This window comes from Xyrauchen texanus, chromosome 12 (genome assembly GCF_025860055.1).
Source record: "Xyrauchen texanus isolate HMW12.3.18 chromosome 12, RBS_HiC_50CHRs, whole genome shotgun sequence".
Classification (NCBI taxonomy): Eukaryota; Metazoa; Chordata; class Actinopteri; order Cypriniformes; family Catostomidae; genus Xyrauchen; species Xyrauchen texanus.
Genome location: NC_068287.1, coordinates 39,513,061 through 39,801,418, shown reverse-complemented (window position 1 = coordinate 39,801,418; position 288,358 = coordinate 39,513,061). Strand labels below are relative to the sequence as shown.

Below are 288,358 nucleotides of genomic sequence, written 5' to 3'. Positions count from 1 at the left end.
ATTTTATGCACTTGAAAATTGTTTACATTTCTTTGATTGCTGCGCATTTGAGACATGCACCAATAAACCAAAAAGAATTCCTTTTGTAAAACTTACTTGGCAATAAATATCTTTATGATTCTGATTAGGTTTTAAAATAGATATTTAATTCATGGTATGAACAATTTAGCAGAATAAATTGATGAAGTTAGACTTTTCACAAATGCCTGACTATCAGTGAACAGTGAAAGACATCTGCAACATGGCCAAAATCTCGGGTATACTTTAATTTTTTTTATTAATTTGCAACCATGGTGATATCTGTCATAAACATGAAAATCCCTGTTTTGACGTGAAGGATAAACTCAATGAAAAAGCGAAATTATCCTCTGGTTTCACAGTTGCGCAGAAATTTCGTTTATGTCTACATTTTTTCCAACCTCGACTTTTTTTTGTTATTTCACCTTTTACAGGTTTTGCAATTATGACCTGTACCAATGTTTAAGAAAGTGTTAAAGTCCCTGTAAAGGCAATAAAAAAAATCTAAACGCATTATAAATGTTAAAAATGTATTGCTAAAACACATTACAAAGACTGAACTGTGAAGTTCCGCTGTCGCCATATCTGTTTCCGGTTTACTTGCGCGTCGCCCAAAATGTCTGCTTTTACTCGATGTCTCCATAATCTTCCGAAAATACGCGTCAGCGATGTTCATCGCATTGTTGATGCCTGGTCCCCTGCTACGACAAGCAAGAGGGACAAGGGCTTTAAACTCTACATATCGAGTTATCTGCACAACTATAAGGGTAAGTATTTTAATCTAATGTGGTGTGTCGGCAGATAGCGGCTAAGCTAGTTCAGCCACGTGTTCATTTTTTATGTAAGGTTAGTATAGAAGCTTGTTTTTTCTTAGTTTTAAAACAGACTGTTTGTTAATTTTTGTGATAATTGTAATATAAATTATATTAACTTGCTCTCCTCTCAGTTTCAAATAAAGATCAGGGCACAGGTGAAGTCACTGTCAGGGCATTGTGCTACAGGTCCATGAGGAAAACAGATAAACCTCACAGTTTGAGTGTATGGTGAAGCTAGAATTAATAAGACCGCAGTTACAGGCTTGTTACTTTAATAGCCCGATGTTCCTGGGGACTCGGCTAAAGTTATTCATGATTAATGTAACTCAAATGAAAACAGTTATTGTAGGCAGGTAAGTTTCCCTAGCTGGTCCCCTCTGTGTAAAATGCGTTCTTATTCAAGTTTTCAACTCAGTCATTCGTTTAAGATGCAATCTTGTGTTATAAGTATTAGGCTATCATGATTATACAGTGAGCAAGCTATATAAATAAGTATTTAATATAATAAAAGTGTAGAGCAACAACCGAGGGTGTAAGGTAAAGGCTGAAATATTGTAGATTTATTACAATATGTTGCATGTTTGAATTAAAATACCTGTGGATATGCAGGAGCACACACTCTACAAAGGCCTGACTGGAGATTTGCCTGATCTATCCGTCCTTCAGGTGAGTAGGGATATAACAATAGCACATTTCACTGTACAGTATGATATATCAACCAAAATCTGTATACCAATATTTCATTTTCTTTTTCCTCCCTTTTACAAACAAATATTCTGCTTCAAAGAAAAAAAATGAAATTGATGTTATCATAAGGGTTCTTCATTATGAACTTGTATGCCATGCATAACATACTGTGGATAGAAATTACAGGGAAAGTTACTGGTATGATAATTGTGGTTATATTATATTACTATTATATTTAGTGTATTGCTAATCAATATATTGTTACTTCCCAGGTGACAGCGGCTCACTTCAAGAGCAGGTGAAGCAAGTTGGGACAGTGTTGAAGACATTTGCTCGCACTGGGCAATCGGGTACAACTTGCAAACAACACCTGTGGTTCTTGGTTTAATTCCCACTGGGGCCACCTGTACATGTAGTAGACCTAGATATAAATGTCATAGTTTAGTAGTTGAAGGACCAGGACTGACTACTTTATTCTTTTATTCTGGGAACCCCTGTAGGTGCAGATCAAACCCTAATGCTGCGACGTCTTGGAGTTTGGCGATGTTGTGCGTAGCATGGACGACAAAATGCTATGCTGCAACATTTCAGTGCCAATGTGTCTGTTGGAGAGTTATCCCTGCCAGGGGATCTGTTACTCCCCCCTAGACACCCAGGAAGATTTGGCGTTGCGTGACAACAGTTTGAGGCAGGATAAAGAGCTCCAGCAACGATTTGTAAGTGTGCCAATTTAGTTTATAACGCCATAGGGTAATCTAAAAAGTAAAATTAAGATCGTACACTGCATATTCTACAGTCTGAATCCACAGCCTGTCACATTTTAAATTTATGAGAAGCTTCAGAGAAATGTAATTTGTAACATGTTTTTTTTGTATTTTCAGCTTCGGTTTTTGGCAATCAAATGTGGGAGGGACCTAAAGACAACCGTGTGGCGAATGCTTCAGAGTATCTTCTCTAATCACCTTTCCATCAATACAACCTGGTCTGGTGTAGGGGATAAAGCATGTTTTAGAGACATGTTCCTGAAGACCATTGTTCCAAGTAAGTTGGATATTTTTTTTATATTTAAGTAGATGTGTATGACCTTATGCCATTCAAATGGAATGACAGATCTTTATTTTCTACAGGAGCCATCCGGAAGAACCCGGCAACCCAGGATGCCACTGATGAGGCGATCCAGGTTAATGTTACGCGTTACCTGAAAGGAGCATCTGAACATGAAGGTGGAAAAAGGCGCCGCACAGCTGAGAGGGACCCACAGCCGTCCCCTTAAACCTAGGCTGACTACTGACACCCCAGCATCACTGACAACTGGAACCCTTTCTTTATCCAGCAGTCAGTAACATCAAGACCCCTAAAAAAGCCTGCTAAAAGTGTCAGACTACACTCACCCAATCCACACTGTTCACTGTGGAAATTGCTTTTTTTTTTTTTTTTTTTTCTCGTGACCCTGCTTTGAGGGCAGCTCCTTGGATGAATATGGGATGGTTTGTCCTTTTATACAGGCGCACGAGGAATCACTGAAGATATGCCAGTTTGCACTGCCTCATTCTGGAGGTCGGGGAAAACCGGTGATTCTTAGCCCACTACGCCACACAGTCCCCAACCTCTCCAGACATTCTGATTGGCTGTGTTCTCTACAGCCAGATTTTCTGCTGTTAATTATATTTATTCCCACTTGTTGTCATGTGTAAGTTGAATGTCAAAATGTATATTATACCTGTTATCCTGCACATTCCTTGATACCAAAGATCTCAATTATTTCATATACAATTTGCTGCTTATTTCATTGTTACAGTGCTTAACTATTCTATTTTTAAATATAGCTTGTAAATCCTAGATTATACATCTAATACTTGATATTTGCACATTATCTGGTATCAAATATTCTACTTACCGTGACTTTAGTATTGGCTTATTTCATTCCGTCAGTGCTTAACAATTCTATTATAGTTTGTAAATCCTATTTCATGCCTGATATTTGATATTGCACATTAACTAGTACCAAAAATTCTACTTTCATTCCGTCACAGTGCTTAACTGTTATTCTATTGTTAAATATAGCTTGTAAATCCTTGTCCCACAGGTCAGCATTGCAGTTATAATGGTATATTCTACTCCAGAGCTTTACTCTAAATTATTACCACTTAACCTATTGTTATATATGACTTGTAAATATGATGTTATACCTCAATTTATTTGGTATCCTGCACTTTCTTTGGTACCAAATATCCTCATTGCTTATGTTTACTGGTAATTATTTTCATCCCAGAGCTGACCTCTTTATATTATTAACAATTATTGTGTTACAATAGTGTTTTTTAAAAAAAAAAAAATTGGAAACCTGCATTGTTCTTTAGTGTGTGTGTATATATAATGTTTGTATTTTTCTGTTATTTATATTTCAGTGATCTGACATCTTGTTTCAATGACAGTTACTGTACTTTGAAATGTGGAATTAAAACGCCAAATGGAAATTTGTCTGGTTTGATCAATCATTATTCTTGATAAACTGCATGCTATAAATATATATATAAAAAAAAAATATATATATATATATATATATATATATATATATATATATATATATATATATATATATACAATAAGCGCGCAGATCGCTCGAAAAAAGCGTTTGCTTCCGACGGTCCACCTTCGATATAACGGCGGCGGAACGAAGGTGGTAGGAAGGCGGCTGCTGCTTTTAAAAAGCGGCTGCCGCCGGCGGTGCGCCGTCAAACATGTTTGCGATATCGCCATTCTGCCGCCGGAGCACCGCCAGCGGCCCGCCGACTTATTGCTATCTGGGTTGCTTCTGAAGACATGGATTTAATCACTGGAGTCGTATGGTTTACTTTGTGCTTCTTTTATCTGCTTTTTTAAGTTCTGGCCACCATTCACTTGCATTTTGGACCTATAAAAGTCTGAATTTCATTGTCTCCTTAAAAATTACCTTTTCATGCTAATTTTTTTTTTCCTTTTTATTGTTACCGTCAGTGTTGATGTCTGCGTGCACAACGCTATCTTGTTTCTATCACCAGTAATGCAAAGAGATGTTATAGATTAAACAGCCTGCATTAAGCTTCCCTGTGAAAAGTTGTCATATGTCATTTGATACATGATTAAAAATGTGTTTACAAGGAACGTAAAAAATTAAATGGTCCAACTGCATTTCATTGGCTCTGTACCTGTACTCTGCAGAATGACAAAACAGTTATATGTGATCTAATCTAAATTTAAATTTGACTAAATTTAAGTACCATGTAAATCAGTATTTTAAGTAAATGTTACTTAATTATATTAACTGACATTTTTACTGACTTTAATCAATATTATGTCATTAAGTAGATTTTACTTAATTTTATACCATTCAAATGTACTTAGAAAAATTGTGTGCAAAAAAATGCTAACTTTCTTTTTTTTTTTTCAGACAGCAAGAGAGAGAGAGAGAGAGAGAGAGAGAGAGAGAGAGGGGCACAAACTTATGTGGGCTATAATTTTAACACACAAGGTTTAAAGGTTTCCACAAAAACTGTTATGATGAACCTTCATTTATTTATTGTGATATCAATACTGTGTATAAATATAACAATCTGCCAAAAATTAAAAAGCCTTAGAAGATATCACAAAAAGTTAATTTAAGTGTAACAAAGGTAAAATTTCACAAGTTAATTATATGAAGCAAACTTGGTATCATTTTAATCTCTAATCTGTTAACTAGCATCTTGCACAGACCCTTTAACCCGTTTAATCCCAAATTTTTTCTTGCAATTTGAGTACATGTATTTTACTCCTTAGACCTCCCTGACAAACAAACGTTATGCCTTTTTTGATTTTATGTTGGTTAAGTTAGTGAAATAATAGGTTTTATACTCGGTCACAATAGTGACCGGTGGGAAACAGCATAGTCAGAATTCATACAAATTCTTCAATTAGACCTTTACATATTTAGAACATAAAATAATAGTAACTTTTTGGATTGAGGCCATTATCTCATCAAAGCGATTCTTCTCATTGCATTTGAGATGGCTTCATTGTAGACATCAGGGTCATATGACCAATACATGTGCCGCCGTGGCACAGAACTGTAGCCAGATGTGAGAAGAACCCCATAGAAAGTCAGCAACTCATCCATGTTCAGATCAAGTGTCTTCCCTTTGGTTTGCATTGAATAGATATTTGACATTTCAACATTGAGCTCCCTCAGAGTAGGAGGGTACATCAACAGGAACAAATCGACTGGATCGGGTCTAGTTTGCTTTATGCACTCTGCTGCAGTCGGGCCATAGGTCACGAAAGCTGGAATCTTGGACGTGGCAGGTCGTTTTGATCTTTAAAAACTCTGTCCCTGTTTTTCATATTTTGAAGAGATGTTTTCTGTTTTTTTGGTGTTGCGGGGTCTCATTTTCCTCAGGGCATCTCCTTTTCTGGCTGGTCACGGTGGGAGACCCGCCAAGATATGGCAGTAGGGGCGCGTTTGCTTCAACACCGACTGCTGCAGCGAGAGGCGGGGGGGGGGGTGGAGGTTGAGGTGGGGCACACCAATTGGTTCTCATGAACATCTGTCTCATCCTCCAGATAGTTCACCTCTGCATCGCCTTTCAATAGTCTACCTGGTAAATGGCCAGTTTCACCCTGGTACTCCCAATATGAGCCATCACTATCACAGTCACTTTCAATTGCCTCATTTTCAAGTGTAGGAATGACGGTGATGCTGCACACAACACTTGGGGTGTCACGTACGCCTAGGAGGTCCAACACATCTGATAGTTTTAAATGGTGTAAAAATAAACAAATGATAACTAGGATTAACAGCTAAAACCTGTGATTTCAATTGAAACACTGTGTTATACTACCGGTCACAATTGTGACCATTAACAAATTTACACCTCTTATGAGCAAAATATATATGCAAGAGTATAGTTCTCAAAATATATTAGTAGTAGACCCTTTTAAGAATAAATGTACAAAATATGATAGTTCTGTTTGTTAATTAAGGTATTTTAGTTACTTCTTTTTGTAGTAGTCTGAGGAAGACATCTTCTTCTAGATGTGCAAGAAGGAAGTAAACTGATCTGGTCATGTGACCTTTTGCACTAGCCACATGAAATTGATACATTTTAATCAAGACAATCTATTTTTTCATTTAAAAGTTGAATTTCTTGCCCAGAGCCAAAAACAACACTTTTAGAGCTTCCAGAAGTAAGAAAAAAGACACGGTCACAATTGTGACCGGTGGGATTAAACGGGTTAATGCTTAGCTAGACAATTAAGTAACTATCCAGGTTTAAATTCCAGTTATGTCACATATAAAACAATGCAGTCATTTATGTGTGTGCTGTGTTGTGTCTTCATATATTTGCTTGCTTAAATTTGGCTATTCTGTGACTTTGTTGCGTGTTCACTGTTAAGTGTAAAAAATTTAATATGATAATAAGAGAAATGTGTAAAGGTGTTTGTTGTTTATTTATTTATTGTCATTTCTAAAACTGCAATTGGACCATTTGATCCAGCTTGTTCTTTTTCCAAACACTTGAGCTTGGGAAATTTATATAATATTGTCTTGTCAGGATTTTTGCTTTCAAAATTCTGTCCTTCACTGCATGTACAAGAAGACTTTTCTCACCCACAACAGAAGGTTAGCTGTGCTCATACAGTATTATCAAGATCTTACAGTTTGTAAAGAGATTTATAGTTTAATTAGACTTTTATTGTGATTTTGCAACATCGCCCCATAAAAATCACAGTTCTCTGAATGTAGATCCATTCTTTCAATCTCCAAATTTTGCTTTTGAGAAAGAACATTATGTTGGACAGTGATAAACAGAAAGTCACATGGTATTGCCAACAAATATAACTTTTTAAAGTATTTATCATACTGTATGTTTCTTAAAGAATTCTTATAATAATGTTCTTATTATACAGTGTAATGTTCTTCAAATTGCCACATACCCATCAGTTTACCCTTAAACACACACCTGGGGTCTTTAGAGACCTCATTCCACACCCTGTACCTCATGCATTTTTCGGAGTTGTACCCACACCTCTGTAGTATTCCTCAATCTATCTCTTATAGTGTGACACACAAAAAATGCCAAAATTGCATTTGCAAAAAAAAAAAAAAATTATTATTATAATAATTATATATATATATATTATAATGGTTTAAGTACCAGAAGTGTATATATAAAGACCCGAGGTATTTCAGAGTGTCGTGTTTCTTTTTTTTTTGCACTTCCATAAATGATAGATTTTTAAAAATGATTATTTCATGTCTATTTAAGTTTACTATCACAGGATATCTATTTCTTCATATTTTACAAGAGAAACAAGTTCTATATTCATACAAATAAGAACTGTATCACGTTGACTTTGTGCAACAATGAACTATAAACAATAATGAATTATCAGTATTTTACTGTATATGCGTGTACACATAATATCATATACATGTTATTTCTTCTCAAAGTGTCACTGATGTTTCAGTGATTGACTTGATTTACATTTGACATTGCAATTTGATGAAGTAACCCCATTGAAGAAAACTTATACCAAGTACAACATATGAAAAGTATGACATGAATATTGACATTTGGGTGAACTACTGAAATTATGTAAGTTGTGAATCAATTTAGACTCAACAAGTGCCTGAGATAATACACATATACACATAAGATACACATAAGATACACATAAGCTATACAGTACATTACACATTAAAGCAATACTGTATATTAAACTTGATTAGTAGTTTGTAGAAGAATAATTGGTCAAATTAGTAGTAGAAACAACTAATACAAATTATATAACAACTCTGTTTAATGATAAATCAAAGAAATTGGACTTAAGCCCGAGTTAGATTCATTCATTTTAATTTTGAAAACTTCGTTGAGATAACACACCGGCCCTTCAAGGAAACAGTTTGTCTATCAGCAATCATTGCGTTACAATGCGATGAGAGTTTGTTCTGTTGTCAGGCCGCCCAGCCTATTGGAATTGTTACGTCATAAAGACGAAGTTCCATCACACACCTACAAACCAGCGCGAGCTGCAGAACTCTTATTTGCAGTTTACTGATCGCATGCTTTTCGCAAAGGTGAGTACATTTATATCTTTTTACCGCAGCTAATTTTCACAACATATACGGTAATATAATCAGATTATATGGAATAATGGGAAAAGGACATATTTATATTTATATATTTGAACTTGTAGTAAATGAATGCACGACATTTACAATCGAACTGCTTTGCCAAGTCCGTTAATCAGACAGTAATATCGGTAAAGATTTAAGTAGCATAATATTTTAAATTGTATAACTATTTATTAGAAAAGACTGAGTACAGTTGTCTATATATTTATCTATCTATCTATCTATCTATCTATCTATCTATCTATCTGTCTGTCTGTCTGTCTGTCTGTCTGTCTGTCTGTCTGTCTGTCTGTCTGTCTGTCTGTCTGTCTGTCTGTCTGTCTGTCTATAACAAATTCTGTCTATCTATCTAATCAATATGTTTAATGTATGTCTGTCCAATTGGCTTTATCAATTCATGTCTTTGTCTTGTTTACTTATTTAATCTTTTTGACTGAATAAAAGTGAATAAAAAGGATTATTTGTTACCATGTTTCTTATGGGTACAGCTGTATCACAGTTTTGGTAAATAAAAGGTTTTGATTAACCTAATATTATAAATAGTCCCATTAGTGACGATGGACGTATCCATTCATTACATTTCCTTTCAACTGAATTTTGTAGCCTAATCTCAAACAAAATGAAATTAATAAACTTTTTAAATGTAATTTTGTAAAATGATTTAGTTAAAGATTACTCAGCTCAATTTGATACAAATGTATTATGAAATTGAAATGTGTAGTTTAAAAGAGTGTAATAGTTACAAAGAAAAGGGACAACAATAGTATTATCTCTCTCAGTTCTGTTATTAAACATTAGAAATATTTTACATTTTTCAGATGACATCTACAATGTCTGAAATTGAAAAGGAGGTGATGAAGATTGTCGAAGAGACGCTCAATCTTGTGAGAGAATGTCCAAGTCCTGATATCCAGAACATTCCTGATATGTTAGACTGGCTCTCCATCATTGAGGCTTGGCCCAAGTATAGTGAGGTCTCGACACCAACAGATGAGGTGAAAGAAATATACATTACCACTCCCGAGTGACATCCATTGCAAATGACCTCGTAGAAGAGGCATCGAGTAAAGTTGTCTCTGCTTTGTACACTGAGGGTATTTTGTCTTCAGACCGTGCAAGTGTGAGTCAATGCTCAAGTATGGATTCTTGGGAGCTAGTGACACAAGACAAAAGAGTCATTAGCGAATTACTACTGGGGATCCAGAGTAAAATTGCCAGTGGGAATCTTGAGGTTGAGCGGGGAATCTCACCAGAGGACCAAGACCTCATGCAGGATATAATAACAGGTATGCGGAGACACGTGGAGTCTTCCAGCCCCATATCCTGCACCTCACCTGAAGGTATTGCTGTGGTGCATGAAGACACAATGAAAGACATAATCAGCAGCACCCTGTGCCATATCATGCAGAAGGATTTCACAGCTGACCTGGCAGATCATTCTTTCATAGAGGATCTGCTAAAACAGCTCCCTGAAAACTTCCAGGTGAGAGTCACCGACAACTGGGAAGAAGTCAATTCCCACCTTGATTCTGAAGAAATGTCCGACGTGGCACTGTCCATTTTTTCAAAGCTCCAGTTGATCTACGGTGACTGCAAGACTATGGAGAGTGAGATAAGTGCACAGTCCAACATGTTCCTGCAGGATTTTTCTGACTTTCTGTCCTTTGAGATCCACAAGAAAGAGTCAAAAAAAGAGAGCCATGAGAATCAGAATCCAGAAGATGAGCCCGAAGAAACAGCAGAAACCTCCAATATTCCTCCAATACCAAAGAAGAAGAAAGGAATAAAGACCTTTCTGAGAAGAACCTGGAGGGCCATAAAAAGAACATTTATCTGCTGCCGTCGGCCCAAAGTTGCCCCCGAACTCTGAATGCATTTCTTCTGCATTCTCTGTTCTCAAACATGCAGACACACACTCTCTTTGAGAGAAAGAAAATGATCTGTGAGCAACCAAAAAAATCCCTCACCAAATAAATAAAAACTACAATATTCCTCCAAAAACAAAGAAGAACGGAATAAAGACCTTTCCGAGAAGAACCTGGAGGGCCATAAAAAGAACGTGGACCTGCTTCTGTCGACACAAAGTTGCCCCCGATCTCTAAATGCACTTCTTCTGCATTCTCTGTTCTCAAACATGCAGACACACACTCTCTTTGAGAGAAAGAAAATGATCTGTGAGCAACCCAAAAAATCAAATAAATAAATAAATCTCTGCTGAAAACAAATTCTCTGTGCAGTTATTTATGAATGTATTCATTATTAATTGCAAGTTGTCTCATTCCAATAATGCTTGAATTTTTGACTTTGTATCTTTGTATCAGAAGATGTGAAAGCTGGTCATTCATAAAGGTTTGTCAAGGATTTGATCATCCAGTAGTTTTGATCATAAACTGTGCATCATCATTTTACAGCACACATTTGAGTCACATTGAGCTTTTCAATGCACTACTGACGATCATTCATACTATCATACTGGCTACTTTATGGTGCTTTTAAGCTGATCTGTTAACAACAAAACATCCTCCTCATTTACATTTTCTATTTTAAGCCTGGTCTATAATAAAATGTTTATAGTAACAAATGAATTTAGCCTGAATACAGGTAATGTGAAATCTCCAGGTTCAGTGGAAGTTATGCTCAGTTTTGTTGATTACCACACAAATATTTTCAACTCGTCCCTCCTTTTCTTTAAAAAAAAAATCGAGGTTCTAGAGAGGCACTTACAATGAAAGTGAATGGGGACAATTTTAAGGAATTAAAGGCAGAAATGGGAAGCCTATAATTTTATAAAAGCACTTACATTCATTCTTCTGTTAAAACTTGTGTTTTGTTTGAGCTGTAAAGTTGTTTAGTTGTTGTAATTTTACACAGAAAATGTTAGTAAGCAATTATATCAAATCAAATCAAATCACTTTGTCACACTACCATGCACACAAGTGCAACAGTAGGTGAAAGTCTTGTGTGCAGTTCCGGGCAAAATAGCAGTCATGACAGTGACGAGACATTAAACCAATTACTATAAACAACCTAATTAATACACAACACAATAATAACATACAATGTACAGTAAACAATACACACAATATAGAATACACATACAATAAAAAAATAAATAAAGAGTATATAAAAAGTATATATACAGTAGTTGTATTGTGGAGAATATAATTATGACAGTCCAAAGTGAGATAATAGATGAATAAAGTGCAGTGCTGATGTATATTGATCGTGAGAGATCAACAGTTCAAAAGTCTGATTGCTTGGGGGAAGAAGCAGTCATGTAGTCGGCTGGTGCGGGTCCTGATGCTGCGATATCGTCTGCCTGATGGTACCAGTGAGAGTAGCCCATGACTCGGGTGGCTGGAGTCTCCGATGATCCTCCAAGCTTTTTTCACACACCGCCTGTTATAGATGTCCTGGAGGGAGGGAAGCTCACCTCCGATGATGTGTCTGGCAGTTCGCACCACCCTTTGCAGGGCTTTACAGTTGTGGGCGGTGCTATTGCCGTACCAGGGGGTGATGCAGCCAGACAGGATGCTCTCTACAGTACTGGTACATGTGTGTATAGGGAATACAGGAGTGGGCTGAGAACACAGCCCTGCGGGGCTCCAGTGTTGAGGGTCAGTGATGAGGAGATGTTGCTGTCCAATATAACCACCTGATGTCAGCCTGACAGGAAGTCTAGGATCCAGCTGCACAGCGAGCTGTTTAAGCCCAGAGCCCGGAGTTTCTCATCAAGCTTGTAGGACGCTATGGTGTTGAATGCTGAGTTGTAGTCTACAAACAGCATTCTCACATATGTGTTCCTTTTTTCCAGGTGGGAGAGAGCAGTGTGTAGTTTAGATGCAATGGCATCATCAGTGGAGCGGTTGTTGCGGTAGGCAAACTGCAATGGGTCCAGTGAGGTGGGCAGCACAGAGCAGATATGATCTCTGATTAGCCTCTCAAAGCATTTGCTGATGATGGGGGTCAGAGCAACAGGACGCCAGTCATTTAAACAAGTGATTTTTGATTGCTTTTGTACAGGCACAATGGTGGACATTTGAAGCATGTGGGGATTACAGACAGGGAGAGGGACAGGTTGAAAATGTCCATAAAAACACTAGCCAGTTGGTTCGCGCATGCTCTGATGATGCTGACCCATGGCTTACGGATGTTCACCCGTCGGAAGGATCGGGTTACATCCGCAACAGAGACGGAGAGTGAACCATCCTCTGTAGCATCGGCCAGCGAGTGCTCTCTCCGCAAGGGCGGTGTTATTTTCCTCGAAACGAGCATAAAATGTATTAAGGTTATCCGCGAGAGAGGCAGCGGTGTTCACGCCGGAGTTTTTATTCCCCTTTGTAGTCCGTGATGATGTTAATTCCCTACCACATACTTTTAGAGTCGGTGGTGTTGAACTGTCCTTCAATTTTGTGCCTGGTGTTTGGCTGCTCTGATAGTGTTACGGAGGGCATAACTGGCTTGTTTATGCTCCTCCGTGTTCCTGGAATTAAAAGCAGTGATCAAAACTGTCTTGTAGCAAAGAGTCTGACTGGTCCGACCAGCACTGGATCATTCTGAGGGTGGGTGATTCCTGTTTCAGTTTCTGCCTGTAAGTGGGCAGAAGCAGAACGGAATAGTGGTCTGAATTGCCAAATGGTGGGAGGGGGAGGGATTTATAGCCATCCCGGAAAGATCAATAGCAATGGTCCAAAACCCGGTCCCCTCGTGTGTTGAAGCCGATGTGTTGGTGGTACTTTGGTGCAATTGTTTTAAAATGTGCTTTGTTAAAGTCTCCGGTAACAATGAACGTGGCCTCAGGGTTCGCGGTTTCCTGCTCCCATACAGTTCCTTGAGTGCCCGGTCTGTGTCGGCTTGTTGGGGGATGTACACAACTGTGATAGTGACCACCATAATTTGTTGATCATAAAACATACACCACCACCTCTGCTTTTATCTTAGAGGTCTTTCGCACTGTCCGCTCAGTGCATGGAGAACCCAGCGGGTTTGATGGCCGAATCTGGAATCTCCGCAGACATCCAAGTTTCTGTAAGGCAGATAACGCAGCAGTCCCTCATCTCTCGTTGGAAAGAGATCCACGCTCTCAGCTCGCAGAGCTTGTTGTTCAGAGACTGAACATTTGCCAGTAGTATACTGGGTAGCGGGGGTCGCCGGCTGTTCTTCCCCTTTTCTTTCTGTGTTTCCGCGGCCGGGCAGCCCAGACAAAGGGCTCCGCTGGCATGTTTGTAAACAGCGGGTCGACATTGAGGAATTTGAAGTCCGGTTTTCAGTGTGTAATTGCAGAACCAATGTCCAAAAGCGTTTGTCTGTCGTATACAATAAGGCAGACAACACCCAAGACAAAAAAACTAAAAACTGTAAACAAAACAAACAATAAACTGCAGTGTTGTGTCGGAGCTCACAACGCAAGCAGCCATCTTGAGTCCAACTACATATATCACACTACAATCATGTTACTTAACATGCATTTTGTTTACGTCTTGTGGTGATACTTTTGAGTTTTGACACTATGTGTATTTTCACATTTACAGATTGGCACCATTCACTTCCATTATAACACTGTTTGGAAAAACAGTGTTAAGTAAAATGATCAAAGTCTTCGAGGCAATTTATGTTAAGGTTATAAAGATGGGTAGTTTGTGATTGTGATATATTTTGATCTAGGATAACATCGTGAATCAAAGTTTTATAAATAATTTTAAAATCATTTTTAGATGCGACCTTGACACTGTCCCAGTTTGCCAAGAGTTGTAGCCTTTGAAGTTATTTTAATAAGGTTAGGGGGTAATAGAATAAATTATATTATAATAGAATAAATTCAATTTGTATTTGCTGATTATATATGTAGTATGATTTAATTATAACCCTTCCTGTCTTTTCCTCATCTGTGTAGAATTTGGGAGTATATATGTATGTCCTTGTTTAAATATTTTTTAAACACATTTTTTTAATCAAAGCTGAAAATAATTTAGCGTGAAATACCTTGCAAATGTGAGACTATGAGTCTGTCATAACCGGATGGGCCAATGACAGTCGTTTATTGTTACTGGATGAGGATTTTTGAAAACGCTTTTATAGATAATGCTGAGGCAGATTTCCATTCACAGATATGGATCCTTGTAGTTATAATTTTTTATTCAAAAATACTATCCAGTGTAGAGGTAGACCAATATGTTGGTTTTAGTTGCTTTTTCGGTTAGCGGCAAAAATCTTTGCAGCTGCACGTAACCCTTCCCAACACCCCCACTAAAAGTTGTCATATACCGCTCTGAAGTTCCCAGTACCCATACAGGAACAGACGATACGACTTGTATGGTAGCCAGCCGGCCAGCCGCAACCTTTTCTCTCTCTGTGTTTCTCGTCATAGATTTAAAAAGTGGCTGGGGCTATATTAACTGTATAGATGCAGGATCGGCCTGGGTGTGATCAGCTAGGGAAATAGCATTAACAACCCAATGAGCTAACCTCTGTTTGGAACGGCGTTCCCTTTCCGCAGTCCACCAAAGCAGACAAAGAGCTGCTCAGAGCATCTAATGCCCTGCGTGCGGTCCATGTAGATACGCAAAGAGCGTACCGGACACAGCAACGAAGAGGCTGGGTCTGCCTCCTCCCGGGGCAGCACTTGCAGGTTCACGACCTGGTCCATGAAGTTGGTCGTAGGAACCTTGTGCACGTAGCCCGGCCGCAGTCTTAGGATGACGTGAGCATCTGCCGGACCGAACTCCAGGAAAGTGTCGCTGACAGAGAATGCTTGCAGGTCCCCAACCCTCTTGATGGAAGCGAGCGCGATCAGGAGGGTCGTCTTCAAGGAGAGGGCTTTGAGCTCGACTGAATCAAGTGGCTCGAAGGGGTGTCTCTGAAGGCCTGAGGGGACCACTGAGAGATCCCAAGAGGGGAACTGGCTTGGCCGGGAAGGGTTCAACCTCTGGGCGCCTCTAAGGAACCTGATAATCATGTCATGCTTACCAAGGGACTTGCTGTCTACAGTGTCATGGTGGGCTGAGATAGCAGCGACATACACCTTGAAGGTGGAGGGGGACAGCCTCCCCTCCAGCCTCTTCTGCAGAAATGAAAGCGCTGACCGAACTGCACATCTTTGTGGGTCTTCAGATCTGGAAGAACACCAATTTGGAAACAGATGCCACTTGAGGGCGTAAAGCTGCCTGGTAGAGGGAGCTCTGGCTTGGTTGATCGTGTCTACAACTGCTGGTGGTAGACCGCTTAAGTCTTTCGCGTCCTGTCCAGGGGCCAGACATGGAGATCCCAGAGGACTGGGTGCGGGTGCCAGAGGGTGGCCCGTCCTTGAAAAAGAAGGTCTTTCCTCAGGGGAATTTTCCTGGGAGGTGCTGTTGCAAGGAGCGTGAGATCTGAGAACCTGGTCCGGAAGAGTCAATAAGGAGCCACCAAGGTGACCTGTTCCTCATCCTCCCTGACCTTGCACAGCACCAGTCCAAGAACCCTCACTGGGGGAAATGCATACTTGCGCAGCTCCCGGGGCCAGCTGTGTGCCAGTGCGTCTGTCCCGAGAGGGGCCTCCATTAGGGAGTACCAGAGCGGGCAGTGGGAGTTGTCTTGGGAGGCAAAGCGATCTATCTGTGCCCTGCCGAAGCGGGCCCAATTCAGCTGGACCACCCGGGGGTGGAGCCTCCACTCTCCACTGAGCGAGACCTGTCGCGGCAGCGCGTCCGCTGTGGTGTTGCTGTCGCCCGGATATGAGTGGTGAGCAGTGACCTGAGTCATGGCTGACTCAATAGGATTTCACAGCTGAAAGTGAAAATGGAGATTTGTATTTAAAAAAGGACTTAAATATTGATCTGTTTCTTACCACAGCTATCATATCGCTTCTGAAGACATGGATTTAATCACTGGAGTCGTATGGTTTACTTTTTGCTATTTTATCTGCTTTTTCAAAGTTCTGGCCACCATTCACTTGCATTTTATGGACCTATAAAAGTCTGAAGTTCATTGTCTACTCAAAATTACCTTTTCATGATTATTTTTTTTTTTCCTTTTTATTGTTACGTCAGTGTTGATGTCTGCGTGCACAACGCTATCTTGTTTCTATCACCAGTAATGCAAAGAGATGTTGTCTAATAGATTAAACAGCCTGCATTAAGCTTCCCTGTGAAAAGTTGTCATATGTCATTTGATACATGATTAAAAATGTGTTTACAAGGAATGTAAAAAATGAAATGGTCCATTTCATTGGACCCCGCGATTGGTTAGGGCCCCCCCACCACCCCCAATTATTTAATTTTTTGCCCATCAATTACTCTAATCAACAAAACACACAACCGTATCAATGAAACATAGTATGTTTAGTTTTGTATATTTTTCTACATTTCTTAAACCTAATTTTGGAACTAGGATGGAGGATTTTAAATTGTGTGGGTGCCGAGAGGATGATGCGCGCAGCACTCTGCTTTTTCTGTTTGTCAACTGCCAGGAGCAGTAGCTAGGTAACAGACATCCAGCCATCATGAAGTGAACGTACCCACCTGGATCAGAGAAATGCTGTTTTCCCGAATCAGATGATAGTGCATGGCAGAAGCATGGCCTCTTTTAATATTGTATGCTACTTTTTGTGTGCTGGATTTTTTCATCATTACAGCGGAAACAACTTAAAATACTCCGTTATTTTGGGCATATAGGACTGTAAGACATCATTAGAGACTATAAATGGTCTACTTTTATTTGTGTAAACTCACAATAACAACAAAACCTTGTGCTTTTGTAAAATAAAGAAAATACAGCCGTCTCTGTCTCCGCAAGCATATTTCACGTCACAAAAATCAACTGAAACTCCGCAAATACTTATCACACAAACATGAAATATATGTCTAAATAAAGCTTAAAATGTCTACTTTTAAATAAAACAATTCAAATTTAAAACAATTTAAAATATGTGCATTTAACATATTATCCTGCAATGTAATATGTATGAAACAAAGCTATGTAAGTTGACATGCTATTTTATATAAACATGTACATATTTTACTAGTGGGATGTTTCCAGACAGGATTCAGAGTATTGAAATTTAAAAAATGTCCTAATAAGCAAGATTTAGGAACATTTAAAATGTTGTTTCGGCTAAAGCAGGTATTTAAATTGTATGCTGTATAATATAAATATGATATTTAATATGATGTAAAAATAATACGAATGTTTTTAGATTATATTTTATCTAGTGTTTATGCTGCCTCATTATCATCAACAAAGCTTATGCTTGCAAATATGTGTTCGGGTGTAAATGTGTAAAATGTGCTGTAAAAATCGTACTAATCTTTAACTACATTTTAAACTGTAGTGTAGGTCTAAACTTTTAAGTAAAGTATTTATGTAAAGAAAATGTATAGTCAGATTACTTGTTTTAACTTTATTGTGATCATTAAGTCTCCTCACATTCATTCTCTCAGTCACATTCCTCATTGATAGGCCTAGGGGAGGGTCTTTGTCTCCTCATGTGTATTAACTATATTGTATTGTATGATAGAGTGTTCAGGATGGTTTTCACATCATTTTGTAGCAAAAACTCTAGGCTACAAGATCCAGTTCTTAAATGTCTTGTGGACAAATGTTCAGTATGTGTTATATGGCCTTATAATGTGGAGAAAAAATACAAACATGTGGTGGTTGTGTAGTGGCTAAAAGCACAGGGCTGTTAATCAGAAGGTCGCTGGTTCTAACCCCATGGCCAACACCATTGTGACCTTGAGCAAGGCACTTAACTCCAGGTTGTTCTGGGGGGATTGTCCCTGTAATAATTGCACTGTAAAGGTGCGTACACACTGCCAGCGACTTTGTCGCTGCAGGTCGCCAGTGGCTGGCGGTGAAGTCGCTAGTGGGTGTTCCCACTACTGGTTGCCTAGTAACGTTTATAAATGACATTCACGGATGTCATTCCATTGCTGTTGACAGCGAATCTCTTTTCTTGCCACTAAAAACAAACATTTTGGAGGGAAAAGACTAAATATAAATGGAATCAGTACATAAAATGCTTTATATCAAAGATGAATGAGAAACAAGGCGTGCTGTTTGCCAGAGCGGCTGTTTATCTGCGGCGAAAATGCAAATGCCGGTCTGTCTGGGTCCATAAAATCCCTGCGATCTCAGATACACCTTTCCACACAGTATTTTTCTTAAAAATGTCCTTGTACGTGGGAAGAGACATATCATAGAGCACTGGAAAATTTCTAACAGCAAGAATTAGACTTTCATCCTCTTTCCGTTACTGCAGGAGCAGAGAGAGAGAGAGAGAGAGAGAGAGAGAAGGATCACGTGAGCTCTCCCGTTTTCTCTCCTATTGGCTGTCGCTTCCGTTAGTTGCTCTTCATTTGAATAAAGTTGAAATTGTCTCAACTTTGTCGTGTCGCTGGACACGCCCACATCTAGTAGCCAACGGTCGCGACAGCTCGTGTCGCCAGAAGTCGCTGTGCTCTCATTGAAAATGAATGGTATGGAGTCGCTGTCGCGCGTGATGTCGCTGGCAGTGTGTACGCACCTTAAGTCGCTTTGGATAAAAGCGTCTGCTAAATGTAAATGTACATGCATGTTGCTCACATATTATTGTAGCCCAGTTTGTGTTGAATACAGTGTAATCAGACTTTAGCCATTAATATATTTTTAAGCAACTGAAAAAAGCACAAATGTCAAGGCATCTCAAAACTTCTCCAGGGCCCAAAACTTCTCAGACCCCAGAGGGTTAATTGTAATGCTCCTTCCATCCATCTTTTGTACCTATAATTTCCTTCTTCTCCTCAGGAGCACTATTAAAATATTTTGGGACAGAACCACAAACCACCTCCACCGATGACACTGCTAGTGAATGGCCCTTACTAACTGTTCTGGTAACTTATTGGTGAAATTCTCTCTCTGAAATGAGAGCTTTTTTATTTAGAAAATATATAATTTCTCTTCTTTTTGGCTGGTTCAGAAACCTGTGGGGCCCCATACACTATTTTTGTTTAGGGCCCCCAAAACCCAGGGCCGGCTCTGCAATTAAGTGACTATCCAGGTTTAAATTCCAGTTATGTCACATATAAAACAATGCATTCATGCAGTCATTTATGTGTGTGCTGTGTTGTGTCTTCATATATTTGCTTGCTTAAATTTGGCTATTCTGTGACTTTGTTGCGTGTTCACTGTTAAGTGTAAAAAATTGAATATGATAATAAGAGAAATGTGTAAAGGTGTTTGTTGTTTATTTATTTATTGTCATTTCTAAAACTGCAATTGGACCATTTGATCCAGCTTGTTCTTTTTCCAAACACTTGAGCTTGGGAAATTTATATAATATTGTCTTGTCAGGATTTTTGCTTGTCAGAATTCTGTCCTTCACTGCATGTACAAGAAGACTTTTCTCACCCACAACAGAAGGTTAGCTGTGCTCATACAGTATTATCAAGATCTTACAGTTTATAAAGAGATTTAAAGTTTAATTTGACTTTTGTTGTGATTTTGCAACATCGCCCCATAAAAATCACAGTTCTCTGAATGTAGATCCATTCTTTCAATCTCCAAATTTTGCTTTTGAGAAAGAACATTATGTTGGACAGTGATAAACAGAAAGTCACATGGTATTGCCAACAAATATAACTTTTTAAAGTATTTATCATACTGTATGTTTCTTAAAGAATTCTTATAATAATGTTCTTATTATACAGTGTAATGTTCTTCAAATTGCCACATACCCATCAGTTTACCCTTAAACACACACCTGGGGTCTTTAGAGACCTCATTCCACACCCTGTACCTCATGCATTTTTTGGAGTTGTACCCACACCTCTGTAGTATTCCTCAATCTATCTCTTATAGTGTGACACACAAATGCCAAAATTGCCATATACTGTATACACAGTATATATATATATATATGGAAGTGCAAAAAAAACAGATGTATTTATGAGTTGTGTTTTTTTTTTTTTTTTTTTTTATACTTCCATAAATAATAGCTTTTTAAAAATGATTATTTCATATCTATTTAAGTTTACTATCACAGGATATCTATGTCTTCGTGTTTTACAAGAGAAACGAGTACTATATTCATACAAATAAGAACTGTATCACGTTGACTTTGTGCAACAATGAACTATAAACAATAATGAATTATCAGTATTTTACTGTATATGCGTGTACACATAATATCATATACATGTTATTTCTTCTCAAAGTGTCACTGATGTTTCAGTGATTGACTTGATTTACATTTGACATTGCAATTTGATGAAGTAACCCCATTGAAGAAAACTTATACCAAGTACAACATATGAAAAGTATGACATGAATATTGACATTTGGGTGTTCTACTGAAATTATGTAAGTTGTGAATCAATTTAGACTCAACAAGTGCCTGAGATAATACACATATACACATAAGATACACATAAGATACACATAAGCTATACAGTACATTACACATTAAAGCAATACTGTATTAAACTTGATTAGTAGTTTGTAGAAGAATAATTGGTCAAATTAGTAGTAGAAACAACTAATACAAATTATATAACAACTCTGTTTAATGATAAATCAAAGAAATTGGACTTAAGCCCGAGTTAGATTCATTCATTTTAATTTTGAAAACTTCGTTGAGATAACACACCGGCCCTTCAAGGAAACAGTTTGTCTATCAGCAATCATTGCGTTACAATGCGATGAGAGTTTGTTCTGTTGTCAGGCCGCCCAGCCTATTGGAATTGTTACGTCATAAAGACGAAGTTCCATCACACACCTACAAACCAGCGCGAGCTGCAGAACTCTTATTTGCAGTTTACTGATCGCATGCTTTTCGCAAAGGTGAGTACATTTATATCTTTTTACCGCAGCTAATTTTCACAACATATACGGTAATATAATCAGATTATATGGAATAATGGGAAAAGGACATATTTATATTTATATATTTGAACTTGTAGTAAATGAATGCACGACATTTACAATCGAACTGCTTTGCCAAGTCCGTTAATCAGACAGTAATATCGGTAAAGATTTAAGTAGCATAATATTTTAAATTGTATAACTATTTATTAGAAAAGACTGAGTACAGTTGTCTATATATTTATCTATCTATCCATCTATCTATCTATCTATCTATCTATCTATCTATCTATCTATCTATCTATCTATCTATCTATCTATCTATCTATCTACTATCTATCTATCTATCTATCTATCTATCTATCTATCTATCTATCTGTCTGTCTGTCTGTCTGTCTGTCTGTCTGTCTGTCTGTCTGTCTATAACAAATTCTGTCTATCTATCTAATCAATATGTTTAATGTATGTCTGTCTATTTGGCTTTATCAATTCATGTCTTTGTCTTGTTTACTTATTTAATCTTTTTGACTGAATAAAAGTGAATAAAAAGGATTATTTGTTACCATGTTTCTTATGGGTACAGCTGTATCACAGTTTTGGTAAATAAAAGGTTTTGATTAACCTAATATTATAAATAGTCCCATTAGTGACGATGGACGTATCCATTCATTACATTTCCTTTCAACTGAATTTTGTAGCCTAATCTCAAACAAAATGAAATTAATAAACTTTTTAAATTTAATTTTGTAAAATGATTTAGTTAAAGATTACTCAGTTCAATTTGATACAAATGTATCATGAAATTGAAATGTGTAGTTTAAAAGAGTGTAATAGTTACAAAGAAAAGGGACAACAATAGTATTATCTCTCTCAGTTCTGTTATTAAACATTAGAAATATTTTACATTTTTCAGATGACATCTACAATGTCTGAAATTGAAAAGGAGGTGATGAAGATTGTCGAAGAGACGCTCAATCTTGTGAGAGAATGTCCAAGTCCTGATATCCAGAACATTCCTGATATGTTAGACTGGCTCTCCATCATTGAGGCTTGGCCCAAGTATAGTGAGGTCTCGACACCAACAGATGAGGTGAAAGAAATATACATTACCACTCCCGAGTGACATCCATTGCAAATGACCTCGTAGAAGAGGCATCGAGTAAAGTTGTCTCTGCTTTGTACACTGAGGGTATTTTGTCTTCAGACCGTGCAAGTGTGAGTCAATGCTCAAGTATGGATTCTTGGGAGCTGGTGACACAAGACAAAAGAGTCATTAGCTGAATTACTACTGGGGATCCAGAGTAAAATTGCCAGTGGGAATCTTGAGGTTGAGCGGGGAATCTCACCAGAGGACCAAGACCTCATGCAGGATATAATAACAGGTATGCGGAGACACGTGGAGTCTTCCAGCCCCATATCCTGCACCTCACCTGAAGGTATTGCTGTGGTGCATGAAGACACAATGAAAGACATAATCAGCAGCACCCTGTGCCATATCATGCAGAAAGATTTCACAGCTGACCTGGCAGATCATCCTTTCATAGAGGATCTGCTAAAACAGCTCCCTGAAAACTTCCAGGTGAGAGTCACCGACAACTGGGAAGAAGTCAATTCCCACCTTGATTCTGAAGAAATGTCCGACGTGGCACTGTCCATTTTTTCAAAGCTCCAGTTGATCTACGGTGACTGCAAGACTATGGAGAGTGAGATAAGTGCACAGTCCAACATGTTCCTGCGGGATTTTTCTGACTTTCTGTCCTTTGAGATCCTCAAGAAAGAGTCAAAAAAAGAGAGCCATGAGAATCAGAATCCAGAAGATGAGCCCGAAGAAACAGCAGAAACCTCCAATATTCCTCCAATACCAAAGAAGAAGAAAGGAATAAAGACCTTTCTGAGAAGAACCTGGAGGGCCATAAAAAGAACATTTATCTGCTGCCGTCGGCCCAAAGTTGCCCCGAACTCTGAATGCATTTCTTGTGCATTCTCTGTTCTCAAACATGCAGACACACACTCTCTTTGAGAGAAAGAAAATGATCTGTGAGCAACCAAAAAATCCCTCACCAAATAAATAAAAACTACAATATTCCTCCAAAAACAAAGAAGAACGGAATAAAGACCTTTCCGAGAAGAACCTGGAGGGCCATAAAAAGAACGTGGACCTGCTTCTGTCGACACAAAGTTGCCCCCGATCTCTAAATGCACTTCTTCTGCATTCTCTGTTCTCAAACATGCATACACACACTCTCTTTGAGAGAAAGAAAATGATCTGTGAGCAACCCAAAAAATCTAATGAATAAATAAATCTCTGCTGAAAACCAATTCTGTGTGCAGTTATTTATGAATGTATTCATTATTAAATGCAAGTTGTCTCATTCCAATAATGCTTGAATTTTTTACTTTGTATCTTTGTATCAGAGGATGTGAAAGCTGGTCATTCATAAAGGTTTGTCAAGGATTTGATCATCCAGTAGTTTTGATCATAAACTGTGCATCATCATTTTACAGCACACATTTGAGTCACATTGAGCTTTTCAATGCACTACTGACGATCATTCATACTATCATACTGGCTACTTTATGGTGCTTTTAAGCTGATCTGTTAACAACAAAACATCCTCCTCATTTACATTTTCTATTTTAAGCCTGGTCTATAATAAAATGTTTATAGTAACAAATGAATTTAGCCTCTTTATATAGCCTGAATACAGATTATGTGAACCCACACCTCTGTAGTATTCCTCAATCTATCTCTTATAGTGTGACACACAAAAAATGGCAAAATTATTTTTTTTAAATTATATATATACACTCACCTAAAGGATTATTAGGAACACCATACTAATACTGTGTTTGACCCCCTTTCGCCTTCAGAACTGCCTTAATTCTACGTGGCATTGATTCAACAAGGTGCTGAAAGCATTCTTTAGAAATGTTGGCCCATATTGATAGGATAGCATCTTGCAGTTGATGGAGATTTGTGGGATGCACATCCAGGGCACGAAGCTCCCGTTCCACCACATCCCAAAGATGCTCTATTGGGTTGAGATCTGGTGACTGTGGGGGCCATTTTAGTACAGTGAACTCATTGTCATGTTCAAGAAACCAATTTGAAATGATTCGAGCTTTGTGACATGGTGCATTATCCTGCTGGAAGTAGCCATCAGAGGATGGGTACATGGTGGCCATAAAGGGATGGACATGGTCAGAAACAATGCTCAGGTAGGCCGTGGCATTTAAACGATGCCCAATTGGCACTAAGGGGCCTAAAGTGTGCCAAGAAAACATCCCCCACACCATTACACCACCACCACCAGCCTGCACAGTGGTAACAAGGCATGATGGATCCATGTTCTCATTCTGTTTACGCCAAATTCTGACTCTACCATCTGAATGTCTCAACAGAAATCGAGACTCATCAGACCAGGCAACATTTTTCCAGTCTTCAACTGTCCAATTTTGGTGAGCTCTTGCAAATTGTAGCCTCTTTTTCCTATTTGTAGTGGAGATGAGTGGTACCCGGTGGGGTCTTCTGCTGTGGTAGCCCATCCGCCTCAAGGTTGTGCGTGTTGTGGCTTCACAAATGCTTTGCTGCATACCTAGGTTGTAACGAGTGGTTATTTCAGGCAAAGTTGCTCTTCTATCAGCTTGAATCAGTCGGCCCATTCTCCTCTGACCTCTAGCATCAACATGGCATTTTCAGCCCACAGGACTGCCGCATACTGGATGTTTTTCCCTTTTCACACCATTCTTTGTAAACCCTAGAAATGGTTGTGCATGAAAATCCCAGTAACTGAGCAGATTGTGAAATACTCAGACCGGCCCGTCCGGCACCAACAACCATGCCACGCTCAAAATTGCTTAAATAACCTTTCTTTCCCATTCTGACATTCAGTTTGGAGTTGAGGAGATTGTCTTGACCAGGACCACACCCCTAAATGCATTGAAGCAACTGCCATGTGATTGGTTGATTAGATAATTGCATTAATGAGAAATTGAACAGGTGTTCCTAATAATCCTTTAGGTGAGTGTATATATATATATATATATATATATATATGTAAGAGAACTTCTCACAAGGCAGTTCAGGTCAGTCACTTTTAATGTTTCCACAATGTAGTACAGACAGCTTCAACAATATACATATACACAATACAGCACTGAGCCTTCAGCTACACACATACAGGTGAAACTCGAAAAATTAGAATATCGTGCAAAAGTTCATTAATTTCAGTAATTCAACTTAAAAGGTGAAACTAATATATTATATAGACTCATTACAAGCAAAGTAAGATATTTCAAGCCTTTATTTGATATAATTTTTATGATTATGGCTTACAGCTTATGAAAACCCCAAATTCAGAATCTCAGAAAATTAGAATATTACATGAAATCAATAAAAAAAGGATTTTAAATACAGAAATGTCGGCCCTCTGAAAAGTATAATCATGCATATGTACTCAGTACTTGGTTTGGGCCCTTTTGCATTAATTACTGCCTCAATGCGGCGTGGCATGGATGCTATCAGCCTGTGGCACTGCTGAGGTGTTATGGAAGACCAAGATGCTTCAATAGCGGCCTTCAGCTCTTCTGCATTGTTTGGTCTCATGTCTCTCATCTTTCTCTTGGCAATGCCCCATAGATTCTCTATGGGGTTCAGGTCAGGCGAGTTTGCTGGCCAATCAAGCACAGTAATACCATGGTCATTGAACCAGGTTTTGGTACTTTTGGCAGTGTGGGCAGGTGCCAAGTCCTGCTGGAAAATGAAGTCAGCATCTCCATAAAGCTTGTCTGCTGAAGGAAGCATGAAGTGCTCTAAAATGTCCCAGTAGACGGCTGCGTTGACTCTGGACTTAATAAAGCACAGTGGACCAACACCAGCCGATGACATGGCTCCCCAAACCAACACAGACTGTGGAAACTTCACACTGGACTTCAAGCATCTTGGATTGTGTGCCTCTCCATTCTTCCACCAGACTCTGGGACCTTAGTTTCCAAATGAGATGCAAAATTTGCTCTCATCAGAAAAGAGGACTTTGGACCACTGAGCAACAGACCAGTTCTTTTTTTCTTTAGCCCAGGTAAGACGCTTCTGACGTTGTTTGTTGTTCAGGAGCGGCTTGACAAGAGGAATACGACATTTGAAGCCTCAGTCCACTCCTTGTGAAGCTCCCCACACATTTGAATGGCCTTTTCCTGACAATCCTCTCCAGGCTACGGTCATCCCTGCTGCTTGTGCACCTTTTTCTTCCACACTTTTCCCTTCCACCTAACTTTCTATTAATGTGCTTTGATACAGCACTTTGAGAACATCCAACTTCTTTTGCAATTACCTTTTGAGGCTTTCCCTCCTTGTGGAGGGTGTCAATGATGGTTTTCTGCACAACTGTCAGGTCAGCAGTCTTCCCCATGATTGTGAATTCAACTGAACCAGACTGAGAGACCATTTAAAGGCTCAAGAACCCTTTGCAGGTGTTTTGGATTAATTAGCTGATTAGAGTGTGACACTTTGAGCCTACAATACTGAACCTTTTCACAATATTCAAATTTTCTGAGATTCTGAATTTGGGGTTTTCATAAGCTGTAAGCCATAATCATCAAAATTATATCAAATAAAGGCTTGAAATATCTTACTTTGCTTGTAATGAGTCTATATAATATATTAGTTTCATCTTTTAAGTTGAATTACTGAAATTAATGAACTTTTGCACGATATTCTAATTTTTCGAGTTTCACCTGTATCTCTCTGTCTCTCTCTCCCGGTGGAGGCCCTCTGGCTGCTTTTTATGCCGCTCTCCCGTGCTCACTGAAATTAGAGACAGGTGTTAGACATAATTTAGCTTACCGCTTTTCTCTCCCGGACGGGCGCTTGACCACGCCCCGCTGCCACATACCCCCACCGCCCGACTCAGGCCGGGCATCATCCGGCCTGTCTACCACTCCCCATTTCTGGAGAGGAAGTCGGCGACAGCCATCTGCACCCCGGTCTGTGGACCACCTTGAATTTAAAGGGCTGGAGGGCCAGATACCAACGGGTGATCCGGGCGTTAGTATCTTTCATGCGATGGAGCCACTGCAGTGGAGCGTGATCCGAGCAGAGGGTGAAGGCCCGCCCCAGCAGGTAGTAACGGAGGGTGAGGATCACCCACTTGATGGCCAAACACTCCTTCTCCACGGTGCTGTACTTAGTCTCCCTTAAGGAGAGCTTACAGCTAATGTACAGCACCGGTGCTCCTCCCCTCCACCACCTGTCTGAAGCGTCCGTCTGCAATACAAAAGGGAGAGAGAAGTCAGGTGCATGAAGAAGCGGCCCCCACAAAGTGCGGCTTTAATCTGCATAAACGCCTGTTGGCACTGCTCCGACCATTGGACCGGATCTGGAGCCCCGCTTTTAGTGAGGTCAGTCAGCGGGCTGGTGATGTCCGAATAATTAGGCACAAACCTCCTATAATAGCCAGCCAGCCCCAGGAACTGCCTCACCCCCTTTTTGGTCTTGGGTCTAGGGCAAGTCGCAATCGCCACGGTTTTGTCAATTTGGGGACGCACCTGGCCATGAACCAAGTGGAACCCCAGATACCGTACCTCCATACGTCAATCAGCACTTCTTAGGATTTGCTGTGAGCCCACCGCCGCAGCGATCTCAGGACGGCCCTCAGATGTTGCATGTGTCGCTGCCAGTCATTGCTATAAATGATAATATCATCTAAATAGGCAGCGGCGTAGCGGTGTGAGGTCTGAGGATCCTATCCATAAGACGCTGAAACGCGGCTGGTGCCCCAAACAAACCGAAAGGAAGCGTCACAAATTGGTGTAATCCAAACGGCGTAGTGAAGGCGGTTTTCTCACGGGACATTGGTGTCAAGGGGATCTGACAATAACCCTTCGTTAAATCCAAGGTCGAATAAAAACGAGCAGTACCTAACAGATCGAGCAGTTCATCAACACAGGGCATTGGGTACGCGTCAAATTTAGACACCGCGATTGACTTTTCTGTAATCCACACAGAACCGTACAGACCCATCGCTCTTGGGAACAAGAACAACCGGGCTGGACCAATCACTGTGGGATTCCTCTATTACGCCCATATCGAGCATCGCATCCAATTCCTCCCGCACTATTTTCTTTTTATGTTCGGGTAAGCGATAGGGCCGACAACGTACCACCACGCCCGGTTCGGTCTCAATGTGGTGCTGTATGATGTTTGTACAGCCTGGTAGAGGGAAAACACATCCGCAAACTCCTTTTGTAAATCGGAAACCTCTGTGAGTTGACGCGGTGAGAGGTGGACTCCGCAAGTAACCGGGTGCTATGATTACGCTTTTTATTTACCTCCGGTCCGAGCTCCGCCCTCTCGGAACTACCGTGGCCAACGTCACAGGGACCTCCTCCCTCCACAATTTCAGGAGGTTGAGGTGATATATTTGACGCGCGCTCCCTATCGGTTCGTTTAACCTCATAATCGAGATCCCCAACTCAAAGGGTCCTTGCCACTTGGCGAGTAATTTAGAGCTCGATGTTGGGAGCAATACGAGTACCTTATCTCCGGTGCAAATTCCCTTAGCCGAGTACCCCTGTCATACAGCCGGCGTTGGCGTTCTTGAGCCTGGAGCAAATTCTCCTGTGTTAATTGCCCCAGTGTGTGGAGTTTTGCTCGAAGATCAAGAACGTACTGAATTTCATTCTTACTATTCGAAGGTTCCTCCTCCCACGCTTCGTGGATGACGTCAAGCACTCGGCGGCGCCCATACAGCAGCTCGAATGGTGAGAAGCCAGTGGAGGCTTGCGGGACCTCTCGTACTGCGAATAACAGGGGGTCGAGCCACTTATCCAAATTCCTAGCGTCTTCGTGTACAAACTTACAAATCATATTTTTGAGCGTTTTATTAAATCGCTCCACTAGGCCATCGGTCTGCGGATGGTACACGCTAGTGCAAATCGACTTAATGCCCAACAGTTCGTAAAGTTTGCGAAGTGTACGTGACATAAACGTTGTGCCCTGATCGGTGAGGATTTCTTTCGGAATCCCCACCCGGGAGATTATCTTGAAGAGTGCCCTTGCAACACTACGTGCTGAGATGTTGCTTAGAGGCACTGCTTCCGGATATCGCGTTGCATAATCCACCAGGACTAATACAAAGCGATGTCCATGTGCGGTCCTTTCTAATGACCCGACGAGGTCCATTCCAATTCTCTCAAAGGGGACCTCGATCAGTGGAAGGGGGCGCAATGGTGCTTTTGGGGTGGCCGGTGGGTTAACCAGCTGACATTCGCGGCACGCCGCACACCACCTGCGGACGTCGCCGCCAATGCCCGGCCAATAGAAACGGGCTATTAGACAGAGCAGTGTCTTCCTTTCTCCTAGGTGACCCGCCATGGGATTATAGTGAGCCATAATGGAAAACCATTTCCGGCGGCTCCGTGGAATTAACAGCTGTGTTACATTTTCCTTTGTTTGAGCGTCCTGCGTCACTCTATATAACCGGTCATATATAATGGTAAAATAAGGGTATGAAATGGCGATGCCCGGCCGGAGTTGTTGACCATCGATTACTCTCACTTGGTCAAAGGCGTGCTTAAGGGTTTCGTCCCTCGACTGCTCCAAAGGGAAATCCCCCTCAGGGAATTCCCTGAGAGGAGGGGCGGTAACCCCGCCCCCTCCCTCGTCATTCTGACTTGAAGCGGTCAAGGACGGCCCCGGCTCCACCTCCCTTGCAAAAGCATCGCAGATCGCACATCTCCTTATTTTAGTGCAGGACCCATCCGCGCAAACTCCCTCTAATACATTTCTAAAGCCCGGCCAATCGGTCCCCAAAATCAGCGGATGAGTGAGGCGGGAACTAACCGCTGCCTCCATTCTATGTTTTTCCCCCTGAAATTTGATCACCAAGGTCACCATAGGATACCTGTGAACATCCCCATGCACACACACACCTCACCCTGCCTGCGTTGGCGGGCACCCCCACCTGAGGGGGAGGGCGGCTGAAGGTTGGGGAAGGGGAATATGTTGCTTCCCATGGCCGGGAAGCTGGTCTCGTGAATCCTCCTCGCCTACGTGGGGCAGGAACAGGCCCTGGGGAGAGAGCAGAGCGAGAAGGCAGAGAGGAAGGGGAGGGAACAGGGGAAAATACAGGGGAAGGGGGAAGGGAGAGAGAGAGAGAGGGCTCCTCCGCCCTCGGGATCGCCGCCATGTGGTCCTCCGCGAGCCGGACAGCAGCCTCCAGCGACGCCGGGCGGTGGCACTGGACCCACTCCGCCGATTTCCTGGGCAGGCATTGGATGAACTGTTCTAGCACTACCTGGTCGATGAGTCCCTCGACGTCGCGGTCCCCCACTAGCAGCCACCTCTGGCAGGCGTCCCGGAGACGTTGGGCAAAAGCGAATGGGCGGTCGGTCTTCTCCAGCTTCATAGCCCGGAAGAGTTGCCGGTTCTCTTCCGGGCTCCGACCAACCCGTTGCAGGATGGCTCTCTTGAGGTCAGCATAGGCCAGGAGGCTCGTTGCCGGCAATTGTTGAGCCGCGAGTTGGGCTTCCCCGGACAACAGAGGAACAAGGCGAGCTGCCCATTGGTCGTGCGGCCAGCCCCAAATCTCGGCGGTGCGCTCAAAGAGGTCGAGGAATGCTTCTGGATCGATCCGCAGCCCCCATCTTCTGTAACGCAGTTGGGGGCAAAGAGGCGCGGGGGTCCGGGGTCGCGGCTGGGGCTGGATCGGCCACCTGGCCGAGAAGACTCCGGATCGCAAGCTGATCCTCTGCTTGAGCCCGCATGATCTCAAAGAACCGACGATCCTGGTCCTGCCGGAGCTCAAGCAGGGACTGTTGGTGGCTCTGATGCATCACAGCGAGGACTGGAGGACCTCCGCCAGCTGGGAGGACTCTATGGGGCGATTACCTTCCATGACTGGGATAACGCTTTCCGGCTTTCGGCACCAGTGTAAGAGAACTTCTCACAAGGCAGTTCAGGTCAGCCACTTTTAATGTTTCCACAATGTAGTACAGACAGCTTCAACAATATACATATACACAATACGGCACTGAGCCTTCAGCTACACACATATCTCTCTGTCTCTCTCTCCGGTGGAGGCCCTCTGGCTGCTTTTTATGCCGCTCTCCCGTGCTCACTGAAATTAGAGACGGGTGTTAGACATAATTTAGCTCAGGTGTAAGCGTCCTTACCGCTTTTCTCTCCCAGACGGCCACTTGACCACGCCCCCGCTGCCATAATATATTATAATGTTTAAGTACCAGAAGTGTATATATAAAGACCCGAGGTATTTCAGAGTGTCGTGTTTCTTTTCTTTCTTTTTTTTGCACTTCCATAAATGATAGATTTTTAAATGATTATTTCATGTGTATTTAAGTTTACTATCACAGGATATCTATTTCTTTGTGTTTTTCAAGAGAAACGAGTACTATATTCATACAAATAAAAACTGTATCACGTTGACTTTGTGCAACAATGAACAATGGTGGAACAATGGTGAATTATCAGTATTTTACTGTATATGCGTGTACACATAATATCATATACATGTACTTTCTTTCTCAAGGTGTCACTGATGTTTCAGTGATTGACTTAATTTACATTTGACATTGCAATTTGATGAAGTAACCCCATTGAAGAACTTATAGCAAGTGTAAGTTAAAAAACTCTTGAAAAGTATGACATGAATATTGACATTTGGGTGTTCTACTGAAATTATGTAAGTTGTGAATCAATTTAGACTCAACAAGTGCCTGAGATAATACACATATACACATAAGATACACATAAGATACACATAAGCTATACAGTACATTAAAGCAATACTGTATATTAAACTTGATTAGTAGTTTGTAGAAGAATAATTGGTCAAATTAATAGTAGAAACAACTAATACAAATTATATAACAACTCTGTTTAATGATAAATCAAAGAAATTGGACTTAAGCCCGAGTTAGATTCATTCATTTTAATTTTGAAAACTTCGTTGAGATAACACACCGGCCCTTCAAGGAAACAGTTTGTCTATCAGCAATCATTGCGTTACAATGCGATGAGAGTTTGTTCTGTTGTCAGGCCGCCCAGCCTATTGGAATTGTTACGTCATAAAGACGAAGTTCCATCACACACCTACAAACCAGCGCGAGCTGCAGAACTCTTATTTGCAGTTTACTGATCGCATGCTTTTCGCAAAGGTGAGTACATTTATATCTTTTTACCGCAGCTAATTTTCACAACATATACGGTAATATAATCAGATTATATGGAATAATGGGAAAAGGACATATTTATATTTATATATTTGAACCTGTAGTAAATTAATGCACGACTTTTACAATCGAACTGCTTTGCCAAGTCCGTTAATCAGACAGTAATATCGGTAAAACTTTAAGTATTCTAATATTTTAAAAGGTATAACTATTTATTAGAAAAGACTGAGTACAGTTGTCTATATATTTATCTATCTATCTATCTATCTATCTATCTATCTATCTATCTATCTATCTATCTATCTATCTATCTATCTATCTATCTATCTATCTATCTATCTATCTATCTATCTATCTATCTATCTATCTGTCTGTCAGTCTGTCTATCAAACTGTCTGTCTGTCTTTAAAAAATTCTGTCTATCTATCTAATCAATATGTTTAATGTATGTCTGTCCAATTGGCTTTATCAATTCATGTCTTTGTCTTGTTTACTTATTTAATCTTTTTGACTGAATAAAAGTGAATAAAAAGGATTATTTGTTACCATGTTTCTTATGGGTACAGCTGTATCACAGTTTTGGTAAATAAAAGGTTTTGATTAACCTAATATTATAAATAGTCCCATTAGTGACGATGGACGTATCCATTCATTACATTTCCTTTCAACTGAATTTTGTAGCCTAATCTCAAACAAAATGAAATTAATAAACTTTTTAAATGTAATTTTGTAAAATGATTTAGTTAAAGATTACTCAGTTCAATTTGATACAAATGTATTATGAAATTGAAATGTGTAGTTTAAAAGAGTGTAATAGTTACAAAGAAAAGGGACAACAATAGTATTATCTCTCTCAGTTCTGTTATTAAACATTAGAAATATTTTACATTTTTCAGATGACATCTACAATGTCTGAAATTGAAAAGGAGGTGATGAAGATTGTCGAAGAGACGCTCAATCTTGTGAGAGAATGTCCAAGTCCTGATATCCAGAACATTCCTGATATGTTAGACTGGCTCTCCATCATTGAGGCTTGGCCCAAGTATAGTGAGGTCTCGACACCAACAGATGAGGTGAAAGAAATATACATTACCACTCCCCGAGTGACATCCATTGCAAATGACCTCGTAGAAGAGGCATCGAGTAAAGTTGTCTCTGCTTTGTACACTGAGGGTATTTTGTCCTCAGACCGTGCAAGTGTGAGTCAATGCTCAAGTATGGATTCTTGGGAGCTAGTGACACAAGACAAAAGAGTCATTAGCGAATTACTACTGGGGATCCAGAGTAAAATTGCCAGTGGGAATCTTGAGGTTGAGCGGGGAATCTCACCAGAGGACCAAGACCTCATGCAGGATATAATAACAGGTATGCGGAGACACGTGGAGTCTTCCAGCCCCATATCCTGCACCTCACCTGAAGGTATTGCTGTGGTGCATGAAGACACAATGAAAGACATAATCAGCAGCACCCTGTGCCATATCCTGCAGAAGGATTTCACAGCTGACCTGGCAGATCATTCTTTCATAGAGGATCTGCTAAAACAGCTCCCTGAAAACTTCCAGGTGAGAGTCACCGACAAGTGGGAAGAAGTCAATTCCCACCTTGATTCTGAAGAAATGTCCGACGTGGCACTGTCCATTTTTTCAAAGCTCCAGTTGATCTACGGTGACTGCAAGACTATGGAGAGTGAGATAAGTGCACAGTCCAACATGTTCCTGCGGGATTTTTCTGACTTTCTGTCCTTTGAGATCCTCAAGAAAGAGTCAAAAAAAGAGAGCCATGAGAATCAGAATCCAGAAGATGAGCCCGAAGAAACAGCAGAAACCTCCAATATTCCTCCAATACCAAAGAAGAAGAAAGGAATAAAGACCTTTCTGAGAAGAACCTGGAGGGCCATAAAAAGAACATTTATCTGCTGCCGTCGGCCCAAAGTTGCCCCCGAACTCTGAATGCATTTCTTGTGCATTCTCTGTTCTCAAACATGCAGACACACACTCTCTTTGAGAGAAAGAAAATGATCTGTGAGCAACCAAAAAAATCCCTCACCAAATAAATAAAAACTACAATATTCCTCCAAAAACAAAAAAGAACGGAATAAAGACCTTTCCGAGAAGAACCTGGAGGGCCATAAAAAGAACGTGGACCTGCTTCTGTCGACACAAAGTTGCCCCCGATCTCTAAATGCACTTCTTCTTCATTCTCTGTTCTCAAACATGCAGACACACACTCTCTTTGAGAGAAAGAAAATGATCTGTGAGCAACCCAAAAAATCTAATGAATAAATAAATCTCTGCTGAAAACCAATTCTGTGTGCAGTTATTTATGAATGTATTCATTATTAAATGCAAGTTGTCTCATTCCAATAATGCTTGAATTTTTGACTTTGTATCTTTGTATCAGAGGATGTGAAAGCTGGTCATTCATAAAGGTTTGTCAAGGATTTGATCATCCAGTAGTTTTGATCATAAACTGTGCATCATCATTTTACAGCACACATTTGAGTCACATTGAGCTTTTCAATGCACTACTGACGATCATTCATACTATCATACTGGCTACTTTATGGTGCTTTTAAGCTGATCTATTAACAACAAAACATCCTCCTCATTTACATTTTCTATTTTAAGCCTGGTCTATAATAAAATGTTTATAGTAACAAATGAATTTAGCCTCTTTATATAGCCTGAATACAGATAATGTGAACCCACACCTCTGTAGTATTCCTCAATCTATCTCTTATAGTGTGACACACAAAAAATGGCAAAATTATTTTTTTTTAATTATATATATACACTCACCTAAAGGATTATTAGGAACACCATACTAATACTGTGTTTGAACCCTTTCGCCTTCAGAAATGCCTTAATTCTACGTGGCATTGATTCAACAAGGTGCTGAAAGCATTCTTTAGAAATGTCGGCCCATATTGATAGGATAGCATCTTGCAGTTGATGGAGATTTGTGGGATGCACATCCAGGGCACGAAGCTCCCGTTCCACCACATCCCAAAGATGCTCTATTGGGTTGAGATCTGGTGACTGTGGGGGCCATTTTAGTACAGTGAACTCATTGTCATGTTCAAGAAACCAATTTGAAATGATTCGAGCTTTGTGACATGGTGCATTATCCTGCTGGAAGTAGCCATCAGAGGATGGGTACATGGTGGCCATAAAGGGATGGACATGGTCAGAAACAATGCTCAGGTAGGCCGTGGCATTTAAACGATGCCCAATTGGCACTAAGGGGCCTAAAGTGTGCCAAGAAAACATCCCCCACACCATTACACCACCACCACCAGCCTGCACAGTGGTAACAAGGCATGATGGATCCATGTTCTCATTCTGTTTACGCCAAATTCTGACTCTACCATCTGAATGTCTCAACAGAAATCGAGACTCATCAGACCAGGCAACATTTTTCCAGTCTTCAACTGTCCAATTTTGGTGAGCTCTTGCAAATTGTAGCCTCTTTTTCCTATTTGTAGTGGAGATGAGTGGTACCCGGTGGGGTCTTCTGCTGTGGTAGCCCATCCGCCTCAAGGTTGTGCGTGTTGTGGCTTCACAAATGCTTTGCTGCATACCTAGGTTGTAACGAGTGGTTATTTCAGGCAAAGTTGCTCTTCTATCAGCTTGAATCAGTCGGCCCATTCTCCTCTGACCTCTAGCATCAACATGGCATTTTCGCCCACAGGACTGCCGCATACTGGATGTTTTTCCCTTTTCACACCATCCTTTGTAAACCCTAGAAATGGTTGTGCGTGAAAATCCCAGTAACTGAGCAGATTGTGAAATACTCAGACCGGCCCGTCCGGCACCAACAACCATGCCACGCTCAAAATTGCTTAAATCACCTTTCTTTCCCATTCTGACATTCAGTTTGGAGTTCAGGAGATTGTCTTGACCAGGACCACACCCCTAAATGCATTGAAGCAACTGCCATGTGATTGGTTGATTAGATAATTGCATTAATGAGAAATTGAACAGGTGTTCCTAATAATCCTTTAGGTGAGTGTATATATATATATATATATATATATATATGTAAGAGAACTTCTCACAAGGCAGTTCAGGTCAGTCACTTTTAATGTTTCCACAATGTAGTACAGACAGCTTCAACAATATACATATACACAATACGGCACTGAGCCTTCAGCTACACACATACAGGTGAAACTCGAAAAATTAGAATATCGTGCAAAAGTTCATTAATTTCAGTAATTCAACTTAAAAGGTGAAACTAATATATTATATAGACTCATTACAAGCAAAGTAAGATATTTCAAGCCTTTATTTGATATAATTTTTATGATTATGGCTTACAGCTTATGAAAACCCCAAATTCAGAATCTCAGAAAATTAGAATATTACATGAAATCAATAAAAAAAGGATTTTAAATACAGAAATGTCGGCCCTCTGAAAAGTATAATCATGCATATGTACTCAGTACTTGGTTTGGGCCCCTTTGCATTAATTACTGCCTCAATGCGGCGTGGCATGGATGCTATCAGCCTGTGGCACTGCTGAGGTGTTATGGAAGACCAAGATGCTTCAATAGCTGCCTTCAGCTCTTCTGCATTGTTTGGTCTCATGTCTCTCATCTTTCTCTTAGTAATGCCCCATAGATTCTCTATGGGGTTCAGGTCAGGCGAGTTTGCTGGCCAATCAAGCACAGTAATACCATGGTCATTGAACCAGGTTTTGGTACTTTTGGCAGTGTGGGCAGGTGCCAAGTCCTGCTGGAAAATGAAGTCAGCATCTCCATAAAGCTTGTCTGCTGAAGGAAGCATGAAGTGCTCTAAAATGTCCCAGTAGATGGCTGCGTTGACTCTGGACTTAATAAAGCACAGTGGACCAACACCAGCCGATGACATGGCTCCCCAAACCAACACAGACTGTGGAAACTTCACACTGGACTTCAAGCATCTTGGATTGTGTGCCTCTCCATTCTTCCTCCAGACTCTGGGACCTTAGTTTCCAAATGAGATGCAAAATTTGCTCTCATCAGAAAAGAGGACTTTGGACCACTGAGCAACAGACCAGTTCTTTTTTTCTTTAGCCCAGGTAAGACGCTTCTGACGTTGTTTGTTGTTCAGGAGCGGCTTGACAAGAGGAATACGACATTTGAAGCCTCAGTCCACTCCTTGTGAAGCTCCCCACACATTTGAATGGCCTTTTCCTGACAATCCTCTCCAGGCTACGGTCATCCCTGCTGCTTGTGCACCTTTTTCTTCCACACTTTTCCCTTCCACCTAACTTTCTATTAATGTGCTTTGATACAGCACTTTGAGAACATCCAACTTCTTTTGCAATTACCTTTTGAGGCTTTCCCTCCTTGTGGAGGGTGTCAATGATGGTTTTCTGCACAACTGTCAGGTCAGCAGTCTTCCCCATGATTGTGAATTCAACTGAACCAGACTGAGAGACCATTTAAAGGCTCAAGAACCCTTTGCAGGTGTTTTGGATTAATTAGCTGATTAGAGTGTGACACTTTGAGCCTACAATACTGAACCTTTTCACAATATTCAAATTTTCTGAGATTCTGAATTTGGGGTTTTCATAAGCTGTAAGCCATAATCATCAAAATTATATCAAATAAAGGCTTGAAATATCTTACTTTGCTTGTAATGAGTCTATATAATATATTAGTTTCATCTTTTAAGTTGAATTACTGAAATTAATGAACTTTTGCACGATATTCTAATTTTTCGAGTTTCACCTGTATCTCTCTGTCTCTCTCTCCCGGTGGAGGCCCTCTGGCTGCTTTTTATGCCGCTCTCCCCGTGCTCACTGAAATTAGAGACAGGTGTTAGACATAATTTAGCTTACCGCTTTTCTCTCCCGGACGGGCGCTTGACCACGCCCCCGCTGCCACATACCCCCACCGCCCGACTCAGGCCGGGGCATCATCCGGCCTGTCTACCACTCCCCCCCATTTCTGGAGAGGAAGTCGGCGACAGCCATCTGCACCCCCGGTCTGTGGACCACCTTGAATTTAAAGGGCTGGAGGGCCAGATACCAACGGGTGATCCGGGCGTTAGTATCTTTCATGCGATGGAGCCACTGCAGTGGGGCGTGATCCGAGCAGAGGGTGAAGGCCCGCCCCAGCAGGTAGTAACGGAGGGTGAGGATCACCCACTTCATGGCCAAACACTCCTTCTCCACGGTGCTGTACTTAGTCTCCCTTAAGGAGAGCTTACAGCTAATGTACAGCACCGGGTGCTCCTCCCCCTCCACCACCTGTCTGAAGCATCCGTCTGCAATACAAAAGGGAGAGAGAAGTCAGGTGCATGAAGAAGCGGCCCCCCACAAAGTGCGGCTTTAATCTGCATAAACGCCTGTTGGCACTGCTCCGACCATTGGACCGGATCTGGAGCCCCGTTTTTAGTGAGGTCAGTCAGCGGGCTGGTGATGTCCGAATAATTAGGCACAAACCTCCTATAATAGCCAGCCAGCCCCAGGAACTGCCTCACCCCCTTTTTGGTCTTGGGTCTAGGGCAAGTCGCAATCGCCACGGTTTTGTCAATTTGGGGACGCACCTGGCCATGAACCAAGTGGAACCCCAGATACCGTACCTCCATACGCCCAATCGCGCACTTCTTAGGATTTGCTGTGAGCCCACCCGCCGCAGCGATCTCAGGACGGCCCTCAGATGTTGCATGTGTCGCTGCCAGTCATTGCTATAAATGATAATATCATCTAAATAGGCAGCGGCGTAAGCGGTGTGAGGTCTGAGGATCCTATCCATAAGACGCTGAAACGCGGCTGGTGCCCCAAACAAACCGAAAGGAAGCGTCACAAATTGGTGTAATCCAAACGGCGTAGTGAAGGCGGTTTTCTCACGGGACATTGGTGTCAAGGGGATCTGACAATAACCCTTCGTTAAATCCAAGGTCGAATAAAAACGAGCAGTACCTAACAGATCGAGCAGTTCATCAACACAGGGCATTGGGTACGCGTCAAATTTAGACACCGCATTGACTTTTCTGTAATCCACACAGAACCGTACAGACCCATCGCTCTTGGGAACAAGAACAACCGGGCTGGACCAATCACTGTGGGATTCCTCTATTACGCCCATATCGAGCATCGCATCCAATTCCTCCCGCACTATTTTCTTTTTATGTTCGGGTAAGCGATAGGGCCGGCAACGTACCACCACGCCCGGTTCGGTCTCAATGTGGTGCTGTATGATGTTTGTACAGCCTGGTAGAGGGGAAAACACATCCGCAAACTCCTTTTGTAAATCGGAAACCTCTGTGAGTTGACGCGGTGAGAGGTGGACTCCGCAAGTAACCGGGGTGCTATGATTACGCTTTTTATTTACCTCCGGTCCGAGCTCCGCCCTCTCCGGAACTACCGTGGCCAACGTCACAGGGACCTCCTCCCTCCACAATTTCAGGAGGTTGAGGTGATATATTTGACGCGCGCCCCCCCTATCGGTTCGTTTAACCTCATAATCGAGATCCCCAACTCGTCGTGTGACCTCAAAGGGTCCTTGCCACTTGGCGAGTAATTTAGAGCTCGATGTTGGGAGCAATACGAGTACCTTATCTCCCGGTGCAAATTCCCTTAGCCGAGTACCCCTGTCATACAGCCGGCGTTGGCGTTCTTGAGCCTGGAGCAAATTCTCCTGTGTTAATTGCCCCAGTGTGTGGAGTTTTGCTCGAAGATCAAGAACGTACTGAATTTCATTCTTACTATTCGAAGGTTCCTCCTCCCACGCTTCGCGGATGACGTCAAGCACTCCGCGCGGGCGCCGCCCATACAGCAGCTCGAATGGTGAGAAGCCAGTGGAGGCTTGCGGGACCTCTCGTACTGCGAATAACAGGGGGTCGAGCCACTTATCCAAATTCCTAGCGTCTTCGTGTACAAACTTACAAATCATATTTTTGAGCGTTTTATTAAATCGCTCCACTAGGCCATCGGTCTGCGGATGGTACACGCTAGTGCAAATCGACTTAATGCCCAACAGTTCGTAAAGTTTGCGAAGTGTACGTGACATAAACGTTGTGCCCTGATCGGTGAGGATTTCTTTCGGAATCCCCACCCGGGAGATTATCTTGAAGAGTGCCCTTGCAACACTACGTGCTGAGATGTTGCTTAGAGGCACTGCTTCCGGATATCGCGTTGCATAATCCACCAGGACTAATACAAAGCGATGTCCATGTGCGGTCCGTTCTAATGACCCGACGAGGTCCATTCCAATTCTCTCAAAGGGGACCTCGATCAGTGGAAGGGGGCGCAATGGTGCTTTTGGGGTGGCCGGTGGGTTAACCAGCTGACATTCGCGGCACGCCGCACACCACCTGCGGACGTCGCCGCCAATGCCCGGCCAATAGAAACGGGCTATTAGACAGAGCAGTGTCTTCCTTTCTCCTAGGTGACCTGCCATGGGATTATAGTGAGCCATAATGGAAAAACCATTTCCCGGCGGCTCCGTGGAATTAACAGCTGTGTTACATTTTCCTTTGTTTGAGCGTCCTGTGTCACTGTATATAACCGGTCATATATAATGGTAAAATAAGGGTATGAAATGGCGATGCCCGTCCGGAGTTGTTGACCATCGATTACTCTCACTTGGTCAAAGGCGTGCTTAAGGGTTTCGTCCCTCGACTGCTCCAAAGGGAAATCCCCCTCAGGGAATTCCCTGAGAGGAGGGGCGGTAACCCCGCCCCCTCCCTCGTCATTCCGACTTGAAGCGGTCGAGGACGGCCCCGGCTCCACCTCCCCTGCAAAAGCATCGCAGATCGCACATCTCCTTATTTTAGTGCAGGACCCATCCGCGCAAACTCCCTCTAATACATTTCTAAAGCCCGGCCAATCGGTCCCCAAAATCAGCGGATGAGTGAGGCGGGAACTAACCGCTGCCTCCATTCTATGTTTTTCCCCCTGAAATTTGATCACCAAGGTCACCATAGGATACCTGTGAACATCCCCATGCACACACACACCTCACCCTGCCTGCGTTGGCGGGCACCCCCACCTGAGGGGGAGGGCGGCTGAAGGTTGGGGAAGGGGAATATGTTGCTTCCCATGGCCGGGAAGCTGGTCTCGTGAATCCTCCTCGCCTACGTGGGGCAGGAACAGGCCCTGGGGAGAGAGCAGAGCGAGAAGGCAGAGAGGAAGGGAGGGAACAGGGGAAAATACAGGGGAAGGGGAAGGAGAGAGAGAGAGAGGGCTCCTCCGCCCTGGGATCGCCGCCATGTGGTCCTCCTCATGAGCCGGACAGCAGCCTCCAGCGACGCCGGGCGGTGGCACTGGACCCACTCCACCAATTTCCTGGGCAGGCATTGGATGAACTGTTCTAGCACTACCTGGTCGATGAGTCCCTCGACGTCGCGGTCCCCCACTAGCAGCCACCTCTGGCAGGCGTCCCGGAGACGTTGGGCAAAAGCGAATGGGCGGTCGGTCTTCTCCAGCTTCATAGCCCGGAAGAGTTGCCGGTTCTCTTCCGGGCTCCGACCAACCCGTTGCAGGATGGCTCTCTTGAGGTCAGCATAGGCCAGGAGGCTCGTTGCCGGCAATTGTTGAGCCGCGAGTTGGGCTTCCCCCGGACAACAGAGGAACAAGGCGAGCTGCCCATTGGTCGTGCGGCCAGCCCCAAATCTCGGCGGTGCGCTCAAAGAGGTCGAGGAATGCTTCTGGATCGTCCGCAGCCCCCATCTTCTGTAACGCAGTTGGGGGCAAAGAGGCGCGGGGGTCCGGGGTCGCGGCTGGGGCTGGATCGGCCACCTGGCCGAGAAGACTCCGGATCGCAAGCTGATCCTCTGCTTGAGCCTGCATGATCTCAAAGAACCGACGATCCTGGTCCTGCCGGAGCTCAAGCAGGGACTGTTGGTGGCTCTGATGCATCACAGCGAGGGACTGGAGGACCTCCGCCAGCTGGGAGGACTCTATGGGGCGATTACCTTCCATGACTGGGATAACGTTTTCCCGGCTTTCGGCACCAGTGTAAGAGAACTTCTCACAAGGCAGTTCAGGTCAGCCACTTTTAATGTTTCCACAATGTAGTACAGACAGCTTCAACAATATACATATACACAATACGGCACTGAGCCTTCAGCTACACACATATCTCTCTGTCTCTCTCTCCCGGTGGAGGCCCTCTGGCTGCTTTTTATGCCGCTCTCCCCGTGCTCACTGAAATTAGAGACGGGTGTTAGACATAATTTAGCTCAGGTGTAAGCGCCCTTACCGCTTTTCTCTCCCAGACGGGCACTTGACCACGTCCCCGCTGCCATAATATATTATAATGTTTAAGTACCAGAAGTGTATATATAAAGACCCGAGGAATTTCAGAGTGTCGTGTTTCTTTTCTTTCTTTTTTTTGCACTTCCATAAATGATAGATTTTTTAAATGATTATTTCATGTGTATTTAAGTTTACTATCACAGGATATCTATTTCTTTGTGTTTTTCAAGAGAAACGAGTACTATATTCATACAAATAAAAACTGTATCACGTTGACTTTGTGCAACAATGAACAATGGTGGAACAATGGTGAATTATCAGTATTTTACTGTATATGCGTGTACACATAATATCATATACATGTACTTTCTTTCTCAAGGTGTCACTGATGTTTCAGTGATTGACTTAATTTACATTTGACATTGCAATTTGATGAAGTAACCCCATTGAAGAACTTATAGCAAGTGTAAGTTAAAAACTCTTGAAAAGTATGACATGAATATTGACATTTGGGTGTTCTACTGAAATTATGTAAGTTGTGAATCAATTTAGACTCAACAAGTGCCTGAGATAATACACATAAGATACATAAGATACACATAAGCTATACAGTACATTACACATTAACGCAATACTGTATATTAAACTTGATTAGTAGTTTGTAGAAGAATAATTGGTCAAATTAATAGTAGAAACAAAAAATAACAATTATATAACAACTATGTTTAATTATAAATCAAAGAAATTGGTCTTAAGCCCGAGTTAGATTCATTCATTTTAATTTTGAAAACTTCGTTGAGATAACACACCGGCCCTTCAAGGAAACAGTTTGTCTATCAGCAATCATTGCGTTACAATGCGATGAGAGTTTGTTCTGTTGTCAGGCCGCCCAGCCTATTGGAATTGTTACGTCATAAAGACGAAGTTCCATCACACACCTACAAACCAGCGCGAGCTGCAGAACTCTTATTTGCAGTTTACTGATCGCATGCTTTTCGCAAAGGTGAGTACATTTATATCTTTTACCGCAGCTAATTTTCACAACATATACGGTAATATAATCAGATTATATGGAATAATGGGAAAAGGACATATTTATATTTATATATTTGAACTTGTAGTAAATGAATGCACGACATTTACAATCGAACTGCTTTGCCAAGTCCGTTAATCAGACAGTAATATCGGTAAAGATTTAAGTAGCATAATATTTTAAATTGTATAACTATTTATTAGAAAAGACTGAGTACAGTTGTCTATATATTTATCTATCTATCTATCTATCTATCTATCTATCTATCTATCTATCTATCTATCTATCTATCTATCTATCTATCTATCTATCTATCTATCTATCTATCTATCTATCTATCTATCTATCTATCTATCTATCTATCTGTCTGTCTGTCTGTCTGTCTGTCTGTCTGTCTGTCTGTCTGTCTATAACAAATTCTGTCTATCTATCTAATCAATATGTTTAATGTATGTCTGTCCAATTGGCTTTATCAATTCATGTCTTTGTCTTGTTTACTTATTTAATCTTTTTGACTGAATAAAAGTGAATAAAAAGGATTATTTGTTACCATGTTTCTTATGGGTACAGCTGTATCACAGTTTTGGTAAATAAAAGGTTTTGATTAACCTAATATTATAAATAGTCCCATTAGTGACTGATGGACGTATCCATTCATTACATTTCCTTTCAACTGAATTTTGTAGCCTAATCTCAAACAAAATGAAATTAATAAACTTTTTAAATGTAATTTTGTAAAATGATTTAGTTAAAGATTACTCAGTTCAATTTGATACAAATGTATTATGAAATTGAAATGTGTAGTTTAAAAGAGTGTAATAGTTACAAAGAAAAGGGACAACAATAGTATTATCTCTCTCAGTTCTGTTATTAAACATTAGAAATATTTTACATTTTTCAGATGACATCTACAATGTCTGAAATTGAAAAGGAGGTGATGAAGATTGTCGAAGAGACGCTCAATCTTGTGAGAGAATGTCCAAGTCCTGATATCCAGAACATTCCTGATATGTTAGACTGGCTCTCCATCATTGAGGCTTGGCCCAAGTATAGTGAGGTCTCGACACCAACAGATGAGGTGAAAGAAATATACATTACCACTCCCCGAGTGACATCCATTGCAAATGACCTCGTAGAAGAGGCATCGAGTAAAGTTGTCTCTGCTTTGTACACTGAGGGTATTTTGTCCTCAGACCGTGCAAGTGTGAGTCAATGCTCAAGTATGGATTCTTGGGAGCTAGTGACACAAGACAAAAGAGTCATTAGCTGAATTACTACTGGGGATCCAGAGTAAAATTGCCAGTGGGAATCTTGAGGTTGAGCGGGGAATCTCACCAGAGGACCAAGACCTCATGCAGGATATAATAACAGGTATGCGGAGACACGTGGAGTCTTCCAGCCCCATATCCTGCACCTCACCTGAAGGTATTGCTGTGGTGCATGAAGACACAATGAAAGACATAATCAGCAGCACCCTGTGCCATATCCTGCAGAAGGATTTCACAGCTGACCTGGCAGATCATTCTTTCATAGAGGATCTGCTAAAACAGCTCCCTGAAAACTTCCAGGTGAGAGTCACCGACAAGTGGGAAGAAGTCAATTCCCACCTTGATTCTGAAGAAATGTCCGACGTGGCACTGTCCATTTTTTCAAAGCTCCAGTTGATCTACGGTGACTGCAAGACTATGGAGAGTGAGATAAGTGCACAGTCCAACATGTTCCTGCAGGGATTTTTCTGACTTTCTGTCCTTTGAGATCCTCAAGAAAGAGTCAAAAAAGAGAGCCATGAGAATCAGAATCCAGAAGATGAGCCCGAAGAAACAGCAGAAACCTCCAATATTCCTCCAATACCAAAGAAGAAGAAAGGAATAAAGACCTTTCTGAGAAGAACCTGGAGGGCCATAAAAAGAACATTTATCTGCTGCCGTCGGCCCAAAGTTGCCCCCGAACTCTGAATGCATTTCTTCTGCATTCTCTGTTCTCAAACATGCAGACACACACTCTCTTTGAGAGAAAGAAAATGATCTGTGAGCAACCAAAAAATCCCTCACCAAATAAATAAAAACTACAATATTCCTCCAAAAACAAAGAAGAACGGAATAAAGACCTTTCCGAGAAGAACCTGGAGGGCCATAAAAAGAACGTGGACCTGCTTCTGTCGACACAAAGTTGCCCCCGATCTCTAAATGCACTTCTTCTGCATTCTCTGTTCTCAAACATGCATACACACACTCTCTTTGAGAGAAAGAAAATGATCTGTGAGCAACCCAAAAAATCTAATGAATAAATAAATCTCTGCTGAAAACCAATTCTGTGTGCAGTTATTTATGAATGTATTTATTATTAAATGCAAGTTGTCTCATTCCAATAATGCTTGAATTTTTGACTTTGTATCTTTGTATCAGAGGATGTGAAAGCTGGTCATTCATAAAGGTTTGTCAAGGATTTGATCATCCAGTAGTTTTGATCATAAACTGTGCATCATCATTTTACAGCACACATTTGAGTCACATTGAGCTTTTCAATGCACTACTGACGATCATTCATACTATCATACTGGCTACTTTATGGTGCTTTTAAGCTGATCTGTTAACAACAAAACATCCTCCTCATTTACATTTTCTATTTTAAGCCTGGTCTATAATAAAATGTTTATAGTAACAAATGAATTTAGCCTCTTTATATAGCCTGAATACAGATTATGTGAACCCACACCTCTGTAGTATTCCTCAATCTATCTCTTATAGTGTGACACACAAAAAATGGCAAAATTATTTTTTTTAATTATATATATACACTCACCTAAAGGATTATTAGGAACACCATACTAATACTGTGTTTGACCCCTTTCGCCTTCAGAACTGCCTTAATTCTACGTGGCATTGATTCAACAAGGTGCTGAAAGCATTCTTTAGAAATGTTGGCCCATATTGATAGGATAGCATCTTGCAGTTGATGGAGATTTGTGGGATGCACATCCAGGGCACGAAGCTCCCGTTCCACCACATCCCAAAGATGCTCTATTGGGTTGAGATCTGGTGACTGTGGGGGCCATTTTAGTACAGTGAACTCATTGTCATGTTCAAGAAACCAATTTGAAATGATTCGAGCTTTGTGACATGGTGCATTATCCTGCTGGAAGTAGCCATCAGAGGATGGGTACATGGTGGCCATAAAGGGATGGACATGGTCAGAAACAATGCTCAGGTAGGCCGTGGCATTTAAACGATGCCCAATTGGCACTAAGGGGCCTAAAGTGTGCCAAGAAAACATCCCCCACACCATTACACCACCACCACCAGCCTGCACAGTGGTAACAAGGCATGATGGATCCATGTTCTCATTCTGTTTACGCCAAATTCTGACTCTACCATCTGAATGTCTCAACAGAAATCGAGACTCATCAGACCAGGCAACATTTTTCCAGTCTTCAACTGTCCAATTTTGGTGAGCTCTTGCAAATTGTAGCCTCTTTTTCCTATTTGTAGTGGAGATGAGTGGTACCCGGTGGGGTCTTCTGCTGTGGTAGCCCATCCGCCTCAAGGTTGTGCGTGTTGTGGCTTCACAAATGCTTTGCTGCATACCTAGGTTGTAACGAGTGGTTATTTCAGGCAAAGTTGCTCTTCTATCAGCTTGAATCAGTCGGCCCATTCTCCTCTGACCTCTAGCATCAACATGGCATTTTCGCCCACAGGACTGCCGCGATACTGGATGTTTTTCCCTTTTCACACCATTCTTTGTAAACCCTAGAAATGGTTGTGCGTGAAAATCCCAGTAACTGAGCAGATTGTGAAATACTCAGACCGGCCCGTCCGGCACCAACAACCATGCCACGCTCAAAATTGCTTAAATCACCTTTCTTTCCCATTCTAACATTCAGTTTGGAGTTGAGGAGATTGTCTTGACCAGGACCACACCCCTAAATGCATTGAAGCAACTGCCATGTGATTGGTTGATTAGATAATTGCATTAATGAGAAATTGAACAGGTGTTCCTAATAATCCTTTAGGTGAGTGTATATATATATATATGTAAGAGAACTTCTCACAAGGCAGTTCAGGTCAGTCACTTTTAATGTTTCCACAATGTAGTACAGACAGCTTCAACAATATACATATACACAATACGGCACTGAGCCTTCAGCTACACACATACAGGTGAAACTCGAAAAATTAGAATATCGTGCAAAAGTTCATTAATTTCAGTAATTCAACTTAAAAGGTGAAACTAATATATTATATAGACTCATTACAAGCAAAGTAAGATATTTCAAGCCTTTATTTGATATAATTTTTATGATTATGGCTTACAGCTTATGAAAACCCCAAATTCAGAATCTCAGAAAATTAGAATATTACATGAAATCAATAAAAAAAGGATTTTAAATACAGAAATGTCGGCCCTCTGAAAAGTATAATCATGCATATGTACTCAGTACTTGGTTTGGGCCCTTTTGCATTAATTACTGCCTCAATGCGGCGTGGCATGGATGCTATCAGCCTGTGGCACTGCTGAGGTGTTATGGAAGACCAAGATGCTTCAATAGCGGCCTTCAGCTCTTCTGCATTGTTTGGTCTCATGTCTCTCATCTTTCTCTTAGTAATGCCCCATAGATTCTCTATGGGGTTCAGGTCAGGCGAGTTTGCTGGCCAATCAAGCACAGTAATACCATGGTCATTGAACCAGGTTTTGGTACTTTTGGCAGTGTGGGCAGGTGCCAAGTCCTGCTGGAAAATGAAGTCAGCATCTCCATAAAGCTTGTCTGCTGAAGGAAGCATGAAGTGCTCTAAAATGTCCCAGTAGACGGCTGCGTTGACTCTGGACTTAATAAAGCACAGTGGACCAACACCAGCCGATGACATGGCTCCCCAAACCAACACAGACTGTGGAAACTTCACACTGGACTTCAAGCATCTTGGATTGTGTGCCTCTCCATTCTTCCACCAGACTCTGGGACCTTAGTTTCCAAATGAGATGCAAAATTTGCTCTCATCAGAAAAGAGGACTTTGGACCACTGAGCAACAGACCAGTTCTTTTTTTCTTTAGCCCAGGTAAGACGCTTCTGACGTTGTTTGTTGTTCAGGAGCGGCTTGACAAGAGGAATACGACATTTGAAGCCTCAGTCCACTCCTTGTGAAGCTCCCCACACATTTGAATGGCCTTTTCCTGACAATCCTCTCCAGGCTACGGTCATCCCTGCTGCTTGTGCACCTTTTTCTTCCACACTTTTCCCTTCCACCTAACTTTCTATTAATGTGCTTTGATACAGCACTTTGAGAACATCCAACTTCTTTTGCAATTACCTTTTGAGGCTTTCCCTCCTTGTGGAGGGTGTCAATGATGGTTTTCTGCACAACTGTCAGGTCAGCAGTCTTCCCCATGATTGTGAATTCAACTGAACCAGACTGAGAGACCATTTAAAGGCTCAAGAACCCTTTGCAGGTGTTTTGGATTAATTAGCTGATTAGAGTGTGACACTTTGAGCCTACAATACTGAACCTTTTCACAATATTCAAATTTTCTGAGATTCTGAATTTGGGGTTTTCATAAGCTGTAAGCCATAATCATCAAAATTATATCAAATAAAGGCTTGAAATATCTTACTTTGCTTGTAATGAGTCTATATAATATATTAGTTTCATCTTTTAAGTTGAATTACTGAAATTAATGAACTTTTGCACGATATTCTAATTTTTCGAGTTTCACCTGTATCTCTCTGTCTCTCTCTCCGGTGGAGGCCCTCTGGCTGCTTTTTATGCCGCTCTCCCGTGCTCACTGAAATTAGAGACAGGTGTTAGACATAATTTAGCTTACCGCTTTTCTCTCTCGGACGGGCGCTTGACCACGCCCGCTGCCACATACCCCCACCGCCCGACTCAGGCCGGGCATCATCCGGCCTGTCTACCACTCCCCATTTCTGGAGAGGAAGTCGGCGACAGCCATCTGCACCCCGGTCTGTGGACCACCTTGAATTTAAAGGGCTGGAGGGCCAGATACCAACGGGTGATCCGGGCGTTAGTATCTTTCATGCGATGGAGCCACTGCAGTGGGGCGTGATCCGAGCAGAGGGTGAAGGCCCGCCCCAGCAGGTAGTAACGGAGGGTGAGGATCACCCACTTGATGGCCAAACACTCCTTCTCCACGGTGCTGTACTTAGTCTCCCTTAAGGAGAGCTTACAGCTAATGTACAGCACCGGTGCTCCTCCCCTCCACCACCTGTCTGAAGCATCCGTCTGCAATACAAAAGGAGAGAGAAGTCAGGTGCATGAAGAAGCGGCCCCCACAAAGTGCGGCTTTAATCTGCATAAACGCCTGTTGGCACTGCTCCGACCATTGGACCGGATCTGGAGCCCCGTTTTTAGTGAGGTCAGTCAGCGGGCTGGTGATGTCCGAATAATTAGGCACAAACCTCCTATAATAGCCAGCCAGCCCCAGGAACTGCCTCACCCCCTTTTTGGTCTTGGGTCTAGGGCAAGTCGCAATCGCCACGGTTTTGTCAATTTGGGGACGCACCTGGCCATGAACCAAGTGGAACCCCAGATACCGTACCTCCATACTCAATCGCAAGCACTTCTTAGGATTTGCTGTGAGCCCACCACGCAGCTGATCTCAGGATCGCCCTCAGATGTTGCATGTGTCGCTGCCAGTCATTGCTATAAATGATAATATCATCTAAATAGGCAGCGGCGTAAGCGGTGTGAGGTCTGAGGATCCTATCCATAAGACGCTGAAACGCGGCTGGTGCCCCAAACAAACCGAAAGGAAGCGCCACAAATTGGTGTAATCCAAACGGCGTAGTGAAGGCGGTTTTCTCACGGGACATTGGTGTCAAGGGATCTGACAATAACCCTTCGTTAAATCCAAGGTCGAATAAAAACGAGCAGTACCTAACAGATCGAGCAGTTCATCAACACAGGGCATTGGGTACGCGTCAAATTTAGACACCGCGATTGACTTTTCTGTAATCCACACAGAACCGTACAGACCCATCGCTCTTGGGAACAAGAACAACCGGGCTGGACCAATCACTGTGGGATTCCTCTATTACGCCCATATCGAGCATCGCATCCAATTCCTCCCGCACTATTTTCTTTTTATGTTCGGGTAAGCTGATAGGGCCGGCAACGTACCACCACGCCCGGTTCGGTCTCAATGTGGTGCTGTATGATGTTTGTACAGCCTGGTAGAGGGAAAACACATCCGCAAACTCCTTTTGTAAATCGGAAACCTCTGTGAGTTGACGCGGTGAGAGGTGGACTCCGCAAGTAACCGGGTGCTATGATTACGCTTTTTATTTACCTCCGGTCCGAGCTCCGCCCTCTCGGAACTACCGTGGCCAACGTCACAGGGACCTCCTCCCTCCACAATTTCAGGAGGTTGAGGTGATATATTTGACGCTACGCTCCCTATCGGTTCGCTTAACCTCATAATCGAGATCCCCAACTCGTCGTGTGACCTCAAAGGGTCCTTGCCACTTGGCTGAGTAATTTAGAGCTTCGATGTTGGGAGCAATACGAGTACCTTATCTCCGGTGCAAATTCCCTTAGCCGAGTACCCCTGTCATACAGCCGGCGTTAGCGTTCTTGAGCCTGGAGCAAATTCTCCTGTGTTAATTGCCCCAGTGTGTGGAGTTTTGCTCGAAGATCAAGAACGTACTGAATTTCATTCTTACTATTCGAAGGTTCCTCCTCCCACGCTTCGTGGATGACGCCAAGCACTCGGCTGGCGCCCATACAGCAGCTCGAATGGTGAGAAGCCAGTGGAGGCTTGCGGGACCTCTCGTACTCGCGAATAACAGGGGGTCGAGCCACTTATCCAAATTCCTAGCGTCTTCGTGTACAAACTTACAAATCATATTTTTGAGCGCTTTTATTAAATCGCTCCACTAGGCCATCGGTCTCGCGGATGGTACACGCTAGTGCAAATCGACTTAATGCCCAACAGTTCGTAAAGTTTGCGGCGTATGCGTGACATAAACGTTAGTGCCCTGATCGGTGAGGATTTCTTTCGAATCCCCACCGGAGATTATCTTGAAGAGTGCCCTTGCAACACTACGCGCTGAGATGTTGCTTAGAGGCACTGCTTCCGGATATCGCGTGCATAATCCACCAGGACTAATACAAAGCGATGTCCATGTGCGGTCCGCTCTAATGACCCGACGAGGTCCATTCCAATTCTCTCAAAGGGGACCTCGATCAGTGGAAGGGGGCTAATGGTGCTTTTGGGGTGGCCGGTGGGTTAACCAGCTGACATTCGCGGCACGCCGCGACACCACCTGCGGACGTCGCCGCCAATGCCCGCCAATAGAAACGGGCTATTAGACAGAGCAGTGTCTTCCTTTCTCCTAGGTGACCTGCCATGGGATTATAGTGAGCCATAATGGAAAACCATTTCCGGCGGCTCCGTGGAATTAACAGCTGTGTTACATTTTCCTTTGTTTGAGCCGCCCTGTGTCACTGTATATAACCGGTCATATATAATGGTAAAATAAGGGTATGAAATGGCGATGCCCGCCCGAGTTGTTGACCATCGATTACTCTCACTTGGTCAAAGGCGTGCTTAAGGGTTTCGTCCCTCGACTGCTCCAAAGGGAAATCCCCTCAGGGAATTCCCTGAGAGGAGGGCGGTAACCCCGCCTCCCTCGCCATTCCGACTTGAAGCGGTCGAGGACGGCCCCGCTCCACCTCCCTGCAAAAGCATCGCAGATCGCACATCTCCTTATTTTAGTGCAGGACCCATCCGCAAGCAAACTCCCTCTAATACATTTCTAAAGCCCGCCAATCGGTCCCCAAAATCAGCGGATGAGTGAGGCGGAACTAACCGCTGCCTCCATTCTATGTTTTTCCCCCTGAAATTTGATCACCAAGGTCACCATAGGATACCTGTGAACATCCCCATGCACACACACACCTCACCCTGCCTGCGTTGGCGGGCACCCCCACCTGAGGGGGAGGGCGGCTGAAGGTTGGGGAAGGGGAATATGTTGCTTCCCATGGCCGGGAAGCTGGTCTCGTGAATCCTCCTCGCCTACGTGGGGCAGGAACAGGCCCTGGGGAGAGAGCAGAGCGAGAAGGCAGAGAGGAAGGGGAGGGAACAGGGGAAAATACAGGGAAGGGGAAGGGAGAGAGAGAGAGGGCTCCTCGCCCTGGATGCCGCCATGTGGTCCTCCTCATGAGCCGGACAGCAGCCTCCAGCGACGCCGGGCGGTGGCACTGGACCCACTCACCGATTTCCTGGGCAGGCATTGGATGAACTGTTCTAGCACTACCTGGTCGATGAGTCCCTCGACGTCGCGGTCCCCCACTAGCAGCCACCTCTGGCAGGCGTCCCGAGACGTTGGGCAAAAGCTGAATGGGCGGTCGGTCTTCTCCAGCTTCATAGCCCGGAAGAGTTGCCGGTTCTCTTCCGGGCTCCGACCAACCCGTTGCAGGATGGCTCTCTTGAGGTCAGCATAGGCCAGGAGGCTCGTTGCCGGCAATTGTTGAGCCGCGAGTTGGGCTTCCCCGGACAACAGAGGAACAAGGCGAGCTGCCCATTGGTCGTGCGGCCAGCCCCAAATCTCGGCGGTGCGCTCAAAGAGGTCGAGGAATGCTTCTGGATCGTCCGCAGCCCCCATCTTCTGTAACGCAGTTGGGGGCAAAGAGGCGCGGGGGTCCGGGGTCGCGGCTGGGGCTGGATCGGCCACCTGGCCGAGAAGACTCCGGATCGCAAGCTGATCCTCTGCTTGAGCCTGCATGATCTCAAAGAACCGACGATCCTGGTCCTGCCGGAGCTCAAGCAGGGACTGTTGGTGGCTCTGATGCATCACAGCGAGGGACTGGAGGACCTCCGCCAGCTGGGAGGACTCTATGGGGCGATTACCTTCCATGACTGGGATAACGTTTTCCCGGCTTTCGGCACCAGTGTAAGAAAACTTCTCACAAGGCAGTTCAGGTCAGCCACTTTTAATGTTTCCACAATGTAGTACAGACAGCTTCAACAATATACATATACACAATACGGCACTGAGCCTTCAGCTACACACATATCTCTCTGTCTCTCTCTCCCGGTGGAGGCCCTCTGGCTGCTTTTTATGCCGCTCTCCCCGTGCTCACTGAAATTAGAGACGGGTGTTAGACATAATTTAGCTCAGGTGTAAGCGCCCTTACCGCTTTTCTCTCCCAGACGGGCACTTGACCACGCCCCCGCTGCCATAATATATTATAATGTTTAAGTACCAGAAGTGTATATATAAAGACCCGAGGAATTTCAGAGTGTCGTGTTTCTTTTCTTTCTTTTTTTTTGCACTTCCATAAATGATAGATTTTTTTAAATGATTATTTCATGTGTATTTAAGTTTACTATCACAGGATATCTATTTCTTTGTGTTTTTCAAGAGAAACGAGTACTATATTCATACAAATAAAAACTGTATCACGTTGACTTTGTGCAACAATGAACAATGGTGGAACAATGGTGAATTATCAGTATTTTACTGTATATGCGTGTACACATAATATCATATACATGTACTTTCTTTCTCAAGGTGTCACTGATGTTTCAGTGATTGACTTAATTTACATTTGACATTGCAATTTGATGAAGTAACCCCATTGAAGAACTTATAGCAAGTGTAAGTTAAAAAACTCTTGAAAAGTATGACATGAATATTGACATTTGGGTGTTCTACTGAAATTATGTAAGTTGTGAATCAATTTAGACTCAACAAGTGCCTGAGATAATACACATAAGATACACATAAGCTATACAGTACATTACACATTAACGCAATACTGTATATTAAACTTGATTAGTAGTTTGTAGAAGAATAATTGGTCAAATTAATAGTAGAAACAAAAAATAACAATTATATAACAACTATGTTTAATTATAAATCAAAGAAATTGGTCTTCAGCCCGAGTTAGATTCATTCATTTTAATTTTGAAAACTTCGTTGAGATAACACACCGGCCCTTCAAGGAAACAGTTTGTCTATCAGCAATCATTGCGTTACAATGCGATGAGAGTTTGTTCTGTTGTCAGGCCGCCCAGCCTATTGGAATTGCTACGTCATAAAGACGAAGTTCCATCACACACCTACAAACCAGCGCGAGCTGCAGAACTCTTATTTGCAGTTTACTGATCGCGATGCTTTTCGCAAAGGTGAGTACATTTATATCTTTTACCGCAGCTAATTTTCACAACATATACGGTAATATAATCAGATTATATGGAATAATGGGAAAAGGACATATTTATATTTATATATTTGAACCTGTAGTAAATTAATGCACGACTTTTACAATCGAACTGCTTTGCCAAGTCCGTTAATCAGACAGTAATATCGGTAAAGATTTAAGTAGCATAATATTTTAAATTGTATAACTATTTATTAGAAAAGACTGAGTACAGTTGTCTATCTATCTATCTATCTATCTATCTATCTATCTATCTATCTATCTATCTATCTATCTATCTATCTATCTATCTATCTATCTATCTATCTATCTATCTATCTATCTATCTATCTATCTGTCTGTCAGTCTGTCTATCAAACTGTCTGTCTGTCTTTAAAAAATTCTGTCTATCTATCTAATCAATATGTTTAATGTATGTCTGTCCAATTGGCTTTATCAATTCATGTCTTTGTCTTGTTTACTTATTTAATCTTTTTGACTGAATAAAAGTGAATAAAAAGGATTATTTGTTACCATGTTTCTTATGGGTACAGCTGTAACACAGTTTTGGTAAATAAAAGGTTTTGATTAACCTAATATTATAAATAGTCCCATTAGTGACGTATGGACGTATCCATTCATTACATTTCCTTTCAACTGAATTTTGTAGCCTAATCTCAAACAAAATGAAATTAATAAACTTTTTAAATGTAATTTTGTAAAATGATTTAGTTAAAGATTACTCAGTTCAATTTGATACAAATGTATTATGAAATTGAAATGTGTAGTTTAAAAGAGTGTAATAGTTACAAAGAAAAGGGACAACAATAGTATTATCTCTCTCAGTTCTGTTATTAAACATTAGAAATATTTTACATTTTTCAGATGACATCTACAATGTCTGAAATTGAAAAGGAGGTGATGAAGATTGTCGAAGAGACGCTCAATCTTGTGAGAGAATGTCCAAGTCCTGATATCCAGAACATTCCTGATATGTTAGACTGGCTCTCCATCATTGAGGCTTGGCCCAAGTATAGTGAGGTCTCGACACCAACAGATGAGGTGAAAGAAATATACATTACCACTCCCCGAGTGACATCCATTGCAAATGACCTCAGTAGAAGAGGCATCGAGTAAAGTTGTCTCTGCTTTGTACACTGAGGGTATTTTGTCCTCAGACCGTGCAAGTGTGAGTCAATGCTCAAGTATGGATTCTTGGGAGCTAGTGACACAAGACAAAAGAGTCATTAGCGAATTACTACTGGGGATCCAGAGTAAAATTGCCAGTGGGAATCTTGAGGTTGAGCGGGGAATCTCACCAGAGGACCAAGACCTCATGCAGGATATAATAACAGGTATGCGGAGACACGTGGAGTCTTCCAGCCCCATATCCTGCACCTCACCTGAAGGTATTGCTGTGGTGCATGAAGACACAATGAAAGACATAATCAGCAGCACCCTGTGCCATATCCTGCAGAAGGATTTCACAGCTGACCTGGCAGATCATTCTTTCATAGAGGATCTGCTAAAACAGCTCCCTGAAAACTTCCAGGTGAGAGTCACCAACAAGTGGGAAGAAGTCAATTCCCACCTTGATTCTGAAGAAATGTCCGACGTGGCACTGTCCATTTTTTCAAAGCTCCAGTTGATCTACGGTGACTGCAAGACTATGGAGAGTGAGATAAGTGCACAGTCCAACATGTTCCTGCGGGATTTTTCTGACTTTCTGTCCTTTGAGATCCTCAAGAAAGAGTCAAAAAAAGAGAGCCATGAGAATCAGAATCCAGAAGATGAGCCCGAAGAAACAGCAGAAACCTCCAATATTCCTCCAATACCAAAGAAGAAGAAAGGAATAAAGACCTTTCTGAGAAGAACCTGGAGGGCCATAAAAAGAACATTTATCTGCTGCCGCCGCCCAAAGTTGCCCCTGAACTCTGAATGCATTTCTTCTGCATTCTCTGTTCTCAAACATGCAGACACACACTCTCTTTGAGAGAAAGAAAATGATCTGTGAGCAACCAAAAAAATCCCTCACCAAATAAATAAAAACTACAATATTCCTCCAAAAACAAAGAACGGAATAAAGACCTTTCCGAGAAGAACCTGGAGGGCCATAAAAAGAACGTGGACCTGCTTCTGTCGACACAAAGTTGCCCCCGATCTCTAAATGCACTTCTTCTGCATTCTCTGTTCTCAAACATGCATACACACACTCTCTTTGAGAGAAAGAAAATGATCTGTGAGCAACCCAAAAAATCAAATAAATAAATAAATCTCTGCTGAAAACCAGTTCTGTGTGCAGTTATTTATGAATGTATTCATTATTAAATGCAAGTTGTCTCATTCCAATCATGCTTCAATTTTTGACTTTGTATCTTTGTATCAGAAGATGTGAAAGCTGGTCATTCATAAAGGTTTGTCAAGGATTTGATCATCCAGTAGTTTTGATCATAAACTGTGCATCATCATTTTACAGCACACATTTGAGTCACATTGAGCTTTTCAATGCACTACTGACGATCATTCATACTATCATACTAGCTACTTTATGGTGCTTTTAAGCTGATCTGTTAATAACAAAACATCCTCCTCATTTACATTTTCTATTTTAAGCCTGGTCTATAATAAAATGTTTATAGTAACAAATTAATTTAGCCTGAATACAGATAATGTGAAATCTCCAGGTTCAGTGGAAGTTATGCTCAGTTTTGTTGATTACCACACAAATATTTTCAACTTGTCCCTCCTTTTCTTAAAAAAAAAAAATCGAGGTTCTAGAGAGGCACTTACAATGAAAGTGAATGGGGACAATTTTAAGGAAATAAAGGCAGAAATGGGAAGCCTATAATTTTATAAAAGCACTTACATTAATTCTTCTGTTAAAACGTGTGTATTATTTGAACTGTAAAGTTGTTTAGTTGTTGCAATATTTTCACAGAAAATGTTAGTAAGCAATTATATCACACAACAATCATGTTACTTAACATGCATTTTAGTCACGTCTTGTGGTGATACTTTTGAGTTTTGACACTGTGTGTATTTTCACATTTACAGATTGGCACCATTCACTTCCATTATAACACTGTTTGGAAAAACTGTGTTAAGTAAAATGAAGTCTTCAAGGCAATTTATGTTAAGGTTATAAAGATGGGTAGTTTGTGATTGGGATATATTTTGATCTAGGATAACATTGTGAATCAGAGTTTTCATAAATAATTTTAAAATCATCTTTTTATTTTTAGATGCGACCTTGACACTGTCCCAGTTTGCCAAGATTTGTAGCCATTGAAGTTATTTTAATAAGGTTAGGGGGTAATATAATAAATTATATCATAATAGAATAAATTCTATTTGTATTTGCTGATTATAAATGTAGTATAATTTAATTATAACTCTATAGATCAAGCTACAAGATTAACCTCTTCCTGTATTTTCCTCATTGGTGTAGAATTGGGGAGTATGGGTGGGTGTTTATATATTTTATATAATTTTCTATTCAAAAATACTATCCAGTGTAGAGGTAGACCGATATATCTGTTTGGCGGGGCCGGGTTGTGATTATACACACCGGTCCCTTATCAGGCTAATTAAGCCTCCGAGAGGGATAAACGCCGATGACACTGGTGCCGAAATCCCTCTCGGATTAATAAATATCGCTTAATTAGCCTGATATGGGACTGGGTGTGTATAATCACAAACTGGCCCCACCCTCCGCCATGCCACAATCGGTTTTAGTTGCTTTTTGGAACTATCGGTTAGCAGCAAAAATCTGTTGCTGATAGTTTTTTATTCCTCGTGTTCCTCTGTGGCCTGCGCTAGAGGATTCTGCAATTCTACAAATCTTCTTTTCATTATCTATCAACACAGCACATCCTCAACACAGAACAAATTCAAACATATAAGGCATAATAAACTGATGTTAAGCATAAAAAAAATATTCAGCACAACCAATTATAATATTTTGGGTAAAATAGTATTTTAGCCTATATTTAAAACTTTAAACACCAAATACCCACATGTTGCTGAATCCACAGAAATGGAAACATCTGCTGGAATTATGATTAGATTGTATCATGAATGATGAATGATGATTTTTTTGTGCAATCTGTTATTCACTGAAACGCAAACATATTCAAAACACTATATGAAACTAAGTGAGACATATTACTTTTCACTTTGTCATTTTAATTGGATACATGATGGGCAGAATATCAGGTTATTGACAATTAGCAGGTTTTGATCAATTTCAGTTTCGTTCTTGAACAACTCTTGAGTAACGATGCTGTTTAACACATCAGATGAGAGAATAAATATACCATAAATATATGGTATATTTATACCATAAATATATCATTTGTAAATACACTACTTTGACAATATAAAGACTAAAGCATTTAAAAAAACATACACAAAGCTTTTTGGCTTCATAAAACTTGGATTATAGTTAATACACAGTATATATATATATTACACGAGGCGAGAAGTAAAGGAAAGCTTTCTTGGAAGAACCACACAATTTTCTTGTTCCCAGACTTTGCAATTTCGACAAGAGAGAAACGTGATCGATTCAAGGAATGCAAGAAACTCTTACATCAATGTAAGATCTCTTTTGCTCTGATGTTCCCGGCCAAACTGAGAATAGATACTAAGGATGGCTGCAAAGTGCTTACATGTCCCATGTCCTTCATAAATACCTTGGAGTGAGTAAGCCATTTGGTGTTTCTCATGTGGCCCCCAAGTGGAGTAACTTGCTGTACAGTACTTGCTCTTGGCTGTCAGAGGAAGCTGGGTGCCAATTTTGTTTCTTTTTGTGTTGATTCCACCTAGAGGCTGGGGTTTGTTTTGAGGAATAACACTCCATCAAGAAACTTTTGCATTGATGGTAGATCGCTTTTACACCGAAGTTCCCAACCAGATTGAGAATGGATACTAAGTATGGCCGCAAAATATCTACATGCCCACAACAAGTGTATAATGTCTTTTATAAAGTTGATGGACTGAGGATGTTTGGGGTTTGATTGTTGCATTAATGTTGGAATGTGGTCGTTATAATCTTATTTTTGACACAATTTATTTTTCTATTTTTTTAAAATGTAAAATGTAAATATGCGTGGATTATCACTCTACACGTGGAATGTGAATGGGATGGGGCACCCCATAAAAAGAAGGAAGTTTGTTTATTTTCTTAACCGAACTTCTGGCAACAAAAGTGAGTACACCCTAAGTGAAAATGTCCAATTGGGCCCAATTAGCCATTTTCCCTCCCCGGTGTCATGTGACTCATTAGTGTTACAAGGTCTCAGGTGTGAATGGGGAGCAGGTGTGTTATATTTGGTGTCATCGCTCTCACACTCCTCATACTGGTCTCTGGACGTTCAACACCTCATTGCAAAGAACTCTCTGAGGATCTGAAAAAAAGAATTGTAGCTCTACATAAAGATGGCCTAGGCTATAAGAAGATTGCCAAGACCCTGAAACTGAGCTGCAGCACGGTGGCCAAGACCATACAGTGCTCAGCGTCATATCCAGAGGTTGTCTTTGGGAAATAGACATATGAGTGCTGCCAGCATTTCTGCAGAGGTTGAAGGGGTGGGGGTCAGCCTGTCTCAGACCATACGCCATACACTGCATCAAATTGGTCTGCATGGCTGTCGTCCCAGAAGGAAGCCTCTTCTAAAGATGATTCACAAGAAAGCCCGCAAACAGTTTGCTGAAGACAAGCAGACTAAGGACATGGATTACTGGAACCATGTCCTGTGGTCTGATGAGACAAACTTATTTGGTTCAGATGGAGTCAAGCATGTGTGGCGGAAACCAGGTGAGGAGTACAAAGACAAGTGTGTCTTGCCTACAGTCAAGCATGGTGATGGGAGTGTCATGGTCTGGGGCTGCATGAGTGCTGCCGGCACTGGGGAGCTACAGTTCATTGAGGAAACCATGAATGGCAACATGTACTGTGACATACTGAAGCAGAGCATGATCCCCTCACTTCAGAAACTGGGCCGCAGGGCAGTATTCCAGCATGATAATGACCCCAAACACACCTCCAAGATGACCACTGCCTTGCTAAAGAAGCTGAGGGTGAAGGTGATGGACTGGCCAAGCATGTCTCCAGACCTAAACCCTATTGAGCATCTGTGGGGCATCCTCAAACAGAAGGTGGAGGAGCACAAGGTCTCTAACATCCACCAGCTCCGTGATGTCGTCATGGAGGAGTGGAAGAGGACTCCAGTGGCAACCTGTGAAGCTCTGGTGAACTCCATGCCCAAGAGGGTTAAAGCAGTGCTGGAAAATAATGGTGGCCACACAAAATATTTTTGGGCCCAATTTGGACATTTTCACTTAGGGTTTTCACTTTGTTGCCAGCGGTTTAGACATTAATGGCTGTGTGTTGAGTTATTTTGAGGGGACAGAAAATGTACACTGTTATAAAAGCTGTACACTCACTACTTTACATTGTAACAAAGTGTCATTTCTTCAGTGTTGTCACATGAAAGGATATAATCAAATATTTACAAAAACGTGAGGGGTGTACTCACTATTGTGAGATACTGTATATATATATATTATTGTAACTTTGAAGCTTGACAGCCCCAGTCCCCATTCACTGGTTTATGTAAATCTAAATAAAAATTGCAATTAATAACTCTTGAATTTGGCTTAGATTAAAAGTGTTTAAAAGTTCTCATTTGTGTACACTGTTCCTAGATACACTGTTACAGGCAGATGCACAGCCTTTGACACTCACAGCTTTGAACTCATAATGGATGTAATGCATTTGGAAATTTTTTAAAAATCACTTTGCCTGCTCCATACAGTCCTGATGGACCTTTTTCTGAAGGTTTGTCCTAAAATCCTTCAGTTCCTCTGTTTTAGATTTTAGAATAAACTTTGGAGAGGTGAGGATGGAGAATGCTGCATAGGTGACTGTCATAGTCTCTCCTCGTCTTTGAAAACCTGCTATGCGAAAAGCTCAAATACCAAAGTGTCTAGAGGTATAAAAGACAGTATATCTTGGTGCACCTCAAATGTTTATGTGTTTTGGATTGCTTAACTTGTGAGGATTTGAGGAAACCACTAAAAGAAGTGTTGTGTTAGAGGTAAGTTATATTTTTTTGTGTTTCTACATCTGTTTATATGTAAATACGTAATGTCAAATGTAAAAGTGTGTAGTAGCCTAATGACAAAATAAAGTTTTTAACAATTTTCTCTAATACATCCATTCATAAAATGGAGTCGAATTTTGGAGTCTGTTTAATTTCTTATATCTCATCATTTTCTGTTTTAAAATAAGACTTTGCTGTTCTGTTCTGGATGTTTTTCATTCAATAGCATTGAACTTGCTGGATAAGCATGCTTTTATTTATAAAATGTTAATAATTATTAAGTTCTCTGTCTTTCCCCATTCAAGTACTCCAATGTTAATTTGTATAGCGCTGAATGGGATCAGAGGTCAAAAAGCAAGAATTTAACAAATCTGTATGTGACGAGGAAGAGGGTGTGGCCGGGCTGTGAGGATGCATGCCCGGCCCTGAATTGTTCTTTTCAGTCGGGAGGGGAAAAAGACAAGCCGGAGTGCCAGTTTGAGAGAGGAAGAGACACACGTGGTTTGTGTTTGTGTGTGTGTAATATGATTTATGTAATTAAAAGCTTCGTTGACTGCTCAGCCGGTTCCCACCTCCTCCTTGCCCATCCTTACCTATTACATTGGTGCCAAAATCCTGGAAGGAGGAGGGATGTGCTGTCGTGGAGTCCTTGCCGCCGCCGTCCACCAGGGGACTTTAAGAGTAGCTGCCGAGAGTCGGAGGAACCACTGCCATCCAACAGGAAGGGGAGGAGCCGTTCCGTCCACCAGCGGTCGGAGGACTCGCTGCCGTCCGCCAGGGGAGGAGCAGCTGTCATCTGCCAGAGGGTGTAGGAATGGCTGAGGACCAGGCGACTGTGTGTCCGGGGACCGGCCAGAAAGTTTTATCTGTCTCTTTCTCTCTCTCTCTATGTCTCACCCCCTTACTTTTTCCCTCTCCCCTCTCCCTCCCCTCGCCTCTCACAGGGCTCCAGAGAGGCAGGGAAGATCTACCACCAGAAGGACGTCCAGAAGGGCAACACGGAACAGGGAGTACGTAACAAGGGGGTACATCATGCTGGAGGTTTCCCAAGCCTGGGTCAGGCTGTGGAGGAATGTGACGAGGAGGAGGGCGTGGTCGGGCCATGAGGACGCACGCCCGGCCCTGAATTGTTCTAATCAGCCTGTTACTCTATGTTCAATGGCAAATAATAATAATTTTTCATTGCAGCTTTTTAGTTAGAGGAGGCCACAGCCATGAGGCTGATAGTATTGCTGTTCATAGTTACCTCTGTGCCTGCATGTCAGACTGTAGAGCGCCCGCATGCCTTCATCTGTGATGACTGATAAAGCTTCACTGTGATGTGCATAGGGAAGAATCGCATGCACATTCCACCTACCATAAATAAGGTGAGAGAAAGACAAAAAACCCACAATATATACCAATAACATGTACAACACAAAACAAATGCAACAAAGTGTTTTCTTCAAGGTAGAATTTGGCATTATAGGCTGGGATAGCTCTGGGATAACTCTAGCATGTCATGCTGCAAGTTTTGGAAATGACTCAATCAAGAAATTTGCAAACATGCAGTAAATGATCTCGTTGGTTGTGTTGTTATGATAATCAGGATCAACAACTGTAGTTTTCTTTCTGACTCTCAGATTCCTTTGGAATTGGACCTCAATAGGAATAATCTTGGGCAACTGCTTAAAGGTGCTGGGCGGCTGTGGCTCAGGTGGTAGAGCGGGTCGGCCGCTAATTGTAGGGTTGGTTTGATTCCTGGCCCACACAACTCCACATGCCGAAGTGTCCTTGGGCAAGACACTGAATCCCAAGTTGCTACCAATGTCAGGCTGCTGTCATTGGTGTATGAGTGTTTGTATGTATGTGTGTGTGTGTGTGTGTGTGTGTGTGTGTGTGTGTGTGTGTGTGTGTGTGTGTGTGTGTGTGTGAATGGGTGATTGGGACACAGTGTAAATTGCTTTGGTAACCTCTAAGGTTAAAAAAGCACTATATAAGTGCAGACCATTTACCATTTAAGCACAGCCCTACCTTACAAAACCAAACCTGCAGGGATGCAAGATCCACTCTTTTCGGGAGGGTGTGTTCAGGGGGCTTTCCAGCTTGACCTCACCAACAATAACATTGATGTCCTCTATCAGGTATGTCCCAAGCATCCTGTTGCTGATTCTGTATGGCTGTCTTAATTTTAGATGAATAGAACAACATTCTTTTTAAATCTTTCCAAATCTGACCATTTAAAACTTTGTGCAGGATATCATTTCTTTTCTTTTAACATTTTACAACCCTGTAGGAATCATTTGATGATTTTCATCGCTGAAGCAATTATATCTGAATCGAAACTGCATTGAAGAGATCCATCCTGGAGCGTTTGCACCATTGAACTGTTTAAATCTTTTCTCCCTCATGCATTAACGTCTTGTCTACCTTCCAAACACGGCATTCCAGGTACAGATCATCGCTTTCCTGTGAAGATTCCCCAGCACTTTGGATCATTTTTCAAATTTGAGCTGGTTTTATTGGTTGGTTTGGAAGCATAATATGACCCTCGCTTTAATGTTTTTTTATGTTTACATATGAATCTTATTCCTCTTGAATATTCCTCAAATCCCCCAAATCTGTCTCTCAGGAAATGCTGAATATCCAGTGGTTGCGTTTGAGTCTTAACTCCATGAATAATCTGGCAACGGAAGCCTTTCCTGGTCTTGTCGCACTTACTCACTTAAACCTGGACCACAATGGACTCCAGTTCTTTCCTACCAAAGCTATGACCTGATAACATCAAAACAGTATTAAATAGGCCTACTGTTTTAATCATCAATCACTGATATTTGATTTAAAAAAATAATAACTTTTTATATTGAGAGTCAAAGAGGATCAGGCTACTAATCTAGTTTTGGTTTCAAAGGTAGATAACATACATTTCTTTCTACCCTCAATGTTCTTTCTAATTCTCACTTTCCCTCGGGTTATCGGAATTGACTCACCTCAGCATGACTTTTAACCCCATGACATGTCTAGTGGATAAATGTGTGACATTGCCAAAACTCACATATTGTCCTTGAACCACATGGCCTTACAGGATATTTCTGAGTTGGCGTTATCTCTCTGTCCCTCCATATCTCACTGAATCTGAGCTGTAACCAGAACCCTAACAAACAGGCCCTCACAGGGCCAACACAGCTCACCAGTCTTAACCTTGCGGCCGGTAATCATGAAATACAACATTACCAATTTTAGTAGTATTTAGTTAGTTTGTTCCTAACCTGTTCTGTCAGCTGCACACCTGTGACCTAAATTATTATTTTTTTTAAATCCCCTGAAAATTAGATAGACAATAAATATACTGCATTTCACAAAAAACTGTAAATTTCCATCGCAAATAATTAAAACAACATTTTTTTATGATCCGTGTTCTATTTTAGTTGTTTTACTTTTACTTAATATTTTATTCTTGAATAATTTATAATAATAAAACTATTATATTAATACATTTTTCATATTTAATTATATGTTTTATTGAATAAATTATTTATTACTTAATATATTTGTTTTAATATGTTTGTTAAATTATTATTAAACATATTTAAGTTTGTTTTATCATCACAGTTCGTTAATAATAATAATAATGTAAGTTTAAATTGTATTATTTCTCAAAGTAGGTTTTCTATTTTATTTTTTGCTTTTACTTGCACTTCTATTTTTGAATAATAATAATGACACTAATATTTTTTTTTATATTTATATAAGAAAATTAAAATTTAATAGTATATTATTTAACATACTTAGTTTTGTATTATTATTATCTTCATCATAATAATAATAATAATTTTTGGGATATTTAATTTTACATTTAAACTCACGGTGCATTTTGTTAGGAACACCTGTACACCTGCTCATTCATGTGCTTATTTAATCAGCCAATCATGTGGCAGCAGTGCAGTGCATAAAATACATACGGTTCAGAAGCTTCAGTTAATGTTAACATCAACCATCAGAATGGGGAAAAATTTTTGATCTCAGTGATTTCGACTATAGCATGGTTGTTGTTGCCAGACGGGCTGGTTTGAGTATTTAAGGATAGTATCTCAGAATGCAGACGGTTGGCTCCGTTTTGGTGGCATGAGGGGGACCTCAACAATATTAGGCAGGTGGATTTAACCTTGTGGCTGATATATAGTTTTTCTGTCTTAGCTAGCAAATAGCGGTTCCCTGGCAAACAATTACTGTGGGCGAATTAAGAGTGAGCTTATAAAACTTGACATCATAATAGCAACGAGATCAACTCTACCTTACTTAAACTTGCTCTTAGCAGTTTTGTGAATAGGAGTTCTCTTTGAAGAACTTCTAGTGGTAAGATAAAAATCTTTGTGAATAGGGGCCCACGTCTGTGGAGACTGGAGAGACCTCAAAAATGCTGTCCATTGCCGATCCCCAACTAACTTCGTGCAGGTTTTGCAATGAGGAGTGGGCTAATATTGCTTCATCATGTTGTGCAATGTTGATAGATACTTACCCAAAAAGACTGAACCATCAAAAGGTGGTTCAACCAAGTATTAAAGTAGGGGATGAATACTTGACATTTAGGTTATTGTTTTGTTATTGAGCGATTCACAAATAAAAAAAATAAAAAAACAGTTGAATTACTCAATCTCAGGTTGTGCAAATCAATATATGAGCTTTCTGTTAATCTTGAAAAATGAACCAAACCAGCTGGACACAGAGGAACTTTATTCATAATTTACAGCTTTGAATGCTGCACAGCACAGCAATAAAATAAAAAAATGTATAACTAACACAATTCCATGGTGATCATATTGGTTTCAACAGGGGGAGGGTAGTGGCATCTAACAGAAAGTAGTTCAGGAATGAAAACCCTGAATCCAATGCATAATCATTGGGCAATCCAGATGTCGCTAATGGCCGTACCTGGAAAACAGAGCAATAACAGATCAGCAATAACAGAGGTGTGAGTATAAACAAGCAACAAATATCAGAACCAACCAATTAAACAAATAAAATAAATAATTTTAACATTTTCTTAACCCTTTGGTAGTAAAATCAATTAACGAGTCAACACATTTAACTTGGATTAAAAATGCTAAATACTTTATTCCACAAAATTAAACAATTAAACAGGTGAGAACAATGGAGCATTAACTCAAATGTACCATATGAAATAACATGGGTCAGAAATGGAGTTCAAGAGACCTAGACTAAACGGTTCAAATTCAATTGGGATTCTTTAATAATACATTTGGTCTGACATTTCACTTCAGCAATCAGCAGTACAAGCCACTTACTTCTGAAACTCCCACTCTCTGTTGTCCAGCGGACACACCTGTCTGGTCTTCAACCAGCGAGAGATGCAGTGGAAATGAAAAGCATGCTGCAGAACCAAACACACAGTTACAAACACCATTCTACAGACCCGGAGCTCAGATTGTGTGTGGTCATACTCACATTGCAGACTCCCCAGGCCACTGTGCACTCTTCTGATGTAGCTGAAGCCTGATTGGCCTGACACTCTATACCTGAAGAAAATAAAGGAGTTCAACATTCAGATGGACAAACCAAGATTTAAATGACAATGAGAGCTCATACCAAGTAATGATAAAATAACATCTGAATATATTCAGGGTAGATTCAATTCAGATGATGTGTTACAAAACAGAGAACTGTGAAACTTGAGCAAAAAGATTAGGCCACATTAAAAGATAATGAAGACTAAATGAGAGTCGATACTTACAGAGGTCCATAATGTGATTTCTGCAAATAGCACAGTTGTCTACAACAATGTCCCAAGCCCACAGCGCCACGGCATTCCACTGCAAGAGAAAGAGAGTTCTAGCACCATTCAAGCACCAGATGTCCCTATTGTTGTTTTTCAGAACTAAAACGATTACAGATTTGCACTCTATATGTATTTAATGGGGTTCTGGGTGTTACAGAATTTATAATGTTATTGTTAATATGTTGCACTCAAAAGTAACCAAAATAACAAGGTGCTGCATACATTTTAACGGTCCCATCCCATGTCAATTAAATCGCAAAATGACCGAGTTTTTTCACAAAACTTTGTGAACTACCTAGATCGCATTTTGGGCATTTTAATCAAAACATTGACATCTTCAAATAAAAAATATAGTTTGCTAATATTAAAGTGGTTAAAAAATTAGTTTTAATAATTTCAATCTAAGTGTATGTACATTTATGACTTCAAGTGTAAATAAAACATGGTAAGACCTGTGGCTTGGACTCCAATGTGTTTTAGGTTGTGACAAGGACAGTGACATATAGGCCTATTTTTAATAAGAATATTATTTGCAAATAATTGACACTTCATTAAAAAACATTTTCTTTATGACTTCCAATGATTCTGACATTTGGACCGCAATCTTCTAATCAGACCAGTGTGCATGAACTGCAACCAATTTTTTAGTTCACCAAAAATGTGAGAAATGTGTCATTCTTTTTTTCTATAACAATACATAAATCTTTCAGCTATTGCCATATTGTATATCTCAGGTTATTAGGTGATTTCCATTGTAGGCACTGTACAAATCTAGTTTGTGGCAAAGAATATGTGAAATGTGGACATTTCCTGTTATTTATGTAAGTTAGTTGAATGTACGGTGTGTGCACTTCAAAAGAACAGTGTATATTTTTAAATAAAAAAAACTATGCATAATGATGCTCAAAATGCTGTCAAGTTAGGCAGGTTTTAAGATATCTAGACTTCATTTCTGTGAAGTGGCCTGCTTTAATAATCTCTCGGATTACGCTGCAGAATTTACCAGAAGAAACGAAAACAACCAGGTTATATTATCTCCCAGATATAAGATTACAGATATTACCAGTGCATATTAAAAGTAGTGTGTATAATAAAAAATAAAAGTTAATGGGCAGGTGATTTAACCAAAAAACGATGTGAAGGAGCCGCACAGCTAATGCTAACTAGGGATTATAACAAACCCTTCTAGAAGAGTCTACATTTTAAAGAGACTACGCGGTGTATAATTATTATTTCGTAATACTAATTTCACAACCGATTACCTTTTTCACTTCAAAACGCTTCTTACTGGCTCCACTGTTGGCTCCACTTGGGGTGTCCACATCCATCGCGGCCGCCATGACTGCTGATGGTCTGATCTCGCGAGAATGACCGAGACTACAGCACACATCAGCGTCATCCATGTAATAAAGCAGGCTGAAGTGTTATCTGCCATTCTAAGTTTTAGTTGTTTATTTGGAAAAAAGTCGGCAAGTTGTTGAAAAAATTTCAGCAACATATTGATAGTATATTCAATCGAGCTACTTTGCCTTCAAAAAAAAATTCAGGTTCTACCGAGATTTGAACTCGGATCGCTGGATTCAGAGTCCAGAGTGCTAACCATTACACCATAGAACCACTTAATCTACTTAGGAAATAGTATAGTATATAAAAGTAAATAATACGACCTAAAATGTGACTGTGACTAAAAACATTCTTCTGCAGAACACAAACAAAGATTTTTAGGAAAAGATATCAGCTTTGTAGGCAAGTGAATGGTGACCAAAACTTTGAAGCTACAAATAGCACAACAAATTATTTTGTACTATAAATCCGTGCCTCAAGCACTAGAAAATGTAATTGAGCTTGAAATCATGATTGTCTAGAGACTACAATAGCAAGGTATGCAGTAGAACAAATATATTTTGGTCTGTTCTCACTCAAAACCGATTGGATCACTTCAAAAGACTAGGATTAAACCACTGGAGTCTGATTATTTTTTATGCTGCTTTATGCGCTTTTTGGAGCTTCAAGGTTTTGGTCACCATTCACTTGCATTGGACCTACAGAGGTAAAATATTCTTTAAAAAATCTTAGATTGAGTTCTGCAGAAGAAAGAAAGTCATACACATCTGGGATGGCATGAGGGCGATGATGAGAGAATTGTAATTTTTGGGTGATTTATTCCTTTAATGTGTTATACTGTACTGTTTGCCATACCAAAATCTGAACAAAATATTTTCTCTCAAGTTCTGCATATTACAATTACAAGTTTGGCAAAATATTAGTACAGGCCTATTTTATCTTACAGCACAAGAAAAGGTCTTAACCATCATTGTGATAAAAAAAATAAATAAATAAATAACTTGTGCACTTGACACATTTAGCAAATTATACACCTAGAAAGCGCCGTGGCTCTTGTCTCAATTCTTGGCCTTCTTTCTCTTGTTTTTCTTGTTTAATCTGGTTGATTTCAGGGCAAGCACTGATTTGAGTCCATCACATGGTTTGTGTTCCATCTCTCCCATTGTCCATTTTGGTTTAGGACGAGGTTCGGTTCGTGCAGGGCTGTCTTTTGCTGTGCTCTGTGTGGGATACAGTTTGTTGGGTTTATGGGTGTTGATTGGGATGGAGGACTCATTAAATTAATCAGCATTTTCTCCAAAGCAGTTCTTGAAGATACCTGCCACCATAACGGTCTGACCTTGCAGCTCATATGGGTAACCACACACATCTTTAACCATAAGACTTGTGTTTTCCAACCCTGAATAAATAAATGTTACATTTATATTTTAATGAATATGAAAGAACGAGAGTTGGGACATTGTGAGATATTTTGTCATGTAAAACAGAATATCATCTTCTCTACCTTTTGAAGACCCATATACAGGTGCTTTAGACTCTCAGCGACCACCCAAAATGCTCTTGGCACAATCCAGCAAATTGTAATAAATAGGTGTGGCCTATTATATAACTCACCATTTCCAATAGTTTATCGGCTCCAAGTTAAAGGATGTCCAGCTTTGGGGCAGGATCCAGAGCTTTAGACGCTATAGTTTCAATGTTTGAAAAAGTATTTGCCCCCGTAGTTACTAAATCCCCAAATCTATTAAACTACATTTATAATAGGGTTCACCTGGACTAGACACACCCAGGCCTGATTACTGCCGCCCTCTTCAAATCAACACCTAAATATAACTTTTTCAGCAGCATGAAATTGGCTAAAAGGTCTCACCCAGTAGCACACTATGCCAAGGTCGAAAGAAATTCCAGAAATGATGAGGAAAGGGTGATTTAAATCGTCAAATCTTCAGTCTGGGAAGGGTTACAAAGCTATTTCAAAAACTCCAAAGAACCACAGTGAGAGCCATTATCTCCAAAAGGAGAAAACTTGGCACAGTAGAGAACCTTCACAGAAGTGGTCGACCTCCCAAAATTCCTCCAAGAACACAGCGATGGGTCATTCAGTAAATCACAAAAAATCCAAGGATCAATGTCACTTAATCTCACTTGTCATTACACTATCAGAAACATACTGGCCAAAAATGCCATCCATGGAAGAGTGGCAAGGCAAAAACCACTGCTAACCCAGAAGAACATTAAGGCTCATCTGAATTTTGCCAAAACACACCTTGATGATCCTCAAACCTTTTGGGAGAATGTTCTGTGGACTTGAAAGTGGAACTGTTTGTAAGACAGCTGTCCCGTTACATTTTGTGTAAATCCAACACAGAATTCCATGGTGGTGGTAGTGTAATGGTGTCAGGATTATTTGCTGCTTCAGGGCCAGGGTGATATGCAATAATTGAAGGAAACATGAATTCTGCTCTCTACCAGAAAATCCTAAAGGAGAACGTCCATCCATCAGTCTGTGAGTTGAAGTTCAAGCACAACTGGATTATGCAGCAAGACAATGATCCAAAGCATAGGAGTAAATCCACCTATGAATGGCTCAAAAATGCAGAATTAAAGTTTTGGAGTGGCCTAGTCAAAGCCCTGACTTGAACCTGATTGAGATGCTGTGGCAGGATCTTAAACAGGTAGTTTATGCTTGAAACCCTTCAATGTGGCTGAACTAAAGCAGTCCTTCAAAGAAGAGTGGGTCAAAACTCCACCACAGTGTTGTGAAAGACTGATCTCCAGTTATCGGAAGCATTGGTTTTATTTGTTGCTGCTAAAGGTGGCACAAACAGCTATTAAGTTTATGGTGGAAGTTAGATTTACATGGGTGATATAGGTGTTGGATAACTTTTTGCTTCAATAATAAAAATATAACAAAAATAAAACAAAGGCAACTTATATATATATATATATAAGTTGCCTTTGTTTTATTTTATATCTCCTTTGAAGATCTAAAGCAATTTAGTATGAAAAATATACAAAAATAGAAGAAATCAGGAAGTGGGCAAATTACTTTTTCATAGCAGTGTATATACTGTAGATAGATAGATAGATAGATAGATAGATAGATAGATAGATGCCGTGATTCACCATGAATGCCCCCATTTTTCTCTGCATACCTATATGAGAGGGTGAAGAGAAAGCGCAGTGAACATTACAGCTTTTTCAGCGACAGGGCCACACCTCCTTCTTCTCTCGAGGAAGGGTTTAGAGTAAATCATGGAGTGTCCAGTTGAATCTCTCACATTGGCCATTTCCTTGTAGATAGTATGATGTAGTCCTTGATTTCTCATTACCATAAAGATCACAAAGCTGTTTGATCAGAGCTCTTTCAAAATGTCTCCCCTGATCCTAGTGTATCCATTTGGGAACTTCAAACCGGTTAAACCAGCTATCGACTCTTGCTACTGTAATGGCACTTTGATCCTTGGTGGGTACTTCTGTGTATATTTGGAGAAGACCTCCAGAATTCGATCCCACTACCTCAGCAAACACTGAAGATCCCCTGGGAGTTTTTAACGCTCTTCTTTACTTGGTGGCCGCCCCTTCTCCAGAACGACAGTAATGAGCCCAGAATGCGGTCAGCGAATTGCAGGGTTGTCAAGTCAGCCCTTGATCGACTAGGGAACACCCCAATCTGCTGTAGTGTTGACACATCAGATTCTCAGTATATGCGTGAAGTATTACTATCCTGATGGTTGACCCCCGCATCATCTTTTCCTGCCTGACAAATGTACTGGCATGAAAGGGAGTCAGTATTTCCTTTGATCTGTTCTTGATGATACTGCAGTGTGAAATCAAAAGCTGCTAATTGAGCTACCCACCATTGTTCAGTAGCACCTAGTTTAATGGACTGAAAATGGCTAAGGGGGTTGTTATCCATATATACAGATATATAGAACATTTTCTCAGATAAAGCCCACTTCAGCGCCACTTCTTCATGTTTTGCTCCCCTCCCCACAGCGATCGACTAGCATATGTAACAGCTTTAATTTGGCTTGATGCTCTTGAGACAGGATTGCACCTAAGCCCTGTTAGCTAGCATCAACTTATAAAACAAATGGCTTGGTGAAATCAGCAAAAGCCAACACAGTGGCAATAGTAAGCTTTCTCTTCAAATCCTTAAAACTTTGATCACTTTCATCAGTCCACATTTTAGGCAGGAACACACCGGGTTCGGTTCTACTCATTTTGCCTGCTTTGATGATGTCAGCAACCAGCTGATGGAGAGGGCAAATCCCCTTTACAAAACGGCAGTAATAGATGCAAAACCCGAGAGAGGACTTAACTTCTGTAACATCACAGGGCTGCCTCCAATTTGCCACAGCAGAATTTTTGTCTGGATCGGTCGCCACATCTTTACTATACACACTATGTCACAAATTTTGCACCTCTGATCTGAAGAAATGCCACTTAATTAACTTGGCTTTTAATCCCTTCTTTTGGAGTCTGCTAAGATCCATCTCCAATCTCTGTAAATGCTGTTCTACAGAAGATGAAAAAAACAATGACATCATCAAGATGCAAGACCGCATGCAAGATCTGGTCACCAAATATCCTTTACATAAGATGCTGAAAAGTCCCAGGGGCATTACATAATCCAAACGGCATCCTTTCAAATTCAAAAATGCCAAAGTGAGTACAAAAAGCAGTCTTTGATTTATCACTTTCAGCTACTAGGTCCTGATTATTGCCACTCGCCAAGTTGAGCATAGATAACCATTGTGCACCTGCCAAAGCATCCAATGATTTTTCAATACGGGGAAATGGATAGGTATCCTTTTGCATTTTAACGTTGAGTTGCCGATAATCTATGCACATTCTTAACTCCCTATTTTTGTTCTGTATCAGAACAATGTGTGATGCCTAAGGGCTGCTGCTCTCCCTAATTACTTTATTATCCAAAAGCTGCTTAATGTGATCCTTTACAGCCTGCCACTGTATAGGGGGTATTCGCCTATATCTTTGACAAACTGGGGCATCATCGGTAAGTTGTATTTGATGCACAATTTCATCAGTGCACCCTAAGTCTCCTTCATATTTGGCAAAACATGATTGTACCACTCTAACAACACTTTTTCTTTTCTTTTCCTCTACAGGTGAAATTCAGCTGTTGTCCCTCAGTTCCCAGCACCTGTTTTGAATAAACTGTAGCCCCTGTAACTTCCACATTCACAATTGGCACATAGGTCACACCATTAACAACAGTCACTAACGAGGGGGACAATGACAAACCATGAGCAAGATCTGAGCCCCTAGGCTCTAACAACATTGTGGTGGGGGTATGTGTGGAACTTTTGGGCAAGTAGTCTTCAACAAATTTCAATGACACAGCTGCTATAAAGTCCCCTGATATTTCAAGCATACATGCCCTACCCTCATGAACTAATGGGCAGACTTCTAGTCTATGCCAGTACTGGAGAGACTTCTCCCACTCTGACTCTGACTGATTAGTAGTCAAAGAGGCAAACAGAGTTTCCACTTGTTGTGAAAATAGCTACTTATAACATTCACCAATTACATTCATACCCAATATTCCTGGTGCAACTTGTATCTTTTACCACTAGAACCCCACAACTACAACCCATAATGGTTCTTCCCAGCACCTGGATGTCCAACTCTAAATATCCTACATAGGGGATGTCTAACCCATTAACTGGCTTCAGAGCCAACCACTCACATGATCTAAGTCTAGGGGTACCCCAATGTTTAAATGCCTCAAAGAATGATTCTGTTATGGTCCTAACCATAGAGGCTGTTTCTAACAGACATTTCACCCTAACGCCTACCATCACCACCTCCACAATAGGGCATCTGTCTATGAGAGGTGGTGAAGCGTGAATGCAATTTGTAATACTGCTACTAGTGACCTTACTAGTATTGACTCTTTCCCCATATTCCATACTTGAGGGTCCAGCAGCAGTTGAGGCAGCTCTTGATTCATTAGATTCATAAGAACAAAACCTACTAACAATTCATGCCTCAAACGACCCTGCCAACTTACATCAAAATTCATTATCACATCAATCTTCACATGATTGCCAGCCTTGCTGCTGAAAAGCACCCCCATAACACGATGCTACCACTTGTGTGTCTCACTGAAGGGATGGTGTTATTTGGCTGATGTGCAGTGTTGTATTTGCACCACACATACTGTTTACGCCAAAAAGTTCCACTCTAGTCTAATCAGACCAGAAGACCTTCTGTCAAATCTTCCAAGTGACGAATCGCAAAGTCTTTACAGGCAAGCATGTGCTTTTTTTTTTTCAGCAAAGGCTTTTTCCTAGCAACTCTCCCGTACAGCCCCTTTTTGTGCAATAGAGCGCAACAGTCTGGTTACAGAAGTAAAAATCTCATTAATTTATCCCATATTCCACTCAACCTGCCCTAGGCAGAGTGGCTGTAGTTGCATATTTCTTCCACTTCTGTATGATGGACAGCACTGAGCTCTGAGGTATAATCCATGCCTTTGAAGTGGCCTCGTATCTTTTGTATCCATTTGTATCAATTATATCCCTCACTTGTTTGAATGCTCTTTTGTCTTCATTTTTTGTTCAAAGGAAAATCCAACCATACTGTTTGATCTTATAGACAGTAAAAAGGAACTTGTGCTCATGAAGAGGAAGATTGTAAATAAGTGCATAAATGGAAAAAAGTGCCTAATACACTGCCAGTTTCTGTCCTCTGTACATTTAATCACAGACTGGATCTTACTTGTAAATGTGCTACGTACATAAGAAAAATCATTATGCTACTAATATAGTTCATATTTAGGATTGGGGGTTTGAACAAATTTGCACAGAAAAGTAAAAGCATATCTCTCCAACAAAACAAAGCAATTAGACATAAAAATGTCACCTGGCAGATAATAAAATAGGCAAAAATCTCTGAGATATACATCAAAGGAGGGACTGGAGTCACATCTAGAGTGGTGGTGACGACATAGTGATCTAAAGCACATAACTGTTAATCAGAAAGTTGCTGGTTCGATCCCCACAGCCACCACCATTATGTCCTTGAGCAAGGCACTTAACTCCCGGTTGCTCCGGGGGGGATTGTCCCTGTAATGAGTGCACTGTAAGTCGCTTTGGATAAAAGCATCTGCCAAATGCATAACTGTAAATCTAGAGGCTTGTGGGCTGTCTCTTATGATTTTCCACCAACAAACACTCAGAACATTGTAGCATTGTGGTGGTGAGTTTTGTATGGGAAAGCACCACTTACCTTTTCTTCAGAAAAAGTTAAACATATAGAGTAAATGTATTATCTGACTCAAGAATTAACTTAAAATTTTAATGATTGTTAGTTAATTTTTACAACAGGAGCAGCCAAATCTGAACCTAATGGCAAAATTCTGTTCAAACATTATGTTTGAATGTTATATTATTGGTCAACATTTTAAATTGAATTGGTCTAAAACACAGCAACCAATAATTTGTATTGTCCAAATTAAGGCAAATAGCCTTGAGTCATCCATTAATGTTCTTAAAGGAGGGCTTCCCTAGCTGAGTGTTGGTTACATCTTAGAAGGTTTTACCATGCCACCGGTGCGTTTGTCTTGCTCACTGGGGGTTTATAAGGCCCTAATATTTTCTTTTCTTTTTTGAACAATATAGGAGTTGTAAAAAAAACACTATACAAAATAAAATAAACTGAAATTAAATAATTTAGGGTGTTTGCATTGCATACCCTTTAAACCAACTAAACTACCAAGCTAGTAAATAACCAGAGTTTGTATGTTTGCATAAGCCAAAATGTTTGCATTATATCATCATGAAATTCCATATTAGATATAGGAAAGTGCATTTCATAACTGAATATTGCATCATTAACATACTCTATTTTCCATAAGGCTTCTTTGGAACAATATGTAATGTAAAAAGTGATGTAGATAATATTGAACTGAACTTTAATAATTTACGGTGTCAGTTTGCATTGCATCCATTTTAAACTATCTTAAATTTCAAGCAGGTAAATGAACAAATGACTTAAGTTTGCAACAAACAAGATGTTTATTGAGTTAAATCAAGATGAAATTCAATGTAAGATGCAAAATTTCACAAAAGGAAAGGGTGCGTTTCATAATTGAATTTGCACTTTTTTTTGCAATTGACAAGAGACAGAAGAAAATGTTAGGTTACATTGAGGGCAAGGATAAAAAACAACAACAAATGTAATAATCATAAACCTTTATAAAGAACACCTATGAAGTCTAACAGAAAGTGATTGACTGCTTGCTTTAGACAGGAAATATGTAAACATGTTACACCATCTTGATCTAGTAAATGATAAAGCCACATTGAGTTTTCCACTAGACCAAATCAATCTGGTATAAGTTCACAATGTTTGACTGAATCGAATCAAGAAGGATTTGGGATAAAACGTCACCACAACCATATGCTATATACCTTAACTCCTATTGCAGTTCTAATAACTGAATAGATGACATTGATCATTCAAATTATACTAAATCTTCTGGAATGGTTGACGGTTAAATGCACACTTTTGTTAATTCCAGTTAGTCTATGCAGCACCTAGAGCAGTGCTTATCAAATTCAGCACTGAGGACATCTGCGTTAAACATTTTCAAATGTGAGGAGATTAAGATCATGGTCTTAAAGGGATAGCTCACCCAAAAATGAAAAGTCTGTCTTTATTTACCAAACCCGGATGACTTCCTTCCATGTAACACAAAATATGTTAGGGTTATACAGTATATCATGTCACCAATCACTTTCATTGCATCTCTTTTCCATACAATGAAAATGAATGGTGACTTAGATTAACATACTACCAGAAAACAGAAGTTATACAGATTCAGAACAAACACGAGGGTGTGTAAATGTTGCCAAATTTTTGTTTTTGGGGTAAACTATCCCTTATAGTGCTAATTGTTGAGCTCAGTGAAGTTCAGTTGAGCCCCCCCAAAAAAAATAATTCTTGCAATTCAGGGCCAACATCAGAGACAACCACATCAGTGACCCAAATTCACATTAACACATGCTGCCCTTTAGGGCTGCTGGCCACCAAACTTCGAGCTGAGTTTGTTGATTAGGGCCATGACCTTGGGGTTGCTCTGGTACTTGGAGATGTTGGCAGGGTTTTGTGCCACATCCTGGAATGCTGCCATCACCTCAGAATCCTAGACAATAATTGCAGAACATTAGAGTTCAATAGATTCTCAGAATGTACATGTTATAAATCAGGGCCAATAATATATAACAAATAGGTTTTTACATTTGATGAAGAAAACATGCACATACACTTTTCAGACAACTGATATATCGGTCAGGTCGTACAACATTTACATTTATTAAAAAATGTAATACAAATTGCGGGCACAGTATAAATCAGTGTTCATTTCGAGGGCTAGCTAGTCTCCAGAGTCTGATACCTCAGCTTGAGCTTTCCTCTTGCTTGTGAAATGGGCAGTGTGTGTGTGAGACGTTCGCACCAGGGCAACAACGGATTATGGGCTGATTTTAGGGCAACGCTGCGGGGCTGCTGGTCCCGATGTTGGGAATGCAGATTGATTTTGGTCTCGCTGCTGGATGTCAGAGGATATTGGCCCCAGCTGACCAGTTCATAGCCTTGGCTCGCACTGGCCAGATGGTGGAAATAGGAGCTATAGGCAACCAGTTGGCAACCAGTGCACAGTTTGATGGAGACAGGTGTGAAATACGCTCTTTTGGGCTTGTTGAAAAACAATCGTGCTGCAACATTCTGGATCAATTGCAGAGGTTTACCTGTACATGCAGGAAGTCCTGCCAGAAGTGTATTGCAGTAGTCCAGTCTACATATAAGAAGAGCCTGGACAAGGAAGGGTCTGATCTTCCTAATTCTATACAGAGCAAATTTGCATGATCGGACTGTTCTTGCAATGTGGTCTATAATTATAAACTGATCGTCAAACACAACATTAAGATTTCTGGCTGTGCAGGAAGGTGTTATTTTTTACAAGTCTGGTTGAATGTTAAAGTTATGATGAACTGCTGGGCTTGCAGTTGGGCTTGAAGAAAGCTAATTTAACTTATGATCGTTAACATTTCAAATCAATCATTCTGGTGCTCAGTGGTATAATTGTACCTGCATAGCCATGAGAACCTCTGGGTCATTAAATATCTCATTAAGTCCAGGCATTCCAAATGGAGGAGCTCCACCAGGGAAACCAGCACCTCCTAAAGAGTCAGAGGAAATGTCAACCACAATTTATACAATAAGATTTCAAATTATGTGACAATGAAGTGTTTAAACTCATGCTTCAAGAGATTTGAGGTTTCATATTACTCTCAATAATCTTGTTGATGTGTTATGAACATTATACTTGAAATAAATGTTGACTTTAAACACCCATCTGCAAGGATTAATAGTATTTTTACAGAGATACCTGGAAATCCTGGGAACCCTCCATGTGCTCCTCCAGCTTGTTGTCTGGCCTCCTCTTCCTACACACACACAGACACATATTAACAGGACTGAATCTGAATCAAGACACTTTTTCTACCATGCATCCCTTTCTTACCTTTTGTGCTCTCTCATGCTCCTCCCTTGCTTTCTTCACTCGTTCTTGTCTTGATCTAAGCTCCCGTTCTTCATGCTTGCGTTCATATTTGCGCCGGTGCTCTATGATTTTGTTGGCCTATGATGGACAGGTGAGGTCAGATGAGATGAATGGAGTACATTATTTTTTTGTTTTTTTGATTAAATAATAGTTAATCGCAGATTTTTGAAAGAGTTGAAATTTGACTCAACATATATACTTCTTAGAAAAGAAAACAGCATGTAATTCTGTAATATATAATGCATGTAAAAATAATGTCTGGAAAATCTTGATAAACAAAACTTTCTACAGTATAAAGACAGAAATGTACTAAAATAGTACCAATTGAAGTAACGTTCAACGTTATGTAAAATTCACATGATTTGTGTCAGGGCATCAAGTGCCGCTTTAAAGTTTGAACTTCAATGACAAGTTCTGCAGCGATCGGCCGAGTCGCTATATTTTTCGTGTCATCATATACACCAGAATCGCCATGCTTAACTTGGCAAAAACTCAAGCGCAAGTTATTTTACTTCCTGAACAAGTGCAGATGAGTACAGGTTGCTTTCTCACTCATGCAAACTGTGCTACAGTTCCATTGCAACCGAGCTCATACCATCTACTACAGGTAGTAGTCATATTACCATTTTTGTTATGGGAACCATGCTCTGTTTCGGAATAAACTGCCAGTGTGAAAGCCCCCTAAAAGTCACATAACAGTGTTAGAATTTAGCATAAATACCTTGGGCTGGACTTCTTTCAGCATGGCACTGGCTTCATCATCATAGTCTAGTTTGCAGGCCATCACCAAGTCTCGAGCTGCCTCCTCCCAATGCCCAAGCAACCTGTGTGTGTGTGGGAGAGAGAGTGAGAGAGAGATATATTTAGCAGGACAGCAAAATAATAACGACTCTAAATCACAGCAAATCAGAGCTAAATGTGAACTAATTGCAATGTAAATAAAGCATCAATAGGTAATCTCTTAAATGTTAATGAGTTTTATGTCCTAAAAAGGTGTGCCTGCAAGAAGTGTCCCATATGCAACACTATCTGATGTACAAAACAAGCTTTAATGGAACTTGTGACAGAAAAACGTATTTTTCAGCCTATTTAAGGCACATTTTAATTACAACATAAGCGCACAAAGTTCAAAAGCGGCACTTGATGCTGGCGCTGACACCATGATGTGAATCATGAACACAGCTTCACGATTGCTGTAAAAAGCGTAGAGCCTGGAGTCGCGTGGCGCCATGCAAGGGTTGGACGTGTGAACAGCGAGCTCTGAGCACTTTGCTAGTTTTTAATACTTTTTGTGTCTAACCAGTGAGATTCGATACACCCTGTTCCATAACTGTTCTATGAAGACAATATGTCAAAGAATAAAAAATCCTCTGGCTCTGGATACATTAAAAGACACTTACATGCTCAAGCTGATACCCCAGATAGGGCCACAGACCAGGAACTCATTTTGGACAGTGCGGTGGGAGACATTCAGCATCAACTGTCGAGCATGTCGGAAATTATGGGGAAGGTCATAGCTGACTTGGAGGATCTTGGGTGTAATATGTCAATCGACCTATGCCATGGAGACTAAATTCTCTTGAGGTGGTTACAAGAGTGTCAGATTTCGAGAAACAGATTGATTATCTGGAGTCATTGGAGAGTCGCAGCTGGCGAAACGACATCCGAAATGTTGGAATTCCTGAGAGCGAAGAGGGTCAAGATATTGTGAAATTCCAAGACGAGCTCTTCCCGAGTCTGATCAACACAACAGGCTATAAGCTGGAAATCGAGGGAGCTCACAAAGTCCCGGCTCGGGATCTGCTGAGGGAGACAGGCCCCGATAAATTCTGGAGATCATCCGAAAAAGATCTTGTGTTACGCGAGGCGAGAGGTAAAGGAAGGCTTTCTTGGAAAAACCACAGCATTTTCTTGATCCCAGACATTACGAATTCGACAAGAGAGAAGTGATCAATTCAAGGAATGTAAGAAACTCTTACACCAACAGAAGGTCACTTTTGCACTGATGTTCACAGTCAAATTGAGAATAGATGCTAAGGATGGCGCAACATATTTACATGGCCACAACAAGCAATGTCCTTCATAAAGTCAATGGAATAAGTAAGATATTGAGTGACACTGTCTATGCCGCCGACTGGACCTGACTCACTGAACATTCACTTGACTGTCCGAGGAAAATGGGCACCTTCTTTGTTTCTTTTTGTGCTGGTTCCACCTGGCGGCAGGAGTTTGTTTTGTGGAGTAGCACTCCTTCGGGACGGTTCGTGGATGAATCTGCAAATTCTTTGAGCTTATGCTTCCTATTGGTTGAAGTTTGTTCTATGGAATATTTCTTGCAACGCATTGGAGTGATGGGGGGTTTATTATTTTTTGCTGAACATTCACTAGACTGTCAGAGGAAACTGGGCACGTTTTTTGTTTCTTTTTGTGCTGGTTCCACCTAGCGGCTGGAGTTTTTATTTTTGTAGAAGAACACACTTCCGGGACACTTATGTGGATGAATCTAAAAATCTTTGTTTTTATTCTGCCTATTGGCAGGAGTTTGATTTATAGATTATTTTCTGTTGTGTAATTCTGTCTCACAACATTTTTTATAGAAGCACCGGACTTGAGCATTGTGAGCACACTTGTAGTGTGCAAAGGCGTACATGGACTGGAGTTTAGAGGGATGGACGCCAATTGGCACTGTTGTGCACGGGGTTAATGCTCACGTTTTTCTTTTTGCTGTTTGTTTGGTTTGGGGGAAGTTCGGGGTTTGATTGTTGCACTAATGTTGGAATGTTGTCTTTATAAACATTTATTTTTGACACAAAATATATTTTTTCTTATGTGTTAATGTCAATTGTTAATATGAGCAGACTGTCTCTCTCCACATGGAATGTGAATGGGTTGGGGCACCCCATAAAAAGAAGGAAGGTCATTTCTTTTTTATAAGTAAGAAATATGATATAGTGTTTCTTCAAGAAATGCATCTTTCTCCGCAGGAAGCTGAAAAATTTGGGAGGATATGGGGTGGACATGTTTTCTTTAGTGCTGGCTCAAGCAAGCAGGAGCATTACACTGATAAGTAAGCATCTACAATTAAAATGTCTCAAACAGATTAATGACAAATTAGGAAGAGTCATTATTGTTTTAGCAGAAATTCAGGGGCAAAGGTTGATTTTGGCTTATATTTACGCACCTAACGTTGATGATCAGGGCTTTTTTTAAAGATCTTGAAGAGATGTTGCAAGCAACTGGCACCCCTCATGATATAATATTGGGAGGAGACTTTAATTTTTGATGCACTCAATCCATGATCATAGTGAATCAAAAGTGTGTAAGCCCCCTAGAGCTACATTGGCGCTTCACAGGATGTGTAAAAATCTTGATCTTACTTGGTCTTGAAGACTTTTGAACCTAGCTGGTAGGGACTATAATTTTCTTTACATTTATCAGTCCATAAAATTTATTCTAGAATAGATTTTTTTCATCTGTTGTTGATTGCTCAATTGGAAACATCTTGGTCTCAGATCATACCATGGTGAGTTTAGAGGTGTTGCCATGGAGAAAAAGAAATCATATAGTTGCTGTTTTAATGTAACCCTTTTGCAAAATCCTGAATTTCAACAAATGTTAAAAGCTGAAATCAATGTTTATATGGAGACCAACTGGTCCTCAGTATCCTCTGTGGGCATGGCTTGGGAGGCACTTAAGGTAGTTCATAGAGGTCGGATCATAGTATGCCTCATTCATCAAAAAAATCCAAAGCACGAGAACTCGTGGAGTTGGAAGGGAATATTAAAAGTGCTGAAGCAGAGCTCAAGCACTCACTTGAGAGAATTGACCCGATTGAAATACAGATCAAATACTATTTTGTCGAAGATGGAATTTTGGCTGTTCAGGGCAAGACAGTCATACTTTGAGTCAAGGGATAAAGCAGGGAAGCTATTGGCTAGATATATAAAACACAGAGTCTTTTTCTACCATTCCCTCAGTGAAAATTGCTAGTGGTGAAATATTTCCCTCAGCCATTGATATTAATTATGCTTTTAAAGAAATCTGTCTTGATCTCTGTAGATCCTCATCTTCGACTACTGATGAAGATTTTAGAAACTTTGTGGAACCAGTCTCTTGATTCTGAGATAACCTTGGGAGGAGTTTGGTGAGGTAATTAAGGCCTTGCCTACAGGCAAGGCTCTGGGGACAGATTGCTTTGCTGCTGAATTTTTTGGATCTTATGCTACAAAACTGGCTCTACTTTTGATAGAAGTTTATATGTAATCACTGTAAAGAATGGAAAGCTTCCACTAACCATGACAAACGTCCGGATCAGTCAGTTTCTTAAAAAGGACAAAGATCCAAGCGAGTGTAAGAGTTAACATTTCCCTGATCCAGCTAGATGTTAAAATTGTCACATTTTGGATAACTCACAAAGTTATGACATCTCTTATACATATACAGTGAGGGAAAAAAGTATTTGATCCCCTCCTGATACTGTACGTTTGCCCACTGACAAACAAATGATCAGTCTATAATTTTAATGGTAGGTTAATTTGAACAGTGAGAGACAGAATAACAACAAAAAAATCCAGAAAAACACATGTCAAAAATTTTATAAATTGAATTGCAAATTAATGAGGGATATAAGTATTCGACCCCTCTGCAAAACATGACTTTGTGATTGCCAACAAGGGTTTTGACACCAAGTACTGAGGTCAGACGTTTCTTGTAGTTGGCCTCCAGGTTCACACATCTCAGGAGGGATTTTGTCCCACTCCTCTTTGCAGATCTTCTCCAAGTCATTAAGGTTTCGAGACTGACGTTTGGCAACTCGAACCTTCAGCTCCCTCCACAGATTTTCTATGGGATTAAGGTCTGGAGACTGGATAGGCCACTCCAGGACCTTAATGTGCTTCTTCTTGAGCCACTCCTTTGTTGCCTTGGCCGTGTGTTTTGGATCATTGTCATGTTGGAATACCAATCCACGACCCATTTTCAATGCCCTGGCTGAGGGAAGGAGGTTCTCACCCAAGATTTGACGGTACATGGCCCCGTCATCGTCCCTTTGATGCGGTGAAGTTGTTCTGTCCCCTTAGCAGAAAAACACCCCCAAAGCATAATGTTTCCACCTCCATGTTTGACGGTGGGGATGGGGTCATAGGCAGCATTCCTCCTCCTCCAAAAATGACGAGTTGAGTTGATGCCAAAGAGCTCTATTTTGGTCTCATCTGACCACAACACTTTCACCCAGTTCTCCTCTGAATCATTCAGATGTTCATTGGCAAACTTCAGACGGGCCTGTGGAGCCCCAGATCGAGGGAGATTGACAGTTTTTTGTGTTTCTTCCATTTGCGAATAATCAACTGTTGCACCAACTGTTGTCACCTTCTCACCAAGCTGCTTGGCGATGGTCTTGTAGCCCATTCCAGCCTTGTGTAGATCTACAATCTTGTCCCTGACATCGTTGGACAGCTCTTTGGTCTTGGCCATGGTGGAGAGTTTGGAATCTGATTGATTGATTGCTTCTGTGAACAGGTGTCTTTTATACAGGTAACATATACAGGTAGCGTTACCTATATAAAAGACACCTGGGAGCCAGAAATCTCTGATTGAGAGGGGGGATTGAATACTTATTTCCCTCATTAAAATGCAATTAATCAAATTTTTGACATGCATTTTTCTGGATTTTTTTGTTGGCTTCATTTCTTTGTAAATGGGCAAACGTACAAAATCAGCAGGGGATCAAATACTTTTTCCCTCACTGTAGATCAGATGGGATTAATTTGAGGCCACAGCTCTTCTGATAACATTAGGCGTTTCATCAATATCATGTGATCAGTGGCGAATGATCAGACCGGTTCCTGCCATCTCACTTGACACCGAAAAGGCGTTCGATATGGTAGAATGGGATTATGTTTTTCAGGTTTTGGAAATATACAGGTTTGGAAATACTTTTATTGAATGGATTAAGTTACTTTACAGACACACGGTAGTGGCAGAACAAACAAATGTACTCATTTCAGATTATTGTACCCTAGATAGGGGCAGCCGACAGGGTTGCCCTCTTTCCCCATTATTGTTCTGTCTTGCCCGGGAACCATTAGCAGCTGTGATAAGAAAGAAGGATGATTTTCCAGGGGTGATGACGGGAGATGTGGCGCATAAGATTTTGCTTTATGCAGATTGTATTTTATTAAACGCCTCTGACCCCATTAGATATTTGCCTTGCCTCCACAGGATTTTTAATTCTTTCTCTAAATTCTCAGGTTACAGAGTCAACTGGTCTAAATCCGAAGCTTTGTCTCTGACAGCATCCTGCCCAGTAACAGCTTTTCAACCGAAAGCCTTCCAGATGCCCAAATAGGGCATTAAGTATTTGGGCATTTTTGTTCCATCAAATTTGTGTGATTTAGGTCATTTTAACCTATGATTGGGAAGGTTAACGTTATTAAAATGAACTGTATTCCAAAATGTAACTACCTGTTACAATCTCTCCCTGTAGATGTCCCCCTCTCCTACTTCAAGCAATTTGAGAGCATAGCGCAGTCCTTCATTTGGAATGGTAAATGTCTCAGATTACACTTCAGTAAGTTTTTTTTTTTCTTATTGAACAAAACACAAATTAACAAGATATAGCAGTTTATACAAGGGACCAGTGATACACACACACACACACACATATATATATATACACACACACACATACATATATATACATATATACACACACACACACACACTCACATAAAAACAAACAAACACAATTATAGGTGTAGAGATATAGTAGTGTCTTCAGGTACTGTGATAAGTTTAAGGACTAGGTTAATTTATTGTCATATAGTAAAAGAAAAAGATATAGATTTAAACTAGCTGAGTGACAGATAGATATGGAACAATCAGTTATAATAATAATAATAATAATAATAGTTGTAGTAGTAGTATAATAGTAGTAGTAATAATAATAATAATCATCTCAGCTTTATGAGATTTTAGTCTAGTCAATAAAATTATTGCAAAGGGAGGGGCCAGGCAAACCAAAAATCGCACAGGCAAGTGCCCATGCCGATAAGACGTGCCAACCGCACCCACCGACAGAACTAGAAAAGTCGCCAGACCCAGACTAGTTAATAAAGTATATAAGTTATAAGTATAAATACAATGTTTTTGGAATTGGATTTTATAAGGAAGGTGGGTGGGAGGGAGGATAAATTGTTCTGTAATAATATAAATAACTACCACCACTACTACCCCATCAACAATAACAATAATAGCATTAACTATAACAATTACATGCATAATTTACATATATACAGAAAATAAATGAAATATATTATAGCATATAAACCATTATAATATATTTAAATTACATCAATCTATAAATAATTGAAGAACAGTATATTAAATAATACTCAGGCATTGTTTATCTATTATAGAAATAGTTTGTATTTATGTATATTAGAACTTAATTGAGCCATCAACTTACCAGCTAGTTTTTTTTTCCTTGTCTTTTTATTAGAGCAAAATATGGAAATACAACAACATAAATACAAGATAAACAAACCAATAAACCAAAAACAAACAAAACAGATATTGCATGATATTATGTGAAGTGTAGGTGTGAGGTTGTGTTGTGTGTGTGTGCGTACGCATCTCTATTCAGTATGTACTGAAGAAAAGAAAAAAATTTATTTAAAAATATATCAATAAATAAATATAAATAATATCAATAAATAAATATAAATAATAATAGATAAATAAAGGAGGGTCGTAGTGTTATAGATATGTGTTTGTTATAAATAGAAAATAAACATTATTGTTATATATTAATAGGTTATAATTATGATATGATAATACAGTCATAGTAATTAGAAAATATGTATTAAATCAACTAAATTATTAACAAACTTATGGAAATATCTTTATACAATGACATTGATGACAATTGCTGACTATAGTTATAATAATATTGATGGTAATGAAGTAGTATTAACGATCATAGTGGTAATAATAGAGATGGTAATAATGATGATAGTGCTATAAATAATAATTAATAATAACACCGTAAACCAATAATAATCAACATGTACATGCACACATATATATGCATATAAATGCTGATACATACACTGCTCACACTTGCATATAAACGGATAAAACAACAAACATATAAATATTTCTTCAATATTTTTATAATTTCCCTTTCTTTTTTATTGGTCTGTAAATATATGATTGGGAGAGTGTGTGGGTTCGGTTCCAGGTGTTGATGATTTAGATTCAAATAAATTAAAAATGGGTTCCAGATGTCATTAAAAGAAAATATATTCTTCTTGTGGGTGAATGTTATTTTTTCTAATGTGATGTATTCTGTAAGATTGATATGTATACATTTTTTTGATTTCCAGTTTAACAGAATTCTTTTCTTGGCGATAGTTAGAGATGAGGAATGGGTTTTTATATTTGGTTGGAAGATTATCGACTTCTATGGTGTTACAGAGTAAACAGAGTGATGGCGATGGAGGGATTCTACAGCCTATAATAATGGAAAGTTTCAGTCACTGCTATCCAATAGGAATAAACTGGTTGACAAGTCCATGTGGCATGGAAGTAATCATCAGTGCTACCCAAAGTGCATTGTGAACAGGTGTCTGTGTCGCTTAAACCCATTTTAAACCTTTTATTTTGGGTGATGTGGGTCCTATGAATAATCTTGTATTGATTGAGTTGTACATTTGTATAGTTAGTCATAGAAATCTGTAACAATACTTTCTCTTTCCAGAGTTCGGGGTTATAGGAGGGTGCTAAATTATTTCCCCATTTGATTATTGGTAGTGTTATAGTTACATCAGTATTTGATATTAGTTTATGGAGTTTGGAGATGAATATTTTTAAATTAGTGATTTTCATTATTTCTTCCATTAACAGAGAAGTGTGTAATGGGTTATTGGTTATATTAATCTTTGATTTAATTATGGACTTTATTTGTTGATACTGGAGAAACTGTCCCATCCCTAGACTGTATTTTTGGACTAATGTATTAAATTAAATTATATGAATTGGTTATTTAGGAATAAATGATGGAAGTGAGTGATTCCTTTGTGCTGCCATGATGGGAAGTGGACAGGAATATTGTATAGTTGAAAATCAGGATTGTGCCATATTGGGGTATTACATAGAGTTATTGGTGATTCATTAATTCTGTTAGTTTTCATTTTAACTGTAGCAATGTGACCAATGAGTGAGAGTGGAAGATTAGTCCATCGTTTAAAATCTTCTATCTTTTTTTAGAAGAGGGGTATAATTGAGTTTAAACAGCTCTGACAGGCTGGGGGAGATGTTGATACCTAAATATGTCATGTTGCCGGTGCGGAGTGGGAGAGTTATGAGCTGTAGAGTCCCAGTCATCTTCAGAAAGTGGTAATATGGTCGATTTATTCCAGTTTATTGTATAAAGTGAAATTTTGGAGAACATATTAATAATTTTTAAGGTTTCCTGTAGTGAACTGTGGGGGTCCTGTAAACATAGTAATAAGTCGTCTGCATAAAGACAGATTTTATGTTGTGTATTGCTATCTTGTATTCCTTTGATTTTATTATTTTGTCGTATGCAAGTGGTTCTTTAAAAATTGCAAACAAAGCAGGAGAGAGTGGACATCCTTGTCTGGTCCCCCGGCCCGGTGTAGTGACATTTTGTGATGTGACCCCATTTGTGGTTATTGTGGCCCTGGGTGATGCATATCATATTTTTATCCAGTGGATGAATGACTCTCCAAAAACAAATCTATGTAGGGTGCTGAATAGAAACGTCCAATTTACTTTATCAAATGCTTTTTCAGCATCTAATGATGCAATTATAGTTCTAGTTTGTTTTTGTTGGGCAAGACTAATTAAGTTGAATTAATCTACGGACATTATCTGAAGCATTCCTGTTTTTAATAAAACCTGTTTGATCATGGTGGATTAACATTGGAATAACGGTTTCTATTCTAGCAGCTAGAGCTTTGCTAATGATTTTTAAATCTGTGTTTATCAATGAGTGTCATTGCAGCTGTATTCATATATGTTGGTATTGTGGATGTAGTTTTTATTTCTATGATTGCTTTCTGAAATAATGGGGATAAAATTTGCCAAAAGTGTTTGTAAAATTCGGCTGGTAGTCCATCAGGTCCAGGTGAATTGTTATTAGGGATTTTATCTAGTGCTTTGTAGAGTTCTTCAGGGGTGAGGGGTGCATCTAATACATTTGCCTGTTGTTTTGCTATAGTTGGAAATTTTACTTCTTTTAAAAAAAGTTTATATTTCTGTTTTATTAAGTTTGTGATCTGAGGTGTATAATTTTTGATAAAATGTTTGGAATACATTATTAATTTCTTGTGGATTCTGAAATATTTCGCCTGATTGATTATGGATGGAATGATTGCCTTTTCTTTTTTACACTTTAATTGATTTGGTAGGTATTTACTTGTTTTGTTGCTATATTGATAGTGTTGGTATTTAAGTTGTTGGATAATGAATTGTGTTTTTTGTAATTGTGATGCTGTCAAGTTCTATTTTGAGATGGTTCAGTTTGCTTTGTATTTGTTCGCTGGGGATAGTGGAATTAAAATTTGTGAGGTGTTTAATTCTTTGTTCCAAGTTATTTTTCTGTTTTTGCTTTTTCCCGTATGATGAGTATGAGATTATCTTTCCTGTAATTACTGCTTTGCCGGTTTCCCATAAAAGTGATGGTGAAATTTATGGGGAGTTGTCCACTCTGAAGAATGTCCACTCTTTCTTAATGAAACTGTCAAAGTCTGTGTCGTGAAGTAATGAAGTATTGAAGCGCCATCTGTTGTGGAGCTTAACATAAGGTTGAGTGTTAAGTGTGAGAGAGATGGGAGCATGATCGCTGATTATGATTGGGTGAATTGTAGTCTCGGTTACATGTTGGGTGAGTGATTTACTGATGAGAAAAAGGTCAATTCGAGAAAAGGATTGGTGAGCAGAAGAGAAGTATATTCTCTAAGTAACGGGTTATTCACTCTCCAACAATCGCCAAGTCCATAATGAGTCATGTATTGTTTTATTATTTCTGTAGAATGCCAATTTCTTGAAGAATTAGATACATTTGATTGGTCCATTTGTGGGTTAATGATAGTATTGACGTCTCCAGCTATAATAATATTATTTGTGTTATGTAGTATGAAAAAACGACGGATCATCATTGTTTGGCCCATAAACATTAGCTAGTGTGTATATTGTGTGGTTAATGGATACATTGATAATAACGAATCTTCCATCTGGATCAGTGATGGTTGTGTTAATGATTAGTGGAATCTTTTTATTTATTCATATTGAAACTCCTCTTTGTTTAATGTTGTACGTTGATGAGAATATAAGGTGGAATTGTTTACATTTACAATGTTCAAGTTCTGAGTTTGAGATTTGTGTTTCCTGTAAGCAGCATATATATGCCCCCAATTTCATCAGGTGGTTCATTATTGTAATCCTTTTTTCCTGGGTCCGGAAGCCACGCACGTTCCACGATACCAGTTTAAGCTTCTGCATTCGTATATATTAGTTGTCTTACATAGATGTTTAGAGAAGTACGAGTCGTCTGGATAGAGATGGTGTGTGTAGACCATGTATCAATGTCTGACCATGTGTGGGGTATAAAGTTAGACATATATATATACAAACAAACAGAGACAATACAGTAAGACAAAACACATATTAGGGATTGATTGAGGATCACCGTATGGGATAATATCCATGACAGGAATTTGTTTAAAGAGAGGTGAGGGTGTTTTGTTTTCATGTATAATCTGACAGTCACTCTATTAATGGTGAATTAATAGAGCCATGGAGTGATGCTGGCATCGTGGTAGAGCTGTCCTTCGATGTACAGCTTATCCACAATTATATAAGCACGTTTATTGTTTTGTCTGTGTCGTTTCATGATGGGGTAAAGGACTTTGCACTGGTCATTTATTTCATGTGGAAACTGGTCATTCAGTCCATAGTTCGTGCCTTTTAATTCCTTTACTCTTGATAAGATCTTTGTGTTTGTAATGTTCCAGTTTAGCGATGATGGGACGGGGAGTTTTATTTGAACGTAATCAGAGGCGATGGACTCTGTGAAAGATCATTTGGTTTACGGTGTTTCTTCGGGGTTATCGGCCGGATTTTCGGGAATGTTTGAATGTCCAATATGGTTTCTTTGATTGTTTTGTTTTCTTTTACGACCAAGTGCAAGTTTTTCGCTGTATGTTTTGACAGTTGCTTGTAGGGAGTTGTTGGATTCACTTCAGTAAGTTACACAGGCCGATTGACAAAGGTCAATGGTGGAGTGGTGATGGCGTGCGTAGTGGCTAATGCACAGGGCTGTTAATCAGAAGGTCACAGGTTCTAACCCCACGGCCACCACCATTGTGTCCTTGAGCAAGGCACTCCAGGTTGTTCCGGGGGGATTGTCCCTGTAATAATTGCACTGTAAGTCGCTTTGGATAAAAGCGTCTGCCAAATGCATAAATGTAAATGTAAAGGTGGGCTAGGCCTACACAAGATTTTGTTTTATTATTATGCATTCAGTCTCAGACATTTGGCTCATTAGTCACTTCCTCATGAGAGAGCCCCTCCCTGGTTTTGTATTGAACAGGAAGTCCTTGTCCCTATTTCACCATTGCAAAGTCTTTCTATTAAACTAACCGGAGAAGTTAAGTCACACCCTGTTATCTCTCATTAGCATGTGGTTTGGACAAAAGTGTCCAGTGTGTTTAATTCGGACATTTATTTAAATGTTGCCTCAAACATATGGCTGAACCCTAAATGACGTATTAATAAATCCCCTTTCTGCTGGTCAGAGTGGATTGTGAGGGGGTTACTACACTCGGTGACCTATATGTGAGTTAAGTGTTGAGATTTTTTCAAATAAAAAATTTGGTTCAACATTTTAAGATTCTTAGATCACAGTTCTTTAGGTATTTATAGCTGCGCCACCTGTTCTGTACTATTTTTGGGAGTAGTATACACCCCCCTAACGCGGCAGATACTCTGGAAGTGATTACTGCTTTTGGAAAAGGTCATGAGGCATCGGTGAATTACTCCCTGCTAATTCAGGGTCTGGGGGATGGAGCTTCGTCTTCTCTCAAGAGATTATGGGAGAAAGATTTAAACTTGGTATTGGAGGAGGGAGTGTGGGCTAGGACTCTAAAAGCATTAAGTCTGCATCTAGAGATGCAAGGGTCCGTCTGATGCAACTTAAGATTTTGCATAATTTCTATTGGACCCTCTCTAGATTGTATAGGTTGGGTCTTAAAGACACACCCACTTGCCGGCGGTGCCAATCAGAACACATGTTTTTTGGGGATGTGTTAAGATCCAAGTATTTTGGTTGAGGGTTCAGAGTTTTATGTGTGAGGTTTGGACACTCATTTTCATTTTGCCTCAAACTCTGTATCATGGGTGATGGGACGGTTGTTAACATTGGGGATAGAACTTAAAGTTGGGTCCTAGCCTGAGTCATGATTGGCAGAAAAGTCATCCTCAAGGGATTGAAGCCGGCTGGGGCACCCTCGTTTAGGGAATGGTGTGAGAAGATGGGAGGGGTGGCGGCGTTTGAGGAGATGATTTTTAGAAGGCTGGGGAAATGGGATTTGTTTGTCAGGAAGCAGGGGGGTTATTTGGCTTTTACGGAGGGTTCTCAGGAAGGGGCTGTGGAGAGGGATTTGTAGTTTAGTTGTGTATTACTGATGTTGTTTGAAAGTATATTTTTTTTGTTGTATTTATTTTTATGTTCTAGTTGTTGCTGACCACAGTAGTGTGTGTTTGCGTTGGGTGGGGGGGCGGGATGTTCGGGGGGAGAGGTTTAATGTGAATAATTGATTCCATATTTTATGTTGTTTTATGATTGGAATTAATAAATCATTGTTAATAACAAAAACGCATATAGCCACAGTCTGCCAGCTGATTCATATGGTGAAGGATGTGAGTTTAAGAGATTGAATGCCCATTGCAATGAATATGCAGCATATGTGGGGACTAGTTCTTTCAATTTGTCAAACTCCCACTTGGGAATATTTAATGTTAATTGAATTGGTGCTATTTTACATTTAGTGCACTCTCTTTATACTGTGGAAGTTGTCTGAAAAATGCTAGTAATGCATTACGTTGTTACATATTGTTTAGTTTTCTTTCCCAAGACGGAAATAAATGCATTTTGACAGGAAAATTATTATTATTAGCGTAAAATTTCAGCACTTTCAAAATCAGTAATTAATCGCTATTACAAAAAAATTAACCGATTAATCGTTATTATAAAATATAATCAACTGACACCACTTATACAAACACATTTTGTTGATCACTTGGTTTCTATTTCTGCCGTGTTGTGCTGGTAGCTCCACCCATGGTGAAATCTCATTGGTCCAACATCCTGCTCAACAGCACTTTATATTTATTGTGGGATATGCTTTCAATGAGAACAGAAACATTATTGCTGGAAATTTGTCTGGTTAGTACATGGTGTAAGGTGAAAAAGGTCTGGTATTTGTTCCACATTGAAAGAGAAGTTTCTCTTCTATAACAGTGAAAATGAGCTAAACCTGTTACCTGTGTGCTTTCCCCCTCCATTTATAAGGCTGGGCTGAGTCTGGGTTGATGTCAATGGCCCTGTCACAGTCTCTGATTGCAGCGTTGGGTTTCTGCATTTTTACAAACACACTGAAAGAAAACACACACACATACCGTCATGATCAACACCATAACCAATCAGAAATCATGCAGCTAAAAAAGCAAGGCCGGGATTGGTTGATACCTGGCTCTTTTGGCATAAAGAATGGCCAGTTTTGGGTTGAGTTTGATGGCCTCTGTGAAGAGGTCGAGAGCTTTCTGTAGGTCACCTGAAAAGACCAGAATAGTTTTTTGGTTTCCACTTAAACCTCATGATGGACACAACAATTTCAGATTTCAGAATTTCAAGATGTGACTTACCATCTCCTAACATTCCAATGGCCTCAATCTTTTTCTCATTGGCTTGGTCCATCATCTCATCAGAAACCTGACACAAAGAAAACAATTTCATCATCCTGTTTGTATAACTGGATCACACGTAATGCATTATAACATAATCATTGTAAACAGAAATCACATGCAGATACATTGTCATCTGTCAATTACTGGAATAGTTTTTTTTAAAAGTCTTATAATAACTAACATAAAACTGAGCAGGAATGGCAAGGCTGTATCTTTTAAGTGTAAAACTGCACATTGTTCCTGCACTGAATTTACCTCCAGGTTCTCGTAATCGCCCATCTCCTGAGGATCATCTGTTTCGGGCTCAATCACACCTTCCATGTCGATTTCTGTTTAAATTAATTCCAGCAAATTCATATAATGTTTTCATAACTGCATTATGTTTCACAATTTCAAGCCTAAGGGCCAAAACATACTCTACAAAGTACATGAATGCAGAACGCAAGCTCTATTTCACACGTCGTTGCGTTCTGAAATGTGTCAGACTGCAATTATTAACCCAACACAATCATGCATTGCCGAAAGAGGTGCTATAGCTAGATTACTGTGAACTGTCCACTTCTATGACAAGTTTTCTCTTTTAAGTCAACTACTGTCATGGTGGAGCAACAGTTTAAATAGAATACTGCTGAGCAAGTAAATACAGCAGTGGCCAAGCGACTGCATCAGCGTTCACATGCTTGCGTAGAGTATGTTTCAGCCCCAACAAACTTCCTTTGGTAACATTTTTTGCAAATAAATTCCACTTGGATTTATATTTTGTTACATGGCACAATAACATTTCTACATTTAAGTGTGACTTACAAAAAAAAAAAAAAGAAAAAAAATCCAAATACTTAATGAGAACACTGTAATTTACATCTTTAACAGAATAATGGAAAGGTCCTTCACTCAAGCTAGGATATGAATATAAAGAAGAAGAAAAAACAAACAATGAAAGTAAATGGACTGATTTTAGGAAGAGCTTCGAAATGGCTATTGTGGCACGCTGCTTTAAAGTGGGAAACGACGAGACGGATGACAGCGGAAATAACTGAAGAGAATGTTCAGAGCTTTTATCAGTCCATAAACGGGCATAGCAATGTGCCTTTCTCAAGATCGCACATGTGGAGCAAACAATAGATACTAAAGGAGATATTAGAGTCAACAAATGACACACACCTACTTCACTCTCTTCACTCTCAGACATAGGGGCTGGTTCAGGCGCTGGTTTGCGAGCACCATCACATGGACAGCTTCCCTGAAAGCAAATTAAATAAATGACTTAATTTGGACAATATCATGATATCATATTAAAACTGATTAGCACCAATCTTTTAAAGGGATAGTTCACCCAAAAATGTTTATTCTGTCATCATTTACTCAACCTCATGCCATCCCAGATGTGACTTTCTTCCTTCTGCTGAACTCAAACAAAGATTTTTAGAAGAATACCTCAGCCCTGTTGGTCCATACAATGCAAGTGAATGGTGACCAGAACCTTGAAGTTCCAAAAAGCACATAAACGCAGCATAAAGGTAATCCAAACTCAAGTGGTTAAATCCATATCTTCAGAAGCGATATGATAGGTGTGGGTGAGAAACAGATCCACATGAAACAAAAGACAAATGTGGAAGTGAAGGTGATTTAAAAATGTATGCGTTTATCACCCACACCTATCATATTGCTTCAGAAGACATTGATTAAACCACTGAGTCCTATGATTACTTTTATGTTTCCTTTATGTATGTTTTGGAACTTCACATTTCTGGCCACCATTCACTTGATTTATATAGACCAACAGAAATGAGATACTCTTCTAAAAATCTTAATTTGTGTTCAGCAGAAGTCACACACATCTGGGATGGCATGAGGGTGAGCAAATGATGAGAATTGTGCTCTAAATGTTGTCATGCTGTTGATTACCATGGAAAATAAATATTACTAATCTCTCTTTTCGGATTTAAAGTGCCCAATGTTATTCTATAAAGCATTCCGGAAGGTTTAAATGGAGAGACGTGAAGCTCATGTTTTAAAATATTTATTCTTTGTTCCAAAACAAATGTGTTGCTTGAGCTGCAAAGTTGGCACTACTTTTCTATTTTGTAGTTATGCGTTACTGATATAATGAGGTGTATATTTTCTATTGGAGTCCATTTTGGTATCCTGGCATCGTCTAAGGCATGATTATGTCAGGAGCTGAAATACTGGATTATAACTTTGCACAGATAAGGTTAGTAAGTGATTTTATCACACTAGTCTCATGTTAACATGTATAATGTTTCAGTCATGTGGCCATACTTTGGAAAAGTGTGTTATGTTAAAGGATTAGTTCACCCAAAAATGAAAATTCTCTTGTGATTTACTTCCCTTTAATCCATCCCAGATGTGTGTCTTTCCCTCTTCAGTAGAACCAAAATGAAGATTTTTATGAACACATTTCAGCTCTGTATGTCTATACAATGCAGGTGAATGGGTGCCATCAGGCTGCCTGACAGTCCAAAAGGCATATTTAGGCAGCATAAAAGTAATCAACACGACTCCAGTCGATCACTTAAATGTCCTCTGAAGCAAATTACGGCCAGCCCTGGAATGCTGTTTAAAATTACCCAACTCTTGCGTGACGTTCGTTCCTCTGTTGTAAACAAAGTGCACGCTTACAGCTTCTTACATGAACTTGTCACCTCACTTACATAACGTGACAACTCTGTGATGCATCAACTGCTTGTAGGAAGCATTTTTTTTAAAGTTATTAAAGTTTTAATTATCTATTTTTTACACAAACCTGCCAATTTGCTTCAGAAGACTTTAATTGGTCGACTGAAGAGTGGATTAAGTTTATGCTGCCTAAATATGCCCTTTGGACTGTCAAACAGCCAGCAGCCTGATGGCACCCATTTACTTGCATTGAAAGTCCCGTATCGTGTAAAAAAATGTTCTCCTGGTAATTATTGATTGGGATTGGAGTAGCACAATAAACTGCATCTGGGATTTCATTCAATTTGCACTCTTGTAGTCTCTGTGTCTGGGCCATCTGGTAAAAGTAAAAGACTAAGGCAATATTGCAAACCATAGTGTATATATGAGATCAAGCTTTTGACACTTAGGACAACTGAGGGACTTGTACACAACTATTACACAAGGTGCAAACATTAATTGATGCTCAAGAAGACAACCAACTACTATATGCATACTATAGTTTATGTAAATATCTGTAATGTAGATTGTGAAGAGCAGTACTAAATAAAAACATCTTATCTCTTATATTTGTATAAATTATGAAAGGGGTGTGAGCATTTATGGGACAAAAGGGAATGCAAACTTATCTTCTCAACTACATATACTATTTATTAAACCTTTGATGAATGGGTTATCAGCTGACTTACTTTTCTTCTGCTTTCTATCTAAATCTAGCAATTCTGTGATTCAGTGACTAAAAACAGCCATTTGGATCAATTTTTCAGTTAAGGAGCCAATGGCTTAGGATAAATTTTGGTTCTGCTCAATTCTGAGTGGTCAATGATGCCATCTAGTGGTCTGATATCTCTGAGTAACAACCGCACATCTGCGGATTAAGATGCATCAGACCGGTATTGCTGGTCATCTTTTCCTGCTTCTTGGATCACTGTGCGATCTCTACATGTAAGCTAATAAAATTATTTAAACCCAAAACAATGTTTCATGTCCATTTACTTGGCAAGTAGTCTTGTAATAGACTAGATAATGAGCAGCCAGATGATCATTTTCACAAAATAAACACCAACAGTACTCAGGACGCAAACCGGAGGTGGATTTCAGCTGTTCAGTGATTTATTTCTTCTCACATAATTTCAAGGCAAATCAATATTTTATTTCCATTTATATATGTATTTGGTTAGTAGCCATGTAATAAGCAAGATAATGTACATTATCCCTTACATGTATCCAAGCGCATTGCCTTGTTCCATAGACTTCCCATGTAAGTGCATTACTGTAAGCGTATTAAAACTGATGAGTCTATATTACTTTCTGTGGTCAAGTTTAGGTTGTATTGAGCCTGGAACATTCAATCAATAATGTATAGACTCAATATACTATGCAACAGCTGATTTCACTTCTTACCTTGCAAGATGAACCATTATTCTTTGTTGGTGTTGGTAAAGTAGCTCCCATTCTACAACAAAGTAACACATGTTTATAAAACAAAACTCATAACTGTCAGATTATGTCATTCAAAAATGGGATGGAACTGGAACATTATGGGAGGCACATGTTTTGCAGTATGTGGGCATGACTGCTCACACCAGCACACTAAACTTGGGCTTGGAAACTGCTACACAATTCATATCGGATTTTATCATTACTGCCGTCATGTAGACTATTACATTGAAAAGTAATTCTGGAATCAAAACTGTAAACACCACAAACAACAACAACAACAACAACAACAACAACAACAACAACAACAACAACCCATAATATGGCACTGACCCCTGCAGCCAGGTCTTAAAGAAGCTCATCTCTGGGAGATGCAGCACAGCTGGATTATCTTTGCACATCTGCACGAAGGCCTTTAACTCTGTCACTTTCTGCTTGTCCATCTTCCACTACATGCGCTGGATCAAACTCAACCAGATGAAACAAGCGTGCGCTGAAAAAATATAGAAGCATACATTATTATTCCCATCGTAGGACGGGTCCGATCACTGCACAGCAAAACATATCTTGCGTGGCATGACAGTGCTTTCAACAGACACGAAAGATGTGCAACAGTGCACTAAATTATCCGTAATTATTGGTGCAAGGGATTAATGCACGCGCAGCATAGAAGCTTCTAGAAATAATGCGCGAGGAAGCGCCAATTGTAAAATCAACAGTACAAATAAAAATGCATTTGCATAGCTGTCTCTATACGTGCTAATTCAACAAATAAAAACATCAATAAAGTACCTGAAGCGAAGATTCTAAAACGCGCTTCCCCAGAAGCGATTTTGAGGTTCGCGAGATTGAACTCGCTCTGCACGCGCCAGTAAAGTGAACGCGAGACTGCCAATTCTGCGCAGGCGGTGATTGAACTACTCACAGAAAACCAAACAAGAGCCGTCCATGTAGGTTTGTGAAAATACAAGTGAATGTTGTCCACAATTTATCAGTTGTACTGCTTCATTGTTTTGGACTTGTTATTTTTTTTTTTATTTAATTTTTCTATTTAATTAATTTATAAACATCCCTATTTAATTCATTTCTATTTTGAGTTTATCGAATTGTAAAAGTCTTATTTTTCCAGAAAGCTTTTGTGTCTAAATGTGTTGTCCCTATAAATAAATAAACTTTAATTAGTCTTCAGTACATATTATCCCATTAACTTTTACCTGGGCTAAAATCATTTTACTGATATATTGTATCATTTTATTATTCACATCCAGAAACAATTTTTCATTTATTCTTGAATTTTCATTCATGTGGTTATATTATATTTATTTAGGTCAGAATGCTACTCATTTATTGACAAACATCTTATGTCAGATGTTTAGCTTTCTTTAAATATGTATTGAGTTTTATCTATAATTATGAAGCAAGGCAATTAGTATAGTTTGTTTAAATTGCTTCGTTTGGGCAGAGTAAAGCATTATTTCTGTGTTTTTAAATCTAAATACCCTGTTCTGGGTTTCCTTTGTAGGCTATGTTATGTTTGTAGTAATAATAAAAGGAATCATAATGAATGTTAATAAATTATTTAAATAATTGTAATATTAATTATTATTTATAAATTGTATACATATTTATATATATAATTATTATTATCATACGTTTATAAATTATATATTTTATAAAAAATATAATAATAATAATACATAAAAAATAATATATAAAATCATATGTTTATATGTGCAGAAGAGGTAGGATACACACTCACACACACACACACACACACCACGCACGCACACGCAATCGCACACACACACACACGCACACACACACACACACACACACACACACACACACACACACACACACACACACACACACACACAAGAGGGGGCCTCCGTCAATCATAGTCGCAGCGTGTTAGTGTCACAACAGAACTGGCCAATCAGAGCGCTGGAAACCCTATTCGATCAACCAATAGGCGTTTAGGGTCTTACATGTGGACGATGACATTTGTCACCTTTCTATGCGATCCTGCTTTTAAGCATGTGAATTATATACTACAGTATGTTACCTTTAGGTTAGCACTAGTGAGCGTTTAATTATTTTGTCAATGTTTTTTTAATGCACACAGTTGTGCGAATTTAATCTACCTCATGGTAAAAGTGGTTACATCAGTTCACTTCACTAGGAATTACGTGAACTTGCAACGATGTTGTATTCCCCTACCAGTCTACTGAGATCCGCCTTTCAGTTTGTTACTCGGTCTCATCGGAGTCCAGGTAATGCACAATAGTTTTCTTTCTTTTACTTAATTACTAGGTAATTTACACAAGAATGTCAGAGTATTTTATAAGCAACTTCTGAGATTGGTCTCAGACATTGAGTATAATTTCAAGTCAGTTGGTTAGTTTCGATGCCTGTTATAAGTCAGTATTAGAGGACGATCGAAAGTGGATTTTGCCGATACCGATAACCGATTAATTGGCGATAGTTTTTAAAATCTATTTATAGAATGTAAAAAAAATTCTTAGTCTTTCCTTACTTTGACCAGCACAGAAACAGATGCTACACAAGTCCAAAATGAATAAAATAACAGATGAAGTTTATTGTTAAAAAAAATCACAATAATAAAGCTGGGCTTTTAACTATAAACAAGCCCAAAAACACAGGAAGGACACTAATTTTGAAATGATTGGCAGTTACAATGCTCTATATTTAAGCATGAAGCTTTTTATAGCCTACTGTATATATTCACCAGATGAAGGGTTTGTGTGTGTGTGTGTGTGTGTGTGTGTGTATATATATGTGTATATATATATATATATATATATATATATATATATATATATATATATATATATATATTAGGGATGCACAGATACTAAAGTTTTTGACCTATACTGATTTTAACAAAAACCTATAGGCCGATAACGATACCGATATTTTGCAACTTACCTTGTTTTGTCATCAGATCACTGTTTTACTTAGGAATGCTTTTAAAGCTTTTCTAGCAATAAATAATTTCCATTGGACATTGGATCTGTTGACATATAACAGTCCACAATTTTAAAGAGAGCCACAGTGAAAGATAAATAAAAGTTAAAAAGATTAAAAAAAAAACATGATGATTGATATGAAAAAAGGTTGTTTTTTTCTTTAAAACATTTTCTGCACTTCTGTTTTTGCAGTTTAAAATTCAGCCTTTATGGTTTAGTAATTGTACAAGGACATATTGCAATTTCAATCTTGTTTCAGTCAATCATGCAACATTAATGGATATCATTCCAATGTCTCAGAAGTCAAACTCTGCTGGTTTCAAAGCGTTTTGGATGGTTTCCCTCATTATGTAGCCTATAGATAAGTGCCACTTTTCACACAACAACCCGCTGTCACATGGCGTTTTTTCAGCATTAACATGAGAAACATTTTATATGCTCTTAGGAGTGCCAATCCTTCTACATAGTGTGTCTATTATTATTTCTGGAATGTGCTTTTGAATTCAGTGTTTTTACGAAGTGTGCTACTAATTATAAATAAACCATCTGTGTTTCATATCGGTCCTTTCATACTTATTACCAATATGCAGATGGTTTTAATTTTGTCAATAATTGGCCCATAAATATCGGCAGCCGATACATTGGTGCATTCCTAAATCATGCCAAGGTCGAAATCACTGAGATCCAATTTTTTCCCCATTCTGATGGTTGATACGAACATGAACTGAAGCTCCTGATGTGTATCTGCATGATTTTATGCATTGCACTGCACCAGATGAGGTTTAATGAGGAATATGAGCTGATCTCTGCACTGCACCAGATGAGGTTTATTTATTTTTTTTCATCAGTGTGTTAAATGCTTCATTCTCTTCTACAGGGTCTATATGGTGTCCATGCAGGAATGTGTTTGTGAAAACAGGTGAATGGAAAACAAAGAAAGTTCCTCAGCGATACCTGGGCCAGCCGAGCCCGTACACACACCCTCACCTCATCATATATGGTGAGAGAAACTGAGATTAGCAAGATCTTTTCTGTTTGGAGGACATGTTTGGATACAGTAACTCCATTCTCCTTCAAGAGAACATTTGATTGGACAGAAGTCTGAGTGCAAGATGAGTCATCAAATGTTTGACTAAAAGCCACCTTTAATGAAAGTAATGTGTTAATGACTTAACTTGCCTTTGTCTTCCTCTCAAACCTGCTGTTGCCTATTTTTTAAATCTTTTTCCTCTCACAGGTGAGGTGACCCCAGGTCTCACCCAGATGGAGTTTGAGTTGCGTCGACAGCGCTTGGCATCTCTGATCGAGATGAAGGCAGAGCAACTGACGGGTTCTGGAACCTCCTCAAACTCCTCCCACATTGTCATCGTCCTATCACATCCTGTTCGCTACATGACCAATGACATCCCTTACCCGTTCCATCAGAACCAGGACTTCCTGTACCTGACAGGAATAATGGAACCAGACAGTGCGCTAGTGATGTATGGATCGGGTAAGCCAGACCAGGCTGTGTTGTTTGTCCCTCAGCGAGACCCAGCGCGAGAGCTTTGGGATGGACCACGTTCGGGGAAAGATGGTGCAGCTGCCCTCACAGGTCTAGAGAGAGTTCACAGCACAGAGGAACTTGGCATAGTGTTAAAGAGCTTGAAAGGTAAAAAGCAAACAAACATACAGTATATTTATGTTGCAGACACTTTTATACATAATGACTTAAAGGGATAGTTCACTTCAGTTCTCTCATAATTTACTCAACCTCATCCCAGATGTGTATGACTTTTGTTTTCTGCTGAACCCAAACAAAGATTTTTATGTATGGACTTACAGAGCTCAGATATCCTTCTAAAAATCTTAGTTTGTGTTCAGCAGAAGAAAGAAAGCCATATACATCTGGGATGGAAGGAGGGTGAGTAAATGATGAGAGAATTACAATTTTTGGTTAAACTTTCCCTTTAATAATTTTGTGCCCTAAAAGTTGTCATGCTGTTGATAACCATAGAAAGTACATTTAACTAATCCCTCAGTTTGTTTCATATTAATTTGTACTAATCAAGTAAATGATGAGAGAATATTTATTTTTGGATGAACTATCCCTTTAAAAAAATGCATCCTATCGGGGTCATGTGAACCCAAAACCAGGCTAATTATGCAGGGCTTCCTTAAAACCAACTAGTCATTCAGACAACCCACTGGCTAGCTGTTTTTGTAAATATGTAGTTTTCAAGGTATGCATTTTATCAGTACGTGTGTTTCCTGGGAATCAAACCAATGACATCAGTGTTGTTAGTGCTCTACTTGTTGAGCTTCAGGTATGTAAAAAAACATCCTAGTGATGATGTTAATAATTTCTCTTTCTGTCTCTATATTGAACCTTCTTTTAGGCAGAACGATATGGTATGATGGCTCTCAGCCTTGTCACCCGCATTTACATCAGACTCATGTGCGCCCCCTATTGGAGGGAGGACCCATGACGCGGTCTCTTCGACCCCTCACTCACTCCCTTAGAGCCATTAAGAGTCCAGCAGAGGTTGCGCTAATGAAGGAGGCGGGACAGATCGCTGCCCAGGTAACAAACCCATATTAACAGTAACATACAGATGAGTCAAAACATTATGATCACCTGCCTAGTAGGCTGTTGGTCCTCCACGTGCCACCAAAACAGCATCAACCCACAGAGGCATAGACTCTACAGGACCTCTGAAGGTGTCCTGTAGTATGTGGCACCAAGACGTTAGCAGCAGATCCTTCAAGTCCTGTAAGTTGTGTGGTGGAGCCTCTGTGGATCAGACTTGGTCCAACACATCCCACAGATGCTCAATTGGATTGAGATCTGGGGAATTTGGAGGCCAGGGCAACACCTTGAACTCTTCAACATGTTTCTCAAACCATTCCCGAACAATGTGTGCAGTGGTGCAGACTGTATTATCCTGATGAAAGTGCCCACTGCCATCAGGGAATACCATTGCCATGTTTACCATTGCAACGATGTTTAGGTAGGTGGCACATGTTAAATTGACGTCCACATGAATGGCCGGACCCAGAGTTCCCAACAGAACATTGTCCAGAACATCACACTCCCTCCACCAGCTTGTTGTCTTCCCACAGTGCATCCTGCTGCCATCACTTACCCAGGTAAACGGCGTACACGTACATGGCCATCCACGTGATGTATAAGAAAACGGGACTCGTAGGACCAGGCGACCTTTACCACTGCTCCAATGTCTAGTTCTGATGCTCGCGTGCCCATTGTAGGCGCTTTCAGTGGACAGGGGTCATCATGGCCACTCTGACTGGTCTGCGTCTCTGCAACCCCATACAAAGCAGGGTGCAATACACTGGGTGTTGTGACACATTCCACCCATTCCGCATCATTAAAATTTTCAGTGACTTGTGCCACAGTAGACCTTCTGTAGTTTCGGACCAGACAGGATAGCTTTCATAGCCTTAGGGTCCCAACACCCTTTCGCCGGTTTGTGGTTTGTCCCTCCTCGGACCCCACAAACCTTGTCATTTCAGAGATGCTCTGACCCAGTTGATTGGCCATAACAATTTGGACCTCTGTTAAAGTCACTCAGGTCTTTACTCCTGCCCATTTCTTCTGCATTCAACATGTTAACTAATAGAACTGATTGTTCGCTTAGCATCTTATCTACCCAGACCCTTTGGCCTTGTTAGGAGATGATCAAAATTATTCGCTTCACCTGTGAGTGGTCATAATGTTTTGGCTCATCAGTGTATACACCTCAATACTGAGTGTAAAAACAATTACATGAACTGTAAAATAATCATGAAGAGTTCTAGTGAATTTTGCCTTCAAGTCACTGTTGATACTGATTTGTGTGAAAAATAGATTTTTTGGAATGAGGGTTTTTAGGATGTGGAAGACAGCCAGGAGCTGTGCATACAAACACTGCATATATTTATCCATGTGTTTATTTTCAGGCATTTAAGAAGACGATGGCTATGTCAAGAGGAGACATTGATGAGGCACTTCTCTATGCAAAGGTGAGCAGAGTGGTTACATGCGCACACTCACAAACGCATTATGTGGGCTGTTCTATGCTTGCTTACAAAAACTTGTTTTGCGAGGTCAACTAGCGTATCTAGAATTTTTTTCTTATATTTTTTCATTTTGATTACTTTTAACAGTGGTGCTTTAATTACAAATTTAGGCAGACATCATTGGGTGAACTTTTAAAAAGTGTCTTAAAAAACACTTTCTGATCCATTCCATTGCACTCTATTTAGCCATTTTTGAATGGAAGAGAGAGTATTATGTTAAGAAACTCGTTTGATTAAGTTCAGGTGAACCAGCTTAAATATACAGGGCTTTTTTAACACAGATTAGTCAGTTAGTCATTTAGACAACCAACCTATTATTCGATTTTGAAAATAAGTAGTTTTGCACATCCTTTATTTGGAGTTGTTCAACCTCATTAAACAGTTGTTTCCAACCATATTTATTCTTCTGTGGAACAATCTTGGGAAAAATATATTTTTTAAAGCTTTTGGGCAATGCAGTAGTAATGAACTATTTTGGAACTGAAACACAGAAACAGTCTCTTCACAAGCTGACTAATTGCCCTTTTCCACCAAAATGGCACTGATTCTCATGCCAAGCCTTTGCTCGGCTGGTTCCTGGCCGGGGAATATGGAGCCTATCGCAAATTGGCAAATTTTTCCATTGGCTTGTGAACATCTATGCTCAAGACAACAGGTAACAAAATAACATTATTCTGTTTGAGCCTTAATGTGGCTTAACTAGCGCTATAATTAACTAGCACTATAAACTGTAACCGTAGAATTGTTATAAGCATTGGTGTAGCAGATGGTTATATTTAGATTTTTGCCATTGCATATAATATTATGCTTACAATTTGATTGACAATTTCAAAGTGAGTAGCTGGACAAAAATCTGTTACTGTCGCTGAATTCAATGCCATGTTTAGTTAGCTGGCAGGTCTGTGTCCGAGTACACAGTCACAAGACGTCATGGTGAACCGTTTTATTGTGCTATCTACTGCTGCTTTTGCTTAGGTCTTTCTTCTTGTCCCTGTACTCCTTTTTAAGTTTTTAAAATTTGTTTGTGATTTGGTCAATCATCCAATTGAAGCCAGCGTTCGTCATTTCTTGACGTATCTCCTCGTACACTCTTTTCTTTCTTTTGCTGGCACTTGGATCTCCATAGAAGACCATATCATAAGTAGAGTGCTGGTTTTCTCCGTGGAACTCTTTTGATGTCCACTGATTTTGTTGTCATTAAAGAGATAAGTACTACTTGCTGCAGACGGCAACTAGCCAAACTGTTGTTAACCTAGTACCTACACATTACTCTGCCTTCCTCCCCCTGATGTAATCTGTTCCTTCCTAAAGACCAGCAAGAACCAGTTTTTCTGTGGTCTAAATGTGCAGAATGGTTCAGGAATTTGCACCAGCCAAGGAACGTTGAAAGAAATATAGAAAGAAGCGTATAAATATTGGTGGTATCACTTCTAGTATTGTAATTGTAATTAAAGGCGTACCACAGGGATCAGTCCTTGGGCCATTTTTTATATTAATAATATTGGGATAAATATCACACATTCTTATTTTCATCTATACGTTGACGACATGATAATTTACTCCTCTGCTACGGAGTCATCTTCAGTTTGATTTTAATATAGTTCAGCATACATTGAGGGATTTAAAACTTGTTTTGAATGCAGATAAATCTAAACTTATGATGTTTTCAAATAGTCTATTCTCTCAAATTCACTCTCAATTACTACTCATCAAGGTTTGGTGATCAAAATAGTTTCTGAATACAAGTATTTGGGATTTTTAATTGATGATTCCCTCTTTTTTGGGCCTTATGTTCAGCATCTTGTTAAGAAACTAAAGTTGAAATTGGTAGGAGTAGTTTCTACTTTCATGTCAGTGTTGGATTATTGTGATATTATTTATATGCAGGAACCTAAGCGTTGTTTACAGGCATTGGATTCAGTTTATCATGGAGCACTAAGGTTTATTACTAATTCAAGCCCTTACCCATCATTGTTTGCTGTACTCTTGGGCTGGATGTCCCACGTTGACATAGTGTAGACTTAAGCGCTGGTACATATATATATATATATATAAAACTATTTTGGGTTTGCTTCCTTCATATCTACAGCAGTACATCTTACAAAAATGTTTAAAGAATTATGGTCTTCGTTCACAAGATTATTATCTTTTAAATATCCTGAAAGTCCGCACAAATATGGGTAAAAGGGCATTTAGTTATGCTGCTCCATTGGATTGGAACCAGTTACAAGATAAATTATGTTTTAAAGAGTTGGTCTCTCTAAATGAATTTAATTAAATTTAAATTTAATTAAATCTTAAATGATTTGGTCTCCGATTTATCTGATTGTAATTGTTTTAAGTGATATGTGTAGATTTTGTATACGTAATTGACGTATTTGTTTTATGTTTAAATGTTTTTGTTTTAACTAAGTGTGCTTCCTGTCTTGGCCAGAACCCTCTTGCAGAAGAGATTTTAAATCTCTAGAGTTTTTAATTTCCTGGTTAAATAAAGGTTCAATAAAATAAAATTACTAATATAAAAGAAGGACAAGGGGCGGTTCTAGGTTTAATGGATATTCGTGGCTTAGCCCAGACCTTTTGTGGATACGTATGGGGCCATCCTTTGATGAAATATCAGAATATAATACACTTCTACTAAAACTACCTTAAACTAAAATGTAAAATGTACTTTTGTGCTTAAAAAAAACACTATTTTTGTCCTTTTTGGCATTCCATAGTTTAATGTGCAATTGACAGATTAATAGCCTATTAAATAAGACTGGGTATTGATTAAAAAAATTATATTCGATTCTGATTCACAACCTCTCAATTCGATTCGATTTCGATTCAGTATCTATTCATATGGGTATATTTCAGTTATAATGTCCCTTTGGCTTACATACAGTATGAAGAAAAACTCTCTCCCAGCTAATGGTTTTAGTTATACAGGGAACCTTCTAACTAAGTATTTTTACTAAATATATTTTTAGTTTTTCATCATGTCACATTTTGGCATTTTAAAAATGAAAAAAAAATCCATGTATCCAATCAATAAGATATTTCATATATAATTTTTTGTTACATTTTTATTGTTTAATTGCATAATTTGTACTATTTACAAGCATTGATTTGTTGAACACTTGCTAAAACTGGTACTGGCTCTTGAGCAAAACTGTAATTTATATAAGAGCGTCTGTAATTGAGTGCATATTAATGAGACCAGACGCCAAAGGCTTTACTTCATCTGTGCTTTGAGTGATTAGAGTGAAATGTTGTTGTTTTTGATCAACAAATGACTGTTAAGGACAGAAACTGTAGCCAAATATCTACATTTTTATTCAAATAGTGCAAAATTTGGTTACTAATGTGAGTGATTTCCTCTCATTGTATTAGAGGGTTGCATATAGAGTAAAATATTGATCTTTGGATTTAAGAATCGAGATTGAGATTGTTCAAATGAAGTTCACGATGCATCGGAAAATCTATATTTTTACCCACACCTGCTATTATTAATTCGTCTGTTTCAAGTAAGTTTAGAAGGCTGTAAATAGGCGTAAAATAGATGATTTTAAGAGACAGTTGTTGCTAGATTTGCCATAGTTTGTGATGTATGCACATACATGAGGGCTGAATTGAGTCTGTATTTGTTATTATTGATGCTGTGGAAAGACCATTATTAGGGTGGGCCACTAATCGCAGGGTTGGTGGTTCAAATCCTGGCCCACACGACTCCATGCCGAAGTGTCCTTGGGCAAGACACTGAACCCCAAGTTGCTCCCAATGGCAGGCTAGCTTACATACCTTACATAGCAGCTCTGCCGCCATTGGTGTATGAATGAATGAATATGTGTGTGAATGGGTGAATGAGACGCAGTGTAAAGTGCTTTGAATACCGTTAAGGCTTAAAAAGGCGCTATATAAGTGCAGACCATTTACCATTTTACCATTTAATATTAACTCTTAATATTTAATTATAAAAATATTGTTAATGAAGCACTGATATTTTTGACATCACAACAAGATGATAAAAACATTCCAGGCTTTACTGAAAACATTTGGGTCATAAGCCCTGGAAGCACCCTTGCTGACCGATATACTGTGTCTCTTTCTTGCTCTTTTTTATAGTTTGATTTTGAATGCCGTGCTCACGGTGCTAATTTTCTGGCATATCCTCCAGTGGTTGCCGGTGGAAACCGAGCCAACACACTTCATTACATCAACAACAATCAAATAGTGAAGGTAAAGCACCAAACACACTCATCATCCCTTATTGGGAATAATTTTTTCTCGGAGGGAGAGTCTGGAAAAGATAAACAAGGATGATATCGAGAGCCAAAAGCTTATTTTTTCTGTTTCAAAAGCACACAAATGTGATTCTTGTGTGTATGTGTGTTTATTTATTTTCTTTCTTTCTCAGGATGGTGAAATGGTACTGTTGGATGGGGGTTGTGAATATTTTGGTTATGTCAGTGACATAACACGCACTTGGCCTGTAAATGGAAAGTGAGTCTGCTGTTCTTAACAAAACTCTCATTGTCTCAGACATAATGTAGCTTTAATTTAATGCTATTAGTAAGTCATTAATTAACATTCCAAGTGAGTTGGCACTCAATATGCCTGTCTGCAGGTTCAGTCCCGCTCAGAGAGAGTTGTATGAGGCTGTGCTGGAAGTGCAGTTAGCTTGTCTGTCTCAATGCAATCCTGGGGTCAGTCTGGACTACATATACTCCACTATGCTCTCTCTGCTGGCCCGACAACTCAAAGAACTGGGTATTGTCCCACAATCCACCAGTGATACAGATACATTAAAGGTACTCTTCATGTTGATTAAGCAAAAAAGTCACACTGTTTCTGTGGATATATTTAAAGGGAAAGTTCAAGCCTCTTTCACCAACCTGAGAGCTGCTGAAACACCCGGACCGCCAGGAATCATAGACACACTTTAGTTATTTGACTTTCCAAAAATTCTGCAGTCAGGAAATTACAATACGTTTTTCTGACCAATTTAAATGGCGAAGTCCAAACCCACTTATAATGTCTGTGAAGCACCATGCTGCCACAAAAGCACACCTTTCTATAAGTCTACTTAATGCAGTGCATTTATAAGGCAGTCAGACCAACATGTTGGTCTGTTAAGCCCCTTGTGGCAGTTGGGATGTAAGGGTGTTCGCATTGATTAAACGTAAGACTGTCATTGGCCTAAACAGTCCAGAGCAATCCATTTTGCAGTTTAATACATCAATATGTCCGAGATAGATTTATTATAAGGTCTTTTCTAAAGACGGGTCAATGTCAATGAGGATTCTTTTGGAGAGTTTTACTTTGGCTGCATCACGTTTTAATTGTATGTGTATATATATATATGAGTTAATCGCACTGAATTAACACATTATATCGACAGCCCTATTTAAAACTGATATTTTTCTGCTGTGCTGCATGTCGATATGCATTTGTTTGGTGCAATGTGTACATAGATGAACAACTAGAAAATCGCTTGATGCTTTTCTGTTTGTCTGACTTTTATCTTTTCTCTCCCCAAGGCTGCTCGGCAGTTTTGCCCCCATCATGTGGGCCACTACTTGGGCATGGACGTTCATGACACACCTGAGATGTCCCGTTCACAACCGTTGCAGCCAGGCATGGTGATCACTATAGAACCAGGTGGAAATCGCAAACAAATATATCATTGAGCAAATACTCAGAACTGGCCTTAAAATTACTCATAGCTCAGCTGGCAGAGCAACATCAAGGTCATGTACACTCAGGGTTTCTGCAGGTCCTTAAAAAGTCTTACATTTACTTTTTTTTTAATTTAAGGCCATAAAAAAGTATTAAATATCTTAAATAATAGACAAGAAGTCTTACATTTTGTTTGCTGAGGTTTTGGGGCGTGAATAGAGAAGACGCTTAAAACAGCAGAATCTGTGTGAGTCAAAATCACCTCTGTCTCTCTCTCTTTCTCTCTCTCTGTCTGTCTCTCTCTCTCTCTCTCGTGCATCCGGCATTTAGCAGCTGACTCTTGATTTTAGTGAGAGCTTCTGCAGGGAAGCGCATTTTTACTGAACTTACGATGTTACACATGTACAAATCAGAAATGCAAATGCCGTTATTTTGCGTCTCTGTAAGCGAGTGATGCGCTAACACTATCGCCCCTGTTTATTGTCAACAAAGCTGTCAACGTTACAATTTGCAAGCGCGCGAGGTTGGAGCATCTTTTGACGCCTTTCAAATCTTGCCGCTTCCTTATTTTACATCAACTTTGACAAGAATTGTAAAGCTAAGTCACAGAGTTACACCTGTTATATCTCTCATCTCCACCTCTCTTGAGCTCCATCTGACATATACAGGGATTTTCTCTGCCATCTCAATCAGTCAATTAAAAAAAAATATATTATACACAAAACAATAATAATAAAATTCTATGAAATTATAATATTAATAATATACATAATATGAAAATATATTATCTATATTTAATATTTAGTATATAAACTGTTTTCAATATACATCATAACTAATTACAAGTTTTTAATTTTTACTTGAGATATTTCACACAAAAATTACAATTGTCATCACTTACCTTCATGCTGTTGCAAACCTGTATGACTTTCTTATTTCAGTGGATATCAAATGGAGATATTGGGAGTTTCAGTCACCATTCACTTACATTGAATTAAAAACAAGATGCAGTGACAGTGAATGGTGACAGACACCATTTGCTTAACATCTCTTTTTTTGTTCCACGGCAGAGAAAAATTCATTCAGACAGAAATTTCATTTTTAAATGAACTTCCCTTTGACTACCTGTTGAAGTATTTGTTAAAGGTATCTGCCAAGAAACAATATATAAATGTTATTCAGCACATGCTAAACCTTATTCACCACAGCTGTATCTTTGATGAATTTTTAATGACAATGACAACAAGGCTGTGTGCGGATAGACATACAGTCTCTTCTATGAGATGTACTGGACAGAGTTTTTGTATCGTTCTGTGTACAAAACATTGAAAAAAATATATTTTCAAGGACATTCAGTAGACAAAAAACTCCAGACAACATGAGTTGTGAAAAATCAGATGGGATATTGGAGCTTTTTACAGATTTACACAGTGCATGCCATTGAAGAGATGCCTCTGACACAAAACCATCATAAATACAAGCATATTAGCGATACAATTACTATAATGATGTGAGTTAATAACAAACATGTAACCATGTTCGCTATAAATTTATGCTGCAAAGTTGTGAGTTGAAATGATCTCAGTTCAGTCAGCTCTGTTTGATGGTCTTGAAGCCACAGCAGTGAATTAGAGCCCTCAGAATCATTTTTCAACAACGCAGTCCGATAAAATTGGACTTTTTACGCAAGGGTTTTGCCACCACTTGCGTGTTTGACATAAGCAGTGACGTTGCCATAGCATTGGTCTAATGCGTCATGTCTTGCTAGAAAGCAAGTGCCTAAAGAGAAGGGTCACACTATAGGCTACATGCTTTTAGCTACGTGCATTCTTAAAGAATGAATTTAGAGTTTTAATGTTGTATTAACTTATTTTAAAAAGGGAAACACATAAATGCACAATTAAAATATAAAAAAACATGTCCAGAGACATCCAAGTAGTCTCAGTGGTTTTGTATTTACCAGCTAATTAATTATTTAATGTGTTTTTATTATTATTATTGCGAAAATGGTCTTAAATGTTTCTTCTATTTGGCCTAAAGAAGTCTTAAATTCTATTCCTTTGAACCTGCAGAAACCCTGATACTTTGAATGCACTGTAAGTCGCTTTGGATCGAAGAATCTGTCAAATATTTAAATGTAATTGTAAAGGTTGAAGGAACAGACTTTCATTTATCTATCAAAATTGAAGCCTTAAAGGAATTGTTTGGATTCAGTACAAGTTAAGCTCAATCAACAGCATTTTTGGCATAATGTTGATTTCCACAAAAAATGATTTTGACTCATGATCATGTAACGCCTTTAAATCCCTGATTTTATCATGAAAGAATCATGTTAACACGTGTTCTGTTTGCATCTTGTAGTTACAGTATACTTTTGAAACGGTGTGTAGTTTAACATTTATTGATTAGTGCCATTCTCTTCCATTGTACATGGTTGAGCGGGTCGGCCAGTAATTGTAGGGTTGGTGGTTCAAATCCCGGCCCACACGACTCCACATGGAGTCCTTGGGCAAGACACTGAACCCCAAGTTGCTCCCAATGGCAGGCTAGCGCCTTACATAGCAGCTCTGCTGCCATTGGTGTATGAATGGGTGAATGAGACGCAGTGTAAAGCGCTTTGAATACCGTTAAGGCTTAAAAAGGCACTATATAAGTGCAGACCATTTACCATTTTACCATTTAAGTGCCTTTTTTTCATCATTTTTTTAATAAACAAGGGACGAGTCAATAATTTTTATTTATTTTTTTGGTTATAAACATTATGCCACAAATGTTGTCGATTAAGCTTAAAAAATTTTTAACCTGGAAATACATTAAATTCTCATCTATTCCTCCCATCACACAGGGTTATACATCAGTGAGGACAACAAATCAAGTCCAGAGCGCTTCCGAGGTCTTGGAGTGCGAATCGAGGATGATGTGGTGATCCAAAATCAGGGGGGACCCCTTATCCTTTCTGCATACACCCCAAAAACCATTGCTGATGTAGAGCGAGCTTGTGCACTGGTAGAAGACTGAAGGTATCTGGAGAGAGAACAGACAGAGCAAATCCTTCCAGATTGAGTCTCGGCTCCTCTCATACGGTTTTATTTAAATACCTCAGAGTGAACCAGCTAAACTTGGGAGGTCTACATTTTACAGAATTGCTCCAGTTAAGCATTAAATCTAGAGGATTAAGAGCTGGACAAGTCTGGGCAGATTGCACCATCTCCCTGATAGCCAGTTCACTCCTATGCCAGGAAATTGGAGGGTCTAGTTTTGTTGGATAATGTTATGTGTTTAACCTGCACTCATAAGATCTACGATACGGGTTTATAGGAGACTTTAAATAAGGTCAGGCACTGGGATAAGGAGACAATGATCTAATGAGCATGGTAAACACTTATGTTGTTTCACAGTTTGAAGCTTTACTTGTGCTTGAGTGTGACTTGAGTATGTTTGTCTGCTAATGTTTTTATTGTTATATGTGTGGATGTTCTTTTTTTTTTTTTTTATTACTACTGTCAAAATAAATGTCTATTTCTGGAATTCACTATCAGAGAGAGCAATGCTTTATAAACCATAAAATGATTCAAGATTTTTTCTGAACTGATTTTAATAAATCCATGTCACATAAATGGAGTCTGGTGTACTGTAACAAATATTTGGAATATTCCGGGTTCAATACATGTTAATGGCATGTTTCACCCAGAAATTAAGGTTCTCATTATTTACTCACCCTTATAAAGATTTTTAGAAGAATATTTCAGCTCTGTAGGTCCATTCAATGCAAGTGAATGGAGGCCAGAAATTTGAAGCTCCAACATGCACATAAAGTCTGTATAAATGTCCATCCATCCATCCATCCATCCATCCATCCATCTTCAACCGCTTATCCGAAGTCGGGTCGCGGGGGCAGCTGCTCCAGCAGGGGGCCCCAAACTTCCCTATCCCGAGCCACATTAACCAGCTCTGACTGGGCGACCCCGAGGCGTTCCCAGGCCAGTGTGGAGATGTAATCTCTCCACCTAGTCCTGGGTCTTCCCCGAGGCCTCCTCCCAGCTGGACGTGCCTGAAACACCTCCCTAGGGAGGCGGCCAGGGGGCATCCTTACCAGATGCCCAAACCACCTCAACTGACTCCTTTCAACGCAAAGGAGCAGCGGCTCTACTCCGAGCTCCTCACGGATGACTGAGCTCCTCACCCTATCTCTAAGGGAGAAGCCCGCCACCCTTCTGAGGAAGCCCATTTCGGCCGCTTGTACTCGCGACCTAGTTCTTTCGGTCATGACCCAACCTTCATGACCATAGGTGAGGGTAGGAACAAAAATTGACCGGTAGATCGAGAGCTTTGCCTTCGGCTCAGCTCTCTTTTCGTGACAACGGTGCGATAGAGCGAGTGCAATACCGCCCCTGCTGCCCCGATTCTCCGGCCAACCTCCCGCTCCATTGTCCCCTCACTCGTGAACAAGACCCCGAGGTACTTGAACTCCTTCACTTGGGGCAAAACCTCATTCCCTACCTGGAGTACGCACTCCATCGGTTTCCTGCTGAGAACCATGGCCTCAGATTTAGAGGTGCTAATCCTCATCCCAGCTGCTTCACACTCGACTGCCAAGCGATCCAGTGAGAGCTGAAGGTCACGGACCGATGATGACATGAAGACAACATCATCTGCAAAAAGCAGCGATGAGATCCCCAGCCCACCGAACCGCACACCTTCCCCACCCCGACTACGCCTCGATATCCTGTCCCTGAATATCACAAACAGGATTGGTGACAAAGCGCAGCCTTGGCGGAGACCAACCCCCACATGGAATGAACTCGACTTTGTGCCGAGGACCCGGACACAGCCCTCGCTTTGGACGTACAGGGATTGGATCGCCCTAAGAAGGGACCCCCCCACCCCGTACTCCCGCAGCACCTCCCACAGTCTCTCCTGGGGGACCCGGTCATACGCCTTCTCCAGATCCACAAAACACATGTAGACCGGATGGGCATACTCCCAGGCCCCCTCCAGGATCCTTGCGAGAGTAAAGATCTGGTCCGTCGTTCCACGGCCAGGACGAAAACCGCATTGTTCCTCTTCAATCTGAGGTTCGACAATCGGCCGAACCCTCCTCTCCAGCACCTTGGAGTAAACTTTACCAGGGAGGCTGAGAAGTGTGATACCCCCGTAGTTGGCACACACTCTCTGATCCCCCTTTTGAAGAGGGAACCACCACCCCGTTCTGCCACTCTTTAGGCACTGTCCCAGATTTCCACGCAATGTTGAAGAGGCGTGTCATCCATGACACCCCCTCCACATCCAGAGCTTTCAGCATTTCTGGTCTGATCTCATCAATCCCCGGGGCTTTGCCACTGCGGAGTTGTTTGACTACCTCAGTGACCTCCCCAGGGAAATAGAATCTGATCCCCATCATCCTCCGGCTCTGCCTCTACCATAGAGGGCGTGTTGGGATTTAGGAGTTCTTCAAAGTGTTCCTTCCACCGCCCAATAACCTCCTCGGTTGAGGTCAACAGCGTCCCATCTTTGCTGTATACAGCTTGAATGGTTCCCCATTTCCCCCTCCTAAGGTGGCGGACGGTTTTCCAGAAGCACTTTGGTGCGGACCGAAAGTCCTTCTCCATGGCTTCTCCGAACTTTTCCCACACCCACTGCTTTGCCTCCCTCACGGCCGAGGCCGCAGCCCTTCGGGCCTGTCGGTACCTTGCAACTGCCTCCGGAGACCTCCGGGACAACAAATCCCGGAAGGCCTCTTTCTTCAGTCGGACGGCTTCCCTGACCACCAGTGTCCACCACGGTGTTCGAGGGTTACCACCCCTTGCGGCACCTAAAACCTTGAGGCCGCAGCTCTCCACCGCAGCTCGGCAATGGAAGCTTTGAACATTGCCCACTCCGGTTCAATGTCCCCAACCTCCGCAGGGATGCCTGAAAAGCTCCGCCGGAGGTGTGAGTTGAAGATCTCGCGGACAGGGACCTCCTCCAAACGTTCCCAGTTCACCCGCACTACTCGCTTGGGCTTCCCAGGTCTGTCCAGAGTCTTTCCCCACCCCCTGACCCAACTCACCACCAGATGGTGATCGGTTGACAGCTCTGCCCCTCTCTTTACCCGAGTGTCCAAAACATATGGCCTCAGATCCGACGACACGATTACAAAATCGATCATCGACCTTCGGCCTAGGGTGCTCTGGTACCACGTACACTTATGAGCATCCTTATGTTCGAACATGGTGTTTGTTCGAACAAGATTTTGTCTGTATAAATGTAATCCATCAAATTCCAGTGGTTTAATCAATGTCTTCTGAAGCGATCCAATTGGTTTCAAGTGAGAACAGACCAAAATATAACTCCTTTTTACAACTTTACATCTTGCCATTGCAGTCTTTCGGCATGATGATGATGATGATTTCAAGTGGTAAATGGTCTGCACTTATATAGCGCCTTTATTTAACCTTAGAGGTTACCAAAGCGCTTTACACTGTGTCCCAATCACCCATTCATTCACACATGTAAGGCGCTAGCCTGCCATTGGGAGCAAACTGGGGTTCAGTGTCTTGCCCAAGGACACTTCGGCATGTGGAGTCATGTGGGCTGGGAATCGAACTGTGCCAACCCTGCGATTAGCAGCCGACCCGCTTACCACCACAGCCGCCCCATTTCAAGATAGATTACACTTCCTAGTGCTTGACACATGCGCAGAGCACTAGGAATTGTAATAAAGCTCGAAATCATGATCACCAAGGAGACCGCTGATGTCAACATGGATTTAATTACTGGAGTTGTATGGAATATTTTTATGCTGCATTTATGTGCTTTTTGAAGCTTCAAAGTTCTGGCCACCATTCACTTGCATTGTATGGACCTACAAAGCTGAAATATTCTTCTCAAAATTTGTGTTCAGAAGAAGGAAGAAAGAAAGTTATACACATCTGGGATGGCATGAGAGTAAATTATGAGAATTTTTATTTTTTGGGTGAACTATTACTTTAAGCTCTCGACAGCATTTGTGGCATAATATTGATTACCACAAAAAACGATTTCGACTCGTCCATTGTTTTTTTATATATTAATTTTTTTTAAATAAAACTTAAAAGTGAGCAAAAATCAAGGTCACAGTGAGGCACTTACAGTGGAAGAGAGTAGGGCCAATTCTTGGACAGTTTAATGGCAGAAATGTGAAGCTTATAATTTGATGAAAACACACATTTTTCTGTTAAATCTTGTGCATTATTAAAGCTGTAAAGTTGTTTAACCCTTAAATGCATGGGAATTTTACCAAACACATATTCGGGTCTTTAGATGATGATGCAACAAATCAAGACAACCCTAGAACAGGATTCATTACTTTAACAATGAAATTTCATGAGACGCAACTGCCTGTCAGACACAAATTGAGCGATACATAACACATAAGATATATATAAACTACACATCAGTTAAACATAAGCTACACATTTTCTCAGGCACTTATTGAGTCTAAATAGGTGCACAACTTACAGAATTTCAATAGTACACCCACATGACAATAGCCAAATCATACTGTTCATGTGTTACACTTGCTATAGTTTACTTTCATCAAAAGTAAGCACAAAATAGCATGTAAAATATGTACGCGTACACACATATGAGATGCAGATAATTCACCATTGTTTATAATTCATTGTTGCACAGAAAATCAATGATATATAGTATTAATTTGAATGAATATAGTACTAATTTCTCTTGTAGTAAACAAAGACATAGCTATCCTGTGATAGTAAACTCAAATAGATATAAAATAATCATAAAAATATAATTTATGGAAGTGCAAAAAAAAACACACGACACTATTACATACCTAGGGTATCTAATGATCCTCTAAACATTTGAAACTTAAGACATTGTGTTGCAATTTTAACTTTTTGTATGATACACTATATAAGAGAGAGGCTGAGTTCTGAGTGGCATATACTACTACATATCAACCATATCTATCTATGGCAGAAATAGTAAGATTAGTGTGGTAGTATGCCATTCCGAACTCAGCCAGAGATTGAGGAATACTAAAAAGGTGTGGGCACAACTCCAATGGATTGGGTACAGGGGGCAGAATGAAGTCCCTGGTCACTAAAAACCCAAGGTATGCGTTTAAGGGTTAAATCTGCAATTTTATGGTCGTTTTAGGTTTACGGCACAATGTCGTAATGGTAGCGAAGTTGTAAAAATTTAGTGAGTGATTTTATCACACTAAAATCACATTAACACACATATTGTTTTCGTCTTGTGGCTATACTTTTAAAACAGTATTTTAACGTTTACGGATTGGCCCAATTTACTTTCATTGTAAGTGCCTCACTGTGACCCAGATTATTGCTTTTTTTTAAATCTTTTTAAGAAAAGAAGGAACAAAATTAAATACATTTTTGTGCTTATCAATATCATGCCAAAAATGCTGCCAATTGATCTTAACTTACATTGAACCTGGAATATTCCTTTTAGCTAGTTTGGTCACATGGTGAATTTTTACAGATGAAAATAATACAGATAAAAAGATATAATCACAATTCAAACTGATAATAGACACTGTGGCTGACTTCTAAATCTGCTATCTTAAATGTTGCAGGTTCAATCCCAAATAGCAGCTGCCAACCTAGGCATCTTGGGTGAGTTCATTTATATACAGAGCATCCGGAAAGTATTCACAGCGCTTCACTTTTTCCACATTTTGTTATGTTACAGTCTTATTCCAAAATTGATTATATTTATTATTTTCCTAAAAATTCTATAAACAATACCCCATAATGACAACATGAAAGAACTTGGTTTGAAACCTTCGCAAATGTATTAAAAATAAAAAATCAGATGTACATAAGTATTCACAGCCTTTGCCATGACACTCAAAATTTATCTCAGGTGCATCCTGTTTCCACTGATCATCCTTGAGATGTTTCTACAACTTGATTGGAGTCCACCTGTGGTAAATTCAGTTGATTGGACATGATTTGGAAAGGCACACATATAAGGTCCTATATAAGGTCCCCCAGTTAACAGTGCATGTCAGAGCACATGACAGCCCGCCTGGAGTTTGCCAAAAGGCACCTGAAGGACTCTCAGACCATGAGAACAAAATTCTCTGGTCTGATGAAACAAAGATTGAACTCTTTGGTCTGAATGGCAAGCGTCATGTCTGGAGGAAACCTCATCACCTGGCCAATACCATCCCTACAGTGAAGCATGGTGGTGGCAGCATCATGCTGTGGGGATGTTGATTGGGAGACTAGTCAGGATCGAGGGAAAGATGAATGCAGCAATGTACAGAGACATCCTTGATGAAAACCTGCTCCAGAGCACTCTAGACCTCAGACTGGGTTGAAAATCTTCCAACAGGACAACGACCCTAAACACACAGCCAAGATAACAAAGGAGTGGCTACAGGACAACTCTGTGAATATACTTGAGTGGCTCAGCCAGAGCCCAGACTTGAACCCGATTGAACATCTCTGGAGAGATCTGAAAATGGCTGTGCACCGACGCTTCCCATCCAACCTGATGGCGCTTGAGAGGTCCTGCAAAGAAGAATGGGAGAAACTGCCCAAAGATAGGTGTGCCAAGCTCGTAGCATCATACTCAAAAAGACTTGAGGCTGTAATTGGTGCCAAAAATGCTTCAACAAAGTTGAGCAAAGGCTGTGAATACTTACGTACATGTCATTTTTATTTTTAATAACTTTGCAAAGGTTTCAAACAAACTTCTTTCACGTTGTCATTATGGGGTTTGTTTGTAGAATTTTTAGGAAAATAATGAATATAATAATTTTGGAATAAGGCTGTAAAATAACAAAATGTGGAAAAAGTGAAGCGCTGTGAATACTTATCGGATGCTCTGTGTATATATATATATATATATATAAGCTGAATGGACTTAGAACATCCCCAAAATTCTGTCTATGTTGGCAACTCACTAGGTTTTGATGCCTATGATACCCACAAAAGGCAGTCTAGGTAGGCAGCTAACTAGGTTTTGAGGTTTTTGAGTTGAACTGACTCAAAACTATGATTCCCAAAAATATTGTCTTCGTAGGCAGCTACACTCAAACAAGGATTTTTGCTGCTTGTTCAATTTACTTAATTAAAATAAACAGTTCTAGAACATTTTGTCACAACTTGATTTTGTTGCGTTCTATACATTTAAATTTGCAAAATGTAAGTTTACTTAATCCATTTGAGTTGGGACTACATAAACACTACTTGCAGTGTTAATGTAGCATTGATGAAATGGGATTTCCATTTCCTAATGATTAATAAAATGTTGGGCCAACATAAGAAAATATATCATATAAACCTTAATTCGTTGAGTTTGACGAACCTAATGAAGGTGAGTAAATAATACTTAAGTATATTAATTTGACCTTTGATTCAATGGAACTGAATTGAGTTGAACTGACTCAGAACATGACTATGATGTGCAAAAATGGCAGCTAGATATATAAAAAAAAACCCTAGGTTTTGAGGTTTTTGAACTGAGCATACCATGGCCGGGGTCACTGCCCTCCTAGATTTTACTCAAAAGATTTTGCCCCACCAAAGATTGCGTCTTAGTACAGGGACATGAGCTAGCGCTGAATATGCTTATGATGCCTAAAAATGCTGTCTAGGTGGTTAGCTTGTTGTTTTGACATTTTTGAGCTGAGCTGACTAGGAACATACCTATGATGCCCCCAAAATGCTATCTATGTAGGAAGCTCACTAGATTTTGAGACACAGCCACTGCTTGTTCTTGCTTCTATAGGCTAACTAATGAGCCCTTGAACAAGGCACTTGACCCGCAGGTCTCTCAAAGGGGAACACAAGACCCTTTAAATGAGATGCGAAGTAACATTTTACTAATGAACTGACAGTCCTACTCTGTGAGCATCATTTAACTAGCGACTCCATCATCAGATGATACCGGAGCCACTTATACCCGCCCAGACGAGTCGCAATTCCGAAAGAGTACGGAAACGGCACTGTCCGGGAAATCCCGATCGCCATCTCTCCCTCCACCCCCCTTTTCTAATGTTACTGCACCTCCAACCTTCCCTCCCCCAAGCCAGAAGAGTAGAAACAACAAGCCGCCATTTTGTTTGTGCGGAGAGAGTGAAGGAGGCACGAGCGACCGAAAAAAGCCACTCGAGCGCCGACCACTGCGACTCTGAGCGCCGCCGGCAGCGTTGCGGCTTCGTCTTTACGGAACCACACCGAAGAAAACCGACCAGACGATTAACGAAAGAAGACGGAGGGAGATTATAGATTCTCCCGTGTAAAAATCAAAGAACGGACTAGTTTTCCTTTCTTTTTTTTAAACGAGGCGGAGAGGCGGAAGAGGGCAATACATTTAAACGAAGGGAAGCCCATCAGGGTAAAAGGGAAATAACAGCGGTAAAAACATCCTCGAGACGAAGTGGGGAAAACGGTGAAATTGCATCGCCGGTTGCCGGTGGACGACACGAAAGTGGAGAAAATAGCAGGAACTGTGCAGGCAAAGAGAGAAATTTAAAAGGGATGAACGCGCAGGGGGGTTCACAGCATCACAAAGCCTGTGAAAGGGGTCTGAGGACCCCCAGATTTTGGGGGGTGCAGCTGGCAATATCACCCGGATCGGCAGATGCTTCAGACCCGAAATATTACTGAAGCCCACCTCGATTCGGTTTAATCCATTTTCGACTCCACTGCTGGTGGATTTGTAATGCTCTGCAAGCCTCGCTGGATCTTGATGCAGTGACACATACTTATATTTGCTTGATTTGTCAGTACATGCAGAAAATCTACAACTTTACTTAATTCTGATTTTGTGCACACACAAACTGCACGATTGCAAGAAAACATCACCCATTAGACACCCACTTTTGAGATATTTTCTTTGCATTTTGCATGCACAAACCTATCGAAAATATGGACTATACAGTGTGCGCAGTGCATAGTGGTCGTGCTCTCTTGAAGCAATGGTCAGAGATTTTCTGCAAACAGTTTTAACCCCCCTGAGCTCGTGCACTGGACAAATTCACGCAGAAGGGCGCACGAGCCATATTCAGATGTGAATGCAAGCGTGCACGATCGCAATAAACAAATTAACTGGTCACCTTTCACTTTGGGGAAAAAAAAAAACATTAGACACTATTGAGGAAATATGCAAATTCTTTTGATAACCTAAATTATTAACTCGCGCTTGCAAACTCGTTTCAGTCTATTTTGTGCACATTTTCTCTCAAGTGTTTGCACCTATGTTATTTATTCTGCAAAGAGTTCTTTTGGGCTATTTCAAGGATGAAAGAATACACTAACGCTTACATGCGTACGATTGCATCACGTTTAAAAAGTGCTTTGCAATTGACCATTCTTCAAGTATTTATTGTTATCTACACCATTTTCATTATTTGAGAGGAAATAAAGACATTGATGAAGGAGATTCATGCATGCATGTCCATTTTAAGGAGTCTGATCTTCCTTCTTATAAGTAAAAGTGATGCACGGTGACAATTGCACATACTATAAAGCAAATAGAGACTGCTGAATCTTAGTGTTTTCTCATAAACATTGCATGAAGTCACACCGGAGAGAGTTCCACATCGTCTCGTACACAACGCCTTAAAAAAAAAAGCCCAACTCTTCAGTTCGCCGCCGACAATGGCGGAAAAGACGGATGCAAGCAACGAGGATAAATCTCGGGAATATTGCTCAGTCGCCGAGGAGTCTACGTGAGTTTACGGCGAGCTTGCATGACCGCCTGTCCCTCCCTTTAGCCTCCTACATTCTGAAATATAGGCTACTTTGAGGAACTGAAGCGAAGAAAAAAAAACGAAAAGACAGAAAGAAAGGAGGGCTGAAAATCGAATCGAGAGAATTTTTGTGGACGAATCTGGCATTGCATTGCACGCATCGTCCCATGAAAAGGAAACGGGAATCCGTCCGGAGCTCGTGAACGTATACACATCGGCTCGAGACTCCACAGGAAGGGCAATCATACGCGGGATATATGCTTGAACATTAACATTGGAGGAAAACTATGGCCGATAATGTGCTGGACTTCTGTCCGCCTACAGCTAAGAGGCCTAAATTGTCTTCCCCGGCTCTGTCGGTCTCCGCGAGCGATGGAAACGGTAAATAACAATGTTCACGCGCTACGGTGTGCGGCGAGTGTCGCGCCTGCGGCACACTGCCGCCGTTCGCGTGCATGCATGACAAAAAAACAACAACAACAACAACAACAAAAAAAACATTCGACTTGCGTTTTAGACCGTTCTTTTGTTTATTTGTTTTGTTTGCATCATTACCCGGCATTGTATGAACTTAGAAAGATAGCTAGCTGGCTAATTAGCTCCTTGTTTTCATTTGAAGTTGATGAGGTCGAGGTGTTTTACAATACTTATTGTGCGAGGGCATTTTGATTTGCATCGTTTTCCGGGTGTGAGTTACACAAAAACTTTTGTCTTGTTTAGTGAGTCGTTGTGAGATGTCGAGAGCTTGCGTTACAGACTGAGATTGGCGTCAAATGTTTACGAAGTGATGCATTTTTAACTTGTCAGGAGTTGGTGCATATAAGGAAAACTCGATATGCACACGTTATAAATCACGTCGCTTTGCTGACTTGGTTGAGAATGAAGTCTGGAACATGTTGATACTTTTAAGCATGCAAAATGTGTACTAGTTTTGCACTAAACCGTAGACAAACAAGTGGTCTTTATTTTGTCTCTTTAACTCAGCTGTCTAGCTATTTTTAGTGCCTCGTAAGCAGAATATGGTGATATTGCCACATAAATTAAGTGGCGCTGGCGCATAACCGATATCTGTTTGGTTGATACCGATATCTAGAGAGCAGAGTGACCTGTATAATGCTTAATGATAGCAAAAAATATGTACTTAAGATCACAAAATCTAAATAAATACTTATTTTGTACAATATTTACTCCATGTTAAGGGGAACAAATATTTGAAAACCGATAATATGCTCTATCCATTGTCAAGGTGGTCATTTTGGAGTTTGTAACTGACACTGGCATCTTGGTGACCCTTAATCAGTCAAGAGGGCACAGTTATCAACTAATGCAGATAATCTCAAAATAGCCAAATATCAGTAGAATAACTGGCCGATATATCGGTTTATCACTAATATGTATACCACACTTAAAAGTTTGCTTTCTTGGTTCATATTTAGAGATGTTGCATTTATAAGGACCTGTCATTGCATCGTAAAGGCCCCCATTTTGTCCCACCATTTGTCCATTGTTAAAATGTGGCATGTGTTTTTTATTAGTAAGAACCATTGGACACACACACACCGGTTCTACTGCATATAGCTCTCCTGTTCGCTTCTGCATTAACCAATAATCTCAGTGTCTCTCGTTATGAGAACTGTGCACATCAGGTGCAAATTTCTGTAGTAGAGGTGATTATTGCCCAGTTTCACTTTGGTCAGTGTAGTGCCGTAGAGTCTAGTGAAAGACCGATATATCAATCTGACCAGCAAATTGACAGATGTTTAGCCATTTTGAGATTATTGGCATAGGTAGCTATACCCGCTTGTGTCTGTTACAAAACCTACAGACAGCCTTGTCAATAAAAAATTATCAATTAGCATTACAACAGAGTAAATATTGTGTGTATATTTTAAATATTTCTGTACATTTCCTTCAGAATAATTTTTTTGCAGTGTGGAAGTGTGTTTGTTTATTATTATACCATTTATTGCAACAAAACTTGGTGAATGTGTACAGATTTGGATGGATCTGACAGATTCAGTGAGTAATTCTTTAGACTATTTCAAAGCTATAACTTTTGAACTCTATTTGACTGATTCATTAAAAGAACTGGTTAAAATAATAATTTGTTTACAAATTGGACTACACTGATTGCGGTGCATGCTTTTGCTTGAGTGCAGCAAGTTATGACAACGTAATAGAAAGGTGTTTCTATTTATCATCTTGTTTTGTATCATTTTGACTATACCATTTACATGGAATGACTGTAAACGCACAGATTCTCTAAAATAGAATTTATTTTGCCCTGCTATTGTATATATTTAGAATAGTGGCGCTGGAAATGGTGAAGTATATTTGACGTTACATTTTCGTTACATCAGCAACATTACTCTTTACTTTAGATATTGCATCAGCCATTGAAAAACCCATATCGGTCGACCACTAGTGGTGTTTGGGTGAGGTCTGCCTCTTTTTGTTTTTGTTTTGTGGATGGTGTGTTGGGTCACCTTGGGCAGTTCATCATTATTCTGTTATACAGCTAATTATGTGTCATTTGTTTTCAGTCACACTCTAATTTAAGTCTCTTTTTCTCTGTCTTAGATTTTGGCTCTCTGTTTGACCTGGAGCATGATCTCCCTGACGAGCTCATTAACTCCTCCGACCTGGGCCTTCCTAATGGCATGGACCAGTTGCACACTAGTCTGGGTGGAGGGATGTCAGGACCCCATGGCGGCTCAGGCCACGACACTGCGGCCAAACACAAGCACCTCTCTGAGCTCCTCCGCCCTGGCGGCCCTCCGTCCACCTCCACGGTCACCCCCGGAAACGCGCCCTCCCTGGGGATGATGGGAGGTCTGGGTGGCAGCCCTGTCAACCAAGGACTGGGTGGCCAACAGCAGCAGCAGCCTGGCATGATGCCACAGCCTGGCATGGTGAGCATGAACCGGGTCATGATGGGAGCCCAGAAAGGAAACGGACAGCCACAAAGCATGATGGGTGGGCAAGTGATGAACGGTGCGCCCAGAATGGGCTATGCTAATGTGAACATGAATACGGGCATGGCTGGTAATGGGAACATGCTGCCGGATTCCCTGCAGCAACAGAATGCAGGGCAGCAGATGGCACAGCCGGCAATGAGACCTCAGCAACCAGGAGCAGTGAACAAGGTAATGCATAAAATGAGCCTGTTACATATCAGACAGTATCAGTATAATAACAATGAAAGTGATTCTGTGTTCGTATGAGGAATACTTCGCCCCTCCAAAAAACCACCCAGTAGATAATCCACTTGCATGTTTTCTGTTTCATGCCTGTTTGTGATTATATTTAAAAAAATGTACTGTCAGGGCTCACTTGACTTCTTGAACATTAAAATAACTGTCAACATAATTGTGTATGGCAGACGTTGGCTTTCATGCATCCTGTGAACTCAAATTTCAAAGCTCGTAGATCACATCTCGTTTTCCTCAATTAGTGTTTTTTGGAGATTTGTGTCAACTGAAATTTCTTGGAAAACATTTTTTGTCAGCGCAATGATCCAAAAACACTTTAAACAACAGTACAACCCATTGAAGAGACTGTACGTCTATCCTTCACAGTCTCGTTTTTATTAAAGTCAAAAGTCAAATATGGCGCTACTGTCTCCTGTGACCATTTGTGATCAGATTTCGAGGGGAGCATCTCTGATTTCATGACAACATACATCAATCACTATGTCAGTGTGCTACTGCATGATGATAAACCGCAAAAAAGTCACGAAAGACAACGAAAGCAAAAGAATAAAACCAGTGCGCTGTTTCTACCAGATGCATTTGAAATTCAGTCTGCTGTCCGGGAAGCATTCAGGACAGATAGAGTTTACACAACACTCATTTGATGTGAAGTCACATGCGTTTTTGACTATCTTCCATATGAGGTTTTTGTGTTCTGATCACAAAACATTTTTAACCCCATTCACACCTGTACTTAATGCTGGCCACTTGTGGTCAAATCACCAGAAATCGTAATACCAGGTTTAAATGGTGTTTGAGAGCATAGAACAAAGTGTTGATGTCGTGAGGCTTTCATACACCTGTCAGTTGCGTGGACCCAGACTTCATGGTTTAGCTGCTTTGGAGGGAACTTTAGTGAAAGTTCTCAGAATTTGACTTTTTTGTGAGATTTTTACATTCCATAAGGACATTTAGGGTGTCCTGATACATGATTCACTGTCCTGATACATGAATCCGTTTTTGTGTGACGGCATTAAATTCCACTCTATTAGAAATGCAATTCTTTGATGTCCTGTTTTTCTTTTCTTCGTAGGGCTGTTGTAGAAATAAATGAGTGAAGTAGACTAATAAGGGGAAATAGACCATTAATGTGAATACATAAAAATCTGAGTGATCTTGGTGTTTGTGTGGCTGTTCGGATGCAAAATGTGTTTATGTTGAAACTGATCTCCATTTGAAAACCATTCTCTCTCTTACGAGGAACTGTGCACACCATTTTGTTGATTCAAAGGCGATTGCACAACCTGGACAGCAGGAAATGGGCAGAAAAAAGAGGGAATGAGATTTTTTTTTTTTTGCTGGGTCCTTCTTGACAGCGCTGTTTTGCAGTTGTTTGTGTTTTTGAGGAATAGATACTTTGCTGTAATACCACAGTGCCAATAATAATGTATAGGCCTATATAAGATGAATTCAAAATAGTAACATGAATGTCAAACAGTTGAATGATTGATGTTTATTCTTTTTAGCACCTCTTACATTTTCAGAAATTTAAATATGGATTGCTTGATGACCAATCATTTTGTCTGTAGTTAGGCTACTGATGTTTACTGTCTTGTTTTTTTATCATTTTTTTTGTAGCCATTAGTTTACGCCATGAACCTCGATTTAGGCTACAACTACTTGCTAATCGGTTGCAGGTGGTATTATCGGAAAGACGATCTCTTTCTAGAGTATCAGATTGGACAAAATCTGTATAGTGCAAGATGAGCCATTAATATGTTTGGCCTGTGATCCCAGAGATTGTAAAATATTTGATAGGGCTGTCCCAATACCGATCCTAGTTTTGGAATCGGGTCCGATACCACGCTCATGTACTTGCACTTGTAAAAATGATAGAGACCAAAAATGATACAGTCTGACGTGCGAATGTCATTCAGTAACCATTCAGCTCAAATATTAAAATCACGTTATGTCCTAGTGTTATTATTAAACCGCAAAGGTTCCATCCATCCATCCATCGTCAACCGCTTATCCTGTGTACAGGGTCGCGGGGGGCTGGAGCCTATCCCAGCTAACATTGGGCGAAAGGCGGGGGACACCCTGGACAGGTCGCCAGTCCATCGCAGAACCGCAAAGGTTGTGTGATTTAATTAGATAAAAATATAGTTTGCATGTGCTGCGCACTTCAAATGAGAGTGAATACGTGGAGGTGGTGTTGAGCTGACATAAAGACACAAAGTACTCATGCGTTTTAGAGCTCCTTGGCTCATACACGCAGGGTTGGGGAGTAACAGAATACAAGTAACGGGATTACGTATTTAGAATACAAAATATAAGTAACTGTGTTCCACTACAGATACAATTAAAATAATTGGCATTTAGAATACAGTTACATTCAAAAGTATTTTGATTACTGAAGAGATTACTTTTGTATTTTATTGTCATTTGTTTCATTTAATATTTAGTCTTTTCAGATGGGAAACATTTATACATATAAATGATGCGATTCAAAGTCCATTTGAACAGTGGTGAAACACTTTCTTATGATGTGTTACATTCATACGAGCAGACCGAGAAGTAAGATTGAAGTAAGTTTGGAGCAGAAGAAATAGAAATAAACCTTGTGTAAATTGTCAGCTTTACGCTAAGCTAAAATGCTATTTCTAGCCATTTTACATGCTCACGTTACCAGGCACGATCAAATTTTTTAATCAAGAAAATTCACGTTGGATCATAATTTCTTTTTTCTAGTAAGACCTTTGATATTAGGGCAAAAATCGTATTCTTGATGATAATTTTTGTATTGTTTTCCTTAAAAATATAAACAAATCCTGAAAACGAGATCAATTTGATTTATTTAACACTGCATAATATATTTAGGTTTTTCAGAGAATGTATTTTTAACATGTGTATTTTGTCTTCCTGTTCTGGCAGAGTTTTTATAGCCAAAACAATGCTGAGGAAGTAATCCAAAGTATTTAGAATACGTAACGCAATACATTACAAATGACATTTTACAGCATGTATTCTGTAATCTGTAGTGGAATACATTTAAAAAGTAACCCTCCCATCCCTGCATACACTGAACACACCATCATTAGCATCTCACTCTCTATTTGCTGCAGATGACAGCAAGCAGAGCGCTAATTCACGTTGTAGCACAAGGCACATACGGACTACATATTAATTTAATTAAAAAGCAGCCTTTTGCAGTTTAATGATAACTTTAGGGGAGTTTTCCATTCATAAGTGATCCTCCCTTTGCAAGTGTGGAATTTATTTAAATAAAATAGTCTACTTCTCTCTCTTGCTGGCGTTTCAGAGATTACCCCTCTGCCTGCCATAGGTTGTCGACCCCTGCACTGTTTTGATGAATAAAATTGTAATAACCGGTTTATATGGAATTCAGAAAAAAAAATTAACAAACCAGGTACCGGTCACGTACACATTCTCAAAAAAATTGTATCGCAACATCCCTACTTTTTAGGAGTAAACTAGAAAATAGATGGCTACAAAGCTAATAGATATGGGCTAAAAGCCACAAAACTCCCAATTATGATTTCTTTGGGTCTTTATAACACTCATTCTGTCATACTTTAAACTCAGTCTTTGAGTCACATTGCAAACCTGGCCTTCTATGTGATCGAATGGATTTCTTACTTCTCTCTTTCTCAGATGGGAATGATGGGGGCTCCGAGCCCCTACAGCAGTTCGTATGGTCAGTGTGGGGGTCAGTCTCTGGGACCCCAGCTCCAAAATAAAGCAGCTCAACCCAACAGCATTAACCAGTTCAGCATGGACAAGAAACCTCAGCACGGGCAGAACATGGGGGGCATGGTGAGAGAACTACAGGGAAAACATCATAGCAAACCACACCCACGCTTCCTCTCTAAATCTTCCTTCAACAAGAAGTTTTTATTTGTTTTTTTGATTGATCGATTGGTTATAAGTTTGCCCACAGATAGTTTTTGACTGCAAAACATGAACAACATTGTTCACAGAGTTGTACACTTCCCCCACCCATAGTGTTTTGAATGAGTTTAGAATAAATGCAGAATAAGAAAAAGCTCAAATGTATATGTTTTGACTTCTTTGATAATTTTCAATTACAAATAAGAGTGCAGGTAATTCTCTCAGCTCAGTTTCATTCTGTTTGCATGTTTTAATGAATTCTGCAGAATTCTGTATATATTCTCCCACAGTCATTACAGAAAATCTTAAATGTTCACATAATGTGTGCACCCATGGATGGGTATAAATCACCAAGGGTTTCCATGGTCAGATAAGACCTTTGAATATCAGTGAATTAAAAATTTTTGTATTTAAGGCCTGGAAAAGTAATTGCAATGTATAAAATCTTGATAAAAATGTTCCAGATTCAATAAAAGTTAAAGAAATAGTTCACCAAAATTCTTTCATCAATTACTCACCCTCGTGTCATCCCAGATGTGTGTGACTTTCTGTCCTCTGCTGAACATAAACAAAGATTTTTAGAGGAATATAGGTCCATACAATGCAAGTGAATGGTGACCAATATTTTGAAGCTCCAAAAAGAACAAAGGCAGCATAAAAGCAATCCATAAGACTTCAGTGTCTTCTGAAGTGATCCAATTCGTTTTGGGTGAGAACACTTCCTAGCACCATCTAGTGCTCTGTGTATGTGTCAAGCTCTAGGAAGTGTAATCAAGCTTGAAATCATGATCGCCAAGGAGACTGCTGTCAAGCTGTACTGTGAAAAAGGAGTATTATTTTGGTCTGTTCTCACCCAAAACCAATTGGATTGCTTCAGAAGACACTGATTAATCCACTGGAGTCTGATGGATTGCTTTTATGCTGCCTTTGTTCTTTTTGGAGCTTCATTCAAATCATAACTGTGCCTAGAGAATGCAATAGCAAGATGTACAGTGAAAAAGGAGTTACACCCAAAACTGATTGGATAGCTTTAGAAGACATGGGGTGAATTCCAATTGAAAGTGATCATCTCTATACCCTACTCCCTTCAAAGGACAGATCTCTTGATGTGGGCACTCTAAAGGGAGCATGAAAGTACTGTATGGATGTACCCTTCACTAATAGTTATGTAGAAGGGCTCTTCATTAATAAAAGTTTTCTTTTGTTTGGAATGAACTTTCAAGTGGTTTCCCCTTCCCGCAGTGCCCTTCAAGGGTGCAAAACAGCCATGGATTAAACCACTGGAGTTTCTATGGATTACTTTTATGCTGTCTTTTATGTGCTTTTTGGAGCTTCAAAGTGCTGGTCATCATTCACTTGCATTGAATTGACATACAGGGCTGAGATATTATTTTAGAAATCTTTGTTTTGTGTTCAGCAGAAGAAATCATACACATCTAAGATGGTATGAGGGTGAGTAAATGATGAGAGAAATGTCATTTTTGGGAGAACCTATCCCTTTAAGCTCAATCAACTATATTTGTAGCATATTGTTGATTACCACAAACATAATTAGTGCCAGTTTTACAAACATTCAAATACACCTCAAAGGAATATCCACAAGATGTCAATACTCGCGTTTGAGCCGTTGCTGTCACGAAGAAACGTTAGAAGAAGAAATAATCCCAGGTAAATAACAGGAGACAAAGGTAAAAACAACAATATTACATATATTCACGTCAAGAGCGCGTGTGTGAGGAGGTGAGAAGATACCTGCATTTGTACAATTCGAGTCTGAAGGAATATAAAGACATCTTTATGGGTCTAAACTCCTGAAGAGAAATTGTCCGGGCGTCTCATAGCAGTCGTATCGCGCATGCGCCAAACGCCTGTATACGCGCCTATCGTCATATGGGAGTATAATTTGACAGGCTCACGTTCGACTGTAAGCGTCTGCGTCAAAATCAAAGTATACTTTGGGCTTACATCTTAAAAAGTTTTAATCTTCGTGAGAGTGGAATCTCTGTAAAACTACTGCAAAATCATGAATTCTGTCTCTATAGCAGAGCTCAGGTGTGGTGGGTGGTGTATCGGGGCCAGGTGGGGCAGCAGCGCCCCCAGCAGCAGACCCAGAGAAACGTAAACTAATCCAGCAGCAGCTGGTGCTGTTACTGCACGCGCACAAGTGCCATCGCAGGGAGCAGACCAACGGGGAGGTTCGACAGTGCAACCTGCCCCACTGCAGAACCATGAAGAACGTCCTCAATCACATGACACACTGTCAGGCTGGCAAATCATGTCAGGGTGAGTGTGGCCATTAAATGCCATTTCAGAATGGCATACTACCATAATACTCATACTGATACTGAATACTCTGCACATTATGCACATTTTCTGAATAGCTTGCCTCCTACATTTACCAGAACTATATCCCATAATACAATGCTCTCAATAGCCCCTTTCACACATGCAGCCAGGTAAATAACAGGAAAATTGCTGGGTTGCCTTAACTGGAAAATGTACCCAAAATTTTTTCCACTTACCATTAAGGAAATTGAAGTATTATCAAATAGGTTGTGTTCACACGTGACCTCTAAACTGGAAATTGTAGGTCATTTTCTGGAAAAGGCTGTATGTGTGAACGTGACTAATGTCATTTTCAGTGTCCATTGTAACAAATGACAACGATATCATCCTCCTTGACGCCATATTTAACATTTTTTAATGCACAGAATTGTATTCAAAAGGTATTTAAGTGCTAGATAGAGGTACTCACCACTTTCTGAATTATGTATGTAATGTAGTGAGGTCATGTGACATCACTGAAAATGTGGTTTGAATCCGTTATCATTACATACTGTATATTTTCAAGTTGCCTACAAAAAACAGTAGCCTTTTTACACTGTTCATATTTTATCTTACTAGTGTGTGTGTGTGTGTGTGTGTGTGTGTGTGTGTGTGTGTGTGTGTGTGTGTGTGTGTGTGTGTGTGCGCGTGTGTGTGTTCCTCCTGCAGTGGCTCACTGTGCCTCCTCCAGGCAGATCATCTCACACTGGAAGAACTGCACGCGACACGACTGTCCCGTCTGCTTGCCACTCAAGAGTGCCGGGGACAAAAGGAACCAGCAATGTGAGTTCACGCACAAAAACCCTTAAGGGCTTTGTTCACACTGCACATAAATCCATTCCATCCAATCCAAAATTGTTTTTCACATCCGATCTTTGTTCTTTCTGAAACTGTTCGAACTGTCGTTTTGTAAGTAATGAGATCGGATCAGTTTCTTAAGACACTGTAGTTAATGTTCGGTATAACATATACTTGTATCATATATCGTGTTAATCAACATTATGCCAAATATGCTGTCGACTGAGCTTAACTTGTATTGAACTCATAATATTCCTTTAAAGCTACATTACACCACACAACTTGAACACAGTTTTGAGCGCCGATTTGCAAAGCAGGCAATGTCAGTGCCCGTCTCCTCCAGTTTGCAGATTTTGGGCCAGTTGGAGTTGACAGATTTCACCGAATATCACTCCTGGCCATTAGCTAACACTGTTCTCAGACTTATTTTCATTGGATTTGAATAGGGTTGTTGGATAATATCCTTTTTTTTACGCCTCTCTCTTTCTCTAGCCCTTTTGGCCGGAGCTGGTATGAGTATAGGTGGTCCATTAGGGGGGTCGTTGCCGGGTGGCCAGCCTTCAGCTCCAAATTTGAACCCGCCCAGTCAGATCGACCCAAGCTCTATCGAAAGGGCGTACGCTGCACTCGGGCTCACCTACCAGGGCAACCAGGCAGCCAATCAGAATCAGCAGAGCTCTGTGCCCACTCAACCTGGCATGAGAACGCTCAACAACATGGGTGAGATATTCTGCAAACTTCAAGTCTCTGATACTGATCTTTTGGGGGAATAAAAGTCTCCACTGACATTAATTTGAAAACCGTTTTTATACATTATTGTTTGTGTATCTTGTGTAGAATAAGAATTGTACATGTTCATTGAAACACTAGATCAATAATAATAAAAAAAAAACATCTACCAAGCTTTATAGTTGTTGGAGTTGCATAGTAGTTAAATATGGTAATTGTGACCAAAACTCTTTAGGTTCAGACACAGCAAGGTACATTCAAGTCACTTCAGATTGATTTGACCTGTAATGAGTGTATTCTAGGTTGCTTTGGTTAAAAGTGTCTGCTAAATGACTACTTGCAGTATGTAAAGTCTTATACTGTGTGTCCCAGCAGGTGGGAATCCAATGGGAGTGAACGGTGGTGTTGGTACAATGTCAAACCAGCATCCCGGATTGCTGCCAGATGGCATGATGCACCGAAACATGACGGCACAGAGGTACTGAACATCACTGGCTCTTGGTAGACCAACACTGCAGCCATGATTGTTTTATCTGGAGTCAGAGCAACTTTTTTAACACACTGATCTCTCTCTCTGTCAGTCTGATGAATGATAGCTCAGGTGTTGGTAATATGGCTTCTGGAGCGACGGCCGCTCCCCCTTCTGCAGGAATGAGGAAGAGTTGGCATGAAGACATCACACAAGACCTTCGCAATCACCTTGTACACAAACTGTGAGTGCAGGTTTATGTAGGAACTGTGACTTGAACCCTGTTAGTTTGCTCTGCCATTCACATGTGTCCTGTTTGTGTATGTGTGTGGGTAGTGTGCAGGCTATCTTTCCCACTCCAGACCTTGCAGCACTGAAGGATCGGCGGATGGAGAATCTTGTAGCTTATGCACGCAAGGTGGAGGGCGACATGTACGAATCTGCGAACAGCAGGGTAAGAACACATTTGTGCACCCTTCGTGTTTTTATATTTCAGTCATAATCTGTTGAAATATAATAACCATTTTAAAAAGCATCCTAAAATCGCGGTCCGTCTTTCAGCACAATGGGAGTGGATAGTGCATCACTTTAAAGCTTAAAAAGTACTCAAAAGGTTCATAAATGTAGTCCATGCAGCTTGTGCGTCATATTCCTAGTCTTCTGGAAGCCCTGTTCACACTTGCAGCAACATTATTGCTTGATGTCACTAGTTTTTGTACTGTAAGTTGCTAGTGGGCATTCCTGCTGTCACTCTAATTTATTGGTGGACTGCTCGTCTGGCTCTGGATCTTTTGAAAATCTGATCACAAACCCTGAGATGAGACATATTGCCGGTAAAACTAAAATATCATTCTAATCTGACATGGAATTAATTTTCTTGTCGCTGAAATGAACATTGTGCAGGGGAGAGTGTTTTTATATAAACTGCAGCAGTGCATCTTACTTTGCTCAGATGTGTGATTGGCTTTCGCTGCAGATGGCACATGAGTGAACAGGATCTTGAGTATTTGAGTAGATTTGATTCCTTTTGTAGACTAATTAAACCAAAAAAATCTCATGACATGGTCTTGCATGCTGTGGTGTTCATATTGAATACTAACTGAAAATGTGAACAAAGTTGTAGGTGAAGCTTCAGGTCACACCTACAGATGACGTGGAACAATGGCAGAAGCAGGTTAGAAGTTTATTAAAGTTCACCCAGGCAAGCTGTTACGAACCACTGAAATTAACTCAAAAACACATTCTTTTTGGCCAGATTTAGTTCTAAATTATATTATACCTGTTCGTTCTCCAATTTCATATGATGTATATCTGGGCCTTTAGGTGGTTTTCGTACTATGCACATTTGCTGCTCTCTGATTCTGAGTGCAGTTGTTCCTGGCAGCCCCTATCGCATTGGTCTGGTTTTAGACTCTTTTAGATTCTGTCGAAACATGGTGCTATTCCGTCATCACAAACAAGCACATGATGGAGAATGCCATGCAGGTCACTGTATTTCTATGTTTTGTATTAATTTGGTGGCATTATGCACACCAGAGTGACTCTTGGATCTCTGTGTGTTGCATGCTGTAATTCAGCAGATATGCATGTCCAGGAGACAGTGCAATGCATATCTGTTTTTGTGCAACTGGTGATGTTGTCATGGTTAAATCTTTAAAAAAGTATGTGCCAGTTATTTTACTTCCTGAACAAGTACGGAGCCGAGTACAGGTTGCTTTCTCTCATGCGAACCGTGCCAAGATTCCATTGCAACCGAGCTCAGACAAGCTCTGACATTTAGTCTCGTGTTCGGTACCACGGTCTGCTCCTTAATCCGCAAAACAGCTTTGATATTACCAATTTTTCATGCAAACTTGCATTTCTTTGGCTAAAACGACACATTGCAATGAATAAAACACTGGTGTCTCGATAAGTTTTGAAGGTTGAATTTACATTTAAAATTGACACAGTGTCTAAAAAATGCACGTGACTGCATGAGATGCTGAAAAAACAGCAAGACATGATGCAATGGTTAAAGATGTCCTTCTAGCACCTTGCTTATGTAAAAAAAGATGGAATTGTTTGGATTTAATGGTTGCGTCTTGATCTTGCCTTGCTCTGTAATCAGCGTCTCGCTGCTTAAGCATTTGGTACGTACATGCAACTGTATTAAATGAAAAATACTGGTACTGCCGATATTATGAAGATTGAGTTTGTGGTAGTACTATGGGAAGGGTAAAGGCTAATGTGAAATACTAAGTTTCCACACATTTTCCATTTAATGTTTTGAGCATATGAATCTTTTTGCTTTATCATTTTACGCACATGTTAACAGCCAGATATGCTCTTTTGCGATAAACAGTCGCTGTAACACGGTGCTGATTGGTTTATATTACTTTGCTGTGTCCTCTTGTGGACGTAGGAGACAAACATCGATTTTGTCTTTATATTTACATTAATAATGTCTTTAAAATTCGAATACAATTTGAATATTCGGGACCGCCATGTGAGAGAAGCTCGTACACAGTGGCTTGCGTGTTTATGTGAGATTTGAGTTGTTTAGTGCTACAACAACACAAGTTCTTGCCTGAACTGGAGTATGGGAATTCAATGGGAGTGAATTCACCGCCTATGGAGGTGTCCTACTTGGACGAAGTGTGGTTCACACATTTTATGTGTTACTTCATGTCACTTTGCCTCAAGTATGTGCATCTCTTCCAGGCGGAGTATTACCACTTGTTAGCAGAGAAGATTTATAAGATTCAGAAGGAGCTGGAGGAGAAGAGGAAAACCAGACTGCAGAAGCAGGGTATGCCAAACATGCCCAACAGTGCCCTACCTCAAGCACAAGCCAGCATGAATCAGGCACAGCTGCCCAGTATGTATACTTGCACACCTCTGACCTCAAAAAGTATTTGGACACTTAAATGTACACACAATCATTTCGTTGTACTTGTACAATGACAATAAAGAGCTTGAAAAAGTTGTATGAAAGACTTTGCATTAGATAAGATATCAAGTGAAGTGACATTTTATTTCAAAGACTGGTGACACAGATATTTCAAGCAAAACTCAGTATTTTCTTTGCTTTATGTAATCTTGGACTGACACCTATGGGCTTGGATGCAGCATTATTGAAAAACAATAGTTTTCAGTTACAGATGCCATTCAGAGTGTCCAATAACAGGCCGGTTACTTAGATTAAAGGGATAGTTCACCCAAAAATTAATATTCTCTTATCATTCACTCAACCTCATGCCATCTCAAAGGTGTATGACTTTTTTTCTTCTGCTGAACTCAAATGTAGATTTTTAGAAAGAAGCGATATAATAGGTGTGGGTGAGAAACTAAACAATATTTAACTCCTTTTTACTATAAATCTCCTTTCATGGGCAGGGAGGAGAATTTATAGTAAAAAGGACTTTGTTTAAAAATATTTAACTGTTTCGCACCCACACCTATCATATCGCTTCTGAAAATATGGATTTAACCACTCGAGTCGTGTGGATTACATTTTATGCTGCCTTTTTATATGCTTTTTTTCTTGCCCCAATTCACTTTATTGTGTGGAACTACAGAGCTGAGATATTCTTCTGAAAATCTTAATTTGTGTTTAGCAGAAGATAGAAAGTCATACACATCTATGATGACATGAGGGTTAGTAAAGGATGAGAGAACTTTCATTTTTGAGTGAACTATCCCTTTAAGTGCGTAGTATTCGGCTGGTAATGTGATTCTAACATGGTGGCCCCCATTACGGGACCCTCTGCATGTATAATAAAATGGCTATTGTAAGGTTACAGATATGACTTGAGTCTTATGTGAGTGCTCATTATTTTTTTATTGCAATTAATTTCTTGGTGTAAAACTATTTTTAATGAGGAAGAAAATACTGAGTGCAATTTTAAATTATAAAACACCCAATGCCGTGGAGTGGTGTTGGTGTAGTGGGCTAAAACACCCAACTGTTAATCAGAAGGTCACTGGTTCGATCCCCACAGCCACCACCATTGTGTCCTTGAGCAAGGCACTTAACTCCATGTTGCTCCGGGGGGATTGTCCCTGTAATAAATGCACTGTAAGTCGCTTTGGATAAAAGCGTCGGCCAAATGCATAAATGTAAATATAAATGCAATATACTGTTTAGAGACCTGGTTGTCAAATGTTGGTGGAACATGTTCATAGTTAATGTCATGAACTACACCTGTGGTTACTCTGCTAGGACACTTGTGTGAACTTGAGGGGAAATGACTTCATCCACTAAAATCACCTTGACACCAGTTGGTTAAAAGTAATTGTGAAAATGACTAAGAAAAGTGTCTATTATATGTATGCAGATGCCACTTGGTATGATATTTTGTTGTCTTCACGCAGTGAAATTCATACATTTCCAGTGTGTCTAAAATGTCCATATACTTTTGTAGCCAATGTATGTGTAACTCATTATTCTCCTCAAAATGTTGGAAACAAGACATTTAAAATGTAATTGTAATGCACACACAGTTGTAATAGGTTGCTGCTGTTTGTTGCATGGAGTAGTTGTTATTAATTGTCTTGTAAATAAATCTCTCTTAGATGGACCCCATTCAGATCTGTCCCTCCTTCAAGCCCCTGGACCAAACCAGATGGTCAACAGAATGCAGAATCCTGCTGGTATGACACACTTATCACTTAATAGCTTGTAGTTAAAGCAAACATACAATCTGTAAATGAATAAATAATAGGCTGTTTGTCTCAGTGTCAAACTCTCTTTCTCACCTATGCAGGTATGAATCAGTTTTCTCAGGTGGGGATGCAGCAGCAAATGGTTCAAAGGGCAACGCCACCTCTGCCAATGGGAGCAAATCTCAATCAGGTGAACTTATGCGTGACCTGTGTGTGAGACATTGAGGGCAAATTCGTTAGTGATAACACTACTGTGTAATATAGATACTTTTTATCGATTTAAAATACTTTTGCGTCTTCCAAAAGCTTTAACCCAAGAGTAAATGTGAACTTTCCTTGTCTGTGAAGATTCTTGGTCATTAGAATCAGCTTTTAAATTCTGCATTCAATTTTCAATGCATTTAATTTCTTCTGTATTTTTAGATGGGTATGCAGGGAACACCTCGAATGGCTCAACCCAATGTAACCCAGTCACAAAACCAATACATGCAGAACCAGTTTCCAGGCACAGGTGCTGGACTAGGCCAGGGTGTGGTCAGCCTGAACCAGCCTGCAGGACAGGGAGCCATGCCACAGGTCAGCTATTACTACACATTTATATACAGTATTTATATGACTCAGCATGGTTTTATGTCTCCAGTATAATGGCAGTCTGATTACACTGTAATAGATTATAGTTCTAGTTTTGCCACAATGAAATGCTTACCCTCGACACCTTATGTAAGTACAGCTATGAGTTGTATAACACATTTTCTTAGGGGTGCACTGATATGAAACGTTTTGGCCAAAACTGATTTGAACAAAAACCTATAAGCAGATACCGATATTTTGCCACTTACCTTATTTTGTCATCAGATCCCTGTTTTACTTTGTAATTATGCTTTAAAATGTACAAAGAGACACAAAAGCTTTTTTTACTGTTCTAACACTGAATGATTTCCATTGAACATGAATTTGATCTGTTGAACACAGGCCAAAATGTAAAAGAGAACCACAATGAAAGATTAAATAATGATACACAACAAAATGTATATGATAACATGATGATTGATATGAACAAATTTTGTTGTACTTCTAAAACATTTTTGCACTTCTGTTTTTACAGTTCAAAACAACAGAACTCACATTTTACATGTATGTACTGTATATGATGGAACATTACAAATTCATACTATGCATATGTTGGGCAATTCCACGGAAATGACAAACGCATCATGGAAAGATAAAAAGTTTAAACCAAACGAAGAAAAAAAACCCTTTTAAATTCTGGATTATAGTTTCATAATGGATAATGCCGTTCAGATTGCTAGAGGGTGCTGCTTGCTCACACAGCGCTGACTGAAGCGCTTAATTCAGACTAGAGCTGCGTTCCAATTTGCAGGGGCCCTAAGCAATGTTCACAGCTCCCTGCTCGCTGAGCTCGGGATATCTGTTGAAGTTCACTTGACAAAATTAGTTCATCTGGAATGCCCTGCAACATCAAACACAGACAACGCTTGAGTTGCGCAGATTTCGGGTTTCAAGTAAGATTACACACTTGAAAATACATGTAAATGTAATATAAATGACCTAACATCCATAAAAATGTATGTTTATAATACACGCATGTATATTCTTACAGAATTGTTTTAATTATTGTTAATTGTTATTATTATATATTTAAATCAATATATTTCTCTAGACTTTTAACCCATAAGTAAAATGACATTTGCTGTTTAAAATAATTTTTTTAAATGTTATTCGCTTATTTTATAATAAGCACATCTTAACCATTATATGACCTATTGTTTTAAAAGTGGATGTTAGTGTCGCTTTTCGTGTGCTTGCCAATTGCGCACAATTCGTAGAAAGCACAACTCAGGTAAATTAGGCTTAATTAAAATGGCAGTGTCTTAAAACACCTTTTTGTTTATTTTATTTTAGAGTTTATTTTAGCCAAACTACGTCAGTAATCTGATGGTTCGCAATTGCTGTTGGGTAAATATCCCTCTCCACTTCATGTGAAGGGATGTATTGATGTTCACGTTTAGTGCCCTTCCAACTGAACATGTACGATTCCTTCGGCTTGGAATCTCACTTATGTGGTCCACTTCGTAGGCCACTATTGGTTGATTAGAACGCACCTTAAGCCTTTATTTTAATACGCAGCCGTTAAAGGACATATTGTGATTTTAATCTTAATTCGATTAATCATGCAGCATTAATGGTTAGGATACCGATGTCTCAGAAGTCAAAGCTTTCTGGTTTTTAAAGCGTTTTGGATGGTTTTGCTCATCATGTAGCCTATAGGTAAATGCATGTCCAATTGATGTGAAAACGAGAGCATAAAAAATAAATATTACATGTTCTTAGGAGTGCCAACCCTTCTACATACTGTGGCTATTAATATTTCTGGATTGTGCTTTTTCACAGAGTTTTTACAAAGTGTGTTACTAATTAATTAGGAAAAAAAAAACATTGGTTTTCCATATCAGCATTTTCATGCTTGTAACCTATATGCCAATGGTTTTCATTTGGTCAATAATTGTCCGATAAATCGGTGCATCCATACTCTTTCTATTGAAAGACAATAAAAATGTCAAAATAATAAAAAAGAAAGAAAAGCAAAGTTTTAAGAAGAATGATATTTCAGTTGTGCTTTGCATTATTTCTGAGTATTCTCGTAAACATTAATAAAACGTAATGTCTGTTAGGCTGTAAATAGGTTTGGGTAATAAATGGCTGAAGTGTCGTTGTTGTTGTTTTTAATCGGGGGAACCATCATTGGGAGCAAACCGTCATTGTCTAATAAATAAAAAAGTTTAATGCAAGGACTAAAATACAGTAGAAATCTAGTTATAATAAATGCATGGTTTTCCACTGCCTTTTTTGTGCCAATATGTACAAAAGGGAATATTTAAGTACATACATTCTAAAAACATAAAACGCCATTGGAGGACGTCCGTTAACACAGTATGTGATGACTCAAATTAATTGCTAAATCTGTGTTTGAAACTTTGAAAAGGACAATTCAAAATAACTGATTTGAGGATATGATTCAGAATTCCCAAATTAACATTGAACCTGTTAACTATTTTGCTAATGTGGTTTAATCCATAGACCCTATTAAAATAATTTTGTCATAAAGCTGTCATGCTCGCAAGTCGTGAATTTAACTGGCCAAATAAGCGCCTTAAGATCACCATGGTATTCATGACCATTATTTCGCCAACAAAATCATTGCAAAAATATAAATATTCAATGTATTACCCAGCCTTAAAGTATTACTACCCAGTTAAGTATTTCTTTGTTTCTTTTTCTGCCTCAGAATCAGATGTCCACTCCGCCATCACTGGGAGTGAGTAGTCCCATAGCTCAGTCCCAGTCAGCCGTCTCGGGCCCTGGAGCTGCTGTCGGCCCTCAAGGGCCTCCTTCCAACCACCCTCCACCTGTTCAACAGCCGGGCATGCACTCACACTGTCCTCCTTTACGTCAAAACTCCCCTTCTCCAGCATGCAGCCGCACCCCTACCCCTGCCCCGCACCAAACGCCCCCGCAGTTGCCTGGTAACCAGACCCCCCAGCCCCACACCCCCACTTCTTCGACCACTATGGCCCCACCTGCTACACAGCTGCCCTCCGTGGCACAGGGGGTGGGCTCAGAAAAAGCCAATCAGCTACAGCAGTCACCACACGGGGGCGGAGCCCCTGGAGGCCCTCATACAGGACTAGCGTCGTCTGTGCCTTCCCAGAATGGCCACGGGCTTTGTGCACACCCACACTCTCCTGTGAGTATTCTGCAATCAAGCATGTGTTTGTTTAGGCTTCTGCGCTTGTTGTACACTCTCATTACCTTTTAATAATACTGAGATTGATGCAGCTTAGTGGCTAAGTCTACACTATCTTCATTCATCTTTCATTTACTGTTTTTGTTTGGATCTGCTGTAAAAAAAGTATTTTTTTTTGGTGACCTCTTCCCTCTGTTGTTCCTCAAACTTTTCTATTTTGCTGTTCTTTATTAGCTGTTCTTTCTGACTCTTTGTTTCTTATTTGGCTGTTCTTGCTTTGCTGTTCTTTATTGGGTGTTCTTTCAAACTGTTTCTCATCGGCTACGTTTACAAGCAGCTAAATAATCTGACTGATAGTTCAATCATAATGAAGACTTCAGTTGGGAAAAAATATCCAAATAAAATGTATATCCGATTGAAAGGGTGATGTAGATCTTAATGTTAAATAGAAGAATGACAGCCATGTAAACCTTTGAATCCAACTACTTTTCAATTGGATACAAAAATTCCTTGTGCACCTGCGCATTGTAGAGGTGTGTATGTTTATTAATTGCACTATACTCATCGAAGCTAGCTCATTTACGCCACTCTGTGTTTCAATATGCGTGCGCTACTTCTTTCTGACGTGGTAACCATAATTTCTCAAGCTTTTCTCCTTTGCTATAGTCAATAGTATCACAGATTAGGAAAGTAAATGTTATGTTCAGTAAGTAGCTTAAACATCTCCTCAAAATTCATTTGTTAAATTCATTACACAGTTGATTAGAATAGACTTTGAATAATAAAAAAAACCTCCAAATCAATATTCATTTTAATATCTACATTTTAGACTTATTAATATCGTACAAGAGTAAAGATGCTTCTTCTGACAATAGGTTATCATTTAACACGCAAGCAGAAAATATTTGTTCTTAAAGGTATAGTTCACCCCAAAATTAAAATGCAGTCATTATTTACTCACCCTTGTGTTATTCTAATCCCATATTAATTTATTTTTCATTACATAAAGGGAAAAATTTGAAAAAATATTCTTGTCTCTGATGTCATCCATGGCAGTGGATGATGACCAACTCCTCAAGCTTCAAAAGGACTCTAATGCACAATTTAGAAGTCATAACATACTCATGCCATACTCAGGCATACGATAAGGTTTGCGGAGCAACAAACCAAATTTGCATTGTTTTTATTTAGTTAATATCACCACCATCTGTTGGTATCCTTTGTACTTTCATGAGAGTGCACGAGAGCCGCAGTTCACACAGCCCCTCCTCGCGATATGGGGCGTTTAAGCAAGTACTCACTTTGTTTTGCTTTAACCGGACCACCAGTGACATCATTAACAACAGAGATCACAACGCAGCTGCTCACAAACCAGAGAACAATCTAACAAAACTAGTTTGGAGAGTTTGAATTTGAAGAGGAGATTAAATTCTACACCCAGCCTTATTTGTATGAATCAGAAATTTGAACGGAGAGAGATGGAAGAGGCTGAGGAAGCCACACATACACAGAAGGACAAATAGTACAGGAGTGCAGTGTTTTGGAGGTTCTGCCGTAGAGGTTTTGCTTACCTAAAGTCAATTGGAAGAATCGATGAAAAAATTTGAATATGTCCGTCACTTCTCCATTCTGAACCTGTGTGTGACTGACAAAAATAAGTTGTTTTTAATTGGCTAATGAGATGCTGGCTTCAATTTACTGTTATGAACAAGATTTTGGACCATTGCCAGCTCAAATCGGACTGGGCTACCCAGCACAACAACGCAAATGGAAACCAAGCGATCGACATATGTCCTGACACGGCTGGTTTGGACAAAAACTCTGATTAACATTAAAAAGATACCTTTTATCATATGTCGTGTCTGGTTAGGACACGGTGTGACTGTCCCTGCAGCCTCTACTCCGGTTTTAGAAATAAGGCTTTGCTTAGAAACGTACCTCCTCTTTGACTTCAAACTCTTCAGACTTGTTTTGTAAGTTCTGTTCTCTGGTTTGTGTTTAGCTGCGTTCTCTCTGTTGTTAATATCACTGGTGGTCTGGTTGAAGCAAAACAAACGCCCCTTTACTGGGTGAACTGCTGCTCTCTTGTACTCTCATAAACGGTAGGTGATGATTTTTACTAAATGATTAATTAGAATTTGGTTTGTTTCTCACCAAACCTTATTGTATGCATTCAGAACAAGGCATAAGTCACATGGAATAATTTGTTAGATTTCGGAGTTTGTTTTTTTGCGTCATTTTGAAGCTTGAATAGGTTGTTACCAATGCTGCCAATGTATGATGTCAGTGACCAGAATATTTTTTCCAAATTTCTCCCTGTGTACTGAAAAAGAAAGACAAAATTTTTGTTTTTGGGTGAACTATCCCTTTAAATAAATGATTGAATGCTCGGTTCCTCCATCTTTCATTGTTTGGTTTTTTTTTTTGGCGTAGCTGTCCCGTCCACAGCTGTTGCTTAAAGTACCTATTATTTTTTTTCCATCCCACTTCTGTCATCTCCTTTAAGGACAACAAGGAAAACTTGCATCCTCCAGTCTTTACTTCATATTCTCATCTAGAGGTGCCTGGTTATTGAAGGAGGAATGGGGCTAATATAGATGTTCTTTTTATGTTTTGGGACTCTGATATGATGTTGAGACGCTTCTTCTAATTCTCTTTATTTGCTTAGTAAAGTGAGTAACATAAGAAGAAAGCTTTTCTGGCACATTTAAAATATGTCAACAAAGCAAAATTGCCAATTTCCGACTTTGGTGCCATGTTCGCAATGGCTATCTTTGTCTTTCTCCGCTTCAGAACGTGACGACTGACGGTCTTCGCATGCAACTTCTTTGTAGAAGTTTTGTTCGAAATACATGTAATGGACATTTAAACTAATATTTGTATCAGGTATATATATATAAATAGTACATTCAGAATCTGCAATCAGATTAAATTAGTTTGGATTGAGGAAAATGTGAGTGCATGTAAACATACTCACTGACTGTTCTCTCTTTGCTATTTGTTTTTAATCAGGTGTACCTTCTGAGTCTTGTTTCTCATTGGCTGTTCACAAAATCCAGTGCGATTTCTGACACTCGGGAGGTCGTGAGCCCCTGTACATGTTACGAGTCAGTTTATCTGATAACTGTAAAGATTCAGTGGTAAACAACACGACTTAATTACCCGGCGAATTCCGTAGCATTTGCACAAATTGTTGTGCTATTTATCTCAAATAAATTAATATGCTTTAGCTAAAAACTCATTTGCAGATTAAAAACAATAATAATAATTATATATATATATAATTATTACAAATGCTGTCTGACATTTGACAGATTCAGATTTCGAAGGGAGGCTGTGTGATTTCATGACTGCATACATCAGTCATAACAACAGTGTGTTGCTGCCAGTACTGCATGATGATAAAGCGCTCAACATTTGTGCACCATTTCTGATGGTTATACTTTGATTTAATCTTCAGATGTAGGCTACGTCCTTGTCCTCTGTGTTGCACTGTCACTGCTTGCATGTTGATAGCAAACATGCTGAAGAAGTCTTGTCCATGTAAATGTGCTTTAAAGCCACACGTAGCAAAGTTTAAAAATCTTGTTTTAGCGCTGCCGTTGATTGACTGGTAGAACTTTCAACTTAGAAGTTCTTGGTTTCACCAGATTCACGCTTGGGTAGTTGAAAAATATCTCTCACATATCCACTATCGTTTAAATACAATTATAACAGATGCTATACCCCCCTATATATCGTCCTAGGACCGAAACTACCGGTAATGCAAGTGTGACAAATAAAAATAGACCATGATGGAAATTGTACAAAATATTTCATCAGATTGAAATGATTGTTTTCTAGTGCAACCCGTATGGCAAATGATTTGTTTGAAGAGCAGAGAACAGCATGGTATTTCTGTAGAATCCTTCCCAGTGATGTGGTCATGAAAAATATGGGAAAACCACAGTTTTAATATGACTGTTTTCTCCAAATGTGTAAAAGCTTCATGAACACTTGGTTTTCATTGATCGTGTGAGTTGTAACTTCTTTTACTGATTGGTCAACTTTAGGTAGTTTGCCAAATTGGCTTGTTAAACCGCACATCCCTCACAAATTCAAGCTGACCACGGCCAAATTATTAGACCGTTTTAAAAATGATCGTAAGGTCGTGAGCTGCTCGTAAGCTGCTCGGCTCCGCTCTAAATTCTTCTCAAGCGTGACCACAGGAGCACCAATGATTTCCACGTGAGCTCTCCAGACTAGGTCTGGAGCTAGCACGACCGACGAAAATCGCACCATGTACTAGGGATGGGCACGAGTACTCTGATGTGGCAGCAATGATCAATCATGAAAATGGTTATGGATGGTGATCATTCATGATGTGACTTCACTTAATTCTAAATTCAGTGACAATTACCTGACAACTAAACACAAATGTGTCAAAGAGGGAGCTTATTTTTAAATTTGAGTTTGATTACATTGTGATTTTGAGGGTTACATTGGATTGAGATGTCTCATAGCAACTAAACTGATATATGATGCTGAAATGTTATCGTTACCATCATCAAAAGAGAGTGTAATTAACCGTGCTTTGAACACCTGTCTCTGCAAAACGGTTGTTTTTTAACATTATCATTTAATGTAAGAATTTTGACTCGTTAATGGATATTTAACCTGTTGATACGGACCCCCTTTTTGAGCACAATTCATGAAAATGACATATCTGAACTTGAATGGTTGTATTTACTGGACCCTTTGGAGTATGGACACAGTTGTAGTATCTTTTGAAAGAAGACACTTTGGGCTTTATTTCCCAAGTATTTCCCAAGTCAGAATTAATATATGTTGTTATTTTATAAAGTTAGAGAAGCTGAAGTTTATAATAATGGACATATTTTGTACTGAACATGTTTTTATAATCTAAAAAAACAATAATAAAACTACCAAGACAACCCAGAAATACAATTTTCTCGAAGCCACGAGTCTAAAGAAGTTATGTTTCAAATTTGAAGATGATCTAACAAAAAATGAGGTTGCTGCTAGCTTTTATCTCAGTAAAATTAAGGCTCTGCCTTTCAAGACAACACAAAATCTGACAGCACTCTTTGGCTATTATGAATAAAACTACGCCCCATTTTTTAAAATTGGCTTTGGAGGCAGGCTCATTTTGTTTATGAAACTCTAATATATAAGATCATATACAGTTTTACAACATGAACGCTGCTTAGATTGCATAGTTTGTTGAAGAACGATGACAAAGGGTAATTCTTCCAGGCGAGATCTCATGTAAACAATGGAGAATATATCAATATTTCTCAGATTTATCACTTCTATGGACAAAAAGTGCGCTTGTCATGTACAATTGACCCAACTGTGGCGAACTGGATTCATCTGGCGATCACATTTTCATAACAAAGGTATGAAGTCCCGTTTTGATATTGCATGTTTTCATTTGTACTCATGGCACAAATAAATGGCTGTTTCTGAAAAATTGCTATCGTGAAACAGAGATCGGATATCAATGTTGAACCCTTAGACCTTTGAAAAAATGTATAATTTGTTAACAATAATTACATTTATAGATGGTAATTATATATTAAATGTAAGCAGTGACGTCACTACCGCGTGCATAAAAGTGAATGTTTGTCACTGACTGTAAACCTCCCTACCCTGAGTTTTCCATGTTAGAAGTCCGACAAAGTGTCATTCTGTTGCACATTCCCCAGTTGAAAAGTGGAAATTCCAACTCTCATAGTTGAACGGAACGCTTCATGAATCATCACAGAAACAACAATACGGAGCATCGCAGCTTTCCCAACAGGAGCGAACACTTGGGGAGCCACACACACACACCAGGAGGGTGTCGCAGTGGACTCGATGTGCTGCGAGTTTTTCAAACAGCTAGACAGAGCGCAGCTAAATGGAACAGAATGCAGCGTCTTCAAAACTGAACTTGAACTTAACATGCATATTAAAAAATGCGATGACGGGGTGCTGATGCATTACGGGTGACCCAAGTTCGAGTCCCGGCTCGTGAGGTCCTTTCCTAATCCTTTTCCAAATCTTCTCTCTCTCTTTTCCCATCACCTCTCTACTTTTCCTATCCCAGTAAAAAGCCAAAAGACCATTTAAAAAAAATAGAAAATATCGACGGTTATGGCGTCTCCTGTTAAGGTTACCGCGATTTGAAAATAGACCGTTCAGACAGTCACAAAAAATAAAAACGGTGCTGGCTTAATAACGACGTGTGTGGTGCATATTCTTTCACTGAGTTGGGCAGCGAATCTTCGCATAATGACAAAATATGATGCATTATATTTTGATTATGGCGACCTGTCCAGGGTGTCCCCCGCCTTTCGCCCAATGTTAGCTGGGATAGGCTCCAGCCCCCCGCGACCCTGTACACAGGATAAGCGGTTGACGCTGGATGGATGGATATTTTGATTATGCAATCATTTGTACATTTTGTAACATTTTATAACAGCCTATAATAATGAATAGACGATACACTGGAACAACAAGACGCAATGCAGCAGCCTAAGATGTTTTTCAGACATGTTGTTATATATACAGTTATGTACATGTAATTTCTCGAGTACTCAAAAAGTCTTAGTTCTTATTTAGTTGTTCTCTTACTCTGCTGTTCCGTATGACACTTGTTTCTTGTTTGGCTGTTCTCTCTTGCTCTGCTCTTAATTTTTGGATGTTCCTTTTGACTTTTTGGTTGTTTGTCTTTACGGTTCATTTATTGTCTGTTCCTTCTGACTTTGTTTCTCATTGGCTGTTTTCTCTTACTCTGCTTTTTATTGGCTATTCTTTTTTACTCTTTTGTTCTCTATTTCTCCGCTGTTTATTTATGACTTTTCATGTTAATGTTTGCTTGCTATAAGAAGTCCTTTCTTACTGATCATTGGCTGTTCTCTTATTCTGCTCTTTATTAGCTGTTCTTTCTGACTTGTTTCTTATTTGGCTGTTCTTTTTCTTTGCTGTTATTTATTTGCTGTTCCTTCCGACCTATTTTGTGCTGGCTGTTCTCTTATACTCTGCTGCTCTGGATTGGTTGTTCCTTCCAAATTTAGTTTCTTATTTGGCTGTTCTCCCATGTTCTGCTGTTCTGTTTTTGGCTGTTTCTTATTACTTTTCTGTTTGGCTGCTCTTTCTCTACTGTTTTATTATTGGCTGTTCCTTTTGATGTTGCTTTCCATAGGCAGTCCTTTCTTTTCTGTTCATTGTCTGTTCCTTCTGACTCTGTTTCATATTAGTGATTTACTCATATGCTGCATTTTATCAGCTGTTCTTTCTGACTCTTGTTTCTCATTGACTGTTCTCACTTACTCTGCTGTTCTGTCCTACTCCTTAGCTGTCTCAGAAATCGGCACTGACTGCGGACGGTCAGGCATCGACCCCTGCCTCAGTCAGCAGTGCCGACCCTAGCTCGCAGCTGACATCATCTGAACCCACTGCTCAACTTGACCTCAAAACTGAAGCAAAGGAAGAAGAGGATGAAAATGAGAGCGATGAAAAATCCTCGGGGAAAATGGCCGCCATGCAGAGTGAGATTAAGAAAGAGGTGAAATCAGAGGTGAGTGGGGAAAACTCAAATTGAAAAGACTGACAGTCTCAGACAAACATAAAAATATTGTTTTTGTAATGAATTTAAAGTGGGCATATCACAAGGAATCAAATTGTCCTTGATATTTTGATATTCAAGAGGTCATTGCACTATAAAAACATAATGCAAGTTTCGGAACTCAAAACTCTAGGATATCTGAAAGAGCATTTATTACGTTAATTGCAAAAACTACTAGTTTTCAAATCTGCACAACATAAACTGTAAACTGGTAGAGAGAGCGCTTGAGGCACTCTGAAAGTGGTACTATTGTTACTGTAGTTTGATTTGAACCTACGAAAAGATTAAGATGGTGAGTAAAGTCCTCGGATGATGTTGTGTTCCTGGTTGTGAAAAAACTGCATCTCTGCATAGCATTCTGAGAGATACCAACATTATGAATGAGTTACTGGTTGCCATCACTAACTTAATTTTGATTGTTCTGACACATAAAGGAGGAGGAGTCTGGAGGCGATGAATGTAAGACTGAGCCAATGGAAACATCAGACGGGTCGACAGCAGAAGACAAGAAGCCAGAGGTGAAAACGGAGCCCAAAGAGGAAGAGGTGACAGGGGGGCCAAACAGCACCCCCTCAAACACACAAAGCAAGAAGAAAGGTATAGTTGAAAGAGGCACATGCCTATTTATTTAAACATTCATTCAAAACCTGTAAATTTTAGTGATGACCATAGTTCTATTCATAGGCTTTTTTTGTGAATGTCTACTAATCTGCTGATTCCTCTTTTTCCTTCCACTACATCAGTCTTTAAGCCCGATGAGCTCCGCCAGGCATTAATGCCAACTTTGGAAGCTCTGTATAGACAGGATCCCGAGTCGCTGCCCTTCCGGCAGCCGGTGGACCCCCAGTTACTGGGAATACCCGTACGTATTCGAACTAGTAACAAAACTAACCTGGTAAGGGCCTGCGCTGACACGCATTATGCTACAACAACCTAGCGCTTTTTAGTTCTAGTCTCATTACTCTTTACCTTTTATTCCTTCTCTCTCTCTCTCTCTCTCTCTCTCTCTCTCTCTCTCTTTCTCACTTCTGTCTGCTGTGGTTTGTCTGTGTTTGTGTGTTGATATGAGAGAGATGTTGCAAGCTTGCTTCTGTAGCGTTTCTGTCAACCGTGTGAAAAGAAGGCAGTGCTGTCAATGAACATCTTTTCTTGCGGTCAATTCCTGCCAAATAGAAGGACAATTATAATCCAAAGCATAAGACTTTCTTTAACTAGTCATTTAATTACTATTACCATGACTCCACAAGATATTAGCTTAAACTTGTAAGGAATTGACCTGAACTGAATGTGGTTTGAAGGTATGAAACTGCAAATCAATTGGCAACAAATATTAAATGTTGTGGTTGTTTGGCATCAAGATTTCCGGTCAGTGAATCTTCTCAACAGTTTCATAGCCGACTGCCTATTTTTCTCCTTTTATTATTTTTTACTTCACCTTTCTTTCACTTGTTTTCATCTGCCTGATCTCAGGACTGTGACTGCAATTCATTAGCCATGATCTCTTAGCCATTGTAGTTTTGAACAATTTTATATATTTTAATGTGTCTCATAAAAGCCTCTTCTTAAGCTCATCTGTTGTCACCAGTTATTTCAAACCCAGAGTCACAGCCAACCAAATTTTATATAACCAGCATAGCAGATTATAATATACTTATTGATCCATGTATTACATTTGTATGAAGTACAGTTGAATTTCATTCAATATTTAGTAAATAGCTGCAAATCAGCACTAAGTGTTGCATGATTGGATCAATTGGATACTTATGTTTCCAAAAAGTGCCGGAAATTAAAATGACTTTCCCGCTGTTCATGTTATTTTGCTGCTTTAAACCAGTTTGGTTGAATGAGGCTCTGGCTGCATTTGAGGTGGGACAAGCAAACATTACAGACAAAAAGAGTTGTTTTACGCTAAAATTAAATGAACAGGATGGGTCATTTAGAGATTCTAATCCATTTGGGGGTCACACATTGGATTGCAGGTGACTAATCCCAAGATATAAAATAACTCTTTGGTCCTAGCTACATAATTTTTGTTTATCACATATAGTGGCTCATTCAGTCTGATCCTTGATTCAGTCACACCCTATTATAGTTCATAATTCCTCACTGATCCCAGATCAATGTTTGTTTGAAACACCTCAGTCTGTCCTGGCATTGGCGTATTCCCCAACGTAGGATTTGTATAATATGGGTGTGTGAACATAGATGAAGTCACCATCTTTGTAAAAGCCTTGTAAATTTATTAGACCGGTTTGATTGATGATTTTGTAGCACTGAAAGATGATTGTGGTGGTTATAAGATGCCTGCTGTCCAGATCGTTTTTTCTGATTGACATGTCTCAAAATCTAAACCCCTATTAAGATGACCCAAACTCTTCTTTAAAACCTCAAAATATGATATCACAAGTAGTGCTGGGCTAAAAAAACTTTTAGCATTTTTAATATCTATATTTCTTATAGCTATTTATTCTGAATTTTCTTATAAGCTTATTCATTTTAATAAGATTGAATTATTTTGACACAATTATTTAAAATGATCAATGTTTTACACGGTGTTCACTAAATGAACAAAATACTGAATGTTTTTTATTTTTTAAGGGCATGTAAAATATCTCACCAGCAAATCTGTCTAATGAATAATTGAATCAGTGCTTTGAACTGAAACAAGCAGTTCATGAGAACTGATTCTGCATCGAATAAAACCAACTCTATGGGCATGCTTGTTAATGAGACTTATAGGAATATTCCAGGTTCAATTCAAGTTAAGATCAATCGACAGCATTTGTGGCATAATATTGTCTACCACAAACATTAAATTCATCCCCTTGTCCCTCCCTTTTAAAAAAAGAAAAGGCAAAAATCTGGTTTACAGTTAGGCACTTACAATGGAAGTGAATGGGGCCAGTCTGTAAATGTTAAAATACTCACTGTTTCAAAGGTATAACCACAAGACGTAAACAATTAGCATGTTAACATGATTTTAGTGTGATGATGAAATCACTTGCTAACATTTTCTGTGTAATGTTATAGCCAGTTTTACAACTTATTTTTACGATGTAATACTGTAAGCCCTAAAACCCTTATATGACTGTAAAAACTCATTTTTAAATTAACGTTACAGCTCAATAATACATGAGTTTTAACAAAAGAATTAATGTAAGTGCTTTTATAAAATTATAAGATTCAAATTTCTGCCTTTTTAAAACCCTCCAAAAATGTACCCCATTAATTTCTATTGTAAGGGTCTCACTGTAACAATGATATTTGCTTTTTTTTAGAAGAAGAAAAGGAGGGATGAGTTGAACATTAATTTGTGTCAATCAATATTAACACCTTTTTATAATGATTAAAATTAATGCCTTAAAATGACTATCTATGCTTCTCACAATCTGAATACTGTGGGGTCAACGCCTGAATTCAGGGCTGTATTTTTACTGTTTTGTTGACTTGTGCCATTGGACATGCACTCTCAGAGTACTGAGTCCAGCTTTAAATTGTGGAGTAAATGTTCATAGCTATGCTTATGTATTTAACATCTCTGTGATGATATCACCCAGCTTGCACTCACCTCAGCTTACTGTATCCTAAACCCTTACCCTGCTATCCTCGCTCTATTAGACTGCAATTTTAAAAGCAAATAAATTTTAGTTGGCCAAATAAATAATTTCTGCATCCAGGTCACCTTCCAGATGTTAAACTTATCCACCAGACCTGGGATATTCTTTTTCTGCTCCCAAATTACTTAGTTTAAAATGTAGTATAGTTTCCTAGTTAAAAATCCTAAATGATGACTTGGCAATGAATGACAATCCTAATGATTACAGGGTGAAGAAATGTCTGGGTCATAAAACACAAATACATTTTTGCATAAAGAAAATGAACCCTTTTAAAAGACACTTTGATGTGTTGTGACACTATTTTCAGGACAGTTCGCACATTTCTCTTAAGTATATTTACTGTAATGCAAAATAATGCAGTAATGACAATGTTTGAAATATGTGTTCAAATCGACATAAATTAAAGGGATAGTTCACCCAAAAATGAAATGTGTAATTTACTCACCCTCATGCCATCCCAGATGTGTATGACTTTCTTCTGCTGAACACAAATGACAATTTTTAGAAGAATATCTCAGCTCTGTATCTCTATACAATGCAAGTGAATGGTGACCAGAACTTTAAAGGTTCAAAAGGCACACAAAGGCAGCATAAGAGTAATCCTAAAGACATGGAAAAGTAATCCTATTCCATGTTTTAAGAAGCGAAATGACAAGTCGTGGTGAGAATCTGATCAATATTTAAGTCTTTTTTGTTATTGTAAATCTCAACTTACACATTCTGAAAGTGAAAGTGGAGATTTATAGTAAAAAAGGATTTTAATATTGATCTATTTATCACCCAAAGGGATTGCATCGCTTCAGAAGACATGGATTAAACCACTGGCGTTTTATGGATTACGTTTATGCTGATTTAATGTGCCCTTTGGACCTTCAAAGTTCTGGCCACTATTCACTTGCATTGTACGGACCAACAGAGGTGAGGTCATTTGTGTTCAGCAGAAGAAAGTAATACACATCTGGGATGCATGAGGGTGAGTAAATGATGAGAGATTTTTCAACTTTGGGTGAACTGTTCTTTTTAATTTTACTGCAAAAAATATCACATTTATGTCATGATACCCAAAATTGTACTCAACAAATTTAAATAATCTGATTCTGTTTATGCTATAGTTTAAGGTTTAAATGTACTTTGTTGTCATAAAAATAATGTCCCAATGCAAAACGTCTTTATGGTCTTAATAATTGGCTTCATTTTAATGCAAAATATAATTTCTCAGGCATTTCTGAACTTTCCTTGAGATTCACCCTACTATCTGACCATACTGTGTCCAGATATCTTTGCCCACCCCAGTCCCTCAGTCTGCCATCATTATTCCTGGCCCAGAGAGTTATGTGTTTGTTTTTGTGTGTGTATGGAAGAATAAGAGAGAAATGGGGTACAGATTTGAGTGAGGCAGTGGGAGTCTGTTACGGTTTTCTCTGTGCATGTGAACCTTTTCTACAGTGCTCAACATTGTCCCCCCGCACCCTCTTCTCTCCCCCCGATTCTCAACGCACTGGGCGGTCCCTCCTCCAAAACATCCAATGCTACATCCAACTTGAACTTCTTCCTTTGACCTAATGATCATGATCTTCATCCTTCAATTTGCCACCTTCTCGTCCATGATGATGTTGATGACAACATGGATGATCTTCCTTCTGCAATCCTCCAGGACTATTTTGACATAGTGAAGAACCCGATGGACTTGTCCACTATCAAGCGTAAGCTGGACACGGGTCAGTACCAGGAGCCCTGGCAGTACGTGGACGATGTGTGGCTGATGTTCAACAATGCCTGGCTGTACAACAGAAAGACATCACGGGTTTATAAATACTGCTCCAAACTGGCAGAGGTGTTTGAACAGGAAATCGACCCTGTTATGCAGCAAATGGGGTATTGCTGTGGAAGAAAGGTGAGTTGTGTGTTGCATGTTGTGTGTTACAAAGTGCATGTTTAAATGGATTTTAGAAAATGAATACATCTAGCTCTGAAAATTGGTCGGATGAGTCGCGTTCGAAGATGTCATTAGATTTGAATAAGAAATCGGTTTTCTTTTAAATTTGGGCTGGGTATCGGCAACCACCTCACAATACATGTCACTATTCAATGTATTGCTATTCATCATGACATCATGGTTATATCGTGACTGAATCTGTGCCATACTCATAAGAGAGACCCTGCACATCTGCGAGAGAAGAGTTAAACATGCAAATTCAGTTTCGGTCTGCACTTGAGAGAAGTGGTTCTAAACGCACTGAAAAACACTGATCTTAGAGTTTGCGCTAATTTAGATGACCTGCTTCTTTATTATTGAAATTTTGCACATAAAAATATTGATACAGCAAGGGCTGGGTGATTGTATAGAATATTCAGAATATAGTTGTGATGATTTTGCTGACAATATCACGATATTCACAATATTGCTTAATTTTATAATGTTAAAGCACCTTTTATTTGACCACTGCGTTTCCTAAAGAGTACATCACTTCAAAAAACAAAAAAACATTACAAATTACTTTTAAGCCAATTCAGAGAAAATACATAATTATCAAGATATATATTGAATCTAGTCTACTGGCCAAAAAATATAGATATATAACTTTTGAAGCCATATTGCCCAGTCCTTGACAGTTATCGAATATATCGATACAAAACTGCGGGAAGAAGAATCGCAATATATATTGATATGTGATTGTATCGGGACAGCCCTACAAAAAAATTGACATTCTAGAAAAGTGTTTGCACATAATGCGTGGGCTGCCGGTAGGAATTCTTGCATTCATCGGGCTCATCTGTTGACCCCCTCTACTCCGGGCACCCCTCAAGCCCGGGCCCAGGACAAAGGGTCCGGTTATACCCCCTTATCTGCCCTTGTATATCCCTGCATTATGTTATATATATATATATATATATGAGATGATCAATATGTATAAATATCCAAGCATGAATTAAAAAAAATGTCTTGCAATTTAGGTAGAATTACAAGGAATGTAATGATTCAGATTCCTCTTAACAATTCACGTTCCTTAATGGTTCAATTAACTATTCTTATAGTAATTTTGAGCATTTGGAAATAAAAAATGCATTTCTTACTGCATTTTCTCCCTGTTAACAAATTATGTCTGTTACAAAATTACAAGATTAATTTATATTTTAACAGAACAAATTCTTGCTAAAGGTGTTTACACAGACTTTTTAATTAAAATAGTGTATGATTTTTTTTTATTTTTTATGAAATATCACTAATTAGGAAAAACAAAGGCTCATAACATGTATAAACAATCATCCAGTAATTACTTTGAACATATTGACAATTCTTGGTTATAAATCGGGCATGACCAAATGAAAAACTCTGTTCGGTAAGTTTTTGATTCACTAAAGAATCTGCTCATGAGAGTTAATTCGGAAGGTAGCACTGAATGTTCCTCACTGCAGATTCAAAAGAACCAGCTCATAAGAGTCATTTGTTCGGGAAACGGACAACACAGAGTATATAAATACAGTGTTACATCCACATCGGCAGAAAAATGCATTTTCGAGAACCGTTAACGGAACCCAACATCATAAAAACAACAGTGGTGGTTTCAGAGTTTGCGTTTATTTAGGGGGCTGGCTTGCTTCATTGTTGAACTGTAGGACATGATATTAATACCTAAAGAGATGATGCAGGGGTATTTAATTAAAGTTTCAAGAGGTCTGGTCTCTACAATTCCTTCCCAACTTGCATGGTGTCAGTATGGCATTGAAATTGCTTCTTTTTTGGGGGGATAGTTATTATAAGTTTCTATGTTGGCAGCAATAGTACTTTGAAGAGATTATTTTGACTGTTCAAAGCAGAGATGAGGACACTGGCCCAGAGACCAAGCCAAAGCAGTGGGGTGTGAGGGGTCTTTTCTACCTAAAGTTTAGGCTAATATATAGAGTTCATTAGTCATGGTCACTTGGATATTAATATTACAAGATAAGATCAACATTGGTTTTCAAGCTGGATGACAGCAGTCTATTTTTATTTGTGTTCGAATATTTTAACATTCGGAATATTTATTTTTACATTCAGATCCCATGTATGGGAGTATTTTTGACTGAGAAAATATAGGTTACCGTATTGGGGTTCAGGGGTAACACCTGAGAGTAAATGTAGATAATGTAAAAGTCTGAATGGACCATTTTTATATTTGCCTAAAGTGAGAATCTAATAACAATAAACTAACAATTTACATCTTAAAAATATTGTTTGCTTAAGTATAAATGGGCTGACTGTAAAATAATGGGAATGCTCTCATCAGAAGCAGAGAACTAATAATTTCTATTAATTATAACTAATAATCAGAGATGATGACATCAATTTTCACGAAAAAAAAAAAAAAAACTGTCTCGAAGGTCACGTAACATGCTGAGTAATAAAGCTCCATTTAGATGGAAAAGGATGTTAGTCTAAAAAAGGTGGCACGTGAACTTGTCCTGTCACAAACCTGCTTTAGCTGAACCGTCCGAGTCATTTATCAGACAGATGAGATAGTTTCACTTTGCTTTATTCTCATTTTCTGTTGTGTGTTTTAGCGAAAGATGCCAGTCTCCGTCTACATTGCTGCTCACCATGTCTCCGCTGCTGTTATTAAAATAACCATGCCTCTACGTAGCCTAATCAGACTTATGCGACACCTTTTGTATATCTCTAGGGAGAGAGACAACATGCAAAGAGCAGGAAATGAAGTGTGTTCTTTGCTTGAGAAAAAACTTATATAGTGCTGAGTGTTTGTGGTGTGTGTATAGCTCCGTTGTTTTGATCCACTGCTCACTAAAACTGTAGAAACGTTAAGATCTCGTGGTCCGGGATGGAACCAAGCTGGGGTCCAGGCTCTGACAGCGGTCTGCTAATTTGTGAGCGCTGCTTTAGATACTTCTACAATATTGTATTGTCAATAACGTATTGCAATATATCAGTATTGTATCAGCACAGCCCTATTGTTACTATTATTACTAACAAATGTCATTATTTATTGAACATGGAGTGTTTTTAATATGATTGAAATATGAATTGGTTCTCTCTCTTTCTTTCTTGTAATATGTGTCTCTTTTTCACTCTCATTCTCTTTCTTTGTCTCTCAGTTGGAGTTTTCTCCCCAGACTCTCTGCTGCTATGGCAAACAGCTGTGTACTATCCCTCGAGATGCTGCATACTACAGCTACCAGAACAGGTCAGTATCATACAATATATTAACACTGTCAATGTAATATACACCCTTAATAAAACCTAGTACCCCCCCCCCACCCAAAAAAACAATCTTTCTCAAAACTACTTTTGAGGGAAGCCATCTTTAAACTACTTAGTTTAAAGATGGGTTAACACACACACACCCTCTCATCGTACATTGTGTATTTGTATGTTAAAAGATCCAGGTAAGTATTTTAAAAGTTATCCAATCTCAATGTGATAAGATTTCTTTCATATGCTTTGTAAAAATGGGAATGCCGTTCTGCTATGAGCACATATATCCCACCTCAGGGTGTTGTTGAATTTCAGGCCTGTTGATTTGACTTTCCGTGGCACAATAGACCACCTTTCACACTTCTGCTTTCTTTCTGATTTTCAAACGGCCATTTTAAAGAGGGTCTGCTTTAAATGATTGTCTCAACATCTGTCCTGTTTTGATGTTTACATTCATGTTCTTACAATTAAAGGGATGGTTCATCCAAAAATGAAAATGTTATTATCATTTACTCACCCTCATGCCATCCCAGATGTGTGTGACTTTCTTTCCTCTGCTGAACACAAACTGCTCTGTAGGTCCTTACAATGCAAGTGAAAGTGACCAAAACTTTGAAGCCTCAAAAAACACAAAGGCAGCATAAAAGTAAACGCATGACTCCAGTGGTAAAAATCTGGATCTTCAGAAGCAATATGATAAGTGTGGGTGAGAAACAGATCAATATTTATGTCATTTTTTTCTTCTATAAATTCCCCTCTCTGACAAGTAGCGATATACACAAAGAATGCAAATTGCCAAAATCATAAGATGAAGAATGTGGAAATAGAGATTGAAAGTAAAAAGAACTTAAATATTGATATGTCCCACACCTATCACTTCGGAAGACAGATTTTTATGGATTAACTTTGTGACCTTTATATGCTTTTGGAGCTTCAAAATATTGGTCACCATTCACTTGCATTGTGAGGGCAAACGAAGATGAAATATTCTTCTGTATATAAGATATATTCTTCTATTCTATGATCAGCTGAAGAAAGTCATACACATCTGGAATGGCATGATGGTGAGTAAATTGAGAATTTTCATTTTTGGATGAACTATTTCTTAACTTTTCATTGGCAGATGGATTCGTTGGAGTGTTTGTGATGCCAGTTGGTAGCAATGAACACGAAACAGCAAAGTTCAAATACAAAATAAGTACTGAAACTATTTATTTTCTCTTCCTCTAATGTGTTGGTGAAAAGCATAAAAAAAATTCCCCAGTTAAATTTAGCATCCTATAGCCGGTCCAGCCAGGTCTCCTAAGCAACCAAATTGGCCCGGTTGCTAGGGAGGGTAGAGTCACTTGGGATAACCTCCTTGTGGTCGCTATAATGTGGTCTCGCTCTCAGTGGGGTGCATGGCGATTTGTGCGTGGATGCCACAGAGAATAGCTCCACGGTAATGTCTCCACGGTAACAAATTTTGCTGCTGTTATGTTTTGGCAGAATTTTGCCATTAATAAACATTGGTTAGTGCTACTGTCCAGCATCATTTCTTAAACATTTGACTGAATCACTCTGAACATTATACTTCCATGTTATAGAAATGTTAAGGGTTGCTTTTCACCACTAAATCAAAAATAAAAATAAATGCAAATATTAAGCAATGAATATGTTAAAATATTTTGAAGATATTTAAAAAGCTAAATAATACTTAAAGGTGCATTGTCATTTTTTTGACTGTCGTCTTGGACTTACACTGACACCTAGTGGCTTGGATGCGGCATCATTTAAAAATCAACAGTTTTCAATTTCAGATGCCATTGTAGAAATTCAGGATTCACAGTCAGCCATGATATCTTTAATTAATGAATGAAAGTATCCAATAACAGGACGGTTACTGGGATTAAGGGAGTAGTATTCGGCTGGTCATGTGATTCAAACATGGCAGCCCCCATGTGTGGACCCTCTCCATGTAGAATAAAACCGCTTTAATAAGGTTACTGATATGACTGATATGAGTGCTCATGATTTCATACATATATTGCAAAATTACAGTTCATGTTTTTAGGAGTTAAACTTAGGAGAAAAAAATGACTGAGTGCACCTTTAAATATTCACCCAAAAGTTTGGAAACATTTAAATTCTAAAACCACAGTTGGCAAAGACCTCCTTTCACAAAACTTCATGCTGCCAACTTCAGGGCTTACTAACTGTTGTTTTGTCATAAATTTAGTTTGTACTAAATTTTGGGTGTGACCCTCTTTAAAATGTCCTGAAAGGATGATGGGTCTCTGTTGCTCCTGTTCTCGTTTCTTCACATCAACTCGTGTATCCCTCACTCCGAAGCTCAGAGGATGTGAGGGAGACTGTCTGTGCTTAGCTTCAGCTTCCTGCTCTTTCTCTTTTGGTTTCTTTTTCTTCTACATCGGATCCACCCCTCCAGCTTTCCATCATGTAGCTCTTTTCCCTCATAACAGTTTTGTTTTTCTCACTTTTTAAAATATTCATTCTGCCCTCCCCCCTCCCTCTTCCCTTTCTCTCCCTCGTTTTTTAACGCTTGTGATGTCTGCATTGGCCTGCTTTGATGTGACCAATCATCCGCTCCGAAATTTACACGCATCCAATCAATCAAACTGCCCACACAAAAATCCTGCTTCATGATTGGCTGCTCCTGGCGACGAACCTGCCTTCTCCTGTGTGCCTGTCTCCTGGCCTGCCCTGCCCTGATTGGTGGCTGCTTCCACGTGCCCTCACTGTGATTGGCTGTGCTCTTGGCGAACGCTGTAGTTCACCCAAATATGGGCTTCTTGCTGACAGGTACCACTTCTGTGAGAAGTGCTTCAATGAAATCCAGGGCGAGAATGTATCCCTAGGAGATGATCCCACCCAGCCTCAAACGTGAGTACCCTGTCTAAATATTTTATCTAAGCTTACAGTCAAAAGTTTGGGAGCATGTACTCTTCTTTACCATTAATATTATTCTTAAGTAAAAAATAGCAATATTATCAAAACTGTGGTTGATTATTTGGAACCGGTTCCTTTAAAAATAAATAAATGAATAAATACTGGAATCGTATGAGCTTTATGACTTTTGTTTCTGTTAACGATTCCTGAATGTGCACTTTTTTTCTTTTTAATGTACAGCAAGCAACATACAGCACTACCGGTGTAGTCCGATTCCTGAAGGAATGACTCATGAGTTGGTCCTTTCAAATCTACAGTGCAAAACATACAGCGCGACCAGTGTAGTAGTACAGAGTTTAACGTACAGCGTTACCAGTGTAGTCCGATTCCTGAACGAATGACTCATATGAGTCGGTTCTTTAGAATCTACAGTGCAAAGCATAGTGTTACCAGTGTAGTCCGATTCTTGAACGAATGACTCATATGAGTCGGTTCTTTAGAATCTACAGTGCAAAGCATAGTGTTACCAGTGTAGTCCGATTCTTGAACGAATGACTCATATGAGTCGGTTCTTTAGAATCTACAATGCGAAACATGCAGCGTTACCAGTGTAGTCCGATTCCTGAACATGTGACTCTTATCAGTTGATTCTTTAGAAATCTACAGTTCGAAACATACAGCATGACCAATGTTGTAGTACAGAGTTTAACGCATTCCTTTCTCTGTCTTCAACACTCAGGTCCATCAACAAAGATCAGTTTCAAAAGAAAAAGAATGACACTCTCGACCCTGAACTGTAAGTTGACTTGCATTTATTTACCTCAAATTAAGTAGACCAACTGTTTCCTCTTTGTTACACAGTGTGGATTTGTTTTGCTGTGTCTGAGCCCTGTTTTCCCCCACAGACTGCTGGAATGTTCCGACTGTGGACGAAAAATGCATCAGATATGTGTTCTGCATAATGAAACGATATGGCCGTCAGGGTGAGCTAGATTTAATTTCATCAAATTTTCACACTTTGCAGAAAGGTAATTTTTTTGCAACCCTGTAAGCAAAAATAAAATACAATTCCTGATTTATGTGATTATATTTGTTTTGTAATAAATGTTAAATAGGGGGCCCTGGGTAGCTCAGCGAGTATTGATGCTGACTACCACCCATGGAGTCGCTAGTTTGAATCCAGGGTGTGCTGAGTGACTCCAGCCAGGTCTCCTAAGCAACCAAATTGGCCCGGTTGCTAGGGAGGGTAGAGTCACTTGGAGTAACCTCCTTGTGGTCGCTATAATGTGGTCTCGCTCTCAGTGGGGTGCATGGCGATTTGTGCGTGGATGCCACAGAGAATAGCTCCACGGTAATGTCTCCACGGTAACACATTCAACAAGTCACAAGTTAAGCGGATTGACGTCTCAGACATGGAGGCAACTGAGATTCCTCCTCCGCCACCCGGATTGAGGCGAGTCACTACGCCACCACTAGGACTTAGAGCTCATTGGGAATTGGGCATTCCAAATTGGGGGGGGGTTAAATAAAGAGAATTAAATTAAATAAAAAAAATAATAATAATAATAAAAAATAATTAAATATATATATATACACACATTTTGGTTATATAAAAATGTGTTGAATACCTTTTTAAAGATGAGCTACATATTGTTTCATATTTGTCCATCTTCAAGTTAGAAATATAATTTATTTCACCAATTACAGGTTTATAGATACAATACTGAGCACTGATAATAATAAAATCACATTTATCAGCATATCCAGAGATCTGACATGTTATCTCCATTCCTGATCATCCCTGCCCCTCTCTTTCTGTGTCTATTTCTACCATCCAATCAGCTTTGTGTGTGACGGCTGTCTGAAAAAAGCCAATGCAACAAGGAAAGAGAATAAATATGCTGCAAAGAGTAAGTGGATAAGTGTGTCTTTATTTGCTCTATTTTTCTTATTTTACAAGTCTAGACATGCAGAAATACAGAAGAATATGTTGTGTTTAGTGTACAGTTGGTTGGTCATTATCACAAAATAAACACAGACGGGGTGATCTGGGGTCTTGCATCACCCAGGTGTATATTTTGCAGTAATGACTTACTGCTTTTACATTATCCCACTGATTACACAGCTGCTTAGCCACTTGGAAATTATTTTATTGTGTGAGAGGAAAGAGAACGCAAATATGAGAGACATGAAACTAGCACGGCTATGTTTGAAATCTAAAGCTAAATTAACATAGATTTTTCCTGCTTCTTATCCTAGGGTTACCTCAGACAAAGCTGGGTAACTTCCTCGAGACACGAGTGAATGACTTCATCAAGCGCCAGAGTCATCCAGAATCCGGCGATGTCACCATCCGTGTGGTGCACGTGTCTGATAAGGTGGTCGAGGTCAAACCTGGCATGAAGTCCAGGTGAGAGACCTTGCAGTTATATAGACTGCATAGTGATGTCGGTGGCAAAGATTTTCAAACACAAAACGAATTGATAATGAAATTGGCCCAACCAATAGTGTGGGTGTGGGACTATCTGTTTGCACAACCAATGCTAGGGGTGCAGAAATCACACACTTCATCTTACTGAGTTTGTAAATGTCCTTATTCTTTTAATGCAATGCCAGTTCTTTTGTGAGAAAAAATGCAAATGGCCAACATCAAAAGATCCAAAAACTGACTGACTATTTTCATAGGTTTGTAGACAGCGGTGAGATGTGCGAGTCGTTCCCATACAGGACAAAAGCTCTGTTTGCATTTGAGGAGATTGACGGAACAGATGTCTGCTTCTTTGGAATGCATGTGCAGGAATATGGCTCTGACTGCCCTCTGCCCAATCAAAGGTTGGAAATAATATCAACAACGAAGTTGCACACTTCATCTTTAATGCCAGGTGCAAATTGAGTCAAAAGGTTTTGAGAAACACTACTAACATAGCAATTTCCTGTCTCTCCATGCAGACGTGTGTACATCTCCTACCTAGACAGTGTCCACTTTTTCCAGCCTCGTCACCTGAGAACAGGAGTCTACCATGAGATCCTCATTGGATACCTGGAGTATGTAAAAAGAATGGGCTATGTCACTGGCCACATATGGGCTTGCCCACCCAGTGAAGGTGACGACTACATCTTCCATTGCCACCCGTCGGACCAAAAGATTCCAAAACCCAAACGCTTACAAGAGTGGTACAAGAAAATGCTTGACAAAGCAGTTGCTGAGAGAATTATACATGACTACAAGGTACTGCCATGACTGAAAAAGATTCTTGATTTACTTTCTAAAGTTTAAACTTGAGTCACCTAAGGCTGGGCAATATTAAAACAAATGTCCTGATATCTTATTAATTCTATAATCTTTGAAATAGAGGATCCATAATTTTGTAAAACAATTGTTGTTTTGAACCAAGTATCAATGCATTTGAAATGGACAGTTTAAACTGATTCACTCTCATTAATTAAACCTTACAACCTTTTGCAATTTTTGATACTAATTTTTAAATTGCAGACATTATGAAAACAATCTCTGTCTTAATGATCACATACCCATAAGTCGAAACACAAAGAGGGATCGTGAAAATAGTCTAATGACATGCTCTAATGGACAAGTAAAAGCTTATTAAAATCTATCTATCTATTCACTATATTGCTGAATTTAATATTTCTAGCAAAATCATTGTGAATATTAAATATATAACAATATGGTTACAAAAGGTATATCTTGATATTTTTCAGCCTATTGACTATATTTGTAATTTATCTAGGTAATTATGTTTTTGTTCTGAAATGGCTTGGGATTTTCAAAAATAAATGTATCCATAATTTTATCCAAACAGCCATTGTGTTCAAGTGGATTCAATATTTTAAAAGCACTGAAACAAATCTATTTAAAGATAATGAGGGCATGGTTTTTCACTAAATGAACACAAGAGAGAATTAGATTTAATCATTGTTCACTTTTATATTTATATTTGATATACAATGATACATAGTAGATTAATAAAAAGCTTTATTTACCGTCATATATTTTTACTTGAATGTTTTTTTTGTTAATGACCAAGGTATTCCATAATACTAAATTATTACTGTCACATTTATTATTTATTATCTTGAGGATTAGATTTGTTTTATATACAGGTGAAATATTTCTGTCGTATTTACTTCACCTTCATCTAGAGCTTTTATTTTGACACTGAAAGTAAAGCATCAGTGTTTGTTTGACAATTTACAATGTTCTGCATTTTGTGAAATGCTGTCATCTACTGCTAAACCTGCAGTACAATGATTTCACAATACACGTGAACTTCTATAAAATTGCTAAAAACACATGCCCATGAGCCCCATGCATGCACATTCGCCTGATTGTTCTGAAGCACATACTGATCATGTTGGTCTTTAATCGCATTATTTTGGTCATAATCACATTAATATCATTCAGATATTCACAATGTTGCTTAATCTGATATTGTCATTAAAAGTATTGTGACTGTATCGGGAATATATCGCCCAGCCCTAGTACCTATAGTCTTTTCCCCTTTAAAGTCTAAAATATTTTACGTTTCTAGTCATGTGTTTTACCAGTTAAATTTGAAGTCCTTTGCTAACTCTTCTCCTTTTTCCTTACCCAGGACATTTTTAAGCAGGCAACAGAGGACCGACTGACCAGTGCGATGGAGCTCCCATATTTTGAGGGTGATTTTTGGCCTAATGTGTTGGAGGAGAGCATTAAAGAGCTACAACAGGAAGAGGAAGAACGGAAGAGAGAGGAGAACAACACCTCTAGTGAAAGCATTGATGTATGTGCAAGAGTTTGGGGAAGCATCACTCATACACTCAAAAATGAAGGAAATATTTTATTCTGTATAATGCTACCAAAATACTAGGTTCCTATTCTGCTGTCTAAATAATCCTACCATAGACAATGTGTATAAAAATATTAAGCTCATCCTTAGGCTTTTTAGGTAATGACCCTCCCTAAATTGATTTGATGGTAGAATTCTTTCCAGTGCAGCTACTTCAATCAAAATATTTTCTTGGCCATTTAGGTGGCCAATGGTGACAGCAAGACTGCCAAAAAGAAGAACAGCAAGAAGACTAGCAAGAACAAGAGCAGCTTGAGCCGAGCCAATAAAAAGAAACCAGGCATGCCAAATGTCTCCAATGACCTGTCCCAGAAACTCTATGCCACCATGGAGAAACACAAAGAGGTATGTAGCTCCAATTAATTTACAATTAATGTGTTTAGTCCGACTTCACATGCATTGACACTGTGCTTAATTTCAAGGTCTTCTTTGTCATCCGTCTCATCGCTGGCCCCGCAGCCAATTCCCTTCCGCCCATTTGTGATTCTGACCCCCTGATGGCATGTGATCTGATGGACGGGCGAGACGCTTTCCTAACACTGGCACGAGACAAGCACCTTGAATTCAGCTCTCTGCGACGGGCAAAATGGAGCTCCATGTGTATGCTAGTAGAACTACACAATCAGAGCCAGGACCGCTTTGTCTACACCTGCAATGAATGCAAGCACCATGTTGAGACAAGGTTCCACTGCACCGTTTGTGAGGTAAGAAACCATGGAAGGTGGGATGGTATACTTGAAATTGTGGTGAAAAATAGGATGCAGTAAAGGTAGTATTTTGTTAGAACTCTAAACCACTTTTGAAATTCTTTCCATCTCCTTTTGTAGGATTATGATCTCTGTATCACTTGCTACAACACTAAAGGCCATGAGCACAAGATGGAGAAACTTGGTCTTGGTCTTGATGATGAGAGCAACAATCAAGCTGTTGCCTCCACTCAGAACCCTGGCGACTCACGACGTCTCAGTATCCAGCGCTGCATCCAGTCACTAGTGCATGCATGCCAGTGCCGCAATGCAAACTGCTCTCTGCCGTCCTGCCAGAAGATGAAGAGAGTGGTTCAACACACCAAGGGCTGCAAGCGCAAAACCAATGGTGGATGTCCCATTTGCAAACAACTCATTGCGCTGTGCTGCTATCATGCCAAGCACTGCCAGGAAAACAAGTGCCCTGTGCCATTCTGTCTCAACATCAAGCACAAGCTTCGTCAGCAGCAGCTGCAGCACAGGCTGCAACAAGCGCAAATGCTGCGTAGACGTATGGCCACCATGCAGCGAGTAGGGCAGCCACCTCCATGTGGAGGTGGGCCTCCTGGAGGTCTTCCATCACCAGGAAACAACGGAGCCACAGGTCCTAGCACTCCTATGTCTGTTGGTACACAGCCTGCAACCCCTCAGACACCCACACAGTTGACACCAAACCATCCATCTATGCCACAGTCTGCTGTGGGTGGAGCCCCAGCTGGAACACCTCAGCAGCCTCCACAGCATCCTGTCCACCAGTTTCAGCAGATGGGAGGTGCAAGTGGAATGATGACCTCACCGCAACAGCAAATGGTTCCTCAGCAGCAGACAGGACAACTGCCCCATCCCCACCCTCAATACGGTCCCCGTCCCACTGGTCCTTCCCCCAATCCACAGTCCCAGGGTAAACCAGGCCTTGGCCCTGCAACTCCTCCTCAACTCCCCAGCAACCCAGGCACAGCTCCTTTGTCCCAGCAACAGCAACCTGCTGGTCCTCCGGCTGCAGCTGTGGAGATTGCCATGAAGATCCAACAAGTGGCAGATGCACAGCGAAAGATGGCACAGGTTCAGTTGCTACAAAGACAGGCTGCACAAGCTGGCATGATGCCACAGCACCAGCACCATCAGCAGCCACAGGGACAGATAGGAGTAGCCCACCCTGGGATGGGCTTGGTAGGGGCACAAGGATTAGGCCTGCAGGCACAACCATCAGCAAACAGGGTGCAGATGGAACAGCAGCAACAGCAAGGACCTCAGGGAATGATGGTGGGAGCTAGGCCCATGCAGCAGCAGCCTCAACAGGCAGGTGTGCAAGGCCAGATGCAGCCACAAATGCAGCTGCAGCAGCAGAGAATGAACCCACCACTCCAGCCTCAGCAGCCACAGTGGGCAGGGCAGGGCATGCCACCCCAGCAGAGGCCTGCAATAATGGGTCAGCCAGGAATGGTTGCGATACAGCCCCAATCACAACAGCAACAATCACAACCAATGCTTCAGCAGCAACCACAAATACCTAATCAAAATGCCTTGATGAGTATGGTGCAGGCTGGTCTACAGAATTGTGTAGCAAGCGGGGTGGCAGGGAGCAATCTGCCACAGGGAGCCTTGCAGGAACTTTTGCGGACCCTGCGATCTCCCAGTTCTGCTCTCCAGCAGCACCAAGTCCTTAACATTCTTCGCTCTAACCCACAACTTATGGCAGCATTTATCAAGCAACGGGTTCACAAGTATAAAGGAGGCACGGGTGGCCCTGCTGGACCACAGGGAGGGCCAGGATCTATGGGAGGCCAAGCAGTTGGAGTCAATCCTGGGGCGCCTCAGCCTGGCATGCACCTTGGACAGGGTGTTAACATGCAGAGCCAAATTTCTCAGCTTCAGCAGCAGCAGCAATTGCAACAGCAGCAGCAGCAATTGCAACAGCAGCAGCAATTGCAACAGCAGCAGCAGCAAATGCAACAGCAGCAGCAGCAAATGCAACAGCAGCAGCAAATGCAACAGCAGCAGCAAATACAACAGCAGCAGCAAATGCAACAGCAGCAGCAAATGCAACAGCAGCAGCAAAGGCAACAGCAGCAGCAAATACAACAGCAGCAGCAGCAGCAGCAACAAATACAACAACGGCCCAGACTGCAGCAACAGCAAGTTGCTACCTTACAGCAGCAGCAACAACAGCAAGGAATGCAGGGCCAGGGTGCTCCAAACATGGCCAACATGAACCCACAGTTCAGAGATATGGTAATAAGACGGCAACAGCAACTACAATTTCAGCAGCAGCAGCAGCAGCAACAACAACAACAGCGTCAGATGTCCAACCATGCCGGGATTCAGCAGCAGCAAGGTTACATGGGTCAGCAGGGTAACATGCAAGTCCCCTCAGGAGGCCAGCCACTTCCAGGAGGGCAACCAGGCCCGCAGCAGAATTTTACAGGCAACCCTACGCAACAGCAAGCTGCAGCTGTCTTGCAACAGAGGCTTCAACAGCAACACCATCTACAGATGCAGCAGAATATGGCATCGCAAGGTCCCGACATGGGCCCTGGAGGAGGAGGTCCACAGCCCATGCAGGGAGGTCCCGGGCCTCAGACAACACAGGCATTGTTGCAGCAGGCCTTGCATCAGCGTATGCTTCAACAGCAGCAACACCTCAGCGGCACTTCACCGGCACAACAGAACAACCCCATGAGCCCACAGCAACAGATGTCCCAGTCGCCCCACCTTCAGAGCCAACAGCACCAGTCCTCTCTCAGCAACCAGGTCTGTTCACCTCAGCCCTCCCCTCGACCCCAGTCCCAGCCACCACACTCAAGTCCATCCCCACGGCTGCAACCACAGCCCTCACCTCACCATATCTCGCCTCAGACAGGTTCTCCACATCCCAGCCACATACAGCAGCACCACTCTGGCATGGCTCCGCCTCCTCCTCCCCAACAGCCACAGCACAACTCTAAGGACCCAGGTGGGTTTGGGGCAGATCAGAACGCCATGCTGTCTCAGCTTGGTGGCATGGTGGGACTCCACGGACCCGGAGCTAATGATATACTGCCCTCAAGTGGCCAAGACCTTGGCATTAATATGAATCATAACCCTTTAGACATATAGTTATTACACAATTCACAAAACCTCACCAGAGACAGTGTTAGTTTTTTTATACTACAGGGATGAATTATTAGTGTTTTTCAGTATAAATGCTTTGAAAGTGGACCCTGCACGAGAGATAAATATGTATAGGGGGTGAAAGAAGTAATGGTAGTTTTTTTTTTTTTACCTTTACCAGTGTACAAAGAAATTGTTTCTCAGCCTCAGATAAAAAACCACAAGTAATATTTTCGATGTCAGGTCTAGGGGAGTACTTGCCTTTTTCAAGAGATATTTTTTAAGATTTTAAAAGTGGTATAAAGTTAAAGCGCAAATGATTTAATTCTAAGGACTATTTTAAATATCTCATGGTGTACCAGTCTCTGTTACGTGTTTTACAGAGCGATGTGGAACATTTCAAACATTGTTGTGATGCCTATATTGTTATTATAATTATTCATACAAACATCATGCATATCTTCCTTGTAAATTTTGAGTTTTGCATTTTTATTTATTCTAGCATTTTCATTCGTCATCATGATGGATTTTGTTCATGTGTGTTCCCAGAGACTGCTACAGTTCACATAGAATATATTTTTGTTGATACCTATTAAAATGGGGATCTATTCCTTTACTTAAGCTGGAGATTTAGGTTCTTGAGTATAATATAAATTACAGTGTTGGGGGATTAGGTTATGGTGTGTGCGCTGCTGCCCAGTGGATCTTATTTCATGCCATATTGGAAATGTCTAACCATTGGACATCACCGTTTTTGAAAACAGGACAAGTTCTTGGAAGCACACACCAACCCTCAGAATGTGTGTGCACTCCTTTTAAGACTTACTGGATAGTGGTGGTGTATCTCTCCAGGTTGGATGAGAGAAAGTTTTGTGTATGTGTGTGCGCGTGCACGCCCATGTGGATGTGGTGCTGGAGTTTATCTGCTCATGCCAATGTCCTATTGAGCAGCATTTCACATATGAACTAAATGACTGTGAAATAATTGAGAAGGAGTTTGTGCCACTGATTTCACTTTGTTTTCGTCCTTCTCTCTCCAGTTCTGCTCCTAATTGTCCTCCACTTCCAGAATTTTGTTTGCTCTGAACTTTGGGACTTTCATTTGAATATTTTGTACTGTACAAAGAAACACAAACTGTGGACTTCATACTTTTTTTTTTTTTTTTTTAATAAAATGAAGATAAATTTCATTTATTTGTACTTTTAATTGAACTTTATGTTGAACCTTTCATTTTCAGAAATACACTTGTTTTTGACTAGGTAAGGGGTCATTTGAAAATTACAATTTGTAATGTAATTAGTTGTAATTGCTTGTTTTTAACCACTTTGCTTATGTGCATTGATCTTCATCTCTTCATTTGGCAGATACTCCATATTTTGTCAGAATGGTTTTGGGATTGGTTGGGTTAATAAGAGCTGTTAGACTGGTCATAGTTGACTCATCAGCCAGCTGTCATAACTGTTGACGTTTAGCCCAATGCTCGGGCCAAGTGGTTCTGTGCGCAGCGAGTAACGGTTCCAGAAGCATTTCCACTTGAGCATGTTCCCGGCCCGAATTTCTCAGCATAGTTAGCTCACCATACTCAGAGAAGAGTTGTGGTGGAGCTACTGTAGCAACATGGCGACTCACAACTGGCCACTTGCTCAGTCAGTCCATTCTAATCCATAATGAAGGATCACAATTGAAAAAGGAACCGTAACCGGGCCATTGAGCCTGAATTGGTACGGAACTGGTACAGAATGGCACGTTTCTGCAACAATAACTGTTTGGCCCGATCAGGGACACAACTACACATTTGTTGAGGGGTATGCAATATCGGTGTTGTTCGACCCCACCAAATACACACACTACAACACAGATTAAAAAAAAACATTGGTAAATTACTTTGCTTATGGAGCCCTTTTAAATAGTCATGTGAAGGTGACAAATTGGAAATGGAACCATTATTAACTGCTTTGAAATGTAACATTTTACAATTCGAACACAATTAAATTTGATTAGATATATATATATATATATATATATATATATATATATATATATATATATATATTTAAAAAAATCATGAGTTTAATAAAAAGCCAATTACTTAATTCAAACTTTTATATTTAGAATTTAATTTAGAATTTTTATATGAACTCATGTACAAAACAATGAAACTTATTTCTTATGAAAAAAAAACCCTATAAATTAAATATTAGCTGCATCCTTATTTTCCATCAAAACAGAAAAGGAAAGAATATAAAGAAGCTTAATTGTTCAACATGATTGCTTCTGAAGCATGCCTCTCCATCACACATTTCTTCTTCCAATCTTTTGGATTTAGTAAATAATTGATCCAGGTGGGGTCTGGGTAGCTCAGTAAGTATTGACGCTGACTACCACCCCTGGAGTCATAAGGTTTCAATCTAGAGTGTGCCGAGTGACTCCAGCCAGGTCTCCTAAGCAACCAAAGTGGCCCAGTTGCTAGGGAGGTTAGAGTCACATGGGGTAACCTCCCCGCGGTCGTGATTAATTGGTTCTCCCTCTCAATGGGGAGAGTGGTAAGTTGTGCGTTGATCGCGGAGAGTAGCATGAATCTCCACATGCTGTGAGTCTCCGTGGTGTCATGCACAATGAGCCAAGTGTTAAAATGCGCAGATTGACTGTCTCAGAAACTGAGGCAACTGAGACCTTTCCTCCGCCTCCCAGATTGAGGTGAGTAATCGCACCACCACGAGGACCTAGTAAGTAGTGGGAATTGTGCATTCCAAAATTAAGGAGAAAAAGGAGATAATAATAATAATTGATCCAGGTGTTGTTTAATAATTTCTGAGGTAACTTACTCGCACTACATCTAATGGTTTGTCACGTCGTGTTTGACTGCGAGACAACAACAGGTGAAAGTAGGAAAGCACAGCAACAATAGTAATGGTTTGTAAGAGGAGGCCAAGTATAGGTTGGACATGTTGGAGGGTCAGTTAGCTATTTTAACAGGCTTTCTCTTTAAATGCAAAGCGATTGAATGCCCATTCCCAAAAATATGGTGACTTTTTGCATAACCGTGACAGCAAAGATACTCGGAAATCAACATATTTATATTAGCAAGCCATCTGTATCTCTTTGCAATGTTAAATGGTGGTTTCTTCAAGATTTTCAGTGATAAGTTACGCATACCAGTCTCTCTCTATCCACTTGGGCATTGTTTTCTTTATTTTAGTTTTTCTGTTCTGCATCCCAGACCAGAATACATACCCCCTCGCATCATTTTTTTTTCATGTGACAGTCAGAGCAACATTGGTAGACAAGGTGAGCGGTAGCTATTATGGTAACACTTGATTAAAAAAATTAAAAATGCATTTTTAACCCATTTAAAATGCTAAGAAAATGTTAAGTTAAATTAAATCAAATAAAAGTTCTTTAAAATACATCCTTTCATTATTATAGAAAAACAGCGAATAACTCTGGAGCTGTAACCACATTCACTTGCAATTACTGTGGCATGGATTGTCACTCAAGGTTTGGCCTACTAAGTCATTGTAGGCACTGCAAAACCTACAGTTGAACTCGTAAGGTGCAAACAATTTGTCTTTCAAGACATACAGGCCTATACATTTCATTATTGCTTTGTATGGCATTAGAGATTTAAAAAGTATGATTTTGATATATTTAACTTCATTCTAGTTGGGCACCACCTGTACTGGATTTGTAGCTGACTGGAATTTATTTTTATTTTAATAATATAATTATAATTTTGTATTATTATTATTGGCTTAATGGTGCACTCAGTAAACTCAAAGACATGAATTGTAATTTTGCAATATATGTATGAAATCATGAGCACTCACATTAAAATGAAGACTCCAGTCATATCAGTAACCTTATAAAAGCGGTTTAATTCTACATGGAGAGGGTCCACACATGGGGGCTGCCATGTTTGAATCCCATGACCACCCAAATACTACTCGCTTAATCTCAGTAACAGTCCTGTTATTGGATACTTTCATTCATTAATTAAAGATATCATGGCTGACTGTGAATCCTGAATTTCTACAATGGCATCTGAAACTGAAAACTATTGATTTTAAATGATGCAGCATCCAAGCCACTAGGTGTCAGTGTAAGTCCAAGATGACACAAAGACAAAAGTTAGTTTTGAGTGCACCTTTAAATGGTCATCAGTGGTTAATATGTGACAATATATTTATCCATTATTTAAAACATTGGCTACTCTCAGGACCTGCTGTCATTTCTGGAACTCACAAATGAATGGCGAAATGAATTGAAGTCACCCACAAAATGTTTTCAATTTTATTTACTGTACATACAAGCAAAAAAGTGTATTTGTCACAGGTGAGGAACAACAGAGATGACAAGCGATGTTCGACTATCACCACACGACCCAAACATGTCATTTAGGCTCAGCTTTGATTTCTGCCATGCTAAAAGCAACACCTAAAGCACGTGTTCAGATGAACAGGTTCTATCCCTACAAAAGCGTTAACTGTAGCAGTTGTGAATGTAAACCAATACTGTCTCTAAAAATACACAAAGGCCTCAGAACAGAGTGAAGAGAGCTCGGCGCAGATACGGAAGCAAAGCCAGGTGCCCTTTCCTTTTCCCACCCGGTTGGTTACAGGACAAAAAAGCTTTGTAACAGTAGTTTTCTCAGAACTTAAATAGATAAGTCATTTACTCACATATCACTGTCATTCTATGGAAGATAATGCAATGAAAGTGAATGGTGACTGAGACTGTCATGTCAGTCCCTAGCTTTCTACCTAACATCTCTCCTTTTTTTGTGTGTGTGTGTGTGTTCCACGGAAGAAAGGTTTATCTTTGGGTGAACTATCCCTTTCAAATGAATTCTTCTCGCTGTTAGTGCAATGACTGCTGTGGATGGAACGTGTAGCGGTTCAGACATGTGTATTTTCATTACATGCTTTAAAAGTCTTCGATTAAAGCATTACTGAACATAATCAGAAATGTCATCCTTCAATGATTGTTTGATCAAAATGACACAAGGACAAACTTAAAAAACTTTTAGTTCTCCTTACCTTGCTTAGAAAGACAATATCTGCTTCACTACTGCAAATTGTATTATTCAGAAGACACTTGGTCCTGACTAGTTACAGAAGTTACAGAAATCTATTGTAATGTTCTTGTGTTCCTTTGTCGACTTACACCGTAAGACCATAGCCACTGAAAAAGCCATCTGCACTAACGGACTCTTTAAAGGTAACGGTCAAGGAATCAATAGTCACCTCAGTTACAATTACCTTCCCAGGATGCGCTGTGGATGTGGAGAGAGCTTGTGATTGGTCAGTTTGGACCTGTAATGTTGTGCATTCTGCTGTGACATCAACATTCATTTCTTCCTTGTCTTTGTCTTTGTCCTCTGAACTGTCTAACTGACCTTCTTTGACCTGGTTCTGTCCACATCTAGCACTCAAATGTACCTCAATAACTGAAGGTCTGTTCTGTATTTTGTCAAACATAACTTCCTCATTTGTTTCTTTTTTGGTGATGTTTTGCAGTGACTGTTCAGTGTTTGTTGTGTCATGTAATACTCGTACAGAGTCTTCACCCCCTGTGTTGATTGTGTCTGACTTGTTATTTTGTGTGTTTGTGATTGGACTGTTTTCCGGCCTTTCTGTTTCTCCTAAAACTAGACCTATCATGAGGCAGGTGTCCTCACTTGGCTTGTCAATGTAGTCAAAAATGGAAGAGCAGTTCTTAGTGTCCTGGGCGATAAAAACGGTTTCCTGTTCTGTGGAAGAGTTGTAGCCTTCGGACATCTCATTTCCTGATAGAGAAAGACAAAAAAACTCACAATAAGGAATCTTTTGCATACAAGTGTTTATTTACACACACTTGTGTCAGTCCAAATAGCTATGACTTCCTTCTGTGGAACACTACATGAGATATTTAGCATAACTTCCTGGTTTCTTTTCCATACAATGGAAGTGAATGGTGATGGGGCTGTCAAGCTCTAAAAATGCACATAAATGCACAATAAAAGTAGCTTATACAAAGTATGTGCTATTTTGACGTTAAACCTGGTGACACATCTTAAAGCAACAAGTTTGAATGTACGCAAAAGAGATTTGTGAGCTATAGCAGTGGGGAAGGCTTCAGAAGACTTTTTTTGTTAATGTTTTGAGCTCAACAGCTCTTAAAGAAAACCTAGGGAATTTATATTCTGATATAGTTTTACGTCCCCTCACAAAATGTTTTACCCAATCCTTATGAAAATTAACCATGGTTTTACTTCAGCAACCATAGTTGAACTATGGTGTTGGTGACGTTAATTTGTATTTTATGGTTCATTTTTAGTAAATAAAGCTAATGCAAGGGAACCCAAAATGATCTCGAGAACATCCAAAACTGTTTGTGAGGAAACACAAAACTATTTCATAAAATAAATTCCCTCCCTGCCCTTTAAAGGGACAGTTCACCCAAAAATGAAAATTCTCTCATAATTTACTCACCCTCATGCCATCCCAGTGTATGACTTTCTTTCTTCTGCTGAACACAAATGAAGTGCTTTAGAAAAATATCGCAGCTCTGTAGGTCCATACAATGCAAGTGAATGGTAAACAGAACTTTGAAGGTTCAAGATCAATATTCAAGTCCTTTTTTACCATAAATTCTTCTCCCTGCCCAAAAGGTGGCAATATGCATGAAGAATACAAATAGCAAAAAACTAAACAGAAGAATGTGAAAGTGAAAGTGGAGATTTTTAGTAAATAAATACTTAAATATTGATCTGTTTCTCACCCACACCAATCATATCACTTCTTAAGATATTCATTTAACCACTGGTATCATATGGAATACTTTCATGCTGCCTTTATGTGATTTTTGGACCTTCAAAGTTCTGCTCACAATTCACTTGCATTGTATGGACCTACAGAGCTGCGATATTTTCCTAAAACACTTATGTTCAGCAAAAGAAAAAGTCAGAGAATTTTCATTTTGGGGTGAACTATCCCTTTAAGGGGCTCCCCATTCACTTTTATTGTATAGCAAATAGCAAACAAAACATTCTGCAAAATATCACCTTTTTATCTCCTGTTTAAAATAATCATATGGGTTTTAAATGATATGTGGTTGAAAACTGATGCCAGATTAAAACATTTTCAGATGAACTATTTCTTTACAGAGCTAACAATGAGTGCGTTTACATGTACACCAATACACCGATAACTCCTAAAAATCAGCTTAAACTTGTCTACATGAGATTTGAAATAATACATTTTTTATTATGTTTTTAACAAAAAACATGAAGCATGCACAAAACACATTTACACGACCACACACGTTGTTGTCTTATTACGCATAATCGTTGTATGAATGTGCATGTAAACGCGTGCTCCGTATTTCAGAGTTGAGGAAATTCAAGAGTTACAAAACCCCCAATTTCTCAAATCACACGTTCATATTAAACACATTGTAACAAAGTACAATGGAAAGGAGGAGGCGAGAACCGGCTTAACAATATAAATAATCTTTTAATAAAACAAAAAAGACACAAACATAAAAACATGCAGGACAGCTGCCTGTAACGCTCTCTCCCTCAAACTGCCACCTTCGGTCGCCTTTATCCCTCTCGAGGGCTTGATTAGCCTGATTAGGGGCCGGGTGTGCAGCATCACGACCCGGCCACGCCCTCCTCCCTGCCACACCCCTCCCTCCTTCAGACCGGGGAGCATGACTTACATCGTGCCCTTCTGGCCCCGGGCCTCTTCGGACCTGGGAGGGTGACAAGGGGAGGGAAAAACAGCAAAAAAAAAAAAAACGAGAGGGAAAGGCCAACGCGGAACGCCAGCGGCAGAGAGAGAGTGATAAAAAAAAAAACGTATACGCCGGTTCTCTGATATGCCGCAGCCTGGTCCTCAGACACTCCTCCACCCTCTTGTGGACGACAGCCACGCCTCCTCAGGCGGATCGGAGCCCTGCATTTTTGGTGGATGGTAGGGGTCTCCCCCGCCCCTGGCAGGGGTTCTCCCGCTCCAGACGGTCGGTCAGGAGCCCCTCCCCACTCGTGGTTGGCGGTCTTCTCTTGACCCTGCCATGTTTTAGCGGCCGGTAGGGGTCTCCTCCGCCCATGGTAGCAGCCCTGACCTCTCCTGGTGGTCAGCTAGCAGCCCCTCCTCTCCTCGCGGTTGGCGGCCGTTCCTCTGCTCTCAGGTGGCAGGGCTCCTCCGTCCCCCAGCAGATGGCCGCGGCTGCTCCGTTGGGGTGAATGGTAGTGGCGAGGTCTCAACTACGGCACATCCCCTTCCTGGGTTTTCGGCACCAGTGTAACAAAGTACAATGGAAAGGAGGAGGCGAGAACCGGCTTGATGATATAAATAATCTTTTAATAAAACACAAAGACAAAAACATAAACACATGCAGGGCAGCTGCCCGAAACTCTCCCTCCCTCGAACTGCCACATCTGGTCGCCTTTATCCCTCTCGAGGGCTAGATTAGCCTGATTAGGGGCCAGAATGCAGCATCACGACCCGGCCCCACCCTACTCCTTGCCACACACACATGTTATCCTGTTGTTATTGTGATTCAGAAATTGTATAATATGGTTTCCCTAACAATATTTTTCAGAATGGCCCCCACTGAATATGCTATGCAGAGTATCTTAGCAACAGTTGTCATACCGATGTGATGCAACACCTACCACTTGGAATGTCCTGGTGCTCGTTTGTGTTCTCTTCATTTTCCCACATCTTCTGCCTCTTTTTCATCTGCTCCTCTTCCTCGTCTCCACCCCACCCTTTCTCTTTAGAGTCTTTTGTAGGCACTGCACTTCTTCGTTGATGGGATAGTTTAATGTCATCTCGGAGTTTGGACTTGTACAGCCTATTCTTGCTTTTCATTATGCGACGAAAGCCAATTTCTGTCCCCTGCATGGAACGGGTGAGTGACAGGCGGATTCTAGGGACGGCCTTTTCTGGAACCTTGTGGGCACTTCGAAGGTCCATAGGATAGAGGTTCTGTAAGGGGGTTGAAGTTATGCTGTTTATCAGAAGTTACCAATATTGGTCAGGCCACAATTGGTCAGTTGTTTCTAAAATACTGAAGTGTCTTCACAACTGTTGCAGTAGATATTGCAACTCTAGAAGGCTCTGTTGATGTGCTTACAGAGGATTGCTGTGGACCATTCCAAGAGGAAAGAGTCAGCCCGCTGTGGATGCTATGCCAAATTTGGACACTGAAGCCAATAATGGACAAACACATTCAAACTAAAATCCCCAAAGCATTCTGGATTCACTGCAGCAGTTTTGGGACACATCAGCACATCAGATATTAAATGTGCACTCGGTCATTTTTTGTTTATGTTACGCTGGCTGATATTTCAGTCGACTTGGACTTATACTGACCCCTATTGGTGTGAAGGTAATTTGAAAATGTACTGATGCCACTGCTAGTCTCAGTTAGCAATTATTAATTTATTCAGTGAAAGGAAGGTGATCGAGATAAATGTAGTAGTTTTTGGTGGTCATTGTGTGGTCATGTGATCTCAACATGTTGGAAAAATAATTCCAAGAGCATTTGTGCATTACAGTTCATAATAACCACCTTAATATCATATGAACTGCTACTGGACATCAAATAAATAAAATAAAATGGAAATATAACATACCCGCAAGATAACGCGACGGGGTCTCAGGCCTTTCCTCTTATAAGCCAATGCTCTATCCTTCTCCTCTCTGTTAAATAGAAAGAGAGAGATGTAAAGAAATAGAGAGAGGGAAAAGGAGAGCACATCCCTCTGCTTCTATTCATTCCCAGTCCAGGTGGTCCACAGAGATAGACTTACTTTTCTTCATAGGCAATGACAAGACGAGGGTCCAATATGTTGTCTTCTGGCTCCCAGGTGCTGTACCTGAAATTCACACAGATAATACCAAATAGGTAATTGAACTGGCACACTTTCACAATTTCATGCATAGATTTTTTTATTTTTTATTTGATTGCTATAGATGAAATCTCACAAAGTGCAGCAATTTTTATTTAATAGTGGTTTTATTAATAGTTTGACGATACTTTTTATTTGCGTTCCAAATATAAAGTTTTATAAACTGTCTTTTCTTGTGGAACATGTCATGACAAAAAGAAAAAGAAAAAAAAGAGAAAGACATCTAAATATAATTTTCATGACAATTAAACACGTGTCTCAAATAAATGCAAAAATGCAAAAGCAATAAGGATTTACTGTAAAGACTACAATATTAGTATATGATGTACTTTTAATTTAGCATTTGCAACATTGTACTTACTATGTACATATGTGTTGTCGCATTGTATTTACATTGAACCCTTTTAGCTAGGAATATGTTTTTAATGATTTCCTGTTCTTATTTTCTATTTAAATAATAATAATATATTAAAAACGTTATTTTTATTATACATTTTTATTGGATATTTTCAGGGATGCAAAGATGAGAAAGTCATAGCAGGTGTTCCAGATGTATAATTTCTGTTGATTTGTTGTTGTTGTATTTATATCGTTTTAAACTTTTTATAGCTTGTTTAAACTTACAGTAAAATGATTTTAATAAGGAAACTGTAGAACATTTCCCCAATCAATTTGGGCAAATTAGCTTCAGAAAAGTTTACTTTAGCTGAAAGGTGAGTACTTTGCATCCCTGTATTTTATTAAATATTTATTAGATATCTGATTAGAAGATTTTTTTAAAGATTTCCTGTAATGCAGTACCTGCACTTAATTACATATACAATTACACTGGTAACCTTACCTCTATCCCTAAATCTAACCCTAAGCCTAACCCTAATCTTAAACCTATGTGTACATCAACCTCAGCAGCAGCAAATCTGAATCTTGTGAGAATTTTGCAGAATAACATATAAATACATTGTATGTATTATAATGTTAGTACGTAATAGTTAAAGACACCTAATATAAAATACTGTCTTGCAGTAATGAGAATCTAATGATAATAAAAGCCTACATTGTGCTGCAGTTATAGGAGATATTTCATCTTTTACAAAACAACTAATTTGCATTTTTCTCATATGATAATAAGACTTACTTAGGGGACCACCCTTGCCACTTTAGCAGATATTCCACGTTTCCCTGAAACGAGAGAAAATGAAACAAATTGACAGAAGTAGTTTCACTTTGAAAGCTCAGATGAAGCCATACACCTGAGTAGATGTATACAGAACAAACAGAATATAATTCTATATTACAGTATTTAATAGTTCAGAATATAATTCTGCTCCCAACCAATCATTACACACATTTTGCAAAAGCACCCCTGTCTCTTTAAAATGTGAATGCTGGGAGGGTAGTATTTTGACATGGAAGCTGCAGGATGAAAGGCGCTGCGTTCGCATCTGTTCCAGCACGTGATGTTCCAAAAAGGCGAGTTTCAGGAACATTCATGGGATGGAAGTAGGTGGAGCCATGGAGACGCGTAAACAACTCACATTGGCTGCATCCGAAAACGTTGGGAGCCGACTTGCTGCCTTGCCAGTTATTGGCTTAACCACCAGCGACTTTGAATGAATGGACGCTGGTCTCAGAACAGTTTGAAATGTACCTTATCTTCATCCAACCTGCGTATACAACAGCCTCCGAAGGCAGCATATTCCAGTTTTCGGCCGCAGCCATTGTGCAACGTGTGGAGCGGGTGAGGTCCCCACCCCCCCTCGTGCTCAAGCGTACAAAACGAAACCCACGTGCAGATGCAGCGTTAGTCATGATCTTAGTCATCATCAACATCACTAGCTAGTACTGTACCTTACAACATCTTGCTTTATACCACATACAAAATAATAAATAACACAAACATCTACAAAGGTAGATACTTGTTTGCGCGTGCTGTAATAATAATAAGCATGACCTATTTTATTGACTAGGGCCTACTATTTAAATATCACAAACCTTGTTTATTATTCCATTGCATTTAAGTGGTCCAATTATTTGACAACTGCGCGGATGTTACACGCAGATGCATAATCCTCTTTCCCTCTCCTTGACCCTCGCGCGCGTGTAAATAAACTGCGTAGCCACTAAACGCGGCGGTTTTCCGAGCGAAACGCGCATCTATGGCGATGATGAAGCGCGCTCTGTTCTCACACACCCCTGTCCATCCATCGCATTGGCAATTTCAGCTTGAGATGTTACAACAATGCACAAACGTAGGAGAATACGTAAAAATAAATAATACATTTATTAAAATACGGTAAGTTATGCGCAATTGAAAGTTTTGCAGGCGTTAAGTCATGCAACGAAAAAGTTCAGAAATGTTAGGCAAGCTTAGTAGTCACTCGTGAGTCATTCCGGAACTGGCAATATAAGAAAACTGTCATCTGAAAAGGGAAAGTAAACAGCGCGTGCAGAATACATTACAGAATGCATGCCTTAAATAAGCGCAATTATATATGCACGCATCAGCATCGTTACCTTCCTTATCCTCTTCTTCGTAATTGACTCCACGGCAAACACTTGCTCTCCAATTGCTACCAGCTCCATGTTCATGAGATTGTCCAGTGCAGAGAACGCAAATACGGTTTGTCCTTTCTCCTTTCCTCCTCTATCAGGTATGTATGTAACTATTACGCGTAATTATAATAACTATTGTGCGTAGAGTCAGGGAGCGCTTTTGCTGGCTTTGCGGTACTCTTGGTCTAGCTCTGTCGCTGTCCCAGCTCTTTCTGAGTTTTAAAATGTGCGACACATGCACGCAATGTCTTGGCTCGGCGCGTGCACGCTCTACGCGAGTGCGCGCCCACCCACTTCTCCGTCGGCCAGTGCGTTTTGTAGTAGCTGCATCGCGCACGAGTCGCCACAAGAGCTCGCGCTCGCCGAGCAAGGAGCGCGACTGTGTTTTCCAAGAAATGGAAATGAAAGACGGGAAAAGGTGGTCTCTCTTTGTGCGATAAAGGCGTATTAGTGCGATGAGTCACTTTTGAGCAATGCGGGAACGATACGGGAACTCTACTTCCTTGCAGTTCATTATAGAGTTATACGTGGGTGAGGCAAAGCCATATGTATAGAAAGTAAACATACAACAGCAGAATGAAAGCATTTAAAAGTGCTGTTTTCCGAGAAATAGCTACAATGAGTTGTAGTAAACTCTCTAAACAGTTGATAATAAAGCCTGCCAGGAAACCGATTTCCACGGAATTCCGGTGAAAAAAGAATTCCACAGAAAGCTCTGTATATTTCCACAGAGGGAACAAGGGGACGTTCTTCCCATCATCCACCCCTTGCGGAATACACCCCCTATATTTTGGTTCATTTAATATTGCTTTCAGCTACCAATATGTGTTTTGAACTCTTACCTCCGTTAAGTTTGACAGAATTTAAATCCACATATTTCCAGTCTGTCCATCCGTCCACCCATCCGTCTGTCTATATGTCTGTCTTATCCCTTATTTTTTAGTTCAGATTGATAGCTTTCTGGGAGCCACGTTTTATCATATGACTAGGGTTCTGAAAAAAATAATAATACATAAAGAATTAATGTGGAACTCAAAGGTAACTTGTATCAATATCATAGAAAACTAAAACTTTTAGATCACTTTGGTTTTAATAATTCATCTTATTCAGTCCCTTTTATTGAAAATCTAAAGAGAAAATGTGTATCTCATTTTACACATTTGGCAGACACTTTTATCCAAAGCGACTTACAGTGCCCTTGTTACAGGGACAATCCCCCTGGAGCAACCTGGAGTTAAGTGCCTTGCTAATGGACACAATGGTGGTGGCTGTGGGGATCAAACCGACAACCTTCTGCTTACCAGTTATGTGCTTTAGACCACTACGCCACCACCACTTTTAATAACAAATTAATTTTATTCAAAGAGATAGAAATTTTCTTTTTAGACATTTCAATAATCAGGTTTCTATGTATAACTTAACAATGAAACAACACAGGGCCTTAAAGTTTTTAAAAAACAAACTGGATTATTGTTATAAAAACAGCGGACAAAGGTTTAGCCATAGTAATTATGGATAGTAGCAAATATCTTTTTGAAGCGAATCGTCAGTTAAGCAATGTAAAACATTATATGCCTCTTTCAAATGAATTACAGGAAGAGAACCAAAAATGCATAAGACAAGAATTAAATGTACTTGTAAAGCTTGTCTTTAAGGAGGACGCTGGAAACAGAGCTTCCAAAAGAGGTAATGCTTTAATTGACACAGCAGTGCTTACAGTTTCAAACATAAACTTCTTAAACCACTGTAGCTCTCTCATGCAGCCTACGTCAGCACTGGACTGACGTGTCACACTGTCTCTCTCGAGGCTCTGTGGCTGTTGCCTTTTTATGCCGCGCTCCCCAGGCTTACTGAAATTAGACACAGGTGTTAGACACAATCTAGCTCAGGTGTAAGCGCCCTTACCCCTTTCTCTCCCGGACGGGCGCTTGACCATGCCCCCGCTGCCACAGTACTTTATGAGAAAAAATATATTAATAAAAAGCAATTGAGGTACAGTATGCAGTAGTGCAAAAGTGAGTACACCCCTCACATTTTTGTAAATATTTGATTATATCTTTTCATGTGACAACACTGAAGAAATGACACTTTGCTACAATGTAAAGTAGTGAGTGTACAGCTTGTATAACAGTGTAAATTTGCTGTCCCCTCAAAATAACTCAACGCACAGCCATTAATGTCTAAACCGCTGGCAACAAAAGTGAGTACACCCCTAAGTGAAAATGTCCAAATTGGGCCCAATTAGCCATTTTCCCTCCCGGTGTCATGTGACTCGTTAGTGTTACAAGGTCTCAGGTGTGAATGGGGAGCAGGTGTGTTAAATTCACTGGACGTTCAACATGGCACCTCATGGCAAAGAACTCTCTGAGGATCTGAAAAAAAGATTTGTTGCTCTACATAAAGATGGCCTAGGCTATAAGAAGATTTCCAAGACCCTGACACTAAGCTGCAGCATGGTGGCCAAGACCATACAGCGGTTTAACAGGACAGGTTCCACTCAGAACAGGCCTCGCCATGGTCGACCAAAGAAGTTGAGTGCACGTGTTCAGCGTCATATCCAGCGGTTGTCTTTGGGAAATAGACATATGAGTGCTGCCAGCATTGCTGCAGAGGTTGAAGGGGTGGGGGTCAGCCTGTCTCAGACCATACGCCATACACTGCATCAAATTGGTCTGCATGACTGTCATCCCAGGAGGAAGACTCTTCTAAAGATGATTCACAAGAAAGCCCGCAAACAGTTTGCTGAAGACAAGCAGACTAAGGACATGGATTACTGGAACCATGTCCTGTGTTCTGATGAGACCAAAACAAACTTATTTGGTTCAGATGGAGTCAAGCATGTGTGGTGGAAACCAGGTGAGGAGTACAAAGACAAGTGCGTCTTGCCTTCAGTCAAGCATGGTGGTGGGAGTGTCATGGTCTGGGGCTGCATGAGTGCTGCCGGCACTGGGGAGCTACAGTTCATTGAGGGAACCATGAATGCCAACATGTACTGTGACATATTGAAGCAGAGCATGATCCCCTTCCTTCGGAGACTGGGCCGCAGGGCAGTATTCCAGCATGATAATGACCCCAAACACACCTCCAAGATGACCACTGCCTTGCTAAAGAAGCTGAGGGTGAAGGTGATGGTGATGGACTGGCCAGACCTAAACCCTATTGAGCATCTGTGGGGCATCCTCAAACGGAAGGTGGAGGAGCACAAGGTCTCTAACATCCACCAGAGTGGAAGAGGACTCCAGTGGCAACCTGTGAAGCTCTGGTGAACTCCATGCCCAAGAGCGTTAAAGAAACAAAATGGCTGTGTGTTGAGTTATTTTGAGCAGACAGCAAATTTACACTGTTATAAAAGCTGTACACTCACTACTTTACATTATAGCAAAGTGTCATTTCTTCAGTATTGTCACATGAAAAGATATAATCAAATATTTACAAAAATGTGAGGGGGTGAAATTAAAGCACAAGGATGCCAATGCACGTACAATACCCTCCCTCCCCACATCAAGTTATTGTCCATTATCCAGATTGCATGTAATACCTAAAATCTCTAGCGGTTTTCCAATTTTTTAACAAAGAGGTGAGTACTTCCCTCAAAACAGTGCCTCAATTTCTCCAATTCACCAAGTCAAAAACCATAGATATCCACAATGGAACTGAGGGAGGATCATTCCCAACCCACTTCACCATGATGGGCTTTCTGGCCAGCATCCACAGTGATTGAATGACGTCCTCATGCCCTTTGAGATGATCAGGTATTTTCAGGAGCAAACAGAAGAGAGGGTTCTCTGGCAATTGTTAATCTAATGCTTTTGTGATTAACATTTTGTTATTGATTAATATAGTAAACAAATATATTCAACCCCAACATCCAACAACACACCAGTGGTCACACATGATAATAGACACACAAAAAAACTAAACAAATAAATAAATAATAATCACACACATTAACCACTACACCTCTCTCTCCACTGCCCCTCCTCGAGATCCCTACAAAAATGCTAGAAAGTTGCCCCATTTCCCAAATCCATATTTCTCAGTCTTCTAGATGACCCCTCTTCACAACCACCACCCTCCCCCATCTACGAGCACCACTCCTGAAATGGGGTGCTCCAGCCAACTTCTTTCCTCTTAAAAATATTTGTCTGGTGATCATGATGCTGGTTAGGACCACATTTTTTATGTGCTTATTCTCTATATTGATGACCACCCCATCGCCTAAAATAGTCTGTGGTCTGAGTCATGGCAAAATGAAATATGAGTGTCCAATACATCATACATAATACTCTGAACCTTCAACCAAAATTATTAGATCTTAACACACAACCAAAAGAATTGGGTTGTGTCTCCATCTTCTGATTGGCATCCCAAGCAGGTGGGTATGTTTTTTAAGACCAAGCCTACAATCTAGAGGGTGTACAATAGAATCAATTTAAAATCTTGAATTGCATAAGGTGCACCCTTGCATCTCTAGATGCAGACTTCATGTTTTTTTTTTTTAATCCTAGCCCATACTCCCTCCTCCAATACCAAGTTTAAATCTTTCTCCCATAATCTCTTGATAGAAGTTAAAGCTCCATCCCCCAGACTCTGAATTAGCAGGGAGTACTACACTGATGCCTCATGACCTTTTCCAAAAGCAGTACTCTCCACTCCCAGAGTATCTGCCTTTTTAGGGGGGTGTATGCTTCTCCCAAAAAATAGTACAGTGCAGGTGGTGCAGCTGTATACTAAAAACTCAGATCTGGGAATCCCAAAATGTTGAACCAAATTTTCAAAGGATCTCAACACTTAACTCACATATAGGTCACCAAGTGTAGTAACCTTTTATATTCCCATCCAACTCCACAAGTTCTCGTGCTTTGGATTTTTTGATGAATGAGTCATACTGTATGATTTGACCCCTAAGAACCACCCCAAGCCATGCCCACAGAGGATACTGAGGACCAGTTGGTCTCCATATAAACATTGATTTCAGTCTTTAACATTTGTTGCAATTCAGAATTTCTTTTTCTCTGTATGTAGCAACACCTCTAAACTCACCAGGGCGTGATCTGAGACTAAGATGTTTTTAATTGAACAATCAACAACAGATGAAATGAGGGACTTAGATGAAAATGTTTTATATTCCCTTCCAGATGGGTTCAAAAGTCTCCAAATATCAGAAAGACCCAAGATTTTTACACATCCTGTGAACAGAGGGGTTACCAGGATATCATGTTTGGGGGGCATTTGGCTTGTTTGGGGGGGCAACAAAAACAATTGAAACAATCGGCACAAAATTAAGCTATACTACACACAATCTGTTTTAGTGCATATCTTTTTCTAAGCCAGGACCCCAGAGATAGGCACAGGGCCCCTATTAGACTATAGGGCTTAAACTGGATTTTTGTTGTGTCAGACCTCACTCATCTGCTAGCGATGGAAAAATATGCACAAAACAATCCACTTTTAAATTGTAATTTATCATCAGATGCAGAGGCGTTTCCAGCATTGAAGGACATCCGGGGCTTAGCCCAGACAATTTTATTTTCACACTAGCAACCACTTCCCTGTAGTCCAAAGCTGGTGAGAGGGTATTCTTTGAGTTTTGCTCTGGCTGGGCCTGTTTCTACAGTTCCTAAATCTTCCACTCTAGTACTATCCTCAACATCCTCTCTCCTCCCTGAATCATCTGTGATGCAAAAGAACAGATACAGCACATAACTTATTGCAAATCAGCTTCAAACAACTAATTCATCAAGTGCTACATATGTCAAATTGTGGACCAATACCACTGAAGAAAATGTATTGGGAAGAGCAGATCAGTGGGATTACCCTAAGATCTATCATGATTCTTGAATTTTCATGTACATTAACATAAAGTCATCACAAAAGAGTTATATTATAGTGAGTAAAGTGAGGTAAAAAAAAATATTGAATATAAATAATTTATATTTTTTGACATAAATAGTCAAAATGATGGATGAAGATCCTAAGTTAAAGCAATACATGAATGACTTTAGTCTAAGTTCATTGACACACCATGGCATCGAACGGTATATAATTCTCATCATCTCTATGAGAATAATTCATCTGTCAAAATCCTTTCATTAGGATCATTGAGATAAACAATGTTTCACTTTTAACTTTCTCTAAAGTAAAGTGACTTATTAATTGTTACCAGTTTCCATGCCTGATTCTGGCACAGCTGCTGCTCCTCAGTCTGTAGCTCATCTTTGCTACACTCTACAAAACCATTTAATCAAATCAAAGTGTATATTTCCTACAAACTAATATCACAAAACAAGTCACACATACATTTTATGTTAATGCTTATTGGTTATCCTTAGCAAAAACAACACCTGATAAACAAGAAAAGTACACTCAGAACGGGGCTCAAACCGCGGTCTCCAGCGTGAGAGGCAACTGCGTTAACTCGGAGTTACCAAGCTGCATCAATCTAAACAAGGAGGTTAGAGGCTACAACTCTTGAGGTTTAGCCTACTGTGGGTACTGTGAAAGCCAGCTAGATGATGATCTTAAGACTTTAAGGACAAAAACAAATGTGAATTCTTACCCACTGACTTCTTTCGGAAAAATCCACAAAGCCTCATTTGCTTAATTTTTGCTGTCTTTCCTGCTAATTGCCGTTAACTCGCCACTAAGTATTGTCAGTTGATGTCAACGACTGTGCAAGCTCCTCCTCTACCTGCTGCATATTCAACAGAGAGGAAGAAACGGAGTTGCCCATAGGCTACCGACAGCAAAGGAACTTATTCTATAGGCTAGATTATGCCTATGTCTATTTTTACAGGCTGTATGCAGTATGTGCAAAGCCAAAGCACAATGAAATAAGGCAACTTATGATTTCGGGGGTTTACATAGGCTTTTGTCCGGTTTCATATTTGTCAGTCAACTATTCAAAATACATTCGGGGCTACACTCAAAACAACAGATGGACAGATTATTTCTCAAATTCTCAGGGGAGGCAGAGCTTATCCTAGGGGAGGCACTGCCTCCCCCAGCCTCCCCCTAGACACGCCCCTGCCTGTGAAGCATCAGTGTTGCTTTTATATTGCACTTTTAAAATCTCCTCTCAATATTATATCATGAGGGATGCCAGTGGCTTGCAACATCCCTTCAAGATCTATAAAAAAGCCCTGATCATCAACGTTAGGTGCGTAAATATTAGCCAAAATAAGACTTTGCCCCTGAATTTCTGCTAAAACAATAATGACTCTTCCTAATTTATCTTTAATCTGGTTGAGACGATTGAATTGTAGATGTTCACTTAGTGTAATGACTCCCCTGCTCTTACTTGAGCCAGCACTAAAGAAAACCTGTCCACCCCATATCCTCCCAAATTATTATTAACATTTGACATTTTGACATATGAGAAAAAATAGATTGTGGGTCAAAAACAAAATTATAAAGAATACATTCCAACATTAATGCAAGAGTAAACCCCTGAACTTCCTCCAGAACCAAACAAACAGGAAAAAGAAAAACATGCACATTAACTGCACATTAACTAATTTAATTTGTGAGACAGAATTACACAACAAAAGATAATCTATAAAAAACTCTAGCCAATAGGTCGAATAAAAACAAAGAATTTGTAGATTAATCCACATAACTGTGCCGAAGGTGTGTTCCTCCACAAAACAAACTCCTGCCACTAGGCGGAACCAGGCCAAAAAGAAACAAAAAAGGCTCAGTTCCTCGAACAGTCAAGTAAATGTTCAGTGAGTCAGGCCCACTTGGCTGGAATGTGAGTACCACAAAATAACTTACTCCATTGACTTTTTGAAGGACAGTGCTTGCTGTGGGCATGTGAATATTTTATGGCCATCCTTAGCATCTACTCTCAATTTGGCCGTGAACATCAGTGCAAAAGTGACCTTCCGTTGATATAAGAGTTTCTTGCATTCCTCTGGGAACAAGAAAATACTGTGGCTTTTCCAAGAAAGCCTCCCTTTACTCCTCGCCTCGCATAACACAAGACCTTTATCAGATGATCTTAGAAATTTGGCCAGAATTCATCGGGGCCTGTCTCCCTCAGTGGATCACCAAGCCGGAACCCTGTGAGCTTACTCGATTTCCAGCTTATGGCCTGCTATGACTCGGACTCAGAAAGAGCCATCAAGGAATTCCACCATTAAGGACGTTATTTAGCCGACTACGATTCTCCATATCCTCCAGCTTCTCCCAGACGCGCGCCAAATCTGCCTTGGTTGCTAGCGGATTTGCGGCTAATTCCCTGTCCGATGACTCCAGATAATCCGTTTCTTGACATCCCCCACTCTTGTAACCATCTCAGTGAATTTTGTCTCCATGGCAGTGATAATCAATCTATTACAGCAATATCCTCCAAGGTCAAGGGCAATGATCTTCGTCAGCATTGCTGACAAGTTCAACGATTCAAGCCGAATTTCACGCATTTCACTGGCCAAATCTGCTCCCTGGTCTGTGGTCTTGTTAGGGGCATCAGCTTGAGCACGTAAGTGTCTTTTAATGTCTCCAGAGCCTGAAGATTTTTAATTCTTTGATATCTTGTCTTCCTAGAACAGTTAAGGAACAGAGTGTATTGAATGTCACCGGTTTATGACAATAATAATGTTAAAACTAGCAAAGTGCGCAGAGCTCGCCGTTCACATGTTGAACCTCATAAGAATAAGGATATAAAAATGCATAAGTATCCAACAACATAGACGGTTCCCTTTGAAGTTCTGTGTGGTCGACCCATAGTATTGGTCATATTTTGATTATTTTTTAAATCCTCTTATCACAGATGCATCCCAGTTACATAAAGGATAAATATCTGTAAAGGGATTAATGCAAAGGAGAGGCTTGACAATATAAATTATATTTAATTAAGAACTTAACCAAAAGACACAAACACACACATATGATGGACAGCTGCCCGTAAATGCTCTCTCTCTGTCGCGCCACCGTCTGCAGTCAGCCTTTATCCCTCTCGGAGGCTTGATTAGCCTGATAAGGGACCGGGTGTGTAGAATCACAACTCAAGCAGAGTCCCAATGCCAATTAAAAGAGTACTCAAGTAATGAGTAACTCATTACTTTAAAACATGACATAATGGACATTAACTCCCCTATATTCCATTATATAATACACATTTAACATGTATTACAGAGTTATTTTTACAATTATTATTATTATTAATGGAAATTCTATCATCATACACCATCGTGTTGTTACAAACCCATATGAATTTCTTTCTTCCATACAACACAAGGAGATATTAGACAGAATGTTTGTCACTGTTTACTTTCATTGAATGTGTTTTTTTCTATATATTTTGAAAACGAATGGTGACCGAGACGGCCAGTCCCTAATGTGCTGTCTAACATTTTTTTGTTCCACAGAATACAGAAGGTCACACGGGTTTGTAATAACAAGAGGGTTGGGAAATGATGTCAGAATATTAAATTATGTCTGAGCTATCAATTTAAAGGGATAGTTCACCCAAAATGTTTTATTTCTTATAATTTCCTCACCATGCCATCCCAGATGTGTATGACTTCCTTTATTCTGTAAAACACAAATTAAGATTTATAGAAGAATATCTCAGCTCTGTAGGTCCATACACGTGAATGGGTTCTAAAATGTGATGATCCAAAAAGCACATAAAGGCAGATTAAAGTAATCCATACAACTCCAGTAGTTAAATCCATGTCTTCAGAAGTGATATGATAGGTGTGAGTGAAAAACAGATCAATATTTGTCATTTTTTGCAAGACATTCTTCTCCCTGCCCAGCAGGGGGCGATATGCAGAGAAGAACACGAATCACCAAAAACACAAAAAGAATGTGAAAGTGATTTGTTTCTCTGTTTCTCATCCACACATTCTCATATCACGTCGCTTCTGAAGATATTGATTTAACCACTGGGGTCTTATGGATTACTTTTATGCTGACTTATTTTATTTATTTTAGCTTTAAAATGTTGGCACCCATTCATTTGCATTTTATGGACCAAAAGAGCTGAGAAATTCTTCTAAAAATCTTAATTTGTGTTCAACAGATGAAAGAAAGTCATACACATCTGTGATGGCATGAGTGTGAGTAAATGATGAGAGAATTGTTATTTTCTGTCGCTTTAAGGGCTCTTGTCAGATCTGGATGAATTTGTCAATAAGGTTTGGAAACCTTTCTAGTAATTATTACAGTGAAAACATGAAAATGTCAGACAGGGACATTATATATAATGTTGAAATATAAACCAAAGCAAGATCAAATTTGACTAATGCATACTTTCACTATTTCATAGCTTTTAAGGTCCTGCATGGTATTTCAGTGTAGTTAAAGTTTTCAGAGTAGAAAGACTTTAGATCATGAGTTCTGTACAGCAGTACTGCTGCTCATTGTACGCAGAGTACGCTGCCTGTGTAGGGCACCAACCCCGGTCGCGGAACTCTCTCTGTGTCTGAAACTGCCCCCTATCAACTATATTGTGCACTATTTCGGGTGTCCGCCATTTTGTAGGAGTGTCTGAATTCTGAGTGAGCCTCTCATTCCTTACTTTTGTTCACTCATACGTACCCACAATGCACTCTAATTTTGAGTGTACATTTGACGCACATTTGATTACGGTTAATTGCCCATTATCCACCACGGGTAAGACTTACGGGCTGGGAGTTATGGTAAATGGTCTGCACTTATATACTTATATACACGATTGCCATAGCGGCCACACATATCTCATGTACACACCTCGTGCCCCTCGCTGTGCACGCACAGAAAGTTGTCAGTCATGCGAACGGCAGAGCAAAAGGCATTTACGCTTACTTTACCGGTAAAAACTTTTGAAACACTTGACTGAAATGTTTCTCATGATCTTAAATATCTTTTGATCTGAAGGCATATGCTTAAATGTTTCAAATTAATTGTGTAGACCAAAATATAATTGTGCCACCATATTAATTTAGATCATTATAAAACTAAAATTTAATAAAAAAAAGTTTTTGAAATTGATGACTTGGACCAAGCAATAAAGAAAAGCAGCCAATAAGTGCCCAACATAGATGGGAGCTCCTTCAATACTGTTTAAAATGCATCCCATAGTGGTACCTCAAGAAGTTGGTTGAGAAAATATTAAATGAAAAAAATAAAATCATAATAAAGAATGAGTGTTTCAAAACTTTTGACTGGTAGTGTACACTGGCGGCCCAAAGTTTGGAATAATGTACAGACTTTGCTGTTTCGGAAGGAAATTGGTACTTTAATTCACCAATGTGGCATTCAACTGATCACAAAGTGTAGTCAGGCCAGACGGACGGACATACATACATACATAGCCTACATCCATCTCGTTCACTCACTGCTGAGATATAGTGCACTCACTGCCATTCATATGAAATGAGTAAATGCGTGAATGATTTCGGACATCCATCAATCCATCTTGTTAAGGGTTGGAATTTCTCTTCTAACGAAAAACTTAACTTAACCTCAGAGCTTAACAAGCAATTTGCGCAGAAATATACAGCAGTAAAATAATGTTTGTCAAATTGCAGCTATATAGGCCTATATATTTTTTTTACGAATTTCGCTATGAATGAGTGTGGAGTGTTTTATTTTACAACGGTAAAAACTGTTTAATGACTTACACACATAAATAACAGTTGCCTCATTTATTAGGGGCTTGTTTTTGGTTATTTTCAAGCCTTGCGGTAATCGTCTGAATATACGACAGATGACGCTGTTGTGCCGTTAAATTGACGCGCGTGACGCTCCTTAGACAGAGCCTTTTAAACAGCTTATGTGCCGCATTTCCCCAATAGCACATCCAAATGATATTGACTCTCAAAAACCTCGATATAGCTACAGTATTTAATACATTTCTAAATTAATATCTAAGACAATCGTGATCTTTTGAGCAACTTAAGGCCGTATTACGCACGAGCAGGAAAACGCAGACAGGCCAGTCAGCCGGATTCAAGCCACCAGCACAAATATGAACTCGACGTTTAAGGTGCAGCTCTTCATTTATGATTTGTCACGGGGAATAATGTTAGGTGAGTGATGCAGGTGACTTTTACCGTTAGTTGCGGTAGTACGATAGTACGGAAGGAGGCTATCTATACTACTGAAGTCATGTTTGCTAATCTTCCAATAACAAAGACTTGGCTCATGAATATTAATTTAGTAAGGCTGACGTCATTGGTAACCTTCCAATAGTAAAGGCTTAGAGTCTAATTATGTATTATGAATATTAATTATATTCTGATTATGTTGCATTGTTACCACTGTTAGGGGTGTGTGTTTTGTTTTTTCTTTTATCTCTTGTTTTGTAGGTCGTAGTGGAGATGAGGAACACCTGGTTCAAATTAGGAGGTGGAGATATAGGTTTCGGTTTCGTGCATGGAGGGGAGGTGCAGGGGAAATGACGTCATCCGTGGCTCGCCTCTTGTTCGCCTGATAGTGGGATCCGACGTCGGTCCGCACTTTGGAAGATCTCGCATAACATTAATTATTGCACCTTGTGAATCCCCTAGATTTACCAATAAACTGCATTGGTTATATTGATCTTTTGGTTTTGGGTTTTCCTATGTTGTTGCGGCCACGAGTTGGCCGTAACAAAATGGGGGCTCGTCCTATGCGTTTGTTTGATTTTGTAATCGTTGTAAGACGCGTCGGTAATTAGAAACGCCTGTTGGTGTTTTCAGCAGCTTAGGTGTTTGCAAGTGAATGTGCCGACAGATCGACGTGTAAGTTGAATAGTCACTGTTTTTTTTTTTGTTTGTTTTTTTTGTCAGTAGTTGATCACAAATGTCATCACCTTGTCTGCTGGTGGGAAAGTCAGATGGGTCATACCGTTTCTGTACTGATTACAGGAAGGTAAATAACATAACAAAACCCGATTCTTTCCCATTGCCCCGAATGGAAGATTGTGTAGATTCTGTCGGTTCTGCAAAGTATGTCAGTAAATTTGATTTATTGAAAGGTTATTGGCAAGTGCCTGCACTCCTGCACAGGAGATTGCCTCATTAATTACCCCTTCTGGGCTATACTCTTATTCGGTAATGAGTTTTGGCCTTAGAAATGCGCCCGCTACTTTCCAACATTTGATGAACCGTGTAACCTATGGGTTGAATGGTTGTGCTGTTTACTTAGATGATGTGGTTGTATACAGTGATACGTGGGAGCATCATCTTTTACGTATCCAAGCACTTTTTGAGCGTTTGGCAGAAGCTAGGCTCACGGTCAACTTGGCAAAGTGTGAGTTTGCCAAGGCGACTGTGACCTATTTGGGGAAGGTAGTTGGGCAGGGTCAAGTGCGCCCCGTGCGCGCTAAGGTCTTGGCCATTGATAATTTTCCTCCACCTAACACGAAACGAGAGCTTATGCGGTTTCTGGGTATGGTGGGCTATTACAGGAATTTTTGCTCAAATGTTTCTTCAGTGGTAGTTCCTTTAACTGATTTGTTGAAGAAAAACGCAACGTTTGAGTGGACCTTGCGGTGTAAACAAGCTTTTGAGAATGTGAAACTGTTGCTTAGCACTGCCCCTGTGCTGGCTGCCCCACGCATTGGACAGCCTTTTCAGATCCAGGTTGACGCCAGTCAAGTTGGGGCTGGAGCGGTACTTTTACAAACTGATGAACAGAGTATAGAAAGACCAGTCTCTTATTTTTCTAGAAAGTTTAAGTCTCACCAGTTGCATTATTCCACTATAGAAAAGGAGGCATTAACGTTAATTTGGGCTTTGCAGTTTTTTGAGGTCTATGTAACAAGTGGCATTTTTCCAATTGTGGTATTTTCAGATCACAATCCACTCACCTTTTTGCACTCTTTGCAGAGCCCAAACCAGCGTCTTATTCGGTGGTCTCTCTTTTTGCAACCCTATCCATTGGAGATTAGACACATAAGGGGTGTGGAAAATGTGCTGGCTGATGCCTTACCTCGTGCCCAGGGCCGTATCAAGACAGTGTGGTGCCCCTGGGCACTATACCTCAAAAGGCCCCCCCCCCCCAAAAAAAAAGTTTGATTACGCGCGCGCACACACAAACACACACACACTCCAGCATTGCAATCTTGATCAGACTGTTCATTATGCTGAAATAGAGCTGATATGTATCACTATTTAGTTTTATTTATTTTTATACCGTGTATTCTCAGTATAAATTGCGTGCACCGAGACGTAACGCCTGCATCGTTTCGGTTCAATACTGAATAACTTACATGTACCGTCCCACCCCTAATATTTATCTTCATTAATGTCCTCTTCCTCACCCGAGTCTTCCTCGCTCCTGTCTCCCCAAGGACAAGGAGAATATCCTCATTCGCCTGGCGGTCATCGCCGACGCCCTGACTAACATTAGCAGCTGCTGCATCTCCCCGCTAGCAGCACCAGCGGTGTCAGACTTAGTGCTGCTGGTGTCTGCAATTCCCGTGTTCTCCCAAAAAACTAGTGATTTAACAAAAAATATGTCGATCCCTGGAACATTTTTTATTGTAGCTAAACGCCTAGCATCCTTCTCTTTCTTTAATCTTCTTTTGCTGAAACCACTCAATTGCCGCTCTGTCCATTTTGGATTTTGATTCATTTTCTGTAGTAGCCCTTAAAAAATGACACATTTGCGCGTAATTGTTGTGGACCAACTTCGACTGTGACAGATTGGGAGGGGGAGTGATAGTGGTCATGTAATCTTCATTTATTTATAATTTATTATTATTATTATTGTTAAATTAGTGTTCATAAACAAGTTATGTATGGTCTTTCAAGAATTTCAAGTTAATAATATAACAATTTACGAAAAATATTTTTAAAGCTTGTGTCATGTGGTGCCCCCTAGTGGTTGTGAATGGTTGGTGCCCCTGGGCACTGGCCCAAGTGCCCTTATGGATAATCCGGCTCTGCTCGTGCCCCGTGTGACCGTTCTTGCAACTGATTTAATTGATGTTCTTTCTTCTTCTGTTTTCTCTCATCTGTGACTGTTTTTTCCTAGGTGCTAGGAGTTGCTGTATTCAAGTTGCAAAGGGGGAACCAGACTAAGAAAGCCACATGTAGGGTTTGTTATAATGATTTTGAGTTAAGTGGTAGTATTTATTTTTGTTGATTGAGAATTAACAACTTGGTTCTTTGCTTTAGAGGTCCTTTGCAAGGAACCTCTCTTTTAAGAGGGGAGGTGTTAGGGGTGTGTGTTTTGTTTTTTCTTTTATCTCTTGTTTTGTAGGTCGTAGTGGAGATGAGGAACACCTGGTTCAAATTAGGAGGTGGAGATATAGGTTTCGGTTTGTGCATGGAGGGGAGGTGCAGGGAAATGACGTCATCCGTGGCTCGCCTCTTGTTCGCCTGATAGTGGGATCCGACGTCGGTCCGCACTTTGGAAGATCTTGCATAACATTAATTATTGCACCTTGTGAATCCCCTAGATTTACCAATAAACTTGGTTATCTTGATCTTTTGGTTTTGGGTTTTCCTATGTTGTTGCGGCCACGAGTTGGCCGTAACACCACCCAATAGCAAAGGTTTTGTTTATGAATATTAAGTCTATGGCGTAGCTAATGGGGTGATAGTTGGTATTAGTTCTAGGGGCCCAAAGGTACAGGTGGGCCCACAAAATAAAATGTAAACTACTTTTTTTTTTTATATGACAGGGGTCCAGACCAATATACAGTCATTTGGCCCAGAATTCCTTGATATAGCCCTGTTAAGGACTAAGTTAGTGTAATAGTGTTTTAAATGCGTGCACGGGCCGTGGCAGCCTCAGACTGTGTGTAACTCTTGCCCAGGGATGAGGCTGAGCTGATCGGGGGAAGCACATTTTATTCACATTATCCTTAAAAGCTGTATTCTTTGAGACCGATGGCTATTTAGTAATCGAGAGGTATTAACGAATACAATCCAGAGATGGTTCAGAACATGATGTTCTTTATCGCAATTAATCGTGTGTCAGGCACTGGACTATAGGTAGCCTATTATGAATTATTAATATTATGAAGGCAGTTCATCAAACTGAAAAGCATTCCTTTAAAGGTGCTGTAAGCGATTTCGTTTTTTTTATGGAATGGTTGGTACAATGGGCTAATCCTTAAGTACAATTTACACTTTTGTTCTTGTCATAGAGTATATTATGATTGAAAAAAATCTATTTATTTTTATTGAATATTAATTGAGCACTATAATTTGTGTGAAAGGAAAGAATAACTAAAGGTTCTTTTGATTAAATTATTATTTTTTTATTTTTTTAAGAAAAAGTGGCAAGGGGGCCTTTTACCCCACACTTGAGGAGGTTATAGTAATATGCATAGGGACACTAGTTAGAGCAAAATGTGTCCACTTATGCAAATACATTTGATACAGTAAGATGCTTTTCTGGCAATGGCGCAGCCAAGGGTGGTCCGGGGTAGGCATGAGCCCACCCAAATTAGAACCTGGTCCACCCAGAATATTAGAGTTTTACTTTGACTTCAAATATACATTTAAAAAAATCATTTTCTGTTAATTTCAATCACATTTGGCATTTCAAAACATCAAGTAGTCTATGAACAAATGTGACTAAATCAGTCTATGTGAACTCACATTGAACTTACTTCATAAATCAATTACCACACCTAAATGTGTTTTATGATGGCCTTTAGCCCCTGCAACAAAGAGGCTTTTTAACCCAAATTCTATCTTTTCACTTATTGGATAGTTATTGAAAAACTTTTGAACGAATCACCTTGAACAAATTTATTTTTTGTCTCAAAATAAATGTCATTGTTTGAGGGATTCTCATTAGCTACATAAAATTGCAACATTGAACAAATTATTAAATATTAGATCAAATAATGTTAGAATCAACCTTTAGGATCGGGAACATTTTGAAGTGCATAGTGACAAACAGGTGTTTAAGAAAGTGCTGTGGTATTTTTTTGTGCCTCATGCAGAAAATGTTTTTTCTCTCTGAAAGACATCATTGAAATAAGTGTCCTGTAAGAGACCTTACTGGTCTCTTTGATAGCAATTGACTGTGTAAACAGCAAACAAATATTGTTCCGCAATCAGCCAATCAGAAGACTTTGATGTGCTTTCTGGCTGTCAATCATTTTGCACATTCTGTTGTAGTAGTCAGTGGCATCTCAGGCTCATTTCTGGTGGGGCACAAACAATCAGATAACCCAACATGTCAGGAGTTGCTTTAACTGAAAGAGTTTGTCATGTTTTTTAGCGATTTTTCTAAACTTTGATGGAAAATTCCAAATGCTGTCCGGCAATTTGACAGATAAAATAGAAACAGGAAAATCACTTTAACCTATAGTGCATGAGTTTAGACTTCACACACACACACACACACACACACACACACACACACACACACACACACACACACACTCTCTCTCTCACTCACACTCATTCCTGCTCTGTCTTTGTGCCCTGTTTATTTCCTGGTATTAAGAGGCACCATCTCATTTACACGTGGTAATATGGTAATATGCGTTTTATACCTCAGTGTGTTAAAGCATGATAATAAAGTGCAAAAAAGTATAATAACAAAAAGAAAGCACAACAATAGTTGGGCAGGTAGAGCAGATCCCTCCTAAATATTCGTCCACTTGAAAACATAGATCCATACTATAAACTGCCAATAATGTATATTGTTGTAAATGTGTTCAAAATGCTGACATATGTATTTAAAAGTAGGCCTAGTATAAATTTGTATCCTATTTTTAAGTCGTAAAGTAGCTGAAAGCTCCGTTACACCGTGTTTGATATGGATATTCAAGAAAGTCGGGTTGGGAGAGTCTGCTGCCCTCTCGAACTCCACAGTGCCCCTCAGTTTTCAATGGAAATCTGTGGTCAAATACGGTACTGCAACGAACCCTTATTCAGAAATAAACAAATGGTATGGCAATCAAAAAATAAGGATGGGTGATAAGACATTGCATGTTTTTTATGATGACAAATTGTATGTAAAAAGCCTTGGCTCTTGAAACTTTCTGTTTCTTAAACATTATAACATTATTATCAAAATATTATTATTATAATTAAAATGCATTTCGTTTTTTAGTACTGTGGAAACGTGTAAATGGTTTGTAGATAGTTCGTTTTTCTCCATCTCCTCCATGGTGTTCTTCAACAACATTAACATTGTAAAATAACATTTTGATTTAGATCTGCAACAAGTCAATATTTTAAGATAAATCATTCTTATTAAGAATATTAGAATCAACATTATGTTTTCAGTGTGCCACCTAGTGGTGGAATAATGCAAGGAAAATCTAATTTTGTTTGAATAATGAGTTGAACAAGTTGAATAATGTAAAAAAACAATGTGTGTGTGTGTGTGTGTTGGCTTCCGCCCTACCTACATCTTCGTCACGAGCTGTTACATTCTGTCAATTATACTTGCATTTAATTTAAGTGCAAACATTACTTTTAGAGCAGAATTCTCAGTTGCTTTAGTTGATATTAACTGAGCTTCAGAGAATTGTGTGCTTCTCATCTATGACAATTTATGTTGATGTGAGACACACTGAAAAATTATGTATGCGCTTTATCTGGCAAAGTTTAAAAATAGTTTTAGCACCGCGGTTAATTGACAGGAAGAATTTTCACCCTAGAACTCCTTGGTTTAACCAGGTTCAAGCATGTGGAGTCAGAAAATCTATAATATAGATCTATCGACTGTAATGTATATGCCACTATAATAGATGCTACACCCCTGAATGTAGCAATAGTATTTATAAAATGAAAACAAGTATGACGTGCTAAAAGTAGATCATCACAGAAATTTAACAACTCAGTCCATCAGAGTGACGGATAAAGGTTTTTTCTAGCGCAACCTCTAAACATGATGCCATACACAAACATCCCTAATAATTTAATCTCAGCACAAAACACCTCTAAAATGTGCACATCCTTGTCAAAAAGTGACCGCAAAAACAAACCAGATATAGGCAAATCGTCAAAGACGCACAGCATTATTGCCTTATTATCTCACTAACTCGTATGAACAGCATTAAAAAACGAATCAAAACGAAAGCCCCTCAATATTTTGCTGTTCTTGTAATTTAATTCAAACCATTGCATCAACACCTCAAAGCAATGGCATACACTTAATTAAAAAGATGATCCATGATTTAATCCAACCAGCAGCACATTAGAATAAAAAAACTTTTTAAATTGACCAGTGAAGTTCACTATGTTGTGTCTAGAAGGTGAGTCTCATTTGCTTTTTCTAAGGTTAGATTTAGGGTTGGATTTAGTGAAAGGGTTGAGGTTAGGGTTAGGGGAAGGGTTTCTGTAGGATTACAAAATAAACACAATAAACAGTGATTGAACGTTGCATGCATCTCTCTCTCTCTCTCTCTCTCTCTCTCTCTCTTTCTCTTGAGACTTAAGGTAACTGGGAGGTTACCTTCTATACATGACCAATCCACTATGCAGGTCTGCACTCTTAACTTCCGAGGACCATTTCAACTTGACTTACTTACTGTATGATCAAAGCTTTTGACTGGCTAAGGGGCAAAGGTTTACGTGCCCCTAGGGCTATCAAAAGCCATGTTTCCACTATTGGGCCAAATGAGGGCGTGCTAGTGCGTGCCAGTTGTATTCTCACTGTAATTTCCTGGGCTTCATTGTACCACGTCCAGGCTTCTTCCGGGCCAATGGCCTTTGGCCGGACAGTTACCCTTGGGCCAAACAAGGCCAACTGGGGATTGAGGCGGGGTCAATGTCAAAGGTAGAGTTTCGCTAAGGCATGTCAGTGGTTTCAACACCAAGATCACTGAACTTGCAGGCTGTGTATCCATTGCAAACAATACAGGTTTAGTTAAAATAAATTTTTTTTTGCACATGCACAAAGTACATGCTTTGAAATCATGGATGGTGTGCTGGGTTAAACTGTTAGTGGAGAGACAACTTGGGACACCATGGCAGTTACAGTCAGTGAGTTGTCAATGCTAACTTAACTTGCTAGCTTGCTAATGCTTACATACGATATAAACTCAATATTCTAGATAACTAGATAACATGATACCTCAGCTTGAGCTTCCTTCTTGCTTGTGAAATGGTCATGGTTTGTGATGTTGGCACCAAGGTGGCATGTTGTAGGGAAACACTGCAGAGCTATTGCACTGATGGTGGGAATGCAGATTTTGGTCTTGCGGCTCGAGGTCTGAGGCTATTGGCCTCGGCTGGCCAGTTGGCTCGCATTGGCCCGATAGTGGAAAAGTGGCTACTGAACACTCGTTCATGCACCGTGCGCATGACGTTCTTCCGATCTCCGTTGATTACTGAGGACGGCGGGCTAGCCCCACCCAAAGCAAATGTGAATGATGAAATGGCTTCAACACAACAGAATAAAAGAATATCTACTGTTGTCTAAAATAAAATGTATGATTATGCCACACATTTTGCACAACAGCACGATAACTGGTGGAGCACAGTCCCAACTGGAGTGGTGGTGGCGTAGTGGGCTAAAGCACATAACTGTTAATCAGAAGGTCGCTGGTTCGATCCCCACAGCTACCACCATTGTGTACTTGAGCAAGGCACTTAACTCCAGGTTGCTCTGGGGGGATTGTCCCTGTAATAAGGGCTCTGTAAGTTGCTTTGGATAAAGCGTCGGCCGAATGCATTAATGTAAATGTAAACTGCCCCTAATGTAGAGACACCACTGGTAGTAGTTGAAGCGGAATGTTTAGGCTTGATTACATATACAGACTCATAACAGTTGTCAGCTGAGGGCGCTATTTTGCTACTGTTGTGTTTGATGTGACCAGATGCACTGCTGTTCTACTGTTTGGTGATGGTCTTGGTGCTATTTTTGGAGGGCGGTGTTTTGGCAAGAGGAGGCATGTCTAATTCAACAGCTCAGTCTCATGGAAGTTCCAGAACGCCTAAAATTGCTTACTGCATTTTTAAGTATTCATAATCTGCACTATTCTTCTCCTTTATAACCTATTTTATAATAAATATTAAATATTATAACATATTACTGTATAAGGAATATCTTTAATAATAGTTAGATGATTTGTGTTCTCTCTCAATTTCCTTAAAACATATTCTTTGTTACAGGAAAACAGCTTGATGGGATTTGGTAAGTGAATTGCATTTTCTGTAATAGGTATAATAGATTACTAATAAAAAAAAGTTAAACACACACACACACGTTTGGTTTCCATGTTTTATGGGGACTTTCCATAGACATAATGGTTTTTATACTGTACAAACTTTATATTCTATCCCCTAAACCTAACCCTACCCCTAAACCTAACCCTCACAGAAAACTTTCTGCATTTTTACCTTTTCAAAAAACATAATTTAGTATGATTTATAAGCTGTTTTCCTCATGGGGACCGACAAAATGTCCCCACAAGATCAAAAATTTGGTTTTACTATCCTTATGGGACATTTGGTCCCCACAGTGATAAATACCACTCACACATACACACACACACACACACACACACACACACACACACACACACACACACACACACACACACACACACACACACACACACACCTCAAATTCTGTATTGTGTGAAATGAATTCAATGGTGGAAATTAAATTGATGGAAATTATAGTTTTTAAGGTCTTTGAAATATATATATATTTTTTGTCTTGCTAAGGCTAATTGTCTTGCTAGCTAAAAAAATATTGTGTTTATCCTAAATACAACATTACATAATATTTGTTATGTTTTTGCATAATTTAGCATAATTACAGCTTGATTGAAAATGACGTCTAATAAAATATTCTGCTCACAACTGATATTTTCCTTGATTTTTCAGTTTTCTTCAAACATCCCATCATATTTCAACAGTACACATTTTAAGTACACAAACTTTTTGAGTGGGCAAAATTGTTTGGTGTGCTTGGAAACTGTGGGACAGTTTCAATTTTTGAAAAATGTATAGAAATAATTTTCACACAATTAATACTGAAATTATGTTTCAATATGGTTATTTTAGGTTTATTTCACACTTAAATTATCCTGGTTTTAAACATGTAATAATGTGCATTTTTATAATGGATTTTCATAGTTTAATATTGAAAGTTTTGGTCTCAAACAAGGCTAAAACAGTCAAATCTATGCTTAAATTTGTAAAGTACCAAAAAATAAAGGATGAAGGCCTGGTAAAAAGTTTACCCGTCCATTTTAATGTGACCTTAATATTGAAACATTTTGAAATCACTTTAAATATCTATTTAATATAAAGTCCCTGGAACATGAAATTGCCTGAAGTTGAAGAATATGACATATAAAGTATTATGAGATAGCTGTAGATGTTTTATCCCATGACACTAATGTTTATATGTTTATACAGGCACACGGCTATAGTGGTCTATGGAGAAGAATTCTTCTATGGTGGGGCCGGGATCTCAAGTTGCCCAGCGGTAAATTCAAAGCCTTCTGCAACACTTTTATTACCAAAGAATGAACAGGCACTTAAAAAGCGAACACAGGAAATCAACATGTTGCTTTCAAGTTCATGTACACAAAACCAACCCCATTCAGCTGAATTACTGACAAGCGCCATACCCTATTAGGCATTCTTGCATCAATATACTGTGTGTGAACACATCCCTCTAGCTCTACTGTGCAAGCAACAGCACAGATACAGGTTCTGGTCCAGTGGGAACCCAGAAGTAATTTGTTCACATAAGCAATGCTGAGTACGAGTCAGAGGTTGCATTTTCATGATTCGAATTTCAATGAACACAGCTGAAGAACTTTAGACCTACGGATCTGTTGCTGAATTCAAAGTGCATTCAGTCAAAAATTGCCCAAAATTATGCTCATACATCCTATATAACGCATTGTTTTTGTCAACAATAAAAAATAATGTTAAATGGAAAATACCTTTATGTGATTTAAGAGACCTTGAAAACATTATTCTTAAGAGTTGCGTTTTTTTTAGGGTGGCTACAAGAGCAGTTCAAGCCATATAATTTGTGTGTGTGTGTGTACAGGGCGTGATGATGCTGGGACCTCCAGACACAGTGGTTGAGCTGGGAAATACAGAGGTGACCGAGGAGATCTTAATTGACTATCTGTCTTCACTTGGAGAAACTACATATAGGTGTGTGTGTGTGTGTGTGTGTGTGTGTGTGTGTATTAATGACAATAACAGGAGAATTCCATTGTTTGTCACTTCACAAATCTTTCTAGAGTACAAAAATTACAAAGATTTTAGCTGCATTGATGTCATTATTTTTTGTGGTTTCAGTTATGGAGGCCATGTTTGGTGGTTTTAAACTGCTATCTCCAATTCTAGTGGAATATTATTAGTTCAGTCAATTTATCAGAGCTTGTTTTAGTCAGTTGCCAATAGCAACGACATCAACTAGAGTTTTTTTTTAAATATTATATAAAAATGCTTTTTTGAGTTGAAAAAACTTAAAACTTTAAAGTCAACTTAACATGTTAAGTTGTCATTGTATATATTTGTATACTTAAAGCTGCACGAAGTAACTTTGTGCTCTCTAGTGACATCTGTGGTTGAAAGTTAGAATTGCAAGCAGTTTGTGGCAGAACACTTTACGTCAGTCGTGTTTCGGCACTACTCTTCTGGCGGATGAATCTCATGATTTGAGCTGACATGGACATCATCGCCTGTGTGTGATCATGACTGGGAGATATTCAGAACTGGAGTCATAACATTTTCATGTTGATCTTATGTTATACAATAAAGCATTTAAAACTTAAAGATTACTTGCTTTGATGAAGATAAAATCCTATGTACATATTTTGAATGAATTAATTTTACACTTACAGCACTTTTCTGAGGCTACCCTCAAAGCTACATAGAGAACAGAGGACTCAATCACTACCAGTATATTTTAATATGATTATTCAAGTGTTTTATCTACTATTAATGTTTGTATTGTATTATACTTTTCAGTTTAAGAGGTGATCCTTTGATATGGCTGATACAAGTTCAATAGGAGACTTTATTATTTTTATATTATATTGTACAGCCTCAGTTGTTAATGCAAGTGAACCGTAATATTATAATAGCATGTCTATGCAATGTACACAATAACAACATAAACTAAACATAAAACAAGGATTTAAAATGATGGGGATAAAATATACTTGATTGATCATGAAATAATAAGCTTAAATATACAATATAACAGTTACAAGAAGTCAATTTAATAAGTCATAAATATTAGTAAACATGTCACAGTAACTTCCCCAGACAACGTAGATCCATCGCGATCAGTTAACACACGAATAATGTTCGATTCATACAAGCATGACAAGCAATATTAGCTTGAATAACCCTACTAGAACACATATCCAAGCATTATAGCAGGTAAACAACTTCGCCAAATGGATAACAGTTAAACATCCATCCATCCATCAGTTCGCCAAAATGAAGATTAGGAATACCAGAGGCCGCAGAAGTGCAAAACACAATAATCTCAGTCTTTGTCTCATTCAGGTTTAAGACATTTGAAGACAGATCAGATAAACAGACCAGTAAGGGTTCCAAGCCACATTTATGGTTTTGGTTTTTCAAGGGCTAATAGATTTGCGTGTCATCTGCATAACAATGAAAGGATACCATGTTTCTTAAAAATAGAAACTAAAGGAAGCATATACATGGAAAACAAAACAGGAGCTAGAATGGATCCTTGAGGAACCCCACAATTAAGAAGAGCTTTAGAAGATGGAAATTCACCAATATTAACTGAAAAACTTGAAGTGCCCATGCATTGCTCAAGACGAGAGACGAGAACACCATAGTCTATGACTTTTTGAGGGGAAACAAGTTTCCATACAATTTTGAGGACATTGTTAAATTTCTCTCTCTTTATCTCTGTAGTGGGGACAAGTACAGATTGTTTGAGCACAACTGTAACGCGTTCACTAATGAGGTGGCCCAGTTCCTGACTGGCAATAAAATTCCCTCCTACATCACAGATCTGCCCTCTGAGGTGCTTTCCACGTGAGTATACTAAACACAAGCGCACACACATTTACATATTTCAGGGACAGAAGCTAACCTGGATCATTTTTTCCTACTTGATTGTGCCACCACTAAAAATATGCAGGTAAAACTTGCATATTTTAAAACAGGTGAAACTATTACCTATGTGCATAAACATTTGTATTTCTTTTAAATTTTTTATCATTTCATTTGAAAAGGTTACTGCTGAACCTATATCATGCTCTAAATACCAGGGCAGGCTTTGTAATTTGTCTGTCATCTGTAATGGTTTAGCTGTACAAAATGGATGTATCAAGATCTGTGTGATTTTCACAGTTTTCACACAACCTCACTCTCTCTCTCTCTCTCTCTCTCTCTCTCTCTCTCTCTCTCTCTCTCTCTCTCTCTCTCTCTCTCTCTCTCTCTCTCAGGCCACTTGGTCAGGTGTTGCGGCCAATCTTGGACTCGATACATATTGCCCCCCCTGGTGGGAACGTCATCAGCAGCCAAAATAATCACAACTAGATCAGCTTTATATTCGCACAAGCATACACATAAACAATACACAGTGATTCACACATAGGCTGTTTGTACACACACGTTTGCCCTGGCTTGGAAATCGTGTTCAAAGCACCAATGAACAAAATCTGTTCTCTCTTTGTACATATTCACAGTTGTACAAACAGTCCGTTCCTGCCTAAAGTGTTTTATGCATCCTTCCACGTGGTTCATATGTTTCAGTATTGACTTCTCAGTTTCTATGGTTATCATTTTATTATGTAACTATTCTGTATCTCTACAGCCCACCACATGCAGAGGTCATTTGTTGTTTCAGTTTAAGTTGACCTTTAAGGACAACCCAACTTTTTCACCTCATTGTTAGATTTGATTCCTTTTACATGATTTAGTGCGGTCTGTTTACGCCCACACACACACACTTCGCTGTATCTGTTCGTGTTTTAATAGTTTCAAGGCAAAATAAATAAATAGTGAAAAAACTATGTAAATAAGAATCTTTCATTTCATTTTCAGCATCTGTGTACTTATTTATTTATCTTTATGTGAAACTTTGTGCCGATGAATTACATTTTGTATGTGACCTACTAGCTAACTTGCATTCGATTTTGCTGTTAAGATGTTATTTAGAGTGACTGAATGGACTATGATACGTGTGGCTCAGATTCCAAGAGAAATGTACATATTTGTGCCTTTAATAAATGCCAGCTTGGGCACTAGGAACATTTTTAACATTACTGTGTTAAGTCAGAATTATTTATACATGTAATGCTGTACATGCTGTACATTGTCCCTTATTTATTCAGCTAAATGCTTATATATATATATGCTTTACAATAAAAACACAGTTTTATATCCATTAAAGGAACGTTTGCTGCTGTTGTCAATGTTGTATGGCTGAACATAATGCTTTGTTATTGGTGTTTATTTCTATATTCCTATTTTGAATCAGTTTATTCGGCACAAGTGATAAGGTTTAATGGTATGTAATATTCATAACATGCTAAATGTAAATTTGTATAGGACTTTTCACAAAACACATTGATTCAAAGTAGCTTTACAGAAAGTCATGCTGTAATGTCTTGAAGCAGTTGAGCAGTTTAAATGAAAAACGTAATTGAAAATCATGTGTTAAAAATGAGTTGTCTTTAGGCACACAGAGACTGTGCAATGAACCCAAAACTCCATAAGATGTTAGTTAATGGAGAAAAATAACCTTGGGAGAAACCAGACAGGCCCTTTATTGTTCTGTTGTTTTTATGTTGTTGTTATCTACACTACCAGTCAAAAGTTGTGAAACACTTGCCTGAAATGTTTCTCATGATCTTAAAAATCTTTTGATCTGAAGACATGTGCTTAAATGTTTGAAATGAGTTTTGTAGACAAAAATATAATTCTGGCACCATATTAATTAATTTCATTATAAAACTAAAATGTTATTAAAAAAAGAAAACGTTTTTGAAACTGATGACTTGGACCAAATATTAAAGAAAAGCAGCCAATAAGTGCCCAACATATAGATGGAAACTGATTAAAAACATTTACTTTAAAAATTTGTTTACGATTTAAACAATTTTACAGCTCAAGTTTTGAATGTATTGTAAGAATGAATGTAAGTGCTTTTATAAAATCATAAGACTCGTAGTGACGGATTAATTGACAGCTGCTGTCAGACTCTATGTTATTATTATTCCTCACACGCAAGACGACATGTACATGAATCTGGCGTGGTGAGCTGGAACCTGCTTACGTCAGCTGTCACCGCTTACGTCACGAAGTACCGCAACAGCCAATAGGAAAATTCAACTGCAGTAGCCACCGTTCAACCTGAAGAGGGCAGCACTCAGACGTTTTTACACCATATATTGTAGAATTAAAACACTTTATACACAAATGTCAAAAAAAATACTTGAATCAATGACCAGTACTAATAAAGCCCCATGCTTACAGATCATTAACTAAAAAAAGTTGGTTTAGGGTTTAGTTACCCTTTAAAGAAAAGGAGGGGCAAGTCGATTTTTATTTATTTTTTATAAATTTTTTTAGGTAGTCAACATAATGCCACAAATGCTGTCGATTAAACTGACCTTGTATTAGACCCGAACTATTCCTTTAAAAATACTTTTAGGCTAATAGCAGAAACATTTGGAGAACATGAGAAAATGGAGAAATGTTCAACCGTGTACGACTCTTGAAGAGCACAAGATGTCGCTGTAACACAGTGAAATGTCAGTTTGGTACTTTCCTCATATCAATGATACACAACATCGCCGCAGAGTGAACAGACCAGAGGCAGGGAAAGACAGACAACAGGCCCTTCACTTGTTCTGTTGCTCCAAACTAGCTAGTTAATCGTCCATTTTGAACTTATCCAACTGTTGTTGCTGTCAACAGTACATCAAGATTTATAAATCCAATACATTGATAGATGAGCTACTTGTCTATACATAGTCAACACAATTCTCTCAAGCTAAGAGAACGAGCTGCTCTATTCAATATGAAATCATATTTTTCTTGATCCTTCAAGACAAAACAGTTAATTGAACTATGAAAACATACTGTCACTGTCAGACTTCAAAACTATTTTCCCCAGTCCGAAAACACCACTTATTGAAACTAGGCTGCAAAAAGCAAAACAACTTGTTTTCATAACTTTCCAATGTCAAAGAAATGTACATTCATTAACACGTGACCACCATTTACATGTCAACAGCTTCTTTAGGAATTAGGATATCATATTTTATTCCTAAAAACTAGAATAAGATATCATTTTTTTAGTATTCGTGTATGACTAATATTAAGAATATCAATCTGAAGGAACCCAACATCCGTCATTTACAACATGGTCCTTGATCTCTTCTGTCTGATCTTATCGAAGGGATAAATCACCCAAAAAAGAAAGTTCTCTCATTTACTCACCCTCATGCCATCCCAGATCTGTATGACTTTCTTTCTTCTGCTAACACAAACAATGGTTTTTGGAAGAATATCTCAGCTCTGTAGGTCCACACAAGGCAAGTGAATGGTGACCAACATTTTTAATCTCCAAAAAGAACATAAATGCAGCATAAAAGTAATCCATTTAACTCCAGAAGTTTACTTCATGTATTCCTGAGCAATCTAATCAGTTTTGGCTCAGAACAGATGAAAATTTAACTCCTTTTACCCTGTACATCTTGCCATTACGGTCTCTTGGGACGATCATGATTTCAAGCTTGATTAGACTTTGTAATGCTTGATGAATGCACAGAACGCTAGATGGCGATAGGAAGTATAATCAAGCTTGAAATCATGATCGCCAAGGAGACCGCTGATGTCAAGATTTATAGTGAAAAAGGGGTTATATTTTGGTTTGTTTACACTCAAAACAGATTGCGTTGCTTCAGAAGACACTGATTAAAACACTGGAGTCGTATGGATAAATTTTATGTTGCCTTTGTGTGCTTTTTGGAGCTTCAAAGTTTTGTTCACTAGCATATGTATCATAGCAAAACTTGACTCATTTCAGTGCAAAATGGGTGCTACTTTGAAGTCTTAAAGGAATATTTTGGGTTCAAAACAAATTAAGCACAAACAGCATTTGTGGCATAATATTGATTAATTTTCAAAAAAAATTTTCGACTTCTCGAAAAAAATAAAATAAAAAAGAAGCTAAATCTGGGTTAGGCACTTACAATGGAATTGAATGGGGCCAATCTGTAAAAGTTAAAATTAGAGCTGTCGATTTAACAGGTTAATATAGTTTGATTAATTATATAATAAATATAACACATAATAAAATGAACGCTATTAACCATGTATGTAAATTCCGTAATAAAAGTGCAGATTTTCCTACCATAGGAGCTGCAAGTGGGCGGAGAGATCTTCCAGTGTTCATTACGTATGTGAAGCAGTTGTACTGTACAGGCGATGTCAGCCAGCAAAATCACTGATTTTTCATGCTTAAAGTCCATCTATTTTTACGAGCCTCATGAATAGGTGGCAGTACGACTCAACAAACCTCACAAGCAGCACAGCAACAGAATGAGATTCACTCACTCTGAGGAAGCAGAAGCACAACAGAATACAGGGATCTTGAGATGTGATTTTCAAAGTTTCTAATACCAAGTTCATAGTCAGGAAATTACTTTTGGGTAGGCCTCAATAAAAATGGATGGGCCAAATTCCGCCCCATTTTTTATTATTTTTCTAACCAAATTTTCCATTATAACAGAAAAGCTACGCATTCAAACAGATCTTTCACACTTTCAGAAATCAGAATGTATACATTTTGTAAACTATTTTATCAATCTACAGTACTGTGCAAAAGTGTTTCACAAAAGCATTTGTCTTAAGATGGTTATTTATATCTTCAGCTTTAGTGTGTCAATAGGAAATATGAATGTTAGACTCCCAAACATTACTTTTTGCAAATAGAAAAGATTAGAATAGAAGAACAGGGAGACCTGCAACAGATGGCATGGTCCCCCCAAAGCCCCCCACTGAACATCATGTCAGCAATTGAGCCTAAATAGATAGAAGAACTGTGGTGAATTCACCAAGAAGCTTGGAACATCCTATCTGCCAACAACCAAGAAATACTGTGTCCAGGTGTACTAGGTGAATTGGTGATATTACAAAGGTGGTCACACCGAATATTGATTTAGCTTTTTATGTTTACTTGACTTTGTATGACATTAAGTGATAAATGAAAACTACTTATGGCATTATTTTTGAAGACATCCACACTATGCAACATTTTTCCCAAGTGCCTAAAACATTTGCACAGTACTGTATAGATGAAGTCAAAGAATAATCAGTAATATTCTGGGTGGGCCCAGACCCACTATGGCCCATCCTTAGTTACGCCACTACATTTAAGTTGACAGAGCTTCCTAATAACGCAGGTTTTATGACCATGAATACCAGTGAGATGGTCCAAACGCATCCGTCTGAGGCAGGCACAGGTTCATAGAGCGACAGTTAAAAATAGTGCAGATGGAACGCAAGAACGTGAGACAGATTACTGTCAGCTGTAGGCTTGTTCAATCATATGAGAATAAAACAAACAATATATTAAGTTTTTAAGCCACTTTTTGTATTGCCTAATCAATACTTTATTCATCTGGCACAATAATGCAATTTATTTCAAACTGAATATCAATCCATATTACATATTTATTATAGATATTATACATATTATATTTAATTATTTGAAATAGTATGCATTATTAATATTAATTATCTATATTTGGGGGGCCTTTCTCAGCAAATAATAATGTAGGCTTTGCGGTTAATTCGATTATTTAATCGGCAGGTTATGTAATTAATTCTATAAACATTTGTAATCCATTGACAACCCTAGTTAAAATACTCACAGTTTCAAAAGTATAGCCACAAGACATAAACAATATGCATAATACATGATTTGAGTGTGATAAAATCTCTTACAAATGTTTTCTGTTTAAAGTTATAGCCAATTTTACAACTTTGTTGCTATGATGATGTAATGTCAACAAACCCTAAAATGACTGTAAAAATGATTTAAACAACTTTACAGCTCAAATAATACATGAGTTTTAACAGAAGAATTAATGCAAGTGCTTTTATAAAATTATAAGCTTCACATTTCTTTTAAAAACAATTGTCCCATTCACTTTTATTGTTAGTTATTACCATAACGGAACATTCCTTTAATGGTACAGCAGCAAATCATGGCCTGTTTATTTCTAAAGGTCAGAGACAGTTTGGAAAGTGGTCATGAAAAACTAATTATGACTGTTTTTGAACAAAAACCCTTAAGTAACATTATAAGTGGACCTAAGAGAAACAAAAATCATAAAATGATAATGTGATGTGACAAACAACAAATTCCATCAAGCAAATGAGCAATGGTTTGCCTAAGCTATAAATCATCATGTTGGTTCCAAAACATAAACAAAATGATTTAACAAAGTGATGTAACACTGTACAAAATGGTTCTGTTAGTTAACAATTGTTAATGAATTAGGTATCATGAAGAAGTATTTATAAATTATAGGCCTACTTTTGTGCATTGTTAGTTCATGCCAGTTCAAAATGCATTAACTAATACTAATGTATACAACATTAAAAGTAAAAAAAGTATTAGTATTTGTAGAAATGAACATTCAACAAGCATTGGTGATCATCAAGATCAAAAATTGATCTTCTGTAAAGCTGCTTTGACACTATGTGTGTTGTGAAAGGCGCTATACATTAAAAATGACTTTCAGAAGACAGAAAAAATTTACAGAAGAAATTCTGTAAAATGATTGTTCATTGTTTGTTCATATTAATAGTTAATGTTGACAAAACCAACCTTATTTTAAAGTTGTAAACTGTAAACTTATTTTAAAGTTGGGGGCACCTCTGTTCCCCTCCAAACAACCCTGATACACACTCATTTACTGACTCATTCTCTCGCTTGCTCTCTCCAGCTCGTGCTGTCACTGTGGTGGAGACGGCCCGAATCCTCTTACACACTTATGCTTACAAGTGTGTGCATGTGTTATAACTGTGACAGACCTCGATCTGACAACCCAAAGTCTTGGTGTGCACTTTAGAATGACCCAGACAGATCTTAAGGGAACATCTCAAAATAGAAATAAGCAGTTTAACCAAAATATAATCCCTACACAGATATCTGTGATGGATTCTGTTAGTATTCTGTCTTATGTTAAATGATTTGTGCAGACCTGTTACACCTTGTGTGAATTTTGTGATATATAAATAAGACCATCACCTCTTAAAGGGATAGTTCACCCAAAAATGAAAATTCTGTCATCATATACTCACCCTCATGTTGTTCCAAACCCATTCAACTTTCTTTCCTCAATGGAACACAAACTCAGCAGAATGTTAGCCTCAGTCACCATTCACTTTGACTGCACCTTTTTTTTCCATACAGGAGTGTAACTTCCTGTCTAACATCTCATTTTGTGTTCCACGCAAGAATGAAAGTCATACCAGTTTGGTGAACTGTTACTTTAAATCAAGATGATTATGATGTCACAGACACTATTGTTTTAGCTACATATCTGCTGAGGTTCCCAGAGACACATTGGGTGTTTCATCATAATGCCTAGACATAATGTCTCATACCTTGACTGTCTAGCCAATGGTGTCACATGTTAAGTGGGTCTGCTGCAGTAAAATAAAGCTAGTAGACAGAAGTGGAACAAAGCTTTCAGTTCTTCTTGAAGAGTTTTATCCTAGTATTGTCTTTAGTGCAAGCTGCATCATGCTCGTTCTTGTATAATGTCTGATTAGTTTGGACTGTCAGTTTCGGTATTTCTGAGAAAAATCAAACACTCTCTCTCTCTCTCTCTCTCTCTCTCTCTCTCACTCTCACTCTCTCTCTCTCACTCTCATAAATGAAATGAATGAACTGAAATGAGAAGAACTTAAAGTCTCATGCTTGAGTGCATGTATTCATGTCTCTTCCACTTTGGCTCCTAATTTTTCTCCATTGTCTCTCTGGTCCATCACAGCAATCTCTCATGACCTGACAGATTCACGAGTTGTTACATGAATTAACTTGTTGGGTTTCCATCCAAATATTTTAATGCATATGTTAAATTTGCAGTTAAGTATACCTGAATGGAAATGCTTGATATGCTCATAAACTCATGTGTTGACCATTTGTGTGATTGCAATATGCTCGTAGCTTGATATGGGTGTGCAATAGCTTGACATGACTAGCCCAACGAAAGGACCGACCTTGGCACAGATATTCGAAATGTTGAACCCAGAGCTGGTCGTTAAAGTGGGTCCACATAGTTCGCCAGAACCGTTTTGAGAGCAGACACACCCAGGTTAACAGAGGCAAGCTGCGTATGTGCATAGTAGCCCTCATTATATGAGATATTAATAACATTCTGCAGCATATACTGGCAGCATTTAATAAAATTATATTCAATTGCTCCTATACTACAAATACAACTCTTCCCAAAGCAAGGAGATGATCCAGTTGGTCCATCATGACAAGGTGAACTTCTTTAAGATAATGCACATGACACAGCCTTGCAGGTGGAAATGCGCAATGATTCACACATTCTGCAGTCGAATCTTTTTAAATGATCTTTAAAATGCTAAATATTTGGATAGAAACCTAGCTACTGGCACTCACACATTTATTGTTTTATTTTTGCTTTCAGCTCGTTAACTGACCGTCTGATCCATTTTGGATTTAAAAATGACAAGAGCTGGCTGAAATTGACAGATTCAATCTGATTGGCTCATGCTACACAACATTCGGGAGACAGGGTGCACCAGTCCTCCTGGAAAAAATTGTTGTGCCTATAATGATGACAAATCCCAAATTAGGATATAAATTAAATCTTAACCAGGGGCCCGGCCTCCACTAAACTTCAAGGGGAGCACAGGATGACTTAAAAATGACTTAAAATATGTTATATTAAATGCTAAATAACAATAAAAATCACAGCCTGATGTACGTGACAATGGCAGGTTTGGTTGCAGTTTCCCAGTGAAATGTCCAGCGGGGGGCGCCAAAAAGCGAGTGAAATTATGTTGTAATCAGACAAGGTTTTTAAGGTGATTATTAGATGGATGTTTTAATAAGTAAATCATACCTCCGTAACCTAAAACTTTAGCATAAACTTAACCAATAGTGCCCTAGAAGATAAATGAGAGGTGAACGAAACAGACATCCTTACCCTTAACCAATGTCTAACCCTACACGATCGTGTTTTAAAAGCACATTCAACATGTAAAAGCAAATTTTCTGAATTAACCATGTCATATCGTGTCGCTTCTATGGCACGTTCACTTCACTTTCACTGTGAGTGTCCTTGGCTGGTCTCAGAGTCCGAAGTCCAACACTCTATCAGGTGTGCTAATCATTTTGGAATGTAAAGTAAAGGTGTTTTTGAATATAAAAACATATGTGAGTTATATTAAAGTTCAGACTAGGTTGCGAAATCAAGATGTAGGATTATATAATGTAAACTTATACTGGAGTTCTTAAAACTTCTGGAACCTCAAAATTAATCGTGAGATATCAATTACTTAAAATTTTGTCTTTGAAACTAACGGGTCAAAAAGGTTGAGAACCATTTGTCTAGAAGGAAATCAGATAACCTGATACCAAATACATATAAAATTTGAAACACATTTGAAAACGCTCCAAATCAAATGCCAAAAGAATGCAATCTCTTTTTTTCTTTTTGCTGTTGCCACAAATGCAACAAGATCTGATCAGATTTCCTGGAAGAAATTGGAATTGGTTTGGTGTAAATGTGGCCTAAGAGTTCTGCAAGCACACTCTTTAGTATTAACCAAGATCTGACCACAAGCATATTGATTTTTCAAAGCAGGCCAAATGATGTGAATATTTATTTGCAGTAAATGTGATGGCACCCTCATGCTACTGGATTTAGTACTAGATGTTTTAATACAATTTAAATGACATGCAAATGTACAGTACTGTGCAAAAGTTGTATGCAGTTGCAAAAAAATTGTATAGTGAGGATGTTTAAAAAAATAATGCCATATATAATTTTTATTTATCAATGAACTTCATTAAAGTGCAGTTTTTGTGAAACATCTAATGTGTTTAGCACTATGCTATATTTGTGACCTGCTCCCTTTTTTGATTCACTTTGACCCAGAAACAGATTTGGACATTTATGAAGAAAGTCTAAGCTTTTTAACGATTGTGGAGCGGAGGAGGGCGGGGCCGGGCTGAAAAAACTCACACCCGGTCCCCAATCAGCCTGATGGGGGCGCGCGAGGGATAATGGTGGCCAGTGAAGACGGTTTGAGAGAGAGACAGAATGACAGGCAGCTGCTCTGTGTGTTTATGTTTGTGTGGTTTTCGTTCAGTTTATTATTAAAACTGAAATTATTTATATTGTCAAGCCGGTTCTCGCCTCCTCCTTTCCCTAAACCCGCTTCACAAAGATATAATTAATGTTTTACTCCAAACCATTATCAAGATATAAGTATTTACATTTTGACTGATATAATCATTTAAATGATTTTTACTTCAGTGCATTAAACGAAAAATGTGTTTCTGGGACAAAGTGACTCAAAATGATGGAGCAAATCACTAGAGTTGGGGTACTCAATTTCGAACTCGAGCCTTTCGGACTTGGGATTTTTTGCACAGTCCGGCTGAGTCCATGGCATTTGTGATACAATGAAAAACATACAAACAAAAGTTAAAAGTTAACATTAAGTGACCAAAAAATTAAGTTAACATAGGGTGACCATACGCCTCTTTTCCCCAGACATGTTAGTATTATCATACATTCTGTGTATTTGACACTGCGCATCAGTTTTCAAGCGTATATGTCCTTACGTTCGATTAGTCTGGCTGAGAGCAGCAGCGCAGGCTCTTTCAAAGTACTTTTTTAACTCTCTCACACACGCGCCCATGCTGTATGTGTTCACCAGATGTGCTCTGCCGCTCTCACAAGTACACTTTAAACAGTATGTTCCCCGACTCTGCAGATTATTAAATAGAACACATGTTTTATCAGACTCATGCTTACTCTGCAAAGTAAATGTTTTTTCTCTCAATTTGAATGCCCAATTCCCACTACTTAGTAGGTCCTCGTGGTGGCGCGGTTACTCACCTTAATCCGGGTGGCGGAGGACACTGTGTGCGTGACACCGCGGAGACTCATGCTACACTCCACGATCCTTACTACATGCCCCATTGAGAGGGAGAACCACTAATCGTGACCACGAGGAGGTTACCCCATGTGACTCTAAACTCCTTAGCAACCAGGCCAATTTGGTTGCTTAGGAGACCTGGCTGGAGTCACTTAGCACACCCTGGATTCAAACTCACGACTCCAGGGGTGATAGTCAGCATCAATACTCACTGAGCTGCCCAGGCCCCAATGTTTTTTTCATTGAATCTGATCTTTTCTGTTTTTATTTTCTGTTGTTGTATTTAATTTTATGGGCATTATTAAATGTTTTAATATTACCATTTATTAAATGTATTTCACCCATCATTTTAGATAAAACTAAACTAAATTGGAATGGACTTGAAATAATAATAACTCTGGTTGTAATGACTAATGCAGCTTTCACTTTCTTTGGTGTATGTTTGAGTGGAGGGGAAAAGCAACACATAATTGAAATGTCAACAGAACGCAATAACGTGTGTGTTGAAGGACAGTTTTGTCTTCATAAACCTAAAGCATTTGCTTTCACTCTGAAACCAGTTTGAAATTTGTTCAGCAGTATACTAATCATTGTTTTTTGCATTTATATTGACAAGTAGTTTTTCTTAGTTGTGTAGATTAAAATAAGCTTAAAATATTTATGTTGCGTTTACGGTTACAATTTTAATTCAGATTCTTGAACAGATTAATTCAAACTCGACTTGACTAGGCCTGTTATGGACTCGGTCTTGAGTCTGACTCGGCCCCATTTGGACTCGGACTTGACTCAGACTTAATTGTTTAAAGACATGGACTTGACTCAGACTAGACTAAGATGGACTCGAACCCAACACTACAAGTCACATTTTGTTAAAACAAATCAAAGCTCTTTCAGTCCAGCAAGTGTTTTTTTATGATAGTTCTGTTTCATTTGTCCTTCTGCTCTCTACTTTGTCTTTGACACACTTTAGTGACATTGACCTGAGGGGGACCCCTGCACTGCTGGAGCCATATGGATTTCTCCTAAGATCAGTGGGATCTCACTTCAGTCAAGGCCAGTGAGCTGAACACATATGCACACAGAGGACAAAGAGTTTATGCATGTGTGAAAATGTATAAGTGTGACTTTAGTAGAAAGCACTGCATGTGTTCCATTTTCTGGAAACAGTATGAACAATGTGACCTCTGTTAACCGAATGTCATCATGCAAACAACACACACACACACACACACACACACACACACACACACACACACACACACACACACACACACACACACACACACACACACACACAGAGAGACATGACAGAGAAAGACACACATTTATTCACACACATGAAGGGCTCCTACTTGGAAATGGTAAGCACGTTTTAATATGTAATGCACGAGAAATTGTAACATTGCCTTTCCATTGGATTATAAGCCGATTTGCGTGCCCCCTTTCAACACCATTACATTTTAATGGGTTATATGGAATAACATTTCCTAATCCCCTAACTTACAGTTTTTCTCGATTGATTAAATACTATAACCAGGCTTTTTAAATAACATTTCAAAACCATAACGCCATTTATCAAAAAGCACACCCATTTCCCTAAACTATAAACATTATTCCCCTGTTTTGACACAAGAGTCATATTTGTTGAACTGCCACTGCAAAACTCGACACACAAATCCCTTAATTTCTCATTTCCTACACCATTCGGTCATTTAGAAAGCACTAGCATTCAATATTGTTCACTCAAGTCAGCACAGCTTGAGCACAATTAGCACACAATAACCCAGGTGGAAACACTAAGAGCCAAAATTGATTAGACACCAATCAGAACCTTCAATAGATAGATAAAAGGGCCTGCAGTTCATTCAATTTTGGAACAATAGATCCAGAGAGATGGGAAGGAACAGGTCGAGAACACCATCGATGTTGAAGAGCAAGGAGACAAGCAGTCTCGGATGAAATTCGTGCCACTCTAGTTGACTTGTCCTTGAGGGAGGCTGGGAAACGAGTACAGCTAAACTTGAGCCATTTCACCATCGCCTTGATCATAAGATCCTTCAGGGAGGAGAACAGGTTGGTGTACTTCACACTGCACACTACTGTAACTTTTGAGTGCTGAACTATGTGCTGTTACAACACATACATGTACTGTAGCTGTTGCACTATACTAATAAAAATAAATGCATTGAATTGCCTCCCATACAGATAGATTCTGTATGCTTCCATTTTGTAAAAAGGATGTTACAGTAATCAGTACTTCTATTTTTGTAGGACACAGAGTCGACCACCTGGTGGAGGCAGGCTAAGGCTTTTGTCAGAGGTGCAAGAGAGGGAGCTGGTAAATATGGTCATTGCCAACAATGTAATCCACCAGCGAGAGATTCAAAGGAGAGTGATTGAAGACAATCACCAATTTCGAGGGATAAATGCCATCAGCCTCTCTACAATTAGTTTTTCTTAATTGTTTACACACAAATTCTGGTACTTGAGACACAATGACCACAACATGTAACTCATTCACAAACCCCCTGAACCAATTCTACTAAACTACAAGCACACTTCCTGCTTTACACTCAAATTGCAGTTCTAAAACACACTTTTTTCAAAACACTACACACAATTCTCTGTTTTTGGCACAATTTTCATGCAGAAAATATCTTGTTTTCACAAGGAACACACTGCCATTCAAATATGCACACTGACTCATCACAAGGGCAAACACCCGTCACACAGTTTTACAATTAGCAATCAGAGCTTTAGCGTAAAAGGGCAACAGGTGAGCTATTCAATGGAGCAATGGATGCCAACATTGGAAACAGAGGCAGAACCAGAGGAGTGAGAGTGAGAGTAAGAGGAGGAGGACGGGGAGGACGAGGATGAGGACGAGGAAGGCCAAGGACCGTAATCTCTGAGATCCGAGCCACTTTGGTTGATCATGTGGTCAACCATGGTCTAACAATGAGGGAGGCTGGGCAAAGAGTACAGCCAAATCTGAGCAGGTACACTGTAGCATCCATCATCCGGACTTTCCGAAATGAGAATATGTAAGAAATCTACTCTCACTAGAAAATTGCAGTACTGCATATCAGTACAGTACTCAATGAGTACAGTTGTACAGTATTGCCTGTGGACTGTTCTGTAGGACTGTACAAATACTGTAAAGTATGTTTCAAGTATTTAGGAAATGTATACCTACTTTGTATTTCCAGTATTTTACTATTTGTTTGGCAGAACTGAAAGATTACCAACACAAGGTGGTCGGGAACGTGTTCTGTCTCCTGAACAGGAAACTGAAATCATAAATATGGTCCTAGAAAACAACGCCATAACATTACAGCAAATACAAAGAAAAATAATAGAAAACAATGACATATTTCAAAATATTGATAGGGTAAGCTTATCAACACTGGACCGTGTCTTGCGCAGAAATAATCTGAGGATGAAGCAGGTCTACAGGGTGCCATTTGAACGCAATTCAGAAAGAGTCAAAGAATTGCGATATAACTATGTGCAAGTGAGTCCCACAATTGATGCATACTCTCAACACTGTATACAGTAAATTATACATATTTCAATATTGTAATCATAATGATTGTGCTTCACAATAGTGCCCACTCATGTCTATTTCTGATATTATCCTGAGTGTTTCAGAGAGTCCTTGAGCTAGAGGTGGCTGCAGTGGAGCAGTTCATCTTCATTGATGAGGTTGGGTTCAACCTCACAAAAAGACGAAAGAGGGGAAGGAATATCATCGGCCAGCGTGCCATTGTTGAAGTCCCTGGCCAGCGCGGAGGGAACATTACAACGTGTGCAGCGATTACCCACCACGGCGTCATCCATCACCATGCTACCCTTGGCCCCTACAACACCGCCCATCTGATCACATTCCTGGACACCCTACACAACACACTCATTCCACCAGATCAGGTAGATGGCCCAGAGCAGCTCAGGTACGTTGTCATTTGGGACAACGTAAGTTTCCACAGGGCTGCTCTGGTTCGTAACTGGTTCACTGCCCACCCACGCTTTTTAGTTGTTTATCTCCCTTCATATTCTCCATTCCTCAATTCCTCCATTCCACATTGTAGAAAGTGTGACACTGAACAAAAAAAGGCCTAGTCATTATGATGAATGGAGAAGTGTTTTCCATTCATCATAGTGTTTTACATTGAGCACATCAGTGTTCAACTGGTTCTTATAAATGTCTATTCATATGATGGTTTGTGTGTGTCATTTGAAAACAAAATACCATTTTGAGAAGAAATAACATTGTTTTGAATGTAAAGTTTCCTTTTGCAGGAGAATTGAGGGGTTTTGTGTGTGTGTGTGTGTGTGTGTGTGTGTGTGTGTGTGTGTGTGTGTGTGTGTGTGTGTGTGTGTGTGTGTGTGTGTGTGTGTGTGTGTGTGTGTGTGTGTGTGTGTGTGTGTGTGTGTGTGTGTGTGTGTGTGTGTGTGTGTGTGTGTGTGTGTGTGTGTGTGTGTGTGTGTGTGTGTGTGTGTGTGTGTGGTTCTGAGAATGAGGCATTCTTTCAGAAAATGTGTGTAAACAATCGAGAAAAACTGTAAAAATAAATGCATTGAATTGCCTCACATACAGAAAGATTCTGTATGCTTCCATTTTGTAAAAAGGCTGTTACGTTAATCAGTACTTCTATTTTTGTAGGACACAGAGTCTACCACCTGGTGGAGGCAGGCTAAGGCTTTTGTCAGAGGTTCAAGAGAGGGATCTGGTAAATATGGTCATTGTCAACAATGTAATCCACCAGCGAGAGATTCAAAGGAGAGTGATTTGAAGACAATCACCAATTTCGAAGGATAAATGCCATCAGCCTCTCCACAATTGACCGCATCCTCTGAAAACACAGGTTCTGGATGAAACGGGCCTACCGCGTCCCTTTCGAAGCGAAACTCTGACAGACTGAAAGACCAACTTCTAGAATATGATCAAGTAGGAGTTTTTCTATTGTATGAAGATTGAATGGTTTTGAGAGGAGAGCTTTATTTTGACCTGAAAATAGGAAGTTTGGGGAGTTGGGTGAGAAGTTAAGGATTTGTGTTTTGAGAAAAGGAGGCAGAATTTCAAGATGTGTTTAAGCAATGGAGAAAAACTGTAAACATACACTTAACACTTTTTATTAGGAACCCTATGGTCCTAATAAAGTTCCCAACATGGTCTTCTGCTGTTGTAGCCCATCCGCCTCAAGGTTTGACATGTGCATTCGGAGTTACCGTAGACTTTGTCAGCACAACCAGCTTTTTCCCCCCATTCTAATGGTTAATGTGAAGATTAATAGAAACTCTTGACCCGTATCTGCATGATTTTATGCATTACACTGCTGCCACATGATTGGCTGATTAGATAATCGCACGAATAAGCAGGTTTGCATAAATTATAATGTGCTAAGAGTGTGGATTCTGGAAAACATGTCCAAAAAGGAATGTCCTTTTACTGTAGGATCTCTTAGGTTCATAATGGCCAATACTCAAAAGCCTATTTTTAAGATTTACGCATTTTAATTTCACAACAAAACTCCATCAAACTGAATTGAGTAATCTTTAACAAAATAAAAGAAACTAAATCTTTAAAGTTTTACTTGTTAGTTAGAAATTACACTATTTATTTTGATGGATTTTTGTTATGAAATTGAAATGCATATATTAAATATAGGCTAAAATATTTAGTTTGAGTGTATTGATGTTGTTTGATTGAATTCTATCTATATAATAATCTCTATATTAATGTGTGTGTGTGTGTGTGTGTGTGTGTGTGTGTGTGTGTGTGTGTGTGTGTGTGTGTGTGTGTGTGTGTGTGTGTCAGGAGGTCACTGGTTCGATCCCCATGGTCACCGCCATTGTGTCCTTGAGCAAGGCACTTCACTCCAGGTTGCTCTGGGGGGATTGTCCCTGTAATAAGGGCACTATAAGTTGCTTTGGATAAAAGCATATGCATAAATGTAAATCCGGATGATGGAGGACGAATCTCAGTTGCGTGAATCTTGGTTGCTGCCCCTGCGTCGGAGACAGTCAATCTGTGCATCTTATCACATGGCATTTTGAACGTGTTACTGCGGAGACCTACTGTGGAGGCTTCACGCTATTCTCCACGGTATCCACGCACAACTCACCACGTGCCCGAGAGCGAGAACCACATTATAGCGACCACGAGGACGTTAACCATACATAACTTTACCCACCCTAGCAACCGGGCCAATTTGTTGCTTAGGAAGCCTGACTGGATTCACTTGCGACTCCAGGTATGGTAGTCAGCGTCTTTACTTGCTGAGCTACCCAGGCCCCCAGTTTTTATAAATATTGTAAAATCAAAATATGAATATAGTTAATACAATCCTTAAAACCACACTACATTAGTTGTTAATAGCTTAAGCCACATTGTGTACACCAACAATAAAGAGAAGATTGAGCAATGGGGGTGAACATTACGAGAATGCGGATTGTAATCCGGGCCCTTGGTAGAAAGGAGAAAAATATTTGGCCCTCGCAACTTTCAAAGTTACCCATCCCTGACTTTGTGTATATGCTCCAGTTACATAGAGCTGAAGTTCTTATGTGGCAGACATGGGTTTGAATCTTTCCTGTCATGTCCTAATATTTTTTCTTTTCCTTCCCGTCAAAGAGAAGATGCATCCCCTGGGAGGGGTTGAGCCCTGTATTAGCTCAATGGCGCAGCCATAGGGCCAATGAGGGGGCAAGGACGTGGCTCTCCTCTTGCTGAATACCTCTCCAAGGACAGAGTACTGGGGAGGGACTCGAGAGAGATCGAGAGACTCTGAATGCTCGAGAGAGGTTGCAGATATACTGGGAAACAGACATGTGGCATGGCAGGTAGGGCCCCACTCAGGGATGTTGCCAGAGGACCACTCAATGTGGGGGTTGTGTCGAATGAGCCAGGGGTATCACAAAATCAGAGGCAAATCGGAGGGTGAATCAGATGGAACTTGGCCTCCTTCTAGTGCTGGAGAATGGCCAGGTGCAAAGTGTAGATATCAAAGTTTACACTGCCCTTTTCCCAATGGTCGCCCTTTGAGTGCGGTTATGCCAAGGGAGGAGAGAGAGGTCTTGGGGATCTGTAGAGTCTCAGCGAGTGATTTATCCATGAAGTTTCACGCTGCGCTGGAATCCACTTGGACCTGGAGGTCACCCCACGTGAGTGCCAGAATTGTCGAGAGTTGCAGATAAAGTGGTGCCCGTTACAGCCCTCTTGCTGCCGGATGGGCTTTGGGCTCATATTCTGAAATGTGAGTGATGGTTTTTAGGTAGCTGCAGGTAACTTACATTTTCTCTCTCACTCTGTTACATCACATCGTCCATGCATCTCCATGATTGCACCGACTTAGTGAGCACACACATGCAATCTCATGAAAAACATCTCGACAGCAAGTTGACAATTAATCTTCCCTTTAGGTTAAACTTTCACTCAAATGTGAATCGTAAACTCTTACAGTACACTTTATATACATTGAAATAAATTTGTGACACTGCATGTGTGGACTTAGCATTTGAACCTTGTGACATATCCATACATAATTTTCTCTCCTCTCTGCTGTTTCATCTCTTGCTGTTTTCCCCTCCGGACGTACGATAAACTGTGACGTTTCTTTGCTGATATGCAAATCCTTCCAATCACTCGATCTCTAGCCCCTACATGCACACACGCACAATCTGTATCTGGATGCAGCAGAAATTCTCTAGCCTTCACGCTGGATCCGTTGTTGCCTCAGTGAATTCTTTGTTACAGGCTGTCACTGTTGGGAGTCGGCTCAGCCTTTGTAAAGCAAGGTGGTGACGTCACAGCATGTAAACTCAAAATCAAACATAAACAGGGCTCGCTGCACTGCAGCGTGGCAGGATTATATCACTCCAGTCACGTTGGCCTCTGCTGGATATATCAGCACCGAGAAGCTCAATTACAAGAATGTTTCGGGTTCAATGCAAGTTATCGACAGCATGCGTGGCATCCGGATGATTACCATGGACAATAATTAGACTTGTCTCTCAGTTTGTAAACACTAAGGAAAATCGCATGCACTATAATGCACTTACAATGGAAGTCTATGGGGCAAGTGTACAGTAGGGCTTTAAAACAGAAACGTGAAGCTCATACTTTTGTTAATGCACTTGAAGGGCTTATTCAGTACAAATTGTATTATTTCAGCTGTAGAGTTGTATAAATCATCCTTTTGAGGTGGGACTACTTTTCTAGGTGGATGAACTTAAAAAGAAAGAAGGTGGAGATGTTACCAATGTAATTCCAGTGCGTGCAGCTTGGTCTATCAAAATGAACAAGCAAACAAAATCAGTTAAAACAGATAATCCTGCCCCAAAGTTAAGCCGTTGGTTGAGTACGCCAATGTTGTTTTGCTCGGTAACGTTCAAAAAGACAGATTACAATTTGGCGCCGCTAGTGGCACAGAAATTATACACTTCGTCTTCGTCTTCAACGCTGAACGTTTCTTTTACAATTGGCAGCTTGTGGGTCTGTAGGTCAAAGGTTAACTGACCTTGTTAACTGGGTCTCTGACTTTTTTCTGGCAAGTTAACATGGTTGAGGCAAACATGACAGGGGTTCACACACACATAGTGATGCAATTCCACCTAGTTTATCAGTCTTACACACACACACACACACACACACAAAAAGAAAAGAATAAAGGATTCTATCAGGAATTGACTGCCAGCACCTACTTTGTGTGTGTGTGTGTGTGTGTGTGTGTGTGTGTGTGTGTGTGTGTGTGTGTGTGTGTGTGTGTGTGTGTGTGTGTGTGTGTGTGTGTGTGTGTGTGTGTGTGTGTGTGTGTGTTAACAAAGCAGCCGGGCAGGAACTGAAGGAGCTGAAAATAGCTGTGCTCCTGTTAGGGTTAAGAATACCTGCCTGTCTCACAGATCTATGTGTGAATGTAAGAAGTGAAATTTCTCTGCTCAATAATTACCGTTGTACTGAAAATAATTAACAATGTTGATTTAAGTGATTAACAGAAATGATAGTGTGAATGAGTGTGTGGCTCAGAAAAGAAGTGATAGAAGTGATGCTGAAATAATAAAATACTGTTTGGATAAAGAGTGGAAGATCAGAGTGATTGTGATCTGTCAGGCAAGCTTTTATAGGGCTCCAAAACGAAAAGGTTAGAGTTTACAATATGGCTGTCCTCATCAGCATTAGTTAACTTGATTAGTTAACACAAGCTAACTATACAATACTTGTACAGCACTTATTAGTCTGGGTTCATATTAAAAGTGCACTCAGTATGTTTTGTCTTTGTCATTTTGGACTTACACTGACACCTAGTGGCTTGGATGCAGCATCATTTAAAATCAATAGTTTTCAGTTAGTTCTCATTGTAGAAATGTAGGATTCACAGTCAGCCATGATTAATTTAATCAATGAGTGAAGGTGTCCAATAACAGGACTGTTACTGAGATTAAGCGAGTAGTATTCGGCTGGTCATGTGATTCAAACATGGCAGCCCCCATGTGCGGACTCTGTCCATGTAGAATAAAATGCTTTATAAGGTTACTGATATGACTGGAGACTTTATGTGAGTGCTCATGATTTTATACATTTATTGCAAAATTACAATTCATGTCTTAAGGAGTTAAACTTTTTTAATTACTGAGTGAACCATTAACATTTTTTTTTTATTGTTGTTAGTTCATGATAGATAATGCATTTTTAATGGTAACAAATACAACCTTATTGTAAAGTGTTACCAATAACATTATTCACATTTTACTCGCCGTCATGTCATTCCAAATGTGTATTACTTTCTGTCTGGTGTGACACACAAGAGTTCTCCAGCAGAATGTTCAAGCTGCTCTTTTCCATACAATGAAAGTGGAAAGATGGTTTTCGCTGATCCACTTTCATTTGGACTTTTTTGTTAACTATCCACCTTTTTCCCGAATGCAGAAGTGTTTCACGATTTACCTGTTTTGAATGTCCGGTCTCAGTGATTTCAGCCGCATCAGCGCATATTTTTAGCGGGTAAAGTATACATAATTTTTTACAGTGCCTCACCTTTGTATGACGATGACATGAAGCGATGGCCCGAGGTTAGTTACGTTGATATCATTAGCTACTTTGAGTTATGACAGCCAACAACTGCATAATTTGAGCGTAAAATTAATTTCTACTCCAAATAACACTTCAATAGTTTGTTCTCTGTCTGGATTGCTTGTTTCTAGTTTCCAGTGGTTGTCATTAAATATGAGTGGTGGTGGTGTAGTGGTCTAAACCACATAACTGGTAATCAGAAGGTCGCTGGTTCTATCCCCACACTCACCGCCATTGTGTCCTTGCGCAAGGCACTTAACTCCAGGTTGCTCTGGGGGAATTGTCCCTGTAATAAGTGCACTGTAAGTCACTTTGGATAAAAGCATCTGCCAAATGCATAAATGTAAATGTAAATATGAATATATTGATTAATAATCAATACGTTATTTTATTGATACATAATTGAGGCATTGATATTGACATTTAAATTAGAAGCCTAATTTATATGCTTTCAATTCACAGCCAACTGCATTCCATTCAATGTAGTCTGACATAATAACTTTGGAAGACCACAAGGGGGCAGGCAATTAGAATCATCTAACATTTTCTGAAGCCGGCCGCAGCATGAGGTACAGATTATCACACACTTACATTAGCTTAGCTGAAGGCAGTCCAAAGTTACGAAGGCTTTTGTACTTCAAGAATGACCAAATTGAGGTTGATGAGTTTGCAGGTTAGTGTTTGAAACTGGTGTAACTGTTCAAACTGAACGATCAGAAATGGCGACCTTCGTTATGCAATTCCCCTGAATGTAGCACTGAATAGGTCATTACTTGTGACTGAAAATACATTGTGTAGGCTCTATAAAAGATGCATAGACACAATATATCATACAGTAATGACTAGAGTAAATAATCTATGTTCTTTGATAATGATTTGGGTTGAATTTAATGGAAAACTATATGAGTTGAGCTCTGTGGCTCTGCAGATTTTTAACAGACTCCGGAGATGGCGAGCCCAATCCTCCGTACGCACCTTCATAGAAAATAATTGTTTAAATGTTTTACCCTGCCGCTCACTTTACCCAAATTGTGTTGAGAAATATGTTTGAAAGACAAAGACTATTGTGCAACGAGCAGCCCTATTTATATCTGAGAAAATCCTGATGTATATCGATAACCATCTGGAAAATCTTCCGATTATTGATGCATGAAAATAGCAAGCCTGTGTCAGCAGAGTGTGTGTGGATGATAAACTATGCTAAACCAGGTCCATGATTTGTATAGTTTGATGGAGAGAGAGTTTGGGCATTTTAATTGAAATCCAATGTGTTGTAAGCAGTAGAAGTGTTAGCAATGTGGGTCAGTAGCTTTGGAAGCTGTGGTACTTTTGTGACAACTGCCTGAGAGCCCAGAGTCAAATAATGGCGAATACACATGCCTAAATGTATCTGGGTCAGCCCGTGGTGGAAACGGTGACCCTTAGACAACAAAAGTGTGTGTGTGCTAAAACTAAGGAAGAAGGCCTATCGATCTATCTGTCTGTCTATGACATCTCTGTTATTTCTTTTATTACAACTTTGTGTCTAAGAGCTCTTTCTGAAGTATTTGGCTCATTTGAAATACTGGCAGAGTCTGGAAATTCTAGTTCAGACTTGGATTCTCTCTGCAACCATCAAACTTAATCTCAAAAAGTGTGTGTGTGTGTGTGTGTGTGTGTGTGTGTGTGTGTGTGTGTGTGTGTGTGTTCGAGTTTGTGTGTGGGGGAGAAGTCTACAGGGAGCTGGAAGAGAAAATAACAGGATCTGAATGGACACTAAAGAGATAACGGAGAAACAGAATCTTAAATGTGGAAATTTTCGTTCCTCTACTTGCTTTTGGGATGTCTCCTGCAGACAGATTGAGTCTGATCCAGACAAACAAGAGAGACTCAAACTGGACACAAAATCTGAGACTCTTTTCAGCGTCATTTACCTTCCGTAGCATACACCGTGTGTGCCTGTTGAAAATGATTTTCACCTTTAAGCTGGAGTATGTAATTTCTGCGACACTAGTGCCACCAAATGTAATTGCAAAAATAAACATTGTTTTTAAAAGATTGGACGGGTCTTTTACAGGCCTGTGACTGCCACAGATAATGGATTTTTTTGTATCCGAGCACTTGATTTATTGATTGCTGTCAGGATGCATAGAGACTTTCAACCAGTATAACAAAAAATGCTTCTGGTATAAAGTACATACTCTAGCTTTAAAGGAACTGTTTACCCATAAATAATCACGCAGCTATTTCCTATGCAGTGACAGTTCATGCCACATCTGTCCAGCTCCAAATTGGACAAAAAACACTATAAATGTATTCGATATGACAGCATCGCAAATCATCTGAAGCCATACGATATCTTTGTGTGAGGAACAGACCGAAGTTGAAGTCATTATTCACTGGTTATCCTCCAGCCTGGTCCATAGAAACAAGTAACTTTACCTACATTTTTGCTCAATTCTTTTTTTTACGTGGGTATGTATTACAGACGTTGTATGTATCATTCTAGAGCTGCTAACAACAATTACTTTTATTTACTCTCAAACAAATCAAGTAAAATGGCAGATTTTATATATAAAATCATAAATTCATAAACACTTTTTACCCTGTTCCTCACACAATGCTTTCTTATGACATATTAAGACTTTTACTATATCACATGACTTGAAAAGTGATACATTTAAATGGTTGCATTACAGAATCAACTATAAGCTTGTTCCAGCATGATCAAATTGCATTGTAGCTGAACCGATAGAGCATTGCATTTGTGATGCAATGGACCAAGGTACGAGTCCTGATGAGCACACGAGTTGGCACATGAGCCGAAAGTGTCATAGAAGCACCACAAAATGACACTGTTGCGTTAGCATTGGCGTTTTCCATGTCATTTTTCCTTTTACAACATTATTGGTTATGTTTAGGTATAAGGTATAGGGTAGGGAGGTCGGCTTTGTTTATTTAAAACTCAATAGAGCATATACCTTAAAAACTTCTTCAGTTTGGTTGAGCAACATTTTAGCAAAATGAACCTACGCACCTTATTACATGTTTGTCTGAAGTTTCCCAGTGAAATTTCCAGCGGGGGGCGCCGAAAGCTAGTGAAATGGGTTCGTAAACAGACAAGTTTTTTAAGGTGAATATTTCTTTAATGAGAGAAACTTACCTCTCTAACCTAAAACTTTAACCTAAACCTAACCAAAAGTGTCTTAAAGAGGTGAAAAAAATAGACATCCTTACCCTAAACCAACACCTATAACTAACCGATAGTGTCCAAAAACAAAATGAGAAATTAAAAGTACATTTTCTCAAGCAACCACATCATCTCATGTCACTTCTATGACAATGTCTTATGTGTCGGCTTGCATGCTTGACTGGTCTCAAACCGCAGCTTCTAAGTTAAAAGTCATTTGTATGACTTTTCTAAATTTGGCTAATTCTTATGATATTGTGCAACTGCACTCGTTTGATTTCCTATGACTTTCACTACATACATTTATGCATTTGGCAGACGCTTTTATCCAAAGTGACTTACAGTGTACTTATTACAGGGACAATCCCCCTGGAGCAACCTGGAGTTAAGTGCCTTGCTCAAGGACACAATGGTGGTGGCTGTGGGGATCGAACCAGCAACCTTCTGATTACCAGTTATGTGCTTTAGCCCACTACGCCATCACCACTCCATATACTATTAAAAAAGTAAAGAGATTACTATTAATTAGTTACTTCTGATGTAATTGTGTTCAATACTGTATATACTATAGAACAGTTCTATATTTACATTTATGCATTTGGCAGACGCTTTTATCCAAAGTGACTTACAGAGCCCTTATTACAGGGACAATCCCCCAGAGCAACCTGGAGTTAAGTGCCTTGCTCAAGGCTCGTGGCTGTGGGGATCGAACCAGCAACCCTCTGATTAACAGTTATGTGCTTTAGCCCACTACGCCACCACTCTCACTAAGCCAATGACATCGCTGGACATCTTCCTCTCATGTTTATACACTCTACTGATTGATTTAGATTAGATAGGGGGTTTGGGTAAGGGCATAATATTAATAGGTATGTCCTTAACACCTCGTGCGCAGAACTCCGCATTAGACATCCGGGAATTTGCACATGATGTCATACGAGTTTATGCGACCAGCATCGTGCGAGACCATACGATCTAGTCAAATCGTAAATTATGTTCGACTTTTCATGAGATCGGGTTGGAATTGATGTGATAATGAACCACGTAATATTATTTTGCAAAACATTTGCCACAGTCTCATTATTTTCATGAGATTAGGTATGGAAGCATATGGGTAGCAATATTCAATTTGACATTTAATATGCAAAATGACAATGCAATATGTAAAATGGCAATGCATTCTGTATTTAAATTTACATTTTACATTACCATTCTAGCAACGTTTGGTGCAAAATGAAAATGAAATGACATAATTTACATTTGCCATTTCATACACTCGTTTTAATATGCATTATTGAAACGCTTTATAAGTTGCAAAATTAAAATGAAAATGTATTACAGAAATGATTAGATATGTGTAACATGTTCAAGCAAAAACTGTGGCAAAATGATCATTCAAATGTTATTTTTCTTAATTGCATTTACACTCACAGTCAAGACACTTGCGATTGCTTTTTCATTAAATGTCCCGCAATGAATGTAGCAAAATTCAATGTGCACATTGAAAATGCATTCGAGCCGATCACGCCCCTGCCCGCCCCTCCCGCCCTGTCAATCACTGCATCAAAGCGGGGCTCGGCAACAGGTAAACATAACATGTTATGGCTATGTTACGTGTTTTGAGCTTACAGTGTATGGTTTTGAGGTGTTGGAAAAATGGCGTGCAGAGCTAATACTGAGCGTTAAATTCACTAGCAGATGAAGTGGAGCGTGAACAGAGAAACGGTAGTATTTCCGAAGATTATTACAGTATGTAGGTGATAGAACCAGTACGTTGTTGGAACGTCTGGGAGAATTTTCTGCCTTATCAGGCGCCGACACCCGTTTGGCTGCTGACCTCTTAAAGGTGGTGGAAGAACAATTGTATTCGGAGAGGCCTAGGGGAGTGGGGAGACCAGCAGCCGTGGAGATCCCTGGCGAGGCCATAGAGGGGTGGGTATCTTATGTATGGGTTAAAAGTTAAAGATATCGTGGCCTTGTATGGAGTTAGTCGATGGACGGTACATCGAATGCAGCAGTGTGGACTGAAGTAAACAACAACTTAAATATATTTTAATGATTTTATACAAATGCCTCAAGGCCATAATCTCTGTACAACAACGTACTGGTTCTATCACCTATATACTCGTAATAATCTTCGGAAATACTACCGTTTCTCTGTTCACGCTCCACTTCATCTGCTAGTGAATTTAACGCTCGTATTAGCTCTGCCGCCGCCATTTTTCCAACACCTCAAAACCATACACTGTAAGCAGTGTTGCCAACTATTTTCAATGGAAAGTAGCCTAGCTAAAGCCTGCTCGAAAAATAGCTAAATGTCGCCAGATGACGTCATGCGTCATTAGCATATTAATGACGTCATCGCGTCGTATTTGCATTCTGCCTAATTTGTCGGTACTGTAGCCTACTTCAGTTTATAATAACGGTTATCTCCCCTAAACCGTGCTCATACGGTTTTTATATAAGTATAGCCGAATGTCCAGTAAAACGGTTCTCAATTACATATTTTCTGTTAGACAACGGAACAGAACTTAGCTAACGTTACATGTTTATGAGTTTGAAGAAGGTTTATTGTTGTGTTTGGATAAGTAAAATGTATAGAGTCTGTAAATATACAATCTGAAGTCGGAGAGTTCAGAAACCGAACCGGAATGAACTAAAACTCTGATTACATTTACATTTACATTTATTCATTTGGCAGACGCTTTTATCCAAAGCGACTTACAAAAGAGGAAGAACATCAGCGAATCATCTTAGGGAGACAGTGGTACAAAAAGTGCCATATTACAAAGTTTCACTATCATCATAATAGTATACAAAACAGATTTAAGTGCAACAAGAAATGTAAATATATATCTTTTTTTTTTTTTTTTATTGACCGGTTAAGTGCTTTTGGAAAAGATGTGTTTTTAGTAGTGAATATAAGCGCATGCCAAGAAAAAACGGTCAAATTAAATGTTTTGAATTAAAACAAAGGAGAAGGCAGCTGCTATGTGATCACTGATTGGTTCCTGCTAACACAGCGTGCACATGCGCAGCTCATTCATGTCTATGTCCGCTGGCGTGCAGTCAACGGAATGTGCTGCTCCTCTCAGCCGCTCACTGAACAGAGCAGACGCAGCGGGGAAGACCTCACGCTTGCAGTACTGGCGATATTTGGAAAGTTGCTAAGGTTTGTCCAAAAAGTCGCTAGATTTGTCGCTAGTCGCTTTTTTGAAAAAATGTCGCTAAAGGGGTCTGAAAAGTCGCTAAAAATAGCGACAAAGTCGCTAAGTTGGCAACAATGACTGTAAGCTCAAAACACGTAACATAGCCATAACATGTTATGTTTACCTGTTGCCGAGCCCCGCCTTGATGCAGTGATTGACAGGGCGGGAGGGGGCGGGGCAGGGGCGTGATCGGCTCGGAATGCATTTTCAATGTGCACATTGAATTTTGCTACATTCATTGCGGGACATTTAATGAAAAAGCAATCGCAAGTGTCTTGACTGTGAGTGTAAATGCAATTAAGAAAAATAACATTTGAATGATCATTTTGCCACAGTTTTTGCTTGAACATGTTACACATATCTAATCATTTCTGTAATACATTTTCATTTTAATTTTGCAACTTATAAAGCGTTTCAATAATGCATATTAAAACGAGTGTATGAAATGGCAAATGTAAATTATGTAATTTCATTTTCATTTTGCACCAAACGTTGCTAGAATGGTAATGTAAAATGTAAATTTAAATACAGAATGCATTGCCATTTTGCATATTAAATGTCAAATTGAATATTGCTACCCATATGCTTCCATAATTAGGCTGCATTTGGACTACTTTTGTGTCTTTTTTTTGGAGCTTGACAGATGTAGTCAAAATTCTCCTTTTGTGTTCCACAGAAAAAAATTACAGCGTACAGGTTTTGAATGAATTGAAGCGAAGTAAATAATGACTGAATTTTCCTTTTTGGGTGTACTATTCCTTTAAGACAATCTGCTGTAATGTAATTTGGTTTCAGACTTCTGAAACACAGCTGCATCCCAGTTTTCTGTGTTCTCATTTGTGCGTGACCTTTGCTGCGGTTAAACTACTGATGTTTTCATCAGCGTGAAATTGCGCTTTAAGGAAAGTGAGCCTTGAGCATTTGAATGGTGGCTAACACACTGCTAACATGCCAGCAGAATAAATTGTGCCTCTGTTGGAGCGGACTAAGTTTCGCTCCTGACATGCTGTGTAATAAAATTTAGCAGGCAGTTCCATTTTTGCTCAGCCACAGGAGTTTAGGAAATTGTTTTTATAAAGCAATTTAAAAGAACAGTTCACCTAAAAATTTAGGCTATTGCTTACTCCCCCTCATGTTGTTCCAAACCTGTGTGACTTTCTGTGAAACGTGAAAGGAGAAAAATGATGTAGTGATCATACAGCATACAGTGACCATGGCACTACTTTGTTTCAAGTATTCTGAAACCATAAGATATATTTGTGTGAGGAGGAGACCAAAATTGATGTTGTTATTCACTGATAGTCTTCCCCTCTGCTGGAACACATATTTAATTGTCACTTCTGAATATTCAAAGTTGTCACTTCAGGATTGGTCACATGACACACAAGAACCAATGACAGAATCATTGCCATACTTTTTGTCAGCTTGACAGACCCAGTTCCCATTCATTTTCATTGTATGGAAAACAGCAGCGTGCGTGTGTACAGTATAAACATGAATCAAAGGGAAAACAAGTTTATTTTTCTTCGCCCATTGGCGAATAGTTTTTTCTAGTATTAAGCATAAACCATACCAAATATTCTGTAAAAAAAACAAAAACAAACTTATGTCATTTTTGTAAATGTGTCTTGTTTTAAGAATGTTTAGATGTTTTTACTGGAAAGCAAGGCTCAGTATGAAATAATTTTTTTGCAGTATAAAGGTTTCTTCTTCTAATTTATTTTCCTATACAGTACCACTATGCAAAATATTGAAGAAAACAAAATTGTGTTTTCTTCAAAAGAGCGCATGTCATCTACCATAATAGGGATGGGTTAGGATGGTCAAAGACATGCGCTCTTCTTCCCCAAATAGAAGACAGCTACTGCAAACATATTTTTGTCAATCCACAGTATTCATCTGAAACAAAATCCAAAATCTTTTGGCAGGCAGTAACATATGTAAACATCAACGGGGTGAGCTTGGAAATATTGGCTTGTGTCTCACAGTAGTACCCCATTCATAGAAGGTAGTTATACTGGATCTCATTTGAACTTAATTCAGAGACAATCAAAGAATTGTGCAATGACGTACAACTATTCTATACTACATATCAAATGACTACATTAACACTGCACAGCCTGTCAGAGGAGGAGCTCTGACCCCTCAAAAATGAATATAAAATTAACCATTTTAATTAATCTCTCACAAATGTGCATAATCCAGATGAATTTAATGTATAAATATGTGTTATATTTGATTTGTCGCTCATGTGCGATAGCCTAGGCAAATTTGAATCACAAATGCCAGTAGAGCCTGATGACCAAAAGTCCCATCTGTTGTGTAAATTGACCAATGAAATGAATATGCAAATAATACTTTATTTGTTTCTGTCAGAAACACAGCCAGTGTGAATGTCCCAAGACAGAGTGGTGTAAACAGAACAAATGTGTGTGTCTATTAGCCAAGATTGCGTCCCAACAGCGTTGCTTATATCTTTACATCCCTCTACAGCCTACATGATCTTTTCCTGCCAACTGATCAGAAGCAAGACCCACAGCAGCACAGATTTGTTGTTGTCTAGGACAATATAAGTCTCCACCATGCTCCTCTACTCTTGAAACTTGATCACACAGAATATCGAGATGTTGTATCCGAAAGTTCCTGTACCCTAAAATCAACCTCATTCCGGCGAATTACTGACAAAGACCATCACCCATCAGACATCTGACTCTGTGAACATTACACCCGAAGACTGAAGCACACACGGGCCAATATGTTCAACAACACTTCCAGCTTTGGCCACTGGGGGCAGTAATTTGAATTTCAGTCAGCACAGATCGATTTTCAGCAGCAAATCTTTTGACCTACTGTTGCCGAATTCACAGTGTGATTAGTCAACAACAATTTATGGTTATTTTTCTCCTTTTCTCAATGCCTTTTTTCTATGATCTACTGTATTGTGTTAGACGCACGACACTTGAAAAATTAGTTTCTGAAAAAACTCACTGCATCCCAGTTCGCATACTTGTACTATACTGAAAGTGTGTACTTCGCTGTTGATGAGGAAGTCCCTATTTTGGGTGTTTAGAAAGACTAGTATTGGGGCATACTACCACATCATAAAATTGTGTCTTAATTCCATTGACAATCTTGTTGTGTATTGTTTGCATGTAAGCATTAGCATCAAGAATCAGTCTCAATTGATTACTTTAAATTAATTGTTTAACTATGCAATACATTTACTAACTTTGGCCTCACATTCCTCACCACTTCTTTTTAACGGAAAATGTCAAAAGGGAACTGTTGTGAATTCATTCTCTTCTGTTATACAAATGTTGCATAACAATTGTGGGTTATATAAGCTGAAAAGCATGTATTAATGCACACTTAGATTAACGTTAAACCAACTAAATAAGTAAAGTATGTCATTCAGGCAAATTTAGCTTACTATTGGCAAAGAACTATGAATCTTGCTTACTATTTAGGATGAGTTGTACGTGAATAAGAACAATTTATAATCATGTTTTAGTATCACCATCAGGACACACATCTGACAATATGCAAGGCAATGTAAACGACTTACACAGTGTTCTTTAATCAGAGTTTAATCCAAGTGTTTTTGCATTACTTATTACAATCTGATGTCAAAAGCAGAGAATAATCCAGTGATTTAAAATTGCATGTAAATGCAGGTTTTTACATTTTAGTTTTTTTTAATAAGATGTTCCCTTTACAAAAAGCTTCACTTTGATGCTGCGCTGCTAAGCGCTATGGGGGAACAACTCTAGCTGTGAACCGAGCTGAAATAGTGTGTGTAACACGTCAATGAACATTGACTGGAATTTATAGCCTCGGCTGATGTAATCATTAGATGCACCAGTGGCCAGGCTATAAATGGATACGTCACCAGGTGTCGTCAGAAACTCTTTTTTCAGAGCGATTCTGTTTCTGTGTGTTTCACAAACCCTGTCAAAACTTTCTTTCCTCTGTTAGGAGTTAGAATCAGTTAGACAGTGCGCAGTGAACTTTGTTCTCTTTTCTCTTCTGTTTAGAAAATATTATATATATTTCTAAAAAAGAAAGAGAAAAAAAAAAGAGAGAATGACTGAAAGCCGCAAACGGTGCGTGTTCCCCTGTTCTCAATCTATAGCTGAAGACAACACACATCAGTTTTTGCTGTTTGTTTGGGGGTAAGAGCACGCTGCTCTCGCGTTGCAGCAGGGCGGGTGCGAGCACTGCGATTTGCTTTAACAGGCAGAGCTCGCCTCGCTTGCTTCCGGGAGTCAGCACTCAGGAAAAAAAAAAAAAGATAGTTCGTGGGGCTCTTGCATGGATTTGGCTGAGGAGCATGAGACGGGTTGTTCCCTTTCTCTCACTTTCTCCCCAAACCCAGCTGGTCCTTCACATGATCTCGAGCGCTCCGACGCTTCTTGGATCATGAGGTGGATCGCGATTCTCTTCCCGCCTCCGAGCTTTCCGTCCGCGATAGAAAATCTACGGAGGAATTGCTCGATGTTGTTACTCGTGCGGTTGCCAGATTGGACTGGCCACGCGAAAAAGAGACCCCCAAACGCTCCAAATTAGGGGATATATTTTATCTTCCAGTCGAAGAAAGGGAACGCCTCATGGGTCCCTTCCCTTCTTTGATAACCTCCATGAAGAGATTTATCGCTCATGGAGAACCCCTAAAAATAAAAATAAAAATAAATAAATAAATAAAATTATTTTCTTCCCGTGTTCACATACCCACGACGTCATTATATTCGACTATCGTGTGTGCTGAGGCACGGGGGTATTCAGTGATGCCGCCGGTCGAAGAGTCGCTTGTGGGCTATCTCTCGCCGGGCTCGGCATCGTCACTTAAGAAGCCCTCTCTCCCCTCAAAGCCTTGTAGGACAACCTCCACTTTAGTGGGAAGGGCTTATCAAGCAGCAGGTCAGGCTGGTGCTGCTCTGCACACTATGCTGTTTTACAGGCGTACCAGGCTGACCTCCTGGACGACCTGAGTGTGGGTTCTGCGCTTGACGAGCAAGCCTCAGACCCGCCTCGGTCCTGACTGAAGGGAGGCTCAAAAGCAAAGCGTGGCGAATCGTGCTCCTCCTCCCAGGGATTGGGGACAGTCTCTCCGCTCTCGCCAGCCCCCGAAGCAAGACCCAAGAGAAAACCCTGACGGTCTTGCGCCTAGATTAGGGGGTAGCTCCCCTCGGGACGGGGCGCATGCTTCACTTCACCCCTCCCGGTACCCCCTCGAAGCCCCTCCATTCCCGCCACCTCTTGGTGTTTCGGGTTGCAGAGGCTTCCGTCAAAATTGGGTGTTTTCGCTGTTCCTGCATTTTATTCAGGACGCAAAACACCCGACAACCCCTCAACAGGAAGTGTTAAAATATAATACCCATCTCAGAGATCCTGGCAACGTGGAAACTTCTGCCGGATATATTCTTTTCTGTGGGTCTTATAAGGGCGTCAGGATTTAATTCACTTGCCGCTTTTCCGTGTTTCATCGGCGTGTTCTCACTACCCTAAACCGGATTTCTTTTTTTTGTAAAAACAAAAAACTCAATCTCCTGGTTAAAGGGGCCATGGTATGTGTTCCCCTTCCAGAGAGAGAGTTAGGTTATTACACTAAATACTTCCCGTTTCCCATGGAGGGTGAGGGGTGGCGTCTGGCTTAGATCTTAAAGCTTGAACTACCCGTGGGTGTTCAAGTCCAAGATGATGCCTGTCAAGACGGTCGTGGCTCAAGCCCTACAACTCGTTTGGCTGGTCACCATCGATCTTATGATGCACTTCTATACTTCATTTAGAAGTTCTGTGACAACATGGAAAGTTCCTGAGGTTCACTTCCGGGGGCGAAGTCTTCCATGGTCAGGTTCTTTCACTCAGCCTAGCCCTTTTTACCCGCACATTCACAATGCATGCTGTAGCGCTGGCTCCTTGCAACTCCGGGGCATCTGCATTCTGAATTATGTAGACGACTGGCTGATCCTAGCGCTGTTCCAGGAACAGGCAGTTCAGCACAGGGACATCGTCTTAGCTCATCTGTTTCTCTGGGGTTGAGGCTCAATGCCAAGAAAAGCGTCCTCTCTCCCACTCAGAACACTGTCTATCGGGGCATCGGATGGAGTTCAATCACAATGCGGGCACAACTGTCTCCCGCTAGTATTGAGTCCATTCAGATCACCCTGAGCAAAGTCAGGCTAGGTCAAGGTTGCACTGTTTTCAGTATCAACGATTTCCAGGTCTCAGGGCGAACGCGTCCACGGTGATCCCTCTGGACCTTCTGCTCATGAGACCGTTTTTGTTGTGGCCAAAAGCCAGGGGATTTCTTCCAAGGGCCAAAACCCCTAGGCTAAATAGGGTTACTGCGCCTCAGGCTTCGTTCCCTTTCTATGTGGTTCAGACCCGGTTTTCTGCCTTGGGTCCCACTCTTGGTGCGTCTTGTTGTCGCAGGCTGCTAACGACAGACGCCTCCCTGATGGGCGGGGTAGCGGCCTTAAGTGGTCGTCCAGCCTAAGGGGATAGGAGGGTCGTCAGCTCGGTTGTCACTGTCACTGTCTCGGGTTGATGGCTGTATTTCTGGCCCTGAAATACCTCCTCCTGAGGCTGCCATGTCTTGGTGTGGGTGGACAATACAGCGGTAGCCTCTTACATAAATCATCAAGGAAACCCACGTTCCTGTCAGCTGTATTTCTGACATGTCGGATTCTCCTTAGGGCCCAGGGCAAGCTCCTGTCACTCAGGTCAGTTATATCCCTGGATGCCCGTATATGGGAGCAGATTTACTGTCCAGACAGAAAATACCAACGGGGAGTTAAGAACTCCACCCTAAGGTAGTAGTTGGCCAGAGTTCGCCAGCAAGGGTTTTTGCCTCTTACTGATAGCACCGCGCTGGCCGAACAGGGCTTGGTTCTCGGAGAGAATTTCTTCCCTCGATGGCTCGCCTTGGGAGATTCCGAAGAGGAAGTATATTCTATCTCAGGCACAGGGCAATATTTCATCCCTGCCCCGAATTGTGGAATCTTTCATGTTTGGCCCCTAAGGGTACCAACTGAGGGACACAGGGCTCTCTCCTGAGGTTATCGAGACCTTTTTAAATGCCGGGCTTTTTCCACTTGGAACAAGTTTGGGTGAGATCTTAGGGCAGAAGAGGACCTCTTCGCCTCTATGAATAGCGCAATGTCTCCTCTACTTCTCCCTGAAATCACCCAGCCCCCTTGGGTCTGGACGTTAAGACACATACATGACCCAGAATGCGTCTGTATGCGTTTCTTTCCCGGTTTCTCTGCTCCCGGAGTCTTGGCAATGTTCACCAGCAAGGGTCTTGCCTCCTATTAATGGCTGCGCTGGCTGAACAGGATATGGTTCTCGGAGTTAATATCTCTCCTCGACGGCTCGCCTTGGGCGATTCCGAACAGGTAGGACCTTCTTTCTCAGGCTCGGGGGACATATTCATCCCCGGCCCGAATTGTGAAACCTTTCATGCTTGGCCCCTGTAGGGTACCAACTGAGGTTCACAGGGCTTTCTCCTGAAGTTATCAAGACCATTTCAAGTGCTAGGGCTCCCTCCCTTGAAACTGATCTGGGGTAGATTTTACAGGGCAGAAGAGGACCTCTTCGCCTCTGTTGATAGCGCAATGTCTCCTCTACTTCTCCCTGAGTCGCCCAGTCCCCCCCCCCCTCCCCCTCGGGAGGGGCTGAACGTAGTAACGCAAATGCTCCTGCATGCGTTTCCTTCTACTAAAGTTCTTATTACAGAACCAGCTAACTGCCAGTTTGCTTCAGTTCTGGATTTTCTGTAGAAAGAACTGTCAGCAGGCACTTGCCTCGCCACTGCCAGGTTCTATGTGGCCACTGCGGTTTGCCACGGCTTGGTGGGCGGGGTGCCCTCAAAGAGGCATCCTCATTATTGCCCGGGCCTCACGAGGCAGCGGTCAAGCTTCGCCAGTAGGTTTCAGGGCGCACTCTACCAGAGGGCTCTCCTCCTCTAAAACCTTGGCTAGAGGTCTCCCTCTGCAGCAAATTTGTGATGCGGCAGGTTGTCCTCTCTGCACACATTCATTGGACTTTTTTAGTTTGGATGTTCTGCACTCCGGGCTCTTATGCCCTTGAGTCGACATCTCAGCTCATACCTGAACAAGTTTGTGATGTGGCAGGCTGGTCCTCTCCGCTCACATTCATCAGTTTTTATGACAAGTTTGTGTTGCGATAGGGTTCTCTTCGCACACAGTCATCAAACTTTATGGGTTAGATGCTTTGCTACTCCGGGCTCTTATGCCCTTGTGTTGACATCTCAGCTCATGCCTGAACAAGTTTGTGATGTGGCAGGCTGGTCCTCTCCGCTCACATTCATCAGTTTTTATGACAAGTTTGTGTTGTGATAGGGTTCTCTTCGCACACATTCATCGAACTTTATGGGTTAGATGCTTTGCTACTCCGGGCTCTTATGCCCTTGAGTTGACATCTCAGCTCATGCCTGAACAAGTTTGTGATGCGGCAGGCTGGTCCTCTCCGCACACATTCATTAAAATTGAATGGTTTAGATGTTTATGCTACTCCGGGCTCTTATGCCCTTGAGTCGACATCTCAAGCTCATGTCTGAGACCTCTCGCGTTTTTGTGAGTACACTGCACAACCGTAGGGGTCCGGACAGCCCCAAGTGCGGTGGCGTGGGTATTGCGTTCCCCATAGCGCTTAGCAGCGCAGCATCAAAGTGAAGCTTTTTGTAAAGGGAACGTCTCGGGTTACATGTGTAACCCTTGTTCCCTGAAAAAAGCGGAACAAGATGCTGCACTGCTTTGCCGCACTGGGACGTCCCAGGACTGCTCTTCAAAAAGAAGTATCTGACGACACCTGGTGACGTATCCATTTATAGCCTGGCCACAGGTGCATCTAATGATTACATCAGCCGAGGCTATAAATTCCAGTCAATGTTCATTGACGTGTTACACACACTATTTCAGCTCGGTTCACAGCTAGAGTTGTTCCCCCATAGCGCTTAACAGCACAGCATCTCGTTCCGCTTTTTTCAGGGAACAAGGGTTACACATGTAACCCGAGACGATTTACTTATGGATATCGTGTATTGCTGTGCATGTAAACACACTCCTTGTTAATAGGAATATGGCTTGAGACATAAATATACAAATACGAAAATGTGCACCTTACAGTAAATTGTGGTTGTCTTGGTGCTCTAACATGGTTAGAAATGGCACAGGGCTTTATCAAAGACACACAAATAAACTTTCTGTATATTTTCATGATATTTGAAGTAGAAATAATGCACACTAACACTCATATGATTAACAACACACAAACCCACATACAGGACTCCTTCAAGAAAGTGGAGTAACTATAGCTGAAAAAGTCCAATTATACACCAACTCTAATACAAATAACAGCATGCTCTTTGGCACTAAAACAAATAAAAGGCTGCAAATTACATAGCCCGATCAGAATGAACTGATCCACAGGAAACACACACAGCAAGATACAAACAGTAGAAAAGAAATAAAAGCTGTGTTGTGGGAGAAACATTATTTATGTTGGGGTGAATAGGAGAGAGCAAAAAACAGAGAGAGAGAGAGAGAGAGAGAGAGAGAGAGAGAGAGAGCGAGAGAGAGAGAGAGAGAGAGAGAGAGAGACTGTCTAATTGCACAAAAACTGTAAATCTTTTGGGATGCAACCAAAACTGTCAGTCTCTTTGCTGCTTTTCAGCCATAATTAATTCAAGCTTCTGTTACTAATTAATTTGGCTCAGCTAATTAAACAAAAGAGGCACGTTGGGTTCCTATCTTTCCTTCCCTTACTCCTCTGTCGATGTTCTGCTTTTGCTTGGATCTTTTTGTGTCGGCGGGAAAATTCACGAGACAAAAGCCTTAAGATACGCTCTGTTCTTCACACTGGTGATGGTATCGCTTCTTATACTTTGCGTTTATGTTGTTTTCTACAGTCCAAGTACATGCCTGAGCCTGTGCTTATTTAAAGAGGGAGTTATGTGTATTTAAACCTTACTAAAAGCGCCAAAGTTGGAGTCGGGTTATTTCATAGTGCATTGTAGAAATCAGTGATCATTTTGGAAATGATATATAGTTGTCTAAATGGTCTTCAGCATGTCACATATGGCTACATCCGCAATGTGCTTAAAGGCAAAGAGATGTGTGATGCAGCAGTTGAAGTTTCCTTCAGAATCAAAGCACATGCTTTTCTTGTTTTACTAAAACGTGAGAAGCTTAATTGTTTGGGCAACAGGAAGGGGTGTAATTCCCAGAATTAACCGGTTACCAACGTTTAAAAATAAAGTTTTCACTCCGGAACAATTGAAAGGGACTTCATTCCCATTTTCTGTTATGTTCTGCAAAAAAAAAATGTCAGTCCCTGGTAGATATAGATATATCATGCATTTACAATGACGTCCAATATGCTCTTTGAAACATTTTCGCCTGAGAACACTGTTGAAAAGAACAGAATTTCTGGTCACCATCATAATAGGGTTGGATTGGTAATCTGGCACATTTTCCTGGTGGGCCGACGCACTTTGGGGCTGATCAGGGGCAGACTGGCCATCGGGAGAACCTGGACTAAGCTGAAATGAGCTGCCGCGTTATGAAGAACAGGCCACAAAATGGTGCCGTGATATGCCGAAGGGGGCAGCGATATGCTGAAAAGGACAGCGACAACTTTTACCTCAACTCAACAACTGTTGGGCCAGTTTCTATGTAAAATCCTAGGCCAATTTCTCTTTTCAGTCCAGCCCTGCCAGCATATGTTGTGTTTTGGATGCTAGTCCCCAGTGTGGGATTCTGGTGTGCTGGTGTCCCTACCAGGTATCTTATCTATCTCAACCAGCATGCCTCCCTCAGTCAGCCAGGTTTATAAGAAGAAAAATTGCTGGTTGACCAACATTTTTCCAACCGTCAGACAAGCAATAAACCAGCTTGAGACAGTATGAAAATTCAGACCGCAATATCTTAAAAGACCTCAAGATGGCAGGACACGCTGTGCTGGAGTATAAAGTCCATTTTAACCAAACAGGGAGTGGCAAAAGGACGGACAAGCATTTTTTGGTGTATGGAACATAATCCTATTAAGCCTCGGTTCAGTCCACTGCCCTATCAAGATGTGCCTTAATCTGGGGGTAAATACCTATTATCTGCATGCATGAGGCTCTCAGATGCAATAGAGTCAGGCTATTTGACTGAAGGACTGTGCCCCTCTTCTTGCTTGGAGTCTGGCCCATTTTTTTAAAGACTTCCTGGTTTGCTACTACGAACGTGGAAAGCATATGAGATCAGACAAGAGGCTCAATAAGGTCTAACAGTTTGATAGATGCCCTATTTCTCAAAAAACCTGAACCAAGTTAGACAAGCTGTGGAAGGTTTTCCAAGGTTCAATTCTGGGTTTCACTGGGGGAAACTGGCAAGGGCATTTCTCACCTAAAAGACCTTTTTGCCTGCATGGGACATCTGCAACCTTCCAGAGATTAATGCATATCATGTCACAGTCTCACTAAAATTAAGCAGCTGCTTACCTTAATGATGTCATTGTTTACATTGCGAGATATGTTAACATCTGTTGCAATTCTGGAGGGAACATTGCTAGGCTGGAGAAAAAAATGCTTGCAATAAACTGGATAGTTTTGGAGATACTTAATCAGCTTCTGGGTTGCACCTTTCTATCATTCTCACAAACCATGTCTCATTGCAGTAAGGGCATAGGAAACCAACCCACGGGTGATATGCTAGTTCTTCCAACAACCCACGGGTGACATGCTAGTTCTTCCAACACTTCCACTTGCAGTCAAATTTACAAAAAGATAATTTTGTGTTTTGCAATCATCTCTCTGGCTGAAAGGCAGTGTTGGGGAGTAATTAAAGGGTTCATGACATGAGGAATAAAATTTTCCTTGCTCATTTGACACATAAGAGGTCATTCTACTGTAAGTGTGTGTACTCCCTCCGAATAGAAAAAGAGCCTTGGCTGTATTTAAACAAAGCTGAAAAAATGACACGTTTGGAATTTTTTGATTTTGTGATGTCAAAAGGACCAATACATCAGCAAAAGTCTGCCTCTACATCAAGACATCAACGCCCACTTTTACAACATTGCACCCTTGGCCCCGCCCACTGGCACTCAGTCAGACAGGTGAAGAGGAGAGAGATGGGCCTGTCATGGGAGATTCATACATCAAAAGGGACTCCCGCAGGACACCTTCCGTTTGACTGTTTTCGGGCATCTTGCACCGCTTTAAAAGATGTGATATCAAGTTATAACTCTTAAAATGAGACTCTCATTCTGTGAGTATAAACAAGTCCAGCACTAGTTTTTGCTCAGATCTGCACTATTTTCAATTGTTGGTCTATATAAACATGCACTAGATGGACATCATTGATCATTTTGATGAGTTTCCTGCAATATGCACCACGTTTTAAGAGTGGTACAAGCTCAAATTTAAAAAATGCATCTGTTCTGCTCTATTCAACTATTCATCCACTGGCTGAGAGAACTGCATGCCATCATGTGTATTTCTGCTTTGGCCTGTTGGCCTTTGGCCAAGTCGAACAAACTATCAATGTATGAATCAAACTCACTCAGACTGCCAACAGTTTCTTTTCCATGCATCATTTAATTATATTCAAGAATGTGGTTACAGTCAAATCATATAGAACAGTGAAATCGCTCACAGAAACGTCTTCTCTGTCTTGCCTGCACTCAAATCCATTATCTCAAAGGAGACAGGTGACGTGAGCTACACTGAACGCCGTCTTCACTCCTATTGGTTGTTGCTCCTAAAAGTCGCTCCTCATTTGCATAAATTAAAACTTTTCTCAACTTTGTCCTGTCACTCGCCACACCCACATCTAGTCACCAGAGGTCACTGTCCTCATGTCGCCCAAAAGATCTAATTGAAAATGATGAGGACGCTTTGTTGCTGGAAGTCGCTGCATGTGTGTTTGGGGCTTTAGTAATCTTTTTAGGATCATGACAGTAGCTCAGCTATTTTCACTATAGGTTAGTTTTCCAGCAATGAGCTACATTTTCCAACAAGTAGCACTGTAGCATCACAACCTCACCTAAAATGACTCCTAAAACAAACACATTCACCTAAACCATCCCCTCTCTCTCTTATGTGGCGATGGGAAAACCAAATAATTTAAGTGAATTGGTCAAGTGAAGTCATTTTTATTTATATAACGCCTTTCATAACACACATCGTTTCAAAGCAGCTTTACAAAAGAACAGGGCGTAACAGAAGATAAAACTGTAATATCTATAATGTCGATGAATCATTTAGTCTGATAAAATTCAATTGTGTATTGGGTTTACAAATAAGTAATTAAATAATTGTATTAATAACCCCAGTGAGCAAGCTGAAGGCGACTGTGGCAAGGAACACAAAACTCCATAAGATGTTGATTAATGGAGAAAAATAACCTTGGGAGAAACCAGACTCACTGTGGGGGCCAGTTCCCCTCTGGCTAACATCATGAATATAATGTAAATATTACTTATGTGTAGTTAAAGTCATGGTTTAAAATTATTAAACTAAGTGAGTGTTAAGGGTCAGTGTTTAAACAAAGATTTTGTAAGAAGTGTAAGATTAATGACTAATATCTTTGAAGTTCATCCTGGATTAACTGCAGAAGTTCACATAGATGCAATTGTCTTTGTTAATTGGCTGATTAAGAGTTTTTTGGTCAATTAATTGATAGTCTATATATTCAATTATAAGAGTGTAGTCCATCAATATATCAAGGTGATGCAGGCAGCAATCAGTTACGTGCATCGCAGTTCAACCTGGCCGGTAATTTCGGTGAGGTCTATCCTAAGTCCAATGTTCAGACAATGGCATATGAAGTGTCCCATGTCTTATGGCTGGAGTTGGCATCAGTTCATCCTCTGAAGTCCATCGTAATAGACTGAAGTGATGTTTGGCTGGCACCAGCTGATATTAGTCATCACACAGTGACACGTAGCAGTGGAGTCCAACACGAAACAGGATGAAGCTGGATTCAGCCGGTTCTGGTGACCTCAGGATAGGAGTCCCGAGGTTGAGACAGGGAAACAAATAAAATAATATTAGCATAGATGCCGACATTCAATTTATTGCAGAGTTATAGATCATGATCAATGTTTCTTGTTTCTGGTTCCGGCAGACCTAACTAAAGCAGCCTAATTGTGAGTTGAAGGATAAATTAGGTGTATGCCTGGCTAAATAGATGAGTCTTTAGTCTAGACTTAAACTGACTTAAAACTTAAACAAGTGAGTGTGTCTGCATCCCGAACAGTGTTAGGGAGACTATTCCATAGTTTAGGAGCCAAATAAGAAAATAATCTACTTCCTTTTGTGGATTTTGATATTCTAGGAACTATTAACAGGCCAGAATTTTGCGATCGTAATGAACATGATGGAATATAGCATGGTAGAAGGTCACTTAAGTACTGCAGAGATTGACCATTCAAAGCTTTATATGTAGTTAACATCATTTATAAATGAATACAGAATTTAACAGGTAGTCAATGTAACGATGATAAAATGGGGCTAATATGATCATATTTCTTGGTTCTCATCAGCACTCTGGCTGCTGCATTTTGAACCAACTGAAGTTAATTTATTGACCTTGCTGGACATCCTCCCAGTAATGCATTACAATAATCTAGTCTTGAGGTCATGAAAGTATGAATTAGTTTTTCGGCATCAGCAACAGAGAGCATTTGTTGTAATTTAGCAATATTTCTTAGGTGGAAGAATGCTGTTCTACAAACATTGGTAATTTGATTTTCAAAGGACAGATTGGTATCAAATATAACACCTAAGTTCTTCATGTTGAAGATGATGTAACAGTACATCCATCGAGAGTCAAATTATATTTTAGCGGCTTATTTTTTTTTCCTTTTTTGTTTGTCCAATAAGTACCTCTGTTTTGTCGGAATTGACTAGAAGGACATTTTTGGCCATCCAATCAATTTCATTTATACACAAATTCATTGTGAAATCTCATCAGGTTTTGAAGAAATATAAAGTTGGTATCGTTGGCATAACGGTGAAACTTATTCCACGATCCCTGCTAATATCTCCCGTGTGAAGCATATACACGGAGAAAAGCAGAGGCCCTAAAACTGATCCCTGTGGCACTCCATACTTTTGTTTGGTTTGACAATTCCTCATTTACATAGACAAAGTGGTAGCGGTCTGATAAACAGGACATAAACCATGCTAATGCCAACATAATTCTCTAACCTATTCTAGAGAATGTTGTGATCTATCATGTAAAATGCAGCACTAAGATCTAAAAGCACTAGAAGAGAAATGCAGCCACAATCAGATGATAAGAGCAGGTAATTTGTAACTCTGATAAGTGTAGTCTCTGTATTGTGATGAGACCTAAATCCTGACTGAAACTGTTCATGTATACTATTTCTCTGTAGAAATTAACATATTTGGGAGGATACTACCTTTTCTAGTATTTTTGACATAAATGGGAGATTTGAAATTGGTCTATAATTAGTTCTCCAGGATTGAGTTGTGTCTTCTTAATAAGCTGTTTGATAGCTGTCATTTTAAAGTTTCTTGGAACATGTCCTAAGGATAGTGAGGAGTTAATAATATTAAGAATGGGTTCATTCGACAGTTAATGTAAAATAAATGATTCATTACTATTTTGTGTTTAGTACTATGATTCATTTTAGTGATCCTTTTCGTTTGGATGATTCATGTAAATGATTCAATAATTCACTGTGTTCTTTGAAGATAAATATTTTGTTAAATGCTGCTATTTACCACTATATACAGTTTTATCAGTTTTTATTTAGTATAAATATATATATATTTGTCACCATAATTTAATGGCATCCTAATTAAATAATATTATCTAGTTGTTATATATTTAAAAATATTATCTTCTCTAAATAGCTTAATTGTAGTTAGCTAATTTACTAAATTGTAGTGTAGCTCACAACTAATTTTATTTAAAGAGTAACTGGACTGTAATTTAACTACTTACAAAAAGTTATGAGTAACTTGTAGCTTTGGAAGCTATAAAGTAGCTTGTCGAACACTGCCTAAAGGGATAGTTCTTTATGTGTCTTTATTTACCAACCCTTATGTTGTTTCTTGACTTTCTTTCTTCCGTGGAACACAGAATATGAGGGACTGACAACCTTAGTCACCATTCACTTTCATTGAATGGAAAAAAAAGTGTCAAAGAGCATCAACATTCTTCATAATGAAAAAAGAAAAGTGTGATTGGAAAAATATAGGAGTAAATTGTGACTGTTTTTCATTTTTAGCAAACATCACTTTAAATATTCATCCACGGTTTTTGCCTAATTAAAATCCAATATGTTTTTATTTTTATTCTGACAGTTACATGACTGAACAAATTGTGTGGTTATCTTGTGTATTACTGCAAATTGGGATGGATGATACGCTGTCCCGGCATGACAATTACATGACAAGCAAACATACATTGCGCTGCTCGCATTGCTGAATTTCTGTTGTCCCTTGATGCTTTCACAGTGACAGATGTTTAAGAGCTCTGTGATTGATTTTGCCACAAAGTGGGTTCGATGATTTCTATAGTTTGTTTAGAGATTTTGTAACTATATGGTTTAACATCACTCAGGGGATCAAACAAGGTTGTCCTGACCCTCAGGCTCCTCTGGTAACTATGGTGATGTACTTAATTAATGAATTGATTGCCTTGATTAATGGGGAGCTAGAGTAAAGTCAGATGCTCGATGCTGTTCAGCTTTCACTGGAGCAAACTGGCGGCCTCACACGGAGTGTTGAATCATGATGGAAGAGCACCTTCATGAATGTAAAGCAATGTAGGCTTGCTGCATAGCACTCTTGTTATGTCAACTTGTGTTAACCATGCAATTAATTTTATAGATGCATTTCTGATTGCATTTTAGGTTCTGTTTTCAAATTCTGTGACTTAGCTGTTACGAGTAAGCTAGGGTAATGTTTGTTAGGTTGTTTCATCCTTCGTTTTTGCATTTCCCAACTTATTTAGGTATGGAATGTGTTGAATTCATACATTGTAAATGGGTCAAAAGTGACCAAGTTAAGAAGAGCTGGTGCTTTACACTTTAAAATAATGTTTTGTCGAGTAACCAAAATATTATGCTTCATGTGTTAACACCTAAATTAAAAGTTCCCCTTGTGTCACTCACTCGATGTTGTGTCACTGTAGTCCTACATCTATATCCCGTACCCCGTCTGCTTGCCGACGGTGTCCCCCTGCGGTGGCGAAAGCCCAGGCTGCTCCCCTACAGCCTGAGCCCAGTTCTCGCCCCCAGCATAGAGCCCCCCGCAGGAAGCCTCACTCCTTGGGTCACATAATCTGTGTTCACGGCCGCCGCTGACATGGCCGCCAGATACAGAGCACTTGCAGCCAGGCCCCCAGCCTTCACGCGGCCAGCCGTGCCACACCTACGGTCAGCTGATTGTGACGAGTCTCAAGAAGCCCAAGAGGCCCTCCTCCTCAGTCGCTTACCCGCCTTACGCCGGGTATAAGTGCTTTGAGGTACCCCTCAGTGCAGCCACCTCGGTTCGAAGCAACGCTCCTCGATATGGTGTTCCCGGACCTTGGATATGTGGCTAGTGCTTTCAACCCGTCGCGGTAGCTGGCCAGGTCCATCCGACTCAGCTATGCAATTCAATTCACCAGGCGCCCACCCGGTTCAGTGGCATCCGCTTCACCTCGGTGCAGGGTGAGAACATGCTGTCATGGCAGGTGACGCTCAGCAGAGAGTGGAGACTCCACCCCCAGGTGGTCTAGCTGATTTGGAGTCAATTTGGCAAAGCACAGGTAGCCCTGTTCACTTCCTGGGAAATCTCCCACTGTCCACTCTGGTATGCAATGACTGGAGCCTCCCTCAGCACAGACGTGCTGGCACACATCTGGCCCTGGGGGCTGTGCAAATGCGCATTCCCCCCTAGTGAGCCTACTTGCACAAACCCTGTGCAAGGTCAGGGAGGACGAGGAACAAGTCACCCTTGTGGCGACGTAATGGTCCACCCAGAATTGGTTCTCGAACCTCATGCTCCTCGTGACAGCACCTCCCTGGCAAATTCCCCTGAGGAAGGACCTTCTCTCTCAGGGACGGGGAGCCACCTGGCACCCACGCCCAGACCTCTGGTACCTCCACGTCTGGTTCCTGGACAGGACGCGGAAGACTTAAGTGGTCTAACGCCTGCAGTGGTAAACACGATCACTCAGGTCAGGGCTCCTTCTACAAGGCAGCTGTATTCCCTGAAGAGGAGTGTGTTCGCTAAGTGGTGTTCTTCCCGTAGAGATGCACAGTCGGGTTAGTGCTTTCCTTCCCGCTGGAGTAGCTGGAGGGGTGGCTGTCCCCCTCCACCCTGAAAGTGTACGTAGCTGTTATAACAGCGCACCACGACGCAGTTGAAGGTAAGTCCCTTGTAAAGCACGACCTGATCATCAGGCTCTTGAGAGGCGCCATTAGAATGAACCCTCCTAGGCCACGTCTCTTTCCCTCATGACCTCCCCTTTTGTGCAGGATGTGGTCTCCATGGGGTCTTTTCCCCCTGAAAGAATAGAAAAGGAAAAGAGCACCTTAACCGCTGCATATAATAGTGGAGTGATGGTGGTGTAGTGGTCTAAACCACATAACTGGTAAACTGGTAATCAGAAGGTAGCTGGTTCAATCTCCACAGCCACCACTAGGGCTGCACGATTATGGCCAAAATGATAATCATGATTATTTTGATCAAAATTGAGATCACGATTAATTATCACGATTATTTGTTGATTAACCAAAACAAATTTTATTGTCTAATTATAACTGCATTCACATCCATTTTGTGCTACTGAACAAATATGTGCATCAAAATAAAATAGGTCTTCTTATTTACCAAAATTCAGTGCATCTCCTTAAAGAATAAATAAAAACAAAATAAAACCATAAAGAAAATGTAAAAAAAAAAACTTCAACAGGGCACTATTTTCCATTGTGTAAATATACAGTATTTAAGGAAGCAAAATATAAACTTGCATTGTACCTGCAATGGATGTGAATAAAACACCAAATATACAGTCAATAAAAAACAAATATAACATAACAGAATGTAAACAAATGAGAACATTTTACGGCAGAACTATGAAGAAAAGACTAGTTTACAGGTTTTTGGAAAGAAACACCAGCCTATCGACATTTTCTGGCTTGAGGGATGAGCGAAGGCAGGTCACCACATTCCCCCCTGTGCTGAACACCCTCTCAGAGGGAGAACTTGTAGCCGGGATGCCCAAGTACTTCTTCGCCAGTTTTGAGAGATGTGGGAAGAGTCTCTGATGTTCCCTCCACCAGTCAAGCGGGTCCTCCTCACTGTCTAGGTTACCTGATTGTAGGTACGACTGAAGCTCAGAAGATATAGCTTGTTGTTCTTGGAGAGGACTGAGTCTTTGTGTGGCTCCCTCAGCAGCAGCAGTCTTAAAGAAACTCCCCAAAGTCTTTTTATTTTTTGTTGTGGGTGCATTGGCATCCTCCTCAGCAGTCTCACCATGAGGATCAGTTGGGCCCATCTCCTTGAAGAGTGTAGTAAATAAGATATGAATAATGAATAGCCCTAATAATCTAAATCTATTCAACACTCATTTCCAGAGTACATTACACCACTGGATTTCATATCATTAATTTATCATACATTCTGTGTATAATCAATAATCAATATTATTACTTACAGCCATGGTTGCAGGTGCAGTCCTCGCCATTTCAGAAGTCAGTCTGGCATGAATTTGTGCAACATTGTCCTCACTGACGTAGCTCAGCTTGAACCGTGGATCAAGCGCAGTAGCCAGATCAAGCAGTTCTTGTGTCAGAGGGTCATTGTATTTTTCATCCAGATAGCTCAGGATTTTTGTCTTGATGGTGCAGGTTAGGTCTGTCTCATCATCGTTCAATTTCAAGATGGAGGATCTGAAAAGGTGGAGGACTGGCTTCACAAAGGAAACGCTGACATACTTCTCACTGGAAAGCGCATCAGTAAATTCTGACAGAGGGCTGAGGGATTTATTGATGGCCTCAAGGACTTCTATGTCCTGCCAAGTGGGGATGAGGTGTCGGGCTTTTCTGTCATCGGACAAGACCTGAGATATTGCCCTCTGCTGCTCCAGGACTCGTGCAATCATAGCCTGCCTTGATCCCCACCTTGTGGGACACTCGGTCTTCAGTGTATGCTCTGGAAGCTTCAGTTCTATTTGTGCCTTTGTTAGCTGCTTTTTACGTCGCCAGCTGTAAGAGAAACTGCTTACTAGCTTTTTGCAGAGACCCACTGCTCGCAAATATTTGGTAAACAACCACAATCATATTATTCAAGATTTAAGTTAGTTCAATCCTATGTCAGACAACATGAGTAAAACTGTTTGGTTTCTCAACACTAGCAGAAATAACAGTTGTTATATTAGGCTATATTGTTATTATCAGTAACATATTCACACACATTAACATAATATGTGCTGATTAACTAAAATTAATTATCACAAATATAGCATAAATGGTTAATTAATTATATATTTTTAATTAATATAAAATTATTTTGCTCCTCGAAATGAAACCAAAACCAACACTTCTGAGGTAAACTTCTCCAGGATTATTATTACTATTAGGCTATTGTTATTCCTCAAAGCATAAAGTACATGAATCTGATGGATCACCTCAGATCATTTGCGTTTGAATAGCGCGCCCTCTCCGTGAGCGTTTTCACATTAGACTGACATCTCTCTTTTCATACAGATTACATAAACAGAGAATATTTGTTTTCACTTTTAATTAGAGAATTTAAAAGAAGACAATTACATGTTTATAACGATATATTGATCATGCATGTTTGCAATTTTACAAAAGCACAATGTTTTGTTTTGATTGTAAGTAGATACATACAAAAGTAGACATCTTACAGATTATTTTTTCATATTTATTTTATTCTGTATGACCATAAATTACGGAGTAATTTAAGTATATTTTGCTAAGAATATATTGGAAAAAATATAAGTTTATATTTTAAATTTATATATTTAATGTAATAAATATTTAAATTTATATTTAAAATTAAATTTATATTTTAAATATTACTTTTATTTATATAAATATAAATAATAAAATATATTTATTTGGGGGAAAAAAAAAAAACAGCAAAACGCGCTGGCTCGTTTGTAGACCCCTAAGGGTTAATATAACTTTTACTCACCTATTGCTAGATGTAGTCTGTGGCCAAAGCACTGTAGCCTAGTCCAGTTATTTAGAGAAGCTGCCTTCACCACATTAGCTCTGTTGTCTGTTGTAATGCAGACAAGCCTCTCCTCCTGCAAGCTCCAAGAGGCCATCGCCTCCCTTAGACCCTGGGCAATTGACTCTCCCGTGTGATCTTGCGGGAAAAAAGACGTTTGCAAGCATCGACTCTGCATTGCAAAATCCTCATCGATGTAATGAACTGTCAAACTCATGTACGGTTCCATTGTCCTGCTTGACCAAAGATCCGTTGTAGTTGCAAAGTACTGTACATTGGCAAGATCACTCTCTATTTCCCCTCTGCGTTTTTTGTACATCGCAGGTAGTGCCACCTTGGAAAAATAATTGCGCGAGTGTTGACCAAGAATTTGAAGCCTTTGTTTGTCACCGTGTTTATTGGGCACATGTCTTTGGCCAAATAAAATGCGACTGCATTCTTTATTTCACTGTGTCTTTGGGAGATGGATGGGTATGGCGATGCGCTAAAAAGGCTTGCTTCAATGGATGTCTGAGCTGACGTGGGATGATTAGTTTTTGCAATGCATTTCTTGTTCCTTATACATTCATCGTATTGAACTTTATGTTTTTTTTTTTAAGTGGTTAAAGAGGTTCGTTGTGTTGCTTTGTGGCGCCAACACAACTTTACGGCACTCTTTGCATGTAACCTGTTGTTGTTTTGTGTCACTTGCCTTGAACCCAAAATGCTTCCACACAATGGATGACGATCCGATTCTCGGTACAAGCTCCTCAGCCTCGCCCTCTGCTACGTTAGACATTTTTTTGTTTTCTTTGTTTATAGCCTTATGACCCGCTATCTGTTATACGTTACTCTGTTCTCTGTGATTGTCAACCAAGCTGTGCGCGGAGCATGGAATCACGTGATCAGACAGTGGTTTACAGAGCCTAGATTCGCTTACAAAAAGCTTTGATATGGAACGCAATGACGCATTTCAAATATCGCTCGATCACGCGAATTTGATCGTGGGAAGCCAAAATCGTGATCGTGATTAAAATTCGATTAATCGTGCAGCCCTAGCCACCACCATTGTGTCCTTGAGCAAGGCAGTTAACTCCAGGTTGCTCCGGGTGGATTGTCCCTGTAATAAGGGCTCTGTAAGTCGCTTTGGATAAAAGCGTAAAAGTAAATAGAAATATAATAGCATTAGATGGCCCCAGCCGAATCTATTACTCTGTGGTGTGTGACAGAAAGGGAAAGTCTCGGTTACTGTAATAAACTCTGTTCTCTGATGGAGGGAACGAGATGTTGTTTCCCTCTTGCCACAATGCTGTACTAGCCGCTGAAATGGCCTTGTCTTGGCTCCTCAGCACAAAACCTGAATGAGAGTGGGCATTCCTTCTCCTTTTATACCCGTATGTCCGGGGGAGTGGCATGCAAATTCCACTCGCCATTTCCCATTGGCCTTTTCTTAAAGATTTGAAGGTGTTTTGGGGCTCCCAAGAGCGACCCCTAGTGTCACTACATTGACACAATGTCTCGATCCCTCCATCAGGGAACGGAGGTTATGACAGTTACCGAGACGGTTTTATTCAAGTCAAAAATACAATTTAATATCGCTGAATCAACCTAGCTTCATTAGGTTACATCAATCAAAGTAATGTTTTAAGGTCCAGTCATGTAGAAATAGCTCCTTAAAGCCCTAGGTATACTTCCATTTTATTGCAAATGATCAGCATCTGCGTGTAGTCAAACACAAGCCTGTCAAAGTATACTCCAAATAACTGTGCGCGCATACACAGGCAGTTGGCGCATGCATGCTATGACTATTATGAGACACTGGACTTTCTCAGGAGAAAGACACATAAAGATATCTTTATATTTCTTCAGACTCAAGTTATAAAAATGCAGGTATCTTCAGTCCTCTTCACACATGCTCTCTTGACTTGCACACCCACTGTTGTTTCTACCTTTGGCTACGTTCACACTGCAAGCCTTAGTGCTCAGTTCGGGTTTATTGCTCAGATCAGACTTTTTTGGTTTGGCTCTTCACATTATTTTTTTTAAACGTGGCCAATATCAGATTCCAGTGTGAACTGGTCACAGTCGTGAACTAACCCACATGAGCAACAGAACAATAAAAAAGATGTCACACGCGTTGTCATATGGAAGTAAGCATGGAGGCAAATGAAGTCAGTGTTTATGCGTTCGTTTATAAGTTAATGTGCAGCAGATGCCAGCGAATTCGTGAGCAGAAAGAGAGCAAAATGTTTGCTATGCTCTCAAACACAGACCTGTTACGATACTCCAAATACTTATGAGTTCTAACACCTCACTGTACCTCCACTGACTACCTTTGCTGCTGTCTTCCATATTCACAAAGTAACCAAAGAACTACCGGTATGTAAAATCTTTGGAGTAACTCCCACCAGCGCAGAATTGTGATGAATGTCGAGAATGACGTGAAAGTCACATGAATTCCAATATTACTGTTCAGGTAATGTAGAGGTCACACTGCAAAAAAATAAGACCTGTACCTGATTTAGGACCACATATGGAAGTGGCCCAAATCAGAATCGAAAAGATCAGATTCCATGTGGTTTGTGCTGTTCACACTGTTATGAAAAAGCATATCTGGGTCACATATGAGCAAAAAAAAAAAATATTTGGGCCACTTTTGCCTGTATTCTGAATGTAGACTTTGTCTCCTGTTTACTGGTGATTACATCTTCTTCTAGCAATTCTTTGTAACAGCAATTGCTCAAATGTAAGTGTTGCCACCTTTTGGACCCCCTTGTTAGTGCAAATAACTCCAGGAGCATGCACATTCTACACGTTCAAAGATGCGCGGTTAGAAAAATCATGCTGCGTGCGTTCAGTGCTCACAAACTCTGTTGATGATGATATTTGCATCACGTCTATTGTACACAGACACTCAGCATTCATTTCAATATATGACCTAGTTGTGAGATTCACTCATTTAGTTTGTACAGCTGCCTGTCAGTTTGTCTGCAGTGGCTGTTGAGAGCCAAATTATGGAAGAAAGAAGATGCTACAAATGTATTAATTTATTAAAATCTGTAAATATGACTTAATTAGCTACCCTCATGCTTGCCATATCTCTCCCTCTCTTCTGCTGTTTTTCTTGTCTCCAGGTAATCTCTGCACTAAAATAGATCTCATCATTTTAAAATAAGACAAGTTAAACAGCATCTGACAGCCATTTCCAGCCTGCTTCCCAGGATGCTTTGCTCCACAATTAAATAGCCTCCATCTGACATTTACTGCCATTTACTCTCCTGTAAGAAATTGGAATCTCATTCTGTGAACCAGTGACAACCACAGCAAGAAGTAAACCTTGTTTTAGCAAACAAGGACTGGATATAGTCCCCTCTCAGAATTTGACAGCATGACAGATATCCAAACTAGAGCATTATACAACCTAGTTTAATTTAGAGTTTGCACTCAGGGCTATTTTTTATGTATTTATTTACAGATACTTTAACAAATATTGCACATATAAGAATGCTGCATGGGATGCTCAATTAGTTGTCCAACAATCAAATAACTCTACTGAGGTTGACCAATTTAATATATGCATTTTTATTAAATATACAGTATAATTTGAAGTTGTTATATTTTTAGCGGTGGTGCTTTAATTAGTATGCTGACTGCATACTGTTACCTCTCAGAACCACTGCAACAGCCATACACATTCAGGCAGACATACAGTATGTTGTGTTTTGAGTGTCCTGGCACATACATTAACCCCTTTCCCCCTGAAGGCATTTTTGAAAGATGTACTTTTTAAAGGGCAAACAGAAAATAAATGTTCTTAACTGTAAGAAAAAAAAAACAAGTTGGGTTAATTGCATGGATTCATTTAATTGAAAAATGAAAAATTCGATTAGGAACAATTCAAAGATTTTCAGTTTTAGACACTGCTGAGAAAACTTACCAACAGTAGTCCCCAACTCTTTCCCCTGACTCCCTCTGCTGTTGTTCGTGTGGGACCGGGAGGTCGGCAGGCTTCAACACATCAAGCCATGTGGGTGCCTGTTACGACTTTTACTTCCTCTAGATAGTCAAGTTTGAACGTCTTCTCGGTGCTCCGTCAAGGCCCGCAAGGAACCCCGGCGGGGCCGATCCGAGGACCTCACTAAACCATCCAATCGGTAGTAGCGACGGGCGGTGTGTACAAAGGACTTAATCAACGCGAGCTTATGACCCGCGCTTACTGGGAATTCCTCGTTGATGGGAAATAGTTGCAATCCCCAGTCCCGATCACGAGTGGGGTTCATTGGGTTACCCGCGCCTCTCGGTGCAGGGTAGACACACGCTGATCCACCCATTGTGGTGCGTGTGCAGCCCTGGACATCTAACGGCATCACAGACCTGTTATTGCTCCATCTCACGTGGCTGAACACCACTTGTCCCTCTAAGAAGTTGGACACCGACCCGCTCCGGGCCCCAGGACCGGACACCCAGCTAAGGGCATCCGGGGGGCGCCGGGAGGCAGGGTCCGGGACAGGCAAATATTTTAGTTGTTTTTCTTTTTTTACATAATATATCTTAGGATGCAAATAATAAAAGTAATAAATTAATTATATAAAAAAATTATAATAATTGTGTTCATCAAAATGTCAAGTGTACCTGGTAAAGATGTTTATACTACAAAGGAATCAAAAGTTACAGCATTTAGAACGCTAGTTGTCTTTCGTTACTCCAAGAGTCCAAAAACCTCTCCAAGCAAGTATTCAGGGTGTTTTAATGAACATTAAAACTGAATATCTGAAAACTATAAATGCAAACCTCTCAGAATATATAAAAATACTTAAACTTCTATCAAAGAAGTAACTCAATGTAAAATGGGCACATTATTCCGTCACTCAAAAAATGTAGGTTGAGCGCCTCTCGTGCGCAGTCGGTCTATCTTGTGCGCTCTGGCTCCGCTCACTCACGTGGGATATTGCCTCCATCCAAATATTCATACTAACCCTCTTTACACATGCAATGATAATTATCTAACACATCTCTGAAGGATCGTGTTTCAGTGAATTTATCCCAGAAAAAACATCGCTATAGAGATGCCATTAGCCACCATAGCTTGACATGACACTCTTTGAGGAATATTTTAGAGTGTAACATATTACGTTGAGTGTGGATTTGTTTGATTCAGAATTGTCTTCTGTAAGTTGTGATATGCCATTTTCTATATAATGTTTATTTTTCATTAAGTAATAAACCAAAATGTGACTAATTCTATTTATCTGTTTACTATACATGTGGATTTCACATGCTAATACTCCCTGTAGTTTGGTCTGTAAGTGAAACAAGTTGGCTTGTTATATTCTACTTATCAAGACCTTTCCAAAGATATATAACAAATGGATGTGTGATCTTATTTTTTCTTTTCAATGGTTCTAAATATGATTGATGTGATCGCAAATTTGCAAATTATAAAAATGTAATACTTCTGTATTTTAAATACTTTAAAAGCAGTATTTTAGAATTGGTCAGATCAGCTATATTCATTTTAAAGTTAAAAGTCGAAGCTTTAAAATGACACCTATTTTGTGGAGATCAAACAAGTGGTTGTTGAAAAATACCATACATTTTTTACGTGTGTGTAATTAGGGCTTTAGGGGTTAATGAGTTTCCTGCATTCCCTTTAGCCTTAATTTATATATGTTATAGAATGACTGTCTTTGTGTATTTGTGTGTAGGGAAGTACAGAATTATTATTTTCCATAAATTATTAAGATTTTTGCTGTCTTTCATGATCATATTGTAGTGCTGTTGGATATTTTTCCTCTTTTCTTTGTGTTTCTAGGTCACTGTCTCATTGCTTGTTACTATTCCAGCTGTTAGGATGCAGGGATATCATATAGGATTTGATACTTCCTGCTGACATGGAAATCTCTCTTACCACTAGTTAAGTCCTCCTTTTCTCCTTCCTCTCTCTCTAACTCCTCTACCTCTGTGACGTCTGAAATGTGAGCTGCAATTTCATCGGTGTGTGTGAGCGGATCTCTAAGGATAAGGTACAACCCCTGCCATTTTCTTATTGTCTCTCTTTGTTAAGGGGTCATTTAATATTTTTCAGTAAAAAAAATTTCCTCCAGAGGTCCACTTAAAATTGAGTTATGCAGGTTGATTTGGACCAAAACAGGCATAAGTTTTCCATGACTATTTAATACCCTTTCTATGACCCTCAAAATTAAATGGGCCGTTATTTCTGCTGTTTTTAAAGGCCAAAGGATACTTCAGTTTTCACCGTGTCACAACATCTGCAATATTATAGTGCACATGATGCAAATTACAGTCAATATGCAAAGACAGTCCACATCTGTACATGTATTTTGCACATGTAAATAGACTGTTCTCTTAGGAAAATCAGCATCAGGGGGTCAACTTTTATATGATAAAAAAAATGTTGTCCAATAAAATGCATGAGATCGCAAATGTTTACTTCTGTTTTTCCGTGAAATATCAGTTGAACGCAAAGTGGCGCCGCCAAGGGTTGCATACATGGAGACAACTTTGTCTCTCAAAATGCTCTTTTTTTCAAAATGCTCTCTTTAAACAGAAACACAAAAGTCCAAAATTAAAACAAAACACAAAAATAATCCCATTGACTCACTGTTTTTAAAGAACATGAGACTAATCGAAGAATTACACGTGCTTCTGGCTGCCTTACTGGCTTAAAATAAGTCAGATTTGCTATTTGAATAATACATTAGTTAGTCTGTTTTAGATCAATATATTAATGATCTCAGTAAATTGTTGGACTGATCAAAGAGCAATGGAACCCTCAAGTTTCCACAATGTCTGTTAGTCTCAGTTTCTTTCTCAAACAAGATTTTTTTTCAGGCTGTTTGAAGCAAATTAAGGCAAAGAGTGAGAGCAGAGGTAAGAGAGCAAAAAATAAGAATAGTACATCACCCTAGAAAGAAAGAATGATGAGGAATAAAGGTCTAAAGCGATTGGGGAGTTTAGCTGATGGAAATAGAGGGATCAAGAGAGAGAGAGATGAGCTTGTTTGGAAGAGAGAGAGAGAGAGAGAGGGAGGGAGGGAGGAGTTTGATTACAGACACATTTTCCAACTTCTCTCTCTCCCTCTCTCTCTCTCTCTCACTCTGTCTCTCTCCAAAAATATAATGCTTTTGCTCTCTGGGGAGCTGCACAGACGTATCTTTGAAAAACAAACATGAGGGATTATATGTCACAGAAGCACACACAAATCAAAACAAACAAACCGAAACTACTTTTTCTGATGGAGAAGAAACAAGAAATGGATGCAGAAATTATGCATGATGAGAGAGACTGAAATATAGATGGGAATCTGGATAGAACCAACAGGTGGACAGATAGACATACACACTTATACAGCATCCAACATTCTGATTTAGAGTTAAATATTTAGAGTCTTTAAAGGCATAGTTCACCAAAAACATGAAAATTCTGTCATCATTTACTCACTCTCATGTCATTTCAAATCTGTATAACTGACTTTGTTCTGCAGAGCACAAAAGGAAATAATGTTATGAATGTTCTGTTGACTGGATTCAATACAACATTGCCTCATCCAAAATTCACGAGAGCACTAATTCTAAGTACAATTTTGGTGTCAGCGCAAGTGGGTGTGGATGGGAATTTTTGCGCTATCTGTGGGTGTATGTGTGCAAACTCTGGGTTTATTGCATACCTGTCAACATTTGGGTACCAAACTGTGGGAGACCTCTGAGCGGGGGTTGGTGGCGGGGTGCTGGATGGCAGAGGCAGTCTAAAAACATACAAATTGTGCCGTTGTGATTTAACGTGCTGAGTAACGTAATTTTTCCCACCATGTCCGATATTAAAATCAGTGCGACACACTTTGCAAAAGGCGTTTGTATTGTCAATATGGCTTTGAGATGTGTTTTTAAATTTTTAATTAAATTCTTCCGTCCAGCTGTTGTTAAATTTACATGTATATTTTGTTAGTTTTTATTCGCCGGTGCACCACCTGAGTCTTCTACTCCCATCTACCAGTGATGCTTGATTCAAAAACTACCTGCGCAGATATCAACAGCGCAGCTGGGTTGCAGGTTGCCAGGTTGAGGTCACAAATGGGTTGAAATTTGTATGATGTGTCGATTGTGTGAGTAGGATGAGATTCATACAAGATCTGGCAACTGGACAACCTTGGAATAATATATTGATGTGATTATAATATAACGAGGTTTGGGCCATACAAATTACGGCCGTTTCCCGGGAGAAATAACAAAACGGGAGGGGGGCGGGAAAATGGGTGTGAAATACTGGAGACTCCCGGGAAAAACGGGAGTGTTGACAGGTATGGTTTATTGTATGTTAATAAAGTGCCGCAAAGCGCAATTTGCTATTTTCCTGGGAAATAGGTTATTGCGCTAAGACGTTTCAAAAGGACGTCTGTTTTCAGCACAAAGACTAAACACAGTTCCTCCATTTGCAGTTTGGAGATTCCACCAGCAGGTGGCAATAAATGTCCAAACTCTAAAATCATGACAATCACTGTTGTAGCCGTTTAATGAAACAAATACTTATGAGATTTGTGTCAAACTATATTGAGGTTGTGGTTTATTTTTCTATTATTATTATTATTATGTTTATATTTACAGTTGTATTTATGATCTAATTTGTATTGGTATTTTTCCACCTGTTGTCGTAGAGGGATTTTTCAGTCACTGCAAAAGTGGCCAGTGGAAGAAGTAAAAGAGTAAAATGTTTGGATTTTTCTGACCTCTTCGTTATTTTGTCGTTTGAATTTAGAATTTTGATTAAATTAATGACATTTTTCTAAATCAAAATCGACCGGTAGAAGTGCATTCTAAAACAATCACTGTTAACACTAACCGTGATTTGTGTGTGAAAATGATTAATAATACTTCTATCAGGAAGACTTGCAGACTTGAGTCATATCCTGCCGGAGATAGGAGGCAGGGGCCTACCCCCATGCAAGACGGGACTCAACTGGTGGTGGTGGGGTGGTGGAGGTTGCCGTGTTAGCACACTGAAACAGCAACGTGAAAGATTGTGAGCAGACATATAAAGCAATGGCTTACATGTGATTGGCTAGGAGTTACCTAGCTAATGGTGCGATGATATACAGTTGCTAGTTCTTCCCGCCAGAACTACGCTGCGCTTACATTTACATTCTCTATAATTTAACTGAGTGTAAATCCAAATCCTGACAAGAACCACATTTTCCATGCATATAAAAGGAGTGTGACTGTTATAGATATATACCTGAAATTCAACAGGGATGCAATTAATGCACAAAAGAATGTAACTCCATATTTTATTCTTAAAATTAATTGCACACAGTCCATTTACACTACCAACTCCTTAAGAATGTTCTTTGTTTATATCGCAAGTGCTTGACAGAGAATGGACTATATAATAGGATGCAAACGTTGCCGGAGAAGAACCTCTGAATTAAATTTCACTTGACCCAGCCCATTAGTGCTTTGCACGCGTAATTTCACCAAACCCACTTGCGCATGCTTGCACGAAAATACCAAAACTTCATGGCCATGCCCATTGAATTTGCAGGTATAACTTATCGCGTAGCGTTTGGCGCTAGTGCTCTGAAAATAGGTCCCATAGTCAAAATGAAACACATTTTACTTCCGAAACATATTTAGTAATTAAGTATTTCTGAGTGAAACCGAATATTAAAAAATATTCAGGAGAAAAAAAGTGTTGGTCTTGATTTTATCCAAAGAAAATCTATTGGTTTGTGAACAGTGGTCTCTATGTGAGTCCTAGACACAACTTATGTGCATATACACAAAACACACTTAATACATTTATAGACTGCATCTAGGTCATCCTTTACAGGCTTCAATGGAAGGGCAACAAGATTTGGACCTGTGGAACAAATCAATAGGTGGCATCGAGTGACTCCACCATATTTATGAGAGAAGGATATTTGTGTGTGTGGTTATATTTAGCTATACTTTGAGAATACATTTGTCCCCAGAGGTAACGTAGATCTGACAAAGCCTCACTTTGGGACATCCTCATGTAAAAATTAAGGAAAATAAATATTGTTTTTAAATGTAGTTCTTTAAATGCTAAATGTTTTGAGGTTTTGGGTGATTATAATTAACTTTATATAAAAAAACAAGTCTATGGTATGTCATCATTTAGATGAGGTCATTTAAAAGGATAGTTTACCAAAAAATTTCATTTATTCACCCTCATTTCGTTCCAAACCGGTATGACTTTCTCTTGTCTGCAAAACACACAAGGAAATGTTGACCTTGTGACCAAATGTTATGACGGAATTTAAAGGTGCACTCAAAAAATGTTTACTCGTTAAAAAAGTTTTACTCAAAGAAATTAAGTCATTTTTAAACATAGGTATAACCAATCACATTAAAATGAAGACTCATATGACTCAGTCATATCAGTAATCTTATAAAAGCTGTTTTACTCTACATGAAGAGGGTCCGCACATGGGGGCTGCCATGTTAGAATCACATGACCAGCAGAATACTACTCACTTAATCTCAGTAACCGTCCTGTTATTGGATACTTTCACTCATTGATTAAATGAATCATGGCTGAATGTGTACAGTGAATTTCTACAATAGCATCTGTAACTAAAAACTATTGATTTTGAATGATGCTGCATCTGAGCTATTAGGTGTCAAGTCAAGTGTTTTTTATTGTCGTTTCAACCATATACAGTTTGTACAGTACACAGCGAAATGAGACAGCGTTCCTCCAGGACCATGGTGCTACATAAAAACAACATAGGACAAACACAGGACCACATGAGAAGAAACAAGTTACCTATATAAAATACCTATATATACCTATATAAAGTGCACGTGCAAACATGTGCAAAAAGTACGGGACAGTACAAGAAATTTCTGACAATGAACAGGACAATAGACAGTGCAGCGCCGACCAGTACACAGTAGTGCAAAAAGATGACAGTTTCTAAAAACATAAACATAACATACTATGAGATAATGTTCTATGCACATAGCAGTTATTGATCTAGCAGACAGTTATAAAGTGACAGTAATTAAAGTGCAACTCAGGACACGTGTGTGTGTGTGTGTGTGTGTGTCAAACCAGTCTCTGAGTATTGAGGAGTCTGATGGCTTGGGGGAAGAAGCTGTTACACAGTCTGGCCGTGAGGGCCCGAATGCTTCGGTACCTCTTGCCAGACAGCAGGAGGGTAAAGAGTTTGTGTGAGGGGTGTGTGGAGTCGTCCACAATGCTGGTTGCTTTGCGGATGCAGTGTTTTTTGTAAATGTCTTTGATGGAGGGAAGAGAGACCCCGATGATCTTCTCAGCTGTCCTCACTCTCCTCTGCAGGGCTTTGCGGTCCGAAACGGTGCAAGTCCCAAACCAGGCTGTGATGCAGCTGCTCAGGATGCTCTCAATAGTCCCTCTATAGAATGTAGTGAGGATGGGGGGTGGGAGATGTGCTTTCCTCAGCCTTCGAAGAAAGTAGAGACGCTGCTGGGCTTTCTTGGTAATAGAGCTGGTGTTGAGGGACCAGGTGAGGTTCTCCGCCAGGTGAACACCAAGGAATTTGGTGCTCTTGACGATCTCCACAGAGGAGCCGTCGATGTTCAGTGGAGAGTGTTCACCTTGTGCTCTCCTAAAGTCAACAACCATCTCTTTTGTTTTGTCCACATTCAGGGACAGGTTGTTGGCTCTACACCAGTCCGTTAGCCGCTGCACCTCCTCTCTGTATGCGGACTCGTCGTTCTTGCTGATGAGACCCACCACGGTCGTGTCATCTGAAATTGAGGATGTGGTTCGAGCTGTGCATTGCTGCACAGTCATGAGTCAGCAGAGTGAACAGCAGTGGACTGAGCACACAGCCCTGGGGGGCCCCCGTGCTCAGTGTGGTGGTGGTGGAGATGCTGTTACCGATCCGGACTGACTGAGGTCTCCCAATCAGGAAGTCCAGGATCCAGTTGCAGAGGGAGGTGTCCAGGCCCAGCAGGTTCAGCTTTCCAATCAGGTGCTGAGGAATGATTGTGTTGAATGCTGAGCTGAATTCTATGAACAGCATTCGAACGTATGAGTCCTTTTCATCTAGGTGGGTGAGGGCCAGATGGAGGGTTGTGACGATGGCGTCGTCCGTTGAACGGTTTGGACGATACGCAAACTGCAGTGGGTCTAGTGAGGGGGGCAGCTGGGTCTTAATGTGCCTCATGACGAGCCTCTCGAAGCACTTCATGATGATTGGTGTGAGTGCAACGGGATGGCAAGACACTGAAGACTTCTTCGGCATGGGGATGATGGCGGTGGCCTTGAAGCACGTTGGAACGACAGCGCTGCATAGAGAGACGTTGAAGATGTCGGTAAGAACATCTGCTAGCTGGTCTGCACATCCTCTGAGCTCTCTGCCAGGAATGTTGTCTGGTCCAGCAGCCTTCCGTGGGTTGACTCTACGTAGAGTTTTCCTCACATCCGCCGTGGTAAGACGTTGGGAGGAGGGGTGGTCTTTTAGATCAAAGTGTACAGGTGTCACTGTAGATCCAAGATGACACAAAGACTTTTTTGTTGTGTCATCTTTGTGTTTCTGAGAGCACCTTTAACAAGAACCAGTGAGGTTGCCTCATAAAGTCATGACGTTGGGTCACAAGTCACATTGAGGTTTGATGTTATTACAAAGTCACTGTATTGGATTTCAGCACTGTTTGATGTGTAAATAGGTTGTAAACTGTCTTAACTTCTGTCCTACAATATTACACTTACAAGATCTGCTCTCTTTTTCTTTAAAGAATTCTCCCATTGCACTATTCCCCCTACTCACTCGCTCTCCTTTCCCCCACACTTTCTTTCCTTCTGAGCCTGAAGTCAAAAGTAATTTATACTGAGTGACAGATCCTGACAAACAGAGTGAGAGAGAGAGAAAGAGTGAGGGATGCAGTTGGTGGAGGTGAAAAAGATCAAACGGATGGAGTATTGGTGTTGTTTAGTCACAATAAGAGATAAGGAAATGAAAACGAGAGAGAGGAAATATTGAGATACACACAGCCAAACAATCAAACAAACAAACAAATGTACATTTATCTCAGTTTGAGTCAGTTTCAACACACCAAAAATGTATGGATGACTCCCTCCCCCTATATATGACACACTTTTTAAAGTGTTAAATATTTACATCACTCAGAGAGCACATTTGAACAGTTTATTTGTATATTTGACAGCAGTGTATATTTAACTCTCAAAGTGTTCTCTTCCTCTGTATTAAATATGTACTTTACTCAGAGTGTACATTATAACACTGAAATTAGTGATACTAAATTGGAGTTAATAAGAGCTACTAATTTAATACTGAGCCACAGTTAAACCCCACACTCACACTGTCCTCGTGGTAGGCACCTTGGACTTCCCAGTCACTCTGGAATACTGCTTTTCTGTTTATTACTTCCATGATTGTCAACAATCTGTTCTGGATATACAAGATAAGTGACTGAGAATACGGCATACCTACTCACCTGTGTTAACCTCACATGTTTGTCAACCATTCGCTCCAGACATGCAAGATAATTTACTTTGTGAAACCTGAGTTTACTACATATCTGCTCACCTGTTTGAGATTTAACTGTTATTCAACGAACTTCTCTGAATGTTCTGGAAACGTGACTTAGAGAACTCTGAATGTACTTTTATGTCTTTTCTATACAAACCTGCTGCTCAGTTTATGAAAGTGACTCGCCTTTGACCCTGTCTGAAGTTTTAAGTTACCTGTTTGGGCACATGTTGGTTTGGAATGAACCATTTGTGGATATGTGCCTTCTGCCTTAGTTCATTGTATGACTTAAGACATTTCACCTTACCTGAATACTCCCTTCACATTGCTTATCTGCTTTTCCTGTGTTCAGTGCAATAAACTCTTGCTTCTGGGTTTGTGTCAGCTCCCGAGTTGGTGTCATTACAACAGTATGGTAGATATTCCTTGTAAGAGTTTACATTTGTGGGAGGTTGTGGCTCAGTTGGTAGAGCGAGTCGGCCAGTAATCGCAGGGTTGGTGGTTCGATTCCCAGCCCACATGACTCCACATGCCGAAGTCTCCTTGGGCAAGACACTGAACCCCGAGTTGCTCCCAATGGCAGGCTAGCACCTTGCATGGCAGCTCTGCCGCAATTGGTGTGTGAATGGGTGATTGGGAGACTGTGTAAAGCGCTTTGAATACCATTAAGGTTTAAAATGCACTATATAAGTGCAGACCATTTACAATTTACATTTGCACTCCACCCTCCCATCACAAACCACTCCAAACATCCATCCATCCATCCATCCATCGTCAACCGCTTATCCTGTGTACAGGGTCGCGGGGGGCTGGAGCCTATCCCAGCTAACATTGGGCGAAAGGCGGGGGACACCCTGGACAGGTCGCCAGTCCATCGCAGGGCCCACTCCAAACAGATACTGAAAAAACAACAAATACATGTATTGTTTCCTCTGCACACTTCACAATTTTTATTTTTTTTACAGGGCACTCAAAACCCCCTGTATATGACTGCATGAATGAGGTATCATGTACACTTGAAACAAATGTCTGGTCCAATTTAGAAAAATAAATTGGCTCCATAAAGCATCTTGAGAAAGGACTTCTACTACTGCAGTTGACCAGGCATATTAACTAACAAGTTGAGCTCTTGATCTTAAGCTTGAAAGTGCTCTACAAATGTAGTCTCTATTTGTGAAACAAAAAACTTCTTTCTCGGAAATTTGCAAACGCTGGCATCTCAATCTGGCTGTCAATGAATCAGTGCAAACAAGATCTGTATGATATACAACCGTTTGTTGTCCATCACAACATAAAAACTGTTAGTTACCTGCTTGCTGATCCTGGTTCTCAATGTGTTCCTTAGGCTCCTGCAAGACTAGGGGGGGGAAAGAAAAATACCATACAATGAGTTCTACCCTCTTGTGAAATATTAACGTATTATAACAATTTAGTTTGTTTCACATTTCAAAAAGTATTGTAATCACCTAGATGACCCATGGTCTGAGCTGCACTGATCTTGTTTTCTTTCTGACAGGCTGAGGTGGCAGTATGTGCAAAGTAGCAGGAAAGATGGCATGCCATAGTCCCATTCTGTCAGAAGCAAGAGAGTTTGCCATCAATATGCATTTTCAGACTAAATTACTTTTTGATTGAAATGCCCTACTTTCACTTTATTATCCATACGTTTTTAAAAAGTAACATGTTAAGTATTCGGTATAGAGATTCAACTCAAACTATAAATATAAATTTGGCCATTAACACTGTACCTGGATGCTCATTCAAGCGATTCAGTGTATTGATTCCTTGCAGACTTCAGCAAATGTTCAAGAGCTCATGAGGAAGTCAGGGTCCCTGCTTCTCTGATTGTTTCTTGATTGAGATTCGAACACATTTCAAACAGTTTGGCAGCGGTTTCTGCTGCAAATAGGCTTAATTTGAATATAAATATCCCTGAATAATACAATATATTGTTATATAATGCTCTAAATGTGATAAAGGCCCTAAGTACTTATTGGTTTGTAAAAATTCAAGGTTCTTTTAAAGTTTACAAGAATTCAACCAACTAAATTATTATCTACATGACATAGGCTGTCCACATTTTACATATTCTTTGCCACAAACTAGATTTGTGCAAGCAATTATCTGATCAGTCTGAAATATACAATGTCACCTGGAAATATACGGCATGGCAAGAAATGCAAAATATGCATTGTAATAGAGAGACAAGTTTGATATTTGTTTCATTACATTTTACAGCCTAGATCAGTGGTTGTCCATACAACACTGCCTTATAGCCTTGTCCCCCTCATTGTATATAGTGGTTGCACAAGTTGAAAAATTGAAACTGGACATTTGTTAGTATTTGTTTGGAGAGATACAACTGATTACCTGATCTTTAGATTAAAAAAAGAAAATGGTATGAACAGGTAAACAATTTTACACTATAGTCCAAATACTTTTTGCTTACAAAACTATAGAGACCTGGATGTTTGGATAAATATATATGTACTGTGTAGCTCGTGGAACATAAGCTTACCCCTCAGTTTCAACCATAAGTACTGCAAGGATGTTAATCATCTGCTTCTAAGTCAGTCAGTGTCCCACCTTATATTCAAGCACCATTGTCTCATCAGGTTGTCATTAGAATCTGTTTAATTAGCTGAACAGATTAAAACATACTGTGTTAGAGCCATTACATCATTTACTAAATATGATAACTTTAGCTCAGAACATTACTATGTCTGCACACTAATAGTAGAGATAATTTACTTACACTTGGCTGCAGAACTTTGCAACTGTTCATCATCTCTTCACATTCATGGGAAGCTTTGATATTTAACTGACAATGCTGCTCATTGACCCAGAGCTTGAGCTTGGCCCACTACACGAGGAGACAGAAACAGGGGTGTGCTGGTGTTTGAAGACAACACAGCAGAATGAGACTTTTAGAGTGAAGTTTAAAACAGGCTGAGATTAATTCATTTTGCTCTTTTACACTCCAAGTTGAATGAAAGATTTGTGTGCTATAAATGGTTATAAAATATTTCCTGTAAAACCAATCATTCTTTTTCATCTTTATAAAGTACATGTAATTAAATAGTAAATTGTATTTATTCTTTAATAATCCGGGGTTAGTCAGTGGAGTTATTTTTACAGAAAAACTTACTAGATTCACATTCTAACTATATATTTTTTTACATTTCTTTTCCAAGATAAAGAGGAAGTTATGACATCATGCATATCTCAGTGCCCACATGACAGGGACTTCCCATAGTAGGATCAATTACATATCAAGCATAAAACGAATCAGGTGATTGCTGAGATATTTATTGTAAATAAATAGAGGATTACTGTATATGATTATTGACAGTTCTGTAGATGTAATTGCAGAAGAGCTGTACACCTATCATCTTCACCTGCCAATAATCTGCTTTATGCCTCATTATATGATTGGAATCCACATGAGATTATTAAAACACACTGCTGTAACAACTCGATTATGATTGGAAGTAAAATATATGATAAGTAAAATATAAAATATGTTTATTTTAGAATGTTTACAATTCTATCAGACTTGTGCTCCATTATGTTTCAATGCATCAACAATGTCAGTAACAAATATTATTTCAGTCGATTAAATTGTTAATCACGATTAATCAAACAAATTTTGTGATTAGTTGCGATTAATCACAGATTTTGAAAGTGCTGAAATTTGACACTATATGTACTTATTTTCTTGTCAAAATAAATTTGTTTCCATCTTAGGAAAGAAAACAAAACAATGTGTAACAACATAATGCTTTATTAACATTTTCCAAACCAAGCCTTCCACAAGAAATGCACTAAAATGGCACCACTTTGAGTTACATTAAACGTTTCCCAAGGTCTAAGTGAGAGTTTGACTAATTGAATCAAAATGATCATAAAATCTCTTAAACTCTCATCCTCCACAATATTTCTGCTGGTAGAATGTGGCTATCTGCTTTGGTACAGCAAATAGTGAAGCTGCATTCGTGAGCATTCAGAGCGTCAACATCAGCGTCAAGCTTTGAACTCACCATGAAAAGCGCTTCCAGACAAAAACGTCTCATTCTGCGTTTTGGTGACAGTTAAGACTTGACTTGCTTCTGTGGTAATTAAAATGCACCTTACAAGTCCCATCTGGGCTTGCTTTGTACATAATATAGCGCTAAGAGCTCCTTTCTCCATAATTTTATCACTGATAGGGAAGCACGTCTCCTCAGCCACAGCACTGCCCAAATGCCCGGATGTTGACAATAACACTGGCAGGTGTTGGTTACCTGTAACTCTGTGATTTTACACCCTAGCTAGAACCTAATAGTGTTCATTTCACTAGATCTAACACTAAAACTCTAACACTTTACTCTGAAATGCCTTAACACTGGGATTTTAACACCATTGAATTTGCTATGCACGTCTATAAAACAAATACTGTACAGTTCCAGCTCTAAAACCTGATTGGTGTCATAACTTCCAGCACTATTTTTTTTATCATGGTAAAATCACTGTACTTACTACCCCTCTTGGCTTATTTCTTTATTCTAATGTTAGCAAAACCTCTTATGTTCTGTGCAGAAAAAAAAAATCACAGACCTGCAGAGCTCAAAGCCTTAAAGAGATGAAGCGAATGGCCGGATGAGCACAGACGCAAATGAGTACAGGGGTTTAACCAAGGCCACATCTCTTCATCTAGAAGAGAAATGGCATGATCTGGTCAAAGAGAGAGAGAGAGAGAGAGAGAGAGAAGAAAGGGAGCGAGGAATTCTGAAATGATTAAAGATACGTTTCTTTTGGTCTGAGCGCTCATTGCCCCCTAATACTCCCACAAGACTGCTGGATTCATCCATTCCTTCCCCGTGGTGCCAAGAGCATTGGTGCCGCTACATCAGAGCAATAATTCAATACACAGACCTGGAGAAAATTCCTCAAGACTGATTTTTGTTTGTGAAGATTGGAGGGGAGGAGAGGGAGACCAAGAAAGACAGGGACTCACGTGTCCGCAGCCTTTCACGAGTGCTGTAATATTATCCCGTTTTAATGAGTCTGAAATATTTAAAAGCTATCAGAGCTCACAGACCCACCGACAACCACAACGCACAAAAACAAAAGCTTTATAATATATGCAAATTATTCTGCCTCTGTTCCAGCTGTTCTGTATTTGACCTTGTTTATTTTCTTTTCTGCGCTGCTGTTTTCTCGGTTCCTGTAGCTCAACTGGTAGGGCATTGCACTTGGTCATGGATTCGATTCCTTGGGAAAATAAATACTGTACTGATAAAATGTTTAGACCTATTTTGGATGCATTGTAAGTTGCTTTAATTTGATAAAAGCGTCTGCCAAATGTGTGAACGTAAATTCTATTGTTCATCTGGTCCATTGTCTGGTGAATACCACAAAAATAGTCAAGAAATGGTCATATTTTACCCTAAAATGGTAAATAATAATAATGATAATATATATTAAATACAATTTTGAGGTGAAATGTGGCATTTTTTTGTCAGATTCGCATAAGAATTCTCTCCTCAGTCCATATATCTCATTTCACTCTTCCATCTCTCCTCAGCTCCACGATCCCTCGTTCCTCTAATCCCCTGCCTCTTTATGCCCATCATCTCAACCAAACCCCTAAAAGAGCACCATAAACATGCCACACACACACACACACACACACACACACACACACACATGTTGTGTTTCCATGTTTTATGGGGACTTTCCATAGACATAATGGTTTTTATACTGTACAAAATTTATATTATATCCCCTAAACCTAACCCTACCCCTAAACCTAACCCTCACAGAAAACTTTCTGCATTTTTACATTTTCAAAAAACATAATTTAGTATGATTTATAAGCTGTTTTCCTCATGGGGACCGACAAAATGTCCCCACAAGGTCAAAAATTTCGGGTTTTACTATCCTTATGGGGACATTTGGTCCCCACAAAGTGATAAATACAAGCTCACACATACACACACACACACACACACACACACACACACACACACACACACACACACACACACCAGAGATCTGTGCCCTGCTGCTTCAGTAAACCCTGCTGCAGTCATCAGTTGAACCACAGGGTTTTATTTTCAGTATGAAAGAGAGCGAGAGAGAGATTGAGAGAAATTGATAATTGAGGTTGAAAAGGGATAGCAAGTTTTGGAGACGGTGAGAGCAGGTTGAGGCGAAGAAAAGAGGAAACAGAAGTAGGGATGCATAATTTGAAAATCAATTTGTCAGTAGGTTGCCTGATTGACTAAAGTCAACTCAGCATGACAAGTCGTAATAACAGTACGAGTTGTCTAAATCATACAAGTTGGCTTGTTCAAAAACATCACATCGACAAACGAACATCAGTAATTTTTTTGCATAAATAAATATTGAATAAGTAACCAAATTTGTTCAAGCAATTTCCTTTCTTAAAATAATGTGTTGGGGCGAGCTACAATTTAGTGCCTGCATTGTTTTGAAATTCTGTTTGACTGGTTGGTCTCTTTGTGATTAAAAGTCGTTCCTTTTTGTACAAGCCAAGTCGAAGGGTATCTGACGATTTCACAAGATCATACGAATTATCGGCATCTTGTACGTGCTGTTATTTCCAATATTTAAAAAAACATAACACTCATGCTGTGAGATACTGAAAAAAATGTACATGATTAAAAATGAGTGCAGAAGGATGCAAGAATGCATCCTGTGCAAAAATCTTGATAGAATAGTGGACCTCACAAATCAAGTTGTAACACTAGTCATCGTTGGGTGATAAGCTGACAAATTATGTTTCCAGTAGTGTTGGTAATTCATGTTTTTGAGACATTACAGACATTACATCAGAAATAAGCATAATTCATTCATGAATTATACATGAAAATTGGATGCGACCTTGCTCACTATTTAGTGAATAACTTAACTTCCAGTGTGTTGTCTGTCTGCACTGGTCACAAAATGCACCTTATTTTCATTCTAACTCCATATAAAGCATCGGAAAGCTTTTGGCTGAACCCATTGATTCTCAATGTAAAACTGGACAGTATATATAGGAATGCATTAACAACTAATGTAAAAGAATAGAACTGAATTGTACAGTGATAGCAAAATAAAGTATAACCAAATTTATATTCAAATGAAGCGAAATGACCCACAGATGTGTTGAAAATATGTTGAAAGTTATTCAAAATAACTAACCTGTTTTCTCAACCTTTAAGCGAATAATGTCCCGAAATCCACATATGTGGACATCTTGTTTATCAGCTCTCTGATGTGTGAAAAATGTATACATTTTTTAAAGTGGCATATCAAAAGAAACTAGAGCTGCTACTCTTTTCACCCAAATGAAAAAACGTAGAGGTTTTTTGCCAGAGGCACTTTTGTTGGCACTGCACCATAGAAGCGCTTCATGGAAATCTATGTCATATTGTTGTGTTTTGTTACTCAGTGCGCCAGAAGTTTAACCCTTAAATGACAGTCTAGAGTGTTGTGAACAGTATTCGGTCAGTTTAAATTCATGTAAATTATGTGCGTATAGCGAAGCCAAAATACAACGTCCATGCATGTGTACACGGGGCACAAGATTAAATGGAATGAATTTCAAGATTAAACTTTTCCGAGGGTTTTATTGTGCAGGTTGTCAAAGGGTCCGTGCATGCAGAATGCATTCTTACATACATCTGTTCATTTTTTAATCACTTGTCTATGTGAGCATGCTACGTGGACATTTTTGACCACTGCAATGTTTTTTCAGTATCTCATGCCATTAGTGCCATGTTTTAAGGTACTATGTCTTTAAAAAAAAAATAGTTACACCTTTTAAAAGCGTCTTGAGAGAAATTTGTCTTTTGTGAACAGCTAAAGCACAGAATGCTGTTATCACGCTAACTAAAGCAATGCCGCAAAAATATAAAATCTAAAAATTAAATATATGAAAAATGAGGGCACAAGATGAGAAACAAGGGAAGCAAGAGAGAAAGGGGACGAAGAGAATAATATTATGGAATATTGAGAACAAAACAAGGGACAAATGAGGGATAAGGTGTCAATGACAGTAAGGGAGAGAGAAAGAGGGAGGGGGAGTCAGCAAATGTAATATGCTTATTCGCTCACGAGACAGACTGAGTGAGAGAGAGAGGAGAGAGAGAGAGAAAGAGTGCAAGCCACTATCATTCGTTCCTGGCTCCACACAGGAACACAGCATCCCTGGAACACGGAATCTGGCGGGCTGGGAAGCGCAGAGACGGGAATGCACTGGGATGAAAAAAAGAGGGGAATAAATATTACCTTCCATCTGTTGGTCTTCCTCACTCATCTGTCATCCACTCTCCCTTTTTATTCTGAGGAGAACTACTTCAGAGCCTCCAGTGAAAACACATACATATAAAGATATATCTATAACAATCCTATACATATATCAATATACAGTATGCCTGTTTTCATAAACAGCGTGTGGGTAAGCTGCTGGATTCAAATTCTATGCTTCACCAACATTTCCTCCATTATAGAAAGCTGATCTGTTGCTTTCTGAGAGGTGTATCTGCACCATGCTCTAAGATTCTGCTTTATCCACATACTGTAGAAAAAGAAAGAGAGAGAGAGAGAGAGAGAGAGACAGACACACACACACACACACACACACACACACACACACACACACACACACACACACACACACACACACACAGATCAGGTGCCTTGCAGGCTTGTTGGGATGTGAATTAGGTGTGGTATTTAGTCTTTTAGTGTGAGTATTATTTTTGTTGTGTGTGGTTTCTAAGTGACGAAAAAAAGAGCAGTAATACTTAGCCCCTCTTAGCCCCTTGTGTGTGTGTGTGTGTGTGTGTATGTACTTAGCTATAGTTTGAGGACAAACATATCCCCAGAAATTTGCAAAATCTGATAACTAATATATATATATATATATATATATATATATATATATATATATATATATATATATATATATATATATTAGTTTCCTTTTAGAAGTGTGATTAGGTTAAGTCTCTATAAACCTATAAAAACAATAGAAGTCTATGGTATATCATCATCAGCTAAGTACATTTGTTTGTATGTGTCTGTCAATGTGTATGATGGATTTAGAAGGACAGCAAAGGCAAAAGCAGCAAAACAAGAAAAAAGAGGCCCTAACAAACCAGAACGACAAGAAAATGTTATTTCTCTGAGACCGTTCTTTTATACTCAGACTTTAGTCAGCAGTCTTTAAGTATCAACTTTGTCTCAAATGTTTGTTCTTAAAATCCTTAGAAGAAAAAAAGTAGACACAAATGAGACAAATTGTTGACAGAAAATGTTACATTTATTTTGAAACCTCAGACTTGTGATTGCAGATTTTAGTCTAAGGGGGCTTTCACACTTGGTTCGATTGCCTGTTCCGAACCCGAGTTCGATTGCTCCCCCCTCCCCCCTGCCCCCGATGGACTGTGTTCACATTATATATTTGTATCCGAACCGCGGTACTCTTGCGTCATCAAGCTGCAGCTGGTGCGTAATCGTGTTGCTTGATAACCGCGAAATGAAAAGGCGTCAAAATTCAATGAATAGACTTGCTCGGTTCACATTTGTTCTTCTTTTTTTTAACCTTTGGTTTTGTTTTCAACATCAAGATACAGAAACACACTTGCGTCTCTCTGCCGCAAAAATACTGAAATCGTTCAAAAGACAGCGGGCTGTCCGCCGAAGACAATTTTTGCGAAGGCAAGCAGAAATCATCTCTCTGCTTGCAGTGCGTGTGCGTCAATCCCGCTTTTCGTCAAGGTAAGTGTATACACACACACACACATGCACGCACGCACGAAAGTAAACTCTTTCCGCTCATTTTGAAAGTGACGCGTGTGAGACTGACGACCACATTATACGTCATCAATAGCGGTTCACTTCCGTGGTTTGGTTCAATTGCGTTCATATCAGCAGCGAACCGTACTGGAGTTCACATGAACCGTACCTCAGACCACCTTTTTAAGCGGACCCGAGTACGGTTCGCGGGTGCGCACCCGAGTTCGGAAGACAGCGTTCACATCATCCAAACGAACCGAACTCTGACGTCATTCGAACCGGGGTGCGCACCAAAAGTGCTAGTGTGAAAGCCCCCTAAAAGTCTTCAGCAAAAATTGCAATTTAATGTCACTGCTATCTAGGTGAAAGAACTGAGATGTTTAAGAAATCTCATTTGGGTTTTTTCTTCCCTACTGGGAGAGAGAAAATAATGATTGTATGCATGAAAAAGAACAAGAGAGAGAGAGAGAGAGAGAGAAAGAGATAGCAAGTGTGTTTGTGTGTGTGTGGATGAGATAGCATATTTGATCACAAGTTCCCAATGTGAGACAGAGCTACAGTTGAGTGTTCAGACAAAATAGAGTTAACTATCAGACTGACTCTGTTAGTGTGAAAATAAAAATCAATTTAAACCTAGGAAAGTAATTTTAATGTTACTCACTCTGGTCCAGATATTGCTTAAGCTGGCATATGCACACAATCTGCTACAGTTCAAACACATATACGGTAATTATGACCAAAATTGCTCAAATATTTACAGTATTCATGCTTTATTACATGTTATTACATGTTAATAATACAATAATAACAACACTAAGTGGATTTGTACAAACGTCAAGCTGAGCCGTTGGATTAGCCACGCTACCTCTTTCTACAACCTTGCAATCCAAAGACACCAAATGAGCTTTATTGACACCGACACAAGCGTTTGTCAAAAACAACAGAAGCAAAATAGCGCCCTCAACTGACAACTCTTTTGAGCAACATGCCATTAAAATGGCATGATGATGCCTCAATATATCGCTGCAACTACAATACTATGAGAATGCACAAAATGATTGCAGCCTGCGGACACATTTTTGTTTGCTGTTTCAGAGACTAGAGCTGTCATAGAGACTGATTAAATATCTCAGTATGCCTATTTCTTTAATAATTTCAGGGAGTAGTACATTTTTTGTACTACTTTCCATGAAAAAAAATCGCTTACATTTATTTATTATTTGGTAGCTAGCCATGTAATAAGCAGTATAATCTGTAGTCAGCCTGTCGTTATCGCAATAATCGTAATTATTTTGCAATAACGACCAGCTGACATTATTCCTTCCTCAATTACCAGTACTCATTTGACTGTGTATTTGCATAATTATGTGCACTGTAAAAGGGTATCCCAAAAATCATAAAATATTTTAATCTTTATCTGTTTGTACAAGATTCAACCTCAAATCAGAATGTATGAAAATATGTTTAATGTTTTGTCAAAGGGGACAGAACTACGCAGAAGAAAGACACCTTGACCGTGAAAACAATAGCAGCAGGGAGACGGAAGAGGATCCGCAGCCATTTCTCTGAGAGAATAGAACAGTGGAAAGTATTGACAATGACTTGTGGAATATCTTTGAACTGTAACGTGAGGCGTATATTTCTCGCTGGAATAAAGCAATGCTTGGTGGGACAAAGATCATGGATACGGCTTGATTCTAACCACATCATGATTACTTCAGGGGTCTGAATTGGACAACTCTTTTTACTGGATATTTCTTGGACAACAGTTTGTCTCAGTGTGGGATCCTCAAATCTGGAGTCCTTCCAAAGGGGAGGAATCTCATTCACTCTCGCTCTCTCCCTGTAGTGATGACATTGGCGAGTGTGTTGTGTGCGTAAGTGGCATGGAAAGCTTTCTGTATCGGTGTCTCTCTCTGTCCCTGATGAGGACTGTTTTTCCTGTATCAGCTTGCCATTCCTGGACAACAAGTCAGCATTAAGCTAACTCTAAACTTTGAGGCAGAACTCTTCACTCAGCAAGCTTGCTAAACTAAATTCATTGGTTTATTTTTGCCTAGTGGCAGTGTTGTTGTCTGTACACATTGAGGGATTACTAAAACTGGATCATGCCTGCGTCTCACCTGTTTGTGAATGCATTTTTTATTGCTATTCTGCTCCTGAGTGGCATTTCTTACAGTCAGAATCCCAACACTGCAAATACAGACATGCAGACGAACAATCGGACGGTTGCGCCATCTGGCGCCCCGGAGGTCACTCTAGCAACCCCAGGGTCAGACGCAGACGACCATATTCCAGCGGCTGGGAGTCGTTGTAGGGGTTACTTTGATGTGATGGGCCAATGGGATCCGCCGTTTAATTGTAACGCAGGAATTTATCTGTTCTGCTGTGGTTCTTGTTACTATCGGTTCTGTTGTCAGTTCAATGTTCACAGCCTGGACCAAACATCTTGTTCCAACTATGACACACCAGTATGGGCCAATACGGGTAAGCCGGCGGCTCCGGTAACGGATGTACAGGAGGAACCGGACCGGGATCGTACTCACATGATTGTGTATATAATCTGTGGAGTGGTGGCCATCATGGTTCTGGTCGGGATCTTTACCAAACTGGGCCTGGAAAAGAGTCAAGGAAGACAGACAGACATGACCAACTCTAGGTGAGAGCATGTTTTTGTGTGAATAGCATAGCTCAGATAATTTGATCTTGGATGAATTTGATGAGAAATGTTTGAGTTATTGAACTGTGGATTTCATTGCAGAGTTTGAAATGTTGAGATCTCTTCTAAAACTCAAGCTTGGTTTTAAAACTATTTGATGAGAAATGTTTGGGTTTATGGTAAAAACTGACTGTTGGTTGTAATATTTTGGATCTTGGCAAATCCGAGTACAGTTTGAGACATTGTTGTGATCTCTTTTAAAACTCTATATATCTTACTGGGGTCTTACCTGAAAAGCAGGGTCCTTAACAAATGTCTTAATTTCTCTCCATTTATTCGCATTGCCGTCTTGAGAGAATCTCTAATATACTAAAGCCAGTTTCTGCCTCAGTTGATACATTTTTTAAAAATTCTGTAAATCATAAAAATGTTATATTATCTCATAATATTGAGAAACTTTCTCATTAAGAATATAAGAATAAACATTATAAATATATCAATAATTTAAATTTCTCATGCGACCCAAACTCAATTTTGAGGGGTTCACTTTTTTTTAAACATTGCCTTAATGTGTCATAAAATAAAACCAGTCTCACCATATTAGTTTATGCAGCTTTTTCTTAACTTTTATTTGTAAAATATTTAAATGTAAAATTAGAAAATAATTTTATTATAAGAACGTTTCTATAAGTCGTTATTATGAGATACTAAGTCATTATTATGAGATACTAAGTCACTATTATGAGATACTAAGTCACTATTATGAGACACTAAGTCATTATTATGAGATACTAAGCCACTATTATGAGATACTAAGTCACTATTATGAGATACTAAGTCATTGTTATGAGATACTAAGTCACTTTTATGAGACACTAAGTCATTATTATGAGATACCAAGTCACTATTATGAGGTACTAAGTCATTATTATGAGATACTAAGCCACTATTATGAGATACTAAGTCACTATTATGAGATACTAAGTCATTATTATGAGATACTAAGTCACTATTATGAGATACTAAGTCATTATTATGAGATACTAAGTCATTATTATGAGATACTTAGTCACTATTATGAGATACTTAGTCACTATTATGAGATACTAAGTCATTATGCGATACTAAGTCACTATTATGAGATACTAAGTCATTATTATGAGATACTAAGTCATTATTATGAGATACCAAGTCATTATTATGAGATACCAAGTCACTATTATGAGATACTAAGTCACTATTATGAGATACTAAGTCACTATTATGAGATACTAAGTCACTATTATGAGATACCAAGTCACTATTATGAGATACCAAGTCACTATTATGAGATACCAAGTCACTATTATGAGATACTAAGTCATTATTATGAGATACCAAGTCACTATTATGAGATACTAAGTCATTATTATGAGATACCACGTCACTATTATGAGATACTAAGTCATTATTATGAGATACTAAGCCACTATTATGAGATACTAAGCCACTATTATGAGATACTAAGTCACTATTATGAGATACTAAGTCACTATTATGAGATACTAAGTCATTATTATGAGATACTAAGTCACTATTATGAGATACTAAGTCACTATTATGAGATACTAAGTCATTATTATGAGATACTAAGCCACTATTATGAGATACTAAGTCACTATTATGAGATACTAAGTTATTATTATGAGATACTAAGTCACTTTTATGAGACACTAAGTCATTATTATGAGATACCAAGTCACTATTATGAGGTACTAAGTCATTATTATGAGATACTAAGCCACTATTATGAGATACTAAGTCACTATTATGAGATACTAAGTCATTATTATGAGATACTAAGTCATTATGCGATACTAAGTCAATATTATGAGATACTAAGTCATTATTATGAGATACTAAGTCACTATTATGAGATACTAAGTCATTATGATGAGATACTAAGTCACTATTATGAGATACTAAGTCATTATGATGAGATACTAAGTCACTATTATGAGATACTAAGTCATTATTATGAGATACTAAGTCACTATTATGAGATACTAAGTCATTATTATGAGATACTAAGTCATTATTATGAGATACTTAGTCACTATTATGAGATACTTAGTCACTATTATGAGATACTAAGTCATTATGCGATACTAAGTCACTATTATGAGATACTAAGTCATTATTATTAGATACTAAGTCATTATTATGAGATACCAAGTCATTATTATGAGATACCAAGTCACTATTATGAGATACTAAGTCACTATTATGAGATACTAAGTCACTATTATGAGATACCAAGTCACTATTATGAGATACCAAGTCACTATTATGAGATACCAAGTCACTATTATGAGATACCAAGTCACTATTATGAGATACTAAGTCATTATTATGAGATACCAAGTCACTATTATGAGATACTAAGTCACTATTATGAGATACTATGTCACTATTATGAGATACTAAGTCATTATTATGAGATACTAAGTCACTATTATGAGATACTAAGTCACTATTATGAGATACTAAGTCATTATTATGAGATACTAAGCCACTATTATGAGATACTAAGTCACTATTATGAGATACTAAGTTATTATTATGAGATACTAAGTCACTTTTATGAGACACTAAGTCATTATTATGAGATACCAAGTCACTATTATGAGGTACTAAGTCATTATTATGAGATACTAAGCCACTATTATGAGATACTAAGTCACTATTATGAGATACTAAGTCATTATTATGAGATACTAAGTCATTATGCGATACTAAGTCAATATTATGAGATACTAAGTCATTATTATGAGATACTAAGTCACTATTATGAGATACTAAGTCATTATGATGAGATACTAAGTCACTATTATGAGATACTAAGTCATTATGCGATACTAAGTCACTATTATGAGATACTATGTCATTATTATGAGATACTAAGTCATTATTATGAGATACTAAGTCACTATTATGAGGTACTAAGTCACTATTATGAGATACTAAGTCACTATTATGAGATACTTAGTCACTATTATGAGATACTAAGTCACTATTATGAGATACTAAGTCATTATGCGATACTAAGTCACTATTATGAGATACTAAGTCATTATGCGATACTAAGTCACTATTACGAGATACTAAGTCATTATTATGAGATACTAAGTCATTATTATGAGATGCTTAGTCACTATTATGAGATACTAAGCCACTATTACGAGATACTAAGTCATTATTATGAGATACTAAGTCACTATTATGAGATACTTAGTCACTATTATGAGATACTAAGTCATTATGCGATACTAAGTCACTATTATGAGATACTAAGTCACTATTATGAGATACTAAGTCACTATTATGAGATACTAAGTCACTATTATGAGATACTTAGTCACTATTATGAGATACTAAGTGTGGAGCGGAGGGGGGAAGGGCCAGCTAGAATGTCGCACGCCCGGTCCACAATTGGCCTGATGGGGCATGCGAGGGATAAAGGCGGCCGGTGACGATGGTTCGAGAGAGAGAGAATTACGGGCATGCCCCCCTCCGCTCCACACTAAGCCACTATTACGAGACACTAAGTCATTAGTACATTAATATGAGATACTATCTCATAATAATGGTTTAATATCTCATTAAATTGACTTATAAAATTATTTTTTTTATTTAACGTTAGCAGAAACCGGCTTCCATACATTTGTGATTTTACTTTTCTATGGGCGAGCAGGGGCGTAGCACCAAATTTTGGGCCCTGGGTACAAACCATCTTGCTGGGCCCCCGTACCAAATATGTATGTATAGAAAACTGACTTCTAAGGGGCCCCCCCTGCCTCGGGCCCTGGGTACTCGGTACCCTTTACCCCCCCCAGTCCGACGCCCCTGTGGGCGAGTGTACACTCTTAAAAATAAAGTTTCAAGTTAGAACCAAATTAATTTAACAATCAGATTCCACAAGAGAACCTTGTATTGTGAACTTGTAGTTTTAACGAACACAGA

General features: G+C 39.6%; 6 protein-coding genes and 1 non-coding gene across 9 annotated transcripts in view; 3 read left to right on the top strand and 4 right to left on the bottom strand.

Annotated features, from left to right (window-relative positions):
• Positions 1–66,859: 66,859 nt before the first annotated feature.
• On the bottom strand, positions 66,860–69,300 carry rbx1 (ring-box 1, E3 ubiquitin protein ligase). The gene is made up of 5 exons (XM_052139840.1): positions 69,202–69,300; positions 67,895–67,973; positions 67,609–67,679; positions 67,449–67,534; positions 66,860–67,074 (listed from the first exon to the last, which is right to left on the bottom strand). The coding sequence occupies exons 1-5, from the start codon at positions 69,277–69,279 to the stop codon at positions 67,062–67,064; spliced, it is 327 nt and encodes a 108-aa protein (XP_051995800.1). The 5' UTR covers positions 69,280–69,300; the 3' UTR covers positions 66,860–67,061.
• Positions 69,301–69,484: 184 nt separating this feature from the next.
• trnaq-cug (transfer RNA glutamine (anticodon CUG)) lies at positions 69,485–69,556 on the bottom strand. The gene has a single exon. It is a non-coding gene; the product is annotated as a tRNA-Gln (tRNA).
• A 7,768-nt stretch (positions 69,557–77,324) lies between these two features.
• On the bottom strand, positions 77,325–99,895 carry st13 (ST13 Hsp70 interacting protein). Its single transcript, XM_052139244.1, has 13 exons — positions 99,780–99,895; positions 99,321–99,480; positions 98,952–99,003; positions 96,033–96,111; positions 95,127–95,200; positions 94,830–94,896; positions 94,654–94,738; positions 94,449–94,559; positions 80,602–80,704; positions 79,842–79,958; positions 79,707–79,764; positions 79,406–79,497; positions 77,325–78,461 (listed from the first exon to the last, which is right to left on the bottom strand). Exons 2-13 carry the CDS (start codon positions 99,428–99,430, stop codon positions 78,330–78,332), a joined length of 1,080 nt encoding a protein of 359 aa, XP_051995204.1. The 5' UTR covers positions 99,431–99,480; positions 99,780–99,895; the 3' UTR covers positions 77,325–78,329.
• Positions 99,896–100,984: 1,089 nt separating this feature from the next.
• On the top strand, positions 100,985–115,253 carry LOC127653250 (xaa-Pro aminopeptidase 3-like). Its single transcript, XM_052139874.1, has 10 exons — positions 100,985–101,260; positions 102,855–102,977; positions 103,215–103,628; positions 104,356–104,540; positions 105,917–105,979; positions 110,144–110,257; positions 110,436–110,521; positions 110,646–110,829; positions 111,559–111,679; positions 114,543–115,253. The coding sequence occupies exons 1-10, from the start codon at positions 101,191–101,193 to the stop codon at positions 114,713–114,715; spliced, it is 1,533 nt and encodes a 510-aa protein (XP_051995834.1). The 5' UTR covers positions 100,985–101,190; the 3' UTR covers positions 114,716–115,253.
• A 7,547-nt stretch (positions 115,254–122,800) lies between these two features.
• LOC127652645 (histone acetyltransferase p300-like) lies at positions 122,801–173,431 on the top strand. 2 transcript variants are annotated; one of them, XM_052138907.1, is made up of 31 exons: positions 122,801–124,793; positions 126,993–127,558; positions 129,647–129,739; positions 131,279–131,440; positions 133,558–133,798; positions 134,510–134,623; positions 135,131–135,358; positions 135,743–135,845; positions 135,949–136,080; positions 136,173–136,290; positions 138,537–138,693; positions 140,391–140,468; positions 140,582–140,670; positions 140,904–141,056; positions 143,788–144,246; positions 151,589–151,810; positions 152,293–152,455; positions 152,602–152,753; positions 157,130–157,369; positions 160,567–160,655; positions 163,439–163,549; positions 164,295–164,351; positions 164,461–164,538; positions 165,398–165,465; positions 165,815–165,965; positions 166,241–166,387; positions 166,505–166,784; positions 168,169–168,336; positions 168,586–168,747; positions 168,825–169,106; positions 169,230–173,431. In XM_052138907.1, the coding sequence occupies exons 1-31, from the start codon at positions 124,700–124,702 to the stop codon at positions 172,242–172,244; spliced, it is 8,172 nt and encodes a 2,723-aa protein (XP_051994867.1). In that variant the 5' UTR covers positions 122,801–124,699; the 3' UTR covers positions 172,245–173,431. The 2 variants fall into 2 exon arrangements, with proteins under 2 accessions (XP_051994867.1, XP_051994868.1); XM_052138908.1 differs by lacking the exon at positions 129,647–129,739 and having other exon boundaries at positions 152,602–152,720; positions 163,469–163,549.
• Positions 173,432–176,518: 3,087 nt separating this feature from the next.
• On the bottom strand, positions 176,519–185,007 carry LOC127653402 (chromo domain-containing protein cec-1-like). The gene is made up of 6 exons (XM_052140077.1): positions 184,655–185,007; positions 183,276–183,319; positions 182,042–182,107; positions 181,865–181,931; positions 180,899–181,214; positions 176,519–178,024 (listed from the first exon to the last, which is right to left on the bottom strand). Exons 1-6 carry the CDS (start codon positions 184,727–184,729, stop codon positions 177,399–177,401), a joined length of 1,194 nt encoding a protein of 397 aa, XP_051996037.1. The 5' UTR covers positions 184,730–185,007; the 3' UTR covers positions 176,519–177,398.
• Positions 185,008–280,110: 95,103 nt separating this feature from the next.
• LOC127652397 (protein shisa-9-like) overlaps positions 280,111–288,358 on the top strand; it is a 293,861-nt gene continuing 285,613 nt past the window's right edge. For both annotated transcript variants that reach the window (XR_007971701.1, XM_052138515.1), the window contains exons 1-2: positions 280,111–280,354; positions 283,179–284,356. Coding sequence is in view for 1 of the 2 variants with exons in the window: in XM_052138515.1 (XP_051994475.1) it covers positions 283,806–284,356 (551 nt within the window). In the remaining variant the exon portion in view is untranslated. The remainder of the gene's footprint in view (positions 280,355–283,178; positions 284,357–288,358) is intronic.

Coding starts and splice junctions, on each gene's coding strand:
- rbx1 (XM_052139840.1), bottom strand. CDS start 69,279: ATGGCGGCCGCGATGGATGTGGACACCCCAAGTGGAGCCAACAGTGGA. Junction 67,974..69,201: donor AGCGTTTTGAAGTGAAAAAG/GTAATCGGTTGT, acceptor TTTCTCTTGCAG/TGGAATGCCGTGGCGCTGTG. Junction 67,535..67,608: donor TGGCCTGGGGAGTCTGCAAT/GTGAGTATGACC, acceptor TTGGTTCTGCAG/CATGCTTTTCATTTCCACTG.
- LOC127653402 (XM_052140077.1), bottom strand. CDS start 184,729: ATGAACATGGAGCTGGTAGCAATTGGAGAGCAAGTGTTTGCCGTGGAG. Junction 181,215..181,864: donor CCCGTCGCGTTATCTTGCGG/GTATGTTATATT, acceptor ACCCCCTTACAG/AACCTCTATCCTATGGACCT. Junction 178,025..180,898: donor GCACCAGGACATTCCAAGTG/GTAGGTGTTGCA, acceptor TTTCTCTATCAG/GAAATGAGATGTCCGAAGGC.
- st13 (XM_052139244.1), bottom strand. CDS start 99,430: ATGGACAAGCAGAAAGTGACAGAGTTAAAGGCCTTCGTGCAGATGTGC. Junction 94,560..94,653: donor CTTTATGCCAAAAGAGCCAG/GTATCAACCAAT, acceptor GTTTTCTTTCAG/TGTGTTTGTAAAAATGCAGA. Junction 79,959..80,601: donor TGAAAGAAGTCCAGCCCAAG/GTATTTATGCTA, acceptor TGTCCATCATAG/GCCAACAAAATCATAGAGCA.
- LOC127653250 (XM_052139874.1), top strand. CDS start 101,191: ATGTTGTATTCCCCTACCAGTCTACTGAGATCCGCCTTTCAGTTTGTT. Junction 104,541..105,916: donor CGGGACAGATCGCTGCCCAG/GTAACAAACCCA, acceptor GTTTATTTTCAG/GCATTTAAGAAGACGATGGC. Junction 110,522..110,645: donor ACTTGGCCTGTAAATGGAAA/GTGAGTCTGCTG, acceptor GCCTGTCTGCAG/GTTCAGTCCCGCTCAGAGAG.
- LOC127652645 (XM_052138907.1), top strand. CDS start 124,700: ATGGCCGATAATGTGCTGGACTTCTGTCCGCCTACAGCTAAGAGGCCT. Junction 127,559..129,646: donor AACCAGGAGCAGTGAACAAG/GTAATGCATAAA, acceptor TCCTGTGTACAG/GGTCGCGGGGGGCTGGAGCC. Junction 165,966..166,240: donor AAACCTGGCATGAAGTCCAG/GTGAGAGACCTT, acceptor CTATTTTCATAG/GTTTGTAGACAGCGGTGAGA.